Source organism: Hippoglossus stenolepis, chromosome 15, assembly GCF_022539355.2.
Source record: "Hippoglossus stenolepis isolate QCI-W04-F060 chromosome 15, HSTE1.2, whole genome shotgun sequence".
Taxonomy (NCBI): domain Eukaryota; kingdom Metazoa; phylum Chordata; class Actinopteri; order Pleuronectiformes; family Pleuronectidae; genus Hippoglossus; species Hippoglossus stenolepis.
In genome coordinates this window covers 6,647,466-6,913,366 of record NC_061497.1, presented here as the reverse complement: position 1 = coordinate 6,913,366, position 265,901 = coordinate 6,647,466, and the positions used below count along the sequence as shown (strand labels likewise).

General features: G+C 41.9%; 9 protein-coding genes across 13 annotated transcripts; 3 read left to right on the top strand and 6 right to left on the bottom strand.

Moving 5' to 3' along the window:
• Positions 1 to 9,391: 9,391 nt before the first annotated feature.
• Positions 9,392 to 49,241, bottom strand: flrt1a (fibronectin leucine rich transmembrane protein 1a). Its single transcript, XM_035177745.2, has 3 exons — positions 48,644 to 49,241; positions 23,865 to 24,099; positions 9,392 to 13,667 (listed from the first exon to the last, which is right to left on the bottom strand). Exon 3 carries the CDS (start codon positions 13,588 to 13,590, stop codon positions 11,536 to 11,538), a length of 2,055 nt encoding a protein of 684 aa, XP_035033636.2. The 5' UTR covers positions 13,591 to 13,667; positions 23,865 to 24,099; positions 48,644 to 49,241; the 3' UTR covers positions 9,392 to 11,535.
• Positions 49,242 to 72,159: 22,918 nt separating this feature from the next.
• On the bottom strand, positions 72,160 to 84,947 carry rps6ka4 (ribosomal protein S6 kinase, polypeptide 4). 2 transcript variants are annotated; one of them, XM_035178597.2, is made up of 18 exons: positions 83,954 to 84,947; positions 83,391 to 83,462; positions 82,826 to 82,893; positions 82,277 to 82,427; positions 81,965 to 82,080; positions 80,131 to 80,238; positions 79,900 to 79,980; positions 79,197 to 79,300; positions 78,849 to 78,999; positions 78,604 to 78,765; positions 78,245 to 78,370; positions 77,467 to 77,600; positions 77,235 to 77,328; positions 76,928 to 77,098; positions 75,583 to 75,774; positions 75,352 to 75,511; positions 74,991 to 75,154; positions 72,160 to 74,636 (listed from the first exon to the last, which is right to left on the bottom strand). In XM_035178597.2, exons 1-18 carry the CDS (start codon positions 84,039 to 84,041, stop codon positions 74,406 to 74,408), a joined length of 2,373 nt encoding a protein of 790 aa, XP_035034488.1. In that variant the 5' UTR covers positions 84,042 to 84,947; the 3' UTR covers positions 72,160 to 74,405. The 2 variants fall into 2 exon arrangements, with proteins under 2 accessions (XP_035034488.1, XP_035034489.1); XM_035178598.2 differs by lacking the exons at positions 82,826 to 82,893; positions 83,391 to 83,462; positions 83,954 to 84,947 and having other exon boundaries at positions 81,965 to 82,163; positions 82,277 to 82,414.
• A 309-nt stretch (positions 84,948 to 85,256) lies between these two features.
• On the bottom strand, positions 85,257 to 95,981 carry stip1 (stress-induced phosphoprotein 1). Its single transcript, XM_035178774.2, has 14 exons — positions 95,877 to 95,981; positions 92,114 to 92,323; positions 91,880 to 92,021; positions 91,032 to 91,173; positions 90,617 to 90,782; positions 90,391 to 90,517; positions 90,037 to 90,139; positions 89,445 to 89,565; positions 89,252 to 89,348; positions 89,034 to 89,158; positions 88,897 to 88,933; positions 88,561 to 88,664; positions 87,484 to 87,656; positions 85,257 to 87,384 (listed from the first exon to the last, which is right to left on the bottom strand). The coding sequence occupies exons 1-14, from the start codon at positions 95,883 to 95,885 to the stop codon at positions 87,312 to 87,314; spliced, it is 1,629 nt and encodes a 542-aa protein (XP_035034665.1). The 5' UTR covers positions 95,886 to 95,981; the 3' UTR covers positions 85,257 to 87,311.
• Positions 95,982 to 110,712: 14,731 nt separating this feature from the next.
• On the top strand, positions 110,713 to 114,778 carry LOC118122643 (spermatogenesis-associated protein 22). 3 transcript variants are annotated; one of them, XM_035179497.2, is made up of 8 exons: positions 110,713 to 110,820; positions 111,173 to 111,276; positions 111,657 to 111,797; positions 112,308 to 112,497; positions 112,881 to 113,241; positions 113,356 to 113,476; positions 113,915 to 114,012; positions 114,282 to 114,778. In XM_035179497.2, the coding sequence occupies exons 2-8, from the start codon at positions 111,237 to 111,239 to the stop codon at positions 114,471 to 114,473; spliced, it is 1,143 nt and encodes a 380-aa protein (XP_035035388.1). In that variant the 5' UTR covers positions 110,713 to 110,820; positions 111,173 to 111,236; the 3' UTR covers positions 114,474 to 114,778. The 3 variants fall into 3 exon arrangements, with proteins under 3 accessions (XP_035035388.1, XP_035035389.1, XP_035035387.1); XM_035179498.2 differs by having other exon boundaries at positions 113,353 to 113,476; positions 113,933 to 114,012; XM_035179496.2 differs by having other exon boundaries at positions 113,353 to 113,476.
• LOC118122644 (transmembrane protein 211) lies at positions 114,776 to 224,188 on the bottom strand. The gene is made up of 3 exons (XM_035179500.2): positions 223,401 to 224,188; positions 191,620 to 191,758; positions 114,776 to 117,260 (listed from the first exon to the last, which is right to left on the bottom strand). Exons 1-3 carry the CDS (start codon positions 223,764 to 223,766, stop codon positions 117,034 to 117,036), a joined length of 732 nt encoding a protein of 243 aa, XP_035035391.1. The 5' UTR covers positions 223,767 to 224,188; the 3' UTR covers positions 114,776 to 117,033.
• Positions 224,189 to 225,552: 1,364 nt separating this feature from the next.
• Positions 225,553 to 241,288, bottom strand: akap10 (A kinase (PRKA) anchor protein 10). The gene is made up of 15 exons (XM_035179153.2): positions 241,041 to 241,288; positions 238,536 to 238,583; positions 237,897 to 238,073; positions 235,576 to 236,067; positions 234,285 to 234,383; positions 234,106 to 234,190; positions 233,818 to 233,941; positions 232,737 to 232,873; positions 231,524 to 231,668; positions 230,955 to 231,116; positions 230,619 to 230,728; positions 229,286 to 229,368; positions 227,766 to 227,818; positions 227,492 to 227,584; positions 225,553 to 227,399 (listed from the first exon to the last, which is right to left on the bottom strand). The coding sequence occupies exons 1-15, from the start codon at positions 241,060 to 241,062 to the stop codon at positions 227,394 to 227,396; spliced, it is 1,836 nt and encodes a 611-aa protein (XP_035035044.1). The 5' UTR covers positions 241,063 to 241,288; the 3' UTR covers positions 225,553 to 227,393.
• Positions 241,289 to 243,752: 2,464 nt separating this feature from the next.
• c15h11orf54 (chromosome 15 C11orf54 homolog) lies at positions 243,753 to 248,650 on the bottom strand. 2 transcript variants are annotated; one of them, XM_035178561.2, is made up of 9 exons: positions 248,632 to 248,650; positions 247,741 to 247,844; positions 247,549 to 247,647; positions 245,939 to 246,012; positions 245,735 to 245,836; positions 245,431 to 245,607; positions 244,964 to 245,113; positions 244,771 to 244,887; positions 243,753 to 244,045 (listed from the first exon to the last, which is right to left on the bottom strand). In XM_035178561.2, exons 2-9 carry the CDS (start codon positions 247,805 to 247,807, stop codon positions 243,872 to 243,874), a joined length of 960 nt encoding a protein of 319 aa, XP_035034452.2. In that variant the 5' UTR covers positions 247,808 to 247,844; positions 248,632 to 248,650; the 3' UTR covers positions 243,753 to 243,871. The 2 variants fall into 2 exon arrangements, with proteins under 2 accessions (XP_035034452.2, XP_035034451.2); XM_035178560.2 differs by lacking the exon at positions 248,632 to 248,650 and having other exon boundaries at positions 247,741 to 247,907.
• pho (phoenix) lies at positions 248,448 to 253,347 on the top strand. The gene is made up of 5 exons (XM_035178559.2): positions 248,448 to 248,879; positions 248,953 to 249,241; positions 249,332 to 249,459; positions 250,200 to 250,242; positions 250,328 to 253,347. Exons 1-5 carry the CDS (start codon positions 248,701 to 248,703, stop codon positions 252,980 to 252,982), a joined length of 3,294 nt encoding a protein of 1,097 aa, XP_035034450.2. The 5' UTR covers positions 248,448 to 248,700; the 3' UTR covers positions 252,983 to 253,347.
• Positions 253,348 to 253,832: 485 nt separating this feature from the next.
• aspa (aspartoacylase) lies at positions 253,833 to 265,697 on the top strand. The gene is made up of 6 exons (XM_035178562.2): positions 253,833 to 254,498; positions 258,078 to 258,273; positions 260,429 to 260,522; positions 261,668 to 261,775; positions 263,824 to 263,933; positions 264,520 to 265,697. The coding sequence occupies exons 1-6, from the start codon at positions 254,257 to 254,259 to the stop codon at positions 264,709 to 264,711; spliced, it is 942 nt and encodes a 313-aa protein (XP_035034453.1). The 5' UTR covers positions 253,833 to 254,256; the 3' UTR covers positions 264,712 to 265,697.
• The last annotated feature ends 204 nt before the right edge of the window (positions 265,698 to 265,901 follow it).

Genomic DNA, 265,901 nt, shown 5'->3' with positions numbered 1-265,901 from the left:
CAGGGGGTGTTATTAATGAGTATGTGCAATTTTAATGTGGACCCCCTCCCCCCCCAAAAAAATTAGGATCTAGTGGATTTAAATGTGGTTGCATGGGGGTATAGGTTTTTTCAGTCACTGTATGATAACAAATAGGGCTAGACATCTGTAACTACCACCTGTTTTGTAACTTCTTTCTTCTTTTTTATTTAGACAGAAGGGGGCCAACCTTTCCAATGAGACATGACTAGTCAGAGAGGTCTTATTCTGTTGTAGTTGTGTTCGAGGTGTGCATTGACTCACCCTCTTCACCTGTGTGCTTGATAAAACAAGATTCTGGCTCAGGTTTGAAGGTCACTGTTTGAGCTTTGACCTTCACCAGAATTGTTGCTTATGAGTGAAGATGAGGGGTAGAACCTATTGATCCACGGTAATCACACTGATCACGCTTGGTGTTACCATACGGTGCGGGGGCAAGAGCATGGCTTCGCGGGCTGTGATCTGTAAACACTACGGTTTGATATCATGTCCAGTGGCTGTTTGTACGTGAGCCATCTGTGACTCGCTGCACCCAGTGGCTCTGCTAGGCCCGGTTTAAACAAGCTTAAATTGCACTTGACCATTCAATGTCAAAGCAAAGTAAAAACAGCAGAGGCATCTGTCGTGCTGAATCCCTGCTCATTGGTTTACATACTGTGTGTCCCTCACACCTCCTGCTTGGGAGGCGTAAACAGCAAAGGATGGAAGCTAAAACCATGAAGATACAGTTGTTTTTAGTGCAGTCGATGAATGATTTGATCAGTGGAATGGATATGTTCAGTCAGAGCTGAGGGAGATGAACCATTAAAGTTATGTGCCAGTATCAGCTACCTGTGAGGAGTCTGATCAGAATGGCTTTGTCAAAAATATCAGAGCACCCCTTAAATCTCCCATGAATAAAAGTGAACACTCGGATGGATGGAAAATAACCCTTGATATATAGTCACCGCTAATCTGTCATCATCTGAAAGACAAAACTGTGAAAAGATGGACCTACGTTTGAGATTACACCAAATTCTAAGAACAGGCCAGAGGCTAATGCGCTTTTATATGTCTTGAAATGTAAACAAATTGCCGAAACTGGAGACACTTTTAGAAATCCATTAGAGTCCGAATCAGTGATGAGAGATGTTGTTTCCTGCAGGAGCTGATGTGGAAAGCTTACAGATTGTTCTTCATTTTATGGGGCTATTACTCTTTTTGCTGCCTGATAAATGCCAACTGCCAACATTTTTAGCAGCCACTCCTTTCATTGTTAAGTTTGTGTGCCCAGCTAGTTTTTTCTTTCCTTTGCATAAATGAGACAACCACGGTTTGAATTATATGTTAGCGTATAAACGTGTGACACATTGTGAATATAACAAGACAGGTGTATGAGAAGAGAGGCGTTTACATTTGAGCGTATAATGAGGAGGTAGAGAGGTTATAACACCTGGGCTGACATGTAAATGTCTATCAGAAGGATGGCACCACCCACTAGAAGGCAACAGTGATGGAAATCACTGGTTCTTCTTCACTCATGTGCTGTCAGAATGTTCTTTTCAATAAGTAATGAACAAAAACAACAGGAAGCAACCTCAATGGTACAATACATTCACTGCACCCTAACAGAATGCTAATCAGACAGCAATGCAATGCTTACAAAACAGCATGTTGCTATATTAGGCTCATAAACTGAATAAAAGATCCATCATTAAAAAAGGAAAGAAAGAGTCCACAGCCATGCCAGCACCTCTACTGAACTCTACCCACAGCAAAGCTTTGAGCAAAATGCCACCATCAATCTAATAATTCCAGAAATCCCTTTCTAACTGTGGCTCATACATCTTGAGAACCGTTCATCTTATTGCCTTCACACGTGGCCTGTGTATTAAGGCCCCAAGGAAGTACAGTGTTGAATTTTGTGCGATTTGGACTCACAATACCTTCAATATTAACCAAATTTGAATAAACAGGCAACCAGTAGCAGTGGTGGCTGGGACTCGTCAATGTAAGTGACGTTGTCGATCACAACAGGACGTTCATGACCACGGGACCTGTTCACGACAACAACAACAATTCTCTAAAGGACTATCCTTCCCTTCAGACCATCTAGGAAGGTTCTGTGGTCAGACTGGCACACAGGATCCTTAATGACCCTGTAGTGGAAAAATAACTAAGTGTGGTTGAAACCTATTTTGTAGTTGAAAAGTAAGTCTTTGCAGACCTGATTGAGACTTTTATGACCTGAACTGTTTGTGACCTGAAACCTATATAACATGTCTAAATACTTTTATGACCTGAAACCTTTATGACCTTTTTTATCACTCATTTACTCTCCACAGAACTGAATTTATGTCTGCTCTATCTCCAAAGGAAACATATGTAAATCAGATGTCTGTGTTTTGATTCCTTTCTCAAACTGCGCCTACAGAACCAGTCTGAACTGGCTCAGACAAACAGCCTTAGTTCTCCTATATAAGATCCTTGCATTTGACTGTTCCTCATCTTCACTCTGAGATCCCTGTGCCTCTCTGTGTTGATCATTTCTGCAGAAAGACCCTATTGAAATACACAAAGACAAATTTGGTGTTCCAGCCTCTTGTATTTTCAGATTTCCATCACAACCCATCACTCATTCTGTTCTCTGAATTTGACCGGTTACCTTCAAGCAGACATTAATGATTCTGATTCTTAATTGATTCTGCCATGTATTTAAAAACCTTTGCACTATGTCTGCTACATTTTATGCTCTGGATTTTAGGTTTTAATGCCAGTTCGGTTTTTCATGTGTTATATCCTTTAAGTGTTTTTAGGGCAGGTGCAATATTCAACTCACTTTTATTCTGCATTATTATTCTTGGTCGCACACGATATGTCCTTGTGTACTGTTCTTTGTGGTTTGTTACACAATGTACTGTTCTTCAGCTGCTGTAGCACTTTGGCCCAAGAAAAATCTCCCCATGGGGACAATAAAGTATATTTGATTTGATTCGATCTAGTTTGGGGTTATGTGTATTGAGTCGAATAAATGGTGAAGAGTTCTTTGTGCAGTAGTGGTGTTGCAGCTTCAGGGTTCCATGTTACTTGCCGTGGCTCAATTACTGCAGATTACTGCAGTTTCACAATGAAAGCTGCAACCAATGAGAATGAATGTAAAGCATGGGCAGGTGTATGCATCGCAGATTGATTACAATTGCTAGCTTGTAAGCATGCTAACAGTAGCTACTTAGCAGAAAGTACAGCTATTCAAATGTAATTTGTATTTATTTCATTATCTCCACAAAGGAGGTGATGTTATTGTCCTTTCCGTTTGTTTGTTGGTTTGTTTGTCAGCAGGGTTACGCAAAAACTACTGAATGGATTTGCACAAAACTTGGTGGAAGGATGGGACATGGGCCAACGAAGATAAATTTTGGCGCAGATGCAGACTGAGGGGTGAATTTTAACATTGAGAGAGGGAGAGCTCTTTGCACCGATTTCCCAGGAAATACTTCATGGATCCTGACTAAAGAAAACAAGGCATATTTAGGGGAGTAATATCTATGTGTTACCTGGTGCAGCTTAAGAGGACTACAGGGTGGGCCTTGATGGAGGTATGTGCTCTACTGGGGTGACCTTTAGTCCTAAACTAAAGTACTGGTGAGTATAGGTGTTTTGACTGGATGATATGTCAGAGGACATTGATCATAAATCATTCTGAGAGACACATGAATGTCTGGACCAATTGAGCGACCCGCATTAGCCACAAGCTGCGCTGCTAGTTTGGCTGCTAACGGGCACCTTTAAAGAAAAGCCAATATATGCTGAAAGAATCATTCTTGTGTTGAATTAAATCTGTGATAAACTCTAATCTGAATTTCAAGTTAGTCTGCTGTACACTTTTTGAGAACAAAACCGTCCTGCTAAAGAACCCAACGTTTCCATCCCAATGCTCATTTTCAAGGACACATTCTGTCTACAAAAAAGTCCCCTCAGTTTTACAGAGTCTAACAAAGGTCATTACAAAAACACACAAAGGAGATTGACCAAAAAGACCAAATGATTTCCTTCTAACAGTCGAGGTCGACTGGCTATTTATTAGGTCTGACGAAAAAAACTAAATCCTGTTGGAAAAAGTTTATCTGAGTACAATTTAAAATTTCAACCCCAATCAGATGCCAGTTTGGCTGAAGGATGATGTATGTGTAACACTGAAGAAGATGTGATGATGACAATGATGCAGCATAATTGTCCTAGAAACACACACACAGACACACACACACCCTGCCAGCCCCCTGTTTTCTTAATATTATAGGCTTTATTAAGTGGTTCCTGTATTTCCTACCCAGAACAACTGTGACAGTGATACCCCCCTGATCTAATTGTAAAATAGCTGAGGTAAACTGGTTTACAAAATGTGATTTTATTCCAGTCTAGAGCACCACCTCAGTAATTTGAACCACATCATGGTGATTACTACCACTTCAGAATGAATAGCACTCTTTATTAGGTGAGTGCATACAGTAGATCTGTGCTGCAACAAATTTGCCTTTGATAAAACCCGGCTTCAATCCACTCTCAGAGTAAATCTCTCATACCTACATACAAAACTTGTTTCAGTTTATTTCCTAAATGAAGTAATTAAGAAAAGGAATGGAAGCTTATTGATAGCAAATCACAAAAACAATATGGTATTACTAAAGTTAAAGGTGAACTCATTTCAGAGAATCTATGCTACATACAGCCTCTGAGATCCTGGAATAGACAAGAATAACAGGAGAGGGCTGGTGTAGTGATATATAACGATCATTGTACAATTATTAACTATCTTAAAGCAAGAGGCCCTGACTGATAACTGTTGGGGTATCACAAGAAGATAGTCATAGGCTGAAATTCAGAAAATACATGCTGCAAGACCTTTTAAAGTAAAGTACTACTTTACTTTAATTACTTTAAGGTACCTTCTAATCTATATAAACAGACTCAGCATGTAAAATTCTGAACCTGTTGGCGAGGGACAACATTTTGGGGCTGGAAGCCTTTTGGTTGCCGTTAGATTGACCAATCATGTTACAGCAGGCTTTGGCTGCCGGCAGGTAAACAGAACGTGTGAAGAGCAAAAGAGGCAGAAAACATTGACCGAAATGCATCAGCTATCTGCTCATAATTGATCTGCATTCATATGCAGATAGATGTCAATAGAGATTAGCCCATCCAGGGAAAAAATCATGTCGGAGATGTTGTGACTCAATTCCAACTTCAGTCTCGCGGCTCACATTGCTAGTCAGACTGTGTCCGACAAACGGAGTGTTGGCCCAGATATCGGCTGTCGACATTGGATTCCCCAAAATATTGGCTGTTGCCCCCAGAGGTAATTGTAATTAGTTGTCATGTGATATGATATGATAGCCAATGGACTCTTGGAGATTTGGTCCCATGCATTTCGGCAACTGTGCAGCTTTACTGTTAAACCAACATCACATATGGTAAGAAGAGAAGTTGATTTCAACACAGGTTCAAGAGCAATATACTGTAAATCTAATATACAGCAGAGAGGTCTGCTTCCAGCTACACGCACACCAGTTAGCTCTAAGTAGGCTACGTCTCTGATGGACCCTCCAGGGATGATGTCTGGCTGTAGTCTGCAGTCTTCTTTTTGTTTCACAGACATGGAATATATTGGTGCATGGCCAGCATCAAGAGGGAGTGGAAGTCCAAGAGATAACATGTTAGACCTTCTAGTGTTCTGTGTCATGACTAGTCCTTTCTTCTGCATGGCCCATCATAGTTTGGTTCCTTTCAATGCAGAGAGAAGTGAACTTTCTTCAACTCATGATTTGTAATTTTCCTTTTTCTTATTCAGCTTCTCATGTATCTTTAATCACAATAAAACCTTGGACTGTTGCTTACCCTGCAGAGAGTTACCAGTAGAGCTTGTGTCTCTGCTGTTCATGATTGTGCTGCGAGTGTAGTGGGTGCAGTCTTCTCCTCTGGATTTTAAAGGGATAGTTCACCGAAAAATGAAAATTTCCTCTTTATCTACTCACCCCTGTGCCAACGCAAGGTGTTCGTGTTGCCACGTCCGCTAGCATCGCCACTTCGGGTAGAGGACTTTTCAAGTCGAATATGAATGTAGGGGCTTGCAGTACTATGTAACCCTATATCAACCCTATTTATGTTGTTTTATTACATCGGAAGAAGAGGTCGCCTTGGCTGCAACACTGTTTACCCCTGAAACTTTTCATTTTTCTGTGAATTATCCCTTTAAGGCACAAGACATTCCTTCCAAAATCCATGAAGTATTATATTATGCTTATCTGATAAGATCAGACTGCCGGCTTATCAACTCTTAACTTTTGAAATCTTGGGGAAAAAAACATTATTAAACCATCTGTGTTAGAAACCAAGCAAGCCCATCTGCTGTGAGACTCCTCAACGACTCCCATAGCCAACATCTCCACCATCTCTTTCTCAGCAATATCCCCCCCCCCCCTTGGCCTCATTTCCAATATCGTATTTCTCATATTTCATTCTCCTGTCCTTTCTTTTCGCAGTGCACAATGAGATTTACAGGGGACGGTATTAAATCGTCTCGGAGTGAGGCATGAAATAAGTTACTGTCCAACCTTCAGGTCACAGTTATTGCAGTGGTGATCTAGCTGACCATGACAATAGGATACTTTTTTCATCTCTGTGAGCACTAAAAGGTGCTTGAGAGGGTGAGTGTGTACAGTACATAGGCTGCTGTTGGCCGTGAAGTCTAAATTGGTGAATATGAGGCCAGAGAGAGGTCCTTACAATGGCTGTAAGGACCAATTAACATGTTTCTTTACCATCGTTCCTAATGCAACCCCAGTTTACAGAGTTCACCTCTCCACACCGGTTGTTGACAATGATCTTAAACCGTTTTCAGACATGAACTCCAGAAAATGTCAGGACAATTGGGTCCGAACATATGAAGAACACGGCAGGACATTCTCCGTGTCAGACGCTTTCACAATCCCTGGAAAATCTCTGAAGCATTCAGGGGAGGCACTTGTATAGCGTTTGCCTGAGGCAGGACATAATTATATCTGATGCAGAAATTTACAGTACATTGATTCTGCCGTCAGCCGTTATCACCAAAAGCTCTCTTGACATCTCCATCCATGTCCTCTACGTGTCTGACACTTCTTTTTCATCCTGAGATATTTGTGTTCTTTTGGCGTTTTCAGTTTTGTGTCTGTTGCATGTCAGAAACATCGTCAACACGCCCACTCACACATAATGAATCCTCTCAACAATATCCTGTTATGCTCTCAAATGGGCTCACTCTGACATTATTTAGATTTTTTTTTTTAATTCCACATAATCTCCTTCATTCTTCTTCTCCAGCATTGACGCTGGCATTATCCACATTGACACTCAACTGCTGACAGTACACTGGGAGATTTGGGCTTGTTATGCTAGTAGCAGTAGTCTTGTGGCACTATGCTCAAGCAGAGAAGAGAGGCAAGCTCTGATATTAAAAATAGGTGGAGTTCCTCTTCCAAACCCAGAACATATGCTTCTATAGAAGGTGATACCTGCAGATTAAAAACGTCTTCATGTGCTTTTTTATAATAACCACAGCCAAGGAGGTTATGTTTTCACCCCTCTTCGTTTGTTTGTTAGTTTGAAATGAAGATGATACAAAAAACGACTGAACAGATTACCACGGAACTTGGTGGATTGATCTGGAATGGGTCAGGGAAGAACACATTAAATATTGGTGGGGATCCAGGTTTTCTTTTGTCACTTTTAATTGCGTTTTTCAATATTTCCACTGGTTTCCCAGGGAATAATTCATGGATCTTAATGAAAAGAAAAAAATCAATCAATCAACCACACCTGGCTAAAGTCTGAATAAGTGAAGTGATAATGTGATGAGATGCTTTCATATGTGTTGCTCCCTCTTGACTTCAGAGTGTGACAGAAAGAGTTATGTATAATACACCTTATACATTTCAATCACCTCTGAAATGATTTAACTTGTATTGGTCTCGCTCCCAGCTCCATCACGTGGACCAGGGTCTAATCCAATCTGCTGCTCTGCATGGGGAATTCTGCTGCCATTACAAACGGCTCACAAACGCTTTGCAACAGCAGTTACAGTGTTGATCCGTAGTGATAGTCATCAAATCTCTCACAGACCTACCACACTCCCATGGGCCTAGACAGGGAAAATAGTGGCAGCAGTTCTACGGCAATAAAATGTAGTTTTCCATGAGGAAGGGAAATTAAGCCAAACTAAACAATTTAACGACTGCAGAGTAATAAAAAGAAGCCGGCCTCCTTCTCTCCTACTCTGGATTTTCAGTATTTTGTACCTCAAATGTTTTCAGTCCAACACCCTACATGTTTTTTGGACACATTCCTCATTCAAATTTGTTAACTGTGTGCAAGAGATTAAAATTTGCACACAGACAAAAATTAGGATTTTTATACTCGTTCATTGACGAATTATTTAAAATCCCATTAAAGTCCTGCTTTTGCTGTTCAGTGTTGTGTACTCCAGGGAGTGACATCACTGTTGGGAGGTGTATGTTATTTTTCTTTAAATCAGAATTTTTAACACTGAAAAACAACACTGATTATGATCAGATTATATATATTATTATAACACCTGTTTGAGGAAAAAGATGTTCAGAAATCCTCATCTTGTGAGGTTTCCCAGAGTTAGTATTATTCCAAAGAGGAACGAGTCCTCATCTCAAAAGCCTTTCGTTTGTATGAGTGAAATATAAAATACATTAACAAATGCAAAAACTCACATTTGTGTCTGTAAGTCATAAACTCACACTCTCGCCTGTCACACTGATGGAAACGGTCAAAATCATTTGCTCTGACAGCTTTTTTCAGACTCTTTAAGTCTTTTTGAGCTCATTATCTGTGACGGCCGTGAATCTTGGCTGTTTGACAGATTTTCTCCCTACTTTATTCTGCAGTAAATACGACTGGATAGGCTACCGACTCATTTCCAGTCATCATAGATTCTCACCGTGGCAACAAAATATATTACATAAGACTTCAGAAACTCTTGCAGATTAAACTGGCCTAACCAAACATTTCTAGGGCCATCTAAGTCCTGAAGGAGAAGTGAAGTCCCAGGCTGCATGTAAAGAAAAAGTCACTGAGGATAGCGGCCTGTTGACTCCTCTCTGCTCCGTCTTATAATCTTAGCTGGTTCCATGTTTGTGGCCTCAGGCGACAGTTGGCTGTGATTGATCCCAGTGTTGCTCATCAAATGAAAGCAACAAAGACAGTTGTACACTGAATTATTGGAATAGAGGTTTATCTCTATACACAAGTTTGTTTTCATTTAAAGTAGTTATATTGAGTTATAAAAATAGTTGTCTCCTCATGCATTGGGTGAAATGAAAAATGTCAGTAATAACAAGATTATAAAACTTTTTATTGATCCCCTCTGAAGATGAATTTATAAAGCAAATTCCACACATATCTCAGGTTCACATAATATTTTACGCAAAGTTATGGCACCATTACTTTCTATATTTTGACCAGAAAAAATATTCATGTAGCTGTGGCCATGGTTTTATTTATACAAATGATCAGGAAGTACGTGTCTGGAATAGAACCACTATAAAATACCAATTACACAATATCAACATTCTCCAAAACAGAATTAGCCAGGCCACTAAGATGTTATTTGTTTAAGCCGGTGAAGTTGGGTGCCAGATAAAATATACATTCCACTGACATGTCTGAGACCAGTGTAAAATTCTGGCAGGCAGCACAGTCAAGGAAGCACAACTGGTTTCCCCTCAACAACTGTTGGACAATATTAAACCCAAGGGAAGAAGCTGAGTATGAAAAACAAGTTTATGCATGGGTGAACACCACCTTGCCACAGCCATCTATTCTCTATCTTTTTCAGCGCTTGGAGATGTTTCTTTATCCTCCGTCTTCCTGTGCCTGTCATTACATTTGTCCCTGTTCTCTGCTAAGTGCTGATACATTTACATTTTTAGTGCTGCTCAGTAATAAAATAGGTGGCATGAGTGGAGGCCTTTTACCTTTGCGAAAACAAACATCCATGGACTCCGCTCACTGAGGAGTGACTCCACCTCCAAAATACTCCACCGGTCCATCCACCCACCCACAGCTTGGCCGCTGCCCCACAGTGCAGGTCAACAGTGTTGCGGTTTGAGTCTCCTCAGTTGCACTTACAGTTTTCGCCCTCATTTCAAGGTTCACCCACAGGAGTCTGCCTCACACAGGAGGCTCCACATTAGTATTTTTGTCCAGGCTGGATGCTCTGTGAGCGCTGTCATCACTTTAGGAGTGTGGAAGAAACATTTTATAACCGTAGGTCATCAAATGAAGTCACAGGTTAATTCACACAGGCACAAAATGGGAAAAGAGGGATTGAGGTTGGTTTCTATCGTCTCAGTGGGCCTTCATGCTTGTCTTTGGGTGAGTTCTAATTTTCGGATTACATACGTATTATACACAGTCTCACTCAAGAATTCATTCTGTATTTCAGAAAACATAAACCTGGTGGCAGCCATCAGGATACTGTCTTCCCTTCTCATATTTTGATGAACCAAATCCACTGTCTTCATCGAAGCTGTGTTTCTTCGTTCTTGACAAACATGAGGTTGAAAATAAAAAAGACATTTTAGCAGAGACAAAAACACAAAAATCAAAATCACAGAAGGAATAAAATAAATAAATAAAGAGAGCTGTGCAGGATTTGATTACTAAACAAACCACTGATGAAAATAGCAAAGCATTTTTCAAACACAGTCCAGTCGGTATCTAAGTAAATTATCTACACGCTTGTGCTGCATCTAATCTGATGCAACACTACAATACTGATCTCAACTGAAAGATCTTAAGAGGTATAACCAAGGCTGACCAGCCCTGATAAGATCTTCAACTTGACAACTAATGAATAAGGTAATAACAAGCCTACTTTAAGACAAGTGGTTATTGGATCGTTTGAAATAGAACAATTCACAGCTTTACAAAGCCCTTTCCTTGGGTAGCTGGTAGGGCACAACAATATAGTTGAGGCATTTGGAACGATGAGTTTATAAGACTACATACTGTGCATGATCAGTGAGCAGGAAATGATTACCAACAATGTCTGTTTTCCATCATTTCTTAATCCATTTAGAATTGACTGCTGTGGCTCCCGTGTGAGGAAGAAGACTACCTGCACCTATGCTGAGTTTGACCTTCCCACAGTGGATACATTCTTTGTTAACATGTCACAGGGGAAGAGCTAAAAAGAAAACATACACAGGCCATTACTAAGATGGTGAAGAAATGGTCAGCTGTGCATTTACACCAGGCTGCTGGCTACTGCTTCCTGCGGTGAACTGTTCCCACATGATTTCAGTTCCAGTTCCTCACATACTGTACTTTCAGAGCATTGAACAGCAGGTAATTTGGAATGGGTGACCAGAAGAAGAAGGCACAGAGGGGTGCTTCAGAAGTGTCCATGCGAAGGGAAATTGTGCATCTATACAGTTCACCAATAACACTGTGAACAAGATCTGGTACAGTACATCATGTGTAACAGTAGTCTATATCTGGGATTCCTCCTTCTCTATAGCCACGGTTGGTGCCATGTCCTGCATTAGAGACATGGTTGTCACCTTTGTACAGGCCAGTGCCATTGGAGGGGAATATGGTATGAACGATGTAATCCTCTCGTAGGGGTTTAGGCTGCATTGGCTGGCAAGCCGCCAATGGTGTCATCTGGAATCCGGGGCCACGGATCTCCAAGATTGTAGTGTCCTTCTTGGTGCCTGACTCAATGTAATCATCATAGGTTTTGCTTTTTCGAGAGCTGTTGCGAGTGTAGTGGTCGCGGGAACACAATTTCCCAGACCTATGTCCATACCAACAGAAGATGCCCAAAATAAGAGCCAAAGACACAATGGCGGAAGCCCCACCAATAATCCCTGCCAATGGCAATGTTGTCATTTGCTTTGAATCTTTATCCTCTTCCTCCTCCAATGGGCTTTGGTCTGATGTTTCAGCTTTTGCGCACACCAGAGCTTCATCAGAGTCAGCATCTCCAGAAATTGCCCCTTTACTTTCTGAACTAGCAGGCAGGGGCACCATGCAGATGATGTAGCTCGAATGTGGTTGCAACGAGGTAAGCAGGTACTCTCGACGGTCCCCCCGGACTAACGTCTCTGTGATCGATCCCATGGCATTTCCGGTGCCCTGTCGCAGCCAGCTCAGCCTGAAAGAGGAGCTGGGCTGGGCCACGCTCCAGGTGACACGGACACTGTTGTGGGAGAGAGGCTTCACATTGAGGGCCAGGCTCTTCCCCACACCACTGCTGCTAAGAGTGTAGTCTAAACCAGAGTCAGGAAGCCCCAATCCAGGACGTTTTGAGCGAAGGGTGAAGAGTGAGCCCTGTGGAGGGGTGTTAGTAGTAGAGCTATCTACTCCAACTCCACCCACTCTGTCTCTGGTCCCTGCTGTCCTCACCACTTCACATTCGTCCATCTCGCTGGTCAGGTCTATCATAGCCATGTCTCGCACTCTGTCAGGTCCATGGCAAGTGAGACCTCTGACAGTGATGGTGTTACCACGGGCATGCAGCCAATCATACAACCATCGCAGGTTGCAGCCACAGTGCCAAGGATTACCTCGCACCAACAGTTGACCCAAGCTGTCCAAGTCTTTGAACAGTCCCTTTGGCAGGGTGGTCAGGTTGTTTCCTGACAGGTCCAGCCTCTGTAGCCTGTGCATGCCATCCAAGGACCCACGTGGCATATGGGTGAGGGCATTTTCCTGTAGAGACAGGCGCTGAAGATGGGCACTGGGCAAGTTTACAGGTGGGGTCTGGAGAGAGTTTCGGACAAGGGATAACTCGGTCAAGTTAGAAAGACGAGAGAATGTGTCATCAGCTATACGCTGGTTTGCCAAAAGGTTCCCGTCCAGGACAAGACATCTAAGTGAGGTGAGTCCTCGGAAGGCATGGGTTGGGATTGTGGAGATTCGGTTGTCATCCAAACGTAGTTCTTCCAGAGAAGCAGGCAGTCCTGAGGGGATACTAGACAGATGGTTGCGTGAAAGGAAAAGCAAGCGCAGCCGTGGGTTGTCAGCAAAGGCCTGATCTTCAATACTGACAGTGGAAATAGAGTTGTCATCCAAGTGGAGCTTCTCCAACAAAGGCATCCGAGCTAGTGCACTCCGAGGAATAGTGCGGATGTTGTTGTCCTGCAAATGCAGTTCACGCACGGATGGTGGCAGATGTAGAGGGAACTCATCCAGTTCATTATCATAGAGGTAGACCACTCGGATAGCAAGTTGGTGCTCCAAGGAGGTGGGCAAGCCTGGGTTGTTTATGTGGTTGTTCTGAAGGTAGAGGACGGATGCAGATGGTGGCAGTGACGGAATTGAATTCAGGCCACGATCATTGCAGTAGATGAAGTCCTCATCGCACCTGCATACAGATGGGCATATATCCCTGTCTCCAATGTATCCTTGTATCGTAGCTGTAGTGAACTGAAGCATGCCGGCATGTAGTGTCAAGCAAAGAAACAGCAGGAAGAGCCGAGCACACAGTCTGGCCGTTCTTGCAGGTGCCATTATAGTAAACATAAGCACAGTCTCTCTTTTCCAGGTATATGGTTAATCCTCAAATCCTTGATGTCAGCAGGAATCCTGTGACCTCCACCCTGAGAGAGAGAGAGAGAAATTACAGTCAGCACTGATGCACAAATGAATTAGTTAACAGTCACATCAAAGCTGATGAGAGTTCATTTCAGCGGGATTTTTATGAGATCATAAATATTTAACAGCTTCACACTGTACGTCATAATCTTGTGTTTCCGTAATATTTTAATCTGTGAAAATGCTACAATAATAATGTCTAAACAGAACCCACACAGGCCTTTGATTGACTTTATAGAATTAATATTGATATCAACAGGGTCATGTAGGCATATGAATGGCCCTGTGACGATTTCACTGTAACCCAATATTAAAGACAGTTATAAAAGTAAAGTTCAGTGTGTATGGTACTCGATGTTCAAAGCAGAATAAATATTTAATCTTAGGGAAAAACAGCTATGGAAATGACAAATTGAATCTTACATTTAGAATTAAGCCTTGTGGTTATGAAGTCTTGAGAACACTCTCCACTTTTAAATTATTTAAGAGATCTTGAGAGGCCCCGTAACTCCATTAGGAGTTGCCAGCAGATGGCTGCATTAGCCAGACAGAGCTGAAGATACTTTTCATTATCAAGAAGGAACAACATGTTTTATCTCAGAGCCATAGTGTCCAAGAGTTAAATTCAAAATCAGGCAGCAGGATGAAGCTAGGCACAATAAAAAAAAAAAATCTTCTTCATTTAGTTACATCATATTAATAACGTACAATAAACTAGTGATGGAAATATAATCTGCAGATGTGACAACAATTAACTAATTTGTGACATTATAATTGCGCTGTGTGAATCTACATGAGCTGTGCTTGGAATTTGACGCCGTCATCGTGATATCTTGTTGTTACTGATGAAGTGAGGGATGCTATTACAATATGTACAGTATCGACTACGAAGATTTGGAAACTGGTAAATTGCAACACTGTCAGTGACAATTTAAGACCCATCGCAGTCTTCAATAACCATGGCCATTAGTCAAACCGTTAAGGCCCACACAGCAGCAAACATAGTGGGGCTGTAGTATTGATTTCCTCACAAATCCAAAGTGATCTGCCATAGTCAGTCAGCTCTCATGCAGATTACAGGATTCCCAGGAGTGTAAGCTAGACAGCATGATAATTAACCCAATGAATGACACCTCTGCTGGGAGTTGACTTTGTTGAATACATATTTGCAAACATTAATCTCGATGTACTTGTTTTTTTTCTCTTTGTCTTATGCTGAACACAGAGAGTAAATCTCACTGACATTCCCCTTGCTAACTCCGACCTTACTTGCCGTCTATAGTTTGTCAAATGCAAATTGTTAAAACTCCTCTTAGAAATGGATGACTGCATTTATTCTCCACTCAGAGGTTATGTGAGCATAATAATAATCAACTCTTATGTTACATGTTGTTTAATAAACTTTTTATTTTGATTTATATTTAACGTGTGCAGATTATGGCTGCAGATTCTGTGAAGCCTTTAAATATAAATATTCTAATTGATATAAAACAGGGGGCAATGAAGGAGGTGACAAATTTATGTTATGTCATCTAAGATCCATGTGAAAATGGATTTGTCTGAGGTTGATTGAAAAGTAATACATATTTAATTCAACATATTTTGGCTGCAGCAGAATGTGTCACACAAAGATATTGAATTTTTAAAGCAGTGGATAGTGAAATTTTAGAGCAAAAAACTATTCACGACTAAAACTTTGAGTTCAGCTGTCGAGTAGTGACACATTTATAATACACTTCAAAGCTTTTTCTGTTTCCTTCAAACATTTCAATTCAACTGATGTTCATATATTTCTACATTTATAACCCTGACAGGGCAGATTAAAAGAAACCCATGCATAAAATCTGTATCAATCATACTGACAATCTGTTCAACAGGATTCTGAAGTTCTTAGACTTCAAAATAATAGCATCAATAAAAAATTTAAATAAATCTATAATAATGTTGTTCTTAGCAATGTCCCCTTTGGTCATGAATTATTTTGCGAGTTTAAGCCTTATTTTATGTTCCTTGTTAGATTTGTGTCCGTCACCATCAGCTCAAACATCTCCCAACTCTGAAGTGACAGGAACATCTGTGTATTTCATCCCCGGCTCCACAGAATATTCACATTCACTGTTAAGTAACTACGACCCACAAGTCCCTTCTGCTGCCTTCTTTCCCTTCAGTCCTCTCCACACACTGGAGTGGTGCACTTTGGGGGGAGCCTGGAAAGTGAAATCATTTCTAAAAATTTGAGGAGACGATATTGTTACTTTAAGCGGTTTGATAATGATTAATTTCATGACTAAGAAAGCGATAGACTTCATTCTGCTTTAAGCGTTTTTGTGTGTGTGTGAGTCTGACAGGCGCTAAAGAATGGATGACTTTTGAATCCCGGGAGCTTCAGCAGTGAACACTTGAACACCAGAGTATTTGGGTCAGCCCTTTAAAACCAAGAGAGCGACGTGGTATGAGATTGAAGTGGTGCAGAGAGCCAGAGGGATTAATACAGCATATTGAGCTGTGATTTCCGGATTAATCAGGTGCTACAAAGAATGGCAGACAGACATTTCAGGATTTTTTTCTTTTTTTTTCGCCTCATGGTTGTTTATTTTTCTTGCTCTGTTAAGGGATGATACAAAGGCATTAGGAGCACATGGCTGCCCTTTGTGTTTGTGCATGCAACTGTTTCTGCTTCAAAAGTACTGTGTGTTTTTCAATCCATGCACGATCGAATTGCAAACATTAACCCATATGTGGACGAGCTGCAGTGTATGGTTGCCGTCTACATTTCAGTTTTCCGTAGAGGGGAGTAAAGCGGAGATGTGGGGTAATGTGTAAGCCAGACAGCCCGCCGCCTCAGGCAAACTACAGTACACACAACAACCCCCAATCTAATACTGGAACCCAAGACTGGATCGATTTACATAAAAAAAAAAAAAAAACAGGGAGGGAGAGAGAGTGACAGAAAGCAGCTTTGAGCAAGACCTTTGAATCCCATCTCCCCCATTAAGACCCCCGCAGAGGGATAGAAAAGGCAAATCTGGAAAACTGGATTTTGGATGACCGTAGGAGCTGCTGATGTATCAGTAAATCCATTTTACTGATGGCAGGGAAAAGATAATATTGGCCCACAGCTTATCTTACATGCCATGTCCATGGATCATATTTTAGATTTACAGATTGGACATGTGGAAAGGAGGCTGCAAAACATGATGGTTATTCAACGGTTCTAAGATGGAAAAAAAAAAAGGATTGAAAAGCATGGCCTCTGTGTTTTGGACGGTCATAGAGGTTGTTCGAGCCACAAAGTGTTTTTTTTTTTATTTGAGATCATGTCTTTCCAGTAATGCATGATAATCTGTAGCTATTAAAATGGAATTTAATCCCCAAAAAGCAACAAATAAGGCTCAAATGTACAAGACAGAAACAATTAAATATAGAAACAGAAATATTTTACTCTGCAGTTTTCTTCTTTCACATTCGCAAAAATCAAGAGCTTTGTCTTTACTTTAAATGCAAAAATAAACAGACGACATCACAAGCACCATTCAAGTGTCTTGAATAAAGCCATCTATATTCATCACCTGATATTTCCAACCAAATGAGCCCTTGCACGTGTGCCTCATAATAGATTTTAATTATGAATTCTGCGATGTACCAATGCAGTGAATCCTTCGTCCTCTTCTCTTCCTTGAAAACATGTGAAAGTACCATATAGAGGCAGATTGAATAACATGTTAAAGGCTAAATAAGTAATGGATTTGCCCCCATACTAACTCAGAGTTGTTTTTTTTCCAGCAATTTCCTGGCATGAAATAGTGATTGGATTTGCACTCAGCAGTTTCTCATCTCAGCTGCTGACACAAAGACCCTGGATATGTGACGTACATAAAGATTTGTGTTTACAGATGTAAATGATATTCACGTTTTCCTAATCAAATCTTTATGAACACACGGGTGAATTTAAATGTATTTTTGTGTAATATAAAGGATTAAAATTCATCAATTACATGTATGAACAAAGCAAATTTGACAGTTTAAATATCCTACCCGTGAAGTCAGATATGGATCCAATTCATTTTAATAAAAGTAGTAGAATTGTGTATATTGAACTTGTTTTTTTTATGGCGATGCACTTTCTGAGACTCTGCATGTTTATCAATCGCCATATGAATATGACAGAAGTGATAACTCTGGAAGTGCTGTACTCTGTAATAAAGTGATAGACAGAGTACAGCATGTAGGGAGAGTTGCATGATTCACAGTTGGATATTCATCTTCTGGGCTTTGTTTGCTGGTGGGTGTTCAGTTCACAGGGCTGCAGAGTGACTTGATATATAGCTCCCCATGTTTTATCTTTACAGCACCGTAATGTGTTCTGTCGTGCCACCGGTCTCATTCCCTGTCGTCTCCACTGCAGCTGCTGTTGCCGCTGAATTATTTCGGCTGTGTTTCTTCCTGGAGACGGCCAGATTACAGGTAAATCCTTTCAGCATTAACAAAAGGGGACCGCGGCTCCCTGCAGCAATATGCTGCTCCATTGTGTGCGAGGTAAGAACAAATCTTACATGATGCTCAAAGGGGTTTTGGGAGGGCCATCTTACAAAATGTGCTCAAAGTGCACTGCACTGACCCTGAGCAGTTCTGTAATCCAGCAGGTGTCCATGAGGCGACCAGAGGTGACCAGATCAGCTATTTATCAGTTATTATTAATTGAAATATTGTAACGCTTTTCTTGTCCCACAAAGATTCTAAGTGATTAAAACCCATTTCCATGCTTTTATTTCTGTGATCCTTTGTCTCCCAAAGCAGTGAATTGAAAAAAAAATCTATTTATTCAGAACTGTGCAGCTAAACCTAACCAAAACAGCATCTCTTAAAAATAGATTTTAAGTAATTTTTCCTACGTTTAAAGGATTGGGACCAGCTAACATTGCATTCACTGTTCTTTTATAATACTTCATATGTTCTTAGATGGGTTTGTAAATACACAAAATGATGTGCACAATAAAACAGACAATCCAGTTTTACTTTGTTACTGTGCTTTTACCAAGAGCTTTCTGAGATGCAGGCTCTGGGAGTTTGTTTACAACAACTCAAAACCTATTAATTACATTTTTTATTATATCTTAATCTCATATAGTATTATTCTTAATGGTTTCTGTTTTTAATGTTAATTCATATATTTTATCATCTGCCTTCTATTACCTATTTGATTTTCTTTCTATTTAGTTTTTATTGTAAACCACTTGGATGAAAAGTGCTGTTTAGATAAACTGTTTTATTATAATTATTATTATTTCCTTTAGTGAACAATGATTTTTTTTTTTAGCACCATAATTAGTTGTCCAGCAAAGTAACTAAACTAAGATGGTGAAAGTGGTAAACATAACTGCTTAACAAGAGTATGTTTATATTGTTTGTATTAGCACGATGAAGATAGCATTTAGCTCACATTAAAAAACGCCTTTCTGATACAAAAATACCTAAATGTCGCACAGGGTTTGTTTGCTAGTGAAAAAGACAAACTGACTGATGAGTCTCAATATTTTAACGATGAAGCCATTTAAGAAACAGGGTCATTGTACCTAATGGGAGATTTGCTGTTGTGTCAGACTGGTGGCTGATACAGGGAGACAGCACAAGCCTGGCAGACGAGCTGGTGAATAAGCGTTAGATGTGTCAGTCTGTGTCAGTGGACTAAATACACACTTTGATCAACTGATAACTGTTTTATTTTAATCATATCTTAAATCATTTGCACAATATTTTACTTTTTTTTCGAGTTGCATTGATTAAGAGTTGAGTTTATTCTCAAGAAGGGTCTAACTTCCCAGTTTTGAGAAAGGGTGCGTAATCATTTTAAGTGGGGTTTATAAAGGCAAATTTATTTTCTGCCTTTAAGTCATGGAGTCAAGCTGTGGTTGTCACGCTTCAGCTAGGACTCTGATTGGATTTTCGTATTTGCGAGAAAAGGAGAGAGGGGAGGTTGGTTAGCTTAATTGGTTAAATTTGAATTCAAGCCTGACAAGTTGCAATATCAATGCAGGGCTGCGGGAGGCCCAGGCAGCTGAGTCACGAGACAACACTGTGCTCTCAGGGAGAAAATGAACCTCCCTATCAAAGATACAATGGAGGCGAAACGAAAAGATAACATCAGTGGGAGTACTCTCTGTGTTCCCGACACCTTCACAGGGCAGTCAGGTTATGTGGGGCAGCCATGTTGGAGGTCTGACGGCTATGAATTTGTGTGTGGACTGTTTCCTGTTGTAATTTACTTCATTAGACTAATAGTTCCAGAAATGTCTGTCTGTCTGTCTATATGTGGAACCCTTATCTCGAGAACCATTCATCACACTTGGCATGTGTATTTTTAAAGGCCCCATAGAAGTGCAGTGTCAAATTTGGTGCGATTTGGACCCACGATATATATTCGTTCAAGAGGAATAGACTTTGAATAAACAGGTGAACAGCTCTTTGTGCAGCAGTGGTGGTGCAGCTTCAGGGTTCTGTGGACTGAGGTCACAGGAAGCTGCAACCAGCGTCACCACAGGCCAAACAAATAGACCATTGCAAATTATAATATATAATGTGCATCAGTATCAGCAGCTAACATTCATGTGGACACTGCCAGAACTGTGATTGCTTGTTTCTTATGCTGCTGGAGACCACTGGTAGTAAAAACGACATTAAATAAATGAAAGAAAGGCTCAGTAGTAACACACATGCAGTAACACACCATTTCCACCAATGCACTGAGACCACTGGATTCTGTGAATGAACGAAAATAAACATACAGCCGTCTCCACTCAGTAGTAAGAGCAAGGTTAACAGAAGTGTAACTCCAGTCATGGAAATACTGTTTGCATGTACTGTCACTGGAAATACACCTATCTTGCATTGCAGTGCTGATACACACAGTACAAGCAGGAAATAACAAGTAACTCTATTATTTCTGTTTGGTCATTTTCAATCAGACGTTGGTGCCATGATTCCAGCCTGTTGTTCCCAGTCTCGTGTGTTACTCACCTCCCTGTCTGCAACTTTGATCTTCATATTCTCATCTACACCCTCCATGTAACAACGTACACATTAAGTCTGAGTCCACACCCTCCAACGTCAAAACATGTTGGTGCACGTCTCTGTGCACACAGCCCTGATCTGTGTTGATAATTTTTCTCTTCACATTTGCTCATGCAGTTCCTCCAATCATATACGTGTTATCAAGATTACGCAAAAACCACTTTGCGACAGGTTACCACAAAACTAGGTGGAAGGATGTGGTGTGGGTCAGGGAAGAACTCCATTCAGGTTTGACATGGCTCCGGATCAGGGGGGAGATTTTTTTCCCCCACTTTCTTTAACATTGTGAGATTCATATTGATTTCTCAATAATTCAGGGAGCATGATGAAAGAATTCCGACATGTTCCGGTGGTTAGTATCAATGAGTGCGTGCAGTTTCATGCAGATCCAAATAAAAATCTTTCAATGTGATTTCATAGGGGTGTAGGATTTCTTCCGCTGCTGTATGGTAACCAATGGCGCTGGAATATAACTTCCGCCAATATGTAGCGGAGAAACATAATGTGGCCTTAGCTTTAAGGCGTGTTGTAATTTAAGGTGACTGTTGGGCCTTGACGGAGGTATGCGCTCTAGATGGAATTCTAGTTTGTCTCTGTTTTACTTCCTGCATATTTACCCTGTTCATTCAGCAGATTATCTCTTTCTCCTTCATCACTCTCTTTATGCATCATTTATTTATCCCAATTATATTATTACAAAATTAGTAACTCTGGTGAAAGCAGCCAGGCAGAAACATTAGCATATTTGTAAACATGGTTGTAATCAAAAAGGTAAATTAAATTGTCTGCGCTTCTTCTATTTTGTCTCTGGTTATTTAATGTTGAAAACAAATTGTTTTCCCTTTGACCGACTGAAACAGTGAATCATCCAATGATCATCCACTTAAAAAATCCACTTCTGTCTGATAAAATCTTGTCCAAAGGAAAATTACAGCAGCAATACAACTTAAAAAATAAATTACAAAGCCATTAAGTAAATGTGAGGACATGTCTCTTTGTGTGGTGGAGTTGCAGTTTTAAGGGTGCAAGCGTACGTGTGCAGGTTTATGTGAATAATGAAGTAAACATCATCTTGTGTTGTTGCACTTGTACGTGTTTATCTTTCACCATAAGAGAAATGGCAGTGGGTGAATAGACACAGGTCGCCCCCGGGCTCAGAAAAGATCCTCTGCAGTGTTAACTTGATTTCGACTCTTCAGTGTGTGTGTGTGTGTGTGTGTGTGTGTGTGTGTGTGTGTGTGTGTGTGTGTGTCTGAAATATCAGCTGTAGGAGTGTTTTGACCTAAAGCAAAAGTTGCTTCGAATGCCAAAACGCCTCACACTCTTGTTCACATACTGTTCACTCTCTTATGACTACAAGGCTTCTTCTGAAACCCTGTCAGACTGTTGGTCATACTGTATTTGTTCTGACTAAGAGGATAAATCAATGCAATTATACTTCAGAAGAATCGTTTTCAAATGGAAACTCTCGGACTCTCAAAATCATGTCTAACATTTGGAAAATATGTTTAAATAAAAACCTGCCCTTGTGAATTAATAATCAATGGCTTTGCAAATGGAAAAGACAAAACGATGCTATTACGGTGTCACGAGATACAGTCCACCTCAAAGCATTGACCGATCGCAGCGAGTTAGTATATTTCGTTAATGGGCGCCTGCTTTTTACGGCAACCTTTACTGATTGCTTTCTTTGGACTCCTGCCCAAAAGGAGAAAATGAGGGGATAATCGAGCTTTATTGCTCACCATTTAACCATTGATAAGTGTTAGTTTGTTTAATGGCTTCATTTATCTCTTATTTAATTACTGCCACCATTTAAGAAAGAGGTACGGTCAAGGTGGTCCTCTCCCCTGGTTTATATTTGTCATAGCTTTAAGGTCTTTTAACTGATGAGAGTGGAGTTTTTTTCATAAAATGCTTAAAGGATGAAAGGAAATTACAGGGGCATAGTTTTTGTACTTTCAAGTAATAATTACAATGCATTTTGTGCAATTTAATTCCACTGAGTCTGTTGTAGATTTATGTTTTCAATTGCATTAGATTCCCATTAAATGGAATTAAAACAGAGTTCATTCCTTGGATTTTTCACAATCACCTCTGAGTCACAGCATTCAGTTTCAAAACCTCTAAAAAAGATGAATACTCGTTGATCTTTGACAAACCCAGAAATGTGACAAAAACGAAACATCTAAAATAAAAACACTGACCATGTGAATGGCAAGTTTGGGATGGCTAAATGTATTCTATTTCCTAATCACATCCTTTTTCCTTACATAAAACATTTTGCATTTTAACATTGTATTTTGTAGGACAAATATGATTATAAATAAACTTTTAAATTCTGCTTCATGTACAAACTAAGCAGGGAGACGTGTCCTTCCCAGTTACCATCTTTGTTCGGATTAGAAGAGGAGAAACAGCTCAGAAAATGAATTAAAATCCCTTGTCGAATCAAGTTGGATAAAAATACCCTTTGAAGATTGTTTTAAAACCAGATATGCATCTTCAGTAAAAGTCATTTGTTGTTAATAAATGTCCTGGGTTTGTTAAAGGTCTGCAGATATGCATTTTTCAGAGAAATGGCTGCTGACACTCAAATGTAATGGTACATTTTTTACATTTTATGCATTACAATCAAGTGGTGAAAACCTATGAAGGATGAAAACGACATGACCATAGCTAGATACTTAAAGCAATAAAATATTTTAATAAAAATTTTTTATCCATAAATAAATGGAAAAAATAAATGGTTTGAAATGAAAAGTTTTTCTTTATTTTTTACATGTATTCATATATTTCTGCATACACAATAATATATGGACACAAATGTATTTAATAATGTATTTCTACATTACTTTATTCATTTATTATTCAATATTTGTTTTTGTCATTCATAGAAAAGTGACCACGACCTCCTTTGTCACTTGATTGTGTCTTTGTCTTATTCCTTCGATTAGCATTTCAAACTAAGTTTTGTATTTTGTTTTGTTCTCTTTTAAATAATATTGTTTAAAAAATGAATAACAGTGAATATGTTAATATTTGAGTTGCTGAAACTGAAATAAAAACGAAGTAAAAAAAAAAAGAAAGACTAGAAGTCGACTGAATCAAGAATAACACCCATTTAAACTCACTTTTTGAAGTGGGGCTGACAGGGTAGGAGGTCCTGCAGCACCATTTGCTCTATTCTTCCTCAGCACGCTTCCTTCAGCGTCTGCAAACTGTAGCTTCTCCGGCTGTTGTGTAATCCGTAAAACTGAGAAGGAGGCTGATGTGTTCTCCACTCTCTTCACAAACAAACTCCTTCTGCTGTTTTTATGTTCAGCTCGGATGTTGATGAGTTGTCACCACCGGCTTCAGATTTATTCTCTGTGGAGAAAAAGAAAAATGATAAGAACTCACAGTGGAGCGTCAATGTCAATAAGATGCAAAGATTTGACCACTTCCGATGATGAAAGCGTAATGGTATTACAAACGATGATTTCATGATGTGTGACTCTCGGGCGCGTAGTTACTGTTTGCCGTGTGCAGCATTTCATTTTCATTTCTTTTCCACATCTCTTCTAGGTTCAAGGATTAAGTGATTTATTCTTCATTTACCAAACTTTCATTTATTCAAAATGAATTGCGATGACTGTGACTCAGTTTAATCAAAAACACTAAAAATAAACTGAACTTTCTCTTAGAGTGGTTTTCAAGCCAGTTATACAAATATAAAGTCTGCAAACTTTACAAACCAATTTCTTTCCCCTTGATTTTCCATCACATTTAACAGTATTTCTTTCCACTAAGTCGGAGATTGAATCGCCCTGATCAGTCGCAAGGTTGAGAAATCAGTGTACATTCGCAGAAAGTGTTCAAAGCGAGTTATCAGTGTCAGATAAAATGTGTTTTGACGTAAAGGTTTTTCCAGCAAAGCAACCCTGCACTGAGTCTTTAATGCTAACGCAACAAAACTCCTGCCCGACTCCTTCCTCCTCAACCTCCTGCACTCACAGGATTTTGTCACTTACTTGGAGAAGAAAATGATTAATGATGTCTGAGGTGCCCCACCACCCACCATCTCTCTTGTTTTCCCCCAGATGAGGCTGTGTAACTCCGCCAGCAGCCCCCTCCACTCGGGTCTTTCCTTCACCTCCATGCTGATCAGGTATCTGTCTCACCGCGAGCATCGACTGCTTCGTGACCCGAGACAGAGCGCCATCTTCCTTTGAGTCGGTTCAGCTTCTCCTCCCCGTCATGAAACGGAACCTCATCTGATCAGACATCTAAGGCTACAGAGCACTATTGCTCCTTTTACATCTTTGCCACCTCAAATATTACCTATTCAAATCTTTTTCAGATTAAGCAAAATAGCAGGATCAATGTTTTGCAGCTTTTCCCACCGCTCTGCAGCTAAATTAGAGCATAGAACATTGATGAGTAGAAACACCCAATGCGGCTAATGAGCCCCAGCTACTGCTGCTAACTGGTCACCTGGTATTTTATTGAATGTACCTTGTGTCCAAATCACACCATAGTCAAAGCTGCACGTCCTTGGGCTCTTGACAATACATGTGTCAAGTGCGAGGCTAAGAAGATGAACGGTTCTTGATATATGCATTCCACATACAGACGGATATTTTTGAAATTAGTAGATAGATGCATATTATGTCTTTGTGTTACGATCTGACTTGTGTGACTTATGTGTTATGAAGAATTTTTTTTTTTTTACAGTAATTGTGTGAGTTAAACTTCATGTAACTCTATGAGATGCTGACTGTATTAAGAAGCCGGCCAAACACCTCCTGCAGCATCTTGCCGACCCGCCAACTCTGATGTTCAGTCATTTAGATTAAATGTGCAATATGTGACATAGGCCACCAAATCTCTTAATCAAAACAATAACAAAGGACCTAGTTTGACGATGTCATGGAGCAGCGTGGGATCATGGGAGTTGTTGTCTTCACCACCACTGCCCGTGAAAATCTACCTGACGGAGCTCAGGTGAGCAAACTGCAAATAATAATCTCAATCCGTTAATAAAACAACAAACTGACAAACTGATATGACGACATTAGAGACCACATTAAACATTCTTGAATAAGATTTTGGTTTTCTCTACGTTTGAATGTTGTTTTAAAAAATTTAGATAAACTAAGAACACAACTCAAGAAAATATATAACATAGGTCTAGTTGTTCTTCGACATTTTAATTAATTGTCACATATTGTATATTTAAGTGTGAATGAACATGAAAATTTGGATGTAGCAAAATAAATCTTACCATTAAATTAGAACCGAAACTAAAGCAGCATCTGCCAAATATGTATGTGTCGAGCCCACAGTGCACCTTGCCAGTAATCTCATTACAGTATAACGTTATACATTTGGGCAGAAGTGAAGATTAAACAATCTTCCGTGCCAGGTGTCAGTGCAGCGTACCGAGTCAAATCAAACACACTCAGGGACAGCGACAGAACCTGGTTAGCATGTTGACTCGTATTTCAAATGAAAAAGAACAACTTCACAGCTGTTTTACTCAGTGACAGCTAGAAACAGTTTTATTATCAAGAAAATGATTGTGAAGCCAGACATACATTTCCCTTTTACTGCATTCCATACAGCGCATGTTTGTTTGTTGCAATTAGAAGCTCTTATTCTAGAAAAAAAATGGAGAAATGTCAGATTGGTGTCTTCTGACATCATTTCAATAATCATAAGACCAGTTGAAAAAGTTTCTGTCTGTAAAGTCCAATGTGGTCTTTCCAGCCAGTGGTTGGTGGTTTTACAAAACATGGTGTTAGGAATCTTCCAACGGGGCCAAATCCTCTTCTTTCTCAACACTAAACCTCTTGGCTCAGTCACCACATCCCATAAGTCTTCCTTTCATTGCTGTGACACTAAACTGACCTCTTGACTCCCAGCTCTGACACACAGGTTGGGTTGCATATCTCCAATTTTCGAGCTCAAATCTCCTGTTGGATTCCTGCCAAACACCCCCCCGATTAACCTTGACAAGACTGAGCTGCTGTTCTCCTCTCAGAAATCCTGCCCTTAACAAGACCCGTCAATCACAGTGACACAGGCGCACTCCTGCCCAGCCCTGCGACGTTTGATTCCACTCAACCGACTGCTGCAGCTGCAGCTGCTACTGCCGATTTGCTCCATGTGCAAAAATCTGCTGACTCAGACCCAGTTGTTTGTGAAAACAGTCTTTGTCTCCCATCTGGAACGCCGCATCACCGATCTGGCCGAGCAACCTCACAATATGTGCAACGAGACAATATTTGGTCTTGTTCTCCAGATGTGCCGTCTTGATCGCTCACGTCACATTCACCAGCTCAGACTTTGAATACTGGATTTATTCTTTTAAAATCCACCATTAAAAAGCACATTTCTGTGCTTTTTGTCATATTTGCCAGCCATTTTATCATGTTTTTACTCTCTAGCTCACCTGATAATATGGAAAAAGTGAAATTTTTTTGGAAAATGCTCAAATCGCTTTTGTGCCAAGACTTAGATGAGAGGATCAATAACACTCTTATATCTGTAAAGTAAATATGACACTGCAGATGGTTTCATAAGCTGAGCATTAAGGCTGCAAGCAGGGAAACAGCTGAACCTGCTCTATAAGTGCAATTATGCATTTAACAACATTACAAATTACATAATATATCTTGTTTGTTTTAACCAGGTATGAGATGTAAAGTGTCTTTGGACTCTGAGGTGGAATTAGTTCAACCTTCACATACACAATAATTCACGTGATGTAAACCACCCAGCTGACACTCTGTGAAGGTTTAATTGAAACTGATCAAAATATTTTTTTTCCCCTCTGAATTTCTTTTAATCACACATGACTTTTTAGATCATCATTTCTATGAAATTCAAAGCATAAAACTTAGAAAATTCCACCTGCAAGTTACTCATTAACATACCATCATGAAATATTAATTATTCATTTTGTCACTTGAAAAATTCTGACTAATCATTAAAGCCATTTTCAGACATGAACCCCGGAGAATGTGGAACACAGTGGAGTTTGTCTTTCACAAATGAAAAATGCAGCCGAAGATTCTCCAGGTCGAAACAACAGGAACATTTCTGCAGCGTTCAGATGAGGAGCGGTGTCTACGAGGAGCTTGCAGGAGGCAGAATGTAACTTATTAATTCTGCAGCGGAAATCATCTTTTTGTTTACAGCACGTCAGCCCTAATCACCAAAAGCTCTTGAATCTTGTCGTTTTTCAGATTTGACATCTGCATCTGCATCTTCTACTTTTCTCCCGAGATATTTGTGGTGTGTTAGAAATGTCATCAACGTGTCCACTCCCTCGCAGTGAATCCTCCTGCTGGGTTCTCACATGGGCTCACCAGCGCACATTATCCGCAGTTTTTATGAGGGGACTGGAGAATTAACGGACTCGTACATTTGCATTCTCACATAGAGCCCCTCCGGACAATTTCAGGAGATTATCTGGAAATCAGTGCATGCCTGAAAGCAGCTTCAGTGATCAAATATCAGGCGTCCATGTTAACCTTCAGGCTTTTTCTGTTGCTTTAGTGCATCCTTAACTTACTGTCTCCATGTGGGTAAAGTTAAAACATTCACATTTTCCCCCCAAAAAAGTGTGTGTATGTCTTTCAAATTGTTTATTCCTCCCTGTGATTTAATGTTGATAGACAGCAAAGGTGCAGAACCTGAACTGATCTGACACACACACACACACACACACACACACACACACACACACACACACACACACACACACACACACACACACACACACACACACACACACACACACACACACACACACACACACACACACACACACACACACACACACACACACAGATACCCTGAGATGTGATCAGACTTTCAACGCAGCTGCACATAGTGTCTATTCAGTGACAGGGCGGTGGCGGGGGGGCAGCGCAGAGCGGGACGACGAAGATGACAGATAATTGAGACAGAACACACTAAGTGAGATGATTTCACATGAGCAGTTCGCTCAGGCCTCTTCTCCATCAGTGTCTTGAAGTTATTCTCGCTCTTTCCCATCCGCTGCTCTGATATTTCACTTTTTCCTTTGAGGTCCATCTCAATGACAACTGAAAGAGCATTCTCTCTCCCCTCGTTAACTGAGGAGTGCATCAGTCCTAATAAGAAAGCTTTTACACGGTTAATTAAGAGACACTGTAATGCAGTATGTAATGCTCAATTTACTCTATCTCATTCTCCCCCTCGTCCCCTTTAATTTCATTCTGAATCAATCTGTCCGACTCTCTTTCTCCCCCCTGTTATGTGGACTTTTCTACATCAAAGCCTGCTTCTGTGCTTGTGACTGTCCAATTTGCTCAGGCCGGCTCCATTTTGAGCCTTTCCAATAGTTTCCTTTTTCTCTGAACTCTCTGAACGGCCATTTCTCTTAATTCTCGGCCTTGATGTTGCTAATTCGGGGCAGAGCAGAGGGTAGAGACGGGAGAGGACGTGAACTGGCTGGTTGGAAGAGATATTAAGATGACAAAATGCTGGAAATATGGGGCGGCATTAACCAGAGCACAAATACTGGCAAGGGGCTGAGCCGCAAGGACTTGCCAGTGAGACTAATGTAAACATAGAGGTAATATAAAGTGGAGTGAAAGAGGAACTGAGAAAATAGATCAGGATAGTGTTGAAGCGGAAAAAAACAAAAAAAAGAAGAAGAAGAAAAGGTGGGGGGCGCCGGGAGAAGGAAATAAACGGAGCAGACTCTCAGAAGAGGGAGGGAGCTGAGCTTGGCATTTTAAAGGTCCACAGGTTTGAACATTAATTAAAAGTTATCCACTGATGAATTGCCCTGTGATGAATTGTTTCCCTTACCATAAAAACTGTGTATCCCGGAGGGATTGAGGCAGGCCACTAAATCTGTCATCCGTGTTTTTCATGCTCTCTGCCTCTGACAGTAATGAGCCGGGCCAGTATGATTGGCTGTTCAGCGGCTGATTAAAAGTAGTTTCTTCTAATTCAAGGATTTACTTTGACATTTCCTACACTGGAAAGTGGATGGCTTCATAACGGTAATGAAAGTAATCATTATTTTCCTTTGCAATTCATCTCACGGTTGTTGTTTTAATTAAGAAGTGAATCGTTTCATATTTAAACTGCAAAGAAATCCCCATTACAAGTGCAGCAGAAGATATTTTTGGTATTATAATAAAATGGTTTCCAATAACAATTTGAATCAAGTGTGACGTGAAAGTCATCGCCTGGATATGCAGCTCCTTCCAGCTTCATGGTGAACTTCAACCACTCTCATAGTGTCCTCTCCATTCTCAGCATCAAATGGCAGACAGACAGATGCAGTTAGAAACTTAAGCATGTACCAGCTAAAGAGCCACATACGTCCATCCGGAGTCTCACATGTTTCAACTTAAAAGTATAACATTAAGTCATGGTCTGTATTCACAACTTGCTCCTGCTGCAGTTATTGCTGCTCTGCAGGTGAAACAAGATTTTGTCATCCTGTTTTCATATTGACAACATCCGGGTTTGGTTTCATCTTAGATTTCGTTGGAAAGCCAAAATAAACAGTTGTGTAGGTGCACTTTTTGTAGACTGACAACTGATGTTAGTTTTGTCCTGTGACATTTAAAAAGTTTAAACTAAGCTCTCTGTCTATGTAGAGGAACCACAACCGGTATTCTAGTGAATTGCTGCTGCAATTGCTGCTGCTATTATGGATAAAACCATTACACCTATGAGCATGGCCATTATTATTGTCATTATAACAGCCGCTCTGACAGTGCTTCAATACAACAATTGTGCAATGGTTCCTGGGCTCTCTCTCTCTCTCTTTCTCTCTTATCTCCATCACTCTTTCTCCTCTCTCCCCCATTTCTCTCCTTTCAACCCAACCAGTCGAGGCAGATGGCCGATCACCCGGGGTCTGGTTCTACTACAGGTTTTCTTCCTGTCAAAAGGGAGTTTTTCTTCCCCCTCTGTCGCCAAGTGTTTGCTCATGATGGAAGCTGTTGGGGTTGTTTGTTTACAATGATTTTTTAAAATTCTGTCACATGTGAAACATGGGCTTTTGTTGCTCGAATAAAAGACTTTCAGTGAGTAATTTTCTATCAAAATTTTTTCAAATAATTCTTCTCTCAGCTAATTTATTTTTGCAAATGTTCTTTTCAGAATTCTTTCATGTGTTTGCTGGGGGAGACAGATCTCCTGTGACGACTTTTTTTTCCTCAGCAGACTTTGACTGCAGCATGAATTTAAATCAAAGTCACAGAATAAATAAACTAAGCAGTAATCATATTGCATTCATAGTCCCCTCTTGTAAAAGGCCTTGTCATGCAAACCATATGATTTCTCACCATTCTTCGGTGCAGACAAACCTCACCATCTGAGGGACACTCACAAAGGCTCAAAGCAAGCGAATCATGCATATTGCAAACGTGCGTACACAAGCCGCATGGATGCCATTATGTGAGGCAAAGTGCGAGACAAATTGCAGAGTTGCAGGCCGAAATGGTTCACGGCCTTGGCTGAGTCTGACAAATTCTGCCCGCTGAGCTCCACTAATCACTGCAGCCTGTCACAGGCACGGCCCTCCTTCCCCAGAGAGCCGGCGATCACGCTCCTGCTCTCAGGGTAGCCACTGGCTGACCCCACATAACACACACTTACGGACACACCCATGCAGCCGCCTCCACACAGACACAAACACACTCAAATACGCACTCTTTATGCAGGAATTCACTGATTGTCAAAGGAATCACGATTAAAATACAGTTTCGTCTGCTTCTCTCCCTGGTAACAGAACAAAAAACATCATTTTTTTCTGCCTCCTGGGTTTTATGTGAGTCATGTGAAGCCATAAACTGCATACTACAGCACAAAAAACTCCATTTATATCATTCTTAATTGTTATTCTAGTTCACCCCCATCTCCCACATACACATAAACACACTTGGTGCACTCGTTTGTAAGCTGTATCGGTGTAATTGGTGCAATGACTGGAAATAAACAGGCAATTTAAGTGCTGGACACCTCACTGCTCTCTCCTTTTCTCCTCTCTCCACCCCTCCGTCTCCCACCTCCATGATTCTTCTCCGTCCCCTCACACACACTCACACATACATCGTGGACTATCTCACAATCAAACAAGGTGGAATAAGGGACAAGGTCAACGTGCTGGCGGAGAGGAAATTAGGCAGAATAAGAACAGAGGGGGACAGAGGGCACGCAGAAAACACAGGCTGTTCTCACAGATGACTCATGTCTGGATCAGCCTGTTTAATGACAAATTTACAGCTCCGTGAAAAGAGAGCGACAGACCACGGTGTCACCCACCAAACTACATTTTTAATCATTTTCAGATTTTTGCAGCTTTGACCACGACATTCATGATGTTTCGAGGCAGGGAGCGCCCTCCAAAACGCTTCCGCTAAAGAGCCTTCACCGTTTGCGTGATGGGTCGCCCTCGCTCGACCACACAGCCGAGTGGACAGTGTTGCAACCTCTCCTGCCTGCAGCGAGCTTGGACCAGAAAAGACAGAAATAGCCCCGGCTGATCCAGCCGGCCGCATCAATCTGACCAGGCTGCAACGCGGAGCAACAGCCTTTATCTTTTGACCGTTCCAAACATGTGAACTCACACCGTTGCTCTGTATAAATACACGGCGTCTTTACGCTGACCCATAACATCACTAATTATTGAGAAGCTACAAGACAAATTATGTAGCTGCTTGTCCTTTTTTTTTTCTGCACATGCGATTCCCACTTGGTCCCGTTTGCATCAGCTGGGAACTGTCGTGCTGCATGAATATTAAAAGGTTGCAGCCAATTGTGTATGCTGGAGAGTTAATAATAAACGAGGTCTGATAATTTAATAGGCCTGCATGTTGACATATCCCATGGGTCGCCATACTGTCTGTACGAGAGGTAATAGGAAATAAGAGAGAGGCATAGAATGATACAGCAGGAACTGACAAATGGAGGGCGGTAGAAGCCAAGAAGAGGAGAAGAAGAGTTACGGTTTCCTTCGCTTTCTTGAGTCAAAATACTGTTTTATGTACAAAATCGCTCAAACTCTAAATTTATTAAATTGAGAAAAATGTGCGAGAAACGTCCATTTTGGAGGTTTGGTCGTCTTTTGCTTCACTAGGATTTTCACTGCACAAAGTGAGTTCTAGAAGGAACCAGTGTAGATACATAATGGGATGGTGTGGACAATGCCAGTCCGCAGCAGCTACACTGACTTAATAATGTCTAGAATTCAACATTTTGCCCTGTTACGCCTCCTGGAGGATGACCGGCTTTTTTATCCCTACCATTAAACCCGTTGGCCTCCATAACCACCATTAGGTTTCTGGAGGGATAAAAATGCTCTCTCTAACGACCCTTGACCTCAGCACTGCTGCTCGGCCATATTTTCCGGACTGATGACATTTGCTCTCCCGCTGAGAAAAATACAGTTGTTATCTTACAAAACTATATGTCCTTGACTGGAGCATCTCAACCTTTACTTGTGGGCAAACATCACATTGATTTTTCTTTTTTTTTATCATTCATCCTGATTACTCACGTCATTACGTGTAGGCGTTCTTGTTAGCCACATCACAATAATGTTATAGATGCCCAAACAGTGCTCAAATCTACTCTGCTGTAATGGTGTGACTTGTAGATAATAGTGTTGTTAATGTCATTGTTTTCAATGCACCAGCATTTATGTCTAAAAAGCTGAGTATACATGTTTTGCATTAAGTCTGGATTGTTTTTTCTGATGGAAATGTCATTGTATTTAGTGCTTTCCCCTTTAAATTACACTCACTAGTGTCAACAGACTGACTCATGTAATTCGTTTAATTATTTATTCCACCTTCCCCGAAGCATTTGTTCAACATTAATTCTCATATGATATTTGGAGGCACCCAAATCAAGCTGGCAACACAATATTGACTTCTGATCCCCTTTTTAAGTGGATATGGGAAACTGTTAGCAAACCTGTGCTTATTGACACATCCAGCAGCGACAAACCAACCATGCATTTGCAAGTCCAATATTCAAATGTCCACCAGTGGAGCTTAATGCTCCACTTGCTTCACCAGATAGTCGTTACAACTCTTTGTCTGTCGTTCCCGGTGGGGTTTTAGAGCTTGCTAGCTGTGAGCAAGCTCCTGCTCGGGCCAAAAACAATGCAATCAGAACAATGATGGAAAACAATAAAGTTACAGGCAAGAAAACCAAAACAATGGGCTGAAAAATGCAAATAAATCCTCTGCGGATTCCAGGAGAACAACAGGGTTGATTATGTTTGTCTCATCTCTTTCAGTTTTTTATGATTTAGTCTTTTCTTTGTTTACCTGCCGTCAGTGTTTCCTCTTTGCAAATGTATGAGACTTGCGATGGTGCTTCCTCAGTTCCTGTTGTTATTGGTTTGCTTGGTGCAGGGTTGTGGAGGTGGGTTATTGTTTTAATGGGAATTGGATTGCTTTTATTCTGTGCTACTGATGATTGATTAATTGATTGATTGACAAATCTTTGGCCACTAGCGGTCTCTCAGTCAAAATAATAACAAAAGACTTAGTTTAGTTATATATTATATCTTTAATATTGCAATGGCTTTTCTTCCTTCCTTTGAATATTGTCTGTATATTTATTGGGATATAGGTTCCTTAAAAATGTTGTATAAGAATGTTGTATATTATCGAGCTAATCTTGAATGTTAGATTTTTGACAAAAGCATTGCATTAGGCCTCACAGAGCACCTAGCATGGAAGACTTTTCATCATATTAAATTATACGGAAATTGATGCCAAACTGCCTGACAGATGAAAACATAGAAACTATGAAAATCTGCAGGCTTCATTATTTGTATAGCCAAAAGAAATTGCAAAAGCCTTGGTATGGTTCTTAATGGATGATAGAAACTCTATTGATAATATATCTACTGCTTTGTCCGTACCCTGCTGTATCATAATACCTCTCTAAATTCTCTTCACTTTATTCTTTTATTCTTTCTACTCCATTTCTGACGTACACTCCTTCTCCCTTTAAAGACTTCATGGCAGCATTATCACTGCAACCTCCTAACAAACAAGCCCCCACTCACACAACAATGCACAATGAGACACACTCTGCACGTACACACCGACATACACACTGCGTAGGCTCACTGCAGTGCCTGTACCTCATTGACCACAGTATAATACTTCATTAGCTATATAGCATATTTTACCATTGTGAGTGAGATTAGCTCCCTTTGTCTCCTTTGAGCCTCTGAAATGCTTACTGCCATAAACTTTCGCTCTAGTCACAAAGCCAATAACCTCAATGTCAAGACATTTTATGTTTTCCTGGCAATTTTTTTTTTATACTCTCAATTCAATCCTTTATTCTCAGAAAGGGTGTGTGCTGGAAATAATCCATATGACTGATAGTGAGTCTAACACAGAAAACTGTAGCACTGTAAAAATACAAATGAGGGACTCCCAGAAGGGTCAAAAGCTCATGTTTTATTAGAAAAAAGAAAATCGAGGAACCAGATCCTTGTATAAAAAGGGAATGATGCAATTTTCTAAAAAGCTCATAAATTATAAAATGTATTGTGCTGTGTTTGTATATTCAACAGCTCTCTTCTGTAATATTAAACACAGTATTAACAATCAAACCGCTTGAGGCTTGCTCCTTAAAGGGCAGTCATTTGTCTTTCTGTGCGCAGGAAAGTTAAAGAAATTCAGGAGGCAATTCTGGGCCAGGGAGCGCCATTTTAAACCTTCTGAGAACATTTTCAGCGCAATTGATCATCACACTTGATTTCACAAGGCACAAAGCCCGGAGCGCGGGGAGAGGAGGACTGCTCGGCGGCAGGAAGGAGGAAGGAAATCAGAAACAGTAAACCTGTCCATCTGGGCCTCGTCTGTGTGGGCTGATGGTTATTGCACCCTGACAGGGACGTCCACAGTGCAATTGGCGGGTGCGCCGCTTGAATCTGACCGATTGTAGGTGGTGCAACAGGCTCTGATTACTTCCATGTTCTGGCTTCAGCAGGTATACAAAGTTTTGAAGTTCCCCCCGTTAATCATAGCAATTACTATTGCCAGCACTAAATTAGAGCCATTAAAAGAAAAATAAAGCTGTGAGCAGCTAGTAATCTTATGTGAAGTATATGAAGTTTATGTTATTTGTCCTGCAGGCATTCCTGTTTTCCACAGAAATAACTGACTCTTTGGCAGTAACGGGGGTGCACACGCACGGGCACAAAGGTCACTCTCACACGCAACAGATTCCAGGTGACAGGCACACAGACTAAACAGTTTAGAGATAAGTTGTCGCTCAAGAGAAATAAATAAATTGATACCACAACTGCAGCTGAAAGTATGAGGTCTCACTGTCTGTGTGGATGGTAACAACTTCATGGACCAAAGCACAAACATGAGGCAGCACAACAGCGCAAGCAAGCATTAGGCAAATAGCGCTGCACACGCTGAGTTAGACATCTCAAATGTTTTTATGAAAACTGTAAAAAAAAATAATATGCTGGGCTGCCACGGTCTATTAATGGGAAACACTGATTGTACTTTTTGTACCATATTGTAAAATTGCATTTGTTCCACTGCTATTCAATGTATCCATCCAGTGAACAATACAAAATATACCACAAATCCTGTACAACCTCATACTCCTGTTGCACACCATAGTTACGGTACAAATTTGCAGTAGCTTTATCTACAGACTCAACATACACATGTTGATTTAAATCTTCAGAGCAGGGGCACACATTATGACTGTTGCTTGAATTATAAATATGAGTCTACATGGCGATACAGGATACTTACAGTAAATATACTGGAAAAAAACAGACTGAATTTTGGCAATAAAAAGAACATATCACTGTACTGGACTGATAAAGAAAGAGGTTTTTAGGATATAGTCGAGGCTACACACTCAGTGTTACCCACACCTGTTCATCCAGGATTTCAACCAAACCCCTTACTTCCTCCTTTTCTGGGCAAATGTCACTACGCACAGTGCAAGCTTTGTGGTTCCTACCATTTTTGTTTTGGCACAAGAACAAATGAAAATTGGTGACTGGATTTTACAGGGTTCATGAACCTGCCAGAGCTGACCTCAGTCTCACCCCCTCCTTTTCTGACTTGTTTAACTTAAAGGCCCTTTAAGCTGGATTCAAATCTTAAGTATTCCTGTATAACATGAAATATTCATGATTAGATGAGCAACAACCAAAGTCATCTTTGGGCATTATTTATTAAGAGCTTGACACTCAAAAGCTAATTTGCTTCATCGGGACTGTGTGGGTGGAAGATTTAACTGACAGTCACAAAACAACCCACTGACATTGCTCGAGATTCTGAATCCTGATTGGGGCATGGAAGTACATCATGTTTCTGTGACTGACCCTCGCCCACTTCAAACTAGTGAGCAGACTACATAGAAGAAGAAAATACAAATCTCATAAATGAAACAACCAAAACTGTTCTGACTTTTAATAAAGAAATTAAATATTTCCGTTTAACAAGTGACAACCTGCGTGTCCTTGATTTTGATGGTGAAGAGAAGAAAGGTGGCAGGAAATGAAAGAGTAGACAGGAGGAATAACACAAAGCAACAAATGTCTCTGGCTATACTCAGCAGGGGACTCTGGAATTACATGGTCAGCACCATAAAGCCTGACAGCTCATGATGATCTCCAACGCTTCTGCAAGCGTTTAGTCTGTAACCAGCTTCTCATCCACTTACCATTCATAGTTTGAACCACAACAGTGTGTAAACCAGTTTGGCTCGTGACCATGTTGCCAGATATTCTCATTTTCCAATGAATTTAATTTCTGCCGGCGATCTTGCTCACACAGTGTTCGCACACACCCCAGTGATCCACAAATACTGACTTTCCATTTATACGTCTTTGTCGTATCCAGTTTCACTTTGGATTGATTCCATTCAGGCCTCCTCGCAGTTTAAGGGCAGCACCTTGCTTGTGAGCCATTTCACCGAGCCCTCTGCGATGGTTTGTGAATTATTCATTTAAACATGATTGACCGCAGGATTGAATTACGGGACTGATTGATCAGTGGGCTCGTAAAAAGGAGTCCCAATGACCACTGAAACCTAAGTGTGACTTAAATGACTGGAGGGCGAAGCAGCCGCGGCAGCCCAACGTGCTCAATCAGTGCAGCCTATAAATGCATCACTCCACTTTGAGTACACAGCCTCACAATTCCTGCTTTCTCTGGTAGTGGATGGATTTTAGCTGGGGAGATTTCAAAAATAAAGTTTAAAAAAGGACGACCGATTCGAGGCTCCAGCATTTCTAATTAAATTACATCTAACCAATGGAATGTCATGTCATTAACTAATAAAAGCAATAGGAGTAGAAAACACAATGGGCGATTTGTTTCTAGAAAGGAAAATATTATGTTACTTAGAAGGATAGTGATTACAGCTGCGACTGGCAATTATTTTCATCACCAATTAATCTACAGACTTTTTTCTTCATTAACATATTGAATGTTTAGTCAATGAAATGTCAGCGGGCTGCAAGAAAAATGCAAATCACACTTTGAGTCCAATGAGACGTCTTCCAATGACTAACTTTGTGGTTTATTTGCTCCTCTAAAGTGATAAAGTGAATATCTTTGGTTTTTATGGACAAAACACGAAATATGAGAAGCCATCTTGGGATTCAGGAAACATATAGACATTTATTTACCATTTTCTGGACCAAACAACTAATTAATTAATTAAGAAAATAATAGACAGATTAATTGATGATGAAAATAATCGTTATTTGCAACCCTAAAACAAATGTCTCATCTAAAAGGTAGAAATATGCAAACAGGACAGCTTCTAATGGCAGAGACAACATTCACATGTTCCAGTACACTCTGGCTGGTGTTTCTGTCTCCATCTCTCTGTGTCTCCTCCATCAAAACAAAAACAACAATTCTCTGTATCCCTGATTCTTCATTACTGTCTGTGTCGCTTTATCCCTCAAGGTTCAAGTCTGAGCCTTATCAGTTGTCCCTTTCTTTTTTCTCTTCATGCATGAAGTGCTGGACATGTCCTCTCTGTGTACTACAATAATCCCAGATTACGCACAGATATTCAGTGTGTGTATGTGTTAGCGTGTGTATGCACATATCTGAGTATGGTCCAAATCATTTATTTTGCTCTCTAGGCTGTTTGATGTAATCTCCTGTCTTGTAATGTCCTCTTTGCAACCACTGACCCCTGCACCTCCATAAATTGTTGTAAAATTCAGCAATCCGGCCTCCGCAAAACACTAATCAGATCTTGGATTTCCAGTGCTGCCGTCCAGTCTACACAGACGAGAAAACCTGACGCACATGTCACTTACCATTTAGAGTGGAGGAATGAAAGAAACAAAGCATTTGGGAATTCTTAAAACACACAAAAGGGTTGAAATTGTAAAAGAATAATCTTGGTATAACTGCTGCATGAATTTAACACCACAAGACCCAGCTCCGGCATCAGCTGTGCTGTATGTGTGGCGTGACGCTGGACATTTCTAAATGTCCGAGAGCGTTCTCTCTCAGGGAGGGGAGCAGGGACACTGTTTGGAAAATAAAAAAGGTGATGCTCGCATATTGCAGAGTCATTACAGGAAACGTCTTCCCTTTTGCTGTGTGCTGTAAAGCTGCTGAATTTAAAGGCAAAGCTCCAGTCGCTTTGTGGGAGAAGGATAAAGGAAGGGGAGCAACAGAGAGGGCCGTTATTATTTAGAAAGGCCCAAGAAGCTTTAGAAGCAGTAAATAAAAAAAAAAAGAAATACAACACAACACAATACATAAAAAATAAATAAATAGATCAATTAAGTAATTAATTAATTAAAATGATAATAAAGGAAATTAAAAGAAATACAATATAGGAGCGGTTTTCTGGACATTTAAATTTTACAAAAAAAATTAAATCAATGAAAAATGAAAATGCTTTTTTTTTCTACTCAGTTGGTCTTATGACAGCTGCCTGTGTGGCCTGCTCCTTCGAGCCCGTCCCACTGGATTCACGTACAGGCCTTGTGTGAACGTACTGTTGCATGTTTTAATGACCCCCAAAGCTCTATGGGCAGCAGGGAGTGTCATGTGTGCTGCATGTGTTTGAGCCATCAACGAAAGAAAGAAAAAAACAGAGCACTGATGGGAGATAGCGCAGAGCTGTAGCGCGCGTTGGTCAGTCACGTTCAACTGTGTTTTCTCAAGTCAGTTGGCAAAAATCTGCACTCGGGTTGGCATGCACAATGTACCCTACTGGCTGCCAGCTGTCACTCAGGAAGACAGAAAGATGGAGGATAGAGAACGAGAGAGGGAGCAGGGGAGCAGGGGGAGGGGGTGTAAAGGGAGTGGTGATGATGTGAGGACACGAGCCCAGAGGCTTTCTTTCTCTCTTGTTTCTCATTTGTCTCTCTGATGATAACAAAAAAAAAACATGGCAGCTCGAAAGAAGAGAGGGCGACATTCAGGGGGGAAACAATGCTGAAGGAAAAGAAAGAGACGGTGAGGGTGATAGGGAAAGAGAAACATGACTCCCCATTTTTCACGTTGATGGAAATTTTTCCAAATGGGCCACAACACAGTGATTCTTAATGCATTAGTCCAAATGAGCACTCCCCAGGGTTTCCCCACAACACTAACCATATATAAGAAATGTGGTGTTTTATGCCTGCGTTGAATTGCTTTGTTTGCAGAGGGGTACGGCTTTACCCACAGCCTGTTGCAGTATTCATTACAGTGCCCCTCAAACTAATTAGGACTGACTGGGGGAAAATAAATCTCCTCTGCACAAAGAGAAGCTCCTCATATGAAGAAAAATGCATATTTTAGCCTGAACAAAATACAGACATCCGTTTTTGGCTTGGATTAGTTTTTTTGTGGGGTTGTTCTCCTCTAATTGGGCAAACACAGGCCCCAGATTATTATGCCAGCGATAAAAAAAAACGGACTCAAAAATAAGATGAATATACAAGTTCATCAATATGAGTGCAACATTTAGCAATGCCCTCCCCAGGTTGTCGGTTTGTGAGCTGTTCATTTTCCAAATAAACAACAATAAACAGTCAATTTTTAAGAAAAGCTTGTTTTCTAAGAAGACTGTTGTGAAACCCTGCTGCTCTAACAAAACACTGTAAAAGAAATATGATGTCATGACTTCTCTCTCTCCCTGACTGTGCGACCATCCATCAAGCGAGCGTACAGCCACAGTGCCGGGCACAGAGAATTTCAGCTTAGTTACTCACAGAAAAGAAATGGCGTCAGCAGCACGTGTGCAGACGTTTGGGTTGAGAACACTGGATATCAGAACATACGGTTCATTGGATTTGACATGATGATTACTTGATATGCTTTTCTACGTTGCAGCAGAATTGCAGATTAAAAGATTTCTTCGAGCCTTTCACGTTACACAACTGGGTACGACACATGCAGACACAACTTGCTCATATTCCACCTCATGGGAAACATTAATATTTAATTCCTTTGGCCGCTAGTTTACAGCTGGAAAGTTCTTGGCCACTCTGTATATTCTGACAACGTTTGAATGTGTGTGTATATGTTGTCGACACATTTCTGACACATATCTATTACCAAAGCCATTTTCAGACATAAAAATTTAAATTTGGGTCGTATACTTTCTGCACAATTTGCCCTTCACGTATAAAGAACACAGCAGAGGAATCTCCAGGTCAGACGTGTTCACCACAACAGGCAGGGGTGGCGCCTGGGTAGAGCATAGGAGGCAGGAAGTGACGTATAATATCCGCTGCGGAAGTCGCGTGTTTGTTGGCCCTTATCACCAAAAAAACTCTCGAATCTCATCGTCTTTACAAGTCGACATCTTCTGACAAGTCGACATCCTGAGATATTTGTATTCTTTCTGTTTCTGTTTTTTCAGGTTTCATCCGTTGCGTGTTAGAAACGTCATCAACGCACCCACTCGCTTGCGGTGAATCATCCCGATAATCTCCTGTTGTATTCTCACATGGGTTCATTCAGATATTATCCAGAGTTTTTACTACGGGGCTGGCGGGAAAAACCTGGAGAATATCCACAGCAGCTGACTCCAACATTTGCCCTCTCTCATACAGCCCCTTCCGGATAATTTCAGGAGAATATCCGGAGTTCGATGCATGTCTGAAAGCAGCATATTAAAACAAACCTAAACATGAAGGCTTATGGTTTTCATTTGACACTGATTTATGTGATTTACAGAGTACAAGGGATCAGTGAATCATTAGAGGACACATTCATGGATTCATCAGCTGGATTTAAGCGCTTTAGTCGACAAATGTCAATACTATCGGGCCTCAGGAAACTCCCTTCATGTCTCATTTACAGCCTCGTCATATTAAAGGTTAGCCACCATTAACTGCCGGCTGCTTTAATTTTACATTTGAAAGGTCTCATCTTTTTCAATGTCGCCGTTTTTTAAATTAAAATCCACTATTGTGACTTTCAAAAGAATTGATGCAAAATAGCGTGTGAGACTCCAGCAAGATCGGTGACAGTAACACAACATGAACACAAATCCACCCATCGTGCTTATTTACAGGTTAAATGAGACTGACTTCCATGTTGTAGTAAAATGACATTATGAGCTTCATATTGTTTAAAAGCAGCTGTTGCGTGTTCATTTGACTCGGGGTCAGATGGGGTGAAAATAAAGATCCCAGAAATTGTAGGATAATGCAAATCAAGTTGACATACCATGAAAACCTATTTCCAATTGGAAAGTTGTGTTCAAGATTATCAACATTATAATCTTGTATTTGTATCGCCATGTTGTAATGTCGGACGATGAGGTTTTCTTTTTCCATCTCTCAACGTGGCAGTGTGATGTGAACCAGAGAAAATATTAAGGGAGGCCATAGAGTGTTATTGATATGACCAATCAGTAATGAGCTGTGGAGATGTTAACATTACTCCACACTTCATTTTTGAGCTCCTGAAAGACGTGGTGTCTGTGAGCAACATTGTAGATTTTATACAAAATAAAATTTCAGGCAAGAAAGTACAAAAGATTTGTTTTTATTTTGCCAACCATACTTTGTATATACAATGGTTTGCATTACATTAAGTGTAGCAGCAGTTTCTCTGCCCTAATGTGAGGCTTTGGACTCATGCTTACTTCAGACCCACATGCTAGAACCGTTTGCTAAGTAATGGCTGCTTGGGGATGGGTTGTAGTAACTGTTCAAACTGTTCTTCTGAATCTACATTTACTCTGATCCAGGAACATCTATACTGAAGCTTACACCTGCAGAATATTATATTGATACCAAGATTCTCCATATTGACCCTGTAGTTGCAGATACATTAATAATTTTAGGTATGTCATTTTCGAACAGGGGCACACACACACACACACATGCAGCAATTATTGTGTAGCTTCATAAGAATAAGTTTTATAACTTTGTCGTCACTTTAAACTGACCTCTTGAAGCGTGAGTTTTATTTGTATTGCACGTGTAAAGTTTGAGAAATCTACGACCGCAGAGTTGCTGCTGAACACAAGATGTGTTACTGTTGCCCGTGGTAAAGTAACACAGGCTCTTCTGAGACAGACAAATTGTGATTTTATTCCAGCTCAGTACACTCAAACAAGCAGCTTCCAGCTATTGATGTCTGTTCCCGCAACTATTGTTATTCAACACTCAGTTTAGGGACTGGAGGATACCACTTTTAAAAGTAAAGCCCGATATTGAACAATGGCAGCTCAGCGATGACCCCACATCCTTGCTCAGCTTTTATCTGCACAGGCTTTCATCTGTGGACGTAGCAGCGGTCAGTCTGAATATACACATCCAAAGTAATGCAATTCTGTAACTCCAACCGTGTTGTTTGGAAAAGAGTGGGGCATAGAGAAGTTTTATTTCTGTCAAGGTGGCAGATATACGCCACACTCAAAAAGACTACATGAATACCGGAAGCTATATTTCCTTGGGCTCAAACCCCAGTAAATGGTCGTATCATCATTACAAAGCCTCACATCATTGAATACATTTTGAAAATTAGTCCGCTTTTTTCAAGCACATTGTGTTCTTCTTCAAAAAAAAGTATAAATTCTTAACAAATACATATTCATTTAAAAAAAGACTACTGACAGGACAGGGGCACTTCAGTGGCTGATCAGATTTCAGCTGGGGTCAGTGACCCCCCACCCCCCCAAAACTGCACCACTGAAAGCCCATAATCTGATTTTTTTTTTTTATATGTTTTGTCTAAAACATATAGGCGGCTGAACCTCAGTGGAAACCTAATGTGAGTTGTACCGTCCCAGCGCCGCCCCGCTCCAACCATCGCTCTGACATGAGGCTGAGGAAACAGCTGACCAAAATGACTTCATCCAATCTGACCACTTGAAAGAGGAAATATAAAATCTGTCTAATTTGATTAAGATTACATTGTTTTTCTCATTCTCTGCTTGACATTGCAAAAAGACATGTTTTAATGCCCAGTTCATGCATGGCAGCAGTCAAAAGGAGTTACTTTTCCATTATGGTAGCTAGGTTACAGGAATACTGCTCATGATTGTGTTGAAGATGCTGTTGGACCTGCTGCTGTATGAGAAACTCCTAAACGTTAACACTGCTTCATTTCAGTGTTTCATGCTTTGTGATCATTTTCAATCAACATTACTACAATCGCCAGCAATTAATTAACAATTAGAAATAGTTTCATGTCCGTTTGCATTTCATTTGACTTCGGAAAAATCTGAGTGTGCGTTCGCTGATACCGCCACTCCCGCTCTGCCAGATAAATAGCACCCATAAAACTCCGGCGTCTGCTCCACAGGACTGCAGGAAGTTTACAATAAATGTCCGGATAAATCCACGAAAGGTGGCGTTGCCAACTCGTCTCCAATGAAATACGCTAATGGCTGCCCAAAGCGTCACACAAAGGTGATGATGCAATACCATCATTTTCATGTTAATTGATGTTAATATTTCATTTACAATCCAAATGGAGGAATTTACAACGGGGCAAAGAGGAAGATGGATGTCGCGGGTGAAGACTGAGGCAGAGAAACACATCCTGTCACAAGCTGCCCCTCTCTTGTCCCGCAGCCAGCTGACTATAACACTGATCCAATGAACCTCAGTTTTTGTCAGCAGTAGTTCAACGTGCTGTTTACCCTGCAAATGTACGACTAATTGACTTGTGGTCATGGCCAAAGATAGTCTGTCCAGCTCAGCAGAGGCCTGTGGCAAGGGCACCAACACCAAAGGCCACAGTGGTTCTAGAAAGCCCTCGTTTCACCTCCTTTTCCTTCCCTTCCTCCACTCTAACGCTAAGAAGAAGAGACTGGAGAGGAGGAGGAGAGACTGTGGAAACTGTGGTTCTGTCCCTGCTGCTGCAAATGGAATGTGGCCCAAGATTGGCTTTGAAAAAATATCTTTAAATTCCTTAAAAACTAGAGTGTGTCCACAGAAAAATCTGAAGAAATAAGACCTGAAGAATGTTGAACCTGATAAATGTAGGAAATGCATTTCCTTAATAGAATGTGAGATTCTGCTTTACCTTTGCGACCAACAATATGAATCAATGTTGACTATGGGTGCTTTCCATCAAAATGAAACTTATTTTTATTAGTTGTTTTAATCCTCTTTTGATCCACCTCCTCTCTGTTCTGACAGGTTTCCACCTACACCACTGACACTGCTAACCATCAGCTTTCTGCTGTGACGGCAACAATGGGTAGCGAGAAGGCTGTCATTCCTATAATGACTGTGCTGTCATGAATATAATGGCTATGCTGTTTTGTTTTATGGACAGGAAGTTCACAAATTCCCAGCACAAGTGAGAAGCACTGTAGCTACGGGCAGCTAGCTCGGCTGGACGGAACCTGCACCACTTCTACCTGCTTCTGAACGGTTGTTTTGAAGCTGTGACGCTGCAGATTTGAAGCCACCTGACGCTTTTAGTTTGTACGTTGAACATTTAATGCATTCATATTTATGTGTTTTCATCGTTTTGAATGGTTTCCTCATGAAAAAAGGCAATAATGGTGTTATGTGATCTGTAGAAATGAATTAGTCAAAGATCAGGGCAAAATGATATGGACATCAGTCAAATGTCAATGGCATCAATAAGCCAAATGTCAGTGAGTCACATTACCTTGCATTTACAGGCTACTCAAAGGAGCGCTAATGATTTGGGACTAGCTGTTTACTGACAGCAAGCACCTGAGTCTCTGCTACAGGTTGCCAAGTAAGGCAGACATACAGCGAGCTGGTCATTATTGAGAGTAAGCCCCAAGGTGAAATGCAACATCTATTGCCTGCCTATATATTAGCCTGATCATTACAGAGCTACTCAGGAAATACATTCATCATATGATACAATGTCTTGATTTGACACGTTTTCTATAATGCAGTAAAGTAATTAACAAGGCTGCTCAGTGCCCATAGATCTGTCTGCCCCTAGCATCCATGGCTCCACTGTGAATGAAGTGGAACCACTGAAACATTAACAAAAACCAACAAGGCCACCATTCAATCTCTGACAAGCAATAAAAATGGTTGTGTCCTCCAGATAAATCTGAAACCTTCATGTTGTAGTCTGTAGCTAAGGATGACTTCAAATACAGTATAAAAACTAGAACGGCCCTCAGTAGAGAAACAGACCTCTGCCAACAGTCCCTTTAAATTGAATCAAGTTGCAGCAAATTTCACAAACTCAGAGACATCAGTTCCCTAAAGGTGCAGGATCTTTAATGTTAATGGAAGTGAAATCTGTGCGGTAGTTTCTGCGTAACATAACCTCCTCATTGGAGGTAAAAAAAATAACACTTTGAATTTGCCACAAAAAGACCTTTTAACACAAACAAAACAGCTTCTGCTTCTGCAAATGGTTATTAGTCTTGTTTTCTTATTGCTGCATTGAGCCCGAGCTGATCATCCAAAATGCAAATCTGAATTCCTTGCATCTCTATTGATGTATCACGAAGCCATGCAAATCAATTCAGCAACGCTCTGCAGCATCACAGCTACAATGAAACTGGACGGGGGTTATTTATTTATCTATTTTGAAAGGCGTGGGTAAGTTATAAGACAGAGGGATATAATCAGGCCATTGACCATGACTTTCATCATTACTGCCAGAAGCAGGCCTTGGTGCCAGCGAGTCAGAGGGTAGCCCATCCAAGAATATCTGGTCCAACTTTCACAAGATGAAGTGCCATCTGTTTGTCTATCGCCTGTGTGCCATGGCCCAGGTTAGATCAAGTTATTGCAGCAGGCATGTCTCAAGCCTCTGCTGCTCCTAATTCATTAGTCATCACAGTGAAGTCCCCTTCTACATGAATTCTGATACTTATTTCTATAAACAGATTCTACATGTGATTATCTAGAATCTTTGGGCAAGGGACAAGATTTTTGGGGCCAAAACCCTTCTGCTTTCTGCTCCTAGTTTGAGTAATCACATTTGAGCAGGCTTTGGTTGGTCCACAGGTAAACAGTTCATGTGGAGAGCACAAGAGGTGGAACACATTGACTGAAATGCAACAGCCAACAGCTTTTTAAATTGTAAATAAAGATTAGCCAAAGTGTCGTCTGGACCTGAAACACCAATAAAAAAGTATCGCCATTTGTATTTTGTGTGCAGAAACATTCGAATAGTGTGATGAAAGAAACTAGTCAGACTGTAAATAGTGTAACGGAACGGAGGGTCGACTTTTGGCCTGGATATACACTGGAAGCCCCAAAATGTTGGCCGTTGCCCCAAGAAGCAAATTCATAGACAGACAATAGTCGATACTGAAAACCCAGGATTATTCAGTAAACTACTTGGGGTGAACAACGTCTTCCAAAACGCTGTCAGGATCCGACACTAATGCTTGACATGTGGTTTGGTGGTTGGCCCCTGGTGTGGACAGCACATTTACATGAAGTAAGCTTGATTTTTGTACAAACTGACTAATCATTATACGAGATGCTGCTAAAGTGTTCAAATCGGACCCCCTTTGCTTACTGTTTACATCATTGCCATTTTTGTTTTAAATTGTGAGGATATAAATCAACGAGTGAACGATGCGAGTTGTTCTCGCCCTTGATAAGAACCGCAACACGTTTCCATTTTACATGTTTAGATTCCAGGCATGCTGCGCTGCTTTCCTCTGTTTTACCAGTTAATGACAGTTTAATGGGCATCCATGGTGAGAGGCACTGCTGCAAGAGTAATAGATGCAGCGGTCTGTCCGTCCACAAGGCTTTGTCGGATAAGTCACTGAGTGGGAGGGAAGCTGGTGGTGGTTATGAGGGTTGGGTTTGAGGGTTTATCTGGAACTCACCTGACCAAGTTCAGCCTAGAAGCTTCATTCACCCCACACACACAAAAAAAACAAACCAGAATGGAGGCTGAGGTAGATCGGGTCTAACGGATTGTAATTCACCAACCTGTGACTGCAAACCACACCAGCACCTCTCCATGAGAGACACACTGGTGGAAACGTTGCATTTGGTAAACTTACATTTTGCTGCTGCAATATGCTGTTTTTTTTTTCTCTCTCTCTCTCTCTCTCTCTTACATGACGACCTGCACCAATCATTTTCTCCTTTTGTGTTTCCTCCTTTGTTTGCATTAATATCCACACCGGGCCTTTCGAACCTTGAGCCCAGGATTACATAACTGAAGATACATTCACAGAAACATGCATCCTCTATCAAGTGGTTTTGCAATTTGCATGGAGCCGATCGTATTGTTTCACAGACAGACCCAATTGTTTCCTGAACCGTGCCACAGCCGGGAGACAGGGGGTGAAAAAAAAAACAGGATTGGTCAATGACTTGTTGGGCTATAACGCGATCAAACTGCGATGATGAGATGTTTTTATTGGGGTCGTTGTGCTGATCGGTTGATGAAAAGCATATTGGCAGCTCGTGCGTATCAATCAATGGTCGATCACCTACCGGATGGTGCCGCGGATGCCACGCTCTCTCTGTCGGCTGCAAAGTCCACCCGGTGCCGGGAGCTGGTTCTCCCGGTCCCCGGTGCTGGGTTCTCCCCGGTGCTGGGTTCTCCCGGTGCTGGGTTCTCCCGGTGTCCTACAGAACCAGAGCCAGGTGTGACCACGATCCCGCCGCGTTGTATTCCCATATGCCGTTGTCGCCTGTGCAAATTACGGATGCTCCGGTGGATGAGTGAATGGATAGCCTGTGTGATCATGTGCTGCCAGCTCCTCTCTCTCAATGTGTCTGTGTGTGTGTGAGTGTGAGTGTGTGTGTGTGAGTGTGTGTGTAACTGCTCCCTCCGCCCGACTATCTCTCCGCTGCGGCACTGGGCTACACGGTTTACGGAGAAATCCAACGCGCACGGCTCGCTGGCGAACTTGTGCACCTTATTATGGTAATTAGTCGCCGGGCCGGTCCGTGCCTGCTCATCCGTGAACCTTGAGCACAAAAAAAAAGAGAAGATGCTGTTTCTCAGCTATATCCGCTGTTTGCTCTGAATAAATTGTCCCTGTGACGCTGAGTGTTTTATTTTCTGAAAGAGAGAAAAAATCTCCAATCAGCCAGACTGAGGCTGGAGAGGAGGAGGAGAGAGGAGAGCAGAGAAAGACTGGGGCGTAAAGGATGGAGGGGATTAGAGGAGGAGGAGGAGGCTGGAACACAGTATAGAGAAAGCCTCTATACGTCCTTTGGATAACAGTGAGCTACACGGTGCATATTCCCCAAATGTCTCTCTCTCTCTCTCTCTCTCTCTCTCTCTCTCTCTCTCTCTCTCTCTCTCTCTCTCTCCTCTCTCAGCTGCTCCCATTCTTTATTCCTCTGTGAACTTCAGAGCCATTCAGACCATGCATGTACATCTGTCTTTCCTTTAGAGCTGTGTATTCGCAACGACCTCACGATACGATACGTGTCACAATACGATATATTGCGATTCAATATGACACATATTGCGATATATAGTATAGTATAGTATAGTATAGTAATACTTTTTTACTGAGAATGTAAACATAGACCTGAAAATACAACTTGATAGTTTAATCATGTAATATTAATAACGTGCTACTTTCAGACATGCACTGAACTCCGGAGAATCTCCGGTGTTACTCCAGCTGGCTCCCTATTAAAAACTCGGCAGGATGTCCAAGGTAGCCGATGTGAGAACACAGCAGGAGATCCTCCGCAGGATTCACCGCTAGCAAGTGGCCGTGTTGATGACGTTTCGAACACGCAACAGACGCAAGAATGAAAAAAAAGAAGAATACAAATACATGTATATCAAGACGAAAAAGAGGATCAATACACGTAGAAGACACCGATGAAGATGTCAAGAGAGTTTTTGGTGAAAGGGATACAAAAACATGTGATCCCCTCAGCAGAGTTAACATCATATCTGTGGTACCCCCATCTATCTATCTATCTATCTATCTCTATCTATCTATCTATCTATCTATCTATCTATCTATCTATCTATCCATCTATAAGACCATCGCCAGGAGTATCTGTGCAGTGGCTTTCTGAAAAACAGTTACATAGTCATATTGCCTTTTTGTGGGAATGTTGTTTGTTTGCCTCAACGAAAGCTCCGCTCAGTTCATAGCAGCATGTAGGGGCAGGTTGGGATTCTGTGCCACTGTTGTTAGAGTGTTTTGAAAGCGGCCCTCACATTGGTCGGGCATCTGGTATTCAGTCCCCAGAGTGATGTGGGTCGTGGTTTGCTTTGGGAGGACAGAGAGCTGCAAGTGCCCCTGGTGGGGCCTGAGATGAGACCAGCTGCTTACATTTCAGTTGCGCATCACAAAACCAACACCAGTGTCAGTTCGAGAGCCAGTGATGGGGTGTGGCACGGCTCCAGCCTCTCTTTCCCTACCTACATGTGCACATGTCAGCGGACAAAATGTGCTGTTTCCACAGTTTTGATATTGTTTCTCCCGCCACTCCATCATATTCTGTGTGAAAAGCCAGCTTTGTGATTTGTGTAGAAAAAGCAAAATTTTACACATAGATGGCAGAAGTGTAAGAAAAGATCAGTGGCTCCTATAATTACAATGCAGAGCATCATCGTCTGACATCTAATGATTCAGCAGGACCTTGACAAATGCAGCTACTCATAGTTTTCGGAGGCGTCGTGCACTCCTGCGCTCGCAGTGCAATTTATGTAATTTCGTGCACTTCAAATTTATGTCAATGTTTCTCTGGGAAATAATTACTGGAACCTCTGAGAGTTGTCAGCCTGACAACAAATTGATAACCTTACAGCTCTTTGAATGGAGAGCAGGAGTGAGTCAGTTTCCGGGAGAGAATGAGCTTGGATTAAGTGTGGCAGTGGTGTTCGCAGTGATCTGGTGTGTTTGGAAATATGCAGCCTAATAATACTAACCTGACTGATGTGCACGGTGGAGTCCCACAGCTCCAACATTTTCACTGAGCTGCCATGTTTTTATAAAAATGAGGTGACAGGTGGTTGGGTGAGGGGGAAAAAAGGAAAAGTGCATGTCTCTGTCAAACCGTGTGACGAGCTGAACGTGTGCACAAATGAAGCATGTGCTGCCTCAAATATACAACACCATCGGTAGAGCTGTCTGCCATTATGTGCAAGTCAACGATCCAATCAGTGCTGGACTCACTCAGGCAGCTCCGGACTTGTCCGATGGGCTGGCTGTTGGATGAAATGCGAAGGTGAGCCGGGGCTTTATGTAATTTGCCCTTCATTTATTTGGCTGCGTGGCCTGCAAATTGAAACGGTGATTGAACTACCACAGCAGTTGTGTTGTTCCGGCTGATGTCAACAACCGTGTTTGAGTGCGCAACTCACTGTCAGCAGTTGATGTGGTTGTGTGGCGGCGTGCACATTTCCAAACGTGTTAATTAAATGTGCCTGGTTCTTGTAATACAGGCTAACTGGGATTTGCTCTTTTCTCAGGCCGATGACATCGCCGTCTTTGAAGGCCGCGCGTATCTGGCTCCGGTTATAACCAGCTGTTAAGATCCTTTTGTGATTAAGCAGCTCTCGATCAATCCAATGATCTACTGACTGTACTGCTAAATGTGATTTGCCATTAGCGTGGTCATACTGTAATTAGATCACAGAATGAGAGAGAGCTCTGAGCTTTACGTGATGTCAAACACATTTTTCTCCGGATGAAAACGCACAAGGTCCGACGTTCCGAACACACAGAGCTTGAACATGGCGACTCCGGAGAAAACCTCTGCAGTTTGTTGTCGTTCAGAGTCGCTCTGCAGCATTTTGCCCAATATCATTAAGACTTAATGAACAATATGGTGATTGAGATCATGATGTTCAAAGTCACCTTTCCCCCCTAATCTGTAGGAGTGCCCAGCCAGCATCCAGGACTCAGCGATGGAGTGAATCTAATATGTGACCCCCCTCGTGACACTTTGTTCATCTTCTCCGTCTCCCACTGCCACCGCTCTCCATCTACGCCACGTTCCTCTCCTTATCCTCCCTCTCCATAGCGTCTCAGTGGGAGTGGGACTGTAATTATGCAGTCAGACGGTGTTTACAGACGCAAAAGCGCTTTAATTTATTCCAACAGTTAGCAGTAATTCCCCATTTTAATTTATAGCTCCTCCACCCAGTGGGAAAAGGAGAGAAGCAGATAGAGAGAGCGAGGAGGAGGGGAACATATGGACTTTATATTACTGAGTACAGTAGAGTACAACTTCTACGCAGGCATACGCACATGTAATAGCCATCACCACGGGTTTTACTGCACATTCAAGTTGTTCTTTTCCAGTTAGCATCGGATTGTGACTTTTTGCATAATGGAAGGAATAGGAAAAAAAATGCCTGTATCATTTGTAACTGAAAGCCATTGCAGTGTTAGTGTTTGGTTATAAGTATCATCCTGTTCTTTTATAAATAAATAATTTCTATCAATCAATAATTCACCGTAACATGCGTGTTACACTTCTCTATTTCTTGAAAGGGTTTGAGCCTGTTTGGGCTGATTTACACGAACACATGGAGTCGCTGCAGCCAAATGTGCATTTACTCCTGTGTTTTCTCAACTTAGGCCCTAAAGCCTTTTGTAATGCTGTGAACACTGGTGAGAAAAATGGCATTGATTACATGCATAGCGCCGCCTCACAACAGCCTCTGTGGTTCTTATTGACTTGCCATGTGAGGTAAGTACAAAATCTTAATGACCGCACAGAAAAAAGATGTATGCTGAGATACCCTAAGACCTGCAGTGGCTGCCGTGAAAACAACATGCTGGAAAGTGCAGTATTGACGGTAGTTTGAAGCAGGAGCAAGTCAGAGGGCCATCACTAAAATTTGAAAGCGAGAAACCTTACAGGAAATGTTTGCTGGTGCAGTCACTAGTAAAAACTGCCTATTTGGAGTGGTCCGTTTTCATTGTCCTGCGTTTATGCTGTAGAGTTACTTCAGAATTCTTCCTCGTCATTAGTGAGTCCTCCTCAAACAATTCTACAATATACTGTCACTCTTTATTGTTTTTGTACTTGACGTTGTGTGCAGAGCTTTTTATAAAACAGTCTATGGTATTTTTTGTATACATTATATGTCGGCAATTTCAGAGGTCTGTTGCGAAATCGACACATCTTCAGACCCAAGTTCACAACTTAAGGTAAAAGCTCTGTAATTCAGGTCCATATAAAGCATTACAGCGACAAAACAAAGCAACAAAACAAAGCATTGTGCTTTTACTTGCTGAAGAGGAAGTGATTCTTGTTGTTGCCATGACAGAGATCAGCACCCATGGCACCCGTGGCTGTCTGTGTCAGTCCAATATAGAGAAATGAAAATGATGAGGCAATAAAGTTTGTGAAGACAATTAGATAAACTGTTGGCAAAATATTCATTCCACAAACAGACAGGGAGAGGTTTGTTTGATAGAGACACTAAATGTCAGAATCCTGCACTGTATCCTCCCCTCCATGACCCTGTTTGCCATCATCATGCAGGAAACAAATACTGATAAATCTAAATGCATCCCCGCAATAAACAATCCTGATTCGCCTTTAATCATTCACCTTAGGTTTTCATACATAAAGCAAATTAAAGCGTAACGCTAGAATGAGCCTAAACTGCTGGAGAGCCAAACATTACAGCAAAGCATTAATAGGACCATTAGTAGGAGAGCAAGAGTCAAAGCCACAGGGCCCCCGATAATGAACGTAGCAAACCCACGTGCGGTGCCAGAATGGTCAATGCAAGAGGGAGGAAGAGGATTTATTATGTACAGTGGAGTGGGGAGGGGCGAAGTTCAGAGGAGAGAGGACATGTAAATATTGGATTTTAGGTGAAAACAGAAGATGCTGATTAAGACCATGACGCTGACTCCACCAATGATGAACCACTAATGAGGAGCTGATGTGGCGTTGGGTGGAGCCACGGTTCTGTGGCCACAGGGGGAAAAACAAGCGAGGGGGAGAGAGAACTAACCAGAGAGCAAACGCACAAACAAGCTGGAGTCTGCATCAAAATAATTAAGTGCACTTCAGCAAATAAGCTGCATCTGTCACGGGTCACAGCAAAAACCACTCCACACAGGCAGAGAGTGAGCACGCCTGGCAAGTTTCTACAGTGTTTACGGTGAACTGCATGATATCAGTGGGTCGTCACGATGAGCCAGTGGGCAACACACACACACACACACGCACACACACACACACACACACACACACACAAACACACACACACACACACACACACACACACACACACACACACACACACACACACACACACACACACACACACACACACCATGTAGCTGTGACCTGCTTTAAAACCGACTGTGAACTTGTCAAATTTCATCTTCCTCTTAAAGAGACCAGGAAAACAGAACAAAGCGTGTGTTTATTTGTGTTTATTAAAGACGCTGACAATCCAAAGTGCTCCATAACAAGATTTTAAAAACAGACTCAAGATACATTTTATATATAACAATTGTTTTCTATTCCCAAAGGACTCCCTCACTCTGTAACGTCAACTTCTGCTCGTATGTGGTTGATATTTATTGGAGGTAATTTGCAGTAAAACATTTTAAATTGAGGCAAACCAAACGGAGCTGTCAAAAAAAGATCAGGGATGGGATGTGGTTTGTTTCTATCACTTAATTTAAGAGTACTGATTTACCCATTATATTTCCACAAAGTAGCAAAGTATACGGAATCAAACATATTACTCTCCACTTTAAATTTCAACCCGGAGAACCCCTGTTTCGCTCCCAAAGAATATCATCATGATGGACACCAACATTAGACACAACTCAACTTGATTCACTCCACAGATTTAGGTATTTTACGCTAAGTAGCAGCTAAAAGCCACAAAGCCTCCAGCAGAGATGAGGAGCGAGCTACAGGCCCTTGGCACCACCTCACTCAGATTTCCTTTCATTTTCAAACTTGAAGTCTTCTATCAGATGCACACTCAGGTGACACAGCTTGAAGGCATTAATTGGGGGTTTTTTTGCAGCTTTATCCGGAGCCAAAACAAAGCTTTAGGTAACATATGTCGTACTTATTACTACTGTAAACACACGTTGTAAAATCAGCGGATTTCCCCCTCATGCGTGTCCATGAATCCGTTATGTATACAGCCTAACCTTTTGAGGGCCGGGGGTGACATTGGGCAACAGACGAGGAACACCCTGGACAGGTCGCCAGCGTATCACAGGACCAACATACAGAGACAAACAACCATTCACACTCACGTTCACAGTCTCCAATTAACCTAACCCCGAATAACATGTCTTTGGACTGTGGGAAAAAGCTGGAGTACCAAGAGAAAACCGACGCAGACACGGGGGGGGGAACATGTGAGCTACACACAGAACTACCCAAGCCAAACCGGGATTTGAACCAGAAACCTTTCTGTGCTGCCCTCATGCACATTCAAGGTGACATTTCAGAAAATTAGGCACATGAACTGAGCACATGAAGGTCACAAACTGAAACTACCCTCTCTTCAGCCAAAAGAAATTTTCAAATACACACACACACACACACACACACACCAGTACTTTTCATAAAGCTCCTGCAGTCTTTCTGTGTTCTTCTTAAACTCTAAATCTGCAACAGCCCGCAGCCTGTGCAGTGACATCCTCTGCATAACCTCTAACATTTTACACAACAAGACTTGTGTCACCAAAATGCTCCCACCCATTTGAATGAATTATTGCACAACACAGTTTTAAGAGCTATTTGTCAAATGACTTGGAAACCAAATCTAACGGAAGACACACACTGCAGCCATTACTTCACTCAATGCCGTGCGGAGTCATTTGAGGACGATTCAGTTCTGAAACTTTGCTCGTCTGATGAAGAACCACGTGACCGATGACAGTCACTTCCTGACTGTAATACTGATACACTGCAGTGATAGAGTGAGATCAGTCTTATGTCCAAGATACAGACTGGGGAGGATTTTTTTTGGGATGCTGCGGCTCTTAAAACTTTTACAGTCTTTTAGAGAAACCCAGGAATGGAATTAAAAAACAGGTATAAATCACTGCAGAATATTTCCACAAAAACCTCAAGACCCAATGCACAGTAAGTAGCTCATAAAGCACGATCAAAGACTAATGTGTGGATAATAACTTCAGCGTTGCAGTCTGCGAAATTTGCAACAGTGGTCCACCACGCAGCCAGTTCTACTATAAATGGCTCAAAGACTTCTTCATCTTTAACACATTTACATATTTGGAATTTAATCAGTAGAAAAGATTAAAGAAAGACAGAGCAGCATTTTCTCTAACTGTCACATCACCAAACTTTAAAAGAGTGAGGAAAGCGTGTGGCGTTCAAAGGACTCCTAATAACTGCCGGAAAATTCTCACTCATGTGAAAGTAAATGGGTTTTGTGAGAACCATAACAGTGTTTCAGCCATACAACCTTTCTACGGAGCCTCAGCCCTTAAACACGTCATCTACACAAACATTTCAGTGTTCATCATCCCTCTTAACATTTTCTGTCTTAAGCAATGTGTAATCAGTACTTGAATTAGAACAAAAGGATATTTTTTATTCTCATGTATAGAAAGGGGTGAAAAACAGGCGCGATGGGAAGGAAAGAAAGAACTGAAAAACAAGTCAACAAACTGCACTCCAAAAGGAAGTGATGCATAAAAATAATTTTGACTAGATGAGCAGATTCAGACCGCTCAGCTAAATCCGAAGCAGCTGTCGAATTCAACATAAGTGACACGAGCCACTAACTAATAAATCCTCACTGCTCTGTAGTTTTCCTCCGTCCTTGTGGGTTATTTTATAATATTTATAAAAGGGATGTTGGTCCCATCTATTACGTTCGTCCTTGTTTCCCCTACTTCACTAAATACTCCTGGGATCTTCTCCCTGCCAGTGTTGTTGGGGGAGGAGGAATTACTGTAATGCTGGACTCTTTCAGATTGCAGCGGGAGTCAGCACTTCAGTTATGTTGCTATATAGACCAAGGTAACCCCGGCTCCCTCGCTCCCAGGACTCACCAACCAAATATTTACAGAGGCACATATTTTAAAACCCACATCGCAGCCATCATTCGTGCCCTGCAGAGGCAGATGTGAGGTATTGTTGGCACGGAGCAGGTTGGCACAGCGGGGCGAGCGAGTTAGAGGGGAAATGAAAGGAAGGGTGAGAGAGACTCGGGGTTAAGGTGTTTGGGCACAGCGTCAAACACAAGTCTGCGGGGTCAGTAGCAGCAATAAGTCAGTTTTTATTTTGCTTTCCTTGTTTTCAGTTAATCCCATCCAAGCACTAAAAGCAGAAATGAATTGATCAAACTCACACGTATTGCCTGAGCCTGATCCATCGTATTCCCTTGTGTCTTAACACAGTGTGTGCTGTCAAATCCTATTGGAAATGCCGCTGTGAGCTACACTGTTGCACTGTATGACATGTTCCTTCATGAACAAGTGGACTGTAGCTTATATTCAATCGATCCCACTCACACTGTTCTGTATATATCCGGCTGCAAGTTGCTTCGGATGAAAGCCTCTGCCAAGTGGCTAAATGTCAATGCAGATGTGAATATACGCAATAGGCGGGGAAATGGTGTGTGAAATGGATGTATACTGGGTGACTGACTGGTGATGAGGTGCAGGTCTGGTGAGTGCAGTGGCGGGAAACTGAACAATGGGAGGAAGTGAAGCTGGAGTCCAGTGAAAAACAAAATCAAACAGGAAGTGACTAAAACGCATGATCGGTTGTTTTTTCCTTCCGCTGTTTGTAGTGGTCACTCGTAACGGATCACGCTTGTTCATTGTCATTTGATGCGTAACATGAATAGAACTTTGACACATCACCTCATCTGCTAACAATGATATATATACTGTATATATATATATGATTCATACCCTCTTTGTTTAGTTTTTCCATGAGCTTTGACAAACAGAATTAACATGCCAGCCTTCTACTTTACTACCTTTAATAGACTACAGAGGGTGAGTAATTTGCAGTATAAAGCTCATCCAGCACAACCACTGAAGATTCACTAAATTACTTATCAATGATACCGTGTTGATGGTTCCCAATTAATGATCTAATTTTCCACACCGCTGGGCTGACTTACTGTGTCCCGCAGCATAAGGGACAGAAACACCGGAGGCAGGGATGATCAAATCACCTCAGATGCATATTCTTGAGGGGGTGTGAACGAGTATGGAGAGGGGCTCCTCTATCCTCTGTCCTCCCACCTCACCAGTACCTCCCTTCCATGCACAGTATATTGTTTATAGTTCAGTGTGAACATCACAGATTTAAGAGGAGATTTCAGTCATGTACAAAATTACCTTTGCAAATGCATATCTGGCCTTTTACTGCAGACAAAAAGACTAACGTTCAAATGCCTGATACCACGTGCTACAAAGAGCGTGTGCTGGTTCAGAGCTGTTTCAACCTGCAAACCCTCAAAGAACCAGTTTGCTTTTCTACGGGCTAGAGCCGGCCTAGAGCCAGGTCATTATGTCACCGTATACATGACTGTCATGTCTCCACGCCTCAACTCAAAGAACTGGTTCCAGATCAGGCACTCGCTCCGACCTGACCCTGGAACTACCTTGTTGGAAAAGGCCCTTAGGTGGCGCTTTTAAGGGCAACTGCATTCATTTGGGGCCCTTTTATTTATTGATTTTAAAATTGTTTTGTTATTATTTATTTATCCTGTGTAAGGTTTTGGTTTTTGAATAAATGTAAATTTTTTGTAAGTTTATTATGAGGAGCTCTATTAGTTTTGATGCAGTGCAGGATTCACAGCTAATGTCATATTTAAATAAATGAAAACTAAAATCCATATGCCCTCCATACCTCCAACAAGAGGAAATCAATGAAACCATTAATCCAACATTTGAATAAAAATAAATTGATTCAGATTTGGAAACATTTACAACAATAAGTAACAGCTTCATTCATGCAAAGATTGATTTTCTGTTTTGTATTATTCGAAAGTGAACTTGTTGAGAGCTATGACCATTGACTGAGGCACATTATGTCTCAGATATCACTTGAGACTGTTGACTTGTGAAAAGCAGGGTAAGGGTTAGGGTTATGCCACTAGTTTAAAATCACTTATTCATCAATACAGAAGCCCAAACTTCTAACTATCTACATGTCACATAACAAATCAAAAGATCTAATTCAGGCACGCAGATATAAATATCAGTATGATGTATGCCAACTGATACTGTGCTATATATGTATCTGCTATATATCTCATTTGCTGAGATGTGATTGTCCTTTTGTGATTTCCTTTGTTGCACAACAAAATATGTTAGTTTCTATTTCTAAAGTTTGAATTTGAGTCTTCTTTACACTTTGGCATTTGTAGTTGAGTACGAATTAAGAAGCGATTTTTGGTCCAGGAATCCATAAAATAGCCCCAGCCTATAGTAAAGTGAATGGCAATAACCACCCAAGAGATAATAAATAGGATCTTAATGTGTTAACCTGAAAGACATGAGAGGGTGCAGGTGTAGCAGGAAGCTAATAACTAAGTTAAATGAAAATGAGTCTTGGGTTGTGGGGCGTTGAAATATACGGTCCCTTTGAAACTGCTTTAGTTGAAGGAACAGCTTCAGTTACAGCCCTCGCTTCGCCAGTGAGAGCCACGGGGGGGGGAGAAAGTGAGGGCAGCCATCGATCCAGTGATCTGCTCTGCATCTGGAGAGTCATGAGTGCAACACAGTCCTTTATTTCCACTAACCTACATAAAACTGTTTTATGGCATGGAGGCACAAAAGCCCCAGAGTCTGCACGGAGGTCAGAGCGGCGTCCAGCTCCCTGGTGCAGTAAATGGCTTCATGCCAACGCTGGATGCTGCTGCTGCTGTTGATTTTCTGTCACACCTTTCTCATCTGTCCTGCCCAGTGCGACATCTGCCACATCTTCTGCTCCGTCAAAAAGGTCACCAAGGACAGATGTTCCCCTTTTCAATACCTGAACGTTTACAGCAAATGACCTTTTTGCTCAAATTGTCGTTTCCGACTAAACTTTTCAAATTAAATTAAACATGACCTTATCTAAATCAAACAAGTTTGCCATATCCAATCATGTTAAAGGATAAGGCCGCCATCTGACAGTATCTTTCAAGTGGTCAACAAATTCCATGAAAAGACCAAAACCTACAATGTGTTGGTTCATCTCTCGATACTTTTCCAACTCCCATTCTGTGTCTGTGTCACTGAAGTAAGATATCAATCTGTAAAAACTTCTCTAACACATACACACATAGTGTTGTTTCAAAAAACTCAGTGCTGTAGTTGTAGGTTGGGATTACTCAAATTAAATGGTATATATCTGGGGACAATTTTCAGCTGTGGATTTAAACAGATTTGGTTTGAAGCATTTTTTTATATTTCCAACAGGAAAGTAAATGTGGGAGTTATTTAATATAAACTATACAGTCGCCATGGTGATAATAATTAAACAACATATCATCAGATGCAACAGTGATGTATTCTTAGACGGCAATAGAATGGAACAGACTAAGGATTACACAAGCACTACAGGACGGCTTACCAGGACATTTGGTGGAAGGATGTGGTTTGTGTCAAGGAAGAGCCCATGAAAGTTTGGTGTGGCTCTGGATCCGCAGGCAGAATTAATTTAAATGTTAATCAATCAGACTTTTATTTGTGTTGCGTGAAACAGAGCGCGTCAACAAAATGAAAATATTAACAACATTCATGAGAAAAGAAAGTGTCCACATTGAGGTGGTATCAACTTTTTGTTCAGAAGAAAATGTCTGACAGAGATGAAGGAGGCAGTAATGACAATTGCAATGAGAGCTGTATTACCATTTCATAATGGGCCTGTAGAGCCTTGGCGGAGGTATGTGCTCTACTGAGTGCCATTCTAGTTCTCTAATAACGAAATGCAATGGCTCTGCATCAATATCAAATGGGTTCTTCCTTGACTTATACCGAATCCTTCCCCCCAAGTTTCATGTAATCTGTCACAAAAACATAAAATATAAAAAATATATGTCACTGGAAACATTTTATTATTATTAAATATATAAATATATATATATATAAATATTTCTAATTTCATTTTGTTTTTCATTGATGAACAAATCTGAATATTACAATATCAAAGCTGCTCAACTTCATCCTACTGAAAACTAAACATACACCTTCATCCTGGATGCCGGAAAGTTCACTACACACAAGGGGTGTACGTATCATGCATTTGTACAACCTGTGCATGTACATCCAGGAATGAAAACGACTGTGAGATATCGCACGAGGACAAACTAAATTAATAATAGAGCTACCGCAGCACATCTGTATCCCCCCCCCCCACCACCTCAACAGCTTGTCCTGCACTCAGCAGACGAAGCCTCTCAGTGGTATTTATTATGCCTTGCTGCTTGTGCAAAAGGACAGGAATGCATTTCATGTCTCCTTCAGCAGCTTGTGCCCGTGGCAGCACATATGTGACCCGCGAACGCATTGCTGCTGCCGTGAGGCTTGAGTGATAGCTGCAGGCGCTCTGATAGCTGCTGTACATTTGTACGCCTCAGCTATAAGAGCCATTTAGCAGGCCGTTAATAAGAGCAGCACACGCTCCACAATAGGCTTGATTGTGTTTCCTGTGGAACGTTGGTCCTGTGTACCGCATGTGGGTCTCGCATGTGCCTGTAAACACACTCATGCATTACAAGGGCTTGACCCAGATCACAGATAGACGTAATAATGCATGACAGGTCGTCCTTTTGAAAGCCCCGTGTCCTAAAAGGCAAGGCTGGCCATTTACAGCCTCCATGTCTGATACCCTGACGACAAAAGGAAGAGTCTGCTGTGAGCTCACTTCATGTTTATTTTAAATCTATAGCCTGAAACAAACCCACACAGTATCAGAACATGCCTTTTCCAATATTCATCAAGGCTGCAGTATGTGATGCTAACCGTGGGTGAAATGTTCAAACACCAGATACCAATGTTTTTTTATGACTGGACCCTTCCAGCAAATGGGAGCAGATTAAGAGGTTTTGTGAACTGCACGACACAAATCTCCCTACTGTTTGTCTGTTTGTCTCTTTGTGGAATGCATATCTCGCAAACTGTTCATCTAAACGGCTTCACACTTGACATGTTTAAAGTAAGTTGCCCCAGAAAGTGCAGAGCCGATTTGGTTGCAATTTGGACACAGGATACGTTCAACATTTATAAAAATGTGCTCAGTGCTCTCTAGCAGTCAGTGGGCCTTCAGTCTGCGGACGGAGTTGAACATGTCCTCTTCTATGTCCTCCGATGAATAATAGCAGCGGTCGGCAACTGGGTCAAACTGCCGGTAAAAATCACAACTGGATCGTTTTGATTATCAATTTTTTTTATTTCAGCAGTTTTATCTCTATCATGACATCAACATATTGCATCAATTCCTGTCTGGCAATTTGTCTTCAAATTGCTATTTTCCCCATTGTGGGACTAATAAAGGATTATCTTATCTTATCAAAGTAAAAGCACAATGTTCATTTCGTCGCTGTGAAGTTTTGATCTTGGTTCTGAAGATTGTGTTAAATGATTAATAGACCTCTGAAACAGCCGAAATGAAAAGTATAAAAAAACAACAATGAAATCGAATCTTCATTGTAAATAAACCAGGTAGGATGAATGACAAGGAATAATGAATTAAAGTCCTGAGCATTAACAAGCCATTCCCAACAGGCTGGTTCACAATGGGCACTGTTCCTATAAAATCAATGTACCTAAAGATTGCCTGTTCAGCATCATTCTTTTTTTAATCATACCTTAAATCAAGCACTGACTTAGAGGCACGTGCGTCTCTGACTTTGCACATGTGAGCATCATATGCATCAAAAACCTGAGCCAAGATCTCATTCCAGTCATTCCACAAGAAGCTCTAAAACTACTCCTGGTATGTGCTCACATGCCAGGATGACAACTTAAGCACAGTTTCCATGGCATCTCCGAGCACATTCCCATTATATTTATTCATTATACATGGGGACGTGTGAGCGCGACATTAAAGATGCATACAAACAGCTCATCCCAGAGACTTTAAAGACGCTCCTCGCCAAACAAACAAAGACAATGTATTATTCAGACATTCCCGTGTTGCGAGACTGTACCACAAATTCTTCTGCTTCCAGTTGTGCTGCGTTAATGAGGCTGAATTTATCCTCTGCGCCGTGTCACCTGAAGGACACACGCTCCCGTGATGAGAGGGGGGTGACAGTTCATCCTGGTAGAACACGAGATGATGAGTCGAAGTGACCTCAAGAATGGTAATTTCGCAGTTTGGCTCAGGTCGGTGATCTTTAGCCAATGCGATTTTCCTTTATTCTCATTGTTGTGCAGTTATTAATGCTGCCAGTGGCATGAGCAGGCCCTGCAGGGCACGGAAAACCGGGGGCTGGACCCCTCCCCATCTTCCAGTGCGAGCATGCTAGAGGAAAGTATTCCACTTGAGTGTTTTTCTCATTTCAAATTCACCTCTCAGAAACGCAGATGGTGAAAAATGACAGCTGCCCTAATTTAAGTTTGAAAGAGGTGCATCTTCCCCTCATGAAGGAGCAGTATGAGCCTCATATTGTTCTGCTGTTAACGAGCTCGCTAGAAATTTATCCACGACGGTGTCTAATGTTCTAGTTGGATCTATAGTATGTGCTGGTTAGCATTCATCTCTCTCCATGGTTTTTGCCCGTTAGCGCTTCTGGCTGTCTCCTCTAGCGTTTAACCTTGTCAGAGATAGGCTGGGATCCATTAAGATTTCCTGAAAGGGTTGAGCATCACGGCCTCATTTAGAGTGACTTCCATTTTTAATAAACTGCTCACAGCCCCTGCAGATCAGATACCGAGGAGGTGCACTTAACAATGCCGGAGAGATAGATATGCCTCATAATTTATACGACACAAAAGCTTAGGAAATCATACCCGTGCACCATCCATGGCTTTTCCCCCCCCTCTTTCATTTTGCTCCTTCCTCCTCTTTTGTGGAAGCTCTTTTCACGCCACGCACGCTTAGTTTGACACATTCAGCGCGGTTAAAAGCTGCCTCGTCATCTTTTCACATTTGCCCCGCTGATGCTCTGGTGTGATTTCTCTTTATACGCTGTAATAATGTTTACCTTTTTTAATAGACTTGGATTATTTGTTTGTACATGGCACCGCCGCTGCCAGCTGAATCTATAACAGTCTGAACAGGCTTATTAAAGTGGATCACTGGCAGGGAAGCCATCCTGTGGATATTAACACTGGCGATTTAAATTTTTTACAACCCACCGAAGATCACAGTTTGTATCACTGCACAATCGGGCCTAAAGATGGACGTGCACGGAAAGGTGATGATGGTGTCTCAGCTGGAGCAGAAATGATGGGAGGAGAATAAAGCGAACAGGGTTAACAGACGGTGAGAGGGGTGATGGGTGCCAGAGGGGAGGGTGAGGTTAATGGAATTGGAGGAGTAAAAAGTGTCGGGATGGCTGTTTAATTAGTCCATGAATAGAAAATGGCTTTTCAGCTGTTGAATCAATACAGAGATTCTTTTCTCTTCTGATAACCTGTTGGTTAGTGAAGGTATTTTACCACTGAGGTGAGATAAACATGAATTTAACACCTTTTTATCCACAACGTGCCTGAGACACATTATCATATTCATAATTAATCTCTTTTTAAAAAAAATTGTATTGAGTGAGTGAGGGTGTGAATACAATATTAAAACAAAATGTCATCATGTCACATAATCTTCAAGTAATCAACTTTCATGATTTACACCTATTTGAGAACCACAAATTACATTTTCACATACAGTTGTGATCACAAGTGCAATTGCCCCCCCCCCCAACACTCTCATACATGTACACACTTATCACATACTCACGGACACACACACATGCATGCACACATACACCCTTACACAGGTACACATATATCACACACACACACATACATTCTTAGCACATACACACTTATCACACACGCATCGACACACACACAAACACACACACACACACACACACGCACATAGACACATAGACACACACGCACACACAACAAAGTAACATACAAGACAAAGCTTGCCTTATAGTTTTTGAAAGCAGGGTGAATGTACAGTCCCTCCTGTGCTACAGAGGTTTGGAGGCTGTGCTCCAAATGTGAAATTGTTGTTTTTCTTTGTTGCTGTCCTCAGACATTGTCTTCTTGACATTCAAGTACTATTTCATTCACGTTTTCCATTTTTGAAATGCTGGTGCTTTCTTATTTTTCTAGTTTTGCATTATGAGCTTCTCATAAATGGAAGAAGAAAAAGTGATTTGCCATGAAGTCAGACACCTTACTTTTTAAAACATTTTGAAAAAGGTGAAAATGTAGCTTTACAGTCACCAATTCTTTTCTCCGTCCCTCAATGTCTTCCCGAGTCTTTCGAATTTTCTCAGAAGGAATGAATGAGAGAGTCTCTCTGAGTGCAGCATTTTAAACCTATCTGAGGAGGTGGCATCAAACCTTTTATATCTGAGTTGTAAACATTATAAGGGCATTGTAAAAAAAAAAGTTTTCATTCATAACAAGTTATTTTTTTCTTTCTAAAATCTAAAGATGTTAACTCCAGTGATATCTATCAATACATTTTGCAAAAAGAAAAATGCTTCTGGAGAAATGGAGAGTGGTGGCAGGTCTGTGTGCACCACATGAGTCAGTTTTCTGAGATCTATTCCCGGATCTTAGGTCCTGCTAGATTGAAGTTGCTTGTGTAAATGCCACAGAGTCAGAGGACAAATGGAAGAGGGAGGACGTGGACATGCACAAGGCGGAGGAACTTGCAGCCATGTTCCTCAACAGTGATATTAATACAATGAGAGAGAGATGTTTTCCCTCGTATTAATTAACTTACTGCTGTTGAGTTACAAACTGTTTCTGCCAGGTGAAACCTTTTAACTGGTTATTTCTAACTTCAATTAAAGTAAGCTGTGGGCTTTGAAAACATATTGACCGTCAGGTTAATGAAGCCTCTTCACACCAATCACATAAGGTCCAGCAGAATAATGCAGGTCGTCCAGTTCAAACCTTCATCCCTGACATCACGGAGATGAACAGGTCGTGCACAAAGCCCAGTTTCATGTTTAATCATCCCTCTCGCTTGACTGTTAAAAACAGAGAAGAAGGACTTTTGTCTAGAGAGCCATCACACCTAATTAATATTTCCCCCTTCTTGTCCAATGGGATGACCTGAGAGGCGAGCCTTCTGTGGTGGTGACACCAAGTTAACAGTTGCTTGGAAACAACAACCACCAAGGAGAATCAAGTGGTTGAAATAATGATACTGTCCAGATCTGTTTACTCTGTTACAACATCGCAGTTAAGGCAAAGGTCAGGTGATTTAAAAATGTCATCATGACATCATCAGATGATGAGTTTTCCCCTCATGCTTTAAAGGTCCAGTGTGCAAGATTTAGGTGAAAGGGATCTATTGACAGAAATTTAATATAAATAATCCTAGTGATTTTTTCATCTAAATTATACAAATTGCTTTATTTACCCTAGAATGGCCCTTTATATTGAAATATTTACATCAGGGGGGTCTTCTCTATGGAGGCCGCCATGTTTCTTGTAGTAGCGCAGACTGGACAAACTAAACACCCTTTGAGTTTTTATGAAAACTGAAGGTTACCACAGGTTTTCTTTCATGTTTGGAAGGGGAGGGTGAGGTGAGGGGTGTTCAGCTGCAACATGTAACTTCACCACTAGATGTCACTAAATTCTACACACTGCAACTTTAAAAAGATCAGAGCAACATAATATATATATATTTCTGAAACACGTTTTATCTTATTTGTTGAAATCCTCTTCAGGTCCCGACAGCCATCAATAAATAAGGTAATTTAATATAAAAAAGAAAAATGATCCAGTGTCCCGGTCTTCGCAGGACTTAAACAATAATAATAATAATAATAATAAATAATTTCATTGGCAATAACCTTCCTGCATCCTGCCCGTGCTCTCACTGCGCATGACCAAGGTCTTCACAATCCAAAGAGACATACACTGCTGAAGCCGAGACGATATTCAGAAGTTAGCAAGCAGAAAGTCGTCCTCTAGCAGTTAGCAGTCAATTCAGGTTCATGTGTTATGGGGCCTAGCATTGATGAGAGGGTGGTGGGAGGGGAGGGGATGTGTCAGTTGCATTTTGACAAAATGTAGCCTGCTCTTGCTGGATTTTCCAGGATTACCAACCCTAGCTTTAACATGCCGTTCTTCTAATGATGAGTAAACTGCCCTTTATGGATAAAATCACTGGAGTGTCACTTTAAATATCTCCTTGTCCCATGAATCTTACATTATAATTAATGTACACGTTGTACCACAGAGCAGGAGGGTCCTGATGCCCCTTACGTCCCCATGGAGACCAACTCAAACACACTGAACTGTTATGACTTCATCTCTGCAGTGGAAGCTCATCAGCTGAATTCCTGCAGCACGGTGGCAGCACCAGCGAACACACTTCTCTGTGTGTGCGCTGCTGACTGAAGGAAGCGCTCTCCGTTCTTGGGTCACTTCCAAACCGTGCCGCTCGTAATTGATGACACTGAGCCGAGTGCTCCTTCCAGATCTGTCTTTGTCATGCTCAATATATTACATTCGGCCTGTGCAAATCAATCGCCCGGGCATTGATTTGATTAATGACTCAATGACACATTATATTCATGTTATCCATCGCTTCTCAATTGCTCATTGTGGTTCTGGTGCTGTCAGTGCCAAGCCCCCTACTGACCCCCGGTGGTGTGGAATTTATAGTGCAGTGCAGGACCATGGACAGCGTCAGAGTTCATGGAGCTCATCATAGTGCACCATGGGATCTGGATCAGCAATATTTAGTGACTGTACATATTACCATGATCCACATATTTTAATAGGCTGTTAAATATTTCATTAAGCACTCTCATTTTGATGTAGTTTTTTATCATAAACCTTCCGCTAGATCGCTGTACAAGGGCGGCCGTGGCTCAGTAGGTAGAGCGGGTCGGCCACTAGCCAGAGGGTCGGAGATTCGATTCCAGTCTCTCCTATTTCGTGGGTCCTTGGGCTAGATGTTCAAACCCAAATTGCCCCCTGATGGTTGTGCTGACAGTGTGTGAGTGATAAAGAAAGGGATGCGCTGTAGAAATGTGTGTGAATGGTGAATGGTAAATCTGTACTGTAAAGCACCCTGAGTGGAAAGACTAGAAAAACTCTATATGTGATCTTGTGATGTCTATTGCTTCTACTATCTGTATCTTTATTATCGTTATATTTGTTTTGTTATAAAGCACTTTGCTCCTTGTATTGAAAAGTGCTATATAAATAAAGTTGTGATTATTATATAAATACTGACCAATTACCATAAGAGAAACAGCTGTTCTCCCATACTTATTCTTTGAAGATGCAGGGTCTCAAACATTAAAGAAAATGAGCTCAGTACAAAAACTATCCACAACTGTATTGTTACTGCAAAGCATATAAAAGTTTTCATTGTGCTTTCAGGAAAATCTGTGGAGCTGTTAATGTGCTTAAGATAATGTCTTTATTCCACCTCCTTATAAATATCCAACCCCTATATGACCACATTTTGCTGGCTTTCATTCTGGTTCTGTATGACAGTGTGATCTTTTACAAGTAAACACTTGTTCCTTCCTGCAGAGACAAAAGTCCTGCCCTTCAGAAAGTGCAGCCATTTGTAAGCGATGCGGCGCCGATAACAGCGGGCTGTGCTGCGGCACACAATCTGTAGAATACGTGAAGCAAAGAGTTTGATTGGCCCAGAGGTTCAGCGGGGGGATTCATCTGCTGCCAGCGATCAATGAGCAGCCTGCGAAGCATGCCAATCACTTTTATTGGTTTCTCCTTGCTTTTGAGTTATCACATGCATCGTCACCACTGCCACTATAATACAAGCTTTTGTGGCTCCAAGGGTGGAGATGTATGTTGTGTCAATACACCACTTTTGGTCTCGACTGAAATATCTCATTAGCTCTAAGGGATTTCTGTGAAATGTCTTCATGGTGCAGAGGCTGTTTCCTTGAGAGCTACCAGCAGGTCAAGATTTCTGAGTGATATCTAAACATCTTCCAGATGTATCTGCACAGCCGTTCACCTTCAGGTCATAGTGAGACACTCTGGCCTGCGTAGTGCTACTTCAGGTTTGTTTTGGTCTGCACTGGAATCCATCTTCCCACAACGCTGACAATTTAAACAGTGAAAGCTCTAAGTCCCCCGATTCTACCTGTGAAGCAAGGAGAGAGCCCTGAGAGCATTTGTATTAAAAACAAAAAAAGACAGAAGTATAATAAATAAAACATAAATGTGGAGATTATTACATATTATATTATTTATATTTAAAAAAAAAAAAACGTTTGCAATGACATGGGATATTTTTTGTATTTCTATATTAATATTATAAATTGATTCATTTCTACATTACCTCATATCACACCAACTAGTGTTTTCTATTTACAAAGGTTCTACTGCAGGCCTTATATTTCCTTTTATTTGGCATTTGCTGCATGGTTGGCTACATTCATGTCAGGCTTAGGTGCGACTGGTTACAAGTAAACACTCTACCTGCCAAACAGAGATGTTAGCATGACTGCAGACCTGTTGTACAATACCTGCCATCGTCTAGTTATGAGGTTGTGTTATTGTTCGTTCTGTGTTGTTTGTCTGTTTGTTAGCAGGATTACACAAAAACAACTGGATGGATTTCCACAAATACTAGTGGAAGGATGCGGTATGTGTCAGGAAGGAACCCATTCAATTTTGGTGCAGACCGGGATCAGGGAGCGGATCCATGAACTGCATTTTACTTTCTTTAACATTGTGAGGTAGAGCGTTTTTCAACATTATTGTTGATTTCTCAAAGAATTTATAAAATACAATAGCTACAATGGCCCTGTATTAAACAATTTCCTTAATTCTGCATTTCCCAGTAGCAAATAAGATAAAATCTAAACTATATAAGAGAGGGTGTAATTTAGTTTAATGAATGTCTTGTAATATTTCGTTGACACCGTGTCCTTCCCCGTCCTGCCCTGTGTCGGCTGGTCCTTGTGTTGATTTATGTCTCAGACATTCATGCGACCTCGTGGACCTGATGGGGACATGTAGCAGGAAACAGCCTGATTCAAGTGGCACTCACTTGTATCATATAACACGTCATTTAGATTACATTCACCGAAAAATCAAGTAATGCCATTTCTGGCATTTCAGAAACAGCACAAAATTGATTTTATGTTGAGCACACTGGCATATTAATATCTTCCACTTTAGGAACGAGATGAGACCAGGGACACCTGACACAGGACAAGATGCAGGGACAGATAAAACAGGACACTGAGGACACAGGACAGCACACAGAAGCCCCCTAATGGTACGATAAACCCATTACACAGTGTGGGATATTGCAGCACCCTGCAAGCAACAGAGAAATAGAGCTGAAGGGTAATTAAGCGTGTGTGTGTGTGGTGTGTGTGTGTGTGTGTGTGTGTGTGTGTGTGTGTGTGTGTGTGTGTGTGTGTGTGTGTGCAGAGAGATTATGGATTAGAACCTAAAACAAATTAGAAAGTCATCTTTGGTGGAATAACATGAGTAGGGGAAATAACATGAGGAAAAACAACAGTACTAAAGATTCAGTACAGTGCAATATATGGTAATAACAAGTACTATAACTGAAATGACCATCTACCTTTGCAAAACAGCTCGGACGAACTCTAAGGTCAGTGGGATGAGCAGTAACAAGAAAACGGAGCCATTCTATTCACTGACAGAAAGTCGAACAGTTAAGAGACTCAGGAGTTTCAAGGACATCGAGGTCAAGTGTAAGAACAGAAGCACACAGACACTGAATGAAGCTCGACGCTATGCGACAGAGCCGCCTCTTGTCTGCAGGGTCAAACACCCCCGTGAAACTAACTTAAATCATCCCAATCGTTTTCTGGAAACAGATGCTGTTAATTCGAGTGGGGAATTAAAGGGGAATTTCAATGGATTGAGTTTATGAATGGTGATAAAATAAAAAAAATCGAATTACATGTGGTCACACTTCTTGTCCTGGCAATTGTACAAGCAGCATTTCAGAAGGAGCTGATTGAAAACTTCTCACGTTGTTTCGACATTAATTAAAGCATCACTGGAGTTAAATGAGAATGTGTCTCTATTGTTATGAGCAGGTTTATGTTGGTATTACTTAAGTCACCAACAGGGAGCGGTATCTAATTTGCTGTGTAATTTGATGTGTTTGCATTAAGTACAAACGTTCAGCTGTCTGCGCTGACAGTGCTCACATTACTGAGGTCTCAATCACAGGTGGTGGCCATTTTCCTCTGATGTTTCACTCAGGCTGGGAAGCTCAAATCATTATCAGAGAAATACTGCATTGCTGTGATCTAGCTTTATACGTCATACAAAAACGGATAATCTGACTAAATGTTTTTATTTGACAATAGACAGTTAAAATATAAAGAGACATAGGACATTTTTGAAGGTTCAAGTTTTAAGCTGGCTTCCATTGGACAACAGCTAACATTAGCTTTCAATCACTTGCTTGCCAACATCAAAGACATTTTAATCCGGAAATATCAATGCACGTCTTTGGACACAATTATTAAAGCCTATAAGTAAAATTCACTGGAGTCAACCTTGTAAGCTAGATCCAATGCTAAAGGGCTTGAAACAATTCCCAAAACATGTGACATAACGTTAGCGACTTAACCTGAATATTGGCTAGCTAGGTTAACGTTAGCTTTTGTCTTATGTAGCTAAGGAGCTATTAAATATGTTTAACCTTGAAATATGGTCCCATGTCCCAATTGTAACATGGGAAATTAAACCAGTTTGTCAGATTCTCTGTTTAAATGACTTATAAACCTGGATCACAGGTTATTATTCTGAATAGTATTTGCGTTTCCCACCCTAAGCGTGACATCGGAGGAAAACGGCCATCGTGTGGTCTATTTAAAGAACAGTTGCAACACTCGAAAGAAAAAGAACACACAGCCATCTATTTAAAAGTAATGTTTATTTTGCACCAACCGAAACAAAATCCTGGTGCAAAAGATAAATTCCCAGTTACGACATCAGTGACAGTGCAGCTCAGTAAAATAGTAAATCCTCAACAAAAGAAAAAGGGAAAAATATCATTTACTACATCAAAAAGAATATAAACACCAATAAAAGCACAGGTTCATAAGTAAAAATTAAATGTTCAAACACAAACAACCAATTACCTTAAAAGAGACAAAGGTGGCAAACGACAAGAAAATAAAACTGCAACTTGCAATAATGCTTCATCTGGTATAGAAAGAGCAGAACAACCAATCTCCCAGTGACACACACACACACACACACACACACACACACACACACACACACACACACACACACACACACACACACACACACACCCACCCAAACAGTGCTGGTTCAAAACAGGAGCCGAATGATCATAATCCCATTACCACAGCATTAAAATCAACTACATGTAATAAATATCAGTAAAAGCACCTTTAAAGCTGAAATGTGTTTAATTGATCATCTGACTGTGCAACAAGTAGAAAAAAAACGTCCAATAAAAGCATAATTACATCAGGAGACTGATATATCATTTAAACATTTTTCAAATCATAACATACATCGTTGTGTTTTTTGCTTTAAATCAATGATGAGTATTTACACAACAGACCTCGCAGGATGGTCTGAAAAGAGCCATTTTATTGTTAAGTCTTTATTAAACGTTTCATTCTGTAACACAATTTGAATTTCAAAAGCTATACGACGTTTTAAAACCACTTATGTAAAAAGACAAATGGGTGACGTTTGCAGCCCAAGCTGAGCTTAATCGACGGGAGCAAGTAATTCACTGTATCGAATAAGATGGTATTAGTGGGAGCGGCATGTGGTGCTGGTCTGACGGACCAGCGGAGAACTGAAACACCCTTTTAAAATTCACAAGCCCAAGGCGGTGTACACTCAGGATCAGCGAGAATGGATTTTACTCCACTAGAGCTGCACTTCGTAGCATTAAAAACATTCTGGGTAACATTTCCTTAGTAAGCCCGAGATACCAAAAAATATAGAAAAACATTCTTATAGTTGATCATCACGAGAGATTAGCATGCTAGACCAGCACGATGATGCAAGTAATTTACAGCAAAGTATGACAAGGAAAATCACACTGTAGATTCAGGACCGCCTCTGTGTGTTCTTACAGCTGCTACTGTTGGACACCTGGTCGGTTCTGTGAAAACTTCAAACTCTGATGGTTTATTGAAACACTAACCATCTATCATTGCGTTCAGTGGGAGCTGCAGCGTTGGTCGTGTACTGGAGGTGCAATCCTCTGGACTACAGATCATCACACATTGGAATCTGTATCAAATACTAATAAGAAGACTTTGACTATGATTTTTTTGCATCCTGCCAAATCTCTAAAGGTGTAGACAGACCACAGGGATTTCCCTCTGTGCTCAGTCCTTCCAGAAAATTGCTTTTTTCTTTTTACAATTTGATCCTTTATATTTACATCCTCCACAAAAAGTGCTATATTTATGCCCAAACTAAATAAAAAGCAACTAAACAGTTTTCACAAAACTGTTATTTGTTGCAGAAGAGTGCCCACATGAGGCACACCACATTTTGCTGCCGATCAATGTACGTGTGGCAAAGTTAAAAATACAATCAAGGAATTAGGTTAGCAAATTCCTGGAAGGACCGCTTATTTGCTTTGTGCAAATGCATGTGTAATCACAACGGCTCAATTCATATATTCACTGCTTCGCTGCTTAAATATGGCTTCTGCTCGTTTATGGCTCCTTTTTCCCTTTAACCCTATAAAGCCAGGCACTGTTTCTTACCCACAGTGAAAATAGGTAAATGTCTCGTTTTTAACTTTTAGTGTGTGATGTCACCAAATATGGTGAGAGAATACTGAATAAGTGTAAATTGGTCAAAAGGCCACAGATTTCTGTATATCTCAAAGATAGAAAACTAGACCTCTAAAATCTCCTCTAACTTCTTCTCCGTCCACTAGAGGACAATACATGCTCGGTTTGGGGAAAATATGACACTGGTAAAATGTGGAATTCAATTCTGTATTGAAACCTTAACACTAACCTTAACCAGTCTTTTGGTTTTATTGGTATGTTTTCTGAAAGTGAGTGAGCCAATCACAACCCGGAGGACTTCATGTCGTTATTGTAAACACATACCGTTTCGTTTCCCAGCTCTTCTCTCTGCTGCCATTCAGGCTAGCTCTCCTTCGGGGTCACAGTTTGTTTTGGCTGTACTTTGGACGCCGTTGCAGCGGCAGAGGCAGTGGCAGAGGCAGAGGACGACGTGGAAGAAGAGGAGGAGGAAGAGGATGAGCTCCATCGGGTCTCGACGCCTGTACTCGTCATCTTCAGCTTCCGTCGTTTCGCGAGTGGAGCATTGTCTACGCTTTTCAGAAAGAAGCCCTCTCGCTTACCGCGGTTGAAAGCCTAGTGAAAGAAGAAGATGACAAAAGAGGAGGAAACAACAGGAAGAAGAAGCACATGAGGGACGGGCACTTAACATCCATTCTTACGCCCCTCTCCACACTAATGTGGATATTTTGCAAAACAAACATTTTCCTCTGCATTTGGGCCTCTCATCCACAAGCAAAAAGCATTTGAAGTCATTAAAACTGACATTTTTACAAACACCTTCAAGAGTGACGAATTTCAAAAATTCTAGTTTCTGTCTTTCTGTGTGTTTAAAAGTAGATCGAGTAGGTGGAAATATCTGTTAAATAATATCCATAGTAGTGTAGACGGGGCTTAAGAGTTGTTATAAATGTAGCATGATGCTATTACCTTGTAGGTAGCATTAACATAGGTGCGAACGGTGGGCCCACTGGACTCCAGCACATCTGGAGTGCACAACGGAGTAGTGGACATGGATGCGCCACCCTGCAGCCAGCTGTTCTCCTTCAGATCAGAAAGTTTGAGACGACTCTCTGGATCCACTGTTAATAGGCCTTTACATCACAGAGGGAGGCGAAAACACAGAAACAGGAGAACAAGATATTAGGGACTCATAAAAAAAAAAAAGAATAAGTGGTGTAGTGAGTCTCGAAACCATCCGCCATCTCATTCTCATTTGTAGCATGTACTAGTGTTAGTCATGTAACGTCGCCCTGTTAACTGAATCAAACGTGTAACTTAATTCACATACCTTTAACAAGCTCTTTAGCGTCTTCTGATACACCTTTCCAGGCCTCCCCATCCAATGAGAAATCGCCTTCTTTTATTTTCTGCATGATGTCAGCAGCGTACGATGACGTCATTCCCCGTTGCTCACTCTGAAATGGCACCTGGCCTGACAGCATGGTGTACTGTAGAAAACATGCAGAGTCAATAACACTTCACTTGATTGATGGTGACAAGAGTTTGAGGCTGAAATTACCAGGATGACTCCAAGACTCCAGAGGTCACAGGACTTGTCGTATCCTGCGCGTTCAAAAAGTTCAGGTGCAGCGTACTGCAGCGTGAAGCAGGGGGTCTGCAGGGGGGCACTGCCTGCAGGGCACAGCCGGGCAAATCCGAAGTCTATTACTTTCAGCACAGAGTCCTCCCCCTCATCGGCAAACAGCACGTTCTGGAAGGTAAACAAGAAAACATGCTTGATCCACTCTCTTAGTATACCACTAGTCAACAGAACTGCTACTACGAAATACTACAGGTTGGTGTGTTCCTGACCTTGACATATGCATTTCCCATGTTTGTGCATGTGGCCAAAAGATTCACACGAGGCACCACCATATTTGGCAATAATTAGATAAGATGCCAGGAGACAACGATCTCTCAATGATACTCACACACTATGAACTGTCGAACTAAAACTTAAAATTTGACTATGTGTCATTAACAGCTCTTTCTTACTATACAAGAGTGAATTATATCCCACAGCCATCTGAAAATGGATGCATGTGTGATAAATCTGCAGCCTTCAAGTGCTGAGCAGCAACATTTTGCTCCATTAACTGCTGTGTGCCACTTTATCTAAAACATGTAGAAACATTGCTGCAAAATGATCACAGTGATGTCCACATGCATCAAAGTGGTCTGTATTCTGCCAGTTTAAGCGAGACAACCTCATAGGACACATGCACTTCACTGAGACGATTAAATATTCATTCTCTTTCTTAACACATTACTGGAGCCAATAAAAAACACACATTACATCGTCCTTTTTAACTTCTCTGGCACAGCTTTCATCTTTAATTATTGAAATTAATTTCAAATTTCAATATGAGGTGTTTTAGTAGGATTATCACTCTAAAGCTGCTTTCAGACATGGCACTGAACTCCGGATCACCTCCTGAAATGATCCACATGAGGTACATGTGAGAACCGGGTCAGAAGAACACAGAACACAGCAGGAAATATATGGGCCAACGCCGGTCTCAATATACTGTAAACAAAAACATGCCTCATGTCCTCGGCTGAATTAATATGTTATATCCGGCCTCCTGCATGCTGTACTATTTCTATTTCTTTTTATTGCTTGAACACTCCAGAGACTTTTGTGTTGTTGTAAACGCCTCTGTGAGGAAAATCCCCTGCTACTTTCTTTATTTTGAAAGGCAAACTCCAGAGAAGTTCATGTCTGAAAACTCCTAATAGTGTTTGACTTTGACTGACTTTTATATAAGCATCATCATACTACATTGCTACATATACTGTATTTCTTAAGTTGGAGATTCTGTATAATATCAGGATATAAATCAAGTCATCAAATCACAGCCCACCTCTGGTTTGAGGTCTCTGTGCACGACTCCGGCCTCGTGCATGAAGCTGACAGCTGAGACCAGGCTCTGTAACAGCTGACTGGCCTCCGCCTCCCCGAAAAGTTTCTTTCTCTTGATCCTTTCAAGCAACTCGCCACCTCGCAGCAGCTCCATCACCAAGTATGTGTGGTACTGATAGAGAGGCACAAAGGGAAAGACAAATGTGGCTTATTATCCAGCATTAAGTGCTTGAAAGTACACATAGTATATACACGGTTTGTTGTGCTACTGCTATGTCAGTGTACATGTCATCTTTCCTCTATTGTACCTGATCAGTAAAGACGTCATGTAGCTTGACAATGTTGGGGTGAGCCTCACATTGCCTTAAAGCAGCAATCTCCCTCTGAGTGTTTGCCTCCATTCTAAAAAAAAGACAAAAGGAATATTAACACGCACATTCTGGCACTTAGTGATACAAATATAAACAAAGAGCACAACAAATTAAGCACACAAACAAGGCTGTTACAAAGGCCGTGTAGCAGCATGACATCTCCACTCACCTGCGGCTCACAATCTTCACGGCATACTCGTTTCCACTTTGCTTGTGTCTGCACTTCCTGCACACAGAGAAACTACCCTCGCCTAAGGGTGGCCCGTGGAGACACAGCTCATAGCTGTGAAAAAACTGTGATTCCTAAAAAAAAAAAAAAGGACAATAGCGTGAGTGACACTGAAAGAGATTTTTTTGTTTTGTTGTCCTTGTACAAAAGGCACATTTAGGTGCCTTTTTAAAGACAGTTTATAAAGAGTTTATAAAGACAGAGGAAATGAAGCAATATCACTGGAAAATATTAGAGTCGCCAATATTTCAAGTAGGACAAAAGCATAGAGTCTAAACTGACCCGTAAGTTTTCAAACACACTATAATACTGTATAATGATATTACAACAAGGTATCCTGATGTTGTTATGTTCCTCTATATTGCTGAGTGCTTGATAAAATGTGATAAAACCTACTGTGAAATATAGTAAGCGAAATTTGGTGACGAATATGCGCTAAATAAGCTAGTTTCTCTTCCTCTCCTTCTCCCTTTCCTGTGTCTCAATTAACAAACTTTGCAGAGCATTTTCCAATGTTATTTAACATCTCTAGATTACAGTGGGCTGTTTTAAAAAACAAGACAAGATACTTTATGTCACAACGGTTATATCGCAGTGGTTTTGGAAGAATGCTTCTCCGTAGCTAAATAAAGAACAACACTAAGATAAGTTTCAAACGCAACCACAAACAGATTTATAAGCAAAGATCCACTGTTTGATGATCTTGAAGAATCCGTACCTCTAACATTGCACTGCGCTGGACAGAGGCCGACCCTGGTCGATCAGCACCAATCTGGCTTTCGACAAAGTCTCCCATGACTGCGTTTTTATTGAAGAGGATGGATGGAGCAATGAAGGAGTAGCCCTGAAATAACAGACGAGAGAATACGTTTTGAGCTGTTTGGTTTGAGTGAGAGGGAGAAAAACACTGGCTGAAGAATTGTGTTAACAGAAAATAAACATTAAGATATCTAAAGTAAATTCATATTTTACTAAAGTCTACTTAATCCAAATGTAGTTTTTTGAGATAGGGGTTCAAGGAATTTCATTTTTATAATACAAATTATATAAGGGTTATGGGTGAGACGGAGGACTGACCTGGAACAGGCGGCCCGTGCTTGGTGGTGTGCTCGCCGGGGAGTAGACAGGATCCATCCCAGTGAACTCCTCTGCAAAGTTTCCCACGTCCAGTTCACTCTTCAGCTCTGGTTTGAATGGACTTGGCAACTTCTTCTCTGCTAGGTCAGCCCAGTTCAGTCCCTGTTGGAAACAAAAGGCATCTGGGAGTTATGGAGGAATGAAGAGAGGATATCATAGTAAATGGAAGCTGAGCAGAATAGGACCTTGAAGAAGGGATGTGCTTTAATATCATCAGCCCCTCGCGGCCCGGAGCCCAGTCTCCTGTGGGGATCTTTCACCAACAATTTCCTCAGCAGATCCTGAGCAGTCGATGCGATCATCGAAGGGAACGGTGGATCACAGCGCAAAATACGCCTTGAGTTTAGATAAAGGATAAGATAGAGAAAAGAAAGAAATTCTAATTAGTCTTTAAGGTGTTCACCAATGATAATTTTCCTAACTGCAAGTTAAATGGCATCTAGAACACAGTGGCTAAAGGAATGTTTATGAATTGGAGAATTAGCCTGAGATTTAAATACACATTCTTTGTAGACTGAATCAGCAGCACTCACTTTGACACTTCACTCTGGGAGTTCCTCTCTCCCTCTAAGGTAAAGGGAGACGCTCCTGTCAGCAGCTCAAACATCAGGATCCCAAGGCTCCACCAATCAACCGACTTAAGTAAGAGACGTGTTGCAAACATAAAAGGAAAGAGAACAACATATGTTCAGACGAGGTACTCGCTGTGTATTAATTCTGCCAGTGCTGGGATGTCTGTCGTGATACTGAATGCAAGAATTCACAATTGAAATTTTGATCTGATATATGGTAAATCAAAGTGTTAGCCAAAGTTACCCAATGCGCTGAGACTTCCAGCACTTGGTATTTAACCTCTAGGTAAATGTTAAAGCCGTAATGGATCTCAAACATCTAGATATAAATAAAATGTTATTTGATCATCACTTTACAGTTCCTGATGAGACCGTGAAACTCTTATACCATTACAAAATGATCTGAACAATGAACACCAGTGCTTGCTGCTTTAGAGCAGGCGAATGATAACGTATAACAGCTTGCTGAATGTGGGCAGTGCAGGATGTGATGCACACGGAAATCAAATCAGTTGTGTGATCAGTTCGTTTGAAGTTGTCTGACGAGAAGGTTTTTGAGTTGAAAGAAAACGTGCAGTGAAGAACAGAGAAAGATGCTGGTGTTGTTGTTGGCGAGAAGGAAGATCGCGTGTGTGCGACTGTGACCTGACTCTCACATATCTACCTTGCCATGCCCCGACTTGCCCCTGATGATTTCAGGTGCCATGTACTCAATGGTGCCACAGAAAGAGTAGGTCCTCTCCTTCTGTAATTAGGAGAAAGGGGAGTTTGAGCTTATTTCTAAAAGAATATTCTCATATGAACAAAATACTGTTATAGCATAACAATACACACATTCCATGTAACATTTTCCACATTCATACACATTTTCGACTTAAATTTTGTGTTCACATACCTCTTTCTCCAGAAACTCTTTGCTGAGTCCAAAGTCTGTCAACACCACGTGGCCTTCGTTGTCTAGAAGAATGTTTTCCAATTTGACGTCTCGGTACACGATCCCAAGCTGCACATGTGAACAGTATGTGAACACAGAGGACATATCCAGCATATGCAGTAAAATGTTAACATTTTTAAATTCAAAGAAGATACAAATGACCTCTTTTCAGGTGGTTATTTACAGTAATCACAGCACTTTTTAAGCCCATTCACTAGTTCTAATTATCCCTAAACTTGTCACAGTAAACAAGTGCTCAGACAGCAGCGCAAAAAACACAAACTAATTACAACAATACCTCAGGAAATGAGAATACTGCTCACCGAAGGTGTTATTGCGTCAATGGTTTTTATCTGATGCTACCCGAGAAGAAAAACTCAATAAGTCAACATAATTGTTTTCAGCCTATTTGAACAATTTGTGTAAATGATGTTTTTTTCCATAAGCAGCAAGTTTTCAATTATTTCAATGCAGGATTGTTCATCTAGTCTTAGTCATAACTTTTCAATAACACAAACCTCATCAGTGTACTCAAAATGTTCTCCAAACAATTATCAATATGTGCACACAAACTTTCTACATCCCTCTGTGCAGTGGGTTTGTGCGCATGCTAGAAGACATACGGATCTTTCAATGCCTCAGTTGTTTGCCTGAGATCAGAACAAAATCTAGTGTTGTAGAGAGTATTTCAAGCCCTTCCAGCCCAGCACCAAATCACAGACACATAGACCCCATTCAGACATGGTATTAACATTCGTCCTGAGTGATGCGATCACAAGTGGTAAACACGAGTACAGGCACCAGGAGGTGTGACGCACTAAAATGCATCCTGAACGTGTCTTGAGATCCAATCACTCAAACCACATTTGAAGGTGGTCTGAGACACACGAGTGATTGGATCTCTTCGCTGTATGCACACGAATGCATCCTGGGCCATATATGACTTCCTATTCAGCTGACGTCTCTGGCCCGCTACAGTTTCACAACGAGCTGAACGTATTTGTACACTTCTCAGTGCCCACACATTAATCAGCTTGTGGTCACAATAATCAACACTGACCACCACATAAACGATTGATTCTTTTCTTAAATTGGTAAAATCGTTTTTCATAGTGGAGCTGCATGAGTTTCATTCAGCCCCTCCTGAGTCCTCTTTCGCTTGCTCATACACAACACACACAAACACCCACACAAACACCCACACACAAACCCAGTAACATCAGACACATCTTTAAACTCAGACTGGGTAAAAACAATCATAATTCCATCTTCGCAGACAGAAATGACGTACGTGATTAATGGCAAGTAGAGCGGGGTTGTGAGATCCGATAACAAGTGGTCCCAGGAGACACATTCAGGATGCATTTTAATACCGTGTGTGAGCACACATACTTAACGCTGTCCACTTACGATCAGATCTCTCAGAATGGATTGTTAATACCAGGATTGAGCGGGGCTACACATAGTAACTATCTGGATGTCCTAACCATAATATTTTGTCGGTTATACACCTATTTCATTTTTTCTCAGTGGCTAAACCCCAGCTAAAAGTCTTACATTTGTATGATAGCAAGAGTTGCAAATCAAATAGGATGATGACATTGCTCTGTTTCTTGTAAATTACTGTTAATAGGCAGCTGCTAGCTATAACATCAGCTATAACAACTTTGTAAAAAGGTACTAAATCAGTGCAGTGGCTCTGTAAGCTTGCATTGTCCTCCTTCTGCCCCCTAGCACAAAAACATAATCAATAAATGTAGCTTGAAGTCATGGAGCTGGAAGGAGCAACACCCACCTTGTGCAGGTGCTCCAAAGCCAGGATTATTTCCCCAATATAAATCCGCACCGCCTCCTCAGGAAAATGATCCTGCTGGTACAAATGAGTGAACATCTCCCCGCCGCTCACATAGTCTGTACTCACACACAGACAAATACACAGGGAGCTTAAATAGACTTGATACAAAAGTTGCACACAAACACAGTGCACATTCGGCCTACAGACAAACATACAGCAATAGATAGAAACATAAAGAGAACATCTATTCAGTGCTTTGAACCTGAAGAGACAAGAATTCCCTGTATTTGGCTCTAAGGCTTCATCACTCACCCAGGATGAGATGTAGTTTGCTCTGTGTCTGAAAGGCATAGTGAAGCGTGACCAGGAAGGGAGACTCGCGGATGTGCTCGAGCACCTGCCTCTCAGTGCGGGTATGTTCTGTTGTCTTGGCCTTTTGAACAATAGCTGCTTTCTTTAACACCTAGGATAACAATTAAAATAAAATTAACTTAAACTCAGACATCGTGAATAATTCTCTTAAAATAATACACTGAATTAATCATGTGTCCATATAACAGCAAAAAGTGAGGTCCCATATCTGCTAAAAATGGTTCATTAACTCCATTCTGTAGAGTTTCAATGAATGAATGCACAGTTAATCTTGACTTGGTCACATATTATTTGGCATTACATCTTATAATGTGCTGTGTAAGTATTAATGTAAGCATTCATTTGATTTTTAAATAAAGCAAAATCAGTGGAAGGTTTTGATAAAACATTTTAAAAATGTTTCCCATAATAAATTAAAAACTTTGCCCAAAGATTAAAATTTGTATCCAAGAAACACATTTTGTTCAGCGCTTCAACAAATGGTCTCACCTTCATGGCGTATAGCTGGCCTGCATCATGACCACTGTTCTTCCTGACCAAGAACACTTTTCCATAAGCTAGACAAAGAGAAATGAACATTCCCTCAAGTCATTCATGCCACTTAGAAAGACAAACAAATACCAGCAATCAAAGAAACACCATCAGACTGTGTTTTGTTTTGCTCAGGGGCCACAGCAAAAGATGGGAAATGGAAAAAAGACCTAAAGTGGCATTGAAATCAGCTGAAAGTACGCAAAAACATGTCTGCCTCAGTCAAATCACACATTGTTGGCAGAAGCAGCCCTATGTATTCAAAGTGGATGACATCTAATAACAGAGGCAGTGGGTGTATATGTACCCTGTAAACATGCACTTACAACTCACTGCCATGATGATTTGAAACTGACATGACTGATAAACACTTTGTCCTCAAGATACTTGACCTTGACAGCAGACTGCATCCTACCGCCCATTCTTTCACTCAGAATGACATTTTTAGTTTTAGTTTTTAAGTTTTCTGCAGGTGTAACAACAACTATTTCTCATATGCTCCATGCTTGATGTAGACACATACCTCCTGTGCCCAAGACTTTAAGCAGCTCAAAGTTCTCCATGCCGACCTTCTCAGTGTGACCTGTGAGGTTAGCTGGTGACAGAGAGAAAATACAACAACGGACACACACAGGATAAAGAGTGTGCTTAAATGTTTTAAAAGCTGCCTGGTATCAAGAGATTTGTGAGCAAATGTATTGTTTGGCTTCCAGTATTCTACACAAAAAAGACAAAGTAATGCATTTTTTTTCCTCAAATGTTCACAAAAAGAAAAAAAAACATGAAATATAAACATGTAATCAAGTATCTGGCACATGGATGGCTAAGATATTGTTTAACAGATTACTTGAGTGCAAACTAAAGGCAATGAAATCCCCCGAAATCCATGAAAAACAGAAACACCTGTCTGATGTCAGGCAATACAATACAGTTAACTTTTGTATTTTTGTATTGAAATGCAGTGTAACATTAAATCCACTGGCACACTTCTCTGCCAACGCCTCAGCGATTAGAAATGATCTGTCACAAATGTATTGGTTAACTGGTGGATTTAATTACAGGGGACAGTGAATACACTTGACTTACCATTGGTGATGTGATGCTTGACGGTACAGGCCTTTTCACTTGTTTTGGAATCGGACTCATCACTGCTGCTGGATGTGTCCCCAGACATAACGCAATGAAAAGTGGACCACAGCCTGGAGACTGCCTATCTGCGATCAGCTGAGGGGCCAAATGTTGTATCGAAGTATAACACTACACTAAGCACTTCAGTACAAATCTAGCGCCGCTGCATTACTAAATACACGAGGATTACCGAGCTGTGTTTTCTAGACAATATTGCTGTCCCGGCGTTAATCCCCACGTCTTTATCATTCTGTTGTTTCGCATCGTTTATCTCATGATGTGTTTGGATCAATCACAAAACACAAGCGTGCAGTCGTTCACACTGACAGTGTTCACAATCAAAACAATAAATCGACTCTCAGAGAAATCATCTAGGATTTCGATCAACCGTGTTCGTGACTGAGAGTTTAAGTGCAACTCCCACTATTTAAATGGCTACTGTTAGCATTAGCAGCTCGACCGTAGCGTCTGTCATTGCCAGTAAGTTGGTGGACGCCACTTTGTAAAAACGCTTAACGCTGTATTTACTTGGACAAAAACCAAACTACTAGTCAGTGTGTCAACAGCCGCGGAGCTAGTTAGTTAGCATAACTACTACAACAACAAGGCGTGTTACCTAGCTAACCGCTGCGGTAGTAGTACATTTGCAAACTAGCAGCTAGCTGTCGAATCGCTGCAGTTTCCCCGTCAAAGTTTGAACGTCGGCTAAAGCTAAGGTTTAGTCCGCTGTGTAAACTGTCCTCTCCGGGTGCCAGCGGTCAGAGCATGTCGGCAAAGGCCCGTGCAGGCAGGTCCGTGTCTTCGGTCTCCGCTAGAGTCGAGTTAGTGCTTCGCTCATGACGGAGATATTGACACCTTACTTTGAGTTTATTGTCAGAGGCTAGCTGGATGCTAACACCAGGATGCTTTCGACACAACCTGGGCGACGGTCGGTCACGTGAACAGTCATTGTGGGCGGGGCGACGTCTGATGGGGACCTCAGAGATCACATCCTGCTTTTATACATGCAGGAAGGCTTTCTGTTCATTTGATCACCTTCACGTTAAGAACATGTTTATTCACCATATAAATCTAAACACTTTTAATTTCACTGACGTTTAAAGCTATTGGTGTTAGTGCATCACATCCAGAGGTGAGGGTGGTGCAGCTGTGGGCCCCTGGATCCTCAGCACCTCTTCAGTACTGTCATCAGATGATTCACACTACAAGTGCATTCATCAGTTTGTCTTGCACTTTCAAAACAACACAGACCTTTGTGACATTAGTTTTTACATTCAACTTTAATTTTGCACCACAGATATCTGTTAACAATACACTTAAGGTGTTATTCGATGCTTCGTTTGTGGAATGTATGACTACGCACACACGTTAATATGAAGAATCTCTACACTGTATGTTGTACTGGTGTCTAAAGCACATTGAGTAGGAGTCAATGTTTTGCCTTGGACAAAAAAATGAGTCACCATTAACCTTTGTAATTCACTGAAGATACTGTATATTTCACTGTGCAGCTAATTCCCATCAGTACATTACATGTCTTGAAGCGGTTTCTTTTTATATCATGCTAGAGTTACATTTGTTGCGTGTAATATATTATTACATTGGACATATTGGTTTCTGTCGTGTTGTGTGTCACGTCTTAGAGAATTGTTTTGTTTTTTTTTCAAATTTAGAATTGTGAAAACAAAAGGTAATTTCTGATATATTCAAATTCAAAACTAAGCACTGCAATAACTATGCGATGTGGTGACTCTTGAGGTATCTGAGGCCACACATGGCCTAATGGTCAATAGCAATATCAACATTTATATGAACTTCCTCTCTGGAACACAAACTGAGCAATCTACTGCTGTAGAACCATTTCCACCACTGAAGCCATTGAATTACAGAGCGTTACAATTCAAATCAGAAAAGGCTGGCACAATTTACCTGAAGAATTGCCTTGATGAGTGAAGTACATATTATAAAGAATTGACAGGTAGCACTGGGGTCTCAGTACAAGACTGATTACCTACCCCAAGGAGGTTGTGTTTTCACCGGTCCAAGGGTTTATGTTTGTTTGATTGTAAGCAAGATTACACAAGAACTACAGAACAGATAACCACAAAACTTGTTGGAAGGTTGTGGTATAAGTCAGGAAAGAATCCTTTAAATTTTGGAGCACATCTGGAACAGGGGACAGATGCAGGATTTTTTTTCCCACTTTCTTTTAACATTGCCAGATGGGGTGTTTTTTATAAATTTCCACAGATTTCCCAGGGAATAATTCAGATTTTGATGAAGAAAATCAGGCATATATAGGGGACTGAATAGGAGTGTGTTAAATTTGGTGCAGCTTGATTGAAATAGACGGGACTATTGGTCCTTGGCAGAGGTATGTGCTCTAGCGAGTGTCATTCTATTTGACTATTTAACCAATAACTGCGAGCTTAGAAAGGTAAATCCACCCTTTAACCATCACATTATTCCGATTTGGAAATATTCAGGCCAAGCAATTTTTCCCCATTTTGTAAAACCACCCTCTAGCTTCATGTTTAGTTTTGCTCATCAACATGGCTCCTTAACAAAATAAAAACCTGAGCCACAAAATCATGACTGTGCAAGGTCACCACATTGTGTTTTTGCTCACAGAGCAGATTATCAATAACATTCTTGTCACTTTTTTCTGACCGCGTGATATTTCCCCTGGCACAAGAGCTCAGACTCAAAGGATCTAAAAAGCAATGGAAAGTATCTTTCTCGTCACAATTTGTCGAGATCTATCCTCACTCCACTGCAATCACAGAATCACTTTCCTGATATGAGCTGGACACAAATATCAAGCAGACAGAAGGCCGCCTTAAAGATAACAATATAAAAGTGTTGACAATTTCAATTTGTGATCAACTTATAAGAATAAAAGTCTAGAAATAATTTTTTTTTTTTTTTTAATCTTTCATTCCTTTCACAACACTTTCATATGGCGACAGGAATGTGTGAACTGCTTTAGGGTGGATTTCCCCTTTAAACACTGAACATACTGGTGCACTGCATTGAGACGTTTATTTTAAGATGTAATTAAGCATCTGTTCACATAAATCCAGATTTTACTGGAGTTTTCAAGATTTCCAGATGACAACAAGATGCTTTCTTAGATACAATGTAAAAGTTGTGAAGTTTAAAAAAAACATAACATACACACTTATTCTCAGTGAGATTAAGGACAATATAATTTTGAATTTGAAGGCAAGAAAATAGGATGTAATATTTCAGAGGGTTTTGCATGTTGTTCCACTTTAGCCTTGGGAGTTTCTTCACACATCTGGCGCATCTCTCATCAACGAATGGCTATCAGTCCAACATCAATGAGTTTCTGAATCTTCTGAGCGATAACTGGATTCTTTAAGTGGCTGAGGAACAAATGGGAAGCAAACACTTAGTTATTAATGCGTTTCTGTACTACACTGAGCAAAGGCAGAGGCAGAAACTGACACTCAAGTTAAACTTACTCGCTGAGTGCCTGGGGGTCCTTCTGCATTTGCTCAAGGATCATGCGCATGGCCGGGTCGGACATTATCTGCTGCACCTCGGGGTCTGACATCGCCCTTTTCTTCACGTCCTCAGGGCTGTCGTTCCTCGTGGTGTGACTGACCATACAGCGCTGAATGCCTTCTGTGGCTTCCTGAAGGATGACAAGGTAAAGAATTATTAAATACCCAGTGAATATAGTTGAGTCGTGATATAAAAAGACGCATACTTTAATACTCAAATTTCTTGATTTGTAATAATATTTGTGTGCCAGTATTTGCTCAGATTTTACATCAACGGTAATCTAGGGCGGCACGATATGACAATAAATTATATATTTTTAAAATTGTTTGTCGGCAGATATAAATAATTATCATGACAAATGTCACGTTAATTCTTTTAAGTTTTAAGAGTGATTTTTGCTCCCCACGTGTTTTTTAACTGTTCTTTATGAACAGAAAATTACAAACACTTGATAAACAGCAAAACCTTTTACAAATCTGAGGTCGATTAATTATGTGCTACACCACCTCACTGTGCTTGCACAATGCATAAACATATTAAAATGTATTTTAAAACTTTATTATACTGCTATTGATACTATTAATGTCAGTATATATGGCAGTTACACTATTTATCACCAATACTGATAAAGTGGATTGGCAGCTTGAACCTTGAACTCTTTGTCATGAACTATTTTTCATGACGCCTGGAGAGCCTTGGGCACCCATGACCCTGTTGCCAGTTCACCTGTTGTTCCTTCTTGGACCATTTTAAGATTGTTCTGACCACTGCACACCAGGAACACCCCACAAGACCTGCCATTTTACATAAGCTCTGATAATCTGGCCCTTGTAAAAGTCTTTACCTGCTTACAATACATAAACTTCAAGAACTGACAGATCCCTTCCTGCCAAGGTCTCAATATTAACTTTACCCGTCACTGGGTTTGATGTTGTGGCTATTCAGTGTATCGATACTTTGAAATGCCTGGGATTTCCAGATATGTTTTCCTGTCATTTTTCCAGTTCTAGACATTTATGAAACCTGTAAAGTACCTTTGAGGAAGAGTCCAGCTCCATTGCCTTCTGGTAAGCATCCATAGCCTTGGAATAATCTTTCATGGCTTCCAAAGCACCTCCTTTACGTGTGTAGCCTTTTACTGTGGGATGATGTGTTATATTAATTACAAAATCAGGGTGATATATCCAGAAGCTAAAAGGTCATTAGTATTTGAACAAATTATTAATATTGTCTATTAGTATTGGTGTAATATTGCATAATCAAAATTAAATAAAAATACTGCTTAAAATTAATTAGTATTTTTAATAAATTTCTATTTTATAACTTTTTTCACAACTTAGAATGTATTTAATGAAACATTTCCTACTTACTGAATGCGGGCTCAAGTCTGATGCAGTCTTCACAATCCTGTAAAAAAAAAATTATAATGTAAAATTTTACACGCAAACTTTTTTTCTCAGGTTCAATCAACTGATTAATTAAGATTGTAGGTAAGGAAGAACGGTACCTTGAGGGCAAGTGGAAACTCCAACAGCTTTGTGTAGCAGGCAGCTCTGTTACTGAAGAGTTTGGCATCATTTGGGTTTCTCTTGATCGCCTCAGAGTAATGTTTCATGGCTAAGGGATAGTCACCTGTGGGAAAGAATAGAAAAATGTAACCTCTTACAACATTCCTAAAAAATCTGATTATAATCAACCAGCAAGCACAACGACGATTACACACACCTTTCTGGAAGGCATCGTTTCCCTTGGTCTTCTCTTCCAGGGCTAGATCTGGGTTCATGTAGGCAATTTTCTCCTGCTCCTTCACGATCTTTTCTGCCTGTAGAAGCAATTATAAGTATCAAGATGTAAGTAACATTAACTGTCCACCTGTAGGTCTACTGTACTGTGATTAAAATCTCAGCTTGTACTGCACCTGCTGACACTTCTTCAAGACGTCAGGAGTACGATGCTCCGTCAAACTCTTGTTGAAATACTGAACCGCTTCTTTGTATTTTTCCTGCTTAAAGTATGAATTTCCAATCCGAGCCAAGGCCCTAAAACAGAGGACAATTATAAATGGTAAACATGACTTTACATCAGATGATCTGACATTCTTGTTTTCTCAACAAAAAAAACTCAAAAGCAAACAACTCAGAATGAGAAAATGTTTCACCAAAGGACAGGGCAGTTTAGTTGAGTGAGACACTATATCAAATTAGGTCGGTTTGTTGTGAAAAGCAACAGAGGAACACTGTCCCCTAGTGGAGCTTGTATATCACAAATGCCTACGGCCAATATGTCTATCAGAAGTATTTGTGGGGGTTGGGTTCCAAATCCTTTCAACAATCTGACACACTGTTCAGACGATGATTTCTGAGGGGGGTGATGGACCCATACAAACAATCTAATCTTCCCTTTTAGCTTATCGGAAGAAGATGCATAAATTCACTTGGGCTTAAACCAAAAATAGAAGAAAAAAACTAAACTCAAATGATAAGAAATATTTGTAATATTTAAGAACTCACTTTGCAATTTGTCTGTAGTCTTCTCGGTTCTCTCTGCCAACATCAATGGCCTTCTCACACAGCTCTCGGCACTTGTCAAAATCTCCCTTTTCAAAGTAGACAGCTGAAGGGATGATAGGAAGAAGTACAGATTTGACATGTTAAAGTACAAATTTAAATGGTAAATCTAATTTCAGTTGAACTAAACTGTAGCCAGTAAAGGAAAAGATGGTTGGATCAATACTTCAGTTTTTTTAGTGTCTGAAGGACTTACTAAGTAGCCAATACACCCACATAAATTAGCATTTTAAAAATCCCTCCAGCTCCCTTAAATGTATGAGGCTGGGGATTGTTTTCGCATGTGAGGATAGGTACCTGCTTGATTAGAGATGTACATCATGTTGGTGGGGTCATGTTTGATTGCCTCTTCATAGTGTTTCAGCGCTGCGTCAAAGTCCTTATTCTTATAAGCAGCATTCCCAAGTTCTTTTTCCTTCAAGGCCTGAAAACAAAATGTAAATAAGAGGATTAACAAACTGAAGAACAGTGATTAATTAGAGGGCGCCAAATGGTTGGAAGCTACACTGATGGATTTATTTACCTGTCTCTTGTTTTCTGGGAGGTCTTCCTCTTTGGGTTGAGGAGGCTGAGTCTCTTTGGGTTTGGGCGGAGGAGGTGGGGTGGGCTCATCTTCTTCCTCCATCTCAGACAGGTTGAGTCCGAGCAGCACAGAGAGTGTGGTCATCACTCTGGGATCCTGCAGCTTTCTGCAAAACAGTCAAATGATTTTCTTAATACCATAGTAAACAAGGCTAATACACATTTTCCTAAAAAACACAACATTTTTTGAAATTCAGATTACAGTACTGATAATGCCCAAAACCATTCCCATAGACTATTGTGCAATCTACTCAAAGTAACTTCCTCTGACCATATATTTTTGTATCTAATTACAGCCTCAAACCATAGCACTTTAGTATTATATCAGAAAATGAAAATTATGACGATGCACATACGTCCCAAGCTCTGATGGTTTGTTCCTGAGCTGCTCCAGCAGTTCTCTGTAGGTGGGATCTGACAATAACTCCCGCGTCCGAGCATCATTCTCCAGCTTCTGATACAAGTTGGGCATAGCGAAGGGGTTCATCATGGATTTCTCTGGTGACGCAAGAAGGATGTTATTAGTGTAATTCCAACAAAGTCTTCAGAACACCCATCCATCCTGCCCTAGTACTTGTCCACTGAATGAATCATGACACTCAGGTGGACTGTCCTCTCCTCATTTGAAAACTTGAGCACAATGTGATTTTGTTTTGATCCTTAGTTTAGTCTATTTCAAACAACATACATCAACATTAATAATTGAAAAGTAATTTTAAGTATGTGGGGTGTGGTAAAAAACAGTAATGTGTATATGAAAATTATAGCGGATGTTAGGGACATAACAGTTGTGTACCTTAGCATCATCAAGTGTTTTGGCCTTGTAATCAATGATACAGGCCAAACTTGAGAGTACACTGAGGCTAAAGGTTAATCTGACTGGCTACTGTCAGATTTACCTTTAATGTATTAGTATTAAAGAGAACATTTTACATATTAGTAGAATAGAAAGAAAAAAAAAAGAGAGTGATGCTATACAGTATGAATAACAGAATCCAAAAGAGCTCATTTTCACTGTAAATTAAATGTTCAAACAGCAGAGCATTTCTAATTCTCTTTTGTTACATGGACAATGACACATCCTGTTAGCAGCCATCTGCAGAGCCTCTACCCACATAGGAGGAAAAAAATGACACAATTTTCAAATCACAATGCCACATTCTGTAGAGACAAAAAAACGTATCACAAATTGAACTGTATCTACCTGCGAGGCGGGCTTCAATGTTCTGTAAACCCTCTTTCAGCTGCTGGTTATTTGACTCTTGTCGGAGTCCCTCGTGGTAAGTTCCTTTAGCATCCTCCAATCGGCCGAGAAATTCCAAAGCCGCAGCTTTGCGGGAGTAGCCCTGGTAGATCAAAATGACAGATTATTACCGTCTCAATTTTTATGACAACATATCTGGTCATCAGAATAACGGTAGAACAGATGGTATCTCACCTTTCCCCAGTCAGGCTTGATCTTGATGGTCTGACAGGCATCCTGGAGAGCATTCTCATAGTTGCCTTTCTTGGCGTAGGCAGCGGATCGGTTACTGAACAGGACATGGTTTGAAGGGTCGAGGGCCAAGGCTTCAGTGTAGAACCGCACGGCCTCGTCAATGTTTCCTGCACTCAGTGCCTTGTTGCCCTGGTCTTTCAATACTGAAACCTACGAGGCAGGAAGATATGATCAATACAGAGATGTTCTCATCACTAACGCTCACCTGCTCTCCAATTTGTATCACTCTTACACAAATACACACAATCCTCAATATAGATCAGACTAAAGAAAAGACATCTTCAGATATAACAGTAACTTGGTAGCAGTTTTCCCAGCAACTGCATACAGGTTAGCATGGTTAACCTGCCTGCTAGCTGAAGCCCTGTTCAGACAGACACAGGCATCAAGCACGTAAAGGATTGTAAACATGTGGGAGTGTTCAAATTCCTCATCACTCGTTGGTGGTTTGATTCAGTTTGACAAGTTATGAGTATGTCTATCTACAGTATGTGACAGAGTCTATTACACACTGAGCAGGGGGAAAAAGAACCACTATGTTCTAGAAAGACACCACCTGTGGCATCATTCAACACTTAAAAGTGCAGTAACAATTACCCTGAGAGTTGACTGACATAGCTTCCCCTTGACAGTCACCAAACGTAATCCACTGTGACCACCTGAATCATGTGCACACATAAAGATCATAGCAACATCAAAAACTCTCAGTAAATCTTCCAGTTGTCGGATTTGTTTTTTGTTTGTTTTTTAAAAAGATGAGTAAAAGAGGTTTAATAAATCCTATATATCACAATTCTTTCCTTCATCACCCAAGGAGCTGCAACTCAAATATAATAAAATCACTGAAAAGCCATGGGATCAGCAGCCCACTTGGAAAATCAAGGCTGTATTCAGAAATTATGAGAATTAGGGCTCTGCAATATGACCAAAATCAAAGTTACTCGCTCACCCTACTTTTTCTTGGCTGTGTACATTTTGGGACCATGTAAAGTTGCAACGGCTGGCATTGCCCCCTTCCAATTTTGTGATTCTTTGCCATATGGTGTGCTGTGGGCAAAAGCCTCTTGTGACTTCTGACTTTGGGGTTTGCTTTGAGCGTTCAACTGATCTTTTGTGGTTGTCATGTGTGGACTCTCTCCATATATGGTTTGAAATGATCCACACATAGGTGGTAAAAGAGTTTGGTGGTGGTGTGCGGGTAGGGACAGTGTGATAATTTGCTAAATGTGTCTGGGCTGGTCCTTCTCCTATCCTGAATTACCTCGCTCTGTCACATTTACTCTCCTCCATGTTTGACTGTGTTGCCCTCATCCAAATGTCCTGCCTGCATCCATGTTGTGTGGACGAACACAAAGCATCATCCAAGTGGCCAACATAATCTGTGCAAAGCATGATTAGTGCCATTACTCTAATGGGAATACACTAAGACAACACACTATTAAAAGACAATATATTTCAGTGAGGTCTAGTTGTTACTAATGATGCTTTCTTCTCAATATGATCACTGATGTATTATGAAATCCAAGTACACTTAATTTAAAATCAGCGAGAACACACACAGGCCATTTATAAAAGATAGGAGAAAAATGTAACTCTACGCTGTAGAGGATAAGTGACACTATAGATTTTATTAGAGAAAGCTGGTCACATATGTGTGAATAAGACAGAGTGTGCATCAAGCCTCACTCCTCTTAAAATATTACCTCCGAGGTAAAGTTTGTTTGTAAGCAAGATTTCACAAAAACAACGGAACAGATTTCAACCAAACTTGGTGGAGAGATGTGATATGGGTTAAGACAGAACCCATTGAATGTTGGTGCAGATCTGGATCAGGATTTCTTTTCTCCACTATCTTTAACATTGCAAGATAGCTTTTCAACATTTTTAACATTTTCCCAGGGAATAACTCATGGATCGCACTGAAAGAAATTAGGTATGCGCTCTGCTGAGTGCCATTCTAGTTATTAATCAAATCCTTAATGTGAGCAGTAATTTTAATTTGTACGTCATAATGATGAGGTAACTGTGATACACTAAGAATATGACAAGTAAGAAACAGGCTGCAGAACAGAGTCTGCTCTGTTCCCTTTAAATTATACAATAAATAACCTTGTTAAAACATGAAGTCCTCAGTGCATCAGCATAATTGTAACCACATAGTGCCCCCTCCTGGCCAAAAGTGTGTACCACACTTGCTGAATGTAATGGTAAGTGGTTTTGCAGGTTATGACGAGTGGCCACCCTAAGGCGTGGTAATAACATTTTAGAGAAAAGCAAGTGCTGTCACAGAAAATTGGGAGCATCTTCAGTTTTGAAAATCTCGTTCTGTTTTCGGTGTGTACAACTGGTATTTAAGATCATTCCCAATGCTGCTCCACCACCTCTGAGGAGCTTTCTTCAGCTCTGCTCAGAGCAAATGAGCAGAACATCTCGATCTGCTCTAAATTCAGACTGAAACATCAGTCTGTGGCAAACTGCCTTGGCAGAATCTGCTTTCTCATTTACAGCCCTAGAACGTTTGCTTCCAGCTGAGCTTAAAGCTTGCACAGACTTCCCCTCTTTTTCCAGTGGTGTACAGAAAAAATGGAGTTTGTGAAACCAGTCACGTCAACATTAATTTGACTGTGATTCCGATTTTTCGAAATATTGAATGAATGTGCTGGTATATGTTGATGTGTACACGTGGATTTGTCTGTGTTGCTGTTTGTGTGATGGAGACTTTGATGGTGTTGGGTATAAATTAATGTTTTAGATTTAGTGTGTGTACCTGCCCAAGGACTGCAGATGGACATACGCTGATGTCTAAATCATCTCTTCTCATTTTGAGATGAGTTTTTGTGCATTGTCAAAAAAGAAAAATCCGCAGTAGATTCGATAGGAAGCGGCAGTAGAGCACAAACTGCGGCTTTGGCCGTGACAGCTGCACCGTGTGCGTCTAGAAAGATCCTCCGGTGTGAGAGCACGCTGCCGGGGACAACGATCCCAAAATACTCCCGCAGCATGTGCTGCTGACGGACTGCCGCACTTCAAGCTGTCCGTCCTCACGGCGCGTTTAAAACAGAGGCTGTAATTACGTCTCTCGGTTTTCCATCACCTCATTGATGATAGCATTCACCATGCAAGCTAATATTAGCTGTTAAATATTAGCCGTCTTAGCTCTGGGATTTCTTATTCGCAGTAAATCACCGGTGACGTGCTTGTGGGTTAGTGAGCTGCTTTGTTAGATCGAGGCGAGCGTTGCAGAGGCAGGAAAAGTTCACTGCAGCAGCGGAGACACATTACAATCATGCATGTTAGCTTAACAGTTAGCTAACCACGTCGGGTGCAAGCGTGAACATATGACCGGGCAGTTAGCCTAGCTAAGTTTGCCCCTCTGAGATTTAATGTTAGCTAAGCAGCTACGCAGCGGAGCGGCGGTGTGGAAACACGTCTTGTTCGGAGTTAACAGCTCGAAACCCAACCACACAACACGGGCCAGGCAGCTACTGCACATTACTACCGGGCTGACGTTCAGATAACTAGCTAGCTAGCTCTGTGATGTGAGCAAACACTGGAGTCCGGGTGTAAGGAGGCTAACTCCATTAACATTTACACATTTATACTGTAACGAGGCTTAAAGTAGATGATAAATAATGAATAAGTCCGTGTTGTTTAAATGTGAATATTTGATGGTTATAATAATGAAGAGTAGCTGCACACTCACTTTGTCCATGATACCAGCATGAGGTTCCTTCCAGAAACTACTGCGGACTAGCGCCTCCCACTGAACAACATGAAGGTTGCCAGGTCTGGGACAGAGAATCCGTAATCAATGTTCAGATTTGTGTTTCTTATTCTGGGAGGAACTTATAGACAGTGGTGTGTTAAGTACTTGAAAGTCCTACTTGAGTAAAAGTACAGATATCATACCTGAAAGTTAAAGTCACCCGTAAGAAGATGACTTGAGTCAAAGTCTTAAAGTAGCTCATACTAAACGTACTTAAGTATCAAAAGTATGTGGTGTTGAAATGTAGTTAAGTATCAAAAGTAAATGTACAAGCGCCACAATTAAAAATGAAAAGTACTTTTCATAGTAGGCCTACACACAAACAAAATAATCAAAAATTGTTCTATCCAGGCTTTATTTCAGGTGACTGAAAAAAGATAACAAAAGATATACATATACTGTATAATTTTACAAATTTTGAACCCCAGTGGCTGAGGTTCAAATAGTAATGGACTTATATTCAGATTTTAATTAGTAACGAGTAACGAGGTGTCCAATGTCAATGTGACGGAGTTTAAAAGTGTATATTTTTTCTTTCAAATGTAGTGGAGTAAAAGTGGAAGACCTGATGAATATAAATACTCGGAAATTGTCTAAATAAAGAAAACACTCAGTAGAGCTCATGTCTCCATCGACACCCAGCAGTACCCTGCACCAAACTTCTTATAATCATAAAAATCAGTTCCCTAAGCCTGACTTTTTTTTTTTTATCAAGATCCATGAATCATTTCTTGGGAAACCTGTGACAATGTAGAATAGCACCCTATCGCACAATGTTAATGATAGTGGGAAATATAAATCCTGGATTTACACCCTGATCCGGATCTGCACCATAATTTAATGAGTTCCTTCCTTACACATACCGCATCCTTCCACCACATTTCATGGGAATCCATCCAGTAGTTTTTCTGTTTTTCTTGCTTACAATCAAATCAACCAACAAATAAACGGACAGGGCTGAAAACACAAGGTGATCTCACTGTCTGGTGTTAGAAAATCTATTTGCCTCATTGGCAGATTCAGAGATTTTCAACATGGAGTTTACACACTGTACACAATGTCTTATAGTCCAAATATAAGTGTTACTTAACCAAAGTCATACCAGACCATCTGTGGACACATAAAAACATAAAGTTAATACATGTAATAAAGATGCAGTTTCTCTGATTAGTAGGCCGTCCTGAACAGAGTAATCATGCTACTGTTGCCATGGAATGACAGACCCAGGAAACATAAGAAACCATGTGTGCCACAATCACAGAGTGGCCTTCAGACTCTCACAGTGGCCGTCATGCGTCACTTTATCTGCAGGCTCCGTGCACAACAAAGTGCAGAGCAGGTAGTCCTGCAGCCTTGTCCTCATCTTACCTTAACCCAAGATTACCGCTATTCAGTTTATTCAAATTAATCTCCTGAAACACCACGAGGAGTCTGGTGAGGTAGCGTGACAAATAAAATGAAACTTTCAATGTGCAGATGGGAAATCTTTGTTTTCCTGGCTTTCTATCAGAGATGAGAGAGAGGGGGACTGATGCTGGTTTCGAATCGTAAGGTAAATAGTCTCACAGAAACTCTACTGGCTGTGGTTTTGATACGTCTCTTTCTTAACCTCCCTGCTCCAGTTTAACATGGCTGACAAAAGCAGAGGATAGAAGAATCAGCACACCAATGTACATTATTATTTAGTATTAGTATTAGTATTCTGTGAGTCAGTTTGTCACTCTGTCATAATTACACTTTGTTAGAAGGTCTTTATGTCCAAAACTGGTCAAAACAGATGTAAACCTTTTCAAATCAAAGCAGAGACTTTGGAACCTTAATGCAGAATCCAATTCTTAACTTCAAATTGAATGTGCTTATAGACAGTGCCTGAAGAATCTAAGCTGTCAAAAATACTTGTTGTCTGGACTTAAAGGTTCAGTGTGTAGAATTTAGTGGTGAAGTTGCATGTTGCAGCTGAATACCCCTCACCTCACCCTCTCCTTCCAAAAGTGAAAGAGGACCTGTGGTAGCCTTCAGTTGTCATAAGAACTCAAAAGGTGTTTAGTTTGTCCAGTCTGGGCTACGGTAAAAACAAGGAAGCCTCCGTAGAAGTGCCCATTCTCGGGTAAAGAAAACAATTCCTACAATTTAGATGAAACACACTGGGATTATTTTATATTCAATTTCTGCCAATAGATCCCTTTCTATAGAAAGACAGACAGACAGACAGTTAGATAGATAGATAGATAGATAGATAGATAGATAGATAGATAGATAGATAGATAGATAGATAGATAGATAGATAGATAGATAGATAGATAGCAATACTGCAGCAAGGTATCAGGCACATAACACACCCTAAAACATATAAAAACAACATACTCCAGAAAACGATACGAATTGTAAAGAATTAAAAAATATATGAAACATTGACAGAATATAATCTAATGACAATGAAAACTAGGGCTACGTTGTAGCACTAATGGGCCCGAGCACATGCATTTTGAAGCCTGTTGCGGTTAGTGGAGAGAGCGATCAATGACCAAGCGCACGTCTCTGCGTTGCGCACTGCAGCAAGGATGAACGCTTCACTTCCTGCGTCCGTCACGCGATGTCGATCCTTGCCTGCTAACTGCTCATTACGGTCCACGCTATCAAATGCACATCACACTGTGAAAATGTTATGTAAATTGAATGATAGTTGTAAAACAAAGCTTATTTCCTGTTGCCAGTAGGTGGCGCCATCGAATGAATAAATTTCCGTTGCAGTAGGTGGCGCCATCAGTATTATTACATACAGACTAATAGATCTGTTCAAGTAGGGGCTCTGATGTAGCGTGAGCAATTTTGTGTCAATTGGACAATGTTACAACAACTTCATTTTCACACTGATCAGTAGGTGGTGCTATGACCCTGCACTAATATTAATATATGGAGCTGGTCAGGTCAGGATTGTGATCATAGGTCAGTAGTTTGGGGCTGGTTGGATAATGCAGAGTGGATTCACAAAGTACTTCCTGTTTCATGGCGAATCAGTAGGTGGCGCTATGACACTGAGGAAATATTGACACATAGAGCTGTTCAGGCTTGGTCTCTGATCATGAGACAGAAGTTTGGTAGTGATAGGACAATGCACAGTGGAGTTATGACAACATCGTGTCCTTTGGCGAAGGATGAACCTTCGCCGCACCTCAATGTTTACAGGGTTTGAGGAAATGTCACAATTCTGACCATGGTCCAATGACTTGACTGAGCTCTTTTGAGCTGTATATTGTAAAGCAGCCAGGAGCAGTTCATCAAAGTATAAAACATGTCACTTCCTGTAGCCAGCAGGGGGCGCTGTGATTTTAAGTCATGATTTCTGTGTAGATGTCATCAGGCCGGGACTCTTGTCTAACATGTCTAGTTTGGACTCGATTGGACCAAATATGTCCGAGATACAGAACCTCGTGTTTTGATGGCGTGTAATCAAACTTTGACGCAAGGCCACGGTCACACCGTGTGATGAAATCAAATATACCGAAGTAGTTTATATCTCCATCTTGTTGAGATGACATTCCCAGAAGTTGAAGTTGATCTGATGAAAGCCCTACGACACGTTCATCAGAGTAAAAATGTGGAAAATGGCCAATATGGCCACTAAAGTCAAAATGGCGGACTTCCTGTTGCTTTTTTCCAATTGCACCTCTGACCTTTTTTGTTTGTCTTGTCATGATACACCTGGGCTACGATCTTTGTGAAGATCGGTGAAAGCTAACTGAGGGGCTTTTCCTTAGATGGCGATGTTGAGCCATTTTTCCACGCCCATTTCAAATTACTCCAGAATACAATTACTTTTTGGGGTTTTGAATTCCCTGCAAACATTGGTAACAATTTGAGCGTCTAGGCCTGAAAAAGCCCCAAAAGGGAAATACAAATCCTTCGAATTTCAATAGGGCCTCCCACTGTCGGTGCTCGGGCCCTAACGAGATGCTCCCTCTACAAAAACTACACTTAAGTACAGATTTACACTCTGCCTAATTATTTCCACATAACTTCACATCAACTACAATTGAGGCAAATGCTGCTGTTTTTACCCAACTAGGGCTACATTTATTTGATAATTGTGCATAGTCCACTTTGTAGATTAAAAATATACAATTTAAAAATAAAAAGCAATAAATAATAGTGTCTCTGCATAATATATTTAATGTAACATAATGTTTACATAATGTACACTGAAAAAAAATATTGAAAAGTATAGACAGTACAAATAAAATAGCTTAAATGTAATATGGGACAATAAAACTGGAAGAGATAAAGAGAAAAATCTAAAATCTAAATGTCATACTTTTAAAGTATAACAGCCAATAATGTCTCAGGTGTTTATTTGTTTATGGGACTATCACATGTGTATGTGTGTTGTTTACAAATATAACAGTGATCGAGAATCATTCTATATCATTTCAAAATAGAAAACTAGTTGTGTGACTCTATCATGTCTCTAATTATTTTTCAAAAATGTGTCCTATATAGTAACACTGGAGTAAATATTATCTTTAAAACCCCCAGCAGATGGTGTGTGTGTGTACCTGTTCTTGTTTGTGTATTGGTTTTTGTTTCCTATTCAAGACCTTTTCCAGCAAACACACTAATCTTGTCAGGACCAGTGGACCTCATGGGGACCAAAAGAGGCAAGACATGATTTCTGACCTCTTGGATAAGGTTAGTGGTGAGATGTGAATTGTGGTTAGGTTAAGGTTATATGTTATAGCCATGAAATGGTCATAGTTAATGTTAGGGATAATGTTTTCGTTTGGGCTGCACGATAAAAAATCTATCATCATCGCGATATCAACATGGGTGATAGACATATCGCAAATGGCGGCAAAAACTGTGATAAATGGTGTTCGATGCGCCACGCATTCACACTCTGCATGTCAATATATTTGGCCAATCAGATGAAGCCCTGCTACCCTAGATGATAAATTAAAGAAATTCATATCATTGACGGGTTTTTCTGTCAATGAATTATTGTCAAAAGACTAGAGAGAAAACAGATTATTTGAAAAACAGAGATATGACGGAGCCGTGTCGCTCCGTCAAATCTCGCTCTGCCTCCTCCACTGTGGAAACTTCAAGTGATCTCGTTTGTCCCCGGTCAGATTCATCATTATGATAAACGTGTGCATGTCTATCTATAGTTTTGAGGCCAAATTTTGGTCCGATACCATCATTGTGAGGACATTTTGGCTGTTCCTCACAAATTCAAAGGACTGTTTGAAGGTTAAGAATTAGTTTTAAGGTTAGGGTTGGATTTAGGTTTAGATTTGGGCCCGAACCGACTCATTTACCTGCTCCATCCTATCCGCAAAAACTAAAACCTGAGAGCCCGTCCTATGTGGACTTGTGGTGCAGATGCCAATGTTGATAGTGGGGAGTAAAAAATCAAATACCAATATAATGGCAAATATATCTATGAACATTAAAATAACTCAGACATAGCTAAACATAATGAATACTTTGTATGTAATATTTTAACGTATTTAAGACTTTAAATTCAGATTATGGAATTTTAGACTTTTCCAACCAGCAGTAATTGTGGATTCACAGTTTTATTTCACTGTCTTAAACAATGTGAGACAAAAGATTTCTTTTACATTTTCACTGATTTCACAGAGAATAATTCATGGATCTTGATGAGAATAATAATACATTTAAAGGACTTATTAATCTAGATTTTTGCATTTTGTGATGAAATATGACTATGAAATATATTGAAAGTAAACATGCAAAAATAAAGAAATCAAGGAATAAATGGAATGTTCCGGAAGAAGAGGACTGTTTGGGGCGGCGTATAGCCTAACTGGTAGAGCTGCTGCCCCAAAGAGGAAAGCCTTCAACCCGCAGACGCCCCGGGTTAGATTCCGACCCACGGCCATTTATGCATGTCCTCCCCCACTCTCTCTATGTCCCCCTTTCACAACTAAGCCTTGTCCTATAAAAATAAATAAATAAAGGTTATAAAAAGCCCCAAAAATACATTTAAAAGAAAAGGACTGTTTAAAATCAAAGACACGTTTAATGTTAAAGATTAAAGACATGTTCAATTTTCTATATCAAACGCTCATGCTCTTTGATCTTAAATGTTCCTTGAATACATTTTATCATTAGGTGTCTAATATATAGCAACAATAAGAGGAAGGAGATATACCATCCGTACAAAGGATAATGCGACATTGATTTCAGAAAGTGACACCCCACTGTGAGAGAGGGAAAACTTCTACTGACGCAGAAATCTGTTCAGAATAATTGTAACTTTCTATTTCAAACTAAATAGATTAAACCAGTGATGGAAGGTTTTTTTACCCTAAACGTGGGGACTAGTCAAACCCCAGGTTCGATTCAGCAGAACTCTATTTGTATGTCTCAACAAATAAGCTACCTCATAGACCTGCTGGCCAAGGAGAGGGCCTACCTTAGTACAGAGTACCACTGGAGGATCCAACTGGGCCAAGAGTTGGAGGAGCACAAACAAGAGCTGGTTCGACAGAAAAAGCTAAAGGAAATGTTCATTAACAGAGGAAAGGAAACAAAGCAAGAGCTTGAGATATTACAAAAGTACAGCAATGCAGAAGCCCTCAGCGCCACAAAGATCGCCTCTCAGGTAAACAACACCATCAAGAGGAAGAAGAAAAAAGACCTTCAGAAAGATTACGAGGAGCTGAAGGTGGCACACATCATCAACCAGGAGAAGTTTAACAATGAGGTTCAGCTGGAGAAGGATAAAAACAAGCTTCTCCAAGAAGAGATGGAGAACCTCATAGCTTCCTTTGATGAATTCTACCAAAGTCATGCAACCAATCAGGAGAAGTTCAACACCGAGCTTCAGGAGGAGAAGACGAAGAACAACTCTCTCCAAGAAATGCTAGGGAAGCTCAGAGCTTCTTACCAGTATATGAGCGAAAGCTATGAAGCTGATGTTCTCACTGCCGAGCTGCAGGTTGACCACTACCAGCATGAGCTTGCGATGCAAATAAGGTTCCATGACGAGAGAGTGTTACAGGATGAGCTCCTGATGAAATACCTGAGGGATGAGCAGGACTCTCTCCGTCGGCAGATGGATGAAATGAGACTCATGCAGCAAAACGCTTCTGAGCAGGAAACCATTTTGCAGCAAGGGATGGAGGAGCTGAAAACTCAGTTCTATACTGAGTTATGTGGTGAGAGTCAGGGGGTTAACACTGAAGTGAAGTGGTCTCTCTCCAATCTTCTCTGTGTTCCAGCCCAAGAAGAGCTGGAGAAGATCAAAGCTTCTCATCATGAGGTCTGCCAAAGTCATACAACAAACCAGGAGAAGTTGAACACCGAGCTCCAGGAGGAGATGAAGCAGAAAAACGTTCACCAAGAAGAGCTGAAGAGGCTCAAAGCTTTTAATCATGAGGTCTGCCAAAGTCATACAAGCAACCAGGAGAAGTTCAACAGCGAGCTCCAGGAGGAGAAGAAGAAGAAGATCGTTCTCCAAAAAGAGCTGAAGAAGCTCAAAGCTTCTTATCATGAGGTCTGCCAAAGTCATATAACCAACCAGGAGAAGGTAAACACCGAGCTCCAGGAGGAGAAGAAGAAGAAGAACGTTCTCCACGAAGAGCTGAAGAAGATCAAAGCTTCTCATCAGGAGGTCTGCCATAGTCATGCAAACAACCAGGAGAAGTTCAACAGCGAGCTCCAGGAGGAGAAGAAGAAGAAGAACGTTCTCCAAGAAGAGCTGAAGAATCTCAAAGCTTCTTATCATGAGGTCTGCCAAAGTCATACAACCAACCAGGAGAAGTTGAACACCGAGCTCCAGGAGGAGATGAAGCAGAAAAACGTTCACCAAGAAGAGCTGAAGAGGCTCAAAGCTTTAATCATGAGGTCTGCCAAAGTCATACAAGCAACCAGGAGAAGTTCAACAGCGAGCTCCAGGAGGAGAAGAAGAAGAAGATCGTTCTCCAAAAAGAGCTGAAGAAGCTCAAAGCTTCTTATCATGAGGTCTGCCAAAGTCATATAACCAACCAGGAGAAGGTAAACACCGAGCTCCAGGAGGAGAAGAAGAAGAAGAACGTTCTCCACGAAGAGCTGAAGAAGATCAAAGCTTTCATCAGGAGGTCTGCCATAGTCATGCAAACAACCAGGAGAAGTTCAACAGCGAGCTCCAGGAGGAGAAGAAGAAGAACGATCTCCAAGAAGAGCTGGAGAAGCTCAAAGCTTTTAATCACGAGGTTTGCCAAAGTCATACAAGCAACCAGGAGAAGTTCAACACCGAGCTCCAGGAGGAGAAGAAGAAGAAGAACGTTCTCCAAGAAGAGCTGAAGAATCTCAAAGCTTCTTATCATGAGGTCTGCCAAAGTCATACAACCAACCAGGAGAAGTTGAACACCGAGCTCCAGGAGGAGAAGAAGAAGAAGAACGTTCTCCACGAAGAGCTGAAGAAGATCAAAGCTTCTCATCAGGAGGTCTGCCAAAGTCATGCAACCAACCAGGAAAAGTTCAACACCGAGCTCCAGGAGGAGAAGAAGAAGAAGAACATTCTCCAAGAAGAGCTGGAGAAGCTCAAAGCTTTTAATCATGAGGTCTGCCAAAGTCATACAACCAACCAGGAGAAGTTCAACACCGAGCTCCAGGAGGAGAAGAAGAAAAAGATCGTTCTCCAAGAAGAGCTGAAGAAGCTCAAAGCTTCTTATCATGAGGTCTGCCAAAGTCATACAACCAACCAGGAGAAGGTAAACACCGAGCTCCAGGAGGAGAAGAAGAAGAAGATCGTTCTCCAAGAAGAGCTGAAGAATCTCAAAGCTTCTTATCATGAGGTCTGCCAAAGTCATACAACCAACCAGGAGAAGTTGAACACCGAGCTCCAGGAGGAGATGAAGCAGAAAAACGTTCACCAAGAAGAGCTGAAGAGGCTCAAAGCTTTTAATCATGAGGTCTGCCAAAGTCATACAAGCAACCAGGAGAAGTTCAACAGCGAGCTCCAGGAGGAGAAGAAGAAGAAGATCGTTCTCCAAAAAGAGCTGAAGAAGCTCAAAGCTTCTTATCATGAGGTCTGCCAAAGTCATATAACCAACCAGGAGAAGGTAAACACCGAGCTCCAGGAGGAGAAGAAGAAGAAGAACGTTCTCCACGAAGAGCTGAAGAAGATCAAAGCTTCTCATCAGGAGGTCTGCCAAAGTCATGCAAACAACCAGGAGAAGTTCAACAGCGAGCTCCAGGAGGAGAAGAAGAAGAAGAACGATCTCCAAGAAGAGCTGGAGAAGCTCAAAGCTTTTAATCACGAGGTTTGCCAAAGTCATACAAGCAACCAGGAGAAGTTCAACACCGAGCTCCAGGAGGAGAAGAACAAGAAGAATGTTCTCCAAGAAGAGCTGAAGAATCTCAAAGCTTCTTATCACAAGGTCTGCCAAAGTCACACAACCAACCAGGGGAAGTTGAACACCGAGCTCGAGGAGGAGAAGAAGAAGAAGATCGTTCTCCAAGAAGAGCTGAAGAATCTCAAAGCTTCTTATCATGAGGTCTGCCAAAGTCATACAACCAACCAGGAGAAGTTGAACAGCGAGCTCCAGGAGGAGAAGAAGAAGAAGAACGTTCTCCATGAAGAGCTGAAGAAGATCAAAGCTTTTAATCATGAGGTCTGCCAAAGTCATAAAACCAACCAGGAGAAGTTCAACAGTGAGCTCCAGGAGGAGAAGAAGAAAAAGATCGTTCTCCAAGAAGAGCTGAAGAATCTCAAAGCTTCTTATCACGAGGTCTGCCAAAGTCATACAACCAACCAGGAGAAGGTAAACACCGAGCTCCAGGAGGAGAAGAAGAAGAAGAACGTTCTCCACGAAGAGCTGAAGAAGATCAAAGCTTCTCATCAGGAGGCCTGCCATAGTCATGCAAACAACCAGGAGAAGTTCAACAGCGAGCTCCAGGAGGAGAAGAAGAAGAAGAACGATCTCCAAGAAGAGCTGGAGAAGCTCAAAGCTTTTAATCACGAGGTTTGCCAAAGTCATACAACCAACCAGGAGAAGATAAACACCGAGCTCCAGGAGGAGAAGAACAAGAAGAACGTTCTCCAAGAAGAGCTGAAGAAGCTCAAAGCTTCTCATCATGAGGTCTACCAAAGTCATGCAAACAACCAGGAGAAGTTCAACAGCGAGCTCCAGGAGGAGAAGAAGAAGAAGAATGATCTCCAAGAAGTGCTGGAGAATTTCATAGCTTCTTATCACGAGGTCTGCCAAAGTCATGCAAACAACCAGGAGAAGTTCAACACAGAGCTCCAGGAGGAGAAGAGGAAGAAGAACGTTCTCCAAGAAGAGCTGGAGAATCCCAAATCGTCTATTCACGAGGTCTGCCAGATTCATACAACCAACCAGAAGAAGTTCAACACCGAGCTCCGGGAGGAGAAGAAGAAGAAGAATGTTCTCCTTGAAAAGCTGGAGAAGCTCAGCGCTACTTATGATGAGGTCTTCCAAAGATATATACCTGATGTTTCCAGCACTGAGCTCACTGAGGACGAGTCTCTCTCCAATGTTCTCCCTGATCCCAAACCCAAGGAGACGGGGCTGCCTGAGAAGACAGAGAAACCAAAGAATGCTACATTCTGGAAGAGAGTCCGCCACTTTGTGGGGTTGAGAAGGAGGTTGAAGAAGGAGGTGGAAGAAGGAGGTGGAAGAAGGAGGTGGAAGAAGGAGGTGGAAGAAGTCAGCGGCGCCAACATCCCCCAGCAACTGTGCTGACTTTACCTTCTTCACCTGCTGTGAGGACTGTCAAGGTTAATGGAGGGATTTACAATTTGATTACCAAACATCATGAAAAATAATAATGTTCTCACAATGATGGTATCGCACCAAATAAAACGATAACAAAATTAATTTCTTGCATATGTTGATGTATTTAGGATAAGATAAGATAAGATGTACCTTTATTTATCCTCCGTAGAGGAAATTCACAAATGACATAGCAGCAGAAGAAAGTGAGAAACATCCTCCTGCAGAACCGTTCCAGATGTACACATGCAAGAGTCATGGAACCACAGTTTAGGCCTGTGCAGGCACCACCAGTTTGGTTCTCATGGTTTTCCAGGTATGCATATGTCAAACTCTATCAAAGCTGCCAACATTATTAAAACAATATATATATATATATATATATATATATATATATATATGTATATCAAATTTTCTTCTCTTCTATAAAATGTTTGTGGATAGAGATTTTTTTTATCAATATAAACATTTATTAAGTTAACACAGCCATAACCCTACATAATAAACATTCATCAAAAACAGCTGTATGCCTGCACACATGCAAATAAAAATATACAGACACTGATATCTATATCTATACAGACTTTATACAGATTTTGTGAGTTTTTTCAAGGAAACATAAACTTGAAGAGCTTTTGTTGACCTTCGTTTGGGCACAGCCATGGAAATCTGACTGGAGATATAGAGTGCTACTTAAAGCTGTTCACTATGCCACCAGTATATGTATTTGTCTATCATAGAGTGCTGGAATTAATATTCTGCCTTGATGATGTTAGATTGAATACTAGATGTTCAGTTTACTTCTCTTAGTGGGTTTGGAACTCGTGCATGCGTATAGGTCTAAAATGGTGGAGAACAGGGGCTCTCCGGCTCTGAAGGTCGATGATAATAAAGAAAGTAACAGCTCAAGTGGAAAATATAGTAAGACTAAAAATATGAGTGAATATAGAAATATATACAAAAGTAGGGATAATTCTATATATACACAAGGCTATTTAAAAAAAAATGGCAATATAGAGATGGGATCAGAGTTGTGTTCATGTGCAATTTGACCATTCTTTGGGCCCGAGGTGCTGTGGGATGATCCTCTTAAAGGTTTTCATGACATGTGACATTAAAAATACAAGTCCGAAGTCGTTTGCAGCACTGGGACGCTCCTTCTTGGGCACAGGGACGATGCAGGATGTCTTCCAGATCTTGGGCAGCCTCAGCGAGAGGTTGTATAGATGCTCCACACACACCTTGAAGACCTTGGGGTCGATGTTGTCCGGACCTCTAGTCTTATTCATCCTGGTTTTGGTGAGCTGTCATCTCACCTGGCTGGTCTTGATTTTCGGGGTAGTTTGGGGCGTGGTGGGGGACAGACTGGGGGAGGTGACAGTAACTACGATGGTGGCTGAAAACTACAGATATTGTTCGTACATCTTGTTGTTGAGTCATTCCCCATGACGACTAAAGGGAGACGGGACTTGAATCTCCATCTTATCTCTATCCTCATATTTTCTCACCATCCTTGCTGCTTGTGATCCTTGTCTCCTAACTCTCCGCTCCCCAGGGATCTTTGTGCTTTGGGAGCTGCTCACGTGAGTAGACCACGGTGCAGTGTTGCTGTTATGGTTAGGCATTTAGTTGTGATGGTTAAAAGTTCAGTGTTTAGAATTTATTGACATCTAGTGGTGAAATTGCATGCTGCAGCTGAATACCCCTCACCTCACCCTCCGCTTCCAAACATGAAAGAGAACCTGTGGTAGCCTTCAGTTATCATAAAAACTCAAAAGATGTTGAGTTTGTCCAGTCTAGGCTCCTGTAAAAAAACATGGTGGCCTCCGTAGAGAGAACCCACTCCAGATGTACATGTAAAGTATTTAAATATAGAGGCCCATTCTAGGGTAAAGAAAACAACCATTTGTGCAATAAAAAAAAAACAACAACATTGAAAACATCAATAGGATTATTTTATATTCAATTTCTGCCAATAGATCCATTTCACCTAAATCTTACACAGGTTAGGGGCCAGGAAATGCATTATGTCAATGAGTGTCCTCACAACTGTAGAGAGACGTGCATGTCTCGTGTGTGTGTGGGTGTGTGTGTGTGTGTGGGTGTGTGTGTCTGTGTAGGGGGCGTGTCAACACGGGGATAATTGCCCTTCCCCTTTGCTCACTACATAAACTTCATCAACAGCTCCACCGGCTGATGCTCGTGTCCGTCCTCCGAGTGCGCAGCAGAGTGCACGAGTCAAGCAGCGACGGTCAGCTCGGTCACACTTGTCTCCACAAACAGGGACAATGACAGGGAACCACTGGGGATATGGAAAGGAGGATTGTAATATCTCACACATGCATCCTGCAGCTCCAGGCATGCATCCTGTCTGTGTATAGGCTGCACAATGGATTCTTGCTGTCCCTTGGTTTTGCTGGAGGGGGTTTATTGCATTGCGTGTTTTATCCAGAGGAGTAACCTAGATGTTAAAATGGCTGTTAATGCGAGATTAGCGCCGAGCTTAAAGGGATGGCCGCTGTAACCTTAGCCTGGCTTTTGCCCTGATTTGTCCCTCAGAGAGAAAACATGGCTTTGTATCAGTTTCCTCACTGAGCTGTTTTATCAGGAGCCTCAGTGCACCTGCTTTTTCACTCCATTCAATTGTTCAATCAGCCAATCAGCTGAGCAATACGTGAATCCTCCCAGATGCAGGTCAGACGCCTCAGTTAACATGATTATGTCAACACGTTGTGTAATGCATGCCATAAAGAATCAAGACTGCTTGAGAGAAAAGGGAGGAACCTCCCAGAAATGGTAAATAATAAATAAAGTGCTTTGTTCCATTGTTCATTGTGATTAAGAAACAAGATGGTCTTCTCACTGATACATTTTTTATATTTAATCCTTTTTAAATGAACCTGATTGTTGCCTCAGAAGAAAGACATGCTTTTAAATATATAAATAAATGTTATTTATTATATTTAACAAAACTAAAGCTTTAACCTATTGAAAGAACTTTCCCTGCAGTGAGAGCTGTTTTTTTTGTTTGAGCTATCACGAGGCACAAGGACAGAAGTGGATATATCAAATTTCGTGTGTCACGGCGAGTTGATGAACTTTGACGCCACGCCACTATTATGGCGTTTGACGAAAAGTCACAGTAATCTTATGTCTACATTATCAATGTCTTGAGACCCATTTGACATAGTTTGACATGGTTGCGGTCAGTGGATGAGGAGGAATACATCCAAGTGTAAGACATGCAAAAAACAAGACATTTCCCGTTGCCACCAAGGGGCGCTGTGATTTTAAGTCGTGATTTCTGTGTAGATGTCATCAGGCTGGGACTCTTGTCTTACATGTCTAGTTTGGACTCGATTGGACCATGTATGTCCAAGATACAGAACCTCGTGTTTTGATGGCGCGTAATCAAACTTTGACGCCGCGCCACGGTCACACCGTGTGACGAAAAGTTGAAATTCGACGTAGTTTATATCTCCATCTTGTTGTGATGACAACATCTCAATTTGAACTTGATCTGATGAAAGCCCTGGGACAAGTTCGTCAAAGTAAAAATGTGGAATATGGCCAAAATGGCCACTAAATGCAAAATGGCGGGCTTCCTGTTGCGTTTTTCAAAATGCACTGAGAGACTTTTATGTTTTTCTGGTCATGATACACCTGTTTACCGATTTTGGTGAAGATGGGTCAAGGGCAAACCTAGGGGCTACGTTCCAGGTGGCGCTGTTGAGCCATTTTGCCACGCCCATTTCTAAATACTCCAGAATACGTACATTTTCACCACTTTCTAACTTTCTGCAAACTTTGGTAACCATTTGAGCATGTTGAAGCCCTCAAAAAGCCCCGTCTTTTGTCGGAAAAATAATAATAAGAAAAATCCTTACAATTTCAATAGGGCCTCCCACCGTCGGTGCCCGGGCCCTAATGATAATATATTGTATAATTATTACTGGAGTGTTTTGTTTTAGGGACAAATCTACCACCGCGTGCTTCGATCTCCACTGTGCAGTGCTAGGATTTCCGTGTTTACTACGGGACCATGAATGTTACACTGGTTACTTGTGGCGCCAGTCTCTTTCCACGGTGCTGGACCGGAAACACCTTGTCCTCATTAGTTTAACTCACCAGAGAGCGTGAGTAACTAATAAACTACGTTCACAGCTAATACATTGATTTATTGTTGATTTTTTTTGTTGTTGCAATAATTACCACTGGTAGCTGTACATTGAGCTACATTTGTAATGTAGTGGCTTCTTTTTGGCAGCTAACTAGCTAGACACGCTATCTGAAAGTTTAGCTTCTAGGCTAACAAATTAGCCAGCTGACTTACACCTCTTTGCTAAAACGACAAGACACTAAAACAACATATATCAGCTGTGTTAACACGTTTTTAAATGTGAGTTAAATAATAAATTTTCACTGAATCCAAGTGAGTGACCAACACTAAACAGGTAAAATGTCCTCTCCACTGTTCCTCTGGTACAGCCCTCTGTGTAGCTAACAGGAGCAGCTAACAGGAGCAGCTAGCTGCTTTTTCTAAGTCACCACAATGAGGAGACAGGAAAACCAGCCACCAAGGCCGACAGCAGGTTCGTAAACAAGTCCATTCATTTCCTCTTTGCCAATGGATTCATGGCATAGTTCACAATTCATGCCAAGTTCAGGTGTGGTGTGGAATAATGAAATCAAGCTGTGTGTGTTGCATTGGGGTTCCAGTTTGCTTTTTGTGGTGAAGTACCATATCCAACAGTCCCCTTATGAAACAACGTTTTTAATTCACTAGATCCAGATTTTTATTTGGATCTGCAACAACTTGCACACACTCATAAATAATGAATTACTGTCTGAGAAATCAAGGAAACATTTTTAAAATGCCCAATCTCATGATGTGAAAGAAAGGGAAAATAAAGGGTATGTATATTACACATGTATATCTTGTATTCATTTGTTTTCCCTCTGTCTCCACCAGGCTGCCTCCCTGTGCCGCTGTTTAACCAGAAGAAAAGAAACAGGGTTCCTCTGACATCTGCTCCTTCAGTGAATGAATTCTTCTCCCACAGTGAATACATGGCAAACAGCAGCTCAGCTCCATCTCACACCATCACACCAGGTGAAGCAGTCACTCTCTTTAGGTGTCTAGTTTATTTCAGACACCGGGGGGCAGTATACCAAAAGACAAATCTAAATGAACTACAAAACAATACCTCACCGTGATTGAGATGTTCTTTTCCTCCGTAGCATGGCTCAACGGTGTGAGGACATCTAAATGTCTTTAACGATCAACTGCCTATTGGATGATGTTTAACTGTTCAAATCACAATCTTAGGGTGAACATGAAAGCAAGACCATTGTTTTATATTGAGAGCATTTTGTTTTTAATTTTGTGTTATTACATGAAAGAAAAAGGACAATAATGTCAAGTATCTCCCTTGGAATTAAGACACTTCACAGCTTTAAACAGTGGAAGCTGCTGTACTATGTAAATGGTCTGTCAAAGCATTTTATACTAAAGTCAGACACATTCATAAAGTAGTACTATACTGTTCTGCAGTAAACCCGCATCAGTTGTTCATCACCATGGGCACTTTTGGGTTTCAGTATCTTCCCCCATCTTTCACAGGTACCTATGGATGCTACCAGGGCTCAGGTTCGTCATTTGGTGCCTCACAAAGTGACCAGTGGTTTCAACAGGCTGTCCCACAATCACCTCAGTCTCAGCAGTTTGACAGCAACAGACCTTCTCCTCGACCTGCTCCTAAAACGAGAGCATATGCACCCATATCACATCCATATAAAGGTGGAAACACCAGGTATGTTTTGTCAGGTTTAACCCATTTTCTATAATGTTATAATATGAAAAATGCCTGCAAATCCACAATGTCAGACCCAAAAGCTGTTTAAGTTGGACAGTTTTTTATTTTGATTCTTAATAAAACCATAGCTAACCAAACAGACACCTGAGAAACATGTGAGAAAGTTGAAATAAATATTGGACATCACCACTTTGTGTCCAGGAGCAACATGCAGCAAACAAGTGAAGGTTTGAGCCAGGATTTTACTGTGACTTGTTCATTTCAAGAAGAGTGAATGCGTATCTGACTTGCACAGACAAAAACATACATCGACAAAAGAAATTCAGATGTTGTCCTCTCAGATCCTAATATGTGAAACAGAAGGTTTATTTTCATTTCAGCACTACGACGGGGCAGCCCAGTTACCCAGTCAGACCACAGGATTCCAGCTACAGCGATACTTCCAACAAATATCAAAGTCCTTCCAGCACTCAGCGTGCACAAAACAAGCCATCACCCAACCCTGGGTTCTCTCATATGAGTCAACAGTCATCTTACAGACCTACTTCCTCGCCTCAGTATCCCCAACAGTCTCGACCTCTGCCCCCTCCTGTCCCACCTCCCAGCAAACCTCTAGCTCGTGCAGCGCAGCCACAAAACAACACCTGGAAATTTACCAACAGCTTTGGGCCACAGGGTTCCCCCTCTGACGGAAAAAGAAGCTCAAATCAACCTCAGACTGCACGACCAACTCAAACTCGGGTAGGAGTAGATATGGAAAATCGATACTAAATACACAACGATGTTTAAAGTTTGCCAATAATCCTTCATGATATTGTTTGTGATGAGTGTGGCATCTTTATTTATGCGCAGCAGGAGCCGCCTCCAATGAAACCAGCCAACGAAAACTCACTGAGGATCCTGACTGCAGTTATCGATGGCATGAGACACTGGAGCCAGTTTAAAGACAAAGCCCCGTACCTGTTTGAGATATTTGGTCAGTTTATTAGGAGTTGATGTTCTTTTTGTTATGTACTGTATTCTTAATTATGCTGGAAGTATTGGTACTGATCGGGGCTATAGCACCCCCTATTGGTGAGGGACAGCCACTGCAAGGCAAAGAAATCAGTTAAAGAAACTTTGTGTATTTTCTGTTGAGCCTACTGGATGCAAAAAATGTCAATTAGATGACGTTAGACTAGAACTGAACAAATTATGGATTTTTGTTGGTAATAGTGGGTCAAATTTGTCTCAAAAATGATCTCTGAGGTCCTGAAGTAAATTTTACTGAATGTTAGCTTTCCTAAAATTGTGATAAATTATTGTTGGTCATTCAGACTTTATCTTAGCACCCTCAACTCTGACTGACTTCCAGCATCCCTGTGTACTCTAGCATTTTAAAGCATCATTCATCTCACTGGCTGTTTTCCCTTAGCCACTCTTGACTCTGCAGTTACTTTGGGTCGCCATGGAGCCAAGACCTTCCTCATGAGAGATGGAAAAAAGGCTGTGCAGTGTGTCTTCTATGAAACTGTGAGGAAAAAATACGTCTCTAGAGAAAAATTCCAAATAATGAAAGCAATTTTTCCTGAGTTGATCAATGTCAATTTTCCCACATTTACTTGCTCTGATACATATTTTTAATGGTGATAATGATGCACTTTGGTTATACTGTATATTCACTGTACAAGTAAAGGCAAGTAAACAGGGGCATTTCCCAAATATGAAAAAATATTACCAATAGAAAATCCAGCATTGCGATCTCACTTGAATTGACTTCCTTTCTGCATCTTGTCCAACAGGAGCAGGAACTGCCCCGTCTGATCCGGGGTCAAGTTCACCGCTGCGTGGGGAACTATGACCGCAGCAGAGACGTCCTCATGTGTGTGTCCGTCAGGCCCGGCCTACCCTCAGAGCTGCGGAACGCCTACGAGGCTGTGAAAGCATCTGACGCAGAAATGAGGGCACTGATCAAATCACTCAATGAGATCTGAGCACGAGTAGGTATCTTCAGCTGTAGGAAAGGAAATAGTGTTTGATGATGGTCCATGACAGACAAGTTTACGTCAATTTGTTAATACACACAGTTTGTTATAACATAGAAGTTCCTTTGGTTTTAAAAAGCGTGTTTGAGCACTTTTTGACCTGTAAGGGGCGATGTTGTCTTAAGTTTTGCATTTGTATTTAAACAGTTGAATTCCCTCACGTTACTGGATACGTGTTTTTGTTTTTGTTATTTATTCGTGAAATGGTAACTTAACCAAACTGTTAATGGAAAGTAAAGCTTCTCTTGTTGTAAGTTCTGAAGTATTTTTTATTACAAAGAAAAATTCACAGAACAGCAGACATTGTTTAGAGGTGAATTCAGGTAAAGCAAACACGATGAGGTAATATCTCAAAATATATCTTTGAAAAACGGGGCAGTTAAGAATAACATGTGATATCAAGTACAGTTAGTTTATTTACAGTCAAACATCACAATGGAAAAGAAACGCAATGGTCTACTCTACCAGAAAACAGTTTCACCAGTGCTGAGACTTTACACACAATGGTCCAACGAATAAAGGGAACAAGTCCAGTGCAGTCACGCCAATTCCCACAGCCGAGCACAGTATGAGGTCCAATACAATACCAAAATTTATATCCTGACCGTTCAAATATGGCAACATAATCATAGTCATTTTCCAAATGTCAGGATATGATTGTGGGAAAACCCAAATGTTTGGAATATTTAAAATTTTACCCATTGGCAGACTCCAAACCATTATTAAAACACAAATACGCACATAAACACACACTAGAAAAGGGAGTCCAGCTTAATTCAATTGGCAGTGTACAGGGACAGGAAGTGGAGATGTGGACAGTTTGTCCTCAGAACATGACAGGAACGGTGCCAGCGCTCAAAAGGAGACGTGGGTTGACAAACAAACACACCAACACATTTTGCTTACATGAGGAGTTAATTATTTTAAGCCACGTTTTACACATGATGTGAGTAATGTGTCAGCTCAGCACAGATGACAACAGGCGATGTTCAATTTGTACAGCCACTTCCTCCAACACTTCAAATTCTAAATCACATAAGACAAGGATGCCAGGAATTAATCTGTTAGCTGCATGTCACAACCTTTTAATAAAGCGATTCAAGTGAACTAACGCTTCTAGATAATTGGAAAAAAATATCTCAGGGCATAATTTGAATCCAAGTGCACCGCTTTCCTTTTTTTTCCTTCTCTGCCATTACCTCCGAGGATTAGAACCCCCGCCAGAACATTTTTCTCAAGTTAATGAGATCATTCTGCATCAAGTACACGAGAAACACTTTGCCTCTGAGAGGAAAAATTATAAGAGGAAAAAAAGAAAAACAATCAATCACTTCACACAACAGGATCCACAGTTTTTCAGCAGAAAAAGATGTCAACCTGATAATTGTATTTAACACTTGTCTTGGTTATGTTAAAAGGCACAAGTTGGTCAGATCACATTTAAAATCTAGATCAATTGTTCTACCATTAACAAAGCCCATCTTTATCATGCATTTCTGACAAAATTCCTACAGCTCCCTGCCTTTTGCAATCTTTTTTTTTTCCTGAATTAGTGTTAAGTATTGTAGTGTGTTGCAGGCAAAAAGTTGTTCATGTTAAACAAGCAAGTCACATCACACAAACAATTCTGGGGAGAGGGTTAACAAAAAGATGTAATATCACAACATAAATGTTTTTGACAACACTCCAGGTTCATCATTATTCACTTTGCTGTTATGAGAAGATATTCTGACTTGTCCTCTCGGCAGGTCTGATGCTGTGTTTATCGTCCCTTTCTTCTCGACTCCCACAGGAAAAGTCTGAAGAGACAAAAATTCCCTCAAAGTGTCGGAGTTCACTTTTCAATCAATCCATATTTTGAAATCTCAAACATTAGCTCTGTTAAACCAGGACCCCATATATATATGTATATATATATATACATACAGTCCAAAACACCATATGTACAGTCCAAATGCACAGATGCATTTCGACCAATAAAAAGTGTCTCTCTCTCTGAGTCACAACCTCGTGCTGAAACGTTACTTGATTGTTCGAGTCGAGCCAGAAAACCTTGTCTGAGTCGCGTCTTTACTTCCAGTCTGTTTTGGAATGTGTCGTGCTGAATGTTGACTTGTTTCCACAACGGAGCAGAAGAAGAAAAAAACCCCAAAAAATTTAAGCAGGTACTTGAGGACATTTTCTTAAATTGCTTGAAATGGGGTTATTACTCTTTGCAGCCTCTGGCACGAAGAAAAACAAATAAGTCAAACTGTAGAAACCTTGTGACAGACTGCAGGATAAAAATAATAACCACAGGGTTTTATTGTAACATAAAACATTCCATTTAAAATAACGATAATGATGGAGGAAGACAGTGTTTGTTGCTTCACTGAGTAGGGCTTCCCAAACAGCATCAATATGCAGCATTAAAAATGGATGATGCAGGCGTCTCTCCGTGACATCACGTCCAGGTCAGAGAGTGTTGTCAGGAGGGAAAAAAGAAACCACAAGACTTCATTTCCATGCACTATAACAGCGTGGGCAAAGGGGTGGGGGACAGCTGCTCCTTCGGTGCATATTTGGCAAAAAAGGGCAGGAAAAGAGTGAGCATGACTCCGACAATAGCCAGCATGTAGCCCCAGCCGATCTGGCACTCGCCGGCGTAGTAGATGTCGGAGTCCCCGCAGAAGGACCTGACCAGAGAAGAGTTCAGGCCGAAGGGGTAGACCAGCAATCCGGCAGCCATGATGAACACTGCAGAGGAGATGTGAGACACATTAGACAGTGAACAGTACATTCATTACAGGCTGTTGGAGGAAGGGTCGAAACAGATGCTGCGTACACTGCTAAAATCACATGTTGATTCTTACGGTAAGATTCAGTTTTAAAGAAGAATTGTATTTACAGTGAAATAGAAACTCTTTTAAGATGTTTTTCTAATTGCATGTAGCAATTCAGATATTTTTGGTATTATCTCGTTTTTAAGATCTGGTTTTGCTTTCACCCATATACAATGGGTTTTGTTGTGTTTACAGCATTGAAAATAAACAGTCGTGTCCCTGTTGTTTTGGTTAGTCCACAGACCTCACAGTTTTCACTCTGTGCCAAATCAGGCAGAATCCAAAAACGGTTAAATCACCATCACAGGATTTGTCCACAGTTTGTTGCCATTTGGGATCTTGATCGCTCACTGGAACAATTAAGAATCCATTTTGTGTCCGTTGGTCTGTCCCTGGTCTATATAATGTTTGCATCCTGAAACATAAGTCTGGAGTCTAAAGTAATATTTTGGCCAAATACCCCTTTTTTTTTGGTTCTTGATATCTTTTAATTTCACTCTCAAAAATGCCTCATCTGTAAATCCACAGTTGGGTATCTTGAAAAGTGTTATTCCTCGTTTCAACAAACTTCATAGGATGGAAGACAAACATGCTCTCAGCATGACTGTAACATTTAAGGTCTGTAGTGCATGTCGTTTTATTTTTATAAGAACTAACATTTGGAGAAACTCTTGTTCAAGAATGATATTTGGGTATTTTTCATCTTTTGGCACTCATGAATCAATATTTTCTTCAAAGCTATTTTATTTTTTATTTGTACCAATATTTGAGGTGTCTACCACTACTGGACATAGGGGCATTATGAATAAAACAGCATATTGTGGTATATAGGTTAGTAGAAACATAAAGATGTCCACATCAGGATTACATTCTTTGCCTCAGTGTCTTCAGCAAACTGAAAACAAATATTTCTTTACTACAATCAATATTTCAGAGGCTGAGACACACAGGACCAAAATAGCATGTGGGCTGGAGGGAACATGGAAATGTGGAAACGGCCTAATGTGTGGTCACTTACTGCCAATGTCCTTCCATGTTCTCTTCATAAATATATATACACAGGCCAAGTTGAAGGCATTGTTTTACCTCTAGGAAATAAAAGCATCCATAATGAAGCAGCTGGGATTTTCCCTTATTATCTCTTATGTGTGTCACAGCCTATGAAATATTGATTGTTTTCCGTAGCCTGGAGAGATAGTGAAATAAAAATGTGATCCGGGAATGGATGTTTTTTTTTTTCTGCCATAGGTAAAATATCTCTCAAATCTTTGTCTGTGTTTGTATGAAGCAATGAATGGAGGATATTGTACTTTGTAACCAAACATCAAGCAATTTCCATGAACATAATTATATCCCTACTTTATGATAATTCTACTACACCTTGTCTCATCCTTAATATTCATTATGTCCAATGGTGGTAGAGACCCCGATATTGATAAAATAATTATTAAAGGTTGTATCTGCAGAAAATATGAATTGACATCATATTGGTGCACGTATGTGGGTTTTCAATAGCCTCAATATCATTTTTGTCCAGGATTTTCTTTTCCAAATCTAGGGCCTCAGACGTTTGCTAAGGATAGGCACAATACTTGCCAAAATAATAACTCATATAAAATCATACGAAGGGCTGATTCGATTTTTGAACCAAATCTGAGACAGTGCTTTGGAAGTCTTATCTGATTTTATTCCAAATGAATCAAGTGGAAATACTTTTTTAACCAAATAAATTAAAAAGACTCATGGCAAGATATATCACAACAACATGGCAAACCCAAAAATCATATGCATAGATAGATTTCAATAGATTTGAGTGAGAAAGAGTTTGTTTGTTTTTCATAAGTTGAGGGAATCAACGATTTAACTTCCCTAATGGCTTGATATACAGTATATACCACAGCGGTATACCCACTGAGTGCCACTTGGTGGCAGTAGACGTTTTGGAAAGAAAGTCTGACTCAGACTCAAGTGTGTAATGACACTTCATCACTGCTGAAGTAGATTCATTTGCACTGAGACTGAGTCTTGTGTTATATATAGAAAAATAAATCATGTCTGAATCATTTTTATAAGTCCGGTATTGGCAGTACAGAGCTTTATTGTATTGAACAACAAAAGCACTGATGACCTGTAATTGACAGAACCTTCTAACGCAAAATGATTCATGTCTCTTTAAATCCATTTGCACTCCTCATTTCAAAACATCAGGTCTTCGGGGGAAAAAGAAGCTCACTCTGCAACTTCTGTGGCATCAGCTTTCTCCGGCGTACTCCTCTGTGCCCCTGCAGCCGGAGAGCGGCTCACTTTTACAAATTGAGTCAAGTCTCCCTGCCTGAGCTGCCAAGCAGTTATCGACTGCTCTACGGGCTTTCATTGCTGCTCTTATTTATTCTGAGTGCCGGCTGGATTTCCATTACAATGCCAGGTGTCATGGTTGTTTTAGCTGTGGAGAGCCGGGCCCGCTGCAGAAGCTTGAACTCGCGATAGTGAGTAGTTATTAAGCTGCATTGATTTCCGGGAGATGTTGGTTTTCTTTCTTTCCCAGGGCAGCCACCTCATGGTCAGAGGGAAACGTCGCTCTTATGAGAGCTTCAATGCAACAGCTGCGTGAGAATCCAATCGATGGTTAGTGTGGGCAGTGGAGGGCCGCGCTAGTCGAGCAACAACGAAGAGGTGGGAAGCGTTTGCTGATGTTCTCGCTGCACGCCGGGGGCTTTTGGGAGTGACTGTTCGGGAGATAAAAGCAGGGGGATGAGGAGGACACACAAGCTGTGTGAACGGAGTGAGGAGAGGGAGCTCTCGGGTGTAGTGTCCTCTCTGCGGAGTTCACAGAGGGGCTCACATATCACAGCCCCGCAGACAGCTCTCACAGTGCGGCTCTGCGTTTTATCTGCGGGGCCCGGTGCCACAGATCTCACAACCTAATGAGACTTTAATGACCTTCTTTATCAAACTACCCTTGGCTTTTGTGGAAGAAACACAAAGACACAGCAGCACACTTACAACCCAAGGCTGCTTCCGCCTTCCAATGAAATGAAGAGTAACCTCGGACAAAAATAAAACTAGAATGAACAACAACGCAGCTTTGCCCCAAATAATCAATACAGGAATGTAATCCGGACTGCGTCTCGCACCCAGGTGTCAGGTAAGCAGGGTGAGGGCTGGATATTATCAACCAGACCAGGAGGGTATACTGTCTGCATCAGATAAGCTGCAGCTCGGCCTGACTGGATCTCTGCCAGCCGTTAATAAGAGGTGAACTGTCAAAAAACTGTAAAATCTAAACCCCGATCCATGGTTTGAATTACGGGGGGGCTAAGGTGAGCTCGTCTCCCCTGAAAAGCCCATGCCCCCCCCTGGAAGCTGACTTTCTGAAACATTGTCTATTTTTGTTGTTGGTTACAGACTTTTATTTTCTATGCAACGAGTTTCCTGAAATAAATAATAATGGCAATAAAATATGTCAATGTTTGTTTTTCACTCAATAAAATACCAATTTTGAACATATCTCTCCACTAATTTAACACAATGCTGTGTCTATTCCTGCTGGTGGCATCCATACTGTACATGGTGGTGCTGCTCTCAAATCACATGTGTTTTAACGTTAAGTCGCCTCTTTGACATTTCCTCCCTGAGTTGACGTGGCTGCAGTATTTGTATTTTTCACAATATTCTGCAATTGGCCACTCTGCCGCGCACCCCCCCACGTGTCTGTGTGTGACATGTTTATTAGTACCCCCGGAAAATAAGGCTCCCCCAAAAGCCACTGTAATTCAAACACTGCCCCTATCAGAAGTAACTGATCCTTCAAATCTGAGACGATTGAACCAAACCACAATTTATTTACTATGCATGTCTCAACTTCAAAGATTTTACACATAAAGGTCTGTTTACACGTGTTACCTGAGAGGAAAAGTTGTATGAAACTTTCTGTGGCTGCAGAAGGAGTTGGGATAAAGTGCAAGTGGTGTCACTCAGTCCAGTGGAGATTACAAGTTTGAAAATAAAATGCATATAATGTCGGCACTAGGAAAAAAGTGTGCAGGGTAAAATATTGCTTATCCTGTTTCTATTTAGATCTCTTTTTTACTGTCCATCATCAGCCTGACAAAGCCGTGGGAAGACAAGGTAAAATGGTGGAGTACTCTTCTCATGACCTAATGTGTGACTGCATATATTGCAAACTGGATGAAAGAGGATCCTTGCTTCACAGCAGGCTGGACAAACCATAATTCAGCAGGGTGTTACTGTACATGGCCCACTGGTCTAATCCTGTGAGGAATGGACAGTGTGATGAAAGGCTGACATGACATCAAGGTGCTGAACGGACTGAGGACTGAAAGAGTTCTTGTACAACAGACACTACATAGGCAGTGGCGGTTCTAGCTTCCATGGTGCCCTGGGCAGACCCCCACAAACCCTCAATTTTTACATATATATAACCATAAATCCTCAATTTTATACAATTACAACAATTATAAATACCAAAAATGAAATATGAGGATGAAGAATAGAAACAATATAACTAAAATACTGAATCAAATGATCACAAATTATTACAAATTGACAATAAACTGGCAGACTTGTCTATGAAATTGCATACTCACACTATAATGAATGAATTGTGGTGTGACTGATTTGACTTATTGCATCAGTTGGCTACTGTACAAATGTAGGTGTGCTGTTTCCCGGCTCCCCCCTTGCTTTCAGAGGTCAACGAAGCCCCGCCCCCCTCCTCATCTACCCTATCCCACAAACTAGTGCTACAGGCCGCCCACTCAGACAAGGTTAATTGACCCACACAGTGACATTTTATCAATGACGTGACGTGCCAATGAGCCATAGAAGCCGCTCTGTGCCCCCCTGGGCAAGATGGTGCCCTGGGCGGCGGCCCGTGTTGCCCATATCTAAATACGCCACAGCCACTAGCACAAGGACGGCAACTAAACTTGACAAACTGAGTCTGTTGGTCAGCAAGCGAGTGCTGTGGACATCATATGAGAGCAGAATATCCAATTTCTTACCATGATTGATACGAACAATAAAAAAAATGACTGTAAAAAAAAAACTAGATTGAGCTTTCAAAAGTGTTCAAATCAGCGTCAGGAGAAAAGAACAGCACAGGTCAGACTTGAATTCTTCATTTAAAGGCAATCACAGGGGTTTTCGTTTTAGAGCTGTCCACACAGCCAGCAGGCAGCCAAAAGCTACAAGTGCTTCCATCATTTACTTCCTAATAGACCCAAATAACCCGACAGTTTACTAACCTCCTAACCCTCAATCAATGGTCTGCATAAGAACCGGGAGGAAAGTGGAGCCCAGCCAGATCTTTCTCCACAGAGAGGAATTAAAGTCAATTCAGGTTTGGAGAGAGTGTGACGGCCCCAATCAGATGAGAGACACCGAGAGCACAAGGCAATAGAGAAGTGCCTCAGATCATTAGTATGACTTCACCTGCCATTATTTGTTATTTTATAGTTTTATCTATTTGTCTGTTTGTCAGATTTCCACCATGAACCTAAACACATGCTTATAATATAAATGCAGTAACGGCTGTTTGGACCAACGGCTGTTTTGAGTTTCTCCAATTCATTTTTTTCATTCTTAAATTTGTCCTTACATTCAAACTTGATTTAAAAAAAATCTTTGGATTTTACAGTGCATTTCATAAGGCTGACAACTTGTGTGAATGCGCAGCTTTGAAGTGTGCACAGACTTTTCAGGAAAATATCCATTTGAAAAGACAAAACAGGCCATTTTCACATGTAGCTGAAAAGCTGTCGAGGGCCTTTATGTGCACTAATGGATAGAAAACAACTTAATGTGTCCCCGTCTCTCTTTTTCTATAAAGGATCGGGTGCTCAAGTGTGCTAGTGGAGGATAAGAGCGATATTAAATAGAACGGAGGGGAAAGCATTGTGGTAGCATACAAAGATTCAGCACAGCTTTTACCAAATTAACTGAATTAACCTTGGATCTCTCTCTCTCTCAGTGGTGTGGTGAGAAATAAAAAGCTGCTCCCAGCAGACAGGTTCACAGCGCCGAAGATGAGAGGGAGATTGAATGGGTCTGTGGGGCAGTAAGGTGTGTGATAACCTGCCGGCCAAGCGTGACTCTAAATCAATTTCATCTAACATAGAAATCACTGACGCACACCTCGAAACACACAAATCATATGATTACTCATGTCAAGTATCAGCGCACATGCCTGAGTTCACATGTAGAAAATCTGGTCAGTCTGGAATCTTGTGAGAAAATGTAAGAAACTCAATATACTGTCGTCCCACACATTCATACACCTTGTATGTAATGCAGCTTTCTCCAGTTTTATCCCTCCCGAGATATTACTAATAAAAAATGTAATCCTGTGAGCTTCAAGGCCCTTTCATTACGATACAGAGGCCTCTGCTCTGGATCAATCTCCTTTGCCAACCTGTGCCGACTTTCATAACTCTGTTAGCGGTGGGCCGGATTAAATTAAAACTCCATAGGAAATGTGTGGTCTCCGACTGTGGATGCGCTGCCCTTTAATTCAAGTTTCGCCGTGGTATCCTCTGTTTGTTTGCTCCCTCTGGCAAAGAGTTACATAAAATATATTAAGCAAGCTGATTGTTGTCACCCAGGCCCAGACGGAGAGACGCCTGCCTGGAGTGGAAAACTCCCACACATTAAAAACCTGAGTGTACGTTGCCTTGTACTGAAGCAAAGTGACATGGTACCTAAACAATATGCCATTGTTAAACTTTTGTTAAGTTCACAGGGAAGATTTACAGTCGGACAGACGTTCACTAACATGTCTTTATATGCTCTTCTTTAGAGGACAGGCACTTTAAATTATTTCATAATAACAAGTCAGCAGGAGACACTGACAATGAGAAATAAGACAGAACAGGTTATACAATAACGGCTGTGGCTCAGGAGATGAAGCGGGTCGTCCACCAACCAGAAGGTCGGCAGTTAGATCCCTGTCTTTCCTATTCCGCATTCCGAAGTGTTCTTGGGCAAGATACTGAACCCCAAATCGCCCTTGACAGCTGTGCCAACAGTGAATGATGTGTGTTGGAGAAAGTTCTGCACGTAGATGAAATGAGTGAATGTGAATGGCAGAACTGTGCTGTAAAGCACTTTGAGTTTACAATAGACATTCAAGGTTGGTAGGGAAATAGAATATATCAGAATAATTCCTATTTATTATTTTCTGTGACATTGGAGACAAATAGACAGCCAGGTAGAGACCACTTCTCAGAGGGGGACGAGAGCAGCCAGACGTGTAAATACAAAAAAAACAATAAAAGAAGACAGTGCAGAGCAACACTGGACCTTTTGGTGTGTTGCTTACATCCTCTGTGTCACCAGCACCCAGCCATTCCTGAAAGAAACTTCATATCTGACTGCTGTCCAAGCAGGGACATTATCTGCTGCTATTATTCACTTCAAAGGAACATCAAAGAGCACACACATTAGACTGTGGCCTTAACATAACCACAAACCAACCTCGCATATTAATGACATCCGCACACATGCCAGTGCAGTGGGAGGGAAAAAAAACAACAACACATTTTTCTTCTCTGCCAAAGCTAATGCCTGCCTTCTTCCAGGTAAAGAGACTAACATGGAACAACAACAGCAAAATGAATCTAATAAATCTTGATTTGCCAACACAACACTCGTCTGCTGGAGCAGCTACCCAGGTTTGTCACTGATAAAATGCAACGACAGGTAACATATGCTGAGAAGTATTTTCTTAATTACACATGCAAGCCCAAAGCTGTACATCAGAACTACCACTTCCTGCGCCATATTCTTCATCATCCTGTCTCCCGTTTCCTTTTTTCCCCCCATAACTAAGCATTTTCCAGGAATAGAACAGGTAAGCTGATAATAATAACCCAGATTTGATGAGGCAAGCTGATATAAATGAGGTTTTTATTTACAATAACAACTCGGGGCGGTAAATACCGACTGTGACCCACATACACTCCCTCTAATATTGTGCACAGGCATCAGCTCATACACACACATGCAACGGTGCAGGTGAACAGCAGCACGAAAAAAATTTAGCTGTCGAAGCCTGGCTCAGCAGCACTTTCACAAGTATATTCTTAAGATCATAGATTAGGTGCTTTACAATTAAAAAGAAAAAAAAATTCAAGCGCAAGTATAGAAATTATAAAATGTTACAGATAAGAAAAAGAGTAAAAACAGGTTAAAATAAAACCTTCTAAAGTGATAGAAAAATAGTCAGTAAAATCAGACCTAGGAGAAAGCACACTTGTAAAAATGTGTCTTTTATTGAGATTTAAAAGAGGATCAGGAGTTTGCCAGACGGATCTCCTCAGGGAGATTGTTCAAAAGAGTGGGAGCCCTGACAGAAAAGGCCCGGTCACCTCTGGTCCAGGTTACGAGCTGACACATCTTTAATGTACTTCGGTGGGAGTCCAGAACGGTCTCATTATTTCATTATAGTCTCATTTACATAGTTGGATCACTGTGTGTATTTGGTGGAAATGTAAGAGTGTGAGTGTTTGTGTTGCATCTATACTGAAATCATAACAAAGGGCAGTAGATAACTGTTGTGTCATAGGAAATTGCCTTTTCACTGATTCACACGCAAAGGAAAATAATCATTTTACCCTTTTTTATCTACAGGCCAATGGAGATGGGGGCTGGATAATTTCTGCTACTCTCTCACACAGAGAACACACCTGCAGCGCGGAGGAGGAGGAGGAGGAGGAGGAGGAGGAGGAGGAGGAGGAGGAGGAGGAGGAGGAGGAGGAGGAGGAGGAGAGCGACGATGCGGGTGTGACCGTGCATTAAGGAGAAACGTGTGAGCAGAAAGTTGAGTTTGAGTTGAAATAAGTTACAGCACTGTATCTAGACAACAACAGATGGCCCACTAGAGTCTCCAGTGTTACCGATCTAAATGTGCAATGGGTTTTCTCTGTTATTTCCACCCCTCAGACGGATCAAGGAGGTAGAGTGAAAGTTTTTGAGAGCTGATCTGTGCCAGCGATGAATCTCCTGGTGGTCAGCTGGGACCTGGCGGAGCATGGGCATAGGCAGCAGGGACTCTATCCTAATGTGATGAGCTGTGCTCTGTCTGCACACAGCCATGTTGATTATTAAGCTCAGTGCGCCTCTGGGAAATTATGCTAATGACGTTCCTCCGACTACCTACGTTCCGCGAAACGTTTGGCTGTAGGTGATCGTGTTCGCGGCGGCAACTAAAACACGACTCCTCTAAATGCGAGATTGAGGAGGAGAGAAAAGGGACGAGAGGATGGAGAGTGAAGAAAAAAAAGATTTCAGAGATTAACTGAAGCACTTTGGTAGGTGGACCTGTAGTCACATTTTATTTTCTTTCATTTATTCCTCACATACACACCTCACTGATTCTAATCACCCCAACCCCCACTTTACTCTTTGGTGTAACACCTCATTGTCTTTGGTGCAAAATGTAATTGTATTCAGCGTCCATTTGTGCAATTATTCAGAACTGAGTAACCTAATTTATACTTTGTGTATTTATTTTGTTGTTTTTTTAACATATTTTGTGTTTTTTAACATGTATTTTTTTGTATTTTGTGCATGTATTAATAATCTTTTGCCGTTCTTTTAAAAGCTGACTGTGTGCCACGCATCCATCCATGTATCTATCTATCTATCTATCTATCTATCTATCTATCTATCTATCTATCTATCTATCTATCTATCTATCTATCTATCTATCTATCTATCTCTCTCTTACTGGAGCTAAATTTCACTTAAAGAGACAGAACAAAAAAAGAAAAGCTTTAAGAGACTCTAAGCAGTTAAATCTGAAAGTGCCAGTTTCAGGTGATTAAATGAAGAGATGATACCGATAGCTGCTGCTCCACAATAAAAATAAATAATAGTGGGAGAAAATAATTTCTTTGGGTCGAGACAGCTTCTTACTTGCCACAGAGGTGAGACAAGCCGGGAGCGGTGCATGCTCAGAATGTCTACAAAGCTGGTTTCAATCCGCGCGGGAATGAATTCTATGGGAAAAGGTCCAGTGCTGTCAATGGAGGAGAAAACCTGTTGACCTTGAGATCACAGAGCGAGTCCGAGAGCAAAGAAAAGAGAGGGAAAATAAAATGCAGGCAGGGAGAGATTAGCAGGGCAATGAAATAGCTTTTGTTATCTTTGTTGTGAGCAGGTCAATCAGAGCTCAGTAAAAGGTTGTTTTTTTCACGGACACATTCAGGCTGTCCTAAGCCCATACCCCTCTGTCCAGAGCGACTGGTGGTAGAGCGGGTCGTCCACTAACCCGAAGGTCATTGGTTTGATCTCTGGCTCCTCACTTTGCAGTGTTGAAATGTCTTTGGGCAAAACACTGAACCCCAAATTGCCCCTGATGGCTGTGTGATTGTGTGATGGGATATGATAGAAGAGTTCTTCACATGTAAAAGCACTGTATTTGTTTATATGTGACTCTTTGAGTGTTTAAGACTGAAAAGGTGCCATATAGAGTCTATTTAAATGTTTAGTATAGTTTTGTATCCTGCTCATGTTTTGAACTCGTACAAGCGTTTTGCTTTTTGGAGATCATACGAGATGAAGTGAGGCTTTAACGATTCTGTGTTTGGCACCGCATCAACAAGAGGATCGTACAGATAAGAACAAAGCAGACACTGAGTATTACAGATAAGACAAGGACCAACCATGTGGGAACATGTTGTGAACACTACCAACAAATAAGACACAAAGACGCTGCTGCAAACAGATTGGAGATCAAATTTAAAAGAATAATCTAACATCTTTATTTGCTGTCCTGTTGAGATGTAGAGAAGATCAATAAAACTCTTGTTAAATAGGAGGCTGGAGCCAGCAACTGGTTATCTTAGCTTAGCATTAACACTGGAAACGGGGGGGAAACCATAAACTGTATGTAAAGATGGTCTCTACTTCTTCCCTCTATCCAGAAGTTAAGCCAAAATGTCCCGGATATGAACGCTGCCATCTTCCACCGAAAGGGAAGTGGTAGCAAGGTCCCGCCGAATCACTAGCTCAACCAATCCTGAGTCACTCTCAACTGTCAATCATGATGTTACAACCCATTTTGTAAAATTAATTTAATGGCTTTTTAGGATCATCCACGTCAAAGCCCATGTTTTGGCTTCACTTTTGGGGAGCTGTCATGTCACCCATCTTGGTTCTGGCAACAAAATTCCACCAACAACTCTAAACAATCACTTGTGTTTATTAGTGCGCTTCACAGCTGCTGGTAGGCGTCCATGTTAAACCTTTATTTACCCTTTGCATACAATATACTTGCTGTGAACAAATGTCATTTCGATACAAGCTACTTTCTACTGAGAAAGAGTCCCTGAAAAGCAGCTGACCTCAGGTCAGCGGATTGTTCTCAGAAAGAAAAGAGATGCTGAAGTTTTCAATGAGAGGATAATGTATGCCATTTGCTGATTGCGAATAAGAGAATAAAAGGGAAGTTAAATAAAGCATCAACAGAATACAAGGAAGAAAAAAAAGATGCACAGCAGAGCATACAGTGAGTTGCACACTATTTTTCACAGCCTCCAAACAAAGACCACTTGAAGTGTGTGTCTCTCAGCTCCCAGAGCATGCTGAGCCATCTCAATTCATGCTTATGACTGTAAACCCTCCATCCTGGGAGCCCTGCAGCACTGACACATGAATCTCACATGCTGCATCCAATCTATCATTTTAATTAGTTCCAGTTCCATATCACAATCTATTTTTTTTATGTCGCAAATTAATTTACACCTCAGACAAATTGCTTGTCCTTGACTTCCTTATCCTTTATGAGGAACCCAACAGCACACATGGGGATGTGTCGGAGTGCAACCTAACATGACCAAACCTAATCTGTCACTCAATCCATCCATCCCACTTCACAGATTGAATTAGCATAGGAGACAAAGTGCCTCATATGCTTGGCTGGGAAAATAAATAATGATAATAGGAGAAAGAAAGTGGAGATTAGATTGAAGACATCAATCAACTGTGAAAAGTTGTGCTCACTGTGACGATGCTGTGCAGTGAGTCCGTGAAGACACAATGGTCTCTTCCTGTGCTTCATGTGGTACACTACTAAAGGTGATGTTTGTTTTTGTATGTGATTGTGTGTGTGTGTGTCTGTTTGTTTGTGTTTGTGTGTGTACAGCCATGTGTATGACATTAACCCTGTGATTGTGTTGACAGCCTTTGGCCCTCAGGCTAAGCCCTTAAGCGAGACGTCTCCTGGGTTCAGACGCTGCCTCGGGTCCTGCAGAGAATGTCAGCCGTGAAAGTCAGAACAACCCAGTGACACGGGGATATTCAGATATCCAGCTGTGCTGCGGCATCACAGATCACAGCAGAACACGCTACACGGAATGTGATATGTTCCTTGATAACATGTCTCAGACTGTATGTATTATGCAAAGTAGATGAAAGCTACTGAATGGGGGGCTACTTCATTTGTCCCCATGATATTATTGTTTTCAGAAAAACACATAAGCTTTTATAAATGCATCATCAGGGACCCACACATATGCATTTACGTATTCTTTCATATGCAGTGAAATGCTGTGTAGCCTGGCTGTCATTAAGATGAACAGCACTGTAACAGGCTAAAGTGGATAGAACAGAGTAGAGTACAGTTTGGGACATGGCTGTAGGCTATATTATTTCCTATTAGAATAATATTAAACTATATAATGATTGTCTAGAAGGGTGCATACCTCCATTAAGGCTGTATAGGCTACTTTATCATCATATTGTATGTGCATGTATTGCATCAGATAGATTTACCAGGTTGACAGACATTTTCTGCAATCTGTTTAAATTACAGAGAGGCAAAATATACAATCTGTGATATAAAAATAAATAATATAAAAATACAAAATACTATAATATTACGATCGTTATCCAGATCCACACAAAATTTCACCTGTTCACAGATAATAGCAATCTGAGTTTTTCCCTGCACACGTTTTAATTGCACATACTCGTAAATATCAATCCTCTTAACATGCCTGATTTTTTTCATCAAGATTCATGATTTATTATCTGAGAAATAAACTAAAATGTTGTAAAAAGCTTGCAATGTTTCCTGGATCCACCCTCTGCTCTGGATCTGCACCAAAATATTGCAGTCTCTGTCCAGACCCATATCCCATCCCTCCACCAAGTTTTGTGGTAATCTGTCCAGTAGTTTTTGCATAATCCTCCTAATTATCAAACAAACAACCACTGATTAAAACATAACCTCCTTGGCAGAAGTAAGGTACAGTTCCCAACAACCAAAGCTTTATATTTGAGTCTCGACCCATTTTAAAAAAGTGAACCCTGCTTCAAAACTGTGCTACAGTCTTTGAACATTCAAAGCTTTTACCTGCCCCTGCCACACACACACACACACACACAAGTACATAATGAATCTCATTGAATAAATTTACATGTATACACGGTAACTACACTACAGCTATTTGACAAAATATACTGTATGGCCTCCTGCGGAACACCCCAGGTATAATGAAAAGTGCAAAATGCATGAATTCATGAGCTAAGAACAGGGTACTTGTATTCCAATTGAACGCCACACATTTTTCAAATAGGAGAATGTATTTGGAATGGGTTCCCTTTGTCCTGGTGTTATACAGCTCACTCAGCACATTGACAATAGCACCGTAACTCAAGTGAGAAAATGTGAAAAGCTGTGCTACTGAAATTCACCTCTGCTGTGTAAATAATGTTTTTTTTTTTTGAGAGAGAGTGTTACCTTGGCTGCATGTTGTTTATGAAGCACAGAAAGACAGAAGGTGGATCAGTATGAATGTTCTGTGTACAAGGCTGCTGTAAGATCAGGAGCCCTGCACCTGGGCACACTGACTATATATGAGCTCCCATCCATCAGTGTGTGTGTGTGTGTGTGGTGCAAGTATTACTCATGTTGTGGGGACGTAGATCTGTTTACACAGTCATATTATGGGGACTTGTCTTCCTTATGGGGACAAAAAGCAAGTCCGCGTAAAGTAAGTAATTCATTTTTAAGGTGAAGACATGTTTTTAGGTTAAGGTTTTGGTTCAGGTTCAGGTTAGATTAAGGTTTAGGTTTAGGTTTAGGTTTAGTTTTAGATTCAGGTTTTGGTTCAGGTTTTGGTTCAGGTTCAGGTTTAGTTTTAGGTTCAGGTTCAGGTTTAGTTTTAGGTTCAGGTTCAGGTTTAGTTTTAGGTTCAGGTTCAGGTTCAGGTTAGGCAAGTAGTAATTATAGTTAAGGTTAGAGTAAGTTATCAGGAAATCAATAGTTAATGTAATGTCCTCTGAAGTCATGGAGACTTGTGCGCATATCTATGTGTTTGTGTGTGTGTGTGTCTACACTAGTGTTGGATTATTCATAGAGAGCGTTGACAGTAACGTCATTTTTTTATATAAACATGTAATAAAATAATAAGCTAAACCCCAAAAAACGTAATTATTTAGTTTTTCACAAGCATTTTCAGAGCTGTATGAGCTCATGAAGATATGTACTGTGGAACCGACAAAGAGCACTACCAGAGAAAACCTCTCATTTTGCTCTGTTCAGCAGGTGGTGTGCCTGCTGTGGAACTGAATTGTGTCTTGAATGTGTCTTGAATATTGGCTCAGCAGTGTGCACTGAGTGAAATTTGAGGGCACTAGCCACTCCTCCGTGGCAGTTAGCAAATGCTATAAAAATAATAACGTCCTTCGCTGTTTTCTTGAGAAAAGGGTAGTTTGGTTCTGCTTTCAGAACACGCAAATGCAGCTTAACCTGAAGTGTCCACAAAAATACAGCTTCAGATTATTTTCCAGGAAAATAATGGGAAGAGGATGTTGCAGCATCGCAGTACAAATGCAAACCTTGAGTATCATTATCTGACATTATATAGAAACCTTTATGAAGAACGTGCACCAGGGGGGGGGAATTCGGGAGGGGCGGCATCATAATGAATCCCTACAGGACACATTTGGAGCCTGCTGGGCTGCTGTAATGAAGCTCTGCCCTGCCATTGCTCCCTGACCGCTTTAAGAAAAAATGGAAACCATTACCTTCTGCCTTCACCTCAATGGCCTACCAAGCGGGGACACCTGGAGCAGACATGTGTGTGTGTGTGTGTGTGTGTGTGTGTGTGTGTTTCTGTGTGTGTGTGTGTGTGTGTGTGTGTGTGTGTTGTGTGTGTGTGTTGTTCTGTGTTAGGAGTGGGGACAGGAATGAGGTTGAGGTAGAGACGAGGCACAGCGGGGGATACAGAGCAGACAGGACACCTACTGTATATGAATATTAAGTGTGTCCCGACAACGACAGGCTGTAGTTTGAGCTCATCGGGTGTTGATGAGAGCGTGAGGTAAAGCCAAATAGAAGGAAGAGTATAGGCATATTATATACTCAGTTATGATCAGTGTTATGATCAGCAGTACTCTGCGTTCATTTTGTCCGTATTTCTGAACATCTTCTGAAATCTTACCCTGGACTCTTATGCATTAGATGCGTCAACTAAAAACGCTGCTCATTTACTTCAAATTATCGTTCCTGAAATGCATTGTGGTCCCACTGCGTCGCTTCGCCTCTACTGCATACATCCGCATCAATGGAGGCACCAGCCAATCAAATTGCGTTAATGTGAAAGCAGAGGAGGAGGCAACTGACATCTGGTTGTGGATCTTATTTCCCATGTACGTCTTTTAATCATTGCATTGATAGCTGCATGGCACATTGGCTTGAACGTTGACTATGTTGTCTGGCCCTAGCATGAAGCTGTGGTTGTTGTCGCTATGACGATCCCGCTGGCACCAAGCATCGGGCACACTCACCGAGAATCCAGCTGTCGTATATGGACGAAACGGAGCAGTACCACTGGAAATCATGGGGGGATGGGGGGCAGTGATGCCAATAGTTCGAGCGAGAAGACCATAACACGAGGAAGAAATTTCAACAATGGCAGAACTTTATAAGGAGAGACTTTAAGGGTTGGTAAGAAACTACAGGCGTCTATATGATGCTACTTCACCCGCAAACAGGGACAAACAGCTGCTTCTGCCTCTTTCTTAATATGCACGTTATCGCAACCTCCTCCGTCAGAAACTCTCGACTCTGCGCTGCCCTCTAGTGAATGATTTGCGTAGCATGCCAAAATGAAGGACTCCTGGAAGTATGTGGGCAGTGACGGTTACATTTGAAACAATTTTATAGGTTAAGGCAGCAAACAGTAAATGAGGCTTTACAACCATGACGATCACAGTACAGACATTGAGCAGAAATTGGATGGATGGTCCCTCTCATGTGTGTGTGTGTGTGTGTGTGTGTGTGTGTGTGTGTGTGCGTGTGCGTGTGCGTGTGTGTGTGTGTGTGTGTGTGTGTGTGTGTGTTCCACCACTAAGCTCATCCTTGGTTGAATGCATCTTATTAGCAGTGGAGTGTCTTCATTTGTTGAGGATTTCCAATAGAGTCAACAGACCATGCTTTTCAGTGTTTGCTTGTGTGTATGTGTGTTTGTGTACGTGATTCCAGCTGCAGTCTGTTTTATCACATTTCTCAGCTGAGCCATTGTTCAAGTAGAGAAATCCACGGCACCCCCAGGGGAAGGAGAACCGCCCTCCTGCGAGCTGCCTTCCTTTGAAGAGGGGATGTGTCAGTTATGTCCTCCATTCTTGGCTGGTCTCTCAAATTGGAGTGCTACTGGCTGGAGATGATTGGATCAGCAGATATCTGGGATCAAGTTCATTACAAGAGATGGAGCACCCCAGCACCCAGCTACAGATGAACCCTATAGATAAGATGGGCCTCTTTCCTCCTGACACTGCTTTTCTTTCTTTATCTCATCATTAGTCTTCTCTCGCCTCCTCTGCTCTTCCTCTTACTGTTTTCATGGTTGGGGGGTAATAGAGGAATGACTCAGTAAACAGGTGACTAAAATATCCAAATTGTATTTTGGACTATTACACACATCACATTTACCTTTATCCACAAATCTCCAAAAGCACCAGATTAAGCCTTGAGCACCATATCTGGTGAATCTCGAAATGAGATCCATGGACATGCAGGAGGAAGACAAACCAGTTTATTGGAAAATCTAAATAAGTTATATTAAAAGTAATAGGACAAAAGGTGTTCAGTGCCAAGATTGACAATAAGTCAGTTTACTTAGGTCTTAGTATATATTTAACATGTCAGAGTCTAAACCTAGAGTTTTAATAAGGTTGTGGGTATATTTGTAAAGAAACTCTTTACTTTATCTCCGTTTAATGTGTCACAATTATATCCCCCTATATGAACTCTTGTCAACTAAAAACTACTGGACAGATTACAGAATACACTTTATGGAAGGATGTGGTTGAGTGAGTCAGAATTGAGTTAGGAAAGAAACCATTACATTTTGGTGCGGATCCAGGTTCTTTCACACTGTGAGATCGGGTGTTTTTCAACATTCTCTCTGAGAATAATAAATGGCTCTTGATGAAAAAGTCTGTGGTTTCATAAGTGGACTGTTAGGCCTTGATGGACATATGTGATCTAATGAGTGCAAGAAGAGTGTAAGAGTGTAAGAGTGTAAGAAAGCTTTTTGAATCTGCTTCAGCCCCGATGTGTGCCTCTGACTGGCCTCATCTCTATAGCAACAGCAGCTGAGGCTCATGGGAACTGTAGTGTTTAGATCCGTCTGCCATGCCTAACTTACAGACAAAACAACTGTTCTAAAACGAAGTTGACATAAATTTCATGGTGGGGGTTGTGAGATTACCCATGATATAAATTCTGTGTGGATATTATGGAAAAAAATTAAACAAGCATATAGAGTGAGGAAAACTCTCCAGAATCAGATCTAAAATGATTTATCAACATCATGGAGCTGATTTCAATTTCGTGCGTCTCTTCTAGGCCAAGCATATTTTTAAAAACTCTTTAATCTTGACATCTTTAATGAGCATCTTCCTTCCTCTGCTAACTGTGTGTACGCACACGCTCATATACAAACACGTGGATACACACACACGTCTGAACATGGTCTTTTGAAGTGCTGCCCTTGCAAACGAAGGAATAAGGGATTTCAGCAGCTCCTCTCAACCTCACACTGTTTCTCCTCATTGATCTTCTGAAGTTTCTCTCTCAAAGCGAGAGTCGGCCTGCTCATCTTTTTCTTTCATCCGGGGAGCCAAACAGAAATCCACCTACAGCCCCTCGCCGCTGATAAACGGCTTCTGTCTCTCAATCGATCGCATGCTTTCAGATCTGTAAATGAAAGCTTAGGTAACAAGGATGACCAGAGAGGTAATCAAGAAGACCACCAAGACACGAGGGAGGGGAGCGCTAATGCGGTGAAAGCCATTCCTTGGTTACAGCAGCCGTTGTAAAAGCAGCCCGAGCTGTTGTGGTTGAGCTCCACACACACACACGCACACACAATCACTCACACCCACACACACACACATGGGCTGAATGACATTAGGTCCATCTTGGGAACAGAGTCCTGGTAACAATAGTCTGCTCACTCTCCTTTCTTTCATGCTTCGTCCTCTTGTCTTTCTCTCTGTCACATACACACACTGGGTGTCAGTGGTCAGGGTCAGAGGGTGACCTTTGTTCATTCAGGCGTGACTCTGAGGCTTAATCATACATTCCCCTTGTTTTGGCCCCTGAACATCTATCACAGCAAAACTGACGATAGAGAGAAAGTATCTAGAGACTAGAACGGCTCTCAGAAAGCTCATACCTCCGTCAAGGCCCACCGGCCCTCTTTATTTGGATCTGCACCAAATTATACACACTCAGAAATATCAGTCTCTTAAACATGCCAGATTTTTTTCATCATATTCCATGTGAAAATATTGAAAAGTGTCTTATCTCACAACGCTAAAGGGAAAGTGAAGAAAATTCCTGGATTTGCCCCCTGATCTAAATGTGCACCCAGATATGATGGGTTCTTCCCTGACTCATACCACATCCATCCTCCAAGTTTCATAATAATCTGTTAAATTTATATGCGTAATCTTTCTTACAAACAAATAAACCAACCAACAAATAGACAGGGGTAAAACATAATTCCTTGATGGAGGTAATTTAAGTCTGGGAGCTGCCTGTCTGTGAAGCGGAGAGGGCGTCCAGTATAATTGGTTGAGAATTTTGAATTATGACTCATATTTAATTGTTTGTTTTGAATGTAGCCTGGTGACTTGACTCGTCTACAGTCAGAAATATCAAAGTTAAAAAATAAACAATTTAAATGATCATAAAATAGGAATATTGTCCTGCCACCCAGGTATTAAAGGGCAGACACTCTTTCCTGACCCATCCCACATCTTTCCACCAGGTCTTTTGGTAATCCATCCAGTAGTTTTTGTGTAATCTTGCTAACTAACAGACAGACAAATGCAAATAAAATCATTACGTCCTTGGTGGAGGGAATAAAGGAATCTCAGGAAATGCTCCATCAGAAGTAAAGGCGAGTATAAATTATTGCATATTACGATTGTTATTATTTTTTTATAGGCGACATGGTTAAAGTTTGATGCTGCACTACAATGAAAATTTAAACAGCTTTTTACAGATTCCGTATGCTGATCTGCAACTTTGCTGACAGCTTCCTTTTTTCTCTTCAAGTGTTTCACAACACCTGAATGCATCATGAATCATTTATTGCATTGTATGTCTACACACATACGCACAGAGGTGGTTCCTGTATAAATGCAAACACCAAGGTCCTGTGATTGGTTGCACCCCTCCAGTTCGGCCCCTCGTGGTTTGAAAAGCTCAATTTGAACGCCAGGCAAACACACGCAGACATGTTGATTAGCTTCAGTCGCAGCTATAACAACACGCTGGTAAGTGGAGTGGACTCCAGTGAGAGGCTGCATGGGACAGTGGGATGGCTGCGTAATTGTGAAGCATAATCAAAGTGGATGAAATGACTTTAGAGATATTAGGTTTGGCAGATCTGCTGTGCACGTTTCAGTTTATCATCACACCGTCTTCCTCTGTTTGTCTGTGTTTGAGCTTCCTCTGATCTCGATGCAGTTCAAGAAGTGTTTCCACAAGTGAGGAAGACAAATCGGGATTGAACTCCCCAGTGTATACCTCCGCCATCATGAAACACAAGATCCAGTGCACTTGCAGGCATGTCTGGCTCAGGGAATTGATGCATTTTACTGTGGTTCACACCTCCTCTTGTCTAGTCCTGCCCGCTGAGCAATTTGTCAGGAAGAGGAGAAGAACTCATCATCATCGCCTTGGGACGTGAGGTCAGAGAGGTGAACTGGGTGGGCGGGAGGCTGCTGGGGGTAACACAGGGGATCGAACACATCACTCTAGCTGCAAAATATCATCTTCAGCACAACACTGAATCCTACTTATCTTCCAAGTCTGGGTTTCGTTTCATTTGGCCAGGTTGTACTTTTTGTGGTTGAGTGGAGATTTCCACTGGTTCCTGCTGGTGCTGCTCACTCAACTGACTCAGTGAATTGCTTGAACAACTAAGTGTGCACAGGCCCCAGCCCCTGTCCTGTCACTAGTTGTGTTAAAAAAAAAAATTATAAAACTAATCACTTATTAGCAATACTATTAATACATATGACAGTTTTTGGAAGAACAAAACAAAAGAACAAGAACAAAACATATAGTGATTTGTGGCTTTGCTACGGGCTATAGAGCTCACAGTAAAGAAGGAACAACTTGACTGTGCACCTTACTGAATCAGGAATTTTGCATGCATGTTGGACATATGATTTTCCCCTCTGTTTAAATTATGGCCCCTGATTTAGAAAAATCCTCGACCCACCACTGCAACCAACTAATGTATTCTGTAAAGGAGTTTTTGAATGCGTGTATCTAGGATTTCAACAGTCTTGGAAACCCAGGAAATAGCACCTTTTTTTACAATTTGGAAAAACCTGACAATCTAAATAAAATGTATTCATGTGAAGGCATTCCAACATTCTGCTTTATTTTGGAGCCAAAGGGAGGAGCAAGGCCACTCGGTTGTCTCGCTGTCTGTGGGAGGATGAATAGGCAGGAGACAAAGCCAGGTGGTGGTCATGCTTTAATAACAAGGTATAGTCCTTGTTTTTATGGCCTGAAATCAGCACTTATCTCCTCTCTGTGTACAAACATTCCCTCATCACAAAAGCATCTTACACAAGTCTGGAAAACCCCAGGAAAAAACAAGAAACAAGGAAGATGGAGGGTTTCTGTTATTACAGGTCCCTGTGAAGCCCCAGCATCCCCCACCACCTCCACCTCCACACACACACGCACACGCACACGCAAACACACACACACACGCACACGCACACGCACACGCAAACACACACACACACACACACACACACACACACACACACACACATGCAATGATACCCAACTCTCATAAGCAGGGTGCTGGGTTCCCTAGAGTCAAATTATCATAACTGGGGTGTTGATCATAAAGCACAAAGACTGGTTAACATCTTCAGTGGCTACTCTATTTACAGCTTTATCACTAAGCAACAGCAGAAAAACCACACACACAACCACTAAGGGACATGTGCACAGACACACAGACACACACACACACACACACACACACACACACACACACACACACACACACACACACACAAACACACACACACACACACACACACACACGCTCTCTCTCACACTGTCCATTTCAATGTAATGGTGCTGTGTCTAATTTGGAGGGTGTTTGACAGACACCATTTTAATGACCCAGAGGCTGTGAGAGGACTTAAGCTGACAGAAGTATATAGGGCCTCTATCATGTCAAAGGAAACAGACTTGGCACAGTCGAAAAAAAAACATCTCTGAAAAGTGAGATTGGGGCGTTTCTATTATCCCACCATTAAATCCAACAGCTACGAATAACCAGCAATTACATTTAGTGTTTAAGTCACTGCAAGATAGACAAAATACAACGAAATGAACTGCGAGATACCGAAAATCAAGACAGGCTTCCTCCCTGTCTTCAGCGTAATGCTAGGGCACTGTGGGAGTGCTGAGTAGCATGTAATGAGAATAGCCATGCAGCTTCAGTCATGAAATTTCTAATTAGCCATTAGCATGCACTAAAGAGCAGCAATGAGACCATCACCGTCTCATCTCCCACTGAGCCGATACAATACAGCCCAGACCCATCGTTGGGAGAGCTGTGAGCCAATCAGATGTCACCTTCCACAGTTCAGGTCCCAGCGATGAGACCGTGATAAGGCTTCTCTTTCATAGCGCCGGTCCAGCACGCCCACACAAACTGTGGCCCCTTGCTCCTTTAATAATGTGGGATAATTAAAATGAAGCTGTCTGCCGTTTACATGACTATGGGCCATATGCAGCTCAGATGGTGCTCATTACGCTCAGCACCTTGTTTTCAGAAGAATGGGCTTCAACATACAAAGTTACACCCATATGCTTGTGCTCGCACTCTGTCGTAATGTGGATCGCGCTCCTTGTCGTTAGCAATTTTCTCCTCTGTGTGTATTGGGATAATTAACCAGCTCGATTTGGTGCCCATCTTATAATGAGAGGTGATGTGCCGAGACTGTGCAGAGAAGAAAATCTTTATAATTAGGGGAAACGACAAAAAAATCTATTATCAAGTCAAAACAATACCATTAGGAGTCTTAGTCAAGGGCAGAACAGCAGTGAGGATGAAACATGTGTGTGAACCCTCTGGGTGTGGGACGAGTCCATCTCTCTGCTCACTCTTCCACCTCTCTGCCCTCCAACATTTCAACTGGTGTGTGTACGTTTACACTGAATACATTTGCATTCATTAGCATTGACATTTGCGGTTCTGGCACATTGACGTGGAGTTTGGCTTGTACCGGGTGTGTGATTAGTTTATTGATGTCTGAGTTCGGGAGCCACTGAGTGTGTGTTTAGTCCGTAATGACGGCGTCATTTCGCGGTGAGCAGAAGCAGACAGAGGCGGCGAGGACTGATGCATCACAGGTGAAAGCCCCTGACAGCGCCCTCATTGATTGAGCAGCAAAAACAAACTGAATATGCAGACCTGCGCTCACAGATCTGGACGGCAGAGCGTGATGAATGTGTGAACTAAATATCACCAGAAAACCATCTGTAAAAGCTGGTCAGTGTGAGCGACCGGCCAATAATCCCCTGGCTGGATTCTTCTGTGTGAGTCAAACCAGCTGAGTTTAGTGAAACTCCAAAGTGTGTGACATATATCCAGCAAAGCAAGGATAAGCAGCTTTTAATAATCAGAGGCAACTTGTGTCGAGATCCTCATAGGTCAGTAACATCATCATCATCATCATCATCATCATCATCATCATCATCATCATCATCATCATCAGTAGCCAACTTGACTGAAGCCTTGCTTACTGTACTCCAGAGATTTTTTTTTAACGGGTATTTTCCGTTTAGTCTTTATAAAAATGTCCGTCCACATAACTTTAGTTTTACAAATATCTCTTTCCAGACGAGAACACAAAAAGGATCAAACAAGCATGCCGGGGCCAGTAGGTGGCGATACGGTCCATAATCCATCAAATACCAGACAGTGGTCCAAGTCATATTGGGCGAGGCAGGTGCCTGTGAATGCCGGTAGTAAGGTGCAGTGAGTTATATGACTGCCATTGTTGTTGTTGTTTTTTCTGGTGCATGTTTACACAAAGCAAAACTGAGCATCTTTCAGTGCCAAAATATCGACATTAGTGTGGAGCCTCCAACAGTCCAAAGACATGCAGATTGGGCTTAGGTTAATTGGAGACTCTAAATTGACCTTAGGTGTGAATGTGAGTGTGAACGTTTGTTTGTTGGTGATTCGCTGGCACCCTGTCCAAAGCCCCTGTGACCCTTACAGGATAAACTGTATAAATAATGGAGGGACAGATGGAGCATGTCACAACGTCGTCTCCTTGTGTTGTTCAATGTGTTTACCTGTTGTTTAGTTTTGTGACAAAGCCTTTTAAATGTGTACATGTTATAGGACACAATAAGGAAAACCACTAACACAGGTAGTGAGGAGTCATCAAGTCAAACATTGAGATGTTGTTTCTTCAGGCACTAAAAGTACGACATGTTGTCAGTGGGCAGTTTGAGTCCTTCTACACACAGTTCTGATCAGTTGTTCCTGACACACTACAGAGGATTAAAGGACAAACAGTGATGCCCACTGCAGATGTTCATCTGTTATATCTGAGTGGTCTGATCCCAGGTTTAGGCAGAAAGTCTCTGCAGGCTCCCACCTCCCCCTGATGTCCGGCAGTATAATGTCGCCCACAAATGCAGAACCATGAGCCCTACGTTACGCTCCCTCACTAAGTAAATATGACCAGTGTGCCCAGTGTGAGCCAAAGCATGTCTGTGTGTTTTCATCACCCACATCACTGCCCATGCACATCTCATGCCCAGCCTGCACCCACCCAATGTACCATCTGCCTTGGCAGTCGCCTGCTCCAGACCAGGCCAGACCGCTGCTCCAAAGAGGGGCGGGCCAGCGATGAGGGGGGGGATCCAGATGCACTTCAATCCAGCTGCAGCCTGTTGGCTATGTCACGGCATGACAGCACTCCCCTGGATTAATGACCCCCCCCACTTCCCATCTCTGCCTGCTACTTGGGCTGCTGTCCCACTATCTGTATGGTGCCTGCCAAGCCCATTATCCATGCACAGTTTAAGTCAAAATGCCACACGCTCACTAACTGATCGATGGGGTCTTAAACAGTGGGGAGCCATTTAAACAAGGCTTGTGTGTGTGTTTGTGTGTGTGTGTTGTGTGACAGTTTTCTTGCAGCCTATGGTTCCCACTGCCATCTCATCTTTCTCCGCCGTCTGTATGGATTTAGGTGGCTGGCCCGTGGGCCAGGCTCCATTGATTCCAAAAAGCCAACCAATCACACTGATAGACAGCTCGGGTGAGGGCGCACCTTGGCTTTTAACAGTCCTGTCCGCGATGCACATGCTCATGTGGTAAGCAGGGAACAGGTAGTAAAACACTGCAACAAACACGCACTGACACCCGCAGCAGGCAGCCACTTTAACCTTGTGTATCTGCATAATGAGACAGACACAGACATAGACACAGACAACCTCGAGCAGTCACAACACACACCCACGCACCAAAACAATGCTTTTTAAATTTACCTAAGCTTTTCTTGTTCTTACCCCCCTTTCCCTCTGTGCGTCTCTGCGCTGCTGGTGGGTTGAGGAGCGGCTTAGAAAAACACTCGGAGTGAAAATGCAAATGACCTTGTCTCATCTCGAGGCAAACACTGGGAAATTAAATTAAAGCTCCCCGCGTCTTGGAGAGCGCTGTTTCCTCAGTGTTGTTAGTTATACACGTTGTGTGTGTGTGTGTGTAGGTACTTATGCTGTGTCTGTAATTCTTAAGACCTGTGTAAGTAATAATCACATTTGGTTGGACAAAATAACATTTGCAAAAAAAGTGTGTGTGTGTGTGTTACTGTACTTATATCTTTGAGAGGACTATTTTAAGCATAGACATTTTTAGAAAGTGAGGACTTTTTGACCGGTCCTTACTCTTTCAGTGGACTGTTTGAGGGTTAAGACTTGGTTTTAAGGTTAGGGTTAGAATTAGGTTTAAGTTAGGGTTAGGGTTAGGCATTTCGTTTGGATGGTTAAGGTTAGGGTAAGGGGGCTAGGGACCATATTCATTTCTTCTTGTTAATTCATTCTTTGAATTGCCCATTTTTTATTGTGTGTGTGTTGTGTGTGTTTACTGATGCCTTTTTTGATTGTGTAACCCCTGCAGGTCAGACTGGCTTTAAATGAACAGTGCTGCAGCCTGCTGGTGGGGAGGACTGTGAAGCGTTCAGTCTTTAGACCTTGTGCGACTTGCATTTATTTGCTTACGTGCTCGTTTATTTTGCATCTTCTTGCTTAAGGTGGTAGTGATTTTCTTTTTTGCAACGTTTTTGTGCAACCTCTGTAAATAAGGAGCAAATAAACAACATCCTTTACATTGAATCCCTTCTGGACATTTTCTTCAGCATCTATTCGTCACAGTCAGGAGTGATTCACACGAATAGATTAAAACAAAGATGGTTACTCCAATGGCTGGCTCTCTGGTTTCTGGTTACTGTCTGTGGATCTACCTCTTTGTCTGGTCTGCTCCATTGTCACAGGCACTACTAGGAATCCACAACTGTTTAATAATTCACACTGAGGTGGGGGGCTACGGTAAACTGTCAACAACACAAGCTCCTACTGAAATCCCATTAACTGCTAACGAATTATTCCCATATTGCATCTGTCCCGGCTTTTATATACACAAACACACACGCTAAAAACCACATATGAACATGCATCACCCTGCCTCACAATATTCCTAATGGCCTGACGCTAAGCGGGCTAAACCTGGAGGTCTGGCAGGGCTCTGAGGCACTTTGCATTATTAGAGTGGTGAAATGGAGACCCCATTGGCCTTTGGGATGGGGTGCTAAGCCCGGGGATATTATGATAATGGAGGTTCTATGAGGAGTAAATGCCACAGAGGCTGATGTGACTGTCCCTGGGGATGCAGTAACAGCACCCTGGCTACAGGTTAGACTCGCTGCATCTTGATCTAAACGTGTCGTCCATTCTTATTCTCATTCTTTAACGTCCTCTGCTGCCCATTGGCTCCTCATGGTTCATTATGATTTGTTATTGGATGTGAGGCAGTGGAGTAACAGAGGGCAAGTGGCCATCTGAAGTGGAGCAGAGGATTTAACATCTGATTGTATTTGCTCTGCATATATTTAAACTTGTAATGCACATATTGAGCTGCTGATTTAGGTAAAAATGAAATGCTGAATACATTAATAAATTCATTCCATTCATTTCATTTGACAGTTGAAATTGAATGCCATTATCATCCAATTCAATATTTATGAATCAATTTCAAATCGTCTCCAGATGTCATCACCGTCCAGGACTGCTCCCAGGAAAAAAATAGTCCCACGCATACTGTACAGAAACAAAACCACAAAGTAATATTTCTACACTTCTGTTTTTTTTTAACAAAAATGAATTCCTTAAGATTTGAAATGTTTATTAGTTAGATTTAGAGGTTTTGGGGGCGGTTCTTGGCAATTTGGTAAGAATGGACATTTACAAAATTTGTTCTGTAAAAATTTTAAACGAGCAGGGATTTAGTCTATGTACAGACATGAGCTGTATCCCAATTCAAGGGCCGCATCCTTCAGAGGCCCCATTTGAAGACCGATTGAATCACATACAAATGCATCCGTTCTTCCATTACCCAGCAACAGAGGATCTGACTGGTGGCTATGTAGCTAGCTGAGCTGACATAAGTGCAGCCACTCAAATAAGCTACTGATGTAACAGTAAGGTGGGACAAGCTGGGGACACAAATAGGAAATTCTTCGTAGGACAGTCTCATTTTGGTTTAGCCTCAGCCCTCTCGGAAGGATGCAGCCCCTGAATTGGGCCACAGCTATAAAGTGCCATTTTTAACTATATGTCTTGGCCAACAGAAGTTAAAGTGAGGAGGAAGAAAACTTAAATCTACTATTCTGGTATGATTTCCCATATTAATTGTATTATGTGTCAGACTAAGTCAGCAGTATAATACTTAAATTACAGCATTTTAGTTCAAAGTTAATAATAATGTGAAATCGATGTGACTTAACAGAGCCTTAAGGAGTTCATTGTAGGAGCATTATTTTGCCTCACGGCGCTCAGCTGCATTCAGAGGAAAAGTTGGAAGAACCCACTGTTCACTACTTGCTCAGCACCAAAGAGCAACAGACACAGTTTGCAACTAGCTGGTGATTATAATGGAGCATTTCGCTGCTACAGAGTCGATATATTTCTACTGGAGTTGGAAGAGACCAAAAGCAGAGCTAAAAGGGGAGTGAATACTGAACTTAACGTTGCCAGATGGAGAGAAACAGAAGAAAATAATCAGTTATTACAGGTTAAAAAATCGATACGTTTCAAGCTGCTGTATTAATATCCAAATGATGTCTTGTATGTTATATTCAAATTTCTTTGCAAGTAAAAAGGATTAGAAATCAGTGGTTGAACCTTAATATTACCATTATCTTAGAGACTGTAAAAGAAAAGATGTCCAGTGACACTGATGTAAATGTTACCTTGTTGGTTTGACTAGATCATGTGGAAAATCATTAACTGAGAGATCAGTTCTAATAAATAAAATAGTTCTCTGGCTGATGTTCACTACCGGCTGAGAAACCTTCCTTATCACTCGTTCTGGGACAGACCATGACCCTGCTAATTTAGTTGAGAGCATTTCAGCTCGAAATATTAAAAGAAAAGTCCCATGATAGAGGATACACAATAAATTATCCGTTATTACTCTGCATCCCCTGTGTTGTGTGATATTGTTGTATTTCAAGACGCACAGCCTTTCCTCAGTGTTTCAGCCTGACATGCATCTACACAACCGCCTACAACCACCAGTAGGGAGTGGCTCTTTGTCTGCCTGCGCTCAGCTTGCTGGGTTACACACACACACACACACACACACACACACGCACACACCGTCACACATGCACACACAGAAAACGCTCCTCCAGCCGACAGAAGACAGTCGCTATTTGTCAGCGCCTGAGATTATACCTTTCATCAGCAGCAGTGCGAAGCTGATATGGAAGCTATATGGATTTCTGTTATCAAACATGTAACGGCTGGGATGTCCCTGGCTACTCGAGTGGAAAACTGGAAATGTTTAGGGATCCCTTCGCTCACCGTTTGATCTCTTTAAGGTAGATTAAGATGCTTTGAAAAGAAAAAAAGAAAACAAACTGGCAGTATAGAACACTTTGGCAAAACCTTTTTCATCTTCAGTAATTGCAAATAGGGAAGGAGCTATTAAGGAGCTGCGGCTCAGCACGGAAATTAAATGCGTTTTATAACATAAGCACCTGCTTCAGGAGCCAAGAAGTGTCACGTAAAGACTGTCCATTTACTGTAACTAACTGCTTCAATTGGGATAATGGAGCAGAGGTGGAGGGGCAAGTTAACAGCCCCCATCACAATGCACAGTCTCCCCATAAAGACACCCAACTTCTTTTCTTAAGCAGATACTTAACAAATTCACTCATGCAGGCTTTTGTCCCATTATAGTAGCTCTTCCAGGACGTTTACACAGTCTTTCTAGTATTACTGTATTTTATAATCAATGGGTGAGATCTTAATTGACGTCCCAGGACCAGGCTGGGTGGAAGAATATCATTCCATGCTGTGGTATAAGGGTCGAGCAGAATCTAGAACCACTTTACCCACGCAGGCTCAAAAGTAATTTGGTGTGGGGGTTTAGAGTGCAGCTCTTGTATGTCCTTAGAAAAAATGAACACACACTGGTTATACGATGCTTGAAATATGGTTATCCTGCCAACCAAAGCTGCCGGAGCTGTAAAGAAGCCACAGTTAAACCAACACAACTGCTGGACCTGCTGGCTCGCTGGAGGGTTTCTGTGACCCGGTCATAACGTAACCTTTCCCTTCTTGTTACAGTTCACAGATTTCTCTGCACTCCGCCCCGGGGCTGTGAGGCATTTGTCACCAACGACTGCCATGTTATGAAAAAAGCGCGAGTTTCTGCACCCGTCGGCAGCCTCCGCCAGCGTTACGGCTGCAGCGAGACATTAGCGACCATCTTTATTAGTGCTATTAGTGTGCGAGGCGTGTTTTTAATATCCAGGCCGTGTTAATGTGAGGTTAGATTGATGATGATGATGTTCTCCGTGGAGATTTTTGCATCTGATTTGCAGCAGATGACAATGAGGGCATCATTTCCATAATGAAAATGAATCCATCGGCGTCTCCTTGATGAGCTGTTGACAGAAGAGAAAACAACAAGTGTCTTGTCTTCCACAGATAAATAATTGAAGAATGGAAAATGAGCCGGTCGAGTAAATGACTCTATCAACACTTGTGTTTTCTTTTGTCCTTCTTTTTCTTCTCATTTATCAAATTCAAACAAATCTAAGAGAAGTTTTAAGGCTTCCGCCTACAGCCACAACTATTCAGCCTAAAGCTTTCTGTCAAAGCAGACAAAGCCTTGTCGCTCATCCACACATATCCTTACGCCGTCCTCCCCAGCTCTGAGCAGCCTACCTTCTAGCTTTATTGCCGGAGAGCGACTGCCTAGATGAGATCCCCACACAGCTTAACATCTGGGCGCTTTGCTGCTGATGCCCTCATAAATAAAAGATAACTCCTGCCTACCGCGCACAGTCGCACTGGTATAAATCATGTATATGGATTTTCACTTGGCTTTCACTCTCTTTCTCTTACAGTCTCTCAACCCGCTTCCTTCATTCTAGCCCCCTTTAGCATAATTCTTCCTCTCTTCCCTCTCTTTCTCTTTGTCTTTACGGCCCAGCGTGAGATTCTCAACACGTAGCAAGACGGCAGGTTATTAGCAGCTTCATGGTGGTGGGAGGAGAAGCGAACCACGTAGTCCTGGTCAACCTCCACTTCACTCTGTGGCCTGCAGGACATTTCGTGACCTGCTATTTGCACCTCAGGTATTGTCAGCAGTAACATCCTAATCTGAAGTTCAAACTGACATGAACATCAAGGAGGACAGATGGTGTCACGCATGAATCTATCAGGATTAAGTGTCATCACCTTCAGGATTCATCAAGGTGCCAACGATGACAGATCTGACATTCAACAATATAGTCAAACCCAAATATAAAATCTTAAAATTCTGTAACTGATTTTTTAATCACTTAAATTTTAACAACCAACGTCCAACGAGTGTCACGGTGGTTAGCACTGTCACAACAAGAAAGTTCTTGGTTTGAATCCCGGTCATTTGCTGCATTCCATTATACCTTGGCGATCTACCCATAGCAAAACCCAGTTCATAATAACGCATAACACGGGATTTTCACTCTAACACCATACTTCATACTAACACCATAGTAACACGTCCACAGTCAGTAATTGGACTGTACTATGTATATGACAGATTTAATGAGAGATAAACAGTAAAAACAACAGCTTTCACGATTGTTGAGACACGGAGCAGCCATCTTCGGTTTCGACCTCGGGGGTGGTGAGGTTCCTCCATCCTTCCGAGTCGAAATCCAGACATGAGGGGGCGTTCTAGTTGCAACTTCCGAGTCTGGGGGTCGGCAATTCCGAGCTCCGAGGCATTTCAGTGGGGACTTTGCATGTTGTGCCAGTGTCTGTGTGGGTTTTCTCCTGGTACTCCAGCTTCTTCCCACAGTCCACAGACATGCAGATTGGGGTCAGGTTAATTAGAGACTCTAAATATGTTCATATGTTAATATGTATCCATCTCCTTTATGGTGGTCTTACTGGCAGCCTGATGGATGGATGGATAAACTTTCACATGCAACTTGTGTTTACTGCACAAATTTATTTATTAGTTTGATTAAATAAACTTTAAATTTGATCAAATCACTCTCCAGTTATTTGATGTATTCACACCAACTCAACGTGATAGAAAACACATCCATTAAATATGACCTTTTACATTGCCCTTTGATATGTAATTAAAATACATAAAGGCATAATGTTTTGAGTGTATGTGTAGGCTTCTTCAGCACAGATTTGATTTTGATTCCAATTTGCTTTCTTGTGAGTGCAAAGTGCAATTCTAAATGGATGGAGTACCCATTTATCTGTTAAGCCAATATTTTCTAGAGTAACAAAAAAAAGCATCGGTAAAAGCTCTGACACATCCACTGTGGATTACCTGCTCAGCACCAAACAGCAGAGTTAGCATCTGGTCCGTGAACATTTAGCAGTGAAAGAGGAAGATTTTTCCCTCAGAAGTTGGTCAGGAACAGAACCAGAAATGGAAAGTGCTTCACATGGTAGACGTTGAGCAGGGTTCAACTTTTCATGTGCCAACGAGAGCCCCAGCCAATTAAATCGTGGGCAGGTGCCAGCCAATCAAATCATATTAATGTGAAAGGGGAGGTAGAGGCAGCTGGTTAACCTGGTGCGTGTGCATGTGGTTGTAGATTTTATTTCTCGTATGCTTCTCTTTAGCATTGTCTTGATTACAAGAACGGCACATTAGCTTGAAATCCAGCTATGTAGCGTGTCCCAAGCATGAAACCTGTTATTCTCACCAGCACAAAGCATCACGCACCTCCGCCATCAAGCGCTAATGCAACACTTAAGTGTCAGTCTGGTGTCAGGCTCAGGGTCTAATAGCAGCAGACATCAGGACACATTACCTGTCCAAATAGATTTATAATATTCAATTACAAAGATGATCTATGGTGAAAATGAGGTCTGAGTAATATGGTCTGTCCAATAATAACATTGTTTTATTAATGTGAAGTGTGATGCTTTGTTGATGCCTGAGGGGAAATTCTTTGCGTTCCCGAAACCCCTGAATCAAGTTATTGTACGCATGGAAGCTTTGTATGTCTGCTCATGAAGGCACGACACACACTGACAGGGGATAAATGACAAACCATGAGATTGAATTGAACCATGGAGATAAATTGCAGGAGCAGATGTGGAACACAGATCGTCATGGCTGATCAATAGATGAGCTGGAAGACAGGAGACGTGGACAACTCTCTGTCTCGGGGTCTGTTAGGAGGCGAGTGAGTGTAGAGCCTGATGGCTGGTTAACAGTCTGATATAGTTAATCCCAAAGGACAGGAACCCCAAATCAGCTTCAAAACAACAAAAAAAACCTAATTATGTCAAGTCTCCTCTGGCTGATGATAAAGGATAATTACTTTTTTATTCCCCTCGCTAAAGCCAAATACGCTCCCTAAGATGTGGCGACGTAACCTTTAACGAACACCGTGTGATTGATGAGGCATCTCATTTCCCCCTTCCAAATGATTACAGATCACACTTTGCCGCTCCTGAAAAACACACACACACACACACACACACACACACACACACACACACACAAAAAAAAACACAAACACATGTTTGTACTTCTATCTTAGTGAGGACACTCATTGAAATAATACATTAACTAGCCCCTTACCCTAACCTTATCCATCCAATCAAAATCCCCAACCCTAACCCTAAAACCAAGTCTTATCCCTCAAACAGTCCATTGAATAAGTGAGGACCGGTCAAGATGTCCTCACTTTCCAAAAATGTCCTCACTCTGTAGGGTCTATGTTTAAAGTGGTCCTCACAAAGATATAAGTATAGTAACTCACACACACACACACACACACACACACACACACACACACACACACACACACACACACACACACACACACACACACACACACACACACACACACACACACACACACACACACACACAAATAATCTGCCCTCCCTTTCAACCAGCTACAAACAAGTTGGAAAAATAAAAGCGTCTCATTTCAGGATTTTCATTACTCATTACATCTGATACTTACATCTCCAGTGCATGGAGACAGAATACAATTACAGAGGAAACAGAGAAGGGCTCCGCTTTTATCTGTCCCGGGAATGAGACACATTCACATCCACAATGACCGTTTCTGACAACAGTGTCAGCTACACACAATACTCCGCCCTATCTATCTGTCTTCGCTGGAGAGATACTCGGACAGAGGAAGCCAGTGATGAATGAGACATCGCCCCTTGGCTGATACATATTTCTCATTTCCAGAACAAACAATACAGACGTCTGAAATGAATATTGCCAGCCGAAGGAACACAGGCAACACAACTCACTTTGCGGGAATCAGGATATAGACCATTTGAATCCGCTCTAATGACTTACACATTAAATATCACTGGGTCAGTATGAAAAAATTAATAAAAATAATAGTAATAAGACTCATTGATTCCAGCTTATCAAATATAATACATTTTATTTCCCATCACCTTTCTAGACAGCCAAGGGTACCTTACAGTACATCATAAATAAACACACAAATAATTAAAGTAATATGAGAATTGTGATACTGGGACTGGACTTCAGGTTTTTTCACTGTTTAATGATGTATTATGCACTAAACAATACATTTTTTATCAAGAAAATAATTAGTTGTTGTCATCTATTGTCTTGGGTTTTATTAGGGAATTAATGTATTTCTATGCATGGACACTGGGTAAAGTGAACCCAGTATTGCATCTGTGCTATATTGACCTAAACACTTTACATATTTAGACCCAGGGATTTTGTGTGTCTGTGAACGCTCCTGAACTTGTAGCCACACTCGCCCTCAGAGAGATTAACTTCCTGACCCCCTTACATTTCAAATCTTCATTTCGGCTTAAGGAACCCTATTAACTCGTACGTCCAGTTTGACAGTAAATCAAATGAGACAGCTCCCCCCCCCCCCTTCATCCTTACTGCTCGTGTGAATTCCTGTGAGACGACAGAGCAAGTGTAAAGTACGGTACATGTCCATATCTGATGTTTGCACATCAGCCCTGACACTTAACAAATGTTGCGCTTCCCCCTAAACCTGGTTACCAGCAGGTTTTCCAATGGCGGTGGCTATTCGCTGTTTAATGCCAGCGAAATCCGATTATGTTTTTCGGGGGGGAGCGTTCACCAGCCGACAGAGATGGATGGAGACTATAAAATAAGGCATTGGCCGAGCAGAACATTTTTTAAAAGGTTAGGAAAGACATAAAAATGGCAAGGCTAAGAGATATCTGTGGTTAAATATCCCGACGCCCAAGGTCACCAAAGTCAAGGTGAAGGAGATGATACAGGAAGCAGTGCAGTTTATTGGTGCTTCATTCTGAGATGCCGCCAACCAGTTTGGGAGACAGGGGCTCTTATGTGATGGATGTAAATCTTCCTTTTCTCAGCACTGGGTGGTGGTCATTGTAAATTATGACCCCAGGGAGAAAAAAAGGAAAGTGAAAATGACAAAAAGACAGAGAGATGAGATATACTGTTAGCATGGGGGAGGAAAATACTGTCAGGTCCTGCTAGTGGGTAGCAACAGTTGCTTCGACGTGTGCAGAATACATGACAAGGTCATTAACCAATGTCCCGATGGTATGTCAGGCTCATGGTGGTTTAGTGAGCTGTAAGAGCACAGCAGTAAACACAGACCTCTACCAGGATCAATACCAGGTAATCAAAAACTAATCATGGCCGAGAAGTCCTATAACTGAGGAGTGTTGAACAGATCCCTTCCTAACACCAGAGAAAGAGACACCATCCGTTTCACAAAAGCAACAGTGAACTCTTCCAACTGTATGTTTGCCAACACTCTTTACTCACTGGGGGACAGTCCAATCCAATAATCACATTCCTCCTCCCGTTTTGTCTTACAGCTTTTCTCAGTTTCTGGAAGGGTCCATTCAGAGGCTGGGGGACCATTCTACCTCGTCCTGAAAGGATTCAAACCAGCACCTCCCTGAGAACAGGCTGGCCGGGGCTTTCTCTGAGTAACACAATTAGCCATGGACTATCCAGGCCCGGCCTCCTTCACATTCAGCCTCTGTTTGACGGCCAGCCATGCAGCCCCATGACTTTATCCATACACACTATCAGCCCATTGCCATGCAAAACAGCAGCTTCTTCTCCGGCCCTGCGCCATCTCGCATTGCAGCCGAATAGAGGTACCCCTCTTTAGCGCCGCTTTGTCCCCCAGCCACTAATGCGTGTAATTTTTGTGCGAATGAGGAACAGGGATTGTGAGCAAACACACCTCTTTCAGTTTGAGCTATTATAGGATTTGGCCCGTATGGTGGGAGGAAGATTTGTAATTGTGGCTCACTGGGGGAACAGTGGGAAAGAAGCAAGGGAGGGCTGAGGAGTTTGTGTGGCGTAGTTCAAAATAATAAGCCAAAGAAAAACAACAATTCACAGTACACACCTCAGTTAAGCACTGCCAGACTCTGTTTTCAGGAGAATGTCTCTCGAGAATGTAAATACCCATAGTCCATTACTAAACCTACAGAATGAGATTATGTTCCAGTGTTGAAAAATAAACCAAACAGCAGAGAGATAAATGCATCAGTCTTCTGAATATAGGTTAATTAAAGTATTTCTTATTGTCCTTAGTTTTCATAAAAACTTCTACACACGATTCATAACATATTCCAGGCTGAACAGCAGAAGTAAGGGAAGTGTCAAATATGAAGCCGACATGCCTTCAGTGAGGGGTCGAGACAGTTTTATATGATTAGAAGTGACTGGCACATGGCACAGGCCTCCACACCCACCCATAACCTATATTGAAGACCCCCCTGGGAGGGAAGGCTGCCAGAGGCCTCCCGCACTGAATGAGACAGGTTTGCAAAAAAGCATGAGGCTGCCGCCACAATCAATTCCTTTCCATTCAGAGCACGCATATGTGTGTGTGTGTGTGTGTGTGTGTGTGTGTGTGTGTGTGTGTGTGTGTGTGTGTGTGTGTGTGTGTGTGTGTGTGTGTGTGTCCTCAAACCTAGACAACAGTCCACAATTCCAATTCCGTTAGATCCTTGAAAACCTCTCACCCCTTCTTGAGTGGTGTCGAGATAAATATTTATCACATCACCGGAACGAGAGAAAGATGAGCAGGGAGGAAGACAAGCAAAACAGGAAAACAGAGAAAGAGAAAGACACTTGTTGTGACAAAAGCAGTTTCCCACTTACCAGAGGAAAGAGAAATGAAAGAGACTAAAGGCAAAAAGGAATAAGTAACAGTTGTGAAAGTAAAGAGGAATCACAATAGCAGCTCAAGCCTCAAAATGAACCCATGGTGGTGGGCACCCATCTGGACACTATGCCTCACTGGTCAACTTCCCACGCTGAGCTCAGAGAAAAACAAAACTGTGTTTTACTCTATAAAAAAGAAATCATAATGTTGTAAACAATTTCACAACCTCCCAGTCCACTCAGCTCCTCCTACAAGTCCTCAAGAGAAATTCAAAGAGTCCCTTCCAAGCAGCCAATAAGAAGTCTAACTGTTGTATTTAACAGAGTCTCACAGGAAAGGATAGTGATATGTAGATATGAAAAGGTTATTGTGAATGTTAAGGATTTATGGGTGAGAAATCCATTTGGGATTCAATCAGTGAGGGGGGTACTCTGAAAAAGACCATGGAAGCTCCACAGGATACACTTAAAGCTGCCATGAAAGAGATTTGCCTGAATGGGGCACCAGGATTTAAAACTAGAGTCTTCACTGTCTTTTAGCCCGGAGCACATTTTACCAGGACGGACCAACAATTGTGACCTTTAACCCCAAAGAGGCTGAGGGTCATGTGGGGGTGGCCTGCTCATATGAGGAGGGCCTGAGAAGAATACATGGTTTAATGCTGAAACAATTGGTGTATATATCATTTAAGCTGCTTTCAGACATGCACTGAATTTGGGATAATCTCCTGAAATTATCCAGTGGGGCTGTATCTGAGAACGCAAATGTCCGTGTCAAGTGCTGCGGACATTCTCAAGACTTTCTCCTGCCAGCCCCCCAAGTCAAAACTCCAGATAATGTCTGAGTAAGCCCATGTGAAAACAAAGAAGGAGATTATCCGGAGGAGTTAACATGAGCGAATGGGTGCACTGATGGTAGTTCTAACGCGCAATGGACGCAAAACCAAACAGAAAGAAAACAAATATCTCTGGATGAAAAACACCAGTGTCGATGTGCTGTAAACAAAAACACGTGATCCCCACCGCAGAATTCATATACATCCTCTACATCCTGCCTCTGCAAAGGCAAACTCCAGAAGGTCCAGCCCCTAATGGGCAGACAATCTCCATAGTTCATGTCTGAAAACTGATTAGTCAAATGCCACAAAATTAATCAAGAATGTTAATGATGAACTAATCGATAGCGGACATTTGAGGTGGTTTGGGCTTCTATCTCTCCTGGGCAACCTCCTTTGAGGGTTTACCAGGCATGCCCAACTGGGAGGAGAACCCGGGGGGGGGGATTAAATATCCCAACACATCAGGAACAGCTGGAAAACGTGGCTAGGGAGAGGGTGGTCTGGGATACCCTACTTGGCCAGCTACAACTGGACGGATGGATTGATAGATGGATGGAAAGATGCTATTGAGTTGCATAATTGGACATGTAGGATACAGTATTTTTGGAGCTTGACTCCTACTGGAAACTGAAAGTCTGGATAACTCTGCTGCTTTTTTTTCCTACAACTTTATGGAAGAGAAATACTAAAGAGCTGAAGTAACCCTTTAATTGATTAGATGAATAATCAGTAAAATAGGAATAATCAATAATGAAACTAACTTTCTTTATTTCACTCATAATCCATGCAAACGGACACAAACCGTTATATACGCGTCTTATCTCACCATTTGCTTTGATGGATTTCTATCGTTGTGTTTGCCTGCTCCTCCGGGGTGTAAATCCACTCTCATGTTAATAGACACTCTTCCCTTTCTGTCTCTAATAGGGGCTTGAACAATGCACGAGTATTCCATACAATAGTGCTGAATTCTTTTCTACTGCAAATCACAGCCTGAGGCTTTTCTTTCACACACACCATCTTCTCACTCCAGGAAGCCAACCACAATTTCTTAAATAATTCTTTGGTGGCCACAGATAAAACCATTATCTCCCGCATTTGATCCACCTCAATCCTCTCTCAATATTATATTTCCTAATTAAGAAAGGTGTGGGGGAGAGCAGAGCCTTCCCTCGAGTCGTTTTCTCCACTTGATTTCTTCCCTCGGACATCATTCCACCCCCATCCACTGCTTCACTGAACCTCGGTTTTATTCCCGACACATCTGTCTCACTTCTTCCCTCTCCTTTGATTCTCTATTTGTCTGTTTCCTGCTCTTTATCACGCTGCCCAACAGCCATCCATCTTTTTTTGTCTGTCCATGTCTCGAGTCTTTCACCCCCACTTCCTCTTCCCCTTGTCTTTGCCTGCCTCTGTGTTTCTTTTCTTTCCAACAGAACAGCAGAGGATGAAAGAGAGGGCAGAGAGAGCAGCAGAGGAGGTAGCAAGGGAACCAGGGAAGATGGAGTGATTTAAAGAAAGGAAAAAAGCAGCGCGAGGAAAAAAAAAAGTTCAATTTGTGGTAATTCAGTTATCTGAGACAGGCAGGGCTGGGTCACGGCCTCACATTCAATAGGTGCCCTGCAAAAGCCATGTGATGTATTTTCAGTCAGTAATTACCCCTCTCTTTAGTTGTTCTCATTCTTAGTGCCACAGTCTGACATCCCTGCACTGGATCAACACGTATGTGATTCTCATGGAATGAAGTATTGATGTCATTCAGCCTAATTTCATCTGACTGAGAACAGACCCACTGTTTTATAACCTTTATTACAAACAAAATCTTGCCACTTCACATTGAAAGTGTCGACCTGCTGAAACACTGAGCTTGTGTTTTCACATCTGTCCGTTTAATTGTTTGTTGGTTTGATTGAATGTAAGGGGACTGTTGGGGCGTTGGTGGAGGTATACGCTCTGCTGAGTGCCAAGTTTAAAGATGCATCTAAAAAACAAACATTATTTGGAAGAAGCAGTTTCCTATATTTGAGAGTAACAGAGGATCTGCAGGCATCAGGTTGGACACTTCTAAATCTTTAGTCTGACGCCTCTCACTGTGTCCTGCCATTGTGTCTCCACATCTGCAGCATGGTTATTGACTGACTACTTTATTAAAACCCTTGGGAGTTGGGTTGGCTACAATTACACCAGTTGCTTTATCGTTGCAGCTCAAGGTTCAAATTCTGGTGTTCATAGCTGTGATGTTCCCACTAAACAGCACTGAAGTCTTAACTTATATTGAGGGATACTTCCGAAGTTTAGTAGAACTGCAACTACATAAAGCTGAGAAACTTCGGTGATTGTAGTCCTTTTTTTTAAATCAAGATCAAAACACACTGCACTTCAAACACAACATGCACCCCCAAAAATTTTGTTTTAGGCATAAACTGAGATAACATCTAATCCTCGGTCAAATCCTTATCTCCACTAAGAGGGTTAAGTTTTCACCCCTGTTGTTAGTTTGTTTGTTTGTTTGACTGTAAGCAAGATTACCACGCAGGACACGAAACTGGTGGAAGGATGCGGTGTATCCAGGAATCAGTTTCTTTAACATTGCGAGATTGTGTGTTTTTGGACATTTTCACATCTTCCAAGGGAATACTTTGATGAAAAAAATCACATATATTCACAGGACTGATGTAAATGAGTTTGTGCACTTTGGAGCCACTTGATTGATGTCAAGGGGACTGTTGGACCTCGGTGGATGTATGTGCTCTACTGCCATTCTAGTTGTGTCAGTCATCATTAGACTGTTGTCACAGACCGTGTAATATCACCCACATGTATTTTGATATGTAAAACTAGTGGCAGTCTCTTTTAACATTGGCATTATTTTGTGCCTTTTGTCCTCAAACGGGAATGAAAAAGAATGAAAGAAACGATGGAGAACAGCTGCATCTTTTGTCTCACAGCTCCTCAGTGACTGTCTCTGACAGCAACCCCAGGTGTAGCAGCTGGAAATGTGTGTTTTCACCACTGAAGACTGCTTCAGCGATCATTAAGCCAGACAGCCAACACAAAAGGTGCGACCTTCAATTACTCCCCTGCACTTTTAAAATAATCATCTTCATCAGGAGAGATAAAGGGTCAGAGAAAGGGGAGAGAGACAGAAAGAGAGCAAATGCAACTGTGCAAAAGCACTAAATCGAACAAATCATTTTAACACCCTCATACTTACACGTGGCTTTATTGAGCCCTGATGGAAAAAACATTTATCTTTTAACCAGCAGGTCGTAATTACTTTACAAGAGAGGCAGAGGTGTTAAGTAAACAGATTAATAACTGCTGTGTTTGTAGAGAGACTTGACAAAAAGGCATCACTATCAGTGGATAGCACTTTTCTTTTTCTCTTTTAAATGTGCATCTAGATGGATGGACCCTGTACCTACAGTACATTCATGTATGAATATAATGTGAATCTCTCTGGATGCAATGTAAAATGTGTTTTATTTTGACAAAGCGTACAGGGGCGGGCTTAGGAGGAGGTAAAGGGGGTAAAGAACAGATATTGTCCCTCGGGCTCGACTGGACTGAGCAATGTGTTGGAAAAACAGCCCAGTGTGGCACAGGGATTATTGAAATCTTCTCAGGCACGGCTGTTTTAAATGGGAAAGGGAGTGGTGGTGCTGATGCTGCGTGTGCATGTATGTATGTGTGTGTGTGTGTGTGTGTGTGTGTGTGTGTGTGTGTGTCCCTGCGTGCACGACTCACGGACAAGCATGAGAGCCGCTGTTGATGACACTTCCGTGAATGAGTAAATCTGCTGCTGCTCTCCCCTCCTCACACCACTGCTACTATAGTTTTACTAGGACGTGGAGGGCCAACAGCTGCTTCGCTCTCGAACACACACTTACGCAGGCGGAGACAGACACGCGCCACGGTGAGAGGGGGGGGCCCGAAGAAGCCGAAAAATGAGGGTGTGCAAGCTGTGACGGTGAACATTAATGGGGACAGCAGCTGTGGAATTAATGTGGCACATCTGGGAGGACAGAGCTGAGGAGAGACAACAGCTCGGAGAGAGGGATGGGGAAGAGATACAAGTGGACAGACAGGGAGAGAGAGAGAGAAGATAAAGAGAAAGAGAAAGAGGGATATAGGAGGTATGTTTGACTTGACTTTCAATAAGCCTCTCCCATCAGTCTCACTCCGTGTCTCTCTTGTGCTCCAGCATCTGGCTGAATCAATACATCTTTAAAACCACCTTGTCCTTGAGTCACCTGTTAAAATGTCTTCTTCTTTGACTTCTATCCAACTCATGCTGGGGTCGGACAAGAGATTTCTGTCTGTGTTAAAAGGATCACTGGCTCAGATGAGGCAAAGATAGTGTCGTAAATTCTTGCTGTGTCGAGGCTGAGAGGCGTCCCACAGTAGAGTGGCACTCACAGAGCAAATACCTCCTTCAAGGCCCAATAGTCCCCTCATGAAACCACGGTTACATTCACTAGATCGGGATTTTTCTTTGGATCTGTACCAGAATGCACACACTCATAATGATCAGTCTCCTGAACATGCCTAATTTTTCCCATCCAGATTCACTATTCTCTGACAAATCAGTACAAATTGTGAATAAATCTTGCAATGTAAAAGAAAGTGATAAACAATATTCCTAGCTCTGCCCCCTGATCTGGATCCACACCAAAATTTAAAGAGTTCTCCCCTGAACCATACTGCATCCTTCCACAAAGTTTTGTGGTAGTCACTACAATATGTTTTCCGTATTCCTGCTGACGCACAAACGCAGACAAAACACAACCTCCAATTGGCAGAGGTGACTTCCCGTTTACATGTGTGCTCGGCTTCATCTCTTCCAGCAGAGCACTGTCAGCTGTGCTCCTATTGGTCAACATCACAGAGGTGATGAAACACGTCAAGGAACATGCAACCGTCCAGCATTGGTTGTCGTCCATTATGAAACATTACACGAGATGACACAATTGATTATTGTGCCCAGAGCCCATTGAGTGTTTTGGACGCACATTGGACGCCCTACATCCTCCAGGTCAGGCGATAAATTGGGCTGATATTGTGTATTCTTTAACTTACCCAACACATTGCCTCACTCATTCCTTTAAACACACTCCATTATAATCTGGACACATACTTGCCCTTACTGACCTCATGTTCAAGCAGTACGTTGGAGGCATTTCACCAAAGCATCCGCCCATTCCAACCCACAAATAACTGGGGCAGTGTGATAAGCTACACGTTTAATCGCACCAAAGAAAGTGCGAGTGCCTTGAGAATATTTCTGAGATCCTGCAGCAGGGTGCATTGCCGCAAGAAATAGAGCAAGAGCTCTGAAGAAAATGCAGAACGTGTGAATGTTTTTGCAGAGCGATCAGAGTGAGAGGAGAGGGCGGGAGAAGTGGTTCTCCGTGAAAATAAAACACTGGGTCGTTGCTGCTGCCGGGATTACATATAAAGACGTTAAGGTTTAGATGGGATTACACAGGTGAAACAGATTCATAACCCATTTCTCCTCCCTTGTACAAAAGCACAGCTTCAAGGCGAGTCCTTTCTCTATCCCCCTATTCAAGTGCCGTCCTGGGAGCTCCATCAAACAGGCAGCCAGAGGGCAACCTGAAGAGTTTCCTCAGCCTCCCACCTCCCTGCCTCTTGTCTCTTGGTCTTCACACCTTCAAAAGCAAAGAGCAGACATACAGCACATCTACACCTGCCTGGAGTAGACGCCTCTGCAAGATTTTTACTTTTTTAAACTTTTTTCTTTAACATTTAAACGCACTGGCAGGCTTCAGGGTAAGAGCTGCTTTGCTGTCTGTGTATCTCTCTCTCTCGCTCTCTCGCTCTCTCTCGTTGTGTGTGTGTATGTGTGTTTGTGTGTGTGTGTCCCTGTGTGGACCCACCACTATTCCTATCAGCCAGCTCAGACACGCTCACTGCAGGATTGGAGGAGCTCTGTAATGAGCCATCACAGTCTTGAACATCCACTTCACCTTTAAAGCTCAGAATATCAGCAACAGGAGAGAGAGAGAGAGAGAGAGAGAGAGAGAGAGAGAGAGAGAGAAGGGGGACTTGTGGATGGCTGTGAGGAGAGGAAAAAAACTAAAACCGTCGCCTCTAGATACCCTTCAAAACCAAAACATGTTCATCAGCACCGTGATGAATGAATAAGGATCTTTATTGGGTGCTCACAAATGCTCAGTATTCATCTCAGTAGCATCTGCACTCATTATGTTTTCACTCTGAGCCCGAAAAAGCCTCTTTTCCACTGGTCAAAAACCCAATAAAACAAACTAACATCTGGCTGTTGTCTGCAATCGAAATGGATACAATCAGCATTTACTCCCAAATGACACCGTTTTTTTTCAATATGACACCCGGGTGAACACGCTAATTTATGTCTATTAAATAGTAAAGCGTCCTTGGGTCACTTGAAAGGCGCTATACAAATTTAAGTTGTCATTATTATTATTATTATTATTATTATTATTATTATTATTATTATTATTAATTTGGCAAGACAGTGAGGTGGGAGAGCGCCTCAGGTTTTAGTGGATTCATGACGTCAAACCAAGGGACAGAAACTTAACTTGGATTTAAAAGAGGTTAAAAAGTTATAAAGGTATAAAGCTGATGATCAAGCCCAATTTTGAAGCAATTTCGAAGTGGTGCGACTAATGTTAGAGTCGGACAGACTTTCAGCTCATCGCACGTCATGACAAAAACACCAGTCCAGAGGAGGAGACGCAATGTACACTGTGAGCAGTCAGGTCGTGTCAGACGATCGGACCGCGCAGTGAGAGCACGTAAATCATGAGCTTTGGCTTCTAATCTCAGTTTATTTACTCAGCATGAGGTGGAATTTAACAACCTTGTTAAAGTCACACATTGTATGTCCAGTTTAAATGTGTGTTTTGCTCCCAAACAAGGCTTGAACCGGGACAATGAAGTCAAGGAGGATTTCAACAGGGCATGGGCATGTTTTAGTCTAACGGCAGAATCTCAACCGCAACATAAAACTGGAACATTTAAAGTGTAGGACGTGAAGAGGCTACCAATGTTCTCACAGTGCCAGTAGAAGTTGATCAAAAGGCTGGTTTCCCAAAACCTCAGGGTATGTCTTTAATACAGAGAAGAGCACAGGGGAGGCAGATGACCTGAGGATTCACTCAGATTAAGACTTTGATTCTCTGACACTTTTTACTTATTTCCTGTTAGAGAGAAATATTAAGATATGACCTGTCTGCAAGGCACAATTAACACCGAGATGAAGATGTAGGCCGATGAACCTTACTAATATTCTTTTTTCTTTAATTGGCTGATTAATTGTCTGTCAAACACGAGCTGACGAGGGGTTACCACGAACGTTAGCGGTGACACACCCCTCACACGGAGCTGAGGGGTGCAACGGATGAGCTCTATCTCTCCTCTCCTGCTCCCTTTCCCTCTGATATATTGCACCATCAATCCCCCGCAGCGGAAGCCACACCAGGAAGATGAATAAATTAATCTGGAATAAATGGCCTCCTGCTTGACACATAATCACAGATTAGGCCGGGTCGGCTGGGAGCGGAGTGATGGGTTGAGCCGAGCTGTCGGGCCGTGTCGTCGAGGAGACGGAGGGCTGAGAAGGGGGGGGTGGGTCACCCACATTAACCCCTGCACAGTGCAGGAGGTCCCCGCACATGCTTTAAACTGAGACAGAGAGGAGATGGAGGACGGAGCTGTGAGGTGATTTAGGCAGATCTGTTGGCTCGTCCCTGACGTGCGATTCAAACTGTGGTCGGCGGCAGCTAATGATGTCAGTAATGAAAGGGTTCCTTACTGGGTCAGGCCTTTGGACCCCGACACGCTAACTCCTCACTCTGCCATCATGAATAACCTTTGAAGAACACTGAGGAAGCTCTGGTGAAACGCTGGTTACCTCCACCAAGGAGGTTATGTTTTAACCCCTGTCTGTTTGTTGGTTGGTTTGTGTGTTTATTTGTTTGTTTGTAAGCAAGTACACACAAAAACAACTACGCGGAATTCCATGAATCCAGGTTAGCGGGAAGATCCAGTAACTTTTTTGAGTTTCTTAAGATGCGGGTGTTTTTTAAACATTTTCATTGATTTCTCAGAGAATAACTCATAGATCTTGATGGAAAAAAAATCAAACACATGTTGGGAAAGGAAATCTTTGAGTGTTTGAAATTTGGTGCAGCTTGATTGGATTTAAGGAGACTGTTGGGCCTTGGAGGAACTATGCACTTTGCTGAGTGCCATTCTAATGTTGCAGATTTGCTTGCTTTTTACTTAATACTTCCTGAGAAAACACTTACTGTCAAATAAAAAAAATATACAAATGCAAATACAGTCGGCAATAGGATGTGTATTTTTTGTACATAAAATTCAATGTAATTTAACATTCCACACCACTAAACAATAAACCTGTTAAAAAAAATGTAAGGTTAATATTTCTAATAAAAGTAATTACATTTACACTTAATTTTATTGAGAAAAAAAAGTGAAATAATACAGTAAATTTCTGTGAATTTCTTTACAGTGTACTCATGATATCTTGTTGTACACCTCATATTTCTGTTCAATTCAGCAGTTTGTCTTGCAGTGTAAAAAAGTATATTTCTTTGACTGATAAATACCATGTACATTAAATCCAATCAATCTTCACCACGCTCCATCACCTCTCCAAACGACCAAAAGCATCCACAACATCCAACAGCGCCCCTGTCTGATTTTCTGCTGAGGGAAACACAATTAAGGTGAGCGGAGAGATTCGTCATGTTGATTTATCCCACAACTCACCTAATGAAATTTCCCCACATTCCCTTTTGAGCAAGTGGCTGAAGGGGGAAGGGGGAGGGGGAGAAAAGAGAAATTAAAGATGGGACGACCCTCTGCTCCCTGCGTTCCTCTGTTTAGACGAATGAATCATGCCGCTGCCCCATTCATTTTTCTCAATTAAGTGTTTGCCATTTCGAATGCTTCCCAGCTTCATGATCATTAAAACCTCTGCGTGTCAGAGGAGGTTGAGGAGGAGGGGGAGGCGAGGGGTGGAAGGCACGCTTAATTCAATTTCACAGCCGTCAGCGCTACCTGCCCTCGTCGACAGACAGAGAGAATGCGAGGGAGGGATACTTAACAGAGAGAAAGAAGAGAGGGGTATAAATAAAGGTAATAAACACGGGATCCATCTGAGGGCAGCTGCCAACATGAAAAACACTTTATCGACAGCGCAAATCAGAGCTACTTTGTCTGAGGAATCTTGGTTTTCTTTAGCCAAGAGAAAAAGATTATTTGGTCGTTATCCGAGGATGACAAAGACTTAAAAGAAACAGTATTTTGGAGTTATTTCAAAAATGCAAGAGGATGAAGAGGAAATATCTCTATTATTTATTTAAGTACATAGTACAATTTTTCAAAGCTGTCAAGAAGGAAACTTTGCAAGGAAAATTTGTATTTTCCAAAGAGAGTAGGACGTAAAAGAGCTGTGAGCCAGACCCTCGTCCTCCTCGACACAGAATAAAGTCTGCACAGTTCCTTTATCATCCCCCTGATGCTGCATTGACCACTGCATAAACCCCTGACCCAGCACGCTTCAGCAGTTAACGTGATATATTCACGTGTCGAAAATCAATGCTGATATAATACACTCACATTAACATGGGGGAGAACAGGGAGGCCACAGAAGAGGGGGGAATTGTTGTGTTGTATAACTAACTAACTTACAAGCACGTGTTTATACCAGAGTAACGATTTTAATTTTGCAGCAGAAGGCTTCGAGTGAGACGAGCAACTGAAACAGTGGCTTGTAAATCCCCACAGGTTTCATTTAGAGGGGAATGCTAATTCTAATCGACCCTCCAGTCAAGTTGGGAAATAAGTAATGGCGGCCCGCCGCTGCCGCTGCTGCCTTCCCAATACCATCACAACCAGAGGAGGAGGAGGAGGAGGAGGAGGAGGAGAGGAGGAGGAGGAGGAGGAGGAGGCGAGACGCACCTCTGGCTTAATCACATTCATAGTTTCTCTACCTCATTGATTTGCAAACACGGCTCTTGTTCACCCATGGGTCCAAAATTAAGTGAGTAACAGCAGTTTCACTTTCTTGGGTTTAATTAAGTGTCTGTTTTTAGGCACAGTGGTGCTAATATTTAGAGGGTAGGCTATAATCGTTACCATTACTAGTTTAGTAACAACTACTGAGGCAATCTCGGAGGCCATCGGCTGTTGTCTGATGAGAAGTTAGACAATGGCCAATATTTTGGGGCTTCCGGTGTAATCCGGTATTCCGGTGTGATCCATTACGAGTGACCAATACAGTGGAATGAAAAAACAGCAGACTGGCTAATTGGCTAACTGGCTAACGGGCTAGCAGTCTGTTTTCCTTTATCATACAATGTTTGAACAGGAAGTTATAGCAGAGATGGGCAAAGCAACGTTTAAGTAGATATGATGCAATTAAGAGGCAACCAAAATGAAACGACCCAAAACCTTGAATAAAATTGGTAATTTCTCTGGGTTTGAACATTGTTGGAAACGTTCTGGACAATGTAAGTACACAAGTCAACAAAATATATAACACAGGTATCATCGTTTTTAGACATTATAATGAAGAATTAATGCATATTGGGTCTTTAACCTTCAAACCCATTGTCACTGGTTAAATATCCAGAGGGAGAAACATGTTTTACACTCAACATATGTTAAAGCAAGGTACGACTCCTGATGCTAGTGTTGGCTTGTGTATAAGAGGCCAGATGTTGTGAGTGTTTGCCTCCAATGGGACTAATGGAGCTTTGGAGGCCAACAACATAATGTGTCTGCTTCTCTTCTCACTGGGAACCGACTCTATAGTATCGAGCGCAGTCACCCTGTTGACGTCAAACCCATTGATTTATACTTTCACTACTCCCTCCGTTTCCCCTCCTCTCTCCACCACCCTCCACCCCGCCCTCCCTGGACGACAGCGCGTCGGCACTGTGTTGTCTACGACGTGGATCAACTCTTAATACGCGTCACATACACACCAACACACTTGACAGTCTCCCCACCAGGTTTGATTAATTTGGCTCGTAACGCGTGTGAGCAGAGCTATCACCGGCATCCAGATGTTCCACAGCCCCTTTTGTCTGCACACCCCCCCACACTACACACACCACACACACACACATCCCCGCTCACACAGACACAGACGTGCAGGGTACACACCTGTTTTCATCCCCTCGACTACTCCCTTCCAGTAGTGGAGGAGGTGATGTAGCACGTGGCATGCTGTTGATTATTTCTCCTCTGCTTCTCTGAGCTCTCCGTGAGCAGGGACGATTTAAAGAAAGAAGTGTGTTCTCGCAGAGGCTCGCAGAGATTGCATCAATGACTTAAGGGGGCGGTCATCAAAGGGAAAGAGCTGCTGTGTAAACGCGACGCACAAACACACTCGAGCACAAATGCACAAACCCTCTCCTTCAGTGTAATCACCACCGATCGGACATCGACACACTCAGCCACCGCAGACAGTGGAACAGACGCTAACTAGCACAAAGTGAAGCATCTCCACAAGCAGGAGAGGACACCTGAACCCAATTCCCGGCTCAGGGTGGTCGAAATAAAACAAATGGCCCACCACACTGAGAGCTGACAGGGATCTTATGTCTTCTCACAGGGTTAACCTTGATCCTATGATAGAAGCTCCCAGCTTTTTACTACCTCCTAAACCGAGAGGAGAGGAGAGAGTCTGGACGCAGGCACAGGACAAAGAGAGAATAAGAAATGGGCTTTAGGAGAGGGAGACTGAGAGGGAATGATTGAGTGTAGCCATTGAGAATGCAGATCAGAGACGCGATAGTCACTTTATGGATGAAGGGCAGCAGTAAAGTTCTGAAGCAGTGGTATAGAAACAAGTTTATAGAGGTTCTGAGCGTGACTTATATTTATAATGGCCGTTTCTGAACCTCCCTCATTTCAAACAGAATACAGACCAATACCTGTTCTCTACCTTTGCCCTGGAGATTTTTACTTAGCAGAAAATGTTACAGCTTTTCTATATACTCAACAAGAATAATAACATTACACTTTGAGTTAATTTAATTTGTAGTTGACCCATATAATTCATCCACCCATTACCGATAACACTTTTCCTTTAGGGTCGCAAGGGGAGCTGGAGCCGGAACAAGGAACTGTGAAGAAACCAAAATTCTCCACTCCAATTCAAATGATATTATGTGTTATCATGTTGGGCTGGATCTCGTTCTGCTGCCACAGATGTCGGATCTTGTGTCATGTTTTCTCAGGGAAAGTGAGTTAGTTTTTGGTAATTGACTCACAGATAATATGTTGGTTACAACATTATTATCTTCTATTTATAAAGCAGTTGCCAACATGTTTATTGTTGGCACAGGAGGTGATGGGACGTTCAATTATTTCTGTATATTAGTATAAAAAAACTGATTATTTGGGGTTTTATTTCTGAAGATTTTATGACCTTGGATTTATGCACTTTAATTTGGGCCTTTGAAGAACTCTCAAAGACATTTTTCACAGCATTATCTTTTTTCTACAAACTTTGAGATAGAGGCCACTCTTAGAATTTGACTTTAAGTGATGGACCTTTTGTTGTATTATGATTCCATGCTGTGTCGCTGCAGCTTGTGGCCTTTTGTTAACTTTAGTACAAATGTAGAAAACTATGGAATATAAACAAGAGTCCTTTGACCAATTTCCAAAGTCAAGGTCGGACAATAATAAAACAAATGGCCACATCATAGTTCTAACACATCTTCTACACACAGTGTTAACATACATGTACACAGTTTCAGAAACCAACAGATGCTGGTACACCCCCGACATGCACACACACACATGCACAACCCTCAGGGTATTTGCATGTCTGAAGCATATGTGTCGCTGTTCTTAACAGTTGGAGTTAATACGGCTCTGTATCTCAATAAGCAGCTTCAGTCTGTTCTCTGATGATCTGAGGAAAGCACACACGATTAACATGCCACAGTGTGTGTGTGTGTGTGTGTGTGGGTGTGTGTGTGTGTGTGTGATTGCGTGTGTTTCTCTTAAATACAGATAAATACCAGGTCATAGACTCACTGTCTGCATATTCAGAGGCTAATCAGTGTGTTTGTTGGGGAGCAGTCGTATGAAGCTGACGTCTGGACAGTAACATCTTGCTTTTTAATCAGATTTATTATTCAGTGTGTATTTGCATACTCAAGACTGCAGCTTTTACATCCATGAGAGAAATTATTAAGAATCCCTTTAAACACACCGTTGTTTACGTTTGCGCAGATTTAGAGATGAATCTTGAGACTATATAGCGCTTAACAATGAGGTAAACAAATGTAGGCACACACAATTTTTTTCTCCAATGCACAAACACAAAGGATGGTGTGTGAAGCACAGCTTTAGCGTGAGTTATTTTGTGTGGCGTGTGAAAAGAGTCATGCCGAAACACAGTCATAACACCACCTGTCCTCCAGTTGGTGGGCGGGTCACGTTGAAACAAAATCAGTGCAGATCTTAATCATGATAATGGATTCATTATGAGCGAATGGATTCAACTTTACCAAGAACAACATGTTTTTTGTTTTGGTTTCACTTCAAAACCTCAATTCAGGGATTTAGACCTAAGAATATAAGTGCGCCAGCTTATGACTCAGCTGCATCAGTTCAGCCTACACAGTTCACACTCGACAGCATCAACACATGTCTACATATAGAGCTCTCATCTCATGTAAACAACATGACGTGTGTGTCAGTTCTGTCAATGTACGGTCAGTGAAACAGAATTCTGTGTGCAACAGACTGTGAACTCATTACTTTAACACAAAATGCATGAAATGACCCCATTGTCCAAAGTCCATGAACTCTGTTTCTCATTCATTCTCCACCAACCGCAAAACACTACGTTTGCTGCACAATTGTCAAAAACACATTCAAAACAGATTAACAGCTAATTTCATGGATTTCTGCAGAAACATCTTAGCAGAATATTTACAATAAAATAATAATCATATATTTTCGTACAGTTAATAAAGTAAACGTTTTTTATTCTTATTCTATAATGAAATACTGACTTGTGTGAAAAATCACAGATGTAAAAAGTTCACAGATATTAGTTCATCATTTCTGTGATGCTCCTTGTTGTTAGCGTTTTCTGAGTGAGAACATGTCTTAAAATATTGCCAGTGTAATGGTCAATAATTTGTATGAAGTATGTGTGAGGTGTTTTGGTGGTTTCAGTGAGTTTTGGAGATAAGATTAATTATTTGGCCAAAATGCATTTAGGTAAATGATAAATGGTCTGTATTTATCTCGGCCTTTTCTAGTGTTTCCAGTGCCTCTGCAGCACAGAAAGGGACATAGTGTTGCAAATGTGCTTCAGGTCTCCAGGCTTCCAGAAATCTCATTCAATTCCAGCATAGACAACATCAAATGACTAGTAGAACACCTTCAGGGCTTGGATTGGCATGAAACCTTCCCATTTGAATCATGTGAAACAATCCCGGGGAGCAATAAGATCAGAAGTGTCCAATTACTGACTTTATAATTCTGCTCTGTGTCCGACAGCAAGCGTCTAATGGAAAATGAAGAGTGTGTTTCATAGGAGCAGTGACTGTCACAGTTTGAATCAGTTCACTTTCAGATTCACAGCATTTTGAATTGGCCTCAGTTCTGGCTCACGCGTCTGACTGCCACATCCATGATAATGGCAGCTATGGCTCCTGGGTGCTGTGGTATCGTCCGAGCCAAACAGATGGGACAAAACATTACATCTCAGAAACTACTCATGAACCTACAGTCATGTCAAATCATCTCGGAGGCTGCTGAGTTTCTACTCCGGGGAGGATATGGGGTATCATTAAAAGGAAAGTTTGGATATATGAACAGTGAGAAAAACACAACTCCAAAACTCTTCCAATTTCTCTTCACAAGTAAAAGGGGATGTTGTCAACAGCTTCTGAATGTAAAGAGATTTTTTCAATAAATAGCAATTGTGACACTTTCAGGCGTCTTTTTGTGTTTTTTGCTTGTCTTGTTAGTGCAACAAATCCCACTGTAGTGTTTGTGCATGTGTCTGTGTGTGTGTGTGTGTCTGTCTGTCTGCGTGTGTGTGGTGGAAAGTAGGAAATGAGGTGTTTCTGAGGCCAAGTGTAGGTCATGCTGAGTTGAGGGGAAAATAGCGACCATTGTTATGGAGATGATAACTGAACATCGACAGGAAGTGTGTGCGTGTGTGTGTGTGTGTGTGTGTGTGTGTGTGTGTGTGTGTGTGCGTGTGTGTGCGTGTGTGTGTGTGCGTATGAGAGAGATTAAACTGACAGACTGTGTTTTTGTGTTATTGTGCTCAGTCATTGCTAGGGACCAAACAAAGGAGAGTTGTTTATCCATCGTTGCTTTACAGACACTTCACTGCTGCACAATGAGGCCACAGTGGAAACACACATTCAAACACACACTGAATACTGATACAATTGTTATGTGGTTCATAGCCTCGCCACTATTTGACATGGAGCATGTGTGACTAGCTTGGACTGCCTATGACAGGGGGATTGGCGTTACTGCCGTCACCGGATGGGGGAAGGGGATACGGGCACACGTGTGCGTGTGTGTGTGAGAACATGTACATGTAGAGGTGACTGGTTTTACATGAAGTGGATGTGACACATAGCCACGTGTGTAATGTTGTGTGCGTGAGGCTGTAGACAGAGTCTAGTGTAGGTGACAGTGTTTGCTGTGTCTCCAGTAGGGGCCTTGATTTACCTCGAGAGCAGAGAGGACCACAACCTTTAACTGTGACAAAAGACACAAGCTCTTTATACCTTAACTCCCCTGTTTTATAAGAATAACTATATTCCAGTATCATGTTTCTCTTTTCCTATGTGCCACAAGTCCAATTCAGTGCTGATTCGAATGCAAATGTTAAGGACAATCAGACATCAGACAACTGAGTCATCACATATTCACTCTGAGCTTAGATACTTGTTTTTTGTTGTTTCTTTTCAAATAATAAGTGAAATTCATCCACATTTACACATCTGGACAAAGGAAATAAATGAATAAATGAAATGATATAATAAATAAAAGATAAAATGCACAAAGAGCTGCAAACATGAAGTTACACAGACTGACATTTATTGGACAGTTGAGTAGACAGCCATCCTGAGTCTGTGCCACATGGGAAAGTGGAGCTCTGGTGACAGACAGCAGGTCGTGCAGCACTTTTCTGTACAGGATGTGAGAGCACTAACATCACAGGTTATCCTCTGTCACTTTGATTGGGTCTTATCATGTTCAGTGATCGGGTCTTATCTAATATTAGCAGGTCTGGAGGGCAGAGGAAGGAGAGGTGCATGAGCGGCGTGCTGGTGATTTGTTGCAACCGTGATGGTCAATGAGTGATAACCCTCATTCCTGAAGTCCTGTGGTTCGGTTACTTTCTGCATCTGTTGGTTAACCTACATGAACTGAAACCCAGTCAAGTGAGTGATACTGCAGCAAAGTAATAAATCATTTTACTACACCTGCTGTGAAAATGTTTACAGCATAGGCTGAAACTGGGCTTTTCACTGCATGAATAGAGACAAACAGGGAGAAACAGGTCGACTTCCTTATACTATGGAACTACTGTGTGTCTGTGTGTGTGTGTGTGTGTGTGTGTGTGTGTGTGTGTGTGTGTGTGTGTGTGTGTGTGTGTGTGTGTGTGTGTGTGTGTGTGTGTGTGTGTGTGAACATCCCAGGTGATGAAGGAGAGTGAGACTGAGGACACATTTACACAACCAGATAGAGAAGAACTGATGAAGTCTTCTCACCTCATTACCCATGAATTCTATCTCTCACTTACTACACACACACACACACACACACACACACACACACACACACACACACACACAGAACCCACAAACCACACATCAGGTCCTATTATTTACACTACACCACAACCTGACACGTTGTGGACACCCTCACGAGCAGAAAGGACACATAAAAACCCAACGAAAGCTGTTGACTAATTGAGAACACAAGCAAATCGCATGTGCATGAGTGAGGAAAACAAACAAACTGAGGCCGGGTGAAGCTCTGAAGTAGAATAAACAAGAATAAAGCTTTTTGATCAATACCTCAGAGCGGGGCTGGACACAGAGAGCAAGCTGACAGGCAGTGAGAGGGTGTAAATTGACTATATGTGAGCTCAGGGATTATCCCTCATCAATTAATCCTCTGTAGTGAACCCTCATCACCTGGATAGAGAAATAACTGGGGACCCAGAGACAGGAGACGAGAGCTATTATGTACAAACGCCTGCCTACAAACTCAGATCTGAGGGGAAGTGCAATTCTCCTTTCTCTCTCCGGAGGAGGTCCATGTCTCAATGTTTTGTTGCTCTCTATTTAGTTTCTTCCCATTCCTCTACACTGTACACCCTCAGGCTGATAAGGGCAGCAGAGAGGTTTAGATATCAGACCGCTGGCATGGTGGTGACATCAAGCTCCGGATCATCAGAGAGAGAGAGAGAGAGAGAGAGAGAGAGAGAGAGAGAGAGGGGACTGGCAGTAAATCCAGATCGTCCTCATGCAAACACTAAACTAGTACTGTGTGTGTGTGTGTGTGTGTGTGTGTGTGTGTGTGTGTGTGTGTGTGTGTGTGTGTGTGTGTGTGTGTGTGTGTGTGTGTATGTGTGTGTGTGTGATGCATGGCTCAGCAAAGGCCAGTCATATCACAGGGAGCCAGGGTTTGCCTGACATCTTTATCTAGGCAGACTGCCCACTGCCACAAAACGCACCACCCATCCAAGTCACCTTGATCATGAGGGAGATCACATATCAAGTCTTTATCACAGTGCACAAACAAACACACACACACACACACACACACACACACACACACACACACACACACACACACACACACACACACACACACACACACACACACACACAGATCCAAAATAATCCCCAAAGATTTAAAGTGAGATTCATCCAATTGTTTCATAACACTTTATAAGCTGTTACATTTAATTTTTTCAATTTAACTCTAATAGCAGTCAATACTAGTTTGAAAGCCTTCATCAACCCCTAATCATGAGAGAACTCACACAGAGACCTTTTTGCTTCGTGTATGGAAGCTGCACACAATCGGCCCTAGATATGATCTGAGACAATCAGACAGGGGATCAGGAGTCATCAGTGTCATGGACCTGCATTAACTAGTAAATGGTTCATTCAACAAGATCGTAATCCAGACCACTTCTTTAAGACCTTAACATGCAGGGCTCAGTGGATTTATGAGGACATGACAGTAGTGTGAATGGCTTATTTCAAAAAAACATTCAGGAGGTATCATTGAACATTATTACTAAATAAGTTCAATCTCTTGTTTAAGACTTCTCCACAGTGCTGACCATGTGGGTGTGGTTCATCCAGATTCGACTGACAAAGACCAAACAACTGTCGTCAGACTCTGATCATCAGGAATGAGTCCTGGTTGGTGACACTAGACAAGTACACAGTAATTATGTGTTCCCTCGCAACCTGTTTAGCGTAATGTCGCAATAGTTTCCTGTTCCCATTATGTAACATAGTCACTGCATTGATGGTGCAATAGTGTTAATAATATAAGCATGCCTATTAAGAAGTAGTACGATATCATCATATTTCATGCCGAGTTCAAATTAAATTCAAAAGTGGAAGAAGATGAGGAGAGACGGGCTACATGTTAGAGTTTGGACACCCGACCAAAGCCCAGTGGTATAGGCCTGGCCAGCTTCGAAGAAGAATGACCATTTTCAGGTTTGGATCGGTCGCGTGGGCGGGCGTGTCAGGTGGTTCAGGGGCAGGGTGGCACAAACCCAGTGCAGCTACATAAACTGCATGAGGCTCGGGTCAGGCTCGGACACAAAAAACAGAATGCCTGTCAGGTTCGGGTCGGGCTCGGTTCCTTTTCTCTCGGGCTTGGACGGGTTCAGGCAGAGAACTGAGGCCTGAGCCGCACTCTTTATGGCGCAGAAGGAACAGAAGAAGAAAAGTGGTGCGAGGGAACTCCAAAGTAATCCTCAAAAGAATTCTCGCCGTGACCCTTCGTTCACTTCAAACCAGTAAGAGCCCGGAAAAAGAAAAACAGAAAAAAAGGCAATGGTGCCATGCATTAGTTCAGGCAAGCATGGAAGTCCTTTTAGAGTCACATGTTTCATTCATCCTCCAATCACATTTAACCATGCATACAACACTGCTGAGCTCTGCATCCATGCTGCTGCACTCCTGCTCCGCCTCACCAGCCTGCGACTGCACATGTGCTGTATGTAAGTTTTTAATGAGTCACATAATATATTTATGTTTGTTAAACGTGGTGTATCTCAGGCTCTGAACCGAAAGGTTGTTAGCTCAGGGGTCGTCTGTGTCAAACTAGAGCATCGCCTGAGCAGAGACACATCACCAGGCTAAAATATACATTACTGCAGTAATGGTTGAAACATTGACGTACAGTTACTGTTTATTAAAAGCAACTCATCGATGGTCACCGCTGAGAAAATGTTGAGCTCTTGTTCTTTTTTCCCCTTTATACAAGAGCTTGGTCATATTGAATTCACGTTCAGATTTTGTAATAATCAAAACCCTGCACATTCAAATGTACCCTGTTTGTGCTCAGATTCCCTGCACTCCAGCTTCAGCTCTTCTCCTCGCGCTCGTGCCGCTTCTATTCGTCTTGTGAACAGAGTATATTTGCGCGAGCGCAAACGGAAAGACCACAGTTTCAAATAAAGATAGAAAAAACACCCATATGCTTTCACTGTCACTGCCTGGCTGAGCTCAAACTTGCAAATAAAGGAAGAAGCTGCTGTGTGAGGTACTTATGAAAAAGCTGGAGGGTGGGGGGGCTGACGGGAGGATCGTCATTATTTATCAGCTCCTTGTGGTTTCTCTCACAAACCTGGGTACATGCAGGAAAGATGCACACAAAGCATGGAGCACAGGAACCAAGGGAAAACACCATTCCTGCACTGAAACACTTCTGTCACTACACAGCAACCTGAAACATCTAGATATGTAATTATAGGAGTAAAAGCTGATGTTGAGAAATTTCTCTGACACTCTCGTCTTTACTATTAATCACTGATCAGCTGCCTGTTGAGCACAGCAGCCCTTCAAACTGCTACAGCAAGTCAGGCCTGTGAAGCTGTACACTCGGATTCCCACTCTTGAGAAGACGTTAATTACTCTGGATCTCTCTAATAGAGTCACGCTGCAGCAGTTAAGGACAACAGAGACACGGCGCGGATGTACAGAGCTCATTACTCACGCAAACAACACAGCTCTCGCGGGACACAGAGATTAATGGCACTCCTCTTATATATGTAGCACGTACATAGGGGTTTTGCATGATGCAACCACACCGCCTGGAAAGACGACAGGGAAAACACGAGCACAGGACCCGAAGAAAACAACGAAAGACACCAGATTTGCACTTCTTTGGAGTCCCAGATCCTTGTTGTGGGGCAGGACGCCGCACATTTCAATTTCAGAGACTTTCAAAGACTCCTGGGGGCGATGTGCGGGAAGGGGGTTACGAGGGAGGAAGGAAGATGAAGAGGCGATGGCGGGCGAGGAAGGAACAAAAGGAAGAGTTGAAAGAGAGAACTAAAGCACAGGAGATGAGAGGGGGAGGTATACTTGAGGAAAAATTTGCAAACGTGTATCCTTTTCTTGTTACATCACTCTTTGAATCGCAAGTTGTGGCAATGACTGCGTCCGAGCTCCCGCTGTGAGGTTTCTAGTGTCCCCGATATCACCTCGCTGTCGTTTCTCTTCCCGTTCGTCCTTCTCTGAAGCAGCAGTCGGCCGGTCCTCAGCGAGGCCTCCGAAATCATCGCTCTCCTCTCGCTGAAGGCCTTTGGGTCGACTGAGGTTTGTTCCTCTCTGAGATTCTGACGGGCTGTAATTCTGTTTTAAGGCAGAAAGTCATGACAGTTCCCCGCTGCGCTTATCTCACACATATATTTCTCCCAGGATTAGATGAAAAGCTTGTCTCTCCTCGGCCACACAAAGTGTCGTTTGTCCTTGTGACCTCTCACGGGGGTCATCGACTTCCTCTAGCCTCTGTTCAACAGCGTGGCTATAAAAGGCGAGGCAGAGATGATGGAGGGATCAGGACCTCAGCGTCACTTCTGTTTCCCATTAAAAGTCTTATCTCCGCCACAAAGACCCCTGTGTTTGCAGCTCGTCACATATAACTCTCAAATCAAATCTGTAAATCTGTCAAAAACCTTCATGGTGCCAATTTTCTTTTATTCATTGCGGAGCTATATTTTCTGGAAATAACGTCTATGCCCTAGTTTTAATCTATTTTATTTTGTATGATATCTTTTATTACTGTTTTATTCATGTGCTTTAATAATGAAACACTTCTTATGAGACTACTCTTTTCTCCTTCCCGTCAGGAATCAATGATGCTCCTAGCAGAGCAGATTCTGTGGATATGATTCAGTTTATTTTATTTTCAGTTTTTACACTTTACAAATAAAGAATAATAAAATGAGATGAACATTTTAAATTCAAATTTAAAAAAGAAAAGAAAAGAATAATTACCATGTTTGTGGGCAATTTTACCCCCAAAAAATGTGAGAGAATGACTGTTCTAATTTTTCTTCATCTCTAACATGCTGTTAATAACTTCTAAGTAGGTTTTTAGATTTCACATAACAGTCGGGAAACCTTTCTACAAAAGGGAAATGTTGTGTGCTAATTAAAGTAATCTCTGTGAGCTTTCATCATTTAATAACTTTATTTATAAAGCACTTTTCATACAAAGAAAATGTAACACAAACCAGCGTGGGGCGTTTGGTGACTTGTCTTACGGTGTCACAGACGCAGAGAGTATTTGTGCAGGAGAAACCCTGTGGATGTTTTGGTGTGTGGGTTTTATGTGTGTGCGTGCTCTCCTCCCCGCATGTGTGAATGCGTGGTGACAGATTGAGGGTGCTGGGACACTCTGGGGACCGATGACGCCTCTCGCTCCTGTTGCTCCTGCTGAATCTCACAGATGCCACTGGCTCTGCCTCCGGCAACAAGAAAAGAAAGGGGGCTGCACAGGTTTCCAAAATGTTACACAGGCTCTTTTTTTATATCTGTCTGGTGTAGTTTCCCTCGTTTGTCTCTCTCATTTGTCTTCTCACAAGAGACAACTTGGATCGCAGAGATGTCCCCTGTCTGAGAAGCTTTACTCCACGGCTTTAAATTGCTTCTGTGTGACAGAGAGAAAGAGGAGCAATTTGCAGCCACTTTCCACACCTCATATCTCATCACGGGAGGTGATAAAAATGTTAGACTTGCCAGCAACTGCATTTTCTGGCAAAATGTACATTGTGTAATGTATATCTACGATTTATGGCTAAATAACGACTGTTTCTCTGCAAGTGTTACTATTACAGTTATCACGGATTCTGAAACGAAGATCTTTCATTCCCGAACATCCCAACTTAATCCCCTGTGAGGTTTTTACCTATATTTATTGAAGAGCGTGTTTCTTTTGCTGTTTGAGAGCAGGACTTGTATATTTCACGCTAAGATTGTTTAATGCTCTCACTCAAAACTCTGCGCCCTCGCTCAAATATACCCTGCTTGTGCTCAGATTTCCAGCACTCCAGCCTCAGCTCTTTGCTTCACGCTGACAGGAAGCCAGTGTAGCTGTTGAGGGTGGAGTGCATGAACCAGGTTAAAGTAACCGCTCGTACGGGACACTCAAAGATATAAATCTAACACACCCACAACGAGGGCAGGACAACTTCGCTTGTCATTGCTACACCTGCCATTATTTTGGTCGAGAGCAGAAGGAAAAATCACAGTAGAGTAGGAATCCGAGAGCAGACGTTTCAGGTGTACAGAGAAGCAGCGTCAGTGCAAGTAGAAGAGCTGAAGCTGGAGCGCATGCAGGAAATCTAAGTACAAGCAGGGTATATTTGAGTGTGAGTGCAGGGTTTTAAGTGAAAGCATCACCAAATCAGAACGTGAAATCATAAGTCCTGCTCTCAAACTGAAAGGCCACACTCTTGAATAAAGATAGGAGGTGAAAAAAAGTTAATATTTACACAATCCTGGAAACTCACAGGGTCAAATCCAGATCACCAGTTTTTTTTCAGTCCATCTAGAAAAGTAAAAATTCCCCAGAAGTGATCCGGTGAAGCCTCTGAAGATGAGCACTGTTCAACTGTGTTAGTCAGACGAGGAAACAATGACAGCCTGCGCTTCTCCATTTCTCCCCAAAATACACTTCTCTTCATACTTCCCATCACTCTGACATGCTTTGGTTCAAAGTTGAGAGCCTGGGGAATTCTAGCCAAGATGAAAGAGTGCAGCTAACTCCAGAGTAAACAGGGTTCGACCGAACCGAGGGACCCGAGAGACAAGAGGAATCATTAATGCATCAAAGGCTGTCAAAAGAATACAGTCGGAAAAAGTCTGAAAGTGTAAACACGGCAGATGGCGAGCAACGCATCCTTGGATGTGGCGTTCCAGCCCCGCTGACACAGTATTAGCCCCTACTGAGGTTGTTTGTGTCTGCCTGTCAGTGAGAAGGGATAATGGGGGAAATAGTTGGATGGATTTTGAGATTAGTCCGTGCAGTCTTGACAACATGTTCTGTGAGGCATCCAACACCTCATCACAAAAGAAAAATCATTCTCTGTGCTATTAGACCCACTCTCCTTAAAGGAAATTTCTAGTTTATTACGACTTGAGTCATCAATAAAATTGACACCTCAGTAATTGCTGCAATCTGGGAACATGGACATATCTTTTCAATGAAGTGTAACAGGCTAAGGAACATGAGAAATGGTCAATATGAGCACAGGAACATGTTTTCAGTGGGGGCTGATCAGCATACGTGAACACACACAACAACACACTACATGCAAAGAACACATGATTATAGCACAGTGCCATGAATGGATGTATGATTACGGTAGTTGAGGATAATTTATATTTCAATAAAGGATATTTAAACCTGCAACAAGCTGCCGCTTCACACTTAATATCTTATTATGGATCTTTAATGTTCTACATCCTTTGAGATCCTGTCTGTCTACACCGTAGACACCAAAACGTAAAACGATTAAACTGGCAAAAAGAGGCCATATGTGTCCATCAGGATGATCCCATCTTATTCATGCTTCACTTCCTGCCCAGCAGCTTCATTTTGACCCCACAGTCACATGGTGAAAGAGGAGAAATGAACAAGAGAGGCAGGTGGGGGAGACCCGGGCTGTGATCTGTTTGGTTTCAGGCTCGCTCCTCACCCTGCTCCCCCGTCTGTCTGCTTCTGGGAGGTGTCCTCTTTAAACTGTGATCACAAAAAGACAAGAGAGGTGAGAATCTCTCTCCCTCATCTCCTCTCTATCTCCAGTGAGTCTAGTTCTTTACTGTAACAGAGTAGATCACAAGCTATACAAGCATCCATCTTATCAGCAGATCAATCAACATGAGCCGCACGCAGGACATATCAATTAGTGTGTGTGTGTCTGTGTGTGTGTGTGTGTGTGTGTGTGTGTGTGTGTGTGTGTGTGTATGTTGCCAATACATTTTCTCAGGTGAATTTATACTTTAACAGGTCATCCATACACATTTACAAAGAATTTGAATCACTTCAAATGAAACTTTTATTTTGAAACAATCATTATACTAAGTCCTTTTCACAACTCAGCTGGCTGCAAAGAAAATTTGAACTATTTAAATCGACTAAACTAATTTAATTCAAATGAATTATTTAATTCCTTAGTCTATGTTAGATCAGACAACAGAGAAATCCACTGTTCTGTCCTATAATACAAAAGTGCATATAAATAACACTTCTTAACATACATCTAGAGCTAAAGATCCATGGGACAACTGGCTCAGTGAGAGAAAACACAAGGACAGATTTCATTACAAAATGATCAATGAAATCAATAGACAGTGTATAATGGAGTGAGTGAATGCGTGTGTGCTTGTGTGTGTAACCTCTAAGATATGATATATTAGGTTAGACAGAAAGTTTGGTTTTGACGCCATTTAAATGAACGTTAACTCATAAGAGGAATCAGATGTGAGATTGGTGTCGACTGGGTCTGCGTCTCCAGGCAAATTCAAATGGGTCTGGTTCAGGTAGAACATTCCCAGGTCTTTTCGGGTTCAGGCACGAATTCTCTGGCCCCTGAAGAACTCTCACATGCATGAGTAAGACTGGATGTTACCAGTCAGCTGATAGGTGCACATCTGTCTGAGCACTGCCCTGCATGTTTCTGCATGTAGGTCGATTGTCATGGGACATGTGGATCAATAAGTTCATGATAGGGCCAAACTCCCGAGGACAAGATGATAAGATAAACACAAATAAAATAAAAATGTCAGTGTGTAGCTTCATTGCAATGTTGAGATGGCAACACCAGCGTCAAATCAACAGTGAAAGTGTGACACCCTTCCACCTGCTTCTGCTGCTGATCTTGTACAGGCCCCTTGCTCTTCCAACAACCTCACTGAATGTGCCCCATATCTGCCCCCATCCAGCTGTCTCAGTCCCCAGCCGCGCTGTGCCTCCTGATGTCCTTGTGAGAAAATATTCCCTCTGCCTTTGCTGCAGACACTTGAAAGCTCAGACATGTGCTGGATCACCGCTGTTCTTCCCCTTTTCATCTCGTGCAGACCTGCAGGATCAGCAGCCGTTCATGCAGAGAAAAAAGTCCCTGCTAGTTGAAAAAACTCGGTGTTATTTTTCCACCTTCTTATGTGTACATTTTATCAGCGTCGCACACAGATCTGCCAGAAAATTGCTGCATTTAAGTTATGATTGCTTATCCTTTTGCTGTCGAGCTTTTTTTTTTTTTTACAGTTTCTAACGATTCTGTCACTTTATGAAATACTTCCACATTTAGGAATATACACATTTTTGATTGCTTGTCGTGAGATACAGGAGAAGATGGATTCCATTCTGAAATCTGGAGGAAAAATGTTACGTTTTATCTTGTTATTAATTATAACTTTTGTACAGATTTTACCTTCGACCACTTTTCAGTCATTAGATAGAGTGATATCCATCATCTTATCTAACCCTTAGTAAGAAACTAAATGAGGCTATTTCCTTCTTTTATCATAGAGTATAATTTAGAACTTCATTTTCTCATGGCTTAAATGTATAATATATAACTTCGGCCACTAGGGGACTCTTGATCAAAACAATCACAAAACACATAGTTCGGTGATGTAACAAAGCAGCATGGGATCATGGGAATTATTTTCTTAACCGCATCATTTCATCATTTAACTAATTTATATGTTATTGACGTTACAGAGCAAACGGCAATGCATAATTGTGACCCATTACTAGTGACCAATACAAACAGTGGAAGTAAACAACAGCAAACTGGTTAGCAGTGTGATTTTCCTTCCTCGTACGTTGTTTGACCCGGAAGTTACAGCAGAGATGGGCAAAATCACAAGTAAAGCAGATATGATGCAGGGGCGACCGAAATGAAAGTCTATCTCATCTGGAACTAACTCATTTGGTTTGTAGTGAACCAAAGAAAAACTGATGGACTGAAACGGCACCTACTCTCCAACTAATCGATTAGTCGCAGGGAATTAATCCAGGATATTAATGTAGTGCTTTTCTCCATATGAATATCCAACTGGAAGTTGTCCAACTGTTGAGAATTGGTCAGACGAAGGCACACTGACCAAACAACCAACCGGTCCAACTGGAGGCTGCAGCCCCATCATTTAACTCATGCAAATGAGAAAGTCATAAACACAAAGCAATAGCAATTGAGCAACACAGCCTAATCAATCATGGTGTGTGTGTTTGACAGGTAGCGGCACTCTCAACCCTTCATATTGCCTAGAAAAACAAATTCCTAACAACGCAGATGGCACAAACAAACACGACGAGAAGCTCTCACTCATCAGCACACACTCAAGAAAAGCCTCTGAGCAGAGGATCAATCACTGCATGAGAGGGACGAGGATAAAACGACAAAAGAGAAATGAAACAGGGAGGAAGGGGCAACTTAACACATGTGCACATATAAACACACACACAGAGTGTCTGTGTGTGTGTGTTCACAGCTAAGGACCCAGTGTGGAGGACTGGAACAGCTGTAATCCAACAGCAACAGACACAACAATGAGTCATCCTGACTGTTGTTCTCATCAAGCAGGAACTACTGGGAATTCCTGGAATGCACGCACGCGCGCGCGCGCGCACACACACACACACACACACACATTCTGACCATAGCAATTTCAAACAATCACACACCTGTGACACACCTGATTGTTGCATGTGCATGTGTTTCCTGTTCAGAAGCACAAAATGTGTTACTGAGCAACACAATGCCAACTAACAATTTTGTTTCTTGACAACTTAAAGTAGTAACCAGGACTGTAAGCTGACACTAAGATTTAAAACGTTTCTTTGCCAATTTAAAGTATTTCCAATAAAATAGCAGCGATCAGTGAATCTACTCAAAAGGCAGAGACATGTCACACTTTCAAGTGTCAACCCACCGTGATATCACCAATTAGTTTGTGAGCTGCCATTTTGAAGCCTATAGTTTGGCATTCTGTCCAGCGTTATTTTATATTTTCAAAACCAGAAGTAACAATATTTGGAGGGCTGGAGGATGAGCATGACCTAGGGCTCGAGCACACTTCACACCTACCTACACCTGAGACCTGCACCCATTGGAAGGTACTAGCTGTCAATCAACACTGATTACATGCATATTGTGCTTTATTTTCTATTTGACTCTAAATGGGATCAAATTTCCCAAACTAGCGACTGAGACCATTAATTCCTTATGAAAATGTCTACTGACATAAATCAAGTGATAGACACAGACTTTTTTATGCAACCAGTAGAGTCGCCCTCTGCTGGTCATACAGGTTTCCGCAATGGCTTCACTTTACGGACCCAGATTCCATTTTTATATACAGTCTATGGTCAAGTTCAACTTTGGTGAACTTTGACCTGCACATTTGCCACATTGACCAAGACCAAGTCATCATTACAGGTCTGACCTTTTAGATGAAAAAGAGCCAGAGGCCAAATTCAAGGACTGAATGGTGCTACCCAAGCAAGTTAGCACTTAGCTTTCCAGCTACAGCAGTTCAACAACTGACCCTGAGAGTATCCATCAACAAGCCTCTAGCTCCACACACTTTAATGTGGTAGTGAATGTCACTGTTAAAAATCAGTTAAGACACATAAAGGAAGAACTTGTTGTAAAGCATCCTCTGTAAAGCCAATGCAGAGCAATGTTCAGTGGGGGGAGAATAAATGAAAGAGATTGGGAAACAAAGTTATCAACACATCAGCAAGTAATATCCTTAATCTCCTGGTCTCAAATGTTAATATTCATGACAATATATGACCAAATTATACACAGAAATTTAAACTGCAGCAAACAACACCAAGTCACAGGTTTTTCCCGTAAACAGCAGCTTCAGATTTCTGGAGGTAAGAAAGGAAACAGCCCTTAAGTGCAGGATCTGGCTTAAACCTCATCATCTCTGCTGTGAGTTGCAAAATGAAAAAAAGCAGAGAGGCCTTCAGAGGTGGAGGACTCATGTAATATGCATAGCTGCTGGTTCTTTGAGTGTGTGTGTGTGTGTGTGTGTGTGTGTGTTTTCACGGCAGGATGACGGAGGAGATGGAAGAGACAGGACAGGAATAAGAAACAGACGGACATGTTTTGGACACTGCGCTGGTTTTTCTCTGCCTATCAGACATGAGAGGCCTCAGAACAAATATGAAGAAGCAAACAAATAACGTGTCGCAATTCACCCTCGTCTCCGTTCAGTCTGCCTCCCTTCATCTCCCTCCTCCTCTCCGTCAACATGTCATTTGTTGCTTGCTACTGTGACACGAGTCACGGAGGCGTAATTAATGTGTGTGTGTACGGGTGTGTTGCAAATGAGTACGCAGTGGCAGAGATACTCTGAAGGGTTTCCAGCTTGTACAGAAGATAAGGGAGGTTAATTAATATTGTAAAGAACATTAATATTAGAGGGAGAAATCACATTGGTTTTCTTTCTTCTTCACATTTAATGAGGAGGAAAATATCAAAGCAAAGATGCACTTTCAAAAGGCAACATTAAAGATGATCTCAGGCATCTGAGGAGATCTCTGGAGTGCATTAAAAGAAAACAGATGAATTGGACTGGATGAAAGTTCGGTCTTTATTACAGTCGGGCTCTTATGACTGGTGGACCAACAACTGTGTTTTTTGTGGCTAGGGTATCAGCGGGCGAACAGAACCAAGTGCTGCACTGCTTATAATTACAGTCGACACCAGATTTGACCAATGACCAAGCTTAACACACACAAATACACTGACACGCACAGGCTTTGATTCACAAGTAGACACTAGGACTAGTTTAGCAATTTGGGTGCATCGCAAAAAAAGGACGAATGCCGCAATACAGCAGCAAAACATATTAATGAATGACCCACACTTGTCGCATGTTTGTAAATGCTTTGTCGAGTTTGCAAATTAAGTGTTTGTGAAGCCTTTTCTCCAGTAAATATTCATGATTTCAGAGTTAATCCTAATGAGATTTGCAAAGCTGGAGCACAAACCCCCAAAAAGTTTAGATCGGTGTGTGTGTGTGTGTGTGACCCGCCTTCAATGGGCTGTTTAAGGGTCAAGACTTGCTTTAAGGGTTAGGGTTATGCATTTATTTCTGATGCGTGGCCAAGACATCTCACAAAAGCGCATTAATGGGGAACACAAATGCATATATATATATATATATATATATATATATATGGCTCGCTTCCATTAGACCTAATGGGGAGTGGACCAAATTAAGCCTGGTCCTAATATAATAATATTAATATAAATAATATAAAAAATCTTCATTTCTGAGGTCCTTGTTAAGGTTTGGGGTAAGATGTGAATTGTGGTTAGGTTATGGTTATGGTTAGGTATGAATTGGTTATGGTTAAGGTTAATGTTAGGCTTTCCACAATGAATCAAGTGAATGCAATGTCCTGCGTAAACCTGTGTCTGTGCAGGAGGCTGCAATGATTAGATGTGACCAATCGCATAACTGTCAACAGCAAGAGTATAAGGCAGCTGTGCTATACGATAAGTGACACATATACATACATGCACCAACACTCTGACGGACAAGACGCACATCGATGATTAATGTGTATTGTCAGCATGCTGTGAGTCACAGGTTGGGGTCACAATGTCATCATCACACTGCATCTAAACTGGGTCACGTTCTGTCAGCAGACGTGCACCCACAGACACACAATACATAGCTGGTACTGGTGTGGAGTAGCTAGATTGACTTTTCTGCCTTTGATTTTTTCATGAGATCAGTGATTCGGCGGTGAACAAGTTCTCCCTGCAAAAATGTACTTTAATGTTGTGCGAAAGCCTCGGGTCGACCGACTCATGATGAAACAGACTGAAATATCAGTGATCGACAGAAAACAAGCAAGAACGGAGTTAAGGCCCTGATTGTGATAAAGATGTTCTTATGGGGAATACTCCGCTCGGATGAGTTAAGAGAAAAGCATGATGGAAGTGGAGGAGAGACGGGGTCAGAGAGAGGAGCATTGATTTACTACAGAGAAAAGTGGAGAACTACACAGGAACGGCTACATCGTGTGCCTGGAGGCAGCTGGAAGGAGTTCAAGGACGGCAAAGATAATCAAACAATGTTACAGTGATGTTTGCTCTCTAAGAAAAGTTCTCCCGCTCAGTTTGAGACTTTTTTCTCTCTCTCTCTCCCATAGAATACTAATGAAGACATGAATGATGGTCCAATCATCCCTCCACACGCAGTAATGACAGCAAAGACTGTGTAAAAAAAGTTTAATTTAATTGTTAGAGGGACATGTTGTACTAATACAGTCTGCTGCTCTAATCCGGCTTGATATGGGAAATGTATTCATCTGTATGGGAGAGATGATTGACAGCTGGCACGGGGACCATATGGGCTCCGACAGCGACAGCAGCACTGGAAAAAAAACAGCAGGTGCTTTGATCAAAGCAACTTCCTATTTTCATCACCGGGCTTCGGAGTACATCTGCATAACAGCTTTGCCCAAGGGAAAGCTGACACAGCAGGCCGAGCTTCCTTGGCATCAGCACAGCGAAACTGGATGTGAGAGTGTATATGTAGGCGAGGGAGCACACATACAGTACACAGCAACACAAACTCCCTCTCCTCTCCCGAGCAGCGTGAGTCCGGGGTAAAAACACGGAGGGACTCTCTGTGATGAGGATGCAGATAAGAGGGCACAGTTTCAGAAGGTTGCACAAGGGGAATCTTCAAAGGGAAATATGCACTGGGTGAAATGGGTTCGATGGAGTTCAGCGCCAAAGCTTTTTCAGCCAAAAGTTAGTCCAACCGGCAAATGATAACATTCCTTTTGCAGAATCGATTCATTTTGCTGATAGTACAAAACTTTGTTTCCTTATTGCCAAGAGCAGCCAGGCTACAAACAAACAATCTGCGAATACCAGAAGAACGGACTGGTTGTTACAAGAGGTTAGTTTGTGCCCACAAGCATTAACACTCAAAACAAATATATATCAAATATTTCTCCAAATCAGTAGTTCTCAAATTTCTATATCAGGGCCTGCCAAGGGTCACAAAATAAAGAGTTGGTTGCTAGATGATTACCAAGCTAAAAAAATGTTTATACATATATTTCTGCTGCACAAACTATTTGTATTTTCCCCAAGACAGTTGTCTTGGGGAAATACTGGATGGTTTCACCTCTTGTCTGCAGCCGTACTAGCAGCAATGTAAGGCTGCACAATAGACTACTAAACAATACTAATGCTGAATGCTGTTGTGAGCTAACTGTGACAAGGATAAAATGTTTTGTCTTTTCACCACGTTCATCATCTTATTTTATTTCCAACTAGCCAAAGTTAGCGCACTAAAGTTTTCACCTATGGTAAATTTTTCATAAGAAATTAAAGAAATTTCACTTCTTTCCATTCCAATTTAATGGACAATTTAAAAGCAAGAAACTAGTCAAAATGTATCACTATGTAATCAGGAACAATGTTGGTTTGCTGAATGAGGCTAACGTTAGCAGTGCTAGCTCCAGCAGCCTTTACCCTGCAGGTTAACATCCACATACATGTGCTGAATGTGAAAAGGCATTGCTGTGGTCAAGTGGTAATATTCCAGTTTAGTGGATGTACAACCTTCTTTTCATTTTCTACATCAATTACTCCCAAACCACGGTAGTTTTAGTAGATGTCATCTGTCCCCATGTCCACCTACATTATTTACAGCATCAGGGTTTTAGTTTCATGAATAATTAGTTTAACTGACTGTCGACCAGAAAGGGTTTTGATCGTTTAGTCGCCTAATTGGTCACATTCCTAATTGTGGACCAATCAACCAATCAGAACATTTAAAATTATCAAATCTGAAAGGTTAAAACAAAAGGTGTTTGCTTTGTTTTGAAGGCAACAAGCCCACAAAGTTGGACGCTTCTGCTGACACTCCTAGTAGCTTTCGCCAAATATATATTGATGTCCAACATGAATTTGCTCCAGACAGAGCAACACAAACATCTCTGACTGTGAGGGTAAGAAAAAAAAACAGATGAAACTGTGGTTCATATTCCTTTGAAGAGCAGAAAGCTCCAGGCGTATTCCTTTCATGTCTCCAACCCCCTGAAACTCACAAAGCACCTTTTTAAGAATAAAAGATATAAATTTAAACTGAAATACCACTCACTTGGGGTCAAATCAATACAAAAAGGCAAAAAAACGACACATAATTAATGCATACATATATTTATGTAAGCACACAATGTAAATGATCTCTATATGTTTTTATGGTTATATCCCTGCAGGAGAACAGCTGAGATGAAGCTTGTATGTGCAGCGAGTGCTTGTACACTCAGCGGAGTGTGACAGGTGTTCACTCCTGAACAGATAACTGCACAGTGAAACCCCAACATGGTTTTCAGCTGCTTCTGTCGAGGGATGAGTCTGAGTGAACTGAACTGGAATTACCCGCAATAATAAAAGCTAAAGTAACGCAGAACTTGGCAGCGAGAATGTTAGATATAAAATAAAATGTTCAATTAAAATCATTTGTCTATGTGCATGTTTTTCTCTGTTCACCCTTTCCACACACACACACCGCTCCCAACAAAACAGCCATCCAATCCAATGGATTCTGACCACTAAGAACGGGCTGATGAAATATGCATGATAGAAGAAAAGCTCGGAGCCTAAGCACACACAAGTGTCCTGCCTCCTTCTCTCTGACGGGAAAACATTGAAAGCGGCCGTGCTCTGCGGCGCAGCAGATATACCGCGCTGGATGGAGCACCGAGCTGAGCCAGTGGAAGGTTGGCAAGTTTACATCTAATTCTGGACTTCACCCACGGGACCATCGAGAAAGGAAAGAGTTGAGCAGGTTAACCTGAGTCGACCCAGCGCTCGGCTGTTTGTGAGCGCATGTGTTTTATCAAGCACAACAGAAAGACTTGCAAACACAAGGTTGTACAGCTGCGTGTTTTCTAAAAGAACAAGAAGAAAATGGATTGTTCCTCCTACAATCCAGCTGTGTAATAGTAACAGTTATGGAGCAGATGTTTCCCTGAATAAATAAAACATCTGTTTTGAAGGAGACACAGTTTAATGATTCAGGCTGTAGTTAATGCTGTCATGCAGCTTAGTGAGTGTAGTGTTTGTGCTTATATCTGTTGGTCTGAATAATGTTCACGTAGGTGTCTGCTTATATCAGGGAGGCTGAAATTTACATTGGACTTATCAATATAAAGTAACTGTACTGGCTGTAGAAATAAACATTAAGAAATGCCTCCAAGACTCTGTCTTCCTACACTGTTTAGAGTCAGACGAGTCCACACAAGTCAAACGTCTCTCCGAACACAAACATCAACACTTTTTGTATGTGTGTCCAGACGACATTTTGACTGACCTGAATTGGCAGCTATCTGCATATGAATACAGATTCAGATCGTCTACAGATTCTACAAACTCACATGCAGAATCTGTTTATATGTTATAACCCAAATCAACCACATGCCTGACTATGAATAACATGTATGTCGAACAAAATAAGAGTGTATCTTTTAACCCACTACCAGTTCTTCATGTAATAATATACAAAATGTCATATGATATATATATACGCATGATAGAAATAACAAAAGCACTGGATTTCATTGTATCTAATCTGAAATCAGGTTTGCTTTAATCATTTTACAAATGCAAATAAACTTCCTTCCTGATAAACCTGTGACATCTCAGTCTGAGCATTCTGTCCATCAAAGAAACTCATCCTTCACTTCATTTGACTTTTCATTGGTTTACACACTTTTGAATGACAGACACATTAAGTCAACTTCACTGTTTCAAAAGGAAAAACAAAAAATGAAGCAAGAAACGCTTCAAGGTGAAACCCACAACCTTTTTCCTCGCCTGCACGTGTTCTCACGTTATTCTCATCAAAACATAATTCAAAGCCTTGACAGAATAATGATCAGCAAAATACTGTTCCCTGTTTTTTTTTGTCTTCTCAATGATTTTTTGCCCTCATAAGTAGAATAACACACACAAACACCACACACACACACACACACACACACACACACACACACACACACACACACACACACGTCTCCTCCGCCTGTCAGAGGTACTCCACAAAACATAAGATCAAGACAGGAATCATTTCTACCTGCAAAGGGAAAGTTGACAAGTTGTGTTATCAGCAGTTCATTTCTCCAAATCTGCTGGAAAACACACATCTTCAAAAACAGCACTGCTAATATGCACACCACAAAGAAAAGTACTGTTCTTAATCTGCTTGTTTCAGTTTATCAGCTCTCTTTGATAGCACCCTCTCCACACACACACACACACACACACACAGACACAGACATACTTACAATGCTGGGAAAACAAACACTCTTCTGATCTGCCCTCCTCAGGGCTTTGGGTGCTCTCTGAGAAACCGCTGTCTATCTAGACAAAGTCGACCTGGAAATGGAACAAAGGCCCGGCTCCTCACTTCACATTATTATTTAGCAAAGTCTGTCGCAACAAAAGACACACTGAGCAGGATTTTACACACACACACTCGCAAAAGAGACTCTGCTTTACCACAAACTCCTTCTCATCTTCTCAAAGCAACGTGGATCTAATTTCGCAGTCAGACAGAGACGTGTGAGAGTCTGGCTGGAAGCAGTAAGTACCACTTGAAACACAACATTAACCATGCCCTGTGAAAGTTTCAGCCAATGCCGATAAAGATTTAACCCGCACAATGAATTCAGCCCTTTAATTAAGCTTAGTTAAATGCCACATGCAGGGATTTAAATTAGCTACTCAATATTCTCAAGGATGGAGGTTAGGTAAATGCCGCCGACGCCAAACAAATGTGGAGGGGGGGAAAAAATAATGATTAAGGGTTGGTGGATAGTTGATGAAGTGGCTCGAGACTTAATGGCTTCAACGGAAACAAGAAATGTAGAGAAACAAGAAAAGTCTAAAGCCAAATTCTATTATCAGCATGCAAACATGCTCACAACATTTACTGTATACAAATCTCAACTTCTTCCCCATATCCAGAAATGAGGAGAAGTATGCCGGATACGAACACTGCTAGCTTGTGCCAAAGAAGTTATTTTGAGCCGGAGTCTGCGCAGTTGTCTTCGGGGGACGGAGCCACGGTAGCGAAGTCCCGCCAATTCATGCACTTGGCCAATCGAGAGTAAGGTCTCACCTGTCAATCATGATGTTTCACCCCAATTTTTGAATTTAAATTTAAACTGAACTTACTGGAAAAAATGGGACTTAGAGAAATGTCAGTGTGATAAGAACTACCTAAATGATAGATACCACCTTTGAGAAAAATGTATTAGACGTGAACAGGGGAGGCAGTGTTAATGACCAAATAGTGCAGCCACCCACCAGGTGGCGATCAAGACACTTTGGCTTCACTTTTGAGGAGCTACCATGTCTATAGCTCACAGTGACAACTCTAACATACTGGTGTTTTGCATCGATAACATGTTTACCAACTTAATTTGGTGTTAGTGTTAGCATGCTAATATTTGCTAATCTTTACTACTTAGCTCTTGAAGGCTGGTGAGAATGGCTCATTTTGCAGGAATTTATTCCCTGAAAATTATATATTTTGATTTATTTGTATTGCAAGAGGCTCGCTGCTAACTAAAAGAAATAATTTGTACAATGTTATATAATACTATTTAATCTCAGTGAAAATATTCAGAAAAAGCACAAAAGAGCAAACCTTTTGTGGTATCACATCTGTAAATGTGAAGGTGCAACACATGTTAATATGTTGCTGTAACTACAGACAAATGCTTCACATTTGTACCATTAACTGCCATTGAAATGGTCTGATGCACAAGGCGAGAGCGTGAAGGCCGATACTGAGCGGTGACATGAGCTGTGCTGTATTATGGCTTTTTAAAGCCCAAGCGCTGACAAGCCCGCACTTTGTTTACGAGACTGCTTCTCTGTTGGAGTGAAAGCGGCGGTCTGATAAGCCACATGTAGCCCTGAACCAATGACCTGTGCTAAGGAGGCGTAATTGTCTTTTTACAGCAGGCTGTAAATCTATCTTCGCCTTCCCTCTACCAGTTCACCCCTACAAATGCCACGCAGACTCTGGTTGCTTAGCAGCAACCGTACAACTCAAGCTTCTTTTTTGTTTTGTTTATTTGACTGATGGCTGACAAAGTTAGCTCCTATCAGTGCTTGTTGCGCAGTGGTCATAACAATAGTAAAGGATTGTCTTACACATTAATATTAATGTTATTTGCCGTTGAGACGGAAGTCTATCTTCATGTGTATCCAGTAGGAGTGTGCGCAAGCTGCTGTGTCTTTGTGTGTATTCACATTTGTACCAACCTGCAGCCATCTGCATGTAACCAGCCAGGGTGCAGATCCTCCTCTCACATCCTCCACTGGGCAGGAAGATGGTGATGATGGCCAACAGGGAGCTGACAGCCAGCAGAGCACAGCCGCCTGAACACAGCACTGCACTGGTCTAAGAACAAAACACACACACAGAGAAATTCATTTAATTTCAGCTCCATTTATTCACTGAAAGTAGACCAAACCCCACACTGACTGACAACACTTCAACAGGTGCTTGTATTGTCACATCGCCATAGATAAATGTACATATTGGTCCTTCTGTAAAAAAACTTTGATGGCTCTCCAAACCCAAGTCTGTGTTTTGAATAAAATAGAATAGAATAGAATTCATATTGTCGTGTACAATTGAAAACTGTACAATGAAAACTGTACAATGAAATTCACTGTGTCAGAGAGCCAAGAGCAACTGTGTCCGTGTGCGCTGCCATCTTTCGAAAACTGGATCGGTCAGATTGTATAATCTCACAGTCGACCATTCAAACAGGTTAATGGCTCTCTCAGCTGGAAAACAGCCGTCCATAGCCACACAACAGGACACTGTCCCTTTTCATTACATCTTCACTTAATCACACACAGAGGAGCACAACCAAGGCAGAGGAAGGACTTTTACACACACACACAAATGATAGATTCATTCACAAATCTTCGGCTTGTATGAGGGCGTTTTTAACATCTGAAAGTCCACACCTAGGTTCATGTCTGATTAGTTTTGGCTTCACATTGCAATTTAGTGAGCATACTAATGACTTTTGCATAATATACGTACGTCCTGTCACCAGTAACGTGGGATGCGTCTAACTATAGTTGACTGATTGGTTTGTAGACGAGCACAAGTCTGATGTCAGCATGTTTTCAGCAGGTAAATTCAAGGTATCCTTATAATCCCTGAGGGGTAATTCTTTGTGCAGCCAGCAGTAGTGAGACAGTGAGACATTCAAAAGGCTGATGGCAGCAGCGATAACTGACTTTTTAAATCTGTTGGTACTGATTCTTGACAGATTCACTCGACAGCCAGACGGAAGTAACAAAAAGTCCCAAAACAGTGGGTGATTAGAATCGATTAGAAGATTTTTTGGGCTTTTTTAAAAATCTTAACATGGTTCAAGTGATGAAGGACATTTAGGTTCATCCACCAGCAACTATCACCAACTTCAGGAGCAGTACTCGAAGATATCGCTATTGTCAGATGCAAAGACTACAAACAAGTCTGTGAGCCGCTTCCACTTCTCCTATTGTTTAATGCATTCTCAACATCCTGGAATTGGTCTGAAACTCCAAACCATCCCAAAAGAATGTTCTCCCACTGCAAACAATCTGAACTCATGGTTCAGTTTGATCCAGACTGAGACCCCCTCCGTTGGTCTGGACTTTTGTCAGAGGCACTTTTCACACCTTGGTTCACACTAAACTGAAAGGTCAGAGGGACCCACCAAACCATGTAGGTGGGAAAGTGGCTATTATAAATGCATATTAGTAAATTGGTACAGGCAGGAAGCATATTTAATTCTACAGTCGTAAGTAAGTCATTTTTACGGAGTCCTGTCAGAGTTTTGACTGTTTTAACTCTAATCAATAAACTTTTGCTCTGCTCTTGCTGATACTTCTAGGTGTGTGAACATTCCTGGACAAGTGGCAGCTAAGTCTCAAAGTATGTACAGCCTCAGAGTTTGTGTCGCTGTGGGCGTTTAGGTGTGTTTCCCACAACCTGTGTGTCTTAGTGGTGCTGCTTCATCTGCATTGACTCTCTTAACACATTCTCCAAAACAATTTTTTTAATGCGTCCTTCTTGGACGAGCCAAGCACACTAAAACAGTCAGAAAACAGCGCCACATTAGTGATTAGCATGCAGGCGGGGGCGATCAGAGAGAAATGTCTAACATGCGCGAGGGAATTACAGCCCTAAAACACGTGTCATTATGCATGTCCCTGATGTGAGTGACATGAATGGAGGTGGGATGAAAGCAGAGCGATTTCCATGCCTGACAGAAGATTTAATTAGCTTGTTCTGGGTGTTTGGCAGAGAGGGGAGCTGGGAAATATTGAAGTGTCGTGATGGTGGTGGCAATGACGATGATTATTCTTTTGACCTTTATTTGTCCAGGTTTGCTGAACGTGTGTGTTCCTCCACCATTGCCCAGCATACACACATCTGGGTTACAGATCAGCACCTTGAGGACTGGTTGGAGCTAAGTGCCATGCACAAGGGCACCTTGACCATAACAGTTAAACGAGGAAAGAACATGTGCAGATTAAGAACAGCTCCTTCAGGAAAGTGATTTACTGCAAAAAAAAAATTATGAGTTTAATTTAATTAAGTTGACGATTCATACATCATTATTCAGTCAGCATTTCTCAATAGTTACATTTGCCTCTTAATGGTAAGTGGACTTATCAACCACTCTAAGGGCTTTACAGTACAAGTCAAATTCATCCATTCAGAAATGCATTCATGCAGCTCCTCAATACACAGGGCTTTTTCTATCACACCATTCATACAATGTTTAGGGCAGATTGGAGGAGCCGCAAATCGAACCACCAAACTTCTGCTTATTGGACTATCCTCTCTACCTCCTGAGAGCCAGAGCAGCCCAATGGCAAATGGCTGCTAGAATTGGAACTAATGTGAGCTTCATTAACAGGCAGGAAACAGCGGACAGAGAAACGGGCAACAGTGGGAATTCTCTGCAGACAAAAGACTTTTTAAGGTTAAAAAGATTTAGTGTGTCAAAGAATTAAAAATTAAATTAAATTTGATGAACTCTTTGTACTGTTCTGTGACAAAGTAATTGGGCAGCAACACAATCATAATTTTGCCTTTACACTATAACAGTGGATTTAAAAAAGATCCCTCAATATAATCAGTTTCATGGCCTAAGGATCCTGTTCCCTTGTTATTTCCTGATAGAATACGCAGATTAAAGATCTGGAGATGATTCCACAACTCACCATGAAAGTGGAACCATATTTACCTAATTTACTATCAGACCTCATATTATGATGGAGAGTGACTATATTTCATGCATAAACTGAGACAATTCAAAGTAGATAGAGATATAATGGTTGGTGTTATGTGTAATTTTATTATTATTATTCCAAATATCCATCCATCCATCCATCCATGTCACTATGTGTCTGCATAGAATAATTTTACTTCTCCCAACTCTCTGCACATGACACTGCCGGCTGTTCTCATCCAGGTTTCGTAGGAAATGCTACGAAAAGTAATGTATTAGAATTCGTATGAAATGGATTTCGAATAGGTCACATGTCTCACATGACATATGCGCTTCTGTCTCTCTCTCCGTGAAAACAAAAAACATGAGGGACGTTCATTTGATTCTTTATGGGAAATAAATATTGTCATCATTTTTAAATGTTTTTGATCAAATTTGAAGTGGAAAATGTGCTTCACAATCTTCTTTCAGATGGTGTGTATGATCTTTAGTTTGTTAGTTTTTGCAAAGACTTTTATCGGATTACTATTGTTGTTATGGTGGCTGCTATGGACGCTTCCTTCGCTGTCACCATAGGCCGACACTCACATGTAAGGCGACCACAGTTTAAAACTCCCAAACCGGGACCGTTAACTGAACCGTGTGTCGATGCACATGTCGTTGACGGTACTTTGAGAAGGAATGAGTGAGCATTCTGGAGCTCTTTGGAAAACGTTCTCCTCTGCATGACAGCTCACCGCTAGCATGGGGCGTACTGGTCTGTAGATCCTCAAGGCCGTTGGCTAGCAACAGGCATGAAAATGAGTGACACTGATAAGTCAGCAGCAGCATACAGAAAAATATGTAAACGGTGCTTGGTGTAAAGAAGTGAGGATGTTGCCAGACAAAAATTGGCCATTGTGATATTTCCAGCAGCTTTTATAGCACTAAAATTATTTGAAACATTTTTATTGTATCACTCCTTAAGAAAGCAGCCATTTAGCAGAATGAGCTTGTTTCCAATTTTGCATTTCGATACTAGCAATAACAATACTTGCTTTTCTTGTTCAACAAGAAAAGAGGACAGAGAAGCCTTGTACTTGAAGATACAGAAAAACCATTAACTCCTGTGGTCTTTGTTCTTCGCTCCTTCCCACAGGAATGATATTCATGTATGCAGAGGAATGTCGCCTTTCCGTGCGCTGCTTGATCTTGGCGTGCCTCGTGGGCTCTCAGTGTGCAGCCTACCTCCCACCCTGCTGTTCTGAATTCACTGTGACACATTAAAGGTACATCACGTCTCATATAGTGAGAGTGGAGGTGGAGAGGGACACAGTTATGTTCAATTCTATATGGTGCGCTTCCACCAAACAATGAAAGACACGTTATAATTGCAATGTAGTCAGTTGAGTTTAGTTTGATAAAGATAATTAGCATCGATTTTTTTTGTCAAACTTTGCTGTACTTGGTTTTAAATCTAAATGTTTCCAATGTGAGTATTCTGTCCATTCTTCAGTCAATTAATTATCTGCAAGCAGTAATAGATTTACACCACATTTTCCCTGTGCCATTTAAAAACAACCAAGAGACTAATAAAGGCTAGCAGAGCTTTTTTTTTTACACTAAACAAAACAACATTGTGGTTAATGGTGTCACAATTAATCAGCTCGCAGCGATGAGTGTGAGATTGTGAGATTGTGAGTGTGAGTGTGTGAGTGTGTGTGTGTGTGTGTGTGTGTGGGAGCATGTTCGGATGAAACAAACTCATAATCATCGTCAGGTTTTACAAGTTCTACTACTTAGTCGAAAATGAGCCGCTAACAGCGCTGGTGCTTTCAGTGAGTCTTCCTAAATAGATCGTAATTAGGGTGAACAACTGGTGGAGCCACTGCAGCAGCTGGAGACGGGAGGAAAAGTGCAGGGGTTGAAAGAATTGAAAATAGCGGAGAGGAGAAAAATGTGTTTCTTTGGCAGATGGTGGATTTGTTTTAATCTTTGTCTTTCTCCCCGCTGCGGTTAGAAAGCTCGATTTGAATATTATCCACTCAGGATATTGTGACCTAAGGTGTACTGAGGCCCAAAGACGCAACTTTTTACAACACAACCATAATTAATAACTTGCGGACTTGACCCACAACCCCCATTTAATCCCATAATAAAGTGGCCTGGAGCAGCCTTTAATATAACCATACAAGTGTTACCCTGCTGATAAAACTGAAGGCCTCAGGCGCTGATACACATATAAGACTACCTGGCTCTGACATAAAGAATCTTTATTGGTTTCCCACAATATATGGTCCCGAAAGCGGAGCCTGATGGACACCGACGCAAAAAAAGCCAGCTCTGGGTAATAATAAGACAGTCTGAGGGGGACTCTTTGATTTCCAATTACATTAAGGAAGTAAGGGATTACACTGTACGGGCCAATGAAATTTCATTGTCTCCTCAATTGGGAGTTACAAGACGGAGACGGCGAGGCATGTCTCATTAAACACACTTTGGTTTTTCTAAGCCGAGACCGAATGGCTAAATGTTTCAGCGCGGCGCAGTGAAAGATGGAGTTTCCTCTCTTCGGCTGTGCCAGGAAGAGAGAGGCGGTTAATGCTCAGCACTAGCCCTTGACAGAAATAACCCCACCACTTTACAACCCAATGCCTCGCTTTTATGGAGGACAAGAGGTGAAGCCCGCCACTCCACCAATGAGCAGTGGTGACGTGTTAGCCTTATTGCTGGATGGCCTCTTTCTGCGTGTGGACAGGTCTGCCATCTGCACGCAACTGCCGTCTCGTCCGCCGCCTGCTGTCCTCTGCCTCCCATCGCTAACCAGCGTTCCCGAGGCCAGCGGTCACACTAAAGCATCAGCCTCAACATGTTCTGCCTTTAGGAGCCCATTAGCACTGTAATGTGGCTTCCTGCAACACCTCCGAGCCACCAGAGACGTCTCACACACACACACAGAAGCAGCAGAGATTTAATCGGACTTCTCCTCTTTCTCTAAACTGTTTCCATTCCTCCGTCTGCTCCGTCTCACAACTTCATCTGTCAGAGGACTCCTGATGACACTAATATAAAAAGGAATCCCCCCCCCTCCCACCTTTAGATTAATGTGCTGAATAAGATCCATCCTCTTCATTGATCTTCACTGGGAGGAGACTGGGAACGGGAGAGTGTCTTATAAGGATAAGTGTGTGCATGTGCGCTGGCCCCCGTGAATGGCTGACGAAGCTGTGTGTCCACAGTTAATACGAGATGAAGAGGAGATAAGGGAGAGGGGGGGGAGCGGAGATTAATCGCCTGACAAGTGGATGGAGTGTCCATTTGTGCCTCGGGGACAGGCTGCAGATAGGATGTGACATTCAGGAGCACCTGAGAGGACATGGGAGCGCACATTGTTCCCTCTCCAACACACACACACACACATTGTCGAACAGACGAGTCACTTAATATTATCCTACAGGCACAAACCTTATAAACTAAAATAATTTGTTTTTAAAGTGGACTTCCTGGATAGTTGGTGCTCGCAGCAATGCACCCCCGCTAGCACAGCTCTTTCTGAGGTTTTAACACAGGTCTGAATGTTTCTTAGCATGCTAACATTTGCTAATTAGCACGAAACTGAAAGTGCAGCTCAGGCTCATTTGGTTTGCAGTTGTTTGGTCAAGTATTGCTTAAATCCATTATGGGCTGATTATGACACAAGGGAACTAAAAAATGAAACCTGTGCAGTCTTAAATATTCAATATCTTTTACCTTCTTAAAGGTTTTAACTTAGGGGCACATGTGATTTTTGATTAATTGACCAAATGATGAAACTTGACATTCATATGAGGGATGCAGACCAGCATCATAATAATACATTAATAATGCCATTGTATAATTAGACTGTAAGACCTGATAAACATCATATATTCATTCTATAGGCATGTGTGTTGTGTTGTTGTTCCTGACAATGCTGTATTATTTTATGTTCTTATTAAGTTAAATTTTATTACACCAATTAAACACGTGTAAATGTTTATTAATACAATCTGTAACTGAGCTTGATGTTATGACCCATTAGGGGGTTGGTTTATTTATTTATATTTTATGTCAGGTGTAGAGCAAGGTGGTATAGGGCAAGACTGACACTCCACTCAAGGGGGTGTGGGGTTAACTCCCATTCTAGGACACATTGGCCTGGAAGCAGGTGGAGAGAAGGAGACAGTAACCCCGACCACAGACTCTTATCCACAACACTACTTCACTATATGCACACTCCACTGGGACACTTCCCCATCACTTCAGAACTGAAACCATACGACAGCGCCGGCACCGGCCGAGCTCACAGCCTGCCGTGGTTAAAGGGGACGCCCTACAGACCACGTCGGGGTGGAAGATGTCATTTGGCTGAAAAGCTAGAGCCGTCCATAACCTCCCTCGTCAGATAGTCTGCCTGCACAGACGCAAGTGAGGCATACGGTCCACGTGCACTGCAGGGACTGAATTGAAGTTTACCAGGTGAATGTGAAGGAGCTATTGAGGAGAATAGGCCTAGCATTTAATAGTAGTGAGCCAATTAGAGTTGAGTTTGTCTCATGACAATTACAGTTGTTTTTGTATGTGCTTTCGAGGTATTTCCAATACATTAGCATTGGGTTAAACCTTTGATCAGATGCTGTGACCTTGACCTTTGACAGATTTGAAAAAACAACAGGGGAGGTATTGGCCACTATTGGATTTAACAAAAGCAGTGACACATATTTTCTGATATATGTAATGAAACTTGTATTCATACTCAATTCTCTTTCACTCTCCTAACCTCTTCTAATCGACTGTTGGATGTTTACAGTTATCCAATCAGATTGCGCCCTGATCTCAATAAAACAATCACGACATTGCCCTCATACTTTAAATCTGTTCTGCTGAGTCATCTCATCCCATTCAGATCCTCAACAATCTCTAGGTCCCATCAACCACCACTGGTGACTAGAATCCACAGGGTGTCCTATACTATGCAGCCACACACCCCCTTCCATGACATCACGAGGGGTCTAAGTGCCGAAATAATCTTATTTTTATTACATCAGTTTCATTGTGAGTTTTTTTCACTTTCTAACACAGATACATTTCAGGTTTTCTCGATACGGCATCATCACATGTGCAAAGTACATAAAGCAGTCCTTCAAAAGCACTCAGCCCAAGACTTGCAAACTGAAGTTTGATGTTTACTGGATTCGTCTTAGTTCATACAGCTTCTATATTTCCACTACGACAGCAACATATCTTTATTCAACTTAAAAACTTTGAGTCGGACAGGAAAACTCCAAATGCTACTTTCAGAAATGATGCGATGTTGAGGTACAGTAGGTTACCGAAGGTGAAGTGCCACCTTTAATGTCGTTATGCAGAGGGAGATGTGAAGAATGTTTGACCAAAGTAATGGCATTAAAATTAATAATTTAAAAATGTAACACTTTAATAATTTAAACGCTGCGCTCAAAGGGACTGTTTTTTGCATTTCAGCATTTTTTGAACCAGGGTGTAAACAAGACAACTTTCTGCATTATTCTCACAATATCATACTGAAGCCTCGTCGTACTTTATCCCTGATGCTTTCTCTGCTAAATGCCGCACAAAGTTACACATTCCACAACCTGAAATAGCTTTAAAAACTCTTGTCCTCATAGAATACCTCACAAAACCCTCCATTCTGTCTGGTAAAAGGATTGTGACATGAATTTATGTGTTTACTCAGGATATTCCTCTGATGTATCAGTGTCACTTTCTCTCCGTCTTGGCCCGCTACGAGCCAAGTCACACAGTAACACTAGAAAGCCCCACTCTGTCATTAGAGGCCCAGTGTTTTCTTGCAGGGAGCCACACAGGACGCTCCCTGCTGCACAGTAATGCTTTAATGTGGTGTTAAGTCTTCGGTGTCATGTTAAATGAAAACAGTGAGAATTTCTGGTACAGACAAGAGCATCGCTTTTGGCCCAGCTCAATGACCTTGGGGGGAATGTCATTTATCCTATCAGCCACAAACTGCTGCTATGAGTTTTGCTCCAACTGTTCCAACAGGGAAATTCACTGCTCTGATAGAAAAGACTGTGTAACTGAGGAGTGTAAATGCTAGACGTAAAAATGATTTTTGTCTAATGGAGCTGAGAAAAAGTTCAGACAGGAAGACTTTTCTTGCGTAAGCCTCATGCACAGTTCATGGTATCTCTATGGGCTCGACCAGCTCCTTCTCTCTTTTCCTCCAATCACAAACTGACACTCTCGCCTTGAGCCTGTAAGCTGTCAAACTTTAAAATGTTCTCTCTCCCTCCTGTCATTCAGCTGTCATTTCAGTACCGTGATCACTGAGTGATCCACCTCCACCCCTGCACCACCAGAACTCTGGAAACCAGATCATCTCCCTTCTAACCCTCCAATGAGAAGCCTTCATCAGACATTCCATCTTCATCACCACCACCAGTGTAGACTCCAGTTGGGGGTGGGGGGGGGTCTCCTTCATATCTAAAGCTCCTAAATCATATGACTGCTTCCATGGTGTTTTACTTCCGGCTGGGGGCTCAGAGCCAAAGTCTATTCCTCTTGTTCTCAATATATTTAATTTCTTTCTAATTTACGCATTTTCATTTGTTTCTTCTGATTGAAATGTATGTGTTACTTCTCTTTTCACCATTTTCTATTTTCCTTGTTCTTGTCTGTTTTGATATGTTGTATTTCTTTTGTAACCTTGAAGTGGTGTGATATCTCCACCATGTCTCCCTCAAAAAAGATTTTAATCTCAAGGGACTCTGGTTGAATAAAGGTTTAAAATGTTTTTATTTAAATGAGCCCATGCAGGAAGCATCCCCACATATCAGAGACAAGGAAACACAGAAAGGCAAGCGGTGTATGTGCTGTGCACGGATGTTTGATTTGGATCACAGTTCAGGGCAGGAAGTTTCCTCAGAGTAATCTGAGGCTCCACAACCTGTTGTTTCTATTCAAGCGCCTTCTTACTCCAGCTGCTGTCAAGTGCACTGACCTTACCAACCAAACCTTCGGTGTGTTACTGCTTTAAGAGTCAGTCATAAAGCTTTTTAGCACTGAGACAGGAGAGAGGTAGTCCAACCACAAGAAGAAAAAAAAACAGCAATTATGAAAAAGCTAATCTGAATCCAATCTGCTCACCAACAAATCCAAACAACACAGTGACACCAGAGATTGAAAACGCAGTTTGAAGCACCAGTGAGTTGAATATAGCATCTGTCAGAGTTATTAATGAAACCAAAAACAACCACATTTTTAAGTGAGCTCAGACGAGTGCAGATATCTCGGCCATGAACAACAGCAGTCACATATTGCAGCTGTCAGTTTCGGTGAGTGTACAACTGCAACATTTGTACCAGTAATGTGTCTGAACCTGAGCAGGTTAATCTGGCCATGATAAGTGCTGCAACGTAGCAGCGGCCTGGTCCATGAGCAGTGCATGTGGACTGAGGGGTCTTCACTTCTGGTGATAAACCCAAACTTTATGTTGCCCAATGAGATAAAGCTGGACTGAGCCTGCCGTCATGAGCTTGCCACTCACTAACTTCACTGAGTTCACTCTGACTGCAATGAATCACGGTAGTTTGCATGTTCTGCCTGTGTCTGGATAGATGGATTGTTGGATGGATTGTTGGATGGATGGATAGATAGGAATCTAAGTGGATCTATTATAGGTTTTACTCCTTATCATTTCTCCATTGTTCTGCAGTCTATTCTCAGGTTGTTCTAATCTGTATCCGTCTTTAGTTTTGATTTTCAACATTCCACATAAATGAATCCCCATAGGACCCCTACAGTTGATATAATATTTTCTCAGCTTTTGACAAAATGAAATGTGAAACTGATACAATAATAGAAATGCAGAAACATTATATGTGATGGGCTGCTAATCAGGGAAGTTGAAAGGCAAAAATTGCTCCTAATAGTTTCCACACTAACGAAAGAGAAGCCAACAGATTACTCCAGAGAGAAAAAGGGTTCTGCACAGTTGAAGCCATTGTGCTCCATCATGTTCTCCATGTTCAAAAGAAGGCCATTAGAAAATAGATTTATTTCAACTTATGAACAGACATTGCGTGAATATAAAATGCCTGCCTCCAAAAAAACAATCTTCAGTGAGTCTCTGGTCCCAGACACACACCACAGCTCTTGTTTCACATCAGCTGCTGGTTTCATCCCAAAGGAGAATCATCTTTGTGAAACCCTCAGGTAGAACGGCGCAGACAGTGACTCATATGGAAGAAGAGGCTACAGGACTGAGAGAAAAGCTGCTATTTTAAGCACATTGTGCCGCGGCAAACGCCTGCCTTACATGCACTGCATTGATTCATATCAAAAGACCCGCTGATAATTCAACACTAAAGAAACTTCATGTGAGTAAATTCCTCGTTGATTCGCTGATAGCAAGGAGGAGGAGAGGAGGAGGAGGAGGAGGAGGATGATGATGAGGCCTTATACAATAGATTCTCTTTATGGGTTAATCATGAATTGTATGAGAAGTGATCAAGTGTCCATCTGGCATTGCTGAGCACCACCTGCCACACACACACACACACACACACAGAGCAGCAGGTTTACACACAGCTCACATACAGTATAGCTGCACCTCTCTGTCCAGATTCGAGCCTCAGCAAACCCACTGTAGATAACATCTCCTTTTCCCGATCATTATGGTTCCTGGTGCTGACAGGTGCCTCCAAACCTCAGACATCACATACTTGGGGCACAAAGCGGCAACGCAAAAGCCTTTTCTCCTGCTTTTCTTCCTCCTCCTCCTCCTCTCTCTCTCTACTCTCAATTAAATGCTCATTGATGTCCCGGAGAGGAGAGGGGAAGGGAAGGGATGAGGGGGTGTATAGGTTCTGAATCTACCCAGAACGCCGCCTCTCTCTTTCGTCCATCCCTCGCGCTCCTTCATAATAGATCACAAAAGCGGATCAGATCAGACAGGAGGATCAAATAGCTGGTTTGAAATGTATGGGATCCCTCACAGCCTGGTTTAATGATGACATCCTCAGAGCCGGGCCGGAGCTGCTTTTCTTTTTATTCTGCTCTGATAATAGGCTGCTGGTGGTGGTGGTGGTGGGGGCTGATGGGTATAGTCAAAAAGAAAAGGACCCCAGGCAAAGTTTCTGCTTTCTCTTCTCTTCTCTCTCAATAGATGCTGTAATTGAATTATAGCGCAACTGATACTTTTGTGTCCGATGTCCCCTCCTCCTCCTCCTCCTCCTCCTCCCCTCTTCCACTCATCCCCCTGGAGTCCCTTCAAAAAGACACCAGCCTTGGAATTTGTCCTGTTATGTCTCTCGGCCTTGAAAGCAGATGCAAATAAGAAATGGATGAAAAGAAAAGGGCTTAAAATTTGGAACCAAGTGTTGAAGAATAAATTTGGGGGGATAAAAAAAAAAGAAAGATGATAACTGTTAATCAGCACATTTGTTCATTAGGATAAATGTATGTTTGGCATCCCAACAGACAAGTGGTGCACAAAGAGGCCCAATCCAGAAATTGCGGATGATCATTTTACATCAAAAAACCCAGCGCTGCAGGAGGTAGAGATGAGGGGAGCGAAGAAGATGAGGGGAGCGAAGAAGATGAAAGCACGGGGGAGTGTCGGAGAAATGTAGAGAGGAAGATGTGGCAGAAAAGCGAGAGAGGGAGGAGCACTTTCCCTTTTCAAAGTGAAGAAATACTGTACTATCTCACGTTGGCATAACACCACAGCCCACATACAGTAAGGCTCCATCTGTAGAGGTTTTATCAGTCTAGTCTCTGTAGATCCACTCTGAGGTTCAGTCCTTTATCTCACTTGTTGAGCATAAAGGTCTTTATTGTAAATAAACAAATACGACATCACATTAACTGTGTCTCCATTCAGGGGCCTCATCCTTCAGAGGCTGCATTGGACGTCACTGTCACTGTGGCTCAACAACACAAATGCTCCGTCAAATAAGTCCTTCCATCCCCGAGAAACAAAGGCTCCAATGGGTGGATCTTTCCCCGCCCAACCTATCCCAGGATTCATTGCGCTTCAGTGACAAACCACTTTTGAAAGAGGTAGTGGCGCGGGCATGCAACGAGACGTCTGATGCGTATCACGCTTCAACTCAACCGAACAGCGAAGGATTCACATGGAAAAAACACAAACAAGGGGCATTAAAACTTTCTCATCATGTCCAACTTCAGCTCTGTTGCTAAGCAACAACAATAAGGGTGGGACGAGCTGGTGACGCTGATCACGGAAATCCTCTGTAGACCAGACCGTCTCATTTCTGTTCGGCCAACGAAGACAGCCTCCCTCCTGGGCAGCGTAGACCCCGTCCTCTGTAGGACGAAGCCCCTGAATGGAGGCCAATCAGACTGGACCATCGACATCCTGAAAGGATTGGAAGGCATCAGGATCATTTTGCAGCTCCTTGATCAGAAGATGAAATCCTGCTTGTTCCTGAAGGCTTCTCAGAATTGGATGGATCTGATGTTTTCTTTATTCAAGAAGTGAGAGGATCAAAAAAATCATCCCCACTGCTCCGCTCCACTCCACTCAGTGTGCAACGTTTCTATTTTGTGGATGATGGATTAAAAAAAAGAATGTGAAAAATACGGACTTGGGTGCAGATCCTGTAAATGAAATGCAACATTAGCACAGTCTGAGGTTTTCCCTCAAACTACTACTTTCCTGGATCACGACCACATAAACCTTTCAATAAACTCCCATCTGAACTCATTCTCACATTCGTCTACTCCACCTTTAAAACACAATTTGGACAAAACTGCTGTTATCTGTTTATCAGGACAAAGGAAACAATCCATCCCATTACTGTATTATCAAATGTATTAGTTTAACAGGCAGGAGATGAGTTGAGGAGCATGAAAATGAATTAATCTAAAAAGAGTATATGAAAGTGATTTCATCAGCGATCTGTGGATGAGATAATCATCTGCAGAGGGAGCTACTGTCAGCATTCCAGTTTGAACTGGATGACGAGCCCCAGATGATTTGGGAGTCTGCAGAAAATGAGGTAATTTAGATTTTTCTTTTAAGAACTTGGATGTAATATTTATGGATCTTGCGGATTTTTTCTTGTTTTCAACTTCAGACACTCTCCCAGTGAAAAAAACAATCAGCTTGTATATGTTTATAGTCGAACATATAGAGGATTCTTCATACTGAATCATGTCCGGGAACATGTCCCTGCCTCCTGCACCTGTAACAGAGAAGTTGAAGAGAGCCTGAGAGCGTCCTTCAGCAAACCTCTCATACACTCACGCCCTCAAAAACTCACACAGCCCAGCTTGCTCTTGCATTTATGCATGATCTGCACTACCGCTGGTCCCAAGTGCACATTTCATAATTCATGCATACTGTACTGTAGCAACTGGAAATGCTACTATATCTGCCTCCACCACTCTGCTTCACTTTCGTCGGCAGGTCAGATGTTACACGCGGATTACAGCAAACTCCCTAATACCAAAAATCCACATTTACCTACGGATCAGAAAAGTTTAAAATTAGAAAATGAATATCTTTAGTTTGCGTATCACAAGCAACCACGTCTCTACGGTTTTATCTCAGCACTATAGGCGATCTTGCTGTCATCAGGAATATTCTTTTTCTCACTATCAAGAGGAAAGTGGATCTCCACAGGAATAATAAATGAAGTGTGTCTGTTACCGGCTCTGGAAAATAGTTGCATCAGTCTGATTAAGTATCATCCTCATGGCAGAAAGAGCAGCTGTTGCATGTTAAGGTGCCAAGAGCCTGGCCTACTGAGGATTGGGGCAAGAATGATGCAAGTGGACCACAGCACTGCAGAGCGGCCTCATCTTACACGATGACAGCTGATCGTTACTCAGCAGGTCACTTCTTTAGCTCAGTTTTGTAAATCACTGTAGGCGACGTTCCCCTTCTTTAATAAGGATTCATTGCTAAACTTTGTCAACTTGGAACAAACAAGTCGTATGCATCTAAAAGCTGGATTCACAGGAATGTGTTGTGTTTAGCAAACTCCAACTACAAGCCGCAGTTTTCATTAAAGTCATTACTAACTGACCCACTATTGGGAATAAACACAACATTCTAAATTCTTATTGTCGTGGCCCTGGAGATTTTACATTTATAAGCACAAAACTGATTAAACTCGACTTTGATCAGAGAAATTGCACTGACTTGCATCCAAATGACTTTGCTACACTTCTGCCTTTACCCATGTCCTACTGGGTGCTTCAATATTCATCTTTTCTTCTCATTCCACTCTCCCCGTGGAGCTGCACATTAGCACAGCAGCAACAAACTCCTCCATGCTGCAGAGGAGGAAATTCACTTTTTATTGAGGAATATTTTCCAGCCCCCTTGTGTGGTTTTTAGTGTGAGAGAAAGAGTGCTCGTAGGTAAACCAAAAGTATTAGTTTTTATTAATACCTGCTGTTATCTATTTGTACAACTAACAATACAGAGAGATGGCGGGGAGATGATCACGACCTGGAACTGATTGTAAATCCTGTAAATATCTGTCAGTCTATATGTGGAACGCATCTCGCGAACCGTTCATCTAATTGGCTCCACACTTGGCTTGTCTATTGTAGATTGTCAGAGGAAGTGCAGCACCGATTTTGGTGTGATTTGGACAGGCGATACATTCAATACTCCCACAGTTTGAATAAACAGGCGACCAGCACTCTGCTGCAGTCAGGGGGGGGCGGGGCAGTGTGCTAACAGTCAGTCTGTGGACCAACGTGTCTTCTTCTACGTCCTCGGATAAACTACAGCAGGGGTCAACGTCACCACCAGATCATTTTAATAATTTGATGATTTGTATTTCACCATATCGGACAGATAATCACAAGTGCAGATCTGCATCATGGCAACAACATTCATAGAATATTTTCCTCTTCAGCAAGTTGTTGTCGTAGTAAAAGCACAACGTTTGTTTTGATGCTGTAGTGCTATGTAGAGCGGAATTACTGAGCTTTTATTTTGAAAAGTTGTGAACTTGGGTCTGAATATTGTGTCGGTTGCTGAACACACCTCTGAAATAGCTGACATGTAATGTATGAAAAAACAGTAATGAAGCAAATTCTGTTCATTTTATGAAAAACATTGACTATAAAATCTTCATTGCAGATAAACCAGGTGGGTTGAACACAAAGTTTTCTAACTTCACTCTGCACCAGAGACTGTTGTAGAACTGTTGAAGAGGACTCACGAATGACAGGGAATAATTCTGAAGTAGCTCCAGAGATATAACACAGGACAAGAGAACAGAACATTACAAACAGGCTGTTACATAAATAGTAAAAGTTTCTTCACTTCAAGGTTAAACGGTAAATTCTAATGCTAAGTAAAAATACATAACTGTTTATTCATGAACACATTGCGTCTAAATTGTTTTGCGATTGTTTCCGACATTAAGGCTGCTTCTATCTGCATCGTTTCCCTGAGAGAGGAAGGAAGTCCTCGCCTCCGCTAGTGAGACAGTCAACTCCCCAAAGAAACACCTGATTAGATTCCTTCTGCAAATTCCTTCTGACCCCAAAACTAAACAAGGAACACTAACAATTCAAGTCCCAACCAGCGGCTAATTTTGTTTAATGTCTGACATGTCTGAACCGTCTTGGAGCTTTTAAGTGCAACGTTTTCCGAAGCTGAAATCCAGTGACATCTCCCTCCTCTGAATAAGTCTACACACATGGGACTTGTGCATTTTCTCCTCTGAAGCTGCACAGCTCACTCTGGGACTCGGCAGAGGAGTTATGTTTGGAAGGCTGGCTCCGTCCCAGGAGCTTTAGGTTTTGATGTTGCAGGATTTCGCGAGAAGCTCAGAAAAAGTGGAGCAGAAAAACTATATCCAGACAAAGCAGCAAAACATGGCCGATTCCATCAAACTGCATCTACTCCTCTTAAGAGACTGTTCTTCCACAGAATGACAGCTTTAAGATGTGAAGTGGAGGCAGATTTACCGTATTTAAGTGTGTGTGTGGGGGTTCTGTTAACCCTTCTACCTGCGACCCCTGAAGCTTCCGCTACCGACTCACACAGCTACATCCAGCCCGTGTGCATCGAGCCAAGTGAGCCATCATTTATGTAAAAAAATGGAGAGAGGCTCGCTGTTAAATCAATACATAAACTACCCGCAGGATCCACAGGGTAGGCAGTGGAGGTGACAGGCCGCTTAACAAATGGGTGCCGGCCTCCTGAAGACCGCTGACTCAGCACACCCCCCCCACTGCTGAAGAAACCGCCGCTCCGTTATGCTGCCCCATCTCTCGCCCTCTCCGATCAGTCAGAAGACTTGTGTGTCTACCTGGGAACTGCTGATCAGAGGCTCTTAAATATCGCCAAAGCAAAGAGCATAATTCATACGTGAGATAAACGCTCGCGGTGTCGATGCGTTGATTGCGTTCCGCTGCCGGGAATCCGGCCAATATTTGAATAAACATCCCCATGTCTGCTGGTGGAGTAAATCACATTTTTGACCATCAGTGGCTTTGGGAGGAGCGAGTGTGTTGCCGTGAGCCCACTGCTTTGAGAAAATCAAATATCGCGTAAAGGCGGCGGGAAATGATCATACACTGGGTAACATCCATCCATCAAACCTGATGAGATCATAAATCCTTCTGCAACTCAGCCAGACTGATTTCCTCTCTATTTCACCCCGATGGGTATAAAATGCAGATCAACATGTCCCCCTCTCTTTCCTCCTCCTCTTCCCCATCTCTCTCTGAGGCACCTGTTCTATCCATCATCTGGACAGCTGCTCCTCTGCACTTTCAATTCCCCACTCGTGCGCAGCTCTGACCTCTTGACCTGTGCCGCCCGTCTACACATGCATTCCCGTCAACATCCTACGTGCAGGAGTTTGTGACAAAATCTGCAGACACACAGAATGGAGGCTGTCTCAAGAATGGAGACACAACCTAGAGATAAAGACAGAGAAGTGGTAACTAAAAATAACACGTATAAGCTTAGATTCATATTTTTTATGTCGCATGGGAGAAAAAAAAACTTTGAAAGATTGAGGGGCCGTAGCTCAGCTGGTGCAGCAGCTCAGCCATTTTCACGAGGTCAGTCTCAACCTCCACATGTCAGTGTCCTTGAAGCAGCATGATGACTCCCATCATGTCCCGATCACGTGTGTGTGCGTAGGAAACAGTGATTGTAACCCATTTCTAAAACTGTGGCTCCATTCACCAGCATCATGAGCAACAATAACACACACAGAACCTGATTGTTTGAAAGACCATGCTGGTGATTTGTGCGGTGGCCCTGAAGTGCCAATCACAATTGCAAATCAGAACACCCAATGTAATTTGTTGTTGTGTTTTTGTTGTTCACCGTCGTGTTTTGTGATTTGTTGTGTTTCCTCTTATACAACTGATTTGTTATTTGCTGTTGTGTTCTGTGATTTGTTGTTGTGTGTTGTGATTTGCATTTCAGGGCCACCATAGATTTGACATCCCATTTGCAACTCAAAGTATTTGCTGTCTGTGCATTGACAGTGATGAAAACGTTCCTCTACTGACTCCACAAGCATTGCTGTTCACTCATCAAAGTCAACTGAGCTAAACGAACTAGAAATGAGATGCTGGTAACATTACTGTCAATCATTTCCTAAAACCTTTTTTAATCAATTTCCTAGGTTCCAGGCAGTCATCGCGTTTTATTCTCCTCAAAAGCATGAACATTTTATAACAAATACCAAATTTAATACCATCTTTTTTGCTGACACATCGGGCCGCAGGTAAGAAATAAAGTCAATCATAAATTGTAAAACACCTTCTAACACCCCACGGCACTTCATTACAAAGAGTTATCAGGGCTTTGCAGAAGTCTTCATAAAAGGAGGAAACAGACTCAAAAAACAAAGGGAATCTCTGGGGATATAAACATTGAAAGCAACACAACACCCAGGTTTTAATGTGGAACCCAATTTCTTCTTTTCTGTGATTGTTTATTTAGGGACTTACTGCTTATTAGTATGAAAGTATCTTAATAATCAGATGCTCTAAGATGTTTTGCATGCATTGATTTGTTTGCATGTGATCTTGCCATGTGCCTGTCTGCACTGATCATATGACCATTAGGTTAAGAGAAGAGCTCAAGGGAGGCTATTTTGTGTTGTCCCTGATGAAGGCCTAAATGGCTAAAACACACATCATGCAATTAGATACACAACCCACACTGGGAAGCAGGAAGAGAGACATCATGAAAAATGCATTACATTAGCCTCCTGAGCCAACACTCAGTAACAGATGGAATAAAGAGAAGTGTATTATTATACATCCAAAATATCCTGAGGAGTGTGATAACATTGTGGAAACATTATGACCTTGTGCTATGTTTGGATTCAGGTGAGGACCCACATGCAGACGCACATGAGGTCTAGATAACACACAGTCTTCGATATGACTGTCGTATCATGGTGCAGGTTCACAGTTGAGTCAGCTGGAGGAATTCACAACACGCCGAAGAAAACACGGGGTCCAAAAACCAAACTTGGATAATAACTTACAAGGAAAACACTGGAATTCACACTAGTATAGAAACAAGACAAATTGACCAGGAACACAGGAGAACACAGGGTTTAAAGACGTAAACAAGATACAAGTGGAACTGATCAGGGCGGGGCATGTGATCAGTGAAGGAGACAAGTGTGACTCATTAGGGTGCAGGTCATTGAGAGGAAGTGAAGTGACCAACAGTAGCTGTAGCTGTGTCTCAATTTAGGGGCTGCATCCTTTGATTGCTGCATTTTTTGACCGTTTGCATCAGAGCTGAGTGACTAGACTGTCCCAATTCCAAGGCTCGTCCAAATGCAGCGGACAAATGTGTCCTACAGCCCGAGCAACGAACAGCTAAAGGTACTTGTTCAACATTTTTAATCAATCAAAGAACCGGTTTGGTCTTCCTATTGCATCACCAGCTTGTCCCACCAGCTTGTCCCTACATTACAGCTATCGCCTAGCTGCAAAGCTACGGACGAAAACGTTCTTCAGCTGATTAAAAATGCTGAGCAGATGTTTTTTTAACAACGTGTACCGTTCCCTCTTCATTTGAGTACTTACATTTAAAAATAAATTCTCCTGACATTTAAGCCTCCCTTTTTGCCGCAATTACCTCTTTGACAAACAGTTTGTCACTGAAGTGCAATGAATCATGGGATATGTTGGGTGGGGAAGCCAGTGGAGCCTCCGTTGCGCTGGGGTGGAAGGACACATTTGTCAGCCACATTTGGAGGAGCCTTTGGAGGAGCCCGGTGTGACGCGATCAGTCTACGAATGAAGCCGAAGCCGACGGAGGATGCTAATGAGACACAGGTGAAACAGGAAGCGATGGTCAAAATAAAAGAGGAAATGAGACAACATGAGGAAAAACAAAAGGTAACTTAACAGAGTCAACTATACGAAAGGAAGGTACAGCAGAGACGCGACACAACCAAAATAAAACAAAATCAACAACTGCCACAACATAAGACTTTCAAAAGTCCTTAAACTACAGCAGAACTGTGACACTTTGTTGTGACAACAGATACAATCCAAATGGTTTTCTGACATATAACAACAAACTAAATGGGACATCATCTTTGCAGGCAAACTGGACATGGAGTGTGTTGTTTGGTAGCAGCTGACCTCATGTGAACATGCTGTCAAACTATGTAGCTGAACAAAGTTGTGTTCTGTAGTATAATGATTTTTAGACTGTGGTTAGGTTCAGCTAAGAGAGACAATTTGATTTCACCAGCCACATCCATTGACTGTGGTAAAAGGTAAGTTAATTACTAAAGCAGTAATGTATTTATTTAGTGTAGGAGTTCACTGCAGTGTGTGTACTCCCGTGTTCTGTGTTGATCTGTAGCTGTTGTCTGATTTATATTTATCCCTGTGAAAGCCTTTCCAGAGCAGGCACATATTTTAGAAATATCTAAAATATCTCAGGTTGGGATCAGACCTCAAATCTGGCAACACCAGGCAGGTTTAGTCTGGTTTAGTCTCTCAAGGCTGAGACACAAACAGAACAAAGACGTGCAATGAAGGATCATGTGAGTTTGGTTGTTTCAGGGATTTAAAGGCTTTGGATCAGCAGCGAACTCAAGTCCCAGATGTCAGAGCATCCTTGAAGCAGCAGAGTACCTTTTTTAAAAAAAAGTAGTTAACAAAATGTAATAACTATTAAGAGCGTTTTAATACTACAGCAAAAGAAATCAACAAATTAAAATATACTCTGTCATTGAGTTTTAGTGGATATGAATGAAAGAACTGCCTTATTAATGAAAATAAAACCATATAGAGGAGGATCCCCTGCGTTTACCATCAAATAAACATAAAACTGTGTTAAAGAACAACTGAAGAAACACTCTGACCTATAATTACAAAAATATGTACATTAGACAATCTTCACTTGTTCTACAAATGTGCAAAGAACCCTCATTGTCTAACTGGCTATTTTTTCCGAGGAGAAATAATCCTGATGTTCTTCAATATTTCTTCTTCTTCAAACCGTGTGTATTTTCTTTCCTGGCAGAAAGACAATCGATACAGTTGTTTGTCTCTCATGACAGGTGTGTCGCAGCTCAGCAGCCTTCCAATCAATTTCACTGTTTAGGTGTCGACCCGCAGCACTTCTGCCTTCAACATGGCTGTCGCAGAAAGAAATGATGAATGCTGCCTGATGTCAAGGCTTTACCAGAGCCGACATATTCACAGCAGACGAATCATCTGTAGTACGAACTGCCCGAGGGCGTTTTCACATCTGAAAGTCTAAACCAAGGTTCACGTCTCTGTCACATGGTAACATTTGTTCCGGTTAATTGGAGTTGAATTTATGGCAGAATAATTTTGTATCACATAAACGTGCGTCCTGTCGTCATCACCTACATGGGACCTCTCTACCTTAACTTGACATTGATTGGTTCCTAGACTGATGTGTGTCTGACATCAGCGAGGTGTCAATTCAGCTATTGTATTCACTAACTTGAATGAAGTGCATTGAAAAAAAGCTTTCTTTCTGTTTGAATGGAGAATAAACTGATACACGTCTTTACTTTCGTTACCACTTGAAAATAATTATAGTTTTACTATCAGCAAAATGAGCGTCATTGTTGTTCAAAGATTGTCGTTGTCGTTGGAGGTGAAGACAACAATCAATCCTGCGAGCTTAACACTGGAGCTTATTTTCCTTCTTCTTTTGTCTAATGTTGGCTCAACTTCCCGCAATTGTTCGTAAAGTCTTCTGAGGCACCTTTCACGCCTGATATTTGGATTCAGTCTGATCTGAAAAGTCGGAAGATCCCGACCAAATAAAGAAGGTGTGAGAGCGCCCTAACCAGCAGTAGCTGCAAACAACTTGATGAGCATAGTGCTTGCATAGCACTTGCGCTTTTCAGTTTTAATGTGAGAACCTAGTGCTTAACAACCCATGGTCTAGTGTGTGAATGTTTTGCGACAAATTCCATGTCATTTCAGCCACAATATTTGTCATCCTCCAATCTCTTCTCATACATATCTCAGTCTCCACTGCTTGCTCGCAGCATTTGTGCTTGTTTTTTTTCAGCCGCAGTATCAAATCAGAAACTGGATGATCACGTTCTTCTTCTCGGTTGCAATGCATGTCAAGGCGCACAGCTTCTACCAGGCGTCTGCTGCCTATTTCATGCAATAGTTATTGGATGGTGCAGAAAAGGAGCGATGTTTACGCAGAACTTCTCTCCTCACGTGACACACCACGTGAATTATCCACAATCCACTACCATACGCACCCATACACACGTATACATACATAACATTAGCTGACACTCTTATCCAAAGTGACTTCCAATAAGTGCATTCAACCATGAGGGTGCAAACGCAGAACAGCAAAAATCATGTAAGCACATTAGCTTCAAAAAAAGCCAAACTACAAAGTGCTACATGTAAGTGCAACATATAAGTGCAACTTGACTTAGACCATCATCTTCTTAACCAAGGTGTTGTTGGAAGAGATGTGTTTTTAGCCTGCGGCGGAAGATGTGTAGACTTTCTGCTGTCCTGATGTCAATGGGGAGCTGGTTCCACCGTCTGGGAGCCAGGACAGCAAACAGTCGTGATTTTGTTACCCTCCCTATGTGGCTGTCCATTCAAGATGCTCATATCTCCCAGCTCTCCCTCTGCTTGTCTGTGCCCCTGCTGCCCAGTGTCAGCCAAGCTGAACCACCTGCGACTGCACTGAGGGGGGACTAAGATATTTGCTCATCAAAATGATCTCTCACTATGTTCTGCTGCTGTAATAAACGTGTCAAGCGGGAGCTGTCGGACTGAAACGGTCACTGTTGTGAGAATTCAAATACTGGTGAAATAAAACATAAAAGCTGAACATAAAACAGACGTGCTCATTCATTCTGCCCAAGGTCAGATTTAATGTCTCCCTGCCCACAACTCCACACATTCTGCGACATTTTTACACCATGAATATCAAATCTGTATCGAAGACTGTGTAAGGATCTGCAGGGGAGGCTGCAGTGGAGGTGGCATGGAGAGCTCTGATAACAGCCCCTACCTGCAACTGTGCTTCCACTTAATCATCCATCATTCAATCAAAAATAATGAAGACGTCTGATAAATAAAGGACCTGATTTGTCACCAAATTGTGAGTCTTTGTATGTTGTTGACGAGGTTTTGATATAATGTGAAAACCAGCTGAAGAGAATCAGCATGAGTCTCAGAAATGGAGCAGGGATGTAAAGTAAGCATGATTTGTAGTTACATTACATTACATTACATTAGTTAATTGCATAATAAACGCAGAGCCACTCACATGATCTTTAAAGTGCCTTCCACACACAGATTCTACAAACTGCTGCCAACAGTGTCTGGCTCCAAATGAAATAAAAAAAAAAAAACGTACAAGCACATTATCATAAACTAATAACCTTATAACTTATAATAATGTGCTGGTAACTTATAACCTAATACTGTAGTCAAATGATGTAACATAACTATTAAAATGGTTTGGAATGAGGTGAAAAAGCAAAATTGCGACTCGTGATGGAGTAAAAACATTCATCCAAATGGCCCATTCATCCCCAAATCCATCACGGTATAATCCCTCCCCAGTATCCACACCGCCGACCATTAATTTTGCCACCAGTCACACGGCGGCCTTGAAGTAAACATGCGCTGTATGATAATAAGTCAGCGCGCCACATTTCACGCAAGACTTGCTGTCAAAGGACTAAACATCTATCTCTCTCTCCAGTTCCGCTGCCTCCTCCTGCTCCGCACTGAGCCTTTTTTTTGGTAATGAGTATATTTACTGTATGTACCTGGAATAAGTCAAGTTGAGCAGACAACCAGATACAAAACACCACTAATTTATATCTGGCTGAGCCCGGGGCCCGGGGATGTGACTCATAAAGCAGCGGCTGCACGCTCTGTCTCAAGACAGCGGGCCGCCACCAGCGCCGGGATGATGTGTGGCTTCGTTCTAAACCAGCCACCTGAAAAACAACTCGGCGGAGGAGCCGGTGGTAAAAAATGACTCTTGACCTCCCTCGTTCTCTCAGCTCTCCTCTCAACCTCATCCTTGCTCTTCCTGGTCGCATTAATTTCGGGTAGAACAAGCGGCTCCGGCGAAAGGTCAGGGGGGAGGGCAGAGCGGGACATGGGCGGGAGCTGTAAGAGCCACAACATTACAGGTGGACTCACTTTTTACGACGGCAGCTGAAAGGAAACAGAGTTGAGTTCATTACCGAGTGTGAAAATGGATGATGGCGGCTTTGTGCTGTGGACGGGGGGGCGGCGGTTCGCTGGAGCGTGGAGTGGATACGGACGGGTTTTAGCGTGGACGATGTGTTACAGCTTTTCAACTCACTGAATCCACCTCTCATTCAGCTCCATGATGCCCCTCAGCCATTTCTCTGTGAACCCCTAATTACTGCATCACTGTCAACATGGACGGCCGCTGTGCATCACATCAGCGTCTCTTTTGATCACTCTGATGCATGAGAGAACGTCTTTTTTTGTGTGTGTGCATCTGCATCAGTCACTCATCATTTTTCATCTCGCTGTGTGTGAAAGTGTGCATGGGTACATCACATCTCTTTGAGCTGTCTCATCATGGGTGTGTGTGTGTGTGTGTGTGTGTGTGTGTGTGTGTGTGTGTGTGTGTGTGTGTGTGTGTGTGTGTGTCTCTGTGGAACGCACACTACATGAAGCTCCAAACAGAATGAGGTCGGCAGGAGAAAAAGCAGCCAGACAAGTCCAGCTTTTGCAATGCAAACTGGGCAAAGGAGTCCCCACGGGGAAGGTGGGAATGCAGCATGTGCATTAGACCCCATAACATCATTTATAACTGTCAGACACACTTCCACACAAATGGCTTTCACCACAGAGGTTCCCCCATTAGCATTAAAGGAGAGAGGCTGTAAGATGTAGAGAGAGGGGGAGAGAGGAGAAGCTTTACTGCTACAGTGAATCTCAGGAGTCCGCATCAGGGATGAAATTACGACTTTCTGTACGTTGGAGATTTCACAGCCCTCTGCTCGTCTGTTGAGCCGGTGTATTTGTCAGAAAAGTGGCAGGGGAGACGTTGTGTCCCCACTGGAATACGCCTGTGTGTGTGTGTGTCACCGGACCTCCTGGCCCCTGCGGTGGAGGTTGGCTCAGAGCAAAGACCCTTTAATTCCCTCTCATGTTCTTCAGAGAGATAAAGGCCAGACCCTGTCCATCATTCTGTTATTAGGCCGTGCACAAAGTGTTGGATCCCTGCCTGAACCTGCTGTACACCAGGAGCGCGTCATCGCACTCGGCCTGGGAAGGAAGAATATTTAATAAAAGTGCATTAACTCTACTCTGCTCGGACTGTTGTTTCTGTATTGAAGTTATCCTTTCAAAATCATTGTGATGAAATGTACCACAGAAGCGAGCCCGGAGGTCCGATCAAACAGCCTGTGTATACAGTTTATACAATACTGACTCCCTTTGCTCCAAGCCATTATCTCAAATCTTCCAGAATAGTTCCGGAGTCTGGAGCTGGTCACTGAACCGAGCCGTCGGGGCCCAGACGCTGTGCAATTCCTTTTGCCTGAGGAGATTAGCCTAGTCAGCACTTTTAAAACTTGTTTTTACAGGAAAGCCTTTTAATGCCTGATTGTAACTGGTTTAAACGGATGTTGTTTGTTTTTAATATATTTTTCTCTGTTGTCTTTTTTTATTTTTGTTTTGCCTTGTTTTGTTCTGTGCACATTGTAGCCTTGTTTAGAGAAGTGCTATAGAAATCAACTTTATTATTTTTATTATTGTTGTTGTTGTTGTTGTTGTTATTATTATTATGTCAGAGAAGATAATAAACTAGAATGGAACTCTGAAAATTCACCTTCTTAGATATTACTTGTCTAAATGTTGCAGATTTTCTTTCATCGAGGCCCATTAATTATTTTCTGAGAAAATGTTGAAAAGCGTATTATCTCACAATGTTGAACAAAGTGAAAAAGAATCCTGGATGAATTCACTGAGTTTCACGGCTTCTTCTCTGACCCACATCCTTCCACCAAAGTTTCATGGAAATCCGCCAAGTACTTTTTGTGTAATCCTGCAAACTGACAGACGAACGCAGATGAAAACATAACCTGCTCGGTGCAGTTAATGAATAAGGGAATGCTTTTTGTTGAAACATCTCCTGACATCGAATCCCTGGGTTGTCTGTTGGTTCAGTAATGACTTCAAAAGGTAGAAGAGGAACTGACTTCACATCACAGCCGTGGTGAGTGAAGGCTGCACTTGATCGTTTTCACTTTGGTTCACATTCAGATCACATGTTCAAACTGGTAAAACATGTTTAACAGTTTCCACCAGTGAACATGTAGTGCGTTCCATGCACAGACACGTTGATGAAACCCTGATACAGAGGCAGAACTGCTGTGCTCTGATTGAACCTTAATGAACTGTGAAATAAGTAAAGTGGAAGGTAGAAGAAAAGAAATGATATCTCTTGTTAACCTTTTCTTTGCAGCGTAGGTTTGTCTAGAAACTGACTTGTGGGTGAAGATAAAAGCGGAGTCGCAGTGAGACAAAGGAACCATCAGTGAATTTCATTAAATGAGTTATCTGTCTCTATCTATTCTTAAAACTGGTTCTGGCTCAGTGGGTGGGGAAATGACATTCGGGGCATCATGCGGCGTGGATGCACCAGCGAGCGTTCTTCATAGGTAGCTGCTAATTAGACGAGGAGGAACATCTCTGCTAACGTGCACAATTAATCTTCTTGGCACGTGGCAGAGTCAACACGGGCCGAGTGTTTTTGTCTCATGTGTCTGAGGATTTCCACAGGATCCCAGGATCTGCAACTTGACACGCTGCCGTTTTCCCGCACAGACAGACAAACGTGGGGAAGAACTCAGGCGTTTTGTTATCGGCGTTCCTGTAGCGCCGCGACTCGTTTACAAGACGACCTTGACATTCAGTGGGGAAGCAGGACATGAGAGCGAGTGCCATTAATTTTTACAATCCAAGAGCACCCAGATGCTGGTGTGTGTGTGTGTGTATGTTGTGGTGTGTTTGTATGTGTGTGTGTGTGGTGCTGGCGGGTTACTACGAGGGCCGAGCTCCTCCAGCTGGAAGCCCGTTAAGCCGTTAACAAGTTCAGGTGAAAATGTTTGGTGGCAGGCGACCTCCTCCTCCTCCTCCTCCTCCTCCTCCTCCTCCACACAGAGCACCTCCTCCACTGGAGCACATACAAGCTCACACACACATGTGCACACAGACATGCTCACTCACCACCATCACTCTCCAGCCGCCGTGATGGAAAATTACACAACCCGGCAGAAACAAGCAGAAGTAATACAAGGAATAATTTATGTGGAAAATCACTGAAGAGGCTGTTTTCAATAGCTTCCCTGCTGCAAAAAGCTTAATGTGTGCTGCCTGCTGCTCTGCCACATTGATCAACTGAAAAACACTTATGGATCAGGTGCTGTGTCTCAATTTGTGCATCTCCCTGTCTCACACGTGTGTTCACTCTGACATGCATAGCAACGTGCAGTGTGCTGTGTACCGAGATGATGCACTTAACCAGTCACAAGATGTGTCTCAATTCAGGGGCTGCATCCTTCAGAGGCTGCATTTGAAGCAGGCCTGGATCTAGACTGCTGAGATTGGGGGGGGCAATTAGAAATTTGGGGTGGGCACCCTATTCAGAGAGTATTCCCAAGTTTTTAAGAATGCGTCACAATAGTAAATTCAACTAACCAATGGTATAATAAAATTATTTAATTATAATTTTTGACACGTAACACAAACATTTGTGCACCTGCGCATAAGCACAAATGCAGGTGATGATTCCCAGTAAGGAAGCTGTGAGCTGACGACACTGCAATTAAACACTGGAGATTATTTTTAATGATACAGACGTAAATCATTTATAATAAGTTAAAAACAAGTTCAACAGCCCCGTTTGCTTTTGTAAAAGAACAAACTGTGAACACCTGGAGACTTTAACTTGGTTGTCCTTTGTGTAATGTTTTGTTTTTTGGACAGCACCTGAAGGCAGCACCACAAACTAAATGTATTTTCCCCCCGGGGACCTGAGTGTGATGATCCGTCCTTTTTATGGCTCGATATCGCATCATTCAAATGAAGATCAATTTTACTCAGATAATAATATGTTTGAACCCAGCACTATGTCCAACCAGCAATTCAGAAATCAGGAAATTCTGACGGGGCAAATGCAATAAACGTGATTGGCAGAATCAAATGGCACAGAATAAAGTTGACAAATTAGGTGGCCATTGCTCACCCCCGCCCACTTCTAGATTTAGGTTCTATATGAAGAAAGATTGCATCACAGCCGCTCAACTAGACTCAACTAGTCTCATTTCGAAGGCTCCTCCAACTACGGCAGACAAATGCGTCCTTCCATCCCCTGAGGAACGAAGGCTCCAAGGTTTGGATTCCTTCCCGGCCCAACTAAAGGTGAGACAAGCTGGTGACGGCAATCAAGGAAATCCTCTGTAGACCAGACGTTCTCATTTCGGTTCAGCCTTTGTGGTCTACGTGGCCGGCCAAGACCACATATTCTGAAGGATGCTGAATTGTGTGTTTGTGCGTGTTTGTTTGCCACCCTCTTTTACATCTCACAGGGGTGTGTGTGTGTGTGTGTGTGTGTGTGTGTGTGTGTGTGTGTGTGTGTGTGTGTGTGTGTGTGTGTGTGTGTGTGTGTGTGTGTGTGTGTGTGTGTGTGTGTGTGTGTGTGTGTGTGTCTGCCAGGCCATGGCGATGGAACTGGGCTCCAGAGCGCCAGCAGACCTGGAAAGCAGCGTGATCCAAACAAAAGCTTTTGACAACAAGGAACGTCAACAGAAAAAGGCCAAAGAAACTGGAGCACAAGTAGGCCAGCCTCTCAGGGAGCCTCCTCCTGCTCCCCGTCCTGTCCCTCCTCCTCCTCCCCTTTCTCCTCACACACACACACACACACACACACACACATTCAAGGTATGTTGTTCCAGCGTGAACCCAGTGTACACTCTTCCACTCTGAGGGAGACAACACAGCTCAATGTACAGTGATAGGTGTTGTAGCACAAACACAGAGTAGGACTAATGGCTGCTGAGGCACTTGTCTGTCTGTCTCTGTGTGTGTGTGTGTGTGTGTGTGTGTGTGTGTGTGTGTGTGTGTGTGTGTGTGTGTGTGTGTGTGTGTGTGTGTGTGTGTGTTAGACCTGCTCCATGGAGCCTGAGCACACACTGTTTCTACAGGCTTGTGTTTTTGTGCAGGTTGTCGACTGAAAAACCAGAAGGCATCAGCAAACTGATGTGCACATCAGCGAGGAGTGGTGGAGTAATAAAGTGGCTCTGATGAAAACTTAATGGCCCCTTCACCTTTATTAATGGAGGCAGGACCGTGCGCTCGAGTTCACCAGCGTGATAACACAACACATGTAGCACAGAGAGGTAGCTCCGTCAGCCTCACACACACACACACACACACACACACACACACACACACACACACACACACACACACACACACACACACACACTGGAAGACTCACTAATTAACTCACTGACAACTGGCTAACTGGCAAAATGACTCCAGATTTCAGCCAAATGAGCCTTTAACAGTGCGTAAATTCCGTAAAGGACGCGCGGTGCTTAACGTTTGAACACAAATGAGATGAAACACCGCAGGAGAAGTCAATCTGTTCTGTTTGCGCTCACTGCTCTGTGTGTGTCTGCAGCTGCCGCCCCGTGAAAACAAAAACGCCGGCGTTGCACCCCTCTCACTTTGCAGAAACTAGTGCAACAATTACACAACCGAGCAGCCACTTATTAATACCACCCCCCTTTCAAATGCTAATTTCCCCATCACACCTTCATGCATAAATCATAAATCCAGAGGTGGTATACTGGAGCAGGGTTTTTTTATTTTATTTTGAAGGTTTTTGGCTGGGGGGGGGGGACCCAACCTGCCTCTAGTAAGAAATTCAATTATCCCATAATGTGCATGAATAATAAGTGTCCCAGATACAAGAGTTTTAACAAGGCCAATTGTTTTTTACTCAAACAAGCTTTTAATTCAACTGTTTCACAGCCTGTCGTCACTTTTTGGGAGTCAAGGCCTGATAATGGATCAACACACAGAAGCTGATGTGACCAGATTTTCCCGCCCAGTTGGGAGGACGTGTCATGTTGGAGGTTGCTGTTTCGCACATTTGCTAAACTTTGGAAATGAAGCTGAAATTCTTGCTGGAGGATGAAACCCTGATGGCCTCCAAACCTCAGTGCGTGTGTGTGTGTGTGTGTGTGTGTGTGTGTGTGTGTGTGTGTGTGTGTGTGTGTGTGTGTGTGTGTGTGTGTGTGTGTGTGTGTGTGTGTGTGTGTGCTTGTGGCGTGCTGCAGATACTCCTCCCTGTGATGCGCTCTCCCTCAGATCAGAGCATCTTTTCTCCAGACTGAAAAGACTCTGCATCGTCCCAACTGTGTTTTCAGCAGAGCCGACTGAGGAGGAGCGACGGAGCCACAGTGTTGATGTTGTTTGCATTGTTCACTTTGCTGTGACACATGTGGTGTGTGAGCAGCAGCAGTTGAGTGTGTTGGTGTGAGTGAACCCGGATCTGAGTCACTCCGGCTTTTTGTCTTCTGACACGAGACGCTGAAATGTCTGAAAAATCTAATGTTGTGAATTGAAGATAGATGGACAAGAAAAACTCTTTACCTCTTATTCTGATGTTTTAAACCTCTTTTATTTTGCTTTTAAATTGTGCTGTCTGATTTTAAACTGATTTATTTTTAGTCTCTGTGCATAAGAATTCCTTTTTTGTATGGATGTGTATGTTTTTTTTTTGTGTTTTACCAGATTTTGGAAGTATTTTTTATTTCTTCACTATTTTTCAACCCTTGATATTAAACAAGTTTGTGAATATTTTGTCATCTGTGAAAAAAATAATAAACTACGTATCATAAAAGAATAATGTTGTCTCTGTGCTGTCTTTAATGTCCCTGCAACACCTTGAATCTCACTCCGAGTATGAAATATGCTTAAGAAATAAAAGAAAATATATTTTTCTAATATACACTGTAAAAAGTCATGTACATTTTACAGGTACAAGATTGAGGACATTAATGTCTCGCCAAATTGAATTTCATCAAATCAGCTCTAATCTTCTTCATTTGACTTGGATGTGATTAGTTGATTTGCTCAGATTTGCGCATTTTTGCTGATCATTCATTCAGTCCTGGGTCCCATGGAGCCACACTGAGTGGCCCCTGCCCTGCCCACTCTATGGGCTCCACCGGCATGTGTGTGTGTGTGTGTGTGTAAGGGGAACCCTACCTGCCAGGAGCTGGAGGGGATCTCTGCGAATTTGCCCAGTCCCCCGAAGGTGTAGCACCGGTACATGTGATCCAGGGACTCGGAGCAGTGCCACAACAAGCCGAAGCTCACGGAGTCCTTGCTGTGGTGCTGAGGCTGCTGGTGGTGGTGGAGGCTGTTCCTCAGCTGGTCCTTGACAATCCACGCAGGAGATATGAAGCTGAAGCTGCACACGGCGACCAGAGCGGAGGAGAGGAGCACCCAGAAGCAGCCCACGCAGCTGAACATGGTGGCGGCGTGGGGCGCAAAGCCCGGAGACAGACCCAGGCGATCGATCCCGAACCCGGCTTCTTCTTCTTTCTTCTCCCGGCCCAGGAGCGAATGCATTTGGAGCTCACGCCTTCAGGAGCGGGACTTCAACTTCAGCGCCCCCGACCAGCAGCTGCATCGGCTCAGAGACGAGAAGAAGGGAAACCGCTGGATGTCCGCAGCTGCAGCCTCCAGAACATCTGGCTCAGAACCCAAACAAACCACTGAGGGGAGAAAACATCCAGAGACACATCAGCGAGAGGAGTCAAGTCATCCGGAAAACAGCGCACAGACCTGACTGACAGGCTGCGTGTTCCTGTCACACCCTGAAGTGTGTGCGCAGCTGGAGCAGCAGTCACAGCTGGAGCAGCAGCACAGCTGGAGCAGCAGTCACATGTGGACGCACAGACACCTGCACCACTGGACTCCTCTGCCTCTCTCCACAGTCTCACGCCACATGCACACGGACAGCAGCTCACTGTGCGTATCGCTGTCTGGACAACGTCAAGTTACTATTGGCTAGAAGAGAGTTTCCGGCTCTGCTTTTCAAAGTAAAACCCCGCAGAAGGGGCGCAGCTTTACTAAAGTCTCCATGGGGACTTTGAATAATTCTAACTCCAGGGACAACCCAGATTTTACATATAAATGACTACATCTCAGCCTTGTGTGGCTCTGGAGAACTGTGACAAAACTCGAATGGCACTCAGTAGATTGCACACCTCCTCCAACAGGCCCCTTAAATTCAATTAAGCTGCACCAAATTGCAAACACACCCCTAAACATGCCTGATTTTTTTTATCAAGATCCCAAAATATCTCCCATCTCTCAATGTTAAATAAAGTGACTTTAAAAATCTGCCCTTTGATCCAGATCCATATCTAAGTTTATTGGGTTCCTCCCCAATCCATATCACATCCCTCCACCAAGTTTCATGGTAACCTGTCAGGGAGTTTTGCGTAATCTCTTTTACAAACAAACAAGCAAACCAACAAACACACGGGGTGGAAACATATTTGCCATATTGGCTTTCATTGTGGGAAATGTAGGATCCAATGTTTTTGATGCTGGACCTTTAATTAAAAGACAGAAAGTGCTATTCCGATCCCGACCGTTCCTTTTTTCAAATACACAAAGCTGTTGTTATTGGACAAATGTCATGAGGCCACATGTCCTGGTCACAGTAAAACATGGAGATGGACACACAGCTACATTTACTCAATCAGCAACAACATGGGGACAAAATGTTTTACTTAGGTTGAGTCAGTGTGTAGTTATATGGGCGGAAGAAAGTGGGACATGCTCGTCAAAGTGTTTGGAATTATTATTAATATTATCATTATTATTTTAGTTATTATTACAACTAGTACTAAGTTGTAAAAAATAGATACTTGTGTCAGGACATCCTTCCCACTTGTTTGAAATCACTTTTATTATGAAGGCAATAATGCATTTCCGGTGTTCTGCACATTGTCTTTTCAACTTGACAGAGCAGGAGTCTGACAGCAGGTATCTTCCCACGTGCATGTAACGCAGTGCACGAGCTTCCATGAAGCGATCAAGACATCATGCCATTACAATAAAAACAGTATATGAGATGATTAATTCAACAACTTTAATCTCAATGTAAATAATCTCAATAAATAAATAAATAAATACTCCTGAGCATCGGGAATAAACAGTAAAAGTTCACATCATTGGTGTGTTAACTGTTGCACACAGGTAGTAACATCACCTCTAACCCAATCAGAGCTCAGAACAGGGGCTGGTTCGCGTGGGGGTGGGCGTTGCCCCTGCACGTGGAGGCCGCCTCAGTCTGGAATGAAGAATAAGCAGCATGTGGTGAAAGTTATGAAAATGTAGATGATTAATGTTGTATAATATTTATCAGTAATTCATTAACAGCAGGTTTAACTGTACATTTTAAATACATCCAACTGCAACAAAGTCAACGTCTGTCGAATTCAGCGATTGGGAGAAATGCTAGTGTTCTAATGAAGCGCATGTTAAACAGCACTAAACTGTCAATAACTAATAAACAGCAAGACATGACTTCAACAGTCAGATCCTTAAAAACAGGAATGAATCGAATGTAAATGCTTCATAGAACTAAACTGTAACCATGGTGACGTTCAGCCCTTGGAGATGAGTTGTATCTTACAATTCGTGGATGTAGCTGGGCCTGTGTGAGACGCACTGACTGAAAGTAAACTCCGAAACAATATACTGAGTCATCAAGGTCCTTCCTCTGGTGAACACACCATAGCAACACAGCAAATGTCGCCCCCTCATGGCCAGAGTCAATACGAGTCCTCCTATTTAACAGAGCGTGCCACTCTAACCACATTTTTAACTACAATACTTTTTTGAACGTTATTTTTTTTTAAAAACAAAATCAGCCTGTTAACATCATCGACGTTCTGTGTCGACATAACCACGGCCTGCAGTGGGCTGAAAATACAATACCGTACAAACAAAAATGAGGACAGACGGAACGTTTCATAATATCTGTATTTAAATCAAACACAATTTTAAATATATTATAGATTACGTACATGTACATGTCAGAAAACATTAGTGGTACATAGTACCAAGAGTCTTTTCTGGTTCCACATCTTGGTAAGGCTCAAAAGAAATTAAAAAATAAAATAAAAAAGTTGAATTAATTGAGCACACTTTCCAGTTGAACAGTCTGGTTATCACGGATGTTTGTTTTAGTGATGCAAGAAAAAGAAAAAAAGCTGCGATCATCATAAAAAAGGACTAACGTTGATATATGGGGTAAACCAGAAAATGTAAAAACATTTAGAACATGGAGTTTGGAGTTTTCCAACACGACCGGAGCATTTTAAGTACATTATGGAGTATTTCTTCTTCTTCTACACTCTATGAAGGTGCCAGGAGGTTAACATAGGAAGTCCAAGAACTGTATCAGATCCTCTCGTGTTTCATTGTCACAGTTCCACATGTTCTACAGTACGAACAGTTAACAGCCACGGTAAGGACAGCTCATGTGAGGGAGCAGCAAAACAGAACTACTCCAGGGCAGGCTGAGGGGAAGCAAATGCAAAAACAAAAACTGTACATTGCTCCAAACCGGTGATTTTTCCGTCTTCACTAGCTGAGCCTTACACAAGGTTTTCATCTAAAAACAAGGAATGCTTCTAAAAGGTGTGGGTGGGCGTGTCACCAGGGAGTGTGGGTCATTCAGTCTTTGATACGTCCTCCATAGGTCCGAGATGAGACATTGTACAAACACTATGGCTGCAGCCGCACAGCGACAGTCCGGACGATAATGCTGCTTCTTTTCCTCCAGCGTCACGGTGGAGGTTCCCATCCTGAGGAGCGAAATCCTCCAATCGGACGCACGCTCTCTGCGCTGCTTTTACTTTTCACTACACATGAACCTTTATAGTGGTATGGAGTTGGAAGCTTCAAACAATTATCTACTTCAAGTTTTCCACTAGCCCATGCCTGAACATTCACACAACTGAGCTCACAACCACACACACATACACACATACACACATACATACATACATACATACATACATACATACGCGCACAGAGACGTGGTCAGGGAGGTGATAGAAAAGCCTTGTTCGCTCTCAGAGTAATGCAGTTTGTTGCAGGGTGAACCCAGAGCACGCTTTGTCACTGTCTGGCCAGTGTCCGCAGGGAGTGACGTTCCTTTGGTTTCTTAGCGGGTCATAACTGCAGACAGACAAAATCAAAAATAAAACAACTTAGAGAAGAGCTGCGGCCATCGGTGCACGGGAGCAGGAATACTGAGCGAGGGTTTGTACCTTGGTGGCCTTGCCGGGGCTGTCGTGATTTGACTGGTGGACGACGTCATTGACGATCATCTTGGCGATCTGCCACGCCATCTCTTCCTGGGCCTTGAGTCACAGCACAATCAATAACTTGGATTCAACACAGACTTTTATCTATATTCTTCAATAAATCATAAGTCATGGAGTGACGTCACACAGCCAATTTGAATGCAATACCCTTGAGAGGCTCGCTCTGCGCCTCAGACCACTGAATCATTCATGATTATTTTACATTTTGCTGCCTCACCTCATCGGAGTTGCCTTGGACCCATTTCTTCATGGCTTGAGAGAACATGGAGCCTAAATGAGGGGAGAGGCAGAGGGAAGGAATTGGACATATCAGGGCCTATTCTTTTTAATAAACAAAATAAACAAAATTATTTAGATTTAAATAAAGGAGTCAAAAGGGGACAAAATTAAACTAAATCTAGGTGAGTTAAATCCTGACACATTTAGGCATGTCAGGCTTTGTTAGACTCTGCTGTTAAGAGTTTAACTAGTTATTCATACCCAGCTTACAAAAAACAAAAAGAGGGGGATTTATAATATTTTGCATTTAGTGAATAACGTATATATAATAACATTTTGAGGATGAAGTAAACTCCTTGTGTAAGAAGAGTAATCTGTACTAACAGATTCTGTGTGTGAATATGCAGGGACAAGATTTTTTCAAGTCTGAAGCGTTCTGGTTTCAGTTTGTTGTTTAACCAATCACATTTGAGGAGCAAAAGAGGAGGGACACACTGACAAAAATGCATCTGCTTATTAACTTGTCTGGTTTCATATGCAGATAGCTGTTTATAGAGATTAGACAAAATGTCATCTGGACCTAAAACACCTACAAAAAGTATCGCTGTTTGTGTTATTGTGTTACAAACGTTCGATGTGTTAGTGTGATAACAGAAACCAGTTGGACTGTAAACAGTACGGATGCTGGAGTCACGGCTCAGATATCCGCTGTTTACACCGGAAGCCCAAAAATATTGGCCACTGACCTCAGAGGCAATTTATCATTAGATGACAGCCGACGGGCTCCGAGATTGTTGGAGTGAGTTACCAGAGTGTTACATCTGGAAGTGTAAGTGTAACCATCGATATGCCTACATTTGTCCATTAGCAGCTATTTCAGTTTACACAAATGAAGCCTCGTCTTTCAAGCTCGTCTAGTTTCTACATCTTAAAACCATTTTCGGTTGCATCCCCTTGAAGGTTCTAATACCGATTCCCACACTGTGATAATGTGCTAAAAGAGAAAGATTTTCTTTGTTACCGATTCTGAAGAACAATTGCACTAATTCATCTACATAAGGCACTTTGCAGCAGCAGTAAAATCAGCTGACAGTAGTTATTAAATTCTTGAAAGTCTGACTTCAAACTTGAACATTATTCTCAATACGCAAAATTAAAAACACATATACTGTATTTCTCCTCTGATTGAGTTCCACTTTCTTGAAATAAAAATAAATAAATAAATAATCTTCCTCTTCCCTTTTTATGCCTGCCCCGATACTCTTCTGTAGTTTCACAGCCTCTGAGTGATTTTCCTCAGAGGGAATATATTTAAATATTTCAGAAGACAATACGCTGTAAGGAGAATAGACGCAGCCACTAGAGGAGGTTTATATTCATGGGCACAGAGTAGGTGTTTTTCACTGAACGGAGGAACGAGATAAAATATGACAGAGTGAGGGCGCAGATACAAAGAGAGAATATTGATATGGATGAAGGTAGAGAAGAGAGAGCGAGAGAGGTTTCAGTGTATCCTGCCTTTGGATTTCTTCACATCCGGCTCGGGCTCTGCCTCCCTGATAAACTGGCCCAGCTCATTCACCTTCCCGAACGTCATCTTCCTGAGCAGGACAAGAGGAGAGGAGACGGGTGAAGACAGCACACAGAGCGAATGGGACAAAGCTGAGCCTCAGGCACACACAGCAGCATTCAAACACTACTGATAATGTGTATCCATTCCATCACTGCAGTTTCAGTGGAGGCAGGGGTAGTAAAAAGGGACCCCGGCTTCGTCTTTCAACAAGATTATTCTCTTGAGTTATATTTCTAGAGGATTTTTCAAAGCACACTCATAAAACACTTTGCGGCAGAGTCAATAAAAACCAGATGGATACAAGCATTGAATCGAAACGGCAGTGAGAGCAATCAAAGGGACATAAAGAAGAGAAACATAAAAGAAAAGGGAAACAAAAACTAATTTGAGGGAGAATTAAAGATAAATTAGAAAAAGTTAAATCTATTAAAAGTACATTTTAGGATGTGATAAAAATTTGTGTTTTCTAATATTTGAACCAATCAGACACAAATCACATGATGTTTTCTCTTTTGAGCTGACCCCTTTAAACAAAGCAAACCAGAAGTTTTGGATTGATTTCTGATGGGTCAGACTGCCACTGGCTCTCAGACCTGGTATACACATCCGTCCTGGGTGACCCGATCACAAGTGGTCAGCTCTAATTTCAGGCAACCAACATCTTTTCGCTGTGTTCTAATGCAAATCCGTCCTGAGCCACATATGAAGGACCTCCCACTCAGCTGATGTCTCTGACCCACGACAGGTAAAACAGCATTTTGATGCTACTCACTCTTTGAGGTCACAACATCAACACTGATCACCACATTAAGTTTGACATTAAATTAGTCAAATCTTTCTTCATAGCTGCGCACATTTATTCATTTAGTCCCTCCTGACTACGCTGGCTCTCGCCCTCTGTCTCTTTCTCTCCCTCTCGCACCTACACACAGACACACACACACAGTCATCGGGCTCATCTATAAACTCAAACTGGGTAAAAGCAGCCTAATTTGGTCTTTGTGGTTATTTGCATAAAGAGCAGGGAATTGAGATACGATCAATAGTGGGGACAGGAGACATATTTTAATACAAGGTGTTAAAAACATACTTAGCTCTATCCACTTGTGATCAGAACTCTCAGGACTGGTGTTAATACCAGGTCTGAATAGGCTCTCGTTCATTTCACCACTACATGATCCAAAGTGTGTGCAGCATTTTAATGGGGGATTGGCTTGATCTCTATTCTTCTGATGACTTGTATTCACCCATGTGACAGGAAAGGAACACAAAGCTCACCCAGCATACGGCCGCTGGTACAAGGACTCAGGGTCCAGGCTGGCGATGTCCACGGTGATCGCCTCATCGAAGTTTTTCAGGATTTTTATCGCTGCCCTTTTGGCTCCTTGCTGTAGGGAAGACACCATGAAGTGAACGTTAAGCTACGTTTCAGGTAACTTCCTTTTTTTTCCCCCTCAGGAGACAACTAAACAACATGATTGATCATGACCCTTTGGTATTAACAAAAAAAATATCTTCATCATTCATGTAATGAGGTGGAGCAGGTCTAAATGTCAGCAGACAGGGGAACGTCCCCTCAGGGGTTGAAGATGTGGGTTCAAGTTTGGGGGTCACCTGTGAGGCCTCGCTGACATTTGAACTCGAGCGGTTGTTGTCCGCGAGCCCGCTCTGACCTGGAGCGCTGACATTCACAAATTCATCCGCCCGCACCGAGTTGATGAGGTCACTCAGGTATTTGTAGTAAAGGTTGCTGGACAGGAAGCCTGGCATGTAGACCTGAGCAGATGCAAAACAGGGTGAACTCTGTTAGAAAATTATGAGCTTCCAAGGTTACAAGTTACAGGGGTGTGTTACTGACCTTTATGTGCTAACAACCCTGTTGAGCTTTTGTTTCATTATTGCAACACAGGTGCATGTGTCAGTGGTGTAATGGGACAATTTGTCAGTGTCTTACAACACAAAAGCTTTAGGATCCTATTATAACTTTTTAGGCTCATATTGAATCAAATTTGTCAAGCACGACATATATGAAGGAATATCGGAGTCCAAGAATTATTTACGCGTACACAGGTGAAGATAAGGTAGTAACCTGGTAGAGAATGACCCTGGAGTCGAAGCAATTCTCTCAGGTCCCATGGTAACTGTTAAAAAGTATTTTTTTGGTCTCTATCAGAGAATCTGACCTTCTCCATTGTCGTCCAGGCCTGTCGGAGTGGAGTGGTGAAACAGTCGGGGAGCGGCCCTCCCTCTCGGCAGATATTCGACTCTATCTCCATCCGCACCGAGTCGCCGAAGCCCAGAGGGTTTGTGGCTTGGAGTGAGAAATACCTGAAGAGGAAACAGCGCGATGATTAAGATTTGAATCACTGCCGAAATCACAATAACATTTTGAAGAGGCTTCAAAAAGGAGTATCTTAAAATTAGATTCCTATTCATTCATTCCATATAAAGGACAGAGGGTGTTGTGTGGCTCTGGAAAACTTTGATGCTGAAGAAGCAGGTCAGTGGGCTGGTTGAGTGGATTTTTGAATCACGTTATTAATGAAACAAAGGCCAAGATAAAACCTCAGGGATTGCAATTAAGAAATGGAAGAAAAGAGGAGAAAAAAATGATGTGTGTGTCTTGTCATCTGTTCTGTATTATTATAGATAGTGTGTGTCCTATACAAAGCTTTCAGCAGACAGAATTACACATTAATACGATTTCTAAAGGCTGTAGACGAATCATCCAATTAAAGACTGGGCATCAATCATCAATTAATTAAACTGAGTTAAGAAACTGACCTTCACCTTCTGATTACAATATGATTAATATATACTGGAGAAAATTATTACCCACATGCAAAAAAAATAAATAAAGCAAGTTCAACTAAGTCTGCCTTCCTTCGTGTTACCTGGTACCAGGCTACTATTACAGGTGCATTCAAGTGAATCAAACATACAGAATATGATCTGAGATGAAATAGTGATACCCGTGGGATCATTGAGCCACAGTAACAGCATCCAAGAGCAAAATGTCAATTACACAACCAGAACGGAAGCAGCAGTTGTAAAACACTAAAAGTGATGAACAGATATTTAAGTAAGGACAAGTATGGAGAGTGTGGAGTTTTACATGTGTTAAGAACAGTGAGGGGCTTTCGCTTAAAATGATGAACTAGTATAAATACTTAATGCACATTATAAAGTTAAAAGTGGTGCAAGACTGTTCTCTGCTGCCAACGCAGGATAGGAGCTAATTAGTGGATTGCCAAGTTGCTGTTTTTTTCATAAAAGACAACAGAAGACGAATGAATTAACAATTTTCATAAAGTCTTTCTAAACGGCGGTGACGGAATGAGTGTAAAAGCATCAGCAATGGTTTAATGAAACAGCAGCAGCAGACGGAACACCTACTTGTCGTAGAGGATCATGGCGTCATTCTGAGCCTCCTGGCCGTCATACTGGCCCTTTTTATCTGCTAGCTGGTTCTGGAAGTTGTCTGCTGCCAGCCAGAACTGCAGTACATTCATCGCCTCCTCCTTTTCCATGTACTACAGGGGATGAGAGCGAGGAGCAAATACACAGTCAGCGTGTTTTTAAGATGTCAGTGTTTCAAATTTTTAGTAAAGACCAGCTGCTGGACTCCATAGAACCCTGAAGCCACTGCTGCACAGAGATCTGTTCACCTGTTTAATAATTGTATTAATAATAGTAATAATAATAATAACTTTATTTGTATAGCACTTGTCTAAACGAGGTTACAAAGTGCAAAATAAAGAATCGATTGTAATAAAAGATTCAGTTCAATTTAAGAGCCAAATCATAATAATAATGTCAATGAGCAAGTTCAGTGAAGCTGAACTGGAGGATAAATTGTGCTTGTCGTGAACGAGCTGTTGTTGTGATTGAGTCTCAGCCGCCGCTGCTACAGAGCGCTGGTGGCCTGTTTATGTTTAGTTTATGAACATTGATTGTATCACGCGTCCAAGTCGCATCAAATTTGACACTTTCCTTCCCTGGGCCCTTAAAAATACACATGTCAAGTGTGAAGATTATAAAGATGAATGGTTCTTGAGATATGCTTTCCACATAGAGAAAGAGATTTCTGGAATTATTAGACAGATGCTTTATATATATATAATCTGACTTCCTGAAGCCTTTCTGCTACAACGTAATTTTAAATAAATGCCTGATGGTGGCAGATATTTAGAACATCACCCGGAATATTGGGCTTATTACAAAGTGCATTGCAACAGTATTTTTTCACCCAGTAAACACTTTTTTTAGTAAAAACACAGCTGGTGAAGCCGAAAAAACAGAGCACTTAGGGAGACATTGAGTGTTTCGTATGGGTAGAAATAGCTGAACAGAATATTCTCACCCAAGTGCACATATTATCAACACGCTCTTCAAACAATATATGTGGATATGTGTTTGTGATGATAAATACCGGAATGAAATACATAATGTTCTGAGAGACACCGAGCTCACTCACCTCAGAGAAGTAGAAGAGAGCAGACTCACAAAACAAGATGTCAGCCAGGAACACAGAGCCACTTGTCAACACTTCAATCTGGTATTTACAGAAATGATGGCTCCGCAGGAATTCACTAAAGTGCCTGGAAATGAAAGGGCAAGTGGAAGATGAGAGCAGCTGCTACTGTGGATGTCGAGGTGGAAAAATGACAAAAAGAACACCAGTGTCACTTTAATGTCAAAACATGGTGATGAGGAGATGTGTAATGTATTAACTCCTCTGGATAATGAAAAGACAGACACTCACTGTTGCTCCAAGATGGCGAACACTACCGACTGTGCAATAACGAAGCAGTTTGGGTCCACCATGCCATCCTCTCCACATATCTTAGCTGCACAGAGGAAGGACAGATGTATTACTACACAACAGTATACAATTTAAAATTTGGTGACCTTGGATTCCTACTGGCAGCATCGGTATCTTACCGACTATGTCATTTCTGAAGGGTTCTGTGACGGGGATGGGCCTCACGGCGTCTGGAGAGATGAACTTGGTGAAGATGGTGACTGCATCTTTCTCTATACCTGAAACACACAGAGGCAAACAGCTGATCATCCAGTGATGCTACACGATGGGTTGGAGTGATGCTTATGGAGAGCAGAAACTTTTAAAGAGGGAAAAACTGTTTCTCTCAACCATCCCCAGGCAATAGGAAAGTTTCCATCCAAATGTAGCACAGGTATTAACAAAAGGTCCAGAATAACACTCAGTTAAAAGAAATGACAAATTAATGTGAATATTAATGTGAATATTACAGAAGGTGGTGGTGCCAATTCTGCAGTCCAGCTTCATTAAAACATTGTAGAAGAGGAGGGCACAACATATAAATAATTAAAGGAACAACAGTCATATTTATCACTAGATGTATCAATCTGCATCTTCACAATTATTTCATTTACTTAACAGAAGCTTGAATGACACATTTTTTATATGCGTCATAATCTATTCACCAAGTCTGTGGTAATTATAAGGGAATTATATATATATATATATTTCTATTATCAGGTGAATCGAAGCACATTTACTGTATCTTTGCTTTCAGCTACTCAAAATTGTCAAAAATGTAAACATCTTAATTTAAGTCAATCAATGGAAAGCAGCCTCTCATATTTTTCCTTTGTGTCATTTGAGTTGTATTAAAAGTACAATATGCGACTTCTGCCACTAGGGTTTCACAATCAAAACATTAACAAAAGACCTAATTTGACATCATTGTCCTTTTCTTTTCCTTTTTTTCCCCATTGTGAAGCAGCATGGGATTATGGGAGTTGTCTTCACCACCATTGCCAATGAAAATCAACCAGACGTGTCTCAGGCACAGATCATGTTCACGGATGAGGTCATGTTTTAAAGATTAATTCATGTTACGCAGCAAACAGCAATGAATGATCCAATATGAGGGACCAACACAAACAGTGGAAGGAAAATGGCTAACTGGCTAAAAGAGTGTTTTTCCATCGTCATACATCACTTGACCCGGAGGTTCCAGCAGAGATGGACAAAGCCACAGGGAAAGCAGATATGAGTTTGAACATTGTTGAAAACATTTTGGATAATTGAAGTACACAAGTTAACAAAATGTATAATATAGGTCTCTTTGTTGAAGAATTGTGAAACTTAACTTTCCGCATTTGAAACATCCTAAATGAATGTAAGAAATCCAATATGTATTTAAAGCTTATAATAATAAAAAAGGATGATTTAAAGCAGACTCACTTTTCATGAGCTTGTCAGAGAGCTCCTGCAGGGTACTGTTAGACTGCACCTTGAAGGGAGTCCCCGTCCTGGAGGAGGCCTGCCTGCTGGGTGTGTCTGCTCGGGGGGTGCCGGGTCTCAGGCCAGCCTCCGTGCTGGAGGAGTCCTGCCACTCCGATGGCACCGTCGGACGTTCGGTGCTACTATCCCGCGAGAGGGCATTGGGTGTGTGAGAGGCCGTCGCTGGGAGCTCAGAGCCATCTGGCGAGGCGGGGACGGGCTCGGCCAAGGAGCTGTGTTTGACAGAATTCAGACTGTGTGCTCTGACTCGCGACCAGCTGGTGGAGCGGAAACTCTCGGCCTCCAACCAGAACCGAACCAGGTGGTCTGCGCCCTGCAATTCCATGAAATGCATATAGTGTGGAATCGCCACATTGTCCCGCAGGACCTGGTCCACCGTCTTGGATAGTCGAGAGCGGGTCTCCTGCGGCTGATAGTTCACACTGGAATGACCTGAAACAAACAGACACACAACTGAGCGATCAACTTAGAAGACATATGTTTTAGAAATGTACATTGTAGATTTCAGGAGCATATTTATATTTTCAAAACTATATTTCTGGTCATACAGTATACCACATTTGAAGATAATGGAATATTGCGTTAACCTTGATGCTTTATAAAACTGCATAGAACAAATGCCATCACCTTGAGGTAATTGAATGTGAATGATCTCCATTCAAAATAACTCTTTAATTACAAAAAGACAACTTTAATACTAGTATTTTGTATATTTCATGTATTTAAATAAAATCTATAATAACAGATTAAATATTAGCACTGATGAGTTAACAAGATACATTGCTGTTCACATGAGATTTACACTGGCTTTAAATTCACAACGGACAGTGAAATATAACTGCAGACTGAGCACCACACTTTCTATTATTTACAGCTTTCAATTTTCAAAACAGATGGAAGATAGAATGTGCAGCACATTGATGGGAGCTGGCACAAGCAATGGAAGATAAAAGGTGGATTTTTCTCAGTTCAGCTTCTTAAAATTTGGTGCAGGCTGAAGGCTGACGTGAGCTGAATTCAAACTCAGAGATACTTATATTTGAATTTCAAGCTCCCTGTGGCCTTAGACTATGCAATTTCACAAATGAGTTAACCCAGACAAACTTTTCAGAACCACACAGCAGCAGCATCATGTGTCCTGTCCGTCGTGTCACTCGTGGGAGTATGAAGTGGTCACACGTTGACTGCGCCCCTTTGACAGTTTCCAAACATTTGAACACTGGGGGAAAACCCTGAATCCTGTAAGGGTGTTGCAATATTTGACTTAACTGAAATAATTACTTTATGTTTGAATAGCATCCGGCATCCGGGCGCACTGCTAGCACAAACACACACACAATCCTAGAAAACAAAATAAGCAAGGGAGACAACACACACACAGACAACAAACCCAAAACGGATTATGATTCAGAGCTCATCAGCTGTAGTTGGACTGCAGCGTGGGCTGAAGCTTTGTGGTATTGTGTTTGCTCTTTGAAAACAAAACGTTGGCTTTTCACCTTCCTCCTTGAGATGATACAGTCAAGGCTGCCTGAATACTGAGCACTGCGACTCTCAAAACAACCCGTGCAAAATAAACTGCTATCAAGACAACACCATGGAAACCATAAGATTATTGTGGTTCTCACTGCGAATATACTGATAAGTCCACTAGTCTCAGCTCATGTTTAAACTGCTACAGCTGCCTGCAAACTGACATTGAAACTTGTTATCACTTGTGCCCAGCGAGTTCCACCCAGACCATGTGGTCCGGGCTGCAGCACAGGTTACTCCACCTCAGGAATTCTCCGGACAACTCGCTCGTACAGTTCCTGTCACTGCCGTCATTCAACATTTCAGCCACACTACGCATCATGGCACCCGCCATCCATGCACAGAATCTAATTTTAGATCCCTTCTTAGAAAAGGGAGGAGACATTTCTTCAGCACGTAACCACATTAGGAGACTGCAAGGATATGTCAGCCTGATCGACGGGCTTTGGATTGTTTGGCTGCTCATCAAAACTGATGCAAGACGTCACACAAGTGTCTCACACAGGATTAATGGACTGTTTGACACTTGCACAAGACGGTTGGTTTGTGATGCAAGAGTTACACTCAGTCAGAGAACATTACTACAAGAAACCTAATTGTTCCCATAAGGTAAATAGAATCTGACATCTAATTTTCCATCTATAACACAAACTATTGAGTTATTAAGTGTAATTATCAAATGTTTGATTAGTCCTTTGCATATTAACATCTAAATTCAGTCTCTGTACCCAGATCTCCAAAGTGCGCAGCCTCCATGTGGCTCGGTTGCTTCTTGAGGATGGCGGTGCGGCCGCGGGCGAAGGAGTCCATGTTGGCAGAGATGGCATTGATGGCCACATGGCTGGGCCCCGCAGCTTCCTGGATGGCATGGTTCCTCAGTCCTAACGATGGAGAGTCAGGGCTGGCTGGAGTTGGGAGTGGAGGACGGGGGATGGCAAAAGAAGAAAGAGAGCACAGCAATGTTAAAGTTCTGAGTGGCCTGGATGTATAACATCAGTGTGACTTCATGAAAAGGTCTTTTTAGTGAAGGTTTTTTTTTTTTTTTTTGAAAGAGCTCAAAGTTACTGCTCAGAGGCCTCAGGGTGTGGGATGTTGAAGACAACAGTGCATGTGTTTCTCTCGATAGCTTGAGGTCAATTTTGTTCCTTGTGACTTCATAACTTCAGGCAAATAGCTGTTTGAATCCCCTAAGATGGTTAAATATCTGTATCACATCTGGGCAAGAGTCAAACATTGCACTGATAATAATTACAATATCTGATATTAAATACCCAATCATATCATAAGTCCTTAAACAAAGGATTATTAATTCAACAACATAGTGAAACACTTTCATAACCTTATTACCGTGGTAATTATGAACTCACCTCTATTGACTTTAGCATCGGTTACTTTCTCAGGTTCTTTGCTTTTGGCTGTGAGGGAGAAAGATGAGAGCAGGATTGTAACGGGAGAAGCACACAACATTTTGATTCACAATACAGGGCAAGAAGAGCGAGGGGAAAAAAACAAAGACGAGATTGATGGAGGGGTAAAGTAAAAGGGTTAGTGTGATGTCACCGGAAAGACTCGGACACATTATATAGATACATAATGACAGAGTGAGGGAAATAATACAAAGCAACTGTGAAGATAAATAGGGAGGCTGAGGATGTTTTTACACTTGACGTCAGCATTTGTGACCTTGGTCTCAGATCTGGCCTGTCAGACAACATACACCTGAAGCCGTCTACGACTCAGTGGTTGTAAAAGAAACAATACATGGCGACGCCATTCCTAAGCTCTGTGCCTGGAGGCAAACACTCATCAGACTGACTCACCATTCATATCTTCAGATCAAGCTCTCAGAGTATCAATTTCAAACACTGTCAATACGAAATGGACTGAGAGAGGCCGGGGGAAATGGTACAGAAGATGCTCTTTCGGAAAGACAAACTGGCAATGGTAGGCTGTCACAGAAAAGGGCTGTGACTTTTAAATAGTCCACGGTCCAACAACCTCTGCTGCACAGATCTGAAGCATCGTACATGAAAACACCGGCTGTCTTTGTTCTAAATCAGTGGTTCTCAAACTTTTTCTCACATTCCTCCCTTCAGAAGTTGCAAAAAGTGCAAACCTCCCCACACCACAATTTTGTTTATCAATCATAAACAATGATAGGGGAAGCAATTCGTAAAAAAGGACCCAAATTGAGTTTTAATGAGGTAAAGGTCAACACGTGAGAGCATCATCAAACTTTTGGGGTATATCTACAGTCATCCATGCCCCCCATGCAGTGGCTCTATGCCCTCCACTTTAAGAACCACTGTTCTAAGTTAATTCATTCATCAGTCAAACTATATTTTAGGATTCATTACCAGCCAACCCTATCCCAAGGAAACCCCTCTCTTCCTGTCGGTCCTCTGTGTGTGTGTGTGTGTGTGTGTGTGTGTGTGTGTGTGTGTGTGTGTGTGTGTGTGTGTGTGTGTGTGATCTCAGTTCAGAGAGTTATAAGAGCACTCTCGAATAATTCCTCATTTTGGGGCCCTGCTGTGTCAGCTGCTTTCACAAGTGTAGCCTCAAAGGAGGGAAACTACTAATCTCACTGTTTTTAGAAAAAAAGTGGAGCCGGATTTCCTGAAGAAACACAAGGAGAGTTCAACTGAAATCCATGTCACAATCACTGTCTCTTCACTTATTTCTATCCTATTTGTGCACTCAAAGCAAAATACGAGTTGTCAGTAACCTGGGGCAGTGGAAATATATATGGTGTTTACAGTGCTTCTTATTTGAATACTCTCATTGCTTCTCAATGAGCTTCTAGTCTAACACACAGCCAGGCAGTAAATCCTATAATCATGAAAGTAATAATGTTCTGTTTGGATTAATTATTATAGGGATGAAAAATCACACTGTACCTACTGGAGTAGGATGTGAGAGTAACGGGGGGGGGGGTTCAGGAGTAAAACGGTTCATTCAACCTCGGTGGTTCAATTCCAGTCCCCCCCACACTCCGTAAATTGTCAAGATGCTGAACCCCACACTGTTGGCAGTGTATGGTGGATAGAGAAAGTGATACACTGAATGTGTGTGTGAATTAGTGAATGGCAAAACTGTACTGTAAAGCCCTTTGAATGGTCATCCAGACTAGAAATCACAATATTATCAGAATGCATTTTGCAACATCAGCTCCACTGGGTTTCAGCACCTCAGCACAAACTCCATGACTTAGAATGAAGCAGCGCAGTGGCCATTATACCATTAAGTAGCCTAAACAGTGAAGATTACCCCCTGATCAGGTTGCTGATCCTGCTCTCATTCAATCCAATGAGCACTGCATGATGCTGACCACTTGGACACATCCCTTGCTAGCTGACGTTTCCTGATAAGGACCTCACATGTCTTGTTCTTACTGATGCCTTATTTACAAACGACGGGCAGGTGTGAGCTTTTTCAGACTGAAGCAGTGAGCAAGTGTTCAGATGAAGCTACCTTAGCTTGCAGCTACAGCACAGCTTGGGGCTAACGCAGGTAATGCTGCTCGCAGGGTGTTTTAAAACGGTTTTAATTGTATTTTAAGCAGTCACCGGGATGCAAGTAAGCAGCTGGCAGCCCCTCTGACAGATGTGCCGCCGCCCAGGCTTAGCACTGGCGTGGACATGACAGGGAGGATAGAGAGGCCAGCCCAGGCTTAAGCTAGCCGTGTGACTGCAGAGAGCAGCGGCAGCAGGAAAACACGCTTCCCCGGAAACCACCACGTCCACAGCGGCTTCCCCCGCGGCCGCGGCCTCGGTCGCATCACTCCTAACTAATCTGGGAGCGGTAAGCCGGGCTCCGGGTGCTGCGAGCCGCCGGTGACGTCGCAGCCCCCCAGAGAGGAGCTGGTTCCTCACCTTTCCTCTTGAAAAACGACATGACGGGTTTCACGCTCCGGACGCTTCCTCGGCTCACTGACACCGGCCCGTGCCTCCGCGGCTCCCCTCATTCAAAAGCATCTGTCCCGCACGCTGCCGGCGAGGGAACGGCGTGTTGTCGCGGCCCCGCTGTCAAATCCCAATTTGCTCCAAATCCGAGCCCAGTTCAACGGCCATGTTGTCAATAAACGTCCTACTTCCGGGCTGGTGCCGCAGCAGCATTGTGGGAAATGATGCGTTTACCCGCTCTGGTCAGAAGAGGGCGCTGTTTCTGAATGAACAAGTGAGCAGAGGCCTCCACCAACACTGCTCTTAAATTAAATATGGCTGCACACACTCAGATTTCAGTTCCTTAGTATCTCTACATGTGCTGATTTATTCTATGAACATTTTTTAGTTTGGTATTATTCATTTTCCTTTTATTGTAATATCACAATCTGTGCTTTTGGACAGTGGGTGTCAGTGATGAAAAGTAATCGAGTTACTCTGACTGATTTACAGGAAGGGATCTTTTGGCAGAAATTGAATATAAAATAATAATAGTGACGTTTTCACTAGTGTGTTTCATCTAAATTGTACAAATTTTTGTTTTCTTTACCCTAGAATGGGCCCTTTATATTTACATCTGGAGCGGGTCCTCTCTACGGAGGCAGTCAGGTTTTTTACAGTAGCCCAGACTGGACAAACAAAACACCTTTTGAGTTTCTATGACAACTGAAGGCTACCACAGGTTCTCTATCTTGTTTGGAAGGGGAGGGTGAGGTGAGGGGTATTCAGCTGCAACATGCTACTTCACCACTAGATGTCCCTAAATCCTACACATTGAACCTTTAAAATACTTAAAATATGTGTTTACTGAATATTTTATCTTCATATATATTAAAGTACCAAACTGTAAAGTAGCTGTAATTAGCTCCAACTTGACCGATTACATTACTTAGTTCTTCTAATATATTCATATATAAAAAACTAGAATGGCACTCAGAGTGCATACCTCCACCAAGGCCCAACACTCTCCTTATGAAACCACATTTAAATTCATTAGATCCAGATCTTTATTTGGATTTGCACCAAAATTCACACATTCACACAACATCAGTGCCCTAAACATGACTGACTTTATTTTTCATAAAGATCCATTAAAAAATGTAGAAACAAAAATGCACCATCCTCCAAGTTTCATGGTAATCCATCCCATAGCTTTTGCATAATCTCATTTACAAACAAGCCAAACAACAAACAAACAGATGAAAACATTACCTCCTTGGCAGATGTAATAAGGCTACACACCCCTGTTAAAATGCTCGTTTGTTTTGACGTATAATCAACTGAAAAAAAAAACAAATCTTTCAGGGGAAAAAAAATTATACAATAATGGGGGTTTCATAAGTGTATTCATTATAAATGGGGACGTGGCTGTGTTCAGAATTAATCAATCACACCGGCAATCAATTAAAGTGACTGATTAACCCCAAATAAAGTTATATAAATAAATAAATCTGTTAGGATTTTACTGACATTAACTCAGTTTCATCTTACAGCAAAAGCCACGGTCCGCAAAGAGCCTACAAAGCATCAAAGGGATCTCATTGTTAAAAAGTATCAGTCAGGAGAAGGGTACAAAAGAGTTTCCAAGGCCTTAAAAAAAACATCTGAGTTCTACTTTATTTTTCCATCAAGTCTCCCAAAAGCATGTGGCAGAATGTTATGGTCTGATGAGATCGAGGTTGAATTTTTTGGACATAATTCCAAAAACAACACTGCACGTCACCAAAAGATCACCGTACCCACGGTGAAGCATGGTGCTGGCAGCATCAGGCTCCGGGAATGTTTTTCTTCAGCTAGAACTTGGGCTTTATTCAAGTTGGAGGGAGTAATGTTTACTTCCAAATACCAGTCAATTTTGGCACAAAACCTTCAGGCCTCTGAAGATGATACAAACCTGAAGATGAAGATGAATTTCACCTTTCAGCACAACGACCCACAGCATACCTCCAAATCAACAAAAGAATGGCTTCACCAGATCAAAGAAGATGAAAGTTTTGGATTGGCCCAGCCAGAGCCCATACTTGAATCCCAATGAATATCTGTGGGATGACCTGAAGAGGGCTGTGCACAGGAGACGGCCTCGCAATCTAACAGATTTGGAGCGCTTTTGCAAAAAAGAGTGGGCAAAGATTCCAAGTAAAGATGTGCCATGCTGATAGACTCCTACCCACAAAGACTGAATGTCGTCATAAACTCAAAGGATGGTTCAACAAAGTATTACTTTAAGGGTGAGCACACTTATGAAACAAGAGTATCATTTTTTTCCCCTTGAAGATTCCAGTTTGTTTTTCAGCTGAATTGTTCTGAATACAGGTCACATTAAAGTTGGAAAAAGTTCTGACATGATTTATTTTGGTCTCATTTTTTTACACCACAACAACCTGGGGTGAGTAAACTTTTTATAATCACTGTAATAATACAATGTGGATACTACAGTTAGTTAAACACAATGCTTGTTTCTCCCTCTCTACCTGGGCAATCAGTACCAAACTAGACTTTACTGCAACTTTCCGGTTTGATCTGCTTTTTTATCATGCTGGAGTTGGCAGGCAACTATGTGTATCAAAGTCCCAGATCAACTATCAATTCAGAGGTAACAAATGTTGGTGTTTACTTCCGCAGTCATTGAACAAACAGCCAAAAGAATTTTGAAGTTGTTTTTATTTCATGTAATTTAGGGATTCTATTTGAGGAGAAATGTGCAAGAATCTTGAGAGGGAAATGGGATTTAAGAGAAAAAAAATTGAATTTCCTCTAGTGCTTCAGTCTCGTCCAACTTCGTGGGTCTCTGTGGGTCTGTCGATGCGGTAGACGAACTCCGCAGGCATAAAGTAGCCCAAGTACTCCACACTGTCGGGTGTGGTGTCAATGTAGTAGTGGCCACCTTCTCCATGAGGGCTGAAGCAGTGGGTGTGCTCCACTCGCAGGTCAAGACCCTGAAGCAACAGCAAGCGGAGGAACAGACACTTTACAAAACAGTTGAGTTTGTAAATGCACTTCTGATGGGTGCTAACACCACAAACTGATCTCGTTTCATCTGTGGTCCCGTTCAGACCTGGTATTAACATCTGTCCTGAGAGATCTGATCACAAGTGGACATTGGTGAGTAAGTGTGTTCACACCTGACATTAAATTGTGTCCTGAATGTGTCTCCTGTGTCCAACTGTGATTGTATCTCACTTCCATGCTTTATACTGTATCTAAATAATCATTTGTGTTCGCAAAGATCAAATTATCTTGTTTTTACGCAGTCTTTGAGTTTACAACTGAGTCTAATATAAGGGTAAATGTGTGTGTGTGTGTGTGTGTGTGTCGGCACAAGCGACTGTGCCACAAAAACAGATTTCACCACTTAAAGAAAAGTATCAATCATTATGTAATGATCAGTGTTGATTTTGTGGCTGCAAACAAATCCTCGTATGGACACTGAAAAGAGTAAGAATACATTTGAAATGTTAGAGTTCAGAGGATGTCAGTTGAGTAAGTGGTCCTTCATATGTGGACCAGGACACATTATGCGTTCAGACAGCAAAACAAATATGGCCACATGCCTCCCAGATCACCTCCTAAAGTGACCTGAACTTAGCGCTGACCACTTGTGCCTCTGCTCAGGATGGATGTTAACACCAGGTCTGTCACTGTTCTGCGACACTTTACTCACAGGATCCCTGGAAACGAGCACCGACTGGCAGATAAGCGGAGCGCTGACCTCAAAGTGCTTGAGCCAGTTGTTGACCTCGTCGTTGGTGTTGAGGGGGCAGACTGAGAACTCTCTCGGCTAAGCCAACACAAGAAGATTAGTCGACACACGTAACTGACAGTCCCTCGTTTTCTGTGTCACATCTGTGATTTACCATGATGTGGATTTTCGCTTTCCCTTTCTGGATGATGAAGGTGCCTCCGAGCGCCAGGCTTTTATCAGGGTAGTGTCCTTCAAGAGTGTTCCTCAAGGCGGTCACGAGACTGTGGCCTCCTGTTCTCTTCTTCGCCCGCACCTCTATGACCTGTGGAGGCACAGGGGTGACGAGGGCACAGCAGGTCAGTGTGTGCAGTCACTGTCCTTTTGTTAATGTTTATTCATTCAAACATCAGGAGCATAGGACGTGTGGTGACGGGGCTTAAGTTCATGCATTAAAACTTGGTTATTAACTCGTAGATAATGTTTTTTAAGTTCATGTATAACCAGAAAGTTCATTATTGGCGGAAAAAAACAAAGTGAATAATGACAATGCATTTTTGAAGGAATTGCAGTGCAAGCACCAGCGTTCATTCTCTGAGGCAAAGAGCTGCAGATCTAGTTTACCAGGATGCGACTGAATACCTTTCCAGGCTGCCCCTCACATGCGTAGAGATTACCCAGCAGTCCAAAGTTGCAGTCGGAGAATTTGTCACTGTATTTTTCCTGCAGACACTGGCCGTCAGCGGGGTTGATGGAGGAGTAGTAACTGCTGTTCACTGCTGGCCTCCCCTCCGCTTCTGTGAGAACCGCGGGCACCAGCTGTGGGAAAGAGAGTATTTCAAAAACTGTTTGCAATGACATTGTGATGCCTCGCTGCTGGGAAATCCACGTTTGCTTTTAGCTGCGTGAAACACCTTCACCACCGATGTATTTTAGGTGAATTAACCTCTGCGTTCATTCCAACAATCCTGGAGGGAACCGCTGCTGCACCGAGGATGAACGCTCCCGGCAGCTCCAGCTCTTTAGATATACTGTTCATGTTGTATTCCTGGAAGGACACCAACAAAGCAGGTTGGGTGACTACAGGTCTTTTCACATTATCACCATGCAGTTTGTGCATTCACTGCCCTTTTGTGACGGAGGAAGCTACCTTGTGCTTCTGAACCAAGGGAACCAGGTATGGCACACCGCCCACATCAGTGATTCGAGGACTTCCGCACAGGCCTTCAATATGAGGAGAGATGATGTCAAGAAAAAACTTGAAATTTACTGCGAACTTCGCTACTTCTAAAAGAGCCAACAAATCCTTCTTAATTCAGCAACAATCTTGCACCCACGTATAGTCTGTAATGTTTTTTACTTGTGCCTTATTGTATATTTTATATTTCTCATCGATAACTCTTTTTAACCCAGCGTTGTCATAAAAGCCCTTTTGGGGACGAGTGTTGTGAGAAATGTTAGAATCCTCTAGAAACACTATGGACAGCTGCTCTCGGTCGGTCTGTGTGAAGTGTATCTGTCCCTGACAGATAAACCACAAACACTAAATAAACATGACGCACATCTGCGAGGCCTCAATGTTACACACATAAATATTCTTTGCTTAGTCAGCGTTTCAATTAGCACTTCGAGAGAGAGAGAGAGAGAGAGAGAGAGAGAGAGAGCAGCTGAGTCAATGTGTGTTTTGTTGCTTTTCCCACAGGTTCTGGAATCCCAATTCTTTAATATAATCATCGGTCACAGTGATGAATTTGACTCGGGACAAACGTGATCACTAGAAGTTTCCACAGTAGAATTTAGTTGGAGGAGGCCGAGTGAGATTTGATGGAGGCGGCTCGTAATTCTCTGTTCTCTCTCTATTCTCTTCTTATTCTCTTCCGACTCTGACTATCGTTAATTTATTATTGGCCAAATATATTGACATGCAGAGCATGAATGCATGGCACATGGAACACCATTGTGTTATTTTTGCTATATGTATATCGCGCACGTTGATATTGCGATGACGATAAATGTTTGATATATCTTGCAGCCCTAGTTTCAATACACAATCTGAAATTCAAATCCAACAACAACTCAAAGTTCATGCTTCATAAAGTATCAAACTGTGCAGAAGCGGACTAAATGCACATGTGAAGCGTTCACTAGAGGTTTTTCACATCTCTCATATCTAGATGTGTATTTTTATGCATTATTTATTGGCAGCTGTGCAGACTGTGGTATATAAAATAACTGTAGTAGAAGTAGTAGTAGTAGAGTTTAGACATTAGTAGACACATTACAACACAAGCAACCCACAGGTAGGACAGTACAACACATGAAACATAAACCATAAACCCTCCTGTACATACATGTCATATTCACAGAGGCAGTTTATTAAGTTTATTTATTCTGTTCCTCTGTCTGGATGACAGGAATGTGAAGTGGTGATTAAGGTGTCATTTGTTATGGTGACTGCTACACGTGTGAGGGCTCTGTCGTTCATGTCTGAGATTGTGGGTGTGGGCAGACTGATGATTTTTGATGCAATGTGATGTCTGCGGGTTTGTTTTTGGTGGAAACTCGGAGCATTTTGTAGTAACAGGTGGAACAGAACAGAAGGATGGGTTTACAAAGCAGCAACAGGAGGTGGGGGGCTACAGACAAAGCTCTGAGACATGGATGACATGGAGTCTTTGCTGGGAAACTGAGTTTATAGTAGAAGTAGAAGTAGAAGTAGTAGTAGTAGTAGTATTAGTAGTAGTAGTGGTGTGTTCTTACCTTTGACAGGGAAGTGGAATGGCTCTTTGGTGAGATCTGGACACTCCACAACACTCACCTGCACTTCTGCAAAGTTCTCCTCCAGTCCTGTCTGCAGTACTGTAACCAGCAGGAAACACATGACCCCCTGTTAATGAACACCCTGTTCTAACCCCGGGCTGCTGCCTGTGTGTGTGTGATCTGAGCTCTTACCACCACGCAGCTCCTCCAGATGTGGAGCGTGCAGCTGGACCCTCTCAGTTCTGCTGATTTCTGCCATGACTCCAGTTTTTGGTGAGTCTCCTCAGACTGTGACACTGCAGGAGAGGAGGTGGGAGGTCACTGACACAGCGGCTCCAGCTACAGTTTGGTTTAACTACAACCAAAGAGTAAAAACACTGGCAAGATGGTCCCTATCCTATGTACTGGTTGATCGTCTATGCATTGTGAGTTAATAAACATATTCTGTGTAATAACTTATTAGGCCAGTACAACCCATTTTTTAAAATGTTTTATGGCTATATTTAGAACCATTTGTAGAAATCAAATTGTTATAATTTTGTTTCAACAATGCATCCCCAAATGCTATTTTTTATTTTATTTTGTGCACACAAGATAATTACTAGTGCTCACAAAATCAAGACTTGTGCTCACAAGATAAATAACTAATATATATATATATTTAAAAAACGTGATTCCATTGTTTATCATGCCATTGAGCTCAGGGCGTATTCCTGAGCTCTCATCAAACGGTCTTCATCAGTGGATGAGTATGTCACGTTCATTGGTTTAAGCCTAGAGAAAATAATTTGTAGGGAATCGGTGAAGTCGAAAGCGGAAGTAGAAAAGAGTGAACCCTCTTGTTTCTATCTATCACTTCGGCCATTTTCTCTTCCCTGATTGGTCATATGACGAGTCACGTGGGTATAATCACTTCCTGGTTCTCTTGCGCACACATGGGTTGCTTGTCTGTCTGCCTTTGTTTTGACGCGGCTACGCGTCGTTATAAGGCACAAGCGAGATGAAGAGTAAATATTTTTACGATGCATCTGCAGCAGACTTTTAAAAGGAAACAATCCAAGTTTTTACAGCATCACGCTTCACCCTCGTGCTGTTTCCTTCCAAAGAAAACTTCCACTTCCTAGATCGCAGCTTTTTTCTCAGAGCTCCACAATGAAAAGAGTGCGTAAAATTCTGGAGTTCACTCAGTCAGCGGGTTTTGTAGAAGCTCCATCGCCGGAGTCTTGCCACCTTGCACTGGAAACGTCCCCTCCAGACTATGTGAAGGAGATCTCGCGATATCTGGCGGGACAGAACACACAAGTATCTAATGACCCAGCTGAAGAAGAAAGGTAAGGATGTCCCTCACATGAGGAATCAGCTCCTGTAACATCCTGCATTGTGACTGTATCTGTGTCTCCTCAGTGATTCAGGAGACAGCCTGTTCATAACTCAGAAACCTGCGCCTGAGGCTGAGCGGTCAAGAAGAAGAAAGCGGTCCAACAGCCTGAGGTCACAGCCAGCATCCATCAGACAGCTAGAGGAAGAAGACTCCTCATCATCATCCTCCTCCGAAGGAGAGTCCAAAACTGGCAAAGGGAAGAGTGGGACGAGGAGGAAGAGATTCACGCTGCCACAGTACAGTTTCCCTTTCCTCTCGGAGAAGAGGCCCAGCAGTGCTCTGTTATCTGCGCGGCACAACACAGCCCTTCATGTAAGCACTGCCTCCATATGCTTTTGATACCTGCTGTAATAAATCCTGTGAGTTAGTGCTGAACTCCTTTTTTTTATTTATTTTTGTCAGTATCATGCGATGGGAGGCTTCTTTAAATGTGTCAAAGAACTGCAGCAGGGTCGTCATGGAGGAGATGATCTGCCCTCATCCTTACCGACAGTTGATGTGGAAGGGGGGAGCATATCCCCGCTGTCAGAGTAAGTCCAGCCATAATCGGGCATATTTAGAGTTGTATAAGTGTTATTTTTAAAGCAGCTTAAATGCATGAACACTACCAGATATAGACTCTTATCTTCTAAGACTGAGATCCTTGCAGCAACATCAGTCTCCTTCCTTTCATTTAAAAAAGATTGATGTCAGCGAACAGTTACACATAATTAATATAAGGTTTAAAAATATTTGTCAAATGTTGTTCCTATTAATGACTGATGAGGCAGTTTTCAGTCTTAATGCTCTGAACAGTCCACCAGGAGATCTAATTGCAGCTCAAAGTGTTGATATAAATCTACATATTTAACCTGGCTTTTCATTTTATTTATAAAAGGCCATAAGTTCTTTATTTTCTTATTTATTTTTGTTGTTAAATTTGTGCCTACATGCTGGTGACAGCCAGTGGCCAGAGATGTTATGTTTTTTCCCGTTCCGTTCTTGTGAACAAGATTTCTATTTCAAATTTGGCACAAGAATGAAGTAATTACATTTGGGTGTTCAAAGCTTAAGGTCGCTGTGACCTCACAAGCTGTTATTTCAAAAGAATATTTTCAAATTTGACACAAATTAGCATCACCTTGATGGAGGCATACAACCACAGGGTGGCAAATCTAGTTTGATAGGTTTTACTCCCTCTTATCCTTTATTTTGGTCTAATTTTATTTCTAAACTGAATTAAATGTTGCTATCTATACAAATAAAACTTGTTTTACTCATTGTTTTATAGAGACGAGGAAGAAGGGTCAGAGAGTATGGACATCAAAGTCGTGGTAAGATTCCTGTTAACACAAATAAAGAATGGATTTCAAATCGCTTTTTTAGTGTGAACTCATTTTGCATTTTCTCATCTTACAGGAAAGGAAACGTTTTGTTTTTGTGCCATCAAAAACAAAGCACTCACAACCTCAGAAAACTCCGGAGACGAGAGGCAGCAACGTGAATCATCATGAGAGGAACGCAAGTAAAGGTCAAGAAGCTTCACAAGGAAGACAAAAGACAATGCAACATCAAATACCGGCTAAAGCGTTGATATCAATGAGTACAGGGCTTTTGTCAAATACAGAGGACTCTGATGGTGAAGTTCCTTCTCAAAGCATTCTGGCCCATAGTGAAACGCCAACAAGAAAGAGATATCTAACCACAGGAAACCAGAAATATATTCAAGGGAAAGAAAGTGAGAAGGAGCTGTGTGATGATAGTGATGCTACATATTGTGATACACTTGAGCTACAGGGAAGTCCAAGACTCCAAGATACAGTTAAGGACAGAGAAGCATCACTAAATGTAACAGAGCCCCCAGCTGATGTTTTCATCGCAGATGATCTCTCCCAGATGGAACAGGCAGAGAACCAACCTGAAAGCAAGAGTCTTCCCCAAAGTCTCCCAGAAGCTGTAAGTGGCACTGATAATGAGAGTGTGTGCAATGAAACCTGGGTGAAGAAGAAGAGAAAAGGAGATGATGAAAGAAGGGGACAGAGTCAGGAAGATCCAGGGGGTCTGCATGCTGCAAGATCTGTGGAGGTGGAGGCAGGAGAGACTCCCAGCCCTACGGAGGATAATCGAGCAGAGCCTCCGGCGACGCAGACCTGTGACGAGCTCGAGAACTTATCACATGATGATGTCATAGCGAGACAGGAGGAGAGACACATTCCAGATTCCAAACACACGAAAAAGAGGAGAAAAAAGAAGCCGGCAGCAGGGGAAGATGGACAGGAGGAGGGTGCAAACATGGAATCTGACGTGAGAGTGGAGACGGAATCTCAGCCATCACTGACATGTAACGTGGTGAATGGTGGCGAGGAGAAGAAGAAGAAAAGGAAAAAGGGGAAAAGAGGTGTTGACGATGATGAGCAGTTAAAGGCAAGCGTCGTTTCAGAGCCACTAAAGGATGATGGTGAGATACTGACAAAAAAGAAAAAAGGGAAAAAAGAAAAGATTGTAAATGTGGAAGAACATGGAGAAGCGTTGAATATGACTTCAGATCTACCTCTGAGGTCAGGGGGGCAGTTAGAGGAAACAGGAGATTGTTTAGAAAATATAGAATCGACTCAGGAAAAATTAGAACCCATTTTGGAAAAGAAAAGAAAAAAGCATGAAAAGAAACGGCCGTCGGCTGATCAGGAGGACACAGAAGTCGGAGCCAAAGATGATGCAAATTCAAGCTTGTCTAATGATGTAACTACTGAAACGAGTACAGTGAAGAAGAAGAAGATAAAGGAGAAGAAGAGGGAAAGCACCTCTGAAGGGTTAGATATTTCTTGCATTTCTGAGGTTGATGATGCAAATCATTCCCAGAAAATGAAGGGGGGCTCAGACGACAGAGCTCTTGAGTCTGTGATGAAGAAAAAGAAGAAGAGGGAAAGCACCTCTGAGGGCGTAGATATTTCTTGCACTTTTAACCAAAATGAAAAAGTTGATGATGCAGATCATTCCCACAAAACAAAGGAAGGCTCTGATGACAAAGATGCTGAACCTTTGACTAAGAAGAAGAAGAAGACGAAGAAGAGGGAAAGCACCTCAGAGGGTGTAGATGTTTATTGCACTCCTAACAAAAAAGAAAAGGTTGATGATGCAGATCCTTCCCAGAAAACAAAGGAAGACTCTGATGACAGAGAGGCTGAATCTGTGACAAAGAAAAAGAAGAAGAAAAAGAGTGAAATACTTAGCAGAGCTGTCTCAGAGGACGCTGTGGCACAAAGCCATGATTCGGTGTCTGTGCGGAAAAAGAAGAGGACCTCTTCCTTCCTCGTTGCTGATGCAGAGGAAAAAGAGGCTCAGACGCACGAGGAACAAAGCTCGCCTTGTTCAAACTCTGCAGCCGCAAAAAAGCCTGGTGTCAGCGCTGGTGCTCCAGAGACTGAATCAGCAGAAACGGCTGGGAATGTGGAGGAATCGAATAATGGGGCCAGGAAGAAGAAAAAGAAGAGAAAGGTGTCCGAGGTGGAGGAGAGTGTGCAGAAATATCGTGAGCAGGATTTTGAAGAACCGAATGAAACGTGCGAGAGTCCTTTGCCTGATGCCACTGAGACGAGGGTAAAGAGAAAAAAGAAATCGAAGAGAAATGAAAGTGAGCTGTTGACCGCCGAGGAAAGATTAGAAAGTGCGGACGATGCGGGGTATTCTCAAACTGATGAGGCTGTGGTTTTAAGAAAGAAGAAAAGCAAAAAGCGTAAATCTGAGCCGGACCATGTGATACAAGAGGGTCTGACACCTGCCACTGACAGTGTGGTATCAGGAGGAGCGCCAGTGAAAACCTGCAGTTCAGTTTCACTCAAGAAGAAGGGCAAACAGTCGGCCGGAAAGGAGAGTTGTGGTCACAGCGCTGAAGAGACTCGTGACGTTTCTGCCAAAACGAGGAAGGAAACGCTGAACGTGCCTCACAATGTCTCCCCGTCTGCACAGACTCCTGGAGTCATAAGTGAGGCTGTGAGAGTCAAGAAAAATAAGAAAAACAAACGGGCAAAGACAAAACTTTATGATCCAAGTGAAGACTTATACACAGATCAGTAGTTTGACCAGGAGACTTTATTCTTAACACACACAACAACTTTTGTATTTGTCACATGAAGCTGTCAGTGTTTTTAGACTGAATGTGGAAAAATATGTAAATGAGGCTATTAAGTGGTGACGTTTTCACAGTGACTTTTTTTAAATGTATTTGTTTTCAAAGCGTTTTTACGAACACCCCTTTTGACCTTTTTTGAGTTGGGATTAACTTTACTCTCCGTTGAGAAACGACTGAGAAATGTTTATTTTGGAAAGAAGAAACGCCTTTTATTTTCCTACATTTAAATGTTCAATATTAGTAGGACTTCTGCACAATGCAGGATTGTATATGTTCACATAATGAGAAATATATATTTTGAAAAGACAAAGCGCCTTTTATTTTCCTACATTTAAATATACAATATGATGAGAACTCGCACACAATACAGGATTATGTACGTGTACATATTGAGAAATGGATATTTCAGGAAAAAGACACGTTGCCTTTTATTTTCCTAAATCTAAATATATTGAGGTCTCCGCACGTACTGAGAAATGTATGTTTTGGAAAGAAGAAAAAACTTGTATTTTCATACATCTAAATAAACAATATGATGAGGACTCCTGCACAGTACAAGATTATGTATGTGTACACATTGAGAAATGTATATTTTGGAAGAAAGAAAAGCATTTTATTTTCCTACATTTAAATATACAATATGATGATGACTCCTGCACAGTACAGGATTATGTGCGTGTACATATTTAAAAAAATCATTTTTGAAAAAGACACGTTGCCTTTTATTTTCCTTTGATAGTACATGTATATTGCATTTCAGTTTTATTTTGAAGGTATTAACCGGAAGTGGCGCGTCTAGTCGTCTATAGCTTCACTTACTGAAAATCCTCTCCAGTAAGTAACTGATAACAAAAATACAGTTTCTTTTGGAAGATGTGGCCGGAAGTGTGTAGTTGACATCTTGGTAAACAGGTAAACAACGGGAGCTGGTTCGGAGTCCCGGTTCTTACGGTTCTTTACGGTTCTTTACGGTTCTTTACGGTTCACGCGCTCAGTGGAGATGCGGGGTCCGACTCAGCGCGTTTCACGCACGGTGACTGAGCACGGCGAGCCAGAGGGCACGTTACGTAAGCGCGCAGCCGCCACAGCAGGCATTTAAACCGTGAGTGTGCGAAGCTGCCACGACTGAAAGTTTTCCTCCAGCGGGAGCGGCAGCACCTCCACCTCCACCCCGCACTCTTCATCTCCTCTCTCATCTCTCGCCTTCCTCTTCGTCACCATGTCCTCCCGCAACAACGGCGCGCGCTTCGACGAGGCCCGGAGGGTGGCGATATTCGGCGGCACGCACGGCAACGAGATGTCCGGCGTGACGCTCGTGAACCTGTGGGTGAAGAACGGCGCCGAGATCCAGAGGAAGAGGGTGGACGCCAAACCCTTCATCACCAACCCGCGGGCCGTGGAGAAGTGCACCCGGTACGTGGACACGGACCTGAACCGAGCCTTCACCCCGGAGAACCTCAGGTAAACACCCGCGGGACACGGGGCCGCTGCTGCTGTTCTTCTTATCATACATGTTGAATGTAAAGTTTCTCATGGAAAAGCTCCATCAGACATTGAACTACTGACGGACGTTGGATTTCACTGATTTGTGTTGGAGGAGAAGAGACACACCAGTGTAACGTGTCTACACATTGTTTGATATCGTGTTGTTGTTGTTGTTACTGCCTGTTGTCATACACGCTTAATGGAAGCTCCATCAAACTGGCTGTCATTAGATTTCACTGATCTGGGGTCTGAGAGGCAGGGGATAAGAGACTGTACATTGTGTGACATTTTGTTGTTGTTGTTACTATTGTTGTTGTCGCTGCCTGTTGTCATACACACTGAAAGGAAACTCTCTAATGGAACAGCTCCATCAAATAGACTGACATTGTATTTGTGTTGGAGGAGAAGAGACACACCAGTTTGACGTTTCTACACGTTGTGTGACATTGTGTTGATGTCGTTGTTCCTGCCTGTTGTCATACATGCTGAATGGAAGCTCCGTCAAACTGACTGTCATTAGATTTCACAGATCTCTCTCAGGAATAACACACATTGTGTTGTTGTTGATGTACATTTGGTTATTATGACCTTTTGGGGTCCATTCAAGGTGGCACGACTTGGATCCATGAAGATCTACAGTGATGGAAATGTAATCACAGCCGTTATATAACATTACTGACACGATTGCTCGCGTGAGAGTGTGAGATGTGTCAGACAAACGAACATCACAGGTTGTGTTGAGAACATATGGTCCCACAATTGACGTGTAACGACAGGCAGCCACACAGATGACAGGCGCTGATGACATCAATTATAGTGGAATGGTGAATGGGACCACTCCCGTCTTCATATCCCACAGCAGAGCAGCGTCCCTGCTCCTGTTATTGTCCCACAGTTAGAGGACAGTGTGCGTGTTTACCATCGGCCATGTCCTCCCAGCCCCCTCCCCTTACCCCGCACCCCCCAGCCAATCGGAGCCGAGCAGAGCGTCCCCCTGCCCGCAGACTCCAGCTGACTGTCAGCCAGCGGGAAAAACGTGAGAGGAACGTGACCGGGCTGCAAATTATTTAAGGCGATTGTTTTTTTGTTTTTTTACTGTCCTGTCCCTCCTCTTTGGTGTGCGCTATAGTGGAAATGAAGTCTTACGCAAAGGCTGGCTCATAAAGACCAGGCAGTGTGCAGGAACCACACACACACACACACACACAGCAGCCTACAATGTGGGTGGATAACAACACCACCAACTGTATAGTCACAATCAATCATTACTTCATAACATTCCCAAGGTTATTATAGTGTGTGTGCGCGCGCGCGTGCGTGCGTGCGTGCGTGTGCATTTACTGTTTACTATAGTCTTATTAACATGTTTTAGTCTAATTGATTCTCATGTTATGGGTATCTATTTTAGTGTGTACTTTTGGACAGTGAGTATCGATGAAAAGTTACTACATATATTTGCTCAAGTACTCGCTAACTACTTTGCTAAATATTTGTATCTTCTTAAAATAAAGTACCAAACTGTACTGTAGTTTAGTTTAGTTAGCACCAACTTGACCAATTACCTCACTTAGTTATTCTAATGTATTAAAACATCAACAACTGGAATGGCACTCAGTAGAGCGCATACCTCCCCCAGGGCCCAACAGTCCCCCAAATGAAATCTCTACAGAGCTAGATTTACATTTGGATCTGCACCGAACTGCACACAGTCATAAATATCAGTCCCCTAAACATGTCGGATTTTTGAAATCAGGATCAATTAAATCAATTAAAAGTTAAATGCCCTCAGAAAATGTCTTGATCTGCACCAAAATGAAGGGTTCTTCCTTCAGCCATAACTCACCCCTCCAAAAACTTTCATGAAAATCGATTGAGTAGTTTTGGTGCTGTTCTGCTAACAGACAAATGCAGACAAAAAGGTAAAAATATGATCGGTTTACTGAATATGATATCCTCTTAGATATCAGAGTACCAAATACTACTGTAGCTGTACTGTAGTACTACATTTACCAATTACATAACTTTAATATGTAAATACAACGGTAACGGTCCAGTTATACTGATAAAATCATGACAGTAGCCAGTCTCCATAATAATAGTAACAAGGGTAATGAGTAATATAAGTATACTTAAAAGTACATTTTGATTGTGCTTTTACAATTTTACTTAACAAAAAAACTTGATTCATAACTTTTACTTGGACTGGAGTATTTTTTATTGTGTGGTGATGGTATCATTTCACTTAATAACAACAACAATGATACTAATAACAGATTATTTATACAGCACTTTTCAAAGAAGACCAGGGAATAAAATAATACAGAAATAAAACATTAACATACAACATGTGTAACAAAAAGTTGTATTCTAGGATTAGTAAAAGGCTTTTTTAAGATGATTGAATACTTTTTGCACCAATGGTGAGTATATACTGAAACAACAGTAACTGTACTAATAATATTATTACAGGAATTCTTGTGATAGATTCAGTATTTCAATGAAGTGACTATAAGCTGAAAGTACCGGTCCATCCTCATCGTGCAAACATTCAGTGTTTGTTTTTTTAATTCTTTTTAAAGATCTTCTTGGCACTCCTCAGTTTATATGAACTGCTTGGCCTTTCTGAAGGCAACATATAAGAAGATTAACAACTTGCAGATTCTTTCTTAAAACAGCCCACGGTGTCACTTCCTTCAGCTCAAATAATCTTGCACACATTTACAGCCCTTGTTTCCTCTCAGTGGAAGTTAGTATTTTGGAGTTCACTCTATCAGCTGTAGCTCACACTGTGCTTGTGTGCTGATGTCCAGACGATACCAGATATTTGCTGAAAACGGGGTCTAAAGGGCAAATGTGAGGGAGGCGAGACAATGTGCACAGCAGAGGTGGCTGTTCTGCAGTAGCTTGGAGAATGTCCTAGACTGGTGGTTATGTTCAAATGCTTTGAAAAGAGCTCGGAGAAAAAAAGGGGCAGCTCTCATTCTCTTTTCAAATTGACTGTCTGGTAAAACAGGTTTACTGTGGGGGACAAAACAAAGTCCTCAAAGATCCCTCAGTGCACACATGGCCTGGAGAAGTGGATTAAATTTCTTCTGAACACTCACAAAGGGAGGCCACTGTTCTGCTGAATCCGGCCTTTGTGTTCCTGCAAAGAGTCGATGGTGATTCTCTACAATAACAAGTTAAACCATATACTTTCACCACAGTGGCTGTGTTAACTTGTAGGTTGTTGATTACAGAGGTTTTTCCGCTATGGTTAACGGAGGTGAAAGTGTTACTGGGCACGTAGGATGAATGGACTTCTTTGTGTTGAATCATTAACATGCTTCACAGCTTTCATCATCATTGTTCCTTCAGCCGGATTGTCTGATAAGAGGTGAATGTGCTCACGCCTGACTGCTTTCTAATGAGTGTGTGTGTGTGTGTGTGTGTGTGTGTGTGTGTGTGTGTGTGTGTGTGTGTGTGTGTGTGTGTGTGTGTGTGTGTGTGTGTGTGTGTGTGTGTGTGTGTGTGTGTGTGTGTGTGTGTGTGTGTGTGTGTGTGTGTGACATGCAGTGCCCCCGGAGGAGGTGACTTGCCCTACGAGGTGCAGAGAGCCCAGGAGATCAACAGGATATTCGGACCCAAAGGAAGCCCGGAGGCCTACGATGTCATCTTTGACCTCCACAACACAACATCCAACATGGGCTGCACCCTGATCCTGGAAAGCTCCAAAGACCACTTCAATCTGCAGATGATGAACTACATCAAGGTGACAGCACTGAGGAGCACGCTGGGATTTAGTTTTTTAACATTGCACCTGTGTGCTGCAGGTATTAAGGGCGGAACACCTGGAATATTAGCTGTCCTGAAAACAAACCTGACGTAAACAGATACTGTCTGTCAAGAGACTTAAGTCTTTTCAATATCTTCTGTGTGAGAAAGTGAGAGAAAGTTTCCTCTTACTTGTTTCTGAGTCATTACTTCAAGAAGCTCAAGCCCCTGGAGAGCTTCAGTCAAGCTGTGTAAATAGTAGAATGATCTGTTTAGTGTTGAACAAGCTCATCTGAAGGATCAGTCATCCAATTGCTGCAGAGGGATGCCTGTATCTCTGGTTATTTCCACTTTAACCACTAATCTCCCTTATTAACTTTATTTACTTTTGTTTTACAAACGCAGAAGTGTTCAGGGCCTCCTTACAGATGGTACATATACTTATTTCTCTATGTATATAAGACTTATTCCAATGACAACCAGAAGGGCACTCAGAGACATCATTTCCTTAAACTTTCTTTCTTTTTCATCAAGATCCATGAATTATTTCTTGGAAAACTTGAAAAATTATGAAAAGGGCAATGTTAAAGGGATAGTTCACCGAAAAATGAAAATGCACTCGTTATCTACTCACCACTATGCCGATGGAGGGGTGGGTGAAGTGTTTGAGTCCACAAAACACATTTGGAGTCTCAGGGGTAAACAGTGTTGCAGCCAAATCCAATACAATTGAAGTAAACGGGACCCCTTCTTCAGACCTATAAAAACAACAGAAAAAAAAACATAACATGCCTCCATACTGCTCGTGGGGTTTCATCCAAATGTCCGCAAGCACCGACATTCATATTTGACTCGAATCGGCTTCATTTACACCATGTTTTAAGCCTAAATGTCCTCTGATAGCCTGACCGCACACACTCTCGCCCATGGGAACTCCCGGGCTGCACGTTCGCATCGCTTCGTCTCGCTAGCATCGCCACGTCCGGTAGTGGACTTTGTTGGTGTAAATGACCTTGTTTCGAGGGGAATTGGAATGTCGGGGCTTGTGGACACTTGGATGACACAACACGAGCAGTATGGAGGCATGTTGTGATTCTTTCTGTTGTTTTATTACGTCTGAAGTAGAGGTCACCGAGGCTGCAACACTGTTTACCCCTGAGACTCCTGAAGTGTTTTGTGGACTCATACACTAAACCCATCCCTCCATCGGCATAGTGGTGAATAGATAATGAGTGAATTTTCATTTTTCGGTGAACTATCCCTTTAAAGAAAGTGATAACCCATACCACATCATTCCACTAAGTTTCGCGGTAATACGCCCAATTGTTTTTGTGTTGTCTTGCTTAGAAATAAACAAATGGACAGAGGTGAAAACATAGGCAACAAAAGGCAAACAGAGCAACACCAGGAAGCAAAAGAGGAGCCGAACGCTGCACACTCTGTTTCTGTGAGCACCGGAGCACAGAAACACAAACTGCTTCTCAGATACAACATGATAGAAGACTGACTTCATTACACTCACAGGCTCAGTGTGTCATTACCAAAGTCAGTTGTTGAATGACTTATTACTTGGCCGTGTGCCCATATAACGAACTGAACTTTGAGTTCTCTCACTCACTGACTATTAGGTGTCGATAATCAGTCCTCTGTTCAGAAACTCAGACGTCAATGATTTAAAGGCTTGTGTCATGACGAGGCATGTCCTTGTCTTAAGGCAAAATTCTGTGAAAAATATCCTTAACATCTGCTCTTAACTGAACCACGTACAGGTTACAGTCTTTATGACAAAGAGTCACCTGCTAAATGACAGAGACCTGAATCAGAGTCTGTCAGTGTTTGTTGCTGAACAGCTTTTTGTGCATCAAGGTGTATTTTCTGGTTTTCCACTGGCAGCTCCGAGAGTCCACCACTTGATTCATACACACGCCAACCGTGTTTGTTTATCATCTGTATCATATTGGTTCACAAAGTGAGCTGTTGCAGATTTAATTTTCCATTCTGTCGAGCAGAACGTTAGAGCAGTCACTCACAGGTTGGTCTGCTCAGGACAGCTGGCTGGTGTGCAGCATGTGACTGTCTTGAAGCTTCTTCTACTTTTTTAACCTTTTATCTGCAGCTGAGATCTTGTGTTTTTGTTTGTTTTGATTTTCCAGAAAGCCATCGCTCCAGCGAGTTGTCTTGTTCTGCTGAATGAACATCCTCTTCTAAAGTATTCCACTTCACGCTCTGTGGCCAAGCACCCTGTTGGTGAGTCTCTCAAGTCATGCCAAACCTCTGTGGCGACGATGTAGTGAGGGTGAAAGAGGGCAAGGAAGGGGGCACAGCTGGGACACAGTAAAGAGTAAAACAAAATGTCTTTCTTTATAGTGGTTTTGCTTCTTGTCTTTGCATCTTTATGTACTTGTTTGACTGGATTTCCAAGAAGTATTAACATATTGACAGAGGCTCTGGTCCAGGAGCCCCAGGCCTGTACTTTATACATGATAATAATATAATTAGTAATAATAATAAGCCAACCTTATATCACCTTCTCAATTTTCAAGTTTGGGGAGGAGAAGCCTTTCCTGTCTTCAGATATCTTATCATTTCTTACTTGTCCTGTATGGTACGTCAGCGGTAAACAATGCTTGGAGTGACACCAGGCTACACTGGCACTGGTTGTCCACACGCTGGCTTTGGCCCGGGTGTTGTTTACCTCCTCATATTTACCGACATGATGTTTTTTAAGTGGTGGAACAGGTTACCTGTGTTTCCAACTTTTGCCATCACGGCACATTTACAAAATGTGTGAGTGAAAGGGTAACACAAACTCAGTGCAGCTTATATTAACTGCATTAGGCTTGAGTCGGGTTCTGGGGAAAAAACTGAAAAGACGACTGTTCAGGTCAGGCTCCGTTAGTTTTCTCTCAGGCTTTGATGGGTTCAGACAGAAAAATGCGACCCGGGCCGCTTTCTATTGCAAAGTACTTTAGTTTGCTCCGTTTGGGATGATTCTTAAGTGGCTACTTTTGACGTAACTTCACCAGGCTTTAATATATCAGTTGGGCTTCTCCATTTTTTCTATACATCTTGCATGAAAGCAGCAGCTGAAATAATGATTATGTTTTACTTTTTAATTTGTATTGTTTTGTATTCAGAGCTCAACTGAGCATTTGAATAAAATAAACAACTATATTTTCTATAATTAGGCTGTTGATTTACCACGGTGATGACGGTATTTCACAATAGTACCAATCAGATTCAGGGGCCTGTGCCTCCCCTGATCCCCCCCATTCGCATCACCTGTGGACAATGAACAACATATTTTAAATGTTCCTTAAAAGCATCCTTGCACTTGTTAGATTATAATTCCACATGTATAAATATTGTGTTCCCTGATTGTTCAATTTCAGGTCTGGAGGTGGGTCCTCAGCCTCAAGGTGTATTGAGGAGTAACATCTTTGAAGCTATGAGGGTGATACTGAAACATGCCCTGGACTTCATCGAACTGTTTAATGAAGGTAGGATAGACACACCACAGCAGCTTTAACAACATCTGAACGTTCAGTACATGGCATTCAACTGATTTTTAAGGATTAATGCCAAAGCAGATAAAACTGAAGCACAGTAAATAGGAAACAGTTTCTCTAGAACTTTGACTGGAAGATTACAAATCTTATGTTTCATAATGTTGTTATGTAGTGCAAAATGAGCTGTTTACACTCAGTGAGCCTGCACGTCAAGAAACATTCTGTGACAAAATGTCCATGGTCGCTGGCCTGATTCATCAGATGCACGTACGTTCAGGTGCCTGTGGCTCATCATCACGCCACCGCTCTGCCTCAACTTTTCCCTGAGGCCGGGAACAGCGTTTGCAATGTTTAGGTCCAAGGCAGCGTTTCCTTCCTCTTTTTACGTAAACAGGCATATGTGTGCCAAGTGTGAGCTGCGGCCTGTTGGTTTCCCCTCACCGGCCTGTCGCTGAATGGCCTGCTTGTTGGGAGTTGGTCAGTTTCCATGTCGTTAGAGTCTGGCGGCCAATACTGTTGTAATCTTCTGTCGTTGGGCCACACTGGTGCTGATTAATGCTTTGGCATGGCAATGAATCGGGTGTTCCTGGGTTCTAAAGCTGAGCGGCGTGAAGAAACAACTCATTTAGCAGACGGAGAACAACTTATTGAGAAGAATCATATGGATGAGTGGGGAAACTGTGGTGACTATTGGAGCATTAGTGCTTTTTATTCTATGCTGCCACTTGCATATCAATACAACTCAATGAACACACCAAGCTAATTTGAGCATCTATTTAATAAATGCCCGAGCTCTGCCAAACGCCTACTGTTAACTTCCTGTTAAAGTTCTGGCGTTTGAATAAGGTCACTTTGAAAGCGTCACACTTCTTGTTCCACGAACATTACCAGAGTATGAATATTTAGTTTAAACAAATGATAATAGATGTATCAGTTTATAATCTACTAGCTGATTAACTTAGACACAAATATGCACAAATAAGTATGAGTCAGAAGAGGCAGACACTTCACAGCAGCATCCTTATGAATAATTTTAATATCCTCAATATTTGTTCAACATACTATAAAATGTATTTATATTTTCATAAAATTGTTATATTATATAGATTTTTCATTATTTACATAAAAAAAATCACAATTAGTCTTTCTTTATATTTCATACTATTATTTTACTCTGTGCCATTTATTATGTTTATAATTTTTATGACATAATGATGACACATAAAATCTATAAACAATTTTAGTTTTAGATTTTTTTAAAACCCAATTGTGTATTTTAACGAAAACAATTTTTTATCAACATGTAACTAAAATTACTCAGTTTTGTGCCATTTTCAGTATCTGGTACTGAACTGTACATACACATTTTATAATATGTATTGTGGATCCATTTTAACATTTTACTGTTTTCAAGACACATCCTTTAATATAACATGCACTTTACTGTCTTTGTACTCTCAGTTTCTTCTTGCATCTGTTCTTGTTGTGTACATCACAGCACTGGAGGGAATACAATGTTTTCTATACTAAGTGCTGTATATGGAGAGAATCACAGCAACTTCTACCTTGAATATTGGGCCTTGAAATGATCTCTTCAACGTGCACATTTGCATAATTACAATTAGTTGCTGAATGCACCTTCCGTCTCTTTGCTTCTGTGGAGGAGCAGGCGAATCAGTATACAGCAGCTGACATTTATGACACTACAAAGAAATCTCAATTTCCCCTCGAATTTTAATTCTATTACAGTCTGACATGAAATGGAGTCTCATGAATAAAAGTGTTGAGTTACTCGTCCTTTGTTCAGTGTTATTTTATTAAAACTAATTCCATGGCATTGTCTTTCATATCTATTATTTTATGCTCAATAGAATATTCAGTCTTCTAACTCCGATGAACTCAGTGTGTCTTCTGCCACATAATCCCAACAAACACTATCCAATCTCTCAAATACAATGTCATGTCATATATTCATCATGATCCTTATGTACACGATTTTCTAGGATACGTACAATATTGGAAATGTGTATTTTTTTTAGGAATGGAGTTCCCTCCCTGCACGGTGGAAGTTTTCCGGGTCTTAGAGAGGATCGACTACCCCAGAGATGCCAACAGGAACATCATTGCCATGGTGCACCCCAATCTGCAGGTAAAAACTAGAAAAATCTGATTCATACCAGCCTTGTCTGTCTCAGCCATATATCTGACCTGCTGAACCTGTTTATATGAGTCACATCTTAGCTGATGTCACAATATATATATGTATTTTTGTTTGTTTGAGCAACATACTCAAGTTAAAGGTTCAGTGTGTAGAATCTAGTGACATCTAGTGGTGAAGTTGCATATTGCAGCTGAATACCCCTCATCTCACCCTCCCCTTCCAAACATGAAAGAGAACCTGTGGTAGCCTTTAGTTGTCATAAAAACTGAAAAGGTGTTTTGTTTGGGCTGCTGTACAAAACATGGCGGCCTCTGTAGAGAGGACCCGCCCCAGATGTAAATATAAAGTATTTAAATATAAAGGGCCCATTCTAGGGTAAAGAAAAAAATTCATACAATTTAGATGAAACACACTAGTTAAAACATCACTAGGATTATTTCATGGCATGGGATGAATAAAGTTCATCTCATTTTATCTTGACTTGTATGTGTTTAGTGTTTTTATGTGTGGAAGCATTTTGTAAAAAAAACAATTTAAGTCCTATATATAGTATTCTTGCTTGCTGTTGTTTCAGGACGGTGACTGGGAGCCGCTGAACCCCGGTGACCCGATGTTCCAAACGTTTGACGGGAAGACCATCCACTACCAGGGCTCCGGCACCGTCTATCCCACTTTTATTAACGAAGCGGCCTATTATGAAAAACAACAGGCCTTTGTGACCACCAGACGAGAAACCTTGGTAGCAAGTGCCACCAGAAAAGCATGAAAACTGCTTTGTGCGGCTGACAGTGCTCGTGAACACATATGGTAGCCATGGCAACAAACTGTGTGTAGATTTTGCACTTTGTTCTGTTAGCAACTGACAGACTTTTCCTCACTTAATGACTAGATGCCAACGTTTACGCACTGATTTCATTTCTTTATGCATTTACTATCAGAAAAAACAATTAACTATGCAAAGAGAACCTGTGGAGGCTTTGCAAAGAGTCACTGTGAACGTCTTTGATCTGAAGACTGGTGTATTGTTGTGGTTAGTATTTATGATACGGTTCTTATTTAAAAATATATTTACATTACATCAGCTAAGTTTTTTTATGATATTAAAGACCAGGTCTAATCACTGATGGATTATGAATCTTTACACAACACTTTAAGTTTCCTACTACTGCTCAGGAAGGCCAACAAGGATCATAACCTGCAACCTTTGACCCAAAACTGTCGTTGTTTGTCTTCTTCTGAAAATATATTTGTAACATCTGTCGGAGGGTGTTTGTGGCCTTTGATACTACCTACCTGTAACTCTAGTGGTTGCATCTGTGGTGCTGTCCTATCACTGCCTTAATGGAGATTTCTGAGAAAATTGCACAACAAATTAAGAGTGGAATTTGTAGATTATACGTGTTGGATAACAAAAATATACTTTTGATAAGAAACGGTATATGTCCTGTTCCTCTATACAAAGTGGGATGCAGTTTTAAAAGTGTTTTATAGTAATATATTTGTGTGTAATTTGATATACTTGTACTGTATATTTGTTTTAAGTGATGTATAGACTCGTTGAATCGTGGTATGCATATGTACTTTCTACTGTCTTCACGTCTTTGTTGTCTCAAAGTGTGTCGCTGTTGTCTTTACAGTAATTCATTTTCATCAGCAATATTTTTGGTAGCACAATTTATATGATTAGTCCACCTCACTGTCCTTGAAATCCTGTGGAAATGATCCGATCAATAAATATAGTACTGTGCTATACTTTGTGTGTTTGTGGATGGAGACTTCATACTGTGATCGTTTTTGTCGTGTAGGGGAGCACCAGCCGCCACAAGAGGGCACCACACAACCTATGATCAACATTTTCCAGTCATGACTCACTTCTGCACAATGACCTGGAGGAGAAGGTCACTAACTGTTGGAGGATTGTGCTCATTGATGCCCTCATTATGCTGTCACTTATAG

Excerpts from the sequence above, each read along its gene's own strand:
- flrt1a (XM_035177745.2), bottom strand. The coding sequence starts at position 13,590 with ATGTTTACTATAATGGCACCTGCAAGAACGGCCAGACTGTGTGCTCGG.
- rps6ka4 (XM_035178597.2), bottom strand. The coding sequence starts at position 84,041 with ATGTCTGGGGACACATCCAGCAGCAGTGATGAGTCCGATTCCAAAACA. Across the intron at positions 78,371-78,603 it reads GCACGGGCCGCCTGTTCCAG|GGCTACTCCTTCATTGCTCC; the intron begins GTCAGTCCTCCG and ends CTGTTATTTCAG. Across the intron at positions 77,601-78,244 it reads AGCGCAGTGCAATGTTAGAG|GAATCACAGTTTTTTCACAG; the intron begins GTACGGATTCTT and ends TTTTTTTTTTAG.
- stip1 (XM_035178774.2), bottom strand. Across the intron at positions 88,934-89,033 it reads AGTTTCCACTTGCCCTCAAG|GATTGTGAAGACTGCATCAG; the intron begins GTACCGTTCTTC and ends TTTTTTTTACAG. Across the intron at positions 87,657-88,560 it reads AGCTGGACTCTTCCTCAAAG|GAAGCCACAGAAGGCATTCA; the intron begins GTACTTTACAGG and ends GTCATCCTTCAG.
- LOC118122643 (XM_035179496.2), top strand. The coding sequence starts at position 111,237 with ATGAGGAGACAGGAAAACCAGCCACCAAGGCCGACAGCAG. Across the intron at positions 111,798-112,307 it reads ATCTCACACCATCACACCAG|GTACCTATGGATGCTACCAG; the intron begins GTGAAGCAGTCA and ends CATCTTTCACAG. Across the intron at positions 112,498-112,880 it reads TATAAAGGTGGAAACACCAG|CACTACGACGGGGCAGCCCA; the intron begins GTATGTTTTGTC and ends TTTTCATTTCAG.
- LOC118122644 (XM_035179500.2), bottom strand. The coding sequence starts at position 223,766 with ATGCATTCGCTCCTGGGCCGGGAGAAGAAAGAAGAAGAAGCCGGGTTC. Across the intron at positions 191,759-223,400 it reads TCCCCTCCAGCTCCTGGCAG|ACCAGTGCAGTGCTGTGTTC; the intron begins GTAGGGTTCCCC and ends TTTTGTTCTTAG. Across the intron at positions 117,261-191,619 it reads TTACATGCAGATGGCTGCAG|TGTTCATCATGGCTGCCGGA; the intron begins GTTGGTACAAAT and ends TCTCCTCTGCAG.
- akap10 (XM_035179153.2), bottom strand. The coding sequence starts at position 241,062 with ATGTCGTTTTTCAAGAGGAAAG. Across the intron at positions 233,942-234,105 it reads TTCGCCATCTTGGAGCAACA|GCACTTTAGTGAATTCCTGC; the intron begins GTGAGTGTCTGT and ends TTTCATTTCCAG. Across the intron at positions 231,669-232,736 it reads GCCATGATCCTCTACGACAA|GTATTTCTCACTCCAAGCCA; the intron begins GTAGGTGTTCCG and ends TTTCCTCTTCAG.
- c15h11orf54 (XM_035178561.2), bottom strand. The coding sequence starts at position 247,807 with ATGGCAGAAATCAGCAGAACTGAGAGGGTCCAGCTGCACGCTCCACAT. Across the intron at positions 245,114-245,430 it reads GTGAGGGGCAGCCTGGAAAG|GTCATAGAGGTGCGGGCGAA; the intron begins GTATTCAGTCGC and ends GTGCCTCCACAG. Across the intron at positions 244,046-244,770 it reads TGCTCGTTTCCAGGGATCCT|GGTCTTGACCTGCGAGTGGA; the intron begins GTGAGTAAAGTG and ends CTGTTGCTTCAG.
- pho (XM_035178559.2), top strand. The coding sequence starts at position 248,701 with ATGAAAAGAGTGCGTAAAATTCTGGAGTTCACTCAGTCAGCGGGTTTT. Across the intron at positions 249,242-249,331 it reads GGCACAACACAGCCCTTCAT|TATCATGCGATGGGAGGCTT; the intron begins GTAAGCACTGCC and ends TATTTTTGTCAG. Across the intron at positions 249,460-250,199 it reads AGCATATCCCCGCTGTCAGA|AGACGAGGAAGAAGGGTCAG; the intron begins GTAAGTCCAGCC and ends ATTGTTTTATAG.
- aspa (XM_035178562.2), top strand. The coding sequence starts at position 254,257 with ATGTCCTCCCGCAACAACGGCGCGCGCTTCGACGAGGCCCGGAGGGTG. Across the intron at positions 258,274-260,428 it reads AGATGATGAACTACATCAAG|AAAGCCATCGCTCCAGCGAG; the intron begins GTGACAGCACTG and ends TTGATTTTCCAG. Across the intron at positions 260,523-261,667 it reads TGTGGCCAAGCACCCTGTTG|GTCTGGAGGTGGGTCCTCAG; the intron begins GTGAGTCTCTCA and ends GTTCAATTTCAG.